Here is a 288,358-nt window from a genome sequence, read left to right as displayed (position 1 = left end):
ATTTAATATCTATTTGAAGGAACCAAAAGTAGATACCATGGCTGACAGGCGAGATAGGATAACAGATGTTGATACCTATAAACAAAACAAGCTCTCCATAATTATGCCTTAAAGTATCCAATTGTGCAAATCTATTTTAAAATGCTAATGTTGCCTGGTTTCCACCCAGTAGCCTAAGGTAGTGGTTCTACAGTTCATTAAGAACATGAGAAAAAACAAACAAACAAAATAGAAGCCATTTAGAAGCTTTCAGTTTCTTGCTGCTGAAATATCTCCACAGAGAGTCTCCTTATAATCAACATAACTATTTGAAATTTGTGAGTGGCTTTGATCAGCAAAGACTTCGTGTGACTTGTCATATATTAAAGATGCTTTCCAAGGCAAGTGTTTGACCCCTGTGCCATGGGCCAGCTCTCACTGGTATTCTGAATATAGTGAAAGGTGATCCAGAACTCCCAAAGCTTAGAGTACCCAAAGGAGATAGGATCACATGCCTGATGTACAGGACAAGCTGTAGACTCTGCGTTGCTGAGTTAGATACAGATAAACTCCACTGACCTGTATTTCTCACACATTAGGTGCACACCTGCCTGCCTCCTTGCAGGGTGTGCTGGCAGGTGCAAACACCACAGCTGCTGAAGTCACCTGCCTCAGGTACAGCAACAAAGAAAGTGACACATGGCTCTTTTATGCTGAAAGGTTAATGAGTTTTGTCACCTTGGATGATGGGGCTACAGACATTCTGCTGTGAAGAACAGCCAGCCCACACATGGCCTCAGAGCCTGCTGCTGTCTACTGTCTGTCCCAGAGTACGTCATAATGTGGTGTCAGCAGAGAGGGCATTTGAGAACATGCTCTGCAGCACTTCTAGGGTATCCTTACTAGCACCATATATATATATATATGTGTGTCTGATGCTCTATGCAGTGACTACCTGTCCTGGAGGTCATAACATCAGATAGTCCAGTGACTCAGGGTCCTTCCATGAAAGTCCCTGGCCACTCCTGCTGGAAGGGTTATAATTTTCAGGCAGACTCAGTTGAGGCTGAATTAATGAAGAATCTGTCTGGTTCTGTGCTCAGGAGGCAGTAAATCTGTATACTGCACATTTTCAGGGTGGTCTGTTGAGGGCTGCAGACAACTTGAGAGGGTCTTATCTATTGTAGGGTCTTACATTGTCTCATTGTCTCAGTTTCTTACTTCTATCACTGGCAAGACACTTAACAAGGTAAATCTTTCATCTGATCTATCCATTGCCTTTGAACATATTGACTTTTACTGCAAGAGAGGCCTTCCCAAAATTTTGTATCTATGAACTAAATTTGGAAGCAAAGGTCATATGTTAACATAGATGCCATAGTGCAAGTGCAGGACATGTGGTATTAGGGAGATGCTGGAAAGTTAAGTTTTAAATCCTGTTCACTACATTATAATTACTTTTGTAATCTGCTTAGAATAGTATCAAGACACAATAAAGATTAATTTTAAGTAGAATAAATAAATAAGCAGTAAGATAACTATTTTGAGGAGTTCATTGTAAAATTGTAATAAAAGGGAATTGAATACCTGTGATGGGGCTTCAGTTTCTGATTAAGAAACGTATCAACAGTCAGTAAGTCTCTGTTGTTCCTCCCAAGACTAGAAAATGAAACCATTTATTTAGTCAGTGGCACGATGACTTCTTCCCTAATGATTTTTAATGAGTCCTTTTTGACATTCTCTGATGGTTTTAGAGCACTAGCTGTGATAACTCTAGGTCTTTTCTCTGTGTATCATAACAACTGATTCAGAGACAATCAGCCTGTATCCTTAGTAAGAGCCGTTTTTCAAACTGAAAGCATTAATAGCCCTTATTTGCACTGAAATTCATCTACCATATTGCTGTGCAGTTATTCAGATGAGGTTTTCTGTGCCTTAAATGAAAAATACTGTGATGCATACAACAACCAAGCGAATCCTATTACATCTTTGTACAGACATCATGTAAAACACAGCAGAACCAAAGATAAGAATTTACAGTCTAACACACGATAGTCATTCAAAAGACTAAACATAATGTAGCTCTAAGAAAAATATCTCTCCCTCTTTCTCTTTTCTTTTTCTCTCTTTTTTTTCTGTTTCTCTCTTATTACCTGGTGAATTTCTTTTTTACACAGAATGTGGCAGAAAAGGATTTTATATTCAATAACATCATCAAGTTGTACTCAGTATTGCCAAACATTTTAAATTTAACCAGCTGTATTGATTCAGTAAATACATATGGACAAAATTAGAAATAAACCCCTCTCTATTCATTGTACTGTTTGAACAAATATAAGAGGTGCCCATGAGATACTGTATTTGAAATTAAAATCTCTATAGAGTTCTCAAAAAATGTGTATTCCTGAATACAAATAAAACCAAACCATTAATCATAACAGAAATGTTCAAAGAATTTTTATACTGGTTGCGTGAACTTTATGAGGAACTGTTATTTTGTAAATAAGAATTTTTAAATGCTCTGAAGTTAACTAGAAAACAAGGGAACAATCAGTCCCAGCAATGAGTGAAGGACACTTTGCCGACCCCATACTGCCATGTCTCTGTCACCTTCAGGCAGCTGCTATTCCTGCTGCAGCAACGTTTAATGTTGCTGACTGCTCTTAGGCAGGTCATGGTGCCCTAGGAAGCAGAACAGATATGCTGTTATGAGGATCAAGAAAGTGACTAGGAGATGAGTTTTTCCCTCTTCTTTTAGAACACTGTTTTAACATGGAGAAAAACAAGGCATTAAACAGATGAGAATAAATTCCTGGTCATATTCATTATGATGTCTTAGGAGATTCAGTGCTAACACAGCCTCCTTCCCTTTGCTTTTTATCTTGGCTGCCTAGCTTGTAAATTTGTTATGCAATGTTCTTGGGTTGATCATTTAACCTCTTATGACAACCACTGAGCAGCTCTTTTACTAAATGTGCAGCTATACCATTCTCAGAAGTTCCAAGGACTTCCAAATCAGGAAGAACTGGAAAAATTCCCTGAATGTATCAGATTCGTCTGAGTCTCCCTCAACAGCATTGTTGGTCCTGTGTCTCCTCTCTGGACCATTTCCCTGTAGAAGCCCCAGACTAAAGGCACTGACATCATGAACCTGACAGTATGTAATCTAATTCCCCTTAAATATTTGCTCAAGCCAGCAGAGGATATGTATATTCCCACCAAGAAGAATGTCACAGTCTCCAATCAAATAATCTCCCAGAAAATGGCAAATGTCCTTTATGAATTAGTGCAAGCACTGCCAATGTCAGCTATTTGGACGCAGCAACCCCCATACACAGCTGAAGTCAAACTCTGTAACCAATATTTATAAATCTGTATTCAAATGTGGGTGTTTCAATATGTATCAGGTTCATTACATCCACAGGCAACATCCTCGTCTTAATAACAAACTACCCTGCACAATGAGCTGTTGACATGTTCATCCGGAAGCTTTTTAGAATGGAGAAAATATATACAGGTGGATCAAATATGCACCATCAGAAACTCACAAAATAAGTATATCAAACATATGTTAAAGTCTGGAATATTGAGACATAAACTCCTTTCAATGGACTAGAAATCAGTGCACAAACCCTCACTCATCCTGTTCCTGTCCTGATGGGTGCTACATGCTGGCTGTGTAACTCATTGTCTGTAGAAAGTGAAATGGTACTACTGGATTATCTGAGCTGTCTTCACCTGAGAATGGAAAGATCAGAGACTGCCCTTCCTCAGGCCCAGTACTCTGGGTTGGATTTTGCCTTCCCATGACAGTAGGTGGTGGATTTAACTCTGGAGCCTACACAGAAGACCTAAACTGGACTTCAGCTTTAGGAAAACTGAAATGATTCATGTGTGGATACTTGCAGTTTGACTCCTTCCTGAAGCCTGTAAAGATGCTTTCATTAAGATGTAGCAAAAACTTCTCCTCAAACTTCTAGAAATGTGGTAGCTGACTTCATTCAATCAGATCTTCTTGTTGATGAAGCTTGAGTGACAAGAATCAGCAGCATTCATAAGACCCTTGAGGAACGATATCCTGGTGCCTCTGGCCAGTACAAAAGATGCAGTGTTAAAAAATCACTACCTTCATCATGCCAGGACATCTAAACACCTCCAATGGGAGAACAGATTTTTTGTTCTGTTAGAGCATGCCCACCCGATGGACAGGCAGAGCTCCCATATTAAAAGAGAAACATTCTGTTCTGATTTAAATCGCTTCACTTAATCATTAGGGAACTGTGAGATTGAATAAATAGATGCCATTTGGAATATAAATGGTGGAGTCACTTTATTTGTTCCCTTGTGACAGAGTACATCTGAAAGGATGATAAGCAAAGATAACATATCTTGAAATTCCATCCTAATAAGCAATAAATTACTCTGCTGCAAGCAGGCTTTCAAAGTACAGTTCACACAATTTCTCAGTTTAGCACACAGCCAGATGCCTTGAAGGCCATGTAAGCCACTTCAGGAGCAACAGTAGATGGCAGGCCATGTAAATGGCCAATAATGAGAGAATCACATGAATCTCTGAACATAAGAGTAAATTAATTTCAGAACAGTAGAAGTTCTGCAGCTAAAAAGCATTTTTTATAGTCTTCCATGGTAATTTCAAAGAGTCTAAAAGAATTTGCTGTATAAATAAAATCTTCCAGTGGGATGAAATAGCTAAACAGGAAAAATCACATGCTCAAAAATAAAAAGGTGGCTTCTAAATATAATATCATACTACTTGCTAAATCTTTAATGATTAGCTTCATTTTCAGTTCTTTCAAATCATTTCCTACTGGGATATATACAGAAAGCCTGGGGCTTCCATTATTTCCATGTCTAGTAGGAAAAAAAATAAAAAAAATTAGGAAGATAAAATAGACACAAAGGATTTGATTGAGACTGCATACATAAGAAGGGCACAGCTGCATTTCCTTAGGTAATTCTGGTATAAATAGCTGAGAGAAATGCTCACAATCCCCCAGAAAAAAGATGTGTCAGTGTTTCAAAAAATTATCTTTCCTCTGCTGGAATTAGCTGCTTCTCAGCTAAGAACCAGTAAGTAACTGATTTTGTGTGCCTTCTTAAGACTTAGTGGAAGTAACCTGGAATCTCCTAAAGCGCCTTCAGGCTGACCACTAACATGAAACCCAAAGAGAGCTGTGATTGTACTCTTCTTGGTAGCTAGCCCAGTAAGGCATGGAGGAGTGAAGACACCATGCTTAAGAACAGAAGCTACTTCTTTTAGTTCAATCTCAGAGCATTTCCTTCTGTTTTATCACTATAGATAAAAAAAAAACTAAACACAAAAAACCCCAACACCATGATGCCCAACCTATATTTGAGCCTGAACAACTTTCCCACATACCTGCTCTGTCTACTGATAAATCCCCAGGCAGAGGAAGTAAATGAACTGCATCTCACATGAACTATTCAGACAGGTTTACCTAGTGCCTTGCTTCTCTTATCACCCATGTAACTGCCATTTAAATGAGGCCTATTCACAAATATCACAGAAATTAGTTTGATCAAATGCAGAAGTAGTGCTGTTCCTGCACCAGAGAGAACCAGAAATAAGAGCTCTAGAATCCTGCATGAGAGATTATGTTGCTTGCCTTCCAGAAATAATTTTTAAAATATTTTAAATAATTTCAGTATCAAGTGATTATTAAATGGCACTGTAAACACCTCAATTAGCACTGCAGATTTTAAATGAGCCTTTCTTCCCCATGATACAGAAACTTAGATGACTCACACCACAGTGTGATATGCTAATATAGCCAAAATTCCTGCTAGTATAAAACCTACTGCAGATTTTCCTGTAAGAATAAATTATTTCTCTTTGAATCTGCTAGATGACAGTGACACACATCATTATGTTACTCAGTAACAATGGGGTGAGGAAATACTATTATCCCATCTATCCACAATAAAATCATACATACCGTGAAAACAAAAGGCCAATATAAGAATGTTGGGTTTATAAATGTTTAACACATTTATCTGTCTTAGATTTGTAAATGAGATTGTAAAAAATTCTGAAAACAATGGTTTTTAAAAGGGTGTATTTAGCCTATTGAAATAGCAAATGAGCCATAACGTTTTTATCTGAGGGGGGAACATCCAAAGAAATGTCAAAGGAGCAGGGAACTGGCTTTACTGTACGCCAACTTAGAAAAATACTGGAGTTGTGACAGTTCAGGCAACAAGGAGGAGCATGGTTAAGAATAGTTTGGTATGGCTAGTTAGGCATGGCTCACATCAAACCCATTTTGGTTGTTGGAAAGGTCTAACCCAGTCCTGACATAGATACTAAAAAATGTGTAAGATGTGAAACAGTCAAGGAAACAGCACCTATGAGTCCTTTCTTCCCATGTCTCAGGAAGAGACACAGTGTTCTGAGAGGCTTTATGCTTTGACAGAATAGAATATAATGGAATAGAACATTTATCACTAAAGACTTCTGTCTGGAGACACTCTAAATGTAACACATGGGAGGATTACTGTTTGTTATCTAAAAATGTCTTCAGATAGATAAGTCTTGAATGTGAGAGCAATATAGAGCTAAGAATGGCTGAAAAATTACTTTATTCTGATGCTCCTGCAGTGAATTAGCTTCTCAGAAAGACTATCCTTAAACAATGAACTTAGAAGGCCACAGGTGGACACCCTCTTATTGATCTATCTGTACCAAAAAACAAGAGCTTACTGCCTTTAATTTTTTACCATCATCAGAAGTTCCTTACCATCACCTTGCTGCCTCAAGCAATAGCCTGTTGAAGTGACAGTTCAGCCACTGTAATTAGTTTCAGGTAAAAATGAAATCAACCTGAGCCTTGTTCTGCCTGAAGGCTGATGTCAGGGTGCACTCCTACAAACCAGAGCCAGTAGAGAGGAGTACTTCTATTAATCATGCAGTAACGAGCACTAAAGACTGTTACCTCTCATCACAAGAGACTTATCCAGAGCACCTCTGCCAAAGGCTAGGAATGGGCACTGTGATCTGCAGTGAGCAGAGAGACCTCCCAGGTTTCATTGTTCACTGCAGACCTCTCACTTTCATTCAGCCTTGTATGGTACAGCCTTAAGAGGGGATTCAGGCTTTTGTGGACAAATTGTAACAGTGTCTGACTACAACACTGCAGGTGGCAAAAGAAAACCATGAAAACCTCTTATTTAATGAGGACAAGATTGATACAGCAGTAACTGAAACTCAACACCTTTCTGCAGGGATTCTGGCAACAACTGTCTTCATTCCATGTTCTAGTTAGATGTCTAACTGGTGCTTTCTTTCATTCCTAACTCTGCTTTAAAACCTTGCTCAGATCTGCCTATGCCACATGTTGATCAATACAGCTTTTTTTAAAACTTCCCAGTGACATCTGCAATTCTAACCCAATAGTCAATGAGCAGAAAACAAGATAAGACAGTTCTGCAATAATTGCAGTTCTGCAATAATTTTGTTGGGAAAAATGGAGACCAAAGAATAATTTATTGTAGGAAGTCATGAGTAGTAAAACAAGTATCAGGAAAATCTGCTTTTATCAAAATATGTACAGAAAAATAATACTTTTCACAAGAAAAAAATGTACTATCTCAGTTGCTTACTCAAACTACCTGAGGTACAGCAGAATGTATTTTAATTAGGCTTTCAGCTGCTCTCAGTCTTAATTTTGAAACTCCAGGTTAATTTTCATTTGTTGTAATGAATTTGTGAACAGAATAGACATTTGTTGAAGGTACTTGACACTTCCATGTTCTTGTTTATTTTTTCCTCTTCCTAAATAGTTATTGAACCTGATGATACATTTTTAAACTGTTTCCTAATTTATGATCCCTTGTAAAGGTTAATTGCTTACTGCTCAAAGTCATTATTATTAAATAGACTTTCCTTTTTTGTTAGAACTCTTTCTGTCTTTATTGAATAACTTCCATTCAAAGAAAACCTCAACTATTTTATATCAGCTAGGATTCCAAACAGTCCAAGAAATTTACAAGGGGTCAGTTGGAACCCCATGAGACAAGATAAATCTGCCAGAAGATCATACAGCAAGCTGTCAGAGCTAAGAAAGAATCTAAGCTTCCTAGGTTTATCAGATCTGGGTTTAGGTTTTTGCCAAGTCTCATTAGCTGTGGCTGTTGGACTTTTCACCCTCTCCTACGCTGCAGGGCATGTCTGCCGCTTAATGCCATCTAGACACATAATGATCTTGTCTTTGAAGAGGTCCAAGACGTCACTGATCCTTTTGATCTCTCTTCCCCTCTTGTGACATAACATTTGGCTTTTGGTCTTCTACAGCAAATCAGAAATTTGTTATAGAGTGCTAGGAAGGAGAACTTGCTGGGCTTTGCAGGCCCCTACAGGCAGTGCACATGAAATTCAGGCATTTCCTAAATTTGGTACCTGCTCCACGTTTTTCCATTATTTCAGGGAATACCATGGTCCCAAGGGAATACCAAGGTGTTCTTCCAATTTAATGTTTCTGTAAGTTTTACTCCCTAGACAAAGCTCCTACTCCAAGATCTTAATTCATGTAGGCATTTTGTTAAGTCCAGCCCCTCACACATACACACACTTCCCCTTAGTACATTCTTAGCATTATATTCTTAATTCCCACTAGTTTCTATGTGATTTGAGTTTGCGTTACAGGAACTGTCTGGAAAAGAATATAAAGTTTTATAAAATTAATATTATTTTTTATGTAATGTACAGCTTTTTACATCATGTTTTGCCCATGAAATGAGCCAGTGCAGCTTGCAAAATGTACAATGAGTTAGTAAGGGTAGAAAATATAAGATTAAGAAGCTATGTTTGAAACTATACGCTCTTCCTTCTCACACATTTTCAATTCTGGATTTCTTCCAAATGATCAGGCATTGCCATCTAATACAGTTATTCTAAGAATTTGATTGATATTGCCTGTTTACCTCACCTTTCTTCTTAGCTATAAATAAGACTACATTATCATCAGTATTGTGAAGGACCTGCTCAGCAACAATCACTGCTATTCCAAATCACGTTCACTTTTTCATCTCTTATTGAAATGCACACAATCAAATGCAGACTTTTCAGACACTATTTTTGAGATGGTCTATAATCCAAACTCCTCTCGAATTAATCCTTCTTGACCTTTTCTTTTTAAATCTCTTCTGTCATTTTTGTAAGAAATAAACTGCATCTGTGCGAGAAGGAGAACTTTCTAACCATCATCCAAAGCAGTGAATTTGTGCAATAGGCAGCCTGTGTTTCCAAATGACTAAATATTTTTCATTCTTCTTTGCTCTTTGTAATTAATTTTTACTACCATCTTATTTCCCTTTGGTTCTATGTTTATCATATTTTCATTATCATATTCTGTATTAAAGTATTTGTACAAAGATTTTCCTTAACTTTTAGCAAGTCAGCACACAGATACAGTTACTGATATAGTCTAGAAAACATACTGCAGTTAAAACTGATAATATTTTAATAATGACCACTACAGATATCATGTTGCTGGTCTTCCCAAAGTTTGTGACTGCACCACTTCATTGCACATTCACACAGATGCACTAAGCGAGAAAGACAAGAGAAGTCTTCATTTTGAAACCATTTATGAGATGCACTTTCCTAAAATTATAAATCACTGCAGACAAAGCAAAGTGGCCATGATGCCTAATAGAAATAAGTGTATTGACCTGAAATTTTGCAACAGATTACCAGTAATATTAACAAGTGTTATTTGCATTAAATGTAGGGTTTGAAAGGGTAGAGTTTCAGTAAATAAAAGGAGCTTAAAAGAGAGAGAAAAAAATTTTAGCAGGGCTAGTAGTGACATGACACATTCCATTATGAGTGTGGTAAGAAAAAGAAGTAGTGAATGTCCCATTCTTGGAAGTGACTCTGGGCTTTGAGAAACCAGGTCTAGTAGGAAGTGTCCCAGCCTGCGGCAGGGGGTGTTGGGACTCAATGATTTAGAAGGTCTCCTTCCCACTCCAACCATTCTGGGATTGCTGCCACTGGGGTCATCAGGGTCATCAGGCTAGACTTATAGTTCAGCAAGTGTATAAGCAATTAAATTAGATTAAGGATTTGGTAGTAAAATGACTGTAAGCCTATTTCAGACGGCCTTCTAGGACAAGTTGTTACATTTCTGTTGGAAACAAGCAGTGGTCCATTCAATCAATTTTAGTTCGAGGTCAGAGCAAGGTTTAGTGTTCATAAGGGTAAAAAATTGATCAAGAAGAAACCCACGGAGACCCAGAGGAGGCCATGGGTCATGCAGTGCATTACAATCTATACTTTTCTAGACTTCCTCCTTTGGGTAGGTGAAGGTCATTGTGCTTTTGGCCACAATTAGGGTCACGGTGTTTGTCTACAGGCAGAGGCTGTAGACGAACACCATGTCTAAAGGTAGAGGCTTTACAGAAGCTGTAGAGCCTAGCCTTAAGAACTCGTGGATAGTCATTCTATTTTTCTCTGGAACGTGAGTGACTGATCTATGCAAGCTTTCCCCGTTATAATAAAATTCCCATAATCTGACTGTGCTGTTCATCTATCCGTTTTCAGCCTGGTTACAGGTGTGCCGGCAGCGCCCGGGGAGCTGCGGCCGGGCCATGCCATGGCACCGGCACCTCGGAGCCTCCTCGGCGGCGCGCACGGCCCAGGCCGGCGGGCGGAGTCTGCTCCCGCCACCGCCTCCCGGCACCGCCCGCCGGGCCTTCCGCCCACGCCGGGCGGGATGCGGGGCGCTCGCAGGCGGCTCTGCTCCGCCCTGATCGTCGCGTACGGCCTCTTCTCCCTCTACGCGGCCTACACCGTGTTCTTGCGGCCGCGCCGCCCGGCCGCCCCTCGCCCGCACCGGGACCGCCGCGGCCCGCGAGGTGAGCGCGGCGGCGGGGCTGCTCCGAGCCGCCCTGCCCGGCCTGCCCGCGGCCGGCGGGGCAGCGGCAGCGGCAGTGGCAGCGGGGTTGGTGCGGGGCCGGCCGAGCCTGGCGGGCGGCGCCTGGCGGCGGCCTCTGAGGGAGAGCGGGGCCGGCGCCTCAGCGCTCCCCGCCGGGGCTGCGCTGGCCGCGGCCGTTCCCGCAGGGGGGCCTTGGTGGCACCGTGCGGCCCGGCGGCGGAGAGAGGGCGGCGGTGGATGTGGTGATGGCGGTGGTGGTGGTGATGGTAGCCATGGTGGTGGTAGCCGTGGTAGTGTTCCCTGCCTAGGGCGGAAGGATGGTTGTCAGGTGCTGCGTGAAATTACAAATTTGAAAAATTCGTCAGTCTTCCTAAAGCTGTGAATTTGATTTTTTTTTTTTTTAATGTAAATCACTCTTTTAGGTTTCACAGATCATGTTGCCTTGGGAAATGAAGAGTGGAATCCATGGGATGCGGATGAGAAAAACGAGCTGGCTGCTTCTCAGCAGAGATATGAAGCTAATCTTAAAATGATAAAATATGCGAGGTCTCACCTAGAACAGACCAATCTTAGAGTACAGATTTGGGGCAAAGCAGCAATTGGTAAGCAGATGTAGTCCATGTCTACTGGTTATTTAACCTTTCTGGTATAACACTTTTCTCTGTTTTCTGATTATTAAAATTTATGTATATGATTCAATAATATGTATATTGGTACATGAGGACTATTAAGGAAATGCTAGCTGTTACTCAAATTCATAGCAATATAAGAAGTTGAACTCCAGTTTCTTTGTATCAGTTCCTTTCCAGGTTTTTTTTCTGCATCTGTCAAGGAGAATGTCTCAGTTGGCAAAAAAACAGTTACTTTTTAAATCCATTCTAGTTTCCCGTATGATGCAAGGAGAGGCCTCGTACTTGCCTAACCAGATTATTTTTGTCAAATTTACACTTCGTGGAATAAAGCATCACACAGTGAGAAATAAAGCATTTTCTGTATTGCAGTGTACTGTAGTACTACTGCCACTGACGAACTTGGAAATTCTTCTGCTGTGGAAGATACTGAGTTTCCCCTCTGTACAAACTGAGAGCCAAGGTCTTCTCAAGCTCTTCAACTACTGCTGAAGACACCACATCAGTCTTCTTACTTTAGGTTTTTTGTAAATGCTGGGCTTACAGTTAAATTTTCATGTAGCATTGTAGAGCACATAGGTATATTATCTGGTATATTACCATCATAAAAATAGGTGCATTTCACAAAAGCTTAAGAGAAGTATGCTTGTCCTTAAAATGCAAGGTAATATTTGCTCATTTTTAGTGGTACAGGTTCTGGGAAGAGTTGCTAACAGAAGAAGTAGTGTATATCTTCATCTGCTGATACTTTGTCAGCCAGAGAATCTTTTTAAAGGTTAATGTGGAAAAAAAAAATGTTTACCAATTCCAAGTCATATTATGCAAGAGGCTCTAACATTTTTTTCCCCAAGTTCTTATGTTGTGATGCTTTTTCGTTTTCCAGAAATAATTTTTTTTGGCGTGTAGAGTAGGCAAGATCTGTACATTTAAATTCTCCAGCATGTTTTCATTTACATAGGTCTCTACCTTTGGCAACATATTTTTGGGGGGCACCTTGAGCCAGCTGATGTGGCTGCACAGTGGAGAGAAGGAAGCCAAAAAGCAGGAAAAACATACTTCAGGTATTGTTCATGATGTTGATTTCAGTTGTGTAAACTTTAACAAATAATTAATTGGAAAGTTAAATTAAATAATGCACTGCTCAGGCATTATTTTGCCTATCTCAGAGTTGTGATTATTTTAATACAGTTGCAAATACTTTAATTTTGTAATGTTTTGATAACTATGGAATATGCACACAGCTTCCCATTGAAAATTGAGAAGAATTGACCATTTCTACACGGAAACACATACTTGATAAATCTAACCAATTCTAGACCAAACATGTCACTGTTAAAAAATAGAAAACTAGGGAGCAATTTAGTCTGCTTTATGATGGCTTGTGTTATTAAAAAATATATGAAAGAACTTAGCAATGCTGAGAGAAAGAACAGCCAAGAAACCTCAGTGGCAGGGTCAGGATACAACCCCAATAACAGTGTTAAGAGCAAGGGCTTGGGGGCTCATAGTTGATGAAGTTGGGCATGCATATGTGAGGCAGGAAGATGTCTCCTGCTTTTTGGTCTCTGCTGTATTCAGGGTAGAGGGACTTGGCTCACTCATTCATAAATAGGAATGTGTCAAAACCATAATTTGTTTATTTTTATAACAAAGGCTATCTGTGAGACCTAGCTTCTGGTTACCTACTTGATTTGCAAACAAGAATTTTGTACGGAAGGGAAGATTTCACTTAAAGCACTATTTGCTTTAACAGTGGTGTTTGATCTGTGATCATGTATGTTTTAAGACTGTTGTCAAATATTTTATATTATTCAGTGAATGATATAGAGCTTTTCTCTGCGTCCCTATTTAATACAGTTTTAATGCTTTCTGTGAAGATACAGTGGAAACTGAAGGATTTTTTATCTATTTGGCCAGTTAGCCAGTCTGCAGAAGTAGGTCTCCTGCAACATTTAGTCCCTTGCACCAGGACTGGCCTGTTAAAAAAGTTTTCTTTTAATAAATAAAGTACACTGTTAAGTGAGTTTAACTTCTGAAACATGTGTTGATTTAAAAGGCTGTTTTTTCCTTGCACAAGATGTGGTTCTAGTTGAAATATTTGAAGGTAGTGTTTGAAGTACCCATGTGACTGTGAATTGAAAGGAGGTTTTAAATGATCAGAAAATTTCTAAAAATTATTTTGAATTGTTTATCAAAGTGTCTAAGAGTAAGCATGGTACAGGCCATAGAGTCTTTTCAGAAGAAATAGATGGATTTATATACTCTTCAACAGAAAAAGCTGTATTCCTTGACTGCAAATAAAAGATGATCCTACAAGTTTAGAGAATCAACTATGAATGATGCTACTCCATCTTGGAAGTCTCCTTGACAGAGTAATAGAGCTTCCAATTCACAAATACAGAGAAAGGATACAGCCCTTTCTTTGAATATTGAACCAGTGCAGTCTTAGTGGCAAAAGATGTTGCTGTTTCCAGAGTCTGCCATGATAAGTTATCTTCCTGTTACTGGCATGCGAATTTCTTCAAGCTCTTGCTTTTCACATTTATAACATGAAAACAATTTGCTCTGCTTAATGAGTCTGCCATTGATTATGATTATTTGACTGATTATGGTTATTTTCTTTCTAGTGTGCCTGTTTCAGATGATTAATAACCTCACATATTTCCTTAGGATATGCATCTTTCAAAGAAAGACTTCCATACTTGCATTTAAATATCTTCTTGTTATGTCTAGATGAGCCAGGGATAATCAAGTCCCTATTTTAATTTCAACTTGGATGCAGGTCCTATAAAATACAAAGCTTAAGTTTAGTACCAACATAGCAAAGGTTGACTTTTGACAGACTAGTAGAAACTTGTTGTGCAAAATATAGAAAATATGCGATATAACTGTTATTTTAACAACTAGGGTTCTGAAATAGCTACTTTTTACTCTATTTGGAAATGTTGTGGAGAAGAATTGTGTGATTTTGGTTTCTCACTGGTTATAAGATTTTCTAGAATTGTTTACTGCCTGGCTGAGGAAAATTATCTCCATTTGATTACTAGATGAGGCTAGAGGGAGCTAGCTGAGGTGACATATTTGGAGAATATGTGCTGCTCTGCAGTTTTCTGTGGTAAGTTTAATGATTGTTAAAAAATAGACCTCTGGTGAATGTTTCTAAAGAATACCAAATTTAAAGACACAAAAATGCCAAAATACCACTTGAACGCAGTTGCATGAATAAGTCCTTTTTGTATATATATATACATGATGGAGAATACACATCTCTGTTATGGATGTTGACGGGTTCATGTTTTCACCAAAGAAATTGCCAAAAAATACATGAAGTATCAGCTTCTGCATGAAATGCAGATTTTTTTATTTAAAAACAGAAGGGGAGAAGAAACTTCATAGCTGCGGATTTTAGTAACATCTTGGCCCATTCATACGAAAAGCAAGAGAGCAGGATTTAACACTTTCTCTGGCTTGAAGCAATTCACACCCTTCTCTTCTGTCTTCTAGGAACATGTTGTATAGCACAGTGCCAAACTTCTTACCTCTTTATTTGGTAAGAGCTTTCCTAAATTTCTATTCCATTAAGTCACACCCTCTCTGTTTTATAAACATTCAGCACTGCATTGCCTCAGTCAACCAGGAGGGGTTTCTATCAAACGATTCCATCTGGGATAGTTTCTGGCAATTCAGTTTTAAGAAAACCCAGTAGTGAAGCTTTTTGAAAATCCAGAAACACTACATCCACTGGTTCCTCTTTATCTGTGTTCTTATTGACATGCTCATAGATCTACATCAGATCAGTGAAACAGGATAGCTCATTTCTAGCAGTGCTTTATCCTTATATGTAATCAGTGATCTTACCTATTGATAAGATGAGTGATCTTACTCTTTATTACAGATTCTTCCAGAGAGGGAATTAATACTGACTGTTCTCCAGAGTCCTATCAAGTTGTTTTGGTAGATGGGAGTCTACAAAATATGATGAACCACTTAGCAAGCATAGTGTCTCTTCATAATGACAGCTGCATGCCTCTGCCAGCAGTTCCGCAATTCTGTGTTCCTTCAAAACTCTCAAGTGAATGCTATCCAGGTTCAGATCCTCCATTTGATATACTGTTTCTGATCTTCAACTTTTTATTTTTTGCTGAAGCAAATAAGTTAGGTGTGGGAATCTCCCTTATTTTTCTGGTGAGCCATATGGGGCTGGGGAGGGAGGTTCTGTGTTGTTTACTTTTTGGATTGAAGCACACAGCATGTCTAGGCGTCTTATACAGTGTTTTTGAACAGTCTACAAGCTTCTTGAAAGTTTCTTGTGATTGAACTGCTCCTTTTCAAGTTCTTTTCTTGGTTTTTCTTTCATTTTTCTGTAATTCCTTTATTGCATATGGAATATCTCTATGCTGGATGTATTTATTACGATCTCTCCTGCTTCAAGTGTTAAATTTAATCATTGCTGTTACAGAATGGCTAACCCCTTCAGAATGGGCACTGTATGACCCATCTAAAACAGCATCTTTTTGTATGACTGTCTATGACAAGTAAGGAAAAATAAGGGCTTTGTAGAAAGCAAGTCACGTATTTAGTCCAAAAAATGTAACCTTTCCATATTGTCTTTGATCTAGCCTTCATATGCATAGTTAGTACTGTTGGGATGATTCCCTTAATTTTGCAGCTTCTGTAATCCCTGTTCTGTTTCCCAATCCCAATTGAGTTCTGACTGGGAGTTAATAGTACAACTCTAGCATGGTGGTTTAATTATTAAAGTATGGGATTTATGAGACTTGCACCATGTTATATTTTTTCCCCCCTCTGTAATTTTATACCATTCAACTTCATGTATTCTTACACACAGGTCATCACTTCCTAACCTGTACATCTTGTTATTGCTGTAAAGCTGTTGAAGTGCTGTGTCATAGAAAAAACCCTTTTTCCTGAAGCCTCTTTTCAAGGTGATCACTGGACCTGTAGATACTTAGTCACTATTTTAGGCATTTCAAAACTCAAGGTATCCTCTCTTAGGAATTCCGGTGTTTCCATTCTCATTGTCTGTTAAACTTTGGATTTAAGTCTTGATGTGACTTAACATTTAATGTATTAGAAGTCTCGATTCCAGGTCATGAGTCTTACAAATCTCTGCTCCAAAATACATCACTCCCACCAAGCCAACAGCATGTTGGCTTAACGTGGATTTAAAATACACTTGTCTAAGGTCAGTCTGCTTGACATAACCTCACTGGAATAGTTTCTACAGCTTTTGTTGTGAGGGTTTTTTTCCTCAGTAAATATATTTGAGCTAAAACTAGCTGTTAGTCTCAGCACTTAATGAGTTAAAACTCATGCTGATTCTAAATTAAGTTTTGCTGGTAGCTGAAAAACTAGTGATGCAGCAGACCTAGAAAACTAGCACTTAACTGGCTCCTAGAAAAAAAAAATACTATTTTCTTCCCTTTTTCCCAAGCTGTGTAACTGCTACCTCTTTGCCCTCAGTCAATAACCTGTTAACACACCAGATAACTGAAGAGCAGGAGCTGGCAAATACTGATTTATTTCATTGCAGTTCGTAAATGGCTTTTGTCAGATAACTAGCAAACTATTAAAGATTTAATGATTTTGCTATGTGACTGAAATTCTTCCATTAAATACATTGTGCAAGATTTGGAAATGCTATTTTATAACTAAAATGTTTACATTTACTACTTTATATCAGAGCCTCAAGTTTGACCTGGGTCATACAACTAACCTAAGTTTACATTCAGATATTTCTTGTGTTATTGATTCTACTCAGTAGAAACTTAATCAAAATACCGAGAAAAGAAATATGCAAGATAAGCTGTCACTCTTAATGATACCAGATTTAGTGTAGTCTTCAGGTTTTGGGAAGGACCTCTCTCTTGTTCTAACACAGCATTCATTGATTATTACTGGACTTAAGAAAATGTTTAACCTTTAGTGAACATCAAGGCGCACCCTTCTTTGAAAGGTGATTTACACACATTTTGAGGTCTGAGTATGGTGTTAAAATACCTTATTGAAGTAAATCACCTTTTTCCTGAATAAAAATGAAAGCAGCTTTACTCCTGTGCTAAGCAGTAGATACTATCAACAGAAGTGGTTATAGTTGCACAGTAATTTTGCAGTATATTGCATTTAGTTTATCAAAGAAAAAATAATGGGAGTACATACTCCGTTATTGTGTAGAAAGACTAGCTAGAAGATTGAAGTCAGTAATTTTTCTTACAAAGTCTTGCTTTATTTAGTGTTGTATTTTGGTTTTCTCAGCTTCCTCACCGGCCCATCTGTAGTTCCCGGCTACTTCTCGGTGGAAGCGGAGCATGTGGTGCTGGTGCTGAACGGGAGGGAGCCGGCGAAGGTCGCCTACGCCACGCAGTGGCTGCACTACGCACAGACACTGATGGAGACCCGCAAAATCCAGCACGTGGCGGTGCTGCTGCTCGGGAGCGAGCAGTGCAACAACGCCTGGATTCAGCCATACCTGAAACGAAACGGGGGATTTGTAAATCTGCTCTTTGTCACATATGACTATGCCTTCGTAAATGAAGAAGATATTTTCCAGTGGCCTTTAGGAGTAGCTACGTAAGTGCCATAGACAGGAGTTGCAATTGATTAGTTAATTGTTGTGCATGAGGTATGGAAAATATGACTGAGTGTTACTGCTGATGCCCAAAACAATTGTAATAAGTAAATTGCAGAACATGATCCTATCAGTCAATTTCTAAATCAGGCATTGGAGTCTTTCAAAGTTGCATTTAGTAATAAAAATGATAACAGGAAAAGAATGCTCGTGTTTAGGAGACTTTAGGAAAATGAACCTGTATCTCCTAAAGTTTTCTGTTTATTCATTCTTCAATAGATTTGCTCTTGAGATTTATCATAACTGCTGATGTAATATGTTCCAATTACATGGAGATTCAAAAGATATTTATGTAACTAAATAACCTTTTATTAGTGGCAGGTACTATTTATTCAGGAAAGGAAGGAGTACTTTTTTTAACCTCCATTATGGCTCAAAAGACTTCTGTTTGGAGTTGTTATACTCCAGTATCACAGCAGTGTAAGCTGGCTTAACTGCTTGTTTAAAAAATCCATTTTTGTTATACTCAAGTGCTCAAACTATTTATGTGTACTAAATAAAGTTTCAGCTAGATATACTACTTCATATAGATATATTACTTCGTATTAGCAGAGTTTATAGTGGTTTAGCTACTTACCAGGGTAATAGAAGCTGAAAGGAATACAGGATTATTTTCATATCTTGTGTTGAATTTGAATTCAATATCCTGTATTGATCCAGTTGGCTCAACAAGCTGGAAAACTGTATAGAGCTTTTTTGTATACAATTTTAATTTGTTCACAGTGTCTCTGAAATACACAAAATTTGGACTCTTGATGGTGTCAAAGAATTGATGGCACTGTAAGTTCCTGAGTGGAAAGATGTTGAGTTTTGAGATACAGAGATTAAGGTGACAGTTAAGAGAAAGCAACAGCACTTAAAACAATAAACTGGGGTGTGGAGCTGGGTGGAAAAAGATAAATTTGGTATCAAAATGGGGTTCCTGGCCTTTGCATAAAATGGCTGTAAAAAAATGGGGTTAAAGGCATTAAAATATGCCAGATTTTCCAAATAAAGAGAGAAAATGAAGACGTAGAATGATGCAAAAATATTTGCATAGGGACAAATGGTTATTAGAAACTAAGTGAATTAACATTCATCATGCAGTAGGAGAATGAGGGAAGGACTGCCCCATCAAATAATGTACAGCAAGCTATTGAGGAGCCAGAATATAAGAATATTGAAATTCACTCAGGTCAAGGTGAGATTTTGCATTGAGAGGTTACCAGTGGTATTTTCAGTAGATAAGCACATCCAGAGATCAAGGTAGGTAAGACTTATGTACCATCATTACCATTAAACTGGCCATTTCAGTCAAAACTTGTGGTTGCATCAAGAACAGCTTCTTTGGAAAAGCACGTTAGTCAAGGACATTCTGTAATATGTACATGTAATATTTCTGATGTTGAAAGAAGATGTAAGTATTCTGGAAACTTTGTAAAAGGACTGACGGGGGCAAAGGGAATAAAGACATAATTTTAGGAGAGGACTTGAATTGGTTTACTTGTGGGTCGGTCTGTATGGATAGGGATTGGCAACAAGTAGGTGGGTTTAGTCTTAAAATATGATGCACTGAAAAATAAATGCTGCAAAATGTTTTCCTTTAATATAGTTGTCTAACTTACACATTGTTTTTACAGCTACAGAAATTTTCCGGTTGTGGAACCCAGCTGGTCAATGCTACATGATCCGAGATCATATCTATGTAATTTCTTAGGAACAGTTTATAAGAATTCTTCTAGAGAAACCCTAATTGAAATTCTGAAACAGGATGGGATTGACAAACTTTGCTGGATTGCAGCCAGAGAACAGTAAGACTTTAATATACTTAATGAAAATATTGAGGTTTTTGTCTGGTTAATTATTGCCAATCTTTTATTGAGTGTTAAAAAATAGTACAAATGAAGGTAATCAGTCCTTTAGGGTAATTGTAAGGTAATTAGTTGGGATATTGCAGAGACTCTTTGTTTAGGTCATCATAACATAACTGCCTTTCTGTTATATTTTACATAAGGCATATTTTTAAATCTAGTATAGAAAAATCTCCTACATATATATATATAAAACGATCGATGACCATCTGTTTTTTTCTTAAAAATATTTGATTATGAGAAGAAACACTTCTCCTGTATTTTGTGGAGTTTAATGTCTTTCTAGAGGAAGGAAGACAGCCATATTTTGTTGTGTTCCACATGATAGTGGGATTTAATCTGTACAGCACAGTTGTTTTTGACTAACAAGAGTAGGGTTCTGATTCTGTTTCTTAACTTTGAAAAGCATCACCTCTAAAATGTTGAATAGCAGGCACAGTGGTGCTCAGTTAGACCTTAGCTGCCCTGATGAAGAGTCTCAGGAGATGGATTGTATCTGTGACACAAACTCTTATCTCCCAGACTGAGACACTGCAAATAGATGAATTCAGGTTAAACAAATTGCTGTGTGTCCTAGCTTTTGAAGAGCAAGCCTCTTCTGAGGCCAAAAAATGTCATTAAAAAGTCCATTGAGTGTCTCCCTTTTTGTCTGTTTCTAAAGTGTGCTGTGAAGTAAATTGATGTATGCATCATCCAAGTCATGCAGAAGATTTGAAGTGGCGTTTCAATTTGTTTCTTACACTTCTAAGTATTAATAATTTCTGAAAAGGGCCACATATTACAATCTATTTTTAACAGTGACATTTTCAATACATTTTTAGAAGACTTTTAAAAGCAGTTAAGACTAAAAGTAAAAGTCAGTTGACTGTGCGTGTAATATAAAATTTTTACACTGATAGCATTTTCAGTTTTATAAATAATAGAAATTAAATTGTATCTCTATTTTTTCATTGTGGTACCTGTGAGAAAAATACTAATTTTCACTCCTTTTACCTTCCTAGGTGGCAGCCTCAAGAAACAAATGAAAGTTTCAAAAACTATCAAGATGCCTTGCTGCAGAGTGATTTGACATTGTGCCCGGTGGGAATAAATACAGAATGTTACAGAATTTATGAGGCTTGTTCATATGGATCTCTGCCTGTTATAGAAGATGTAATGACACCGGGTGATTGCGGAAATTCATCAATGTACCACAGTGCTCCATTGCAATTATTAAAAACCATGGGGGCTCCATTTATCTTTATTAAAGACTGGAAAGAGCTTCCTGCTATTCTAGAGAAAGAAAAAAACCTGAGCTTACAAGAAAAGATTCAAAGGAGAAAAAAGCTCTTAGAATGGTATCAAAACTTCAAAGCATGGATGAGACAAAAATTCATTAATACTTTGGAAAATTCATTTTTGCCCAGTGATAAAGGATAAATTGTCCCTTTTGAAAATCTATAATAGATGACAGCTTAATTTCCATTAACCTGAGGCAGCTTTTACTTAAAAGTAACCTCACAGGACAGATGCATTCTTTTTAAAGTCAATGGAATTGCTCTAAGCTTGGCCAAGAGCTATATTTGGCCCTCCATCCTTAATGATTTTCAGAGAGGTTGTTGACATAATAGGATGGTACAAGGATGACAACAATTTTGTTACTATTTTCAAAATTTCTATGTCGCTGTGCGACTTGATCAAGTTTTTTAAGGATAGTATCTTTGAATTTGGTAAAATCCAACATACAAACATCACCTGTGTTCGAAGAAAAGAGAATGGAGGCTGTATGGTACAGGTAATTTATTAGAGAGACTACAAATAAAAGCATTATGACAAAGTTGCCAGGTTTAGCAAATTCTGGTAAGTGCTTGTTTTGAAAATGTGAACTAATTACTTGGTTGACATTTCATTTCCAGCAAAGTGACCATAATGCTAAAGATTCTGGAATAAAAATGTGTATTTCAAAGTAAAAATAGAGAACTCTTTTCTTGAAAATACTTGATAGCAATATATTTCATCTTGATCTTCAGATATAAAAATTACTTTCTTTAATTTCTTTTTAGTCTTGGGCCATACCTTTCTGCTTTTCTGGTCTTTCGTTAGTTGTAGTTACAGCTGCACATTCAGAACACCGGGCCTTAGACACAAACCTGCTTGCAGCTTATCTGGTTCCTCAAAATCTGCTAAAGCTCGTCAAAAGATGGCAGAAGTGTAATATGGTAAGAAGTGTAATGCATGTTTATGGTACTATGTATTATAAACAGTTTCAATGCTTTTTTGTTAAACCTAACCAAAGCGATCTGTTCTTGTTCTTGAGTGTGAGCAATTCCCTCCAGTATGTTCTACTGCGCAGTAGGACTGCACACACACCACTGCCATACCAAAGGGGTGTGGTGGCCACTTCTGTCTGACCACAGCATGACACATGGGTTCATTCTCCCACAGGAATTAAAGGCCAGTGCAACTGTACAGCTACGTACTGTGATACTACCTAAGTATTACTTACTATGTAAGTACTGTTATACTAGGCAAGACATTTGTGTACTGTCTAGTTCTGGAGTATATATCACACAAGAACACTTTGCTAGGTAATTAAATTGTCTGTCTAACATGAACTTCTGTAACTTACCACCCACATATTTCATCTGAAATGTCCTGCAGTTGCAGTACAATGCAAACATACTCCATTCAGCTGAGACAAAGTACAGCAGTGAGTTGATGAGCACTGCTTGCAGGTGCACCTTGTTAGACCAAATTCACAACAAATGTCCATACTTAGGATCTGAAGCGCATCAGCAGTACATAGCACCCAAGGGTTAGAGGAAGCTTGAGTACAGTAATCATGGAATGCTTTGGGTTGGAAGGGACCTTAAAGATCATGACCCCTCCTGCCATGGCCAAGGACACCTCCCACTGTCCCAGGTTGCTCAGAGCCCCATCCAACCTGGCCTTGGAATAGCTCCAGGGATGAGGCATCCACATCTTTTCTGGACAACCTGTTCCCATGTCTCACCACTGTGAGACAGTGCTGTATTTTTCCTCTAGTAGAGTCTTTATTTCTAAACAAGCTACAAAACTGCAGAACAATTACTTAGAGCAGTGTTTCTCAACTTGTCAGCAGGAGATCCCTTGGCACTCCTGCAAGATTTCAAGAAACTGTAGAAAACAACTCTGAGAAGTCAGCTTTTATAAAAGAGGATGCAGCTGCTAAAAAAATTGTAGTGTGCAGGTTGAAGTCTGAAAAGCAGTTGAGTATGTTACTTGGGTCATCAGCAGAAGAAAGATGCTGCTATTGATGTGCTCATTTCTAAGTAAACGTGAGTTTTTTCAAACTCATGGCAATTGTGTGTTAAGGGAGGCTGAGACATGTACTAAAATTTTAGTGAAATTTCACTTTGCAGCTGCTTGCCTGCTTGGGCGAGTTCAAAGGGAATTATTTTATCTATTGAACCAGTTCTTGACAGTTCACAGTTTTCAGTCCAGCAGGAATCGGCAGCAAGAGTTTTTTCTTGTGTTCTATTTCTAGTGCTAATGGAGCAAAACATCTTGAAGTCAAGGGAGGGATTCCTAACACATTAGGCAGGTGCTAGTGTTTTAATTGTTTTCTCATTTCACTGTCCAACTTGTGGAAGAAATTGTTAACTCTGCTCTATTTAGATCCAGAGCTGAGCAAGACCACAGAAGGGACCTTGGTAAAGAAAGGATGAGACTGAGGGAGGAAAGACAGTGAGGACTGCAAGAAATCCGAGAGGATGTCATACAGTGGTAGAGGAAACTGGTTAAAGCAAGGGAAGTGGTTAAACCACTGGCGAAAAAAAGATGGCATGCCACATCCACGTAGGAGTAGATAGTATCTATTGTCAGTGAGAAGATAATGAATCAATTCAGGTGTTTAATACTGAGAGGAGAAGGATTTGATTGCATGCTCTGATTTTGCACTTAGCTGTCAGGTTCAATACTGGGATCATGAAACATCGTTTTCCCAGCACAGAACAGTGCCTCTTGTAACTGTGCCTGGTGTTTCTTGGAGAGATGCACAGTACTGAGCCTGTCTGGAGTTGGAACGCCAACTGTAGCTCCAGATGTTAGATTGCTAATTATGTGATGTTTTGCATCATGCTTAGATTAGTGTGTGGCGTACATAACTCTACCAGCTTCATTATCAGAAGCATTTCTTGTTGATGAAGACATTACAAATTAGTCTGAATTGCCTTGCTATATAAGAAGAAACAGATCCAGCTTTTCCCATCCTTAGGGTAACTCCCCTACATTATTCTGAGCTCACTGAGTGGCTGTGAACATATGGCATAAACAGTTTAAAAGATCAGCTTCTAGAGAGCAATATGATTGTAAAGAAACATAACCAGTCTTCATAACTGTTTGTAATTCTGTAGATAAGGACGTGGTTTGAAAAGGACCCATCTGCCATTTACTTACTATTCTTGGATATTTAAGTTGTAATAGTGTATTTCAAATGTTAGGTTTACCATCCTTCCAGGGCTGAAACTTACACTAGGAGTGATGAAACAGAGTTTTCTAGATGCCTATCTAACAGCAATTACTAAGTTTGAGATAGGATCATTTTGTGCTGGAAGCACCATTTTCTCTCTTGGCTTACTGCCCTCACCAAAACACTTGCAAAACTACAGAAATAAAATCCTGTTGCTTCTTGGCAAATGCTGCATTTTAGTAATAGCCACTAAGAACCGGGTAAACTCAGGAGCAGCTTCCATTCTACTGAGTCGTAAAGAGTTCCAATAATTCTTCCGACTGTGATCGGAAAAATGAAGGATGATTGAACAAGATTATGCTTATTTTGGCTTGTACATAAAGATGTACTCTCCCCTGATGTTGGGAGAGGCAAAGGTATTTCAAATGCAGTTCCAACTGTGCTGTAAGAAGCTGCTGCTTCCAAGAAAACTGCTAGCATAAGACATGTTGGGACTGCCATTTCCTGATAGCTAAGGATTTTAATGTTTATGTAGTGCTGTGACTCCTACACAAAGGGTTTGATGAATAAGACGAGAAGAGCTGACCTGATGAAAATGTGCCTGATAGGATGATGTGCAGTTTGCATTATATCCTAGGACTCTGTGTTGGTTGGGATTTTTTTGCTTTCTGAGTTGAAGTTAAATAGTTTGTAAAGTTAAAAAGTTAAGTTAAATAGTTTGTATTATAAACCCTTCGGGGATCATTCCAAAGTGATGCTATAAAAACCATGCTCTGCAGCAGAAGTGACAGTGGATCTAAAATCTCATTCAAGCAGTTCATGCAGTTTCAAAGAAATATAAGGAATTCTTACTCCTCACCAGTCCATGAATTGTAACTGATAATCCTCTTGATAGAAAAACAACTGCAAAAGGTCATGAGAGCAGTGAACTATTTGGGTGGGTCAAATTTCAGGATTTCTTCAGTGTCTCCTGAACAATAAAAACAAGTAAATGGTTTTCAATATATCTTACCCATGTAAATTCCTTTAACTGCTAATCTGAGCATGGGGAACTGCTTTGAGTGTTAAAATTTCTCCAGTTTTGAAGGATGTAAAAGCTGAAAAGGTACTAGAGGTGAAAACTGAGGACCAAGAGGAATGCTAAAGAGAAAAAGGTTCATTTAGATTTTGGATTTATTTAATTCAAGGGTTTAAAGATAATGTCCATCTTAGACTGGAACTACATGGCAGTAAAATGGTGAAGCAAGCATTTTCTGTGGCTATGTACCATTAGCCCCCTAGGGTCTGATGATTCAGTTTTGCTACTGTTTGAAGTGTTTCGATTCAAGGTCCCATAAGGAGCCCTTAGTCTTCAGAGGAAATGCTACATGTGTTGAATCAAGAAGCTGTTCAAATAGCTGTAGTTCTGTGCCCAAAAGCCAGTGCCTGGTGTTGAGAAGCTGGCCACCCAGCCAGGGGGTGGTACAGTACCATCTCTTACCTCCTAATTGTGCTGAGTGCCCTGGCAGCACAGGCGTTGTAATCACATTTTCTTCCCTGAACACTCTTGGATCCTGACTGCAACTCCATGAATGCTGCTATAGTAAAATGCAGGTTATTTCTGATCCACAGTTACACAACACAGATGTGTTTTGTAAAGCATGCCATGAAATAACATGACTCATTCTCTTAGCCACTCTTATACCAGCTTAATCACACAGGGATAGCTTGAGGTAAGAATCCTCAAATTGCTTCCTATGTTCAGCAGTCCTGTTTGACACTGCAAAATTTCTGGATTTCACATGACAACATTCACCATTCCTATAGTCCAAATTTTTTTCATCTTCAGGAATATATCATTTGTAGGTTGGGCTGCATTTTAAAATAAACAGATCTGAAGTATTACAAACAGCTTCATTAAATACATGCTTTCAGAAGTTATGAGATGCAAAGCGAATGCATCAAACAGAAGTGAGTCATTCACTAAGATCCAGATGAAGATGCAACCCATTGAAAGACAGCAAGTTGTGCAGGTGGCCACAAATGAAGAAAAATAGATCTCTGAATGACTGAAATTAGCCTGATTCTTTCAGATTAAGTTATTCAAACAGCACCAAACTGTTAAATATATTTTGAGTTTGCTGTATCAAAGGGGTTTTGTTCGAAGCCCAAAGTAAGTGATTATCTTCATGTTTTTTCCTCTGCAATTGAATTCTTTTCTGAAGAATAAAGGTAGTCTGTGGTCATGAGTGGAGATCCACTTTCATATTTTCGTAGCAGATGCTGAAACATCTTCCTCTGTGGCTGCTTATTTAATGCATTTTCATATTTGTGAGACCCCTTGTCAGCAATGTGGCTACCACTGTGCTATATCTATCTTACTGCAGACTTGTCTGGGATGTGAAATAGCCTTGGTTCAGGCTTTCCATCCAGCCTGGACACTGCCACTGCCCAGCTGCCATTTCAAAAACCCAACCACGGGGAGCTTTTGTGTTGAATCTCATTGCTCTTACTTTTGACAGAGGGCTGGGGAAGGATGGGATGGTAATAAGCTCCTGGGGTATTTACCCTCATTCTTACTGAATATGGAAATGGAGAATTAAGGGCAGCTCTGTTTCCCCCGAGGGGAAATGGAGTGTATTGATTAATTCCTGTGGGAATATAATGGTGCTTCACACTTCCTTCAAATGCTAGCATAGCTTGAAGACAGCCCATGAGTTTTCTGGTATGCAGTCCTTAATTGCATATTCCTTTTTGCTGGAAGGTTCAATTTATTAATTTAATAGTGTTTTATCAACCTCTGTCAATTCAACCCCTTGCTGGTGGTTGTGGAGTATCATGACTGTTTTACAGTGAAAACTAAATAGTCTTACTAATGCTAAAGTTGAAGACAATTTTCCATCTGATGAGCACACAAGCAGGGATCTGTACTTTATGCCATGTTGTACCAATTTTGCTTCCTTCCCTTCTCTAATCAGACTGACTTTGTTCTTTTGTGTCTCTTTTCTTTGCTGACCCTCTTTTCACATTGTTATTTTCAGATTAGAGAAAATTGCTTTCTGTCTGGTAGGGATATAATTTCCTTGTACCCACAGAGAATTTCACTGGGTACCCAGTCTTGGAGTAGATGTAATTAGGCTTTTGCTAAATTCCTACTGTAGCAAAACTCATGCTATGTCACAGCATGCTGCCAAAATATCTCTCCATAGGATATTATGTCTTCTGAGTGCTTGTATCTTAAACATTTACTCTGTTGTTCAAAATTTTTGACTGTCTGTATTAAGAGTTCAGTAAAAAGGATTAGCTTTGTAGGAGAAAAAAAGAGGGCTAGCTTCAAACATCTCTTTCTTTTCCATCTTACAGCAAGGAATGCTCCTCGTTCCCTGAATGAAACTTCATATGAAACTATAGATACCTGAACACAGCCTATGGTGTTTAACACCAAAGTCTGAGACATTGGCTCATGACTTCTGGAATCGGACAGTTCCCCACAACATAAATTACCAGGGCCAAATCCACTAGAGGATATTCTTATCCAGGGTAAAGTCTAGGGCGGGGCAGTTCTGCTTAGATTGACTGTCCAAAGGACCTGTGCTTTCAACTTCTGCCAGGCAGCCTGTGGTGCTTGGCCTCCTGGTGAGCTGTGAAACACCACAAAGTGGTCCTTAAAACTGTTGCTTTTTTCGTTTCTCAATTGCACATGCATATTCCTCACATGCAGGTAAACAAGAAGTTCCCCAGTCCTTGTGTTGGACAACTATACACTTTGAAACTTGGGGAGTTTGAGTGTGCTTTGCTCTCACTATCCCAGCAATTTCTACTCTTGGTTAGTATTTTTTGATTGTGAGTTTATATATTGTTTACAAAAGCCTTTAAAATATTTTTTCTTAAACAGCTGACAACTGGATACAATACTTTTCTGTTTAATACTTAAATCAAGCACTTAACCCGCTTCTGGGTCTGTAATCAACAAGACATTTTTGGAGTATAAAGCAATTACCAGTCTCCCCCTATTTTCGTGTTGACTTAAATGGGAGTATTTCAGTTATTAACTGAACCTCCTTTGAACATGAAATTGTTTTATCAAAGAAGCATAGCTTCTCTCTGTTGAATTCACAGCTACCAGTAACACCATGTCCCTCTAGCATCTTGATTGCTCTGCTATTTTGTTAGAGGCAGCTCTTCTCCTTCAGGGTTTTGACTAACTTTGTTTCCTCTGTAAGACTACTCATTATCATGGTTATCCTTCTGCTGCTTTCTGCTACAAATAGGCATTACAGATGATCCTGAAGAGAGATGGTTTTGTTATGATCTGACATCTTGGAATGACCACACATCACTGTAATATACCTAGTCTCAATATGAGAAGTATAAATCTTTCAAAAACTTTGTAACAACTTGTCAGCTGTTTAATGTAGCAAGAGTAACACGACATTCATGTGAAGGGTGTGCTAAATGGCTGACTTAAAACAGTTCAGGAGGCAGAGAAGCACTCACTGAATATTACATGAACTTGCAACTACAGTTGACAAAGAAACATATAAGTTGTTAAGAAATAAATACTACTTTTTGTAGTTGGAGAGCTTTTGTTTCAATGCAGTTATTATGTGAATTTCACCTCTGCAAGATGTGATTTCCAAGAGATTCTGGGGAAAAGCCATACTGGAATCATTCCACAAGTATCTATCTTCATCAAAGGAGCAAACGACTAGTCTTACCACGTCATAATTTGCTGTTCAGTGAAAGCTGAATCCACTGAGGCTGCAGTGAACATAATGGCATTTAGAGAAAGCCAGTGATCCAGAATAGGCATTATTAATTTATCATAACACCCTATGTGCAAGAGCTTTTGACTCAATTCATGAAGAAGTTCTGTACCACAGGTCCAGTAGCAGGTCTGTTACAATTTAAACATCCCTGGTAGGCACAAGAAGGTCAAACTACGCTTGGAACAACAAAGGAAAAGTTAGACATTTCACAACATGAGATCTTTGTGGTTTAATCAGTCCAGATTATCTGTTGGTACATTGAACAGATGGACAGCTTGTCACAGGGGCAGCTCTGTAGATACTACACGCTTGTATGTCCTTCACAGCATGTCTCTGAGGGAGCAGTGTGACCTCAAAGAAGATGCCAGCTGTGCTCCTACAGCCATTCCTTGTTCATCATCCAAACTTCTTGTTCCCGTTGTACTTATGGCTGATAATTCTGGTTCGTGCTTCTCCTGATAAAAGTGGAATCAGAAATGAGGAAAAAGTTCTTAGAGGTTTCTTGTTTAAAATCACATTTAATTTCTTTCATTGAAAGCAGATTAACTGTTCACCCTTTCTTACCCTCCTTTGCTGAGTTTTCACAGAAAGAACTTCTCTGCTGGAGAAATAGAATAAAAACAAGCTGCAGAGAGCAGAGCTGTAACTATTTTTTATTTAAGCAATGAAAAAAGCAATACTGCAATCCTTAATTAAAGCAAGTTGAGACAACTATGTGGTTTAATGATCTGGTAGAACCCTTTTTATTCCAAGAAGAGCTACATTTGTCAAGACAGGAACAATCAGGGAAATATGTCTTGTTTATCTCACAGAACAACTATTATCTCCTGAAAATAGCAGAGTTCTCCATTTTAGGAAGTGCAGTTAGAGTTGGCTTCCCAGTCCCCTCTTTGTGCCCCTGAGTAAATGCATGTGGGAATTTTTACACAGGAGTACTCTTAGAAGATGTGGAGCTGGCATCACCTGCTTGGTAGCATCTATTCTCCATCACCACCCCATCCCGGTATGTTAGTCATGCCAGGTAATAAATCACAGCACTGTAGAGGACTATGGCAAAGGGCATTTGGAAATTCTGGACTGTTATTCTGGGTAGTTACAAGACTGTCTCTCAACCTCTTCTTTGCTCAGCTCTCTTCAGCTCCTTAACACCAGATAACATGTATGAGTTGCTTCTACACAGCAAGGTATCCTCTGTCTCCACACTGGTAACATTCTGTATCTCAGGTCCATGATCATTCCTCAACAGCAACTTGCCATGTGACTGGGAATGGGAAGGGACTTGCAGGAAAGCATTCATGTCCTGCTTTGTGCAGGGGTCTTCCCCTGCAATGTCCTGAGCAGCTGTGACTAGTCAGAGCAGTATTATACTCAGTGAAGATCATACATGGATGGGTAACAACTGAAGCAACACCTTGTGTCCTTAAATGCTGCTTTGTCCTAAAAGAAAATTGAATTTGTCTCTTTTTGATAAGCACAATGCCTTCCTCAAAGCAGCAGGTGGCTGGAACCATTTAGCCAGGTTTGTAATTTTCCTCTGATGATCACATTTACTAATGTTTAGCTCCTGGGAAGCTAATGAGACAAGCCCATGGTATCCAGAGCACTCTGCCAAACACTGGGAGGTATGTTCTCTGCCTTCATGCTTTTAAGGAACACAAACACGTGCCAACACTGCCAGTTGGGTTATTTAGGATAAAGAGAGACTTATTGCTGGAACCACTCTAGTTCATAAAGAGTATCCTTAGAACTATTTTATGAATAGGACAAAAAACAGTTGAAAATACATATCAGGAGGGAATTTCTTTTGGTACTAATCTTGTCCTTTTGGGAATTCCCATAACCACTAGGATATTGGACTACAGGTTTTTCCATATGGGATCAGTAGGAAAGACATCTTTTCAGTGGTTACAAACTGGTATCAACTAGTAATATTGAAGCTGATTTGGGTTTCTTTTTAGATTTTCAAACAGAGCATTTCCATGATGAATATTTAGAATAAAAGGTGCGTAGCCAGGCCAGTTTTCATATGACACCTTTTTACCAGAGGGAAATAGCACTTTATGATAGGGTGTTTTTCAAAGGAAATTTTTAATGTGTCTTTTTCTGGAAAGCCTCTCTCCGTTCATATTTTGGTGTAAACCTTGTTTGTCTAATACATATTTATATAATAAATTAAAGCCTTTTATTTCAGAAGGCTTTCACAGATATTGACTCATCCATACAGTGGAATAAAAAGACCTGACCAGATCAAATGTAGCAGATCTGATGGATCTGCTCAGTAAGGCCTGAGACAAACCATCTCTGAAAACTGAGCAGTTAAATTAAACTAAACAGGATAAGGCTGAGCACTGGCTGCACTGCTGAGCAGGTATGCTTGTGAGATGGACACAATCAGCCATGGGAGAGGAGAGCAGAGCATCTGCCTTGCCAGATGCAAGATGCAGGGTGCCCAGCACAGATAGTGGAGCTGGACACTGTGCGGGTCTTGACTGAGGAGGACTGCTGCCAGTCAAGCAGGAGAGCTCTCCTGGGGTATGTGTTCTGCTAGAAAGAGCAAAGCAAACCATACCATAAGAGGTGAGCAGATAGCAGGAGGGTGCTCAGGGCTTCCCAGGGCTGGCTGAGGCAGGGTTGAGTGTATTTTGAACTGAGAAAGAGAGGCTGTGCTGGTGGCTGTGTGCCATGGCCCTTCTGCACAGCCCATGCCCTTGGAGGAGTGTGGGAAGCAGGGGAATATTGAAACCACTTCAAAGCTTCCTCTGTGCCTCTGTAATCAGAGAAGGATGAAACCCATTCACAGTCAGTCCCTGTGGGATATAAATTGTTGGTGCAGCACAGCCAGTGCTGGGGACACTCCTGACTCTCTACTCCCCTATCCCAGTTTCCATTGCATCCTGGCAAAAAGGTAAAAATCAGCACAAATTTCACCCAAACTCAGGATGTCAAGAACAAGAACTCACCCAGATGCCAAGGAATATAAAGGAAACAAAGAAGTAATTTGCAAGAGGAATTACAGCTTCAAGAACATAAGTTCTAACTCCTTTGTGTTTTTCAGACCTGTAGGATGATTTGGATGGTTAGACAACAATGTCCCACAGCCTGCTGAATAAATACAGAGAAGGCAAAAAGGAAAATTGTCTACGTCTCTGTGTCAAACATCAAATCACAGAACCGCAGGATATGCTGGGTTGGAAGCAACCCACAGGGTCATCAACTCCAACTCTCAACCCTGCACAGAACATCCCCAAGAGTCACACCATGCGCCTGAGAGCATGTGACCATTTCTCTCCAAGTCAGTAACAGCTTGAAAATAAAAATCCATGGTTACATCTGCTCTGTGAAGGCGGAAAGAGCCTTGCGTGTTGATATTTGCCACAGACCAATATATCACTTTGGTAAACATGACCACCGGTACATAAACAGCTGTTGGTAATGTGCAGGGAGAAAAATCAGGATCACTGTGAGGGATTTCAACGTCAGTAACTTAAACAAAAGACTCATAAAGCCAGAATGAAATCCTTGGAATTCTTCAGCATTGTAAATGATGATTTGCTAACTAGAAAAATACTGCATCCAGTATTGTAGTCTTGTCAAAACTTCATCTTGCAAAGGACAAGAGAAAAGTCTGTGCAATAAAAAGCAGTAATTGTTTAGGTTACACTGACTGTTTTGGCCATAAACAGCCTGCTTGATGTGGAGCAGAATCTCAGCCAGCTCTGCAGACCTTGGTGACTGCCTCAGAAAAAAACTGTCTGGGTTTGGGGGGGGTTCTAGCACTATTTGAATCAAGACTGGACCTTTTTCTGAAAAACACATCCTGTTTCAATTTGAGCTATGAGACCTGAGGCAGCCATTCCTGAAATCTCTGCTCTTCATAATGCAGCAGATCAACCTAGGAGATCTATAGAGACTTCTTAGTAACTCAGACTTAATAACTATGACACTTAATGAAGGCAAGTGTCATAATTTAATGGTCATGCCATATGCCCAAGCACTTGACGCTCTCAGTGGAAACACTGTAAGCTAAACTTCAGAAATGCAGTTTACTTGTAATGCTTGAAATTCTTTATGTGCATTCGCCTCTAGTAGAAGGTGCTCACTTTACATTTTGCTGTATATGCTCCATTTTACTTAGAGAAGAGCAATATTTTCTAACACCCAGATGATGTGACATATCATGACAAAAAAAAAAAGTTTTCATGTAAGTAAGATTAATGAAAGGAATTATGCAGGGAGTCAATACCCTATTGAGAAGTAATCCTAGGGACCATGAGCCAGCATATTTACAAAATTAAAGAAGGAGCTGGCAGTGTCAAGCCACTCTAGAACCTATACTCATCTGTCGCTTGCTTTTCATTGTCTTCTTTTGACAGCTTTCATTTTTTTATTCCTGGTCAAGACAGAATGTTAGGTCCCCAGAGATTTAAGCAAACATTTAAAAACTATGTGCTCTGTTAAGAAAAACAAACAACTTTAGTCACACATTCTAGGTTCAGCATTGTAAGGATGAACTGGTTATCATCCTGGTTGGGCACTGAGATGTCTAGATTTTATAGAATATCATTAAAGCAACAACATGTGACCTGTACTGTTACAGATGAATATCAGAAGGAGCTTGAAATGTTAGTAGAGTTTTGAAGAGTTAGTAGAGTAGAGGTGGTTTTGTTCTGCTGGCAAAACAGGTTCCTTTGTCAATCAGTCAACCAGGTCAGGTAGTCAAAACTCCAAATGCTCTTTTATTTGTCTGAAACTTTTGAACCATTGTTTTAGGAGATACTATTGTGCTACTCAGTGCAGTCAGAAATGCTGCCTTGACTCTTGTACAAACACCTATATTTCTCATCAATTATACTTCCTGAGGCATTTTTGTCTTAATCCAGTCACAGGAAAAAATTAAAATAAAATTTTCTATGAAACACTTAGTTTGAGCTGTTTGAAATAAGCAGGACCATGTTGATAATGGTATAAAGAAAGTGAGCTTTAAGCTTTTGTGTTCAGATTCAATTCTTGCTCAGCGGGGTCTCTTAAATTATATTCAGGGGAGGAAATGTCAAGTCATCCTGAAATGGAAGGAAAAAGATTATGTCCTTTCTGGGAGAAACTTTTCAGAAGCATTTCTTGTATCTTAGCAACAGTATATTTAACAGTGCACTGATTTTTTAGAATTTATTTTTCTTTTTTAATCTTGTTTTCTGCTGGTTTACTAACTGGGCTTAATGGATGAGATCAGACTGTGCATAGGCAGCTGGAGGAAAAGGATGCTTGCCTTAGCATCTCCGGCCCAGCCGTGGTGCTCACAGCACGTTACTCTCAGCCACTAAGGAACCACCACAGTACCTAACTGTTGTAATTCTATAAAGGAAAAGCTGGATGAAAAGTCAGTTTATCATTACTATTTTTCATCTGTTTGGGATGATTTAAAAAAAAAAAAAACAACACATTTTATTTATATGATATAAACAGAGAAATTCAATAGATTTCCTCATTTTACAAATATTCCTCATGCTGTGTGCTCTTTAGAGATTAATGCTCTAAACCCACTGTAAATTATGACAGGATATGTGTAATCTACCAGTGACACACTTCAATGCTTAAAAGTCTTTGGCCTCCAGCCTTGGCCATATCAAGGACCACGCATGTTTCTCTTAGATCATCCTGTTCACTCCCTCATGGCTCACTGCTTGAGAGCCCAAACCTGCCCCCACTGAAATGGAAGGCAAAGCTCCAGCCTTAATCAGTGTTTGCAGAAGTTTAAGCCTTTTGGCAATGAGGACTTTTTTGTTTCACAAACAAGGTCAAATTAAGCACAGGGAAGAGTCTTGTAGCTGTTTGTGAGGAAAACTGGGATGTTGGAGAGAGACACAGATTTGGTGAGAGTTTGGGGTTCTGCCAAAGGATCTCCATAATTTACACCTACTGAGTACAGCTGTACTACTAATATAAGCCTGGGATGGCTTGTTGTAGCTGATCAATTGATCAACAGCTCTCTCTCAGCTTCTGTCATCAAGACAGCTAACTCTGCATTTATGTTTTAGATGTTGTTCCACAGCACAACTTTCCACATGGCAGGTGGTTTTCTAGCGAGATGACATTTTGTTCCTAATTAATGTATGCAGTTCCTTGCTCAGGATAGGTAATCAAAATAAGCCCTGCCAAGACGAAAGGAAAAAACAATTCACAGTGTGAACCCTGGGCCAGATTTCCTAACTATTTTGGACAATTAGTTCTGAAGCTGATGTAAAATGTATCCTTCCTTTCTGTTCCTCTTACTAGATTATGATTATATTGCCTTCCTCAAGATTGTGGACAATGTGAGACCACTGGAGAGTGAGCTGCTCTGGCTGACCCAGAGGCAAGGAAGCCTCCCTGTTCTTCCTTTTCTTCCTCAAAGAATTTTCATTCTTGTATCATGAAAATTAATGCTGAGCTGCTGTGTATCGTCAGAGAATTTACAAGTCCATCCATGGAAAGGAGATTTTGAAAGAGCATAACGTTTCCTCATTTAACATTTTAACAAGCTCATGATCCCTCTTGGATGATGGAAACCAGAAGATAGTAGATGCTGGCTAAATCAGCGGAGCTCTGGAAGGCCACTGGAAACAAGTTCTGCATCATTGAGAAGCTAGGAAAGTAAAATTGGTGTAAGACTTTGCTTACCAAACCCTGGCTTCAAACTCTGACTTTGAGATGACCACATCAGCATGGCTGAGTGATGCCTCTTCTTAGCACCATTCCTGTACAGCGAGTGCAGGTTGCTCATCATATGCAATAGCTTAATTTTCTTTCCAGGAGCTCAAGGTCCACAAAGCAAGCTAGAAGTGGCTGTGTGCTATCTGCATATATGTTCTGGTATATTTTGAAACCGAGGTGCTGATTAGACTGCACGCATGTAAACAAAGCCATTATTCCCACTCGAGCGTGCAATGTGACTCTGATACAGCCTCTCTCCAAGCTTGTCAGGAAGGAAACACAAAACACCAGCACAGGACTGGGGTATCCTCCTGCACCATGAATTCAGCCAGCCCCAGCTGTGCCAGATACAGTGTGGGCCAGTAAATCATTTGACCCAAGCTTAGATTTCATTACAGCAAGCAGGATACAGCCAGGCTAATAGGTCCTCGGTCCAGGCAGAAAGCACAGAGTGACAGCTTGGTGCTTTCCTGAGGCCAAAACACTAACTAAAACTGAAGACAGGACTTCTGTGCCTCTGACTACTGTTCCTAAATGAAGCATTTAGGAATTTGTCTCCTGTCACCAGGCCTTAGCAAGGACCATCACTTAAAGAGCATCAGAAGCTCAGGAGATGCTTTGGTAAGGGCCATGTAAATACCACAGACATGAAGTATCTCCATTGCTCCTTATGTTCAAAGATTTGTTGCTTCCTCTGACCTATTTCTCAAATGCTGAGTTTGCTTTAGTCACCTGGTTAGTGCCATCACTTCCCAGTAAAGACAGAAGGCCATGTCCTCCCTGCCGTGCCCTCTGATAAACAAAGCCTGTGCCACTCTGCTCCAATGCTTGTAACTCCTAGCCAGACACTTGGAGGACACTTCCTGCAACTATGGTAGCCCAGCAGAGAGTGACACTGGTTCACAGGAATGTTCAACACCCCTGGGTTGGTTGGCTGCTCTGGTTCTGCAGATTTGTACCTGGTAGAGCTGGCTGAGCTGGCTCTGCACACCAGACTAGCCAGGCCAGCAAAGCAGCACAGACATGGTGCCCTACTCACAGCCCCTGCACTGCTGAGGCAGGAATGGCAGCTGTTGCAGTGATGGATACAGCTCAGTGCAATTAGCAGGAAACCTCATTTACCCCTAGAAAGTGGAACACACTTCCTTTCCTCCCAGGGGAGGATGGTCCTTTGTAACACACAGTGACTGAAGAGGTGGATAGCCACATATGGGCCAGAAAGGGTCAGAAGAGGGACTTGACAGACTTGGTGACTTGGGCTAATCACAAAGCTGGAGAGGTCAAATGGCAGGTGAGTGCCCGTGGAGGTGCAAATACCCTGCAAAAGGAAAAATACACAGAGGGGAGGGCAGCACAGGAGAAAAGAGAAGAGGCTTCTTGGGATGAAGAGAAACTGTTTTTCATTTAATGCTGCATCCACTCCTCAAAGGGTTTTTCTCTTTAATTCCTCACACTACAGAAGGAAGTTAGTAAAACAAGAAAAGATGCCGGAATAAAGCATATACATCACTGTATGCTCAATTTTAAAAATCTACACCAAAATCCTAATGAACTTTTAGCTAAGGCACTGCAATCTCTTCTTCTTACCTAGTACTGTGAGGAAAATTATTTATCCTCAAAGTATGAGTCATCAACAAAAAAGGAGATTATTGCATGTGTTTGCCGTAATTAATGACACCCACACAGAATGAGACTTTTGCCCCCTCTGTGAGCTGAAGCTGTTTCAGCTTTCACAGAATCACAAGGATCCTTTTGAACACAGTGGCGCTAAACTTATCAGTGACTGAGCACAAAGCACTTTCATCCATCTTTGAAGCCATTTATGAGGGTCTTGCAGAAAGAGCATAAAGTTACCTTTCTCTCCTACATGCTCCTTCATTACAGGCTCCCCAAGGATCATGGAGAAGCAAGAAAAATAATGAATATTCATTTCCAAAGTTCAGTTAATACTTATGCATGAAGACTTTCAGCAGGCTTATGCAAAAGCACACTGGAGACTTTGCTGTGTGTCTGTACATAAAACCAAAATTCTCAAGAACTCAGTCATGGCTCTCTCTTTCTCCAAACTGAATTGCAAGGCCTTATTCCTCATCTATTTAATGTTTTTATCATCAGACAACTTTCATCTTGAGAATATTACAGGGTACAGTGGACTGAATATAACACGCAATAAACCTTAAAATCTTTGACATAGGACTATGGGTGAAACTGCCTCTCTTCAATTACTTTCATATCTAGAGAAATTCCTTCTTAAAGCAAATGTGTTGTCTTCTTCCTTAAAGTTAGTAACAGTGCTGAACCACATTTCTTTTTTTTTTTGTTATATATTCTACAGAATAGATATTTTTAAATGTGACTTCTCATTTAATGCCTCACCTGCCTGGCTGAGTTCAGTCCAAGTGTCTCAGAAGTACAACTTTAATTCGTGGCTTTCTTCTCAAAGTCAACTCTAGTTTCTTATTTTTGAAGACTGAAAAAAAAAAAAGGAAGAAATTACAGATTCTGGTATTTTTTACTTTTTTATTACTTTCAGTAATAACGGACTTTGAATTTTCATTATCTAAGCCACTTTTCATGGCACTGCAAAATTTCAAACAAGAGCATTTTGAGCTGGGCTTCCATGGCATGCCTACTACCACCACCAATCTTACCCATGAGGTGGCTGCTCAGGCAGTGGAGCTTCCTCAAGTCCCCAGCTGGAGTCCAGTCACTTGGCATCCAGCCCTTTTGCTCTTCCAGCTCCCAAACAGGCAGGACCCCTATGCCTGGTTGATTTGAGGGAAGAGAGGTCTGTGGATATCTTGTGTCAATGTGACAGGCCCAAGCTACAGACAGGAATCCAGAAGGATGGCAAGATTGACTCTGGCTTGGTGGTGGGGTAATTTCTTGGGGCACAGTGTGACAGGAAGGTTTAAGGGTAGCATGACATTTGCAGAGGTGCAGTAAAGTGGGCATGGAACACTGTCTCTCCACGGGCCAGAATGCTACAGCCAGGAGTGGTGGAAATACCACTCCTGGACTCTGCTCCTCACCGGGGTGGTGTTAGGGGGAAGGAAGGGAGATGGATCAGAGTTACATCCCTGTAAAGCAGAGTTCCTGCCTTCTCTTCCTGGCCACCCCAGGAGCTACACAGCTTTACCTCCAGTGAGGAAGTGTGCTACCAGGAAGAACTGAACCTATGTCCCTCTCCTTATTTTGTTTCACTCACCAGGAATTCATCCTGAAAAACAAGAATTAAAAAGGCTTACTGCTTAGTCTGGTTTAAGATGAAAGGAAAGATGTTTTCTGGCTGGTATATAAGAGGTAAGACTTTGAAAGGATTTGAACAATTATGAAGACCAATATGCAAATTTTAGTATTGTGGCAGGACACAGTGATTGAGAATGAACTGAGTTCTCAGGTAACTGAACTGAAGTTAAAAGGAACAAAAGCACTGATCCAGCAAAGATACTTCACACAGGCACAGCAGCTTCTGTGCTCTGAAAATAAGCTTTGGCTTAGATGTTGTGATACCATTTATTGTCTGGTTTAATATCTTAGTGAATGAGCTACTGACACCATAGCTGAAGAGGGAAAATACGCTTTTCTTAGCAAAAAGAATACAGAATATTGACAAGTAGAGAACTGCTCTCACCAGAGCCTAATCTTCTCTCCTTTGAGAGTCTGCTTTCTGTAAAAGGCATTCACTTCATACTGCCTTGGCAAAATAAACCACAACAAACATCCCCAGTTTGAGTTGTGCAATATAGGAAGTCTGAAATGTTCATTTTCAGAATAGTTATTTCATACTCACATTATTATTTTAGTTGCCATGTTAAAAAAAAGGTTAATGAGATTTCTGGCAGTGAAACACCTAGATAAAACACTTTCTAAACATTAGACATAGACTTACTGTATTCCTTTCTAAATAGGAATATCGAGCTTTTTCTTCCCAGTTCAAGATAAGTTGTAGCCACACATTCAGTGAGTTCCTGGGTTGACTCAAGATAACTTAAGTTAACATAGAAACTGCTGAAAAGAAAAGTGACAGAGAATTTTTTCACTATGTCTGTTTTTCTAAAAGAGCTAATGGAAAACAAGCTGGCTGAGATTGTTTGCCTGAGGTAATCAGTTTTTTGATGTGTGAATTTTTTTCATCATAGTAAACACAGGGTGAGTAGGACTGTGAGCCTAGACTTGCAAATTTTCATGACAGCTTTGCATACTGAAATGATTCACATAGTGAAATAATGCTGGAAGTTAATAAAAGAAACACAGCTTCTCCTGTCATCTTGATACTCTTCAAGATCCAGAATCCTACCTTCAAGGCCTCTTGAAGTCAGTAATATTCTATCAAATGAGTTCAGCAGTTTGGAACACATACATAAAGACCAATTCAAATTCTCCTTCCACGTCGGTATGCTTTGCATGATTATTTATCCAGGGCATTGTTCTAGCAGAAGGTAAGTAAAATACTTGTTTAACACTAAAGATAAATTAATCACTCCTTTGTTTCATTAGCAAAGTAATAAAAATGCAGGAAAAGACAGAGTCTAGCTCTAAATACCAATCTGGACATAGGCCTGCCCCAGAAGAGGACTAAGCCATTGGTTAGGCACCTAACCTTGCTGCATACACACTTGTCTGCTTGATGTTTCCTCCATTCCTGCTTTTGTACATGAGTGGTGGGGGCCTGTGATTAAACATGTCCAGAAAACAAAAGCTGCACACTCAGAGAAAGAAGAGGAAACAGAGGTTTTAATGTCTACCGTTTAAACAATGAGCTCAAACTTATGCACTGCAGGAGTTTATGCTGCATATTGAATATCCACAGTTGGTCAGGTAAGACTTTTTACTGACCACTACAATGTTGGCCTGCTCACACATCAGTTTTATAGCTCTCCAGCCTGATATAATTCATTCTCCATAGGCACAGCACACCCTTTTACCTGACTTTGCACAAACTTGGGAGATGCCTGTCACAAGCCTTGGGCCTCTGTTTTACATCCCCAATACTTCAAGGTCATTATCTGATTCAGCAGCATTCAAGTTCTCTCTTGAATTCTGCCAAAGGAAGCAGCAGTTTAAATCCATCAAACAGAAAATTTGACCTAAGAAGAAAAGGAAAATTTTAACTACATGGACAGATGTCAATATGCTATGTGGCTTATGGGGAAGGTTCAGCTGCAGTTGCTTGATGTTCTTAAGGAGTCATCAAAAGCTGCTGCTCTGCAAAGTGAACCTGATTTAACTTGTTCCCTGTGGCTCCTAGAGCTGAGTAATCCTCTTCAGTATGTCCTGATTTGGTACAAAACCTGTTCATTACATCACCTCCAGATCAACTATGCAAGTAAAATGGATCTGACACACATTTTTTACTTGCAATGATTGTTTTTGCCAACTTTTCCTAATTAGTGCAGATTCTCTCCATGACCTATTTTCAGGAACTGAGCAGTTCAGTCAAGCCTGGATGATAAGAGTCCGTGTTTTTACTTCTACAAAATAACATAAAGCTCATCTGTAACTTCAAGTTTCCTTTTAGCTGCTGCTGTTGCAAAAAAGTTAGAGGTACAAAACAGGACACTTATTTTCAAGGTTAAACCTTGAAAGTCCTCCAAGTCCTCAGCACTGAAGACAGTTTTAATCAGAGAATCTCTTCTCTAGTTCATCTCCACATTGTATCTATAAAGCAGATGTGACTCTCCCACCTCATTCCTTGCCAGTGTTGCTGCAGAGGAAGACTTGCTCTTATTTTCTTTCTTGAGGTCCTGCCTGTTTGTTCTTCAGTGAATCTTATTATCCTGTCTGAGCAGCCACACAAGTTTAATGATTGGGGCAGAGACTACTTCCCTGGCTGGCTGTTGCCTAGGGTCTGGTGTTTCTAGTTATATTCTTGGGCACTAAGAGATGGATAATCCACTGGCTGTGGATTCTCCAGGCTATGGCAGGTGTGTTTCCACTCACACACTGGAGAGCTGAGGAGGGATCCCAGGCTTATTCCCATTGCCCTGTCTTCTAGCCCACACAAGACAGCTCCCACACAGCACACTGGATTTCCTGGGCAGTTACGTCTCCCCCTGCACTTTGAAAGGGAAGTGGACAGCTAGGATTGCATTTGGCACTAGGTGCTGAAGTTCTTGAGTTGTAGGGATTAAAATCTTACATTGGACCAATATGATGAATACAAAAGACAACCTCTGAAGTGCATGTATAATCTTGTATCTATTCTTCACAGTTCCCTTTGTGAAAAGCAAGTGGTCCACTCTTAGTCTTTTTTAAATATAGTGCAGGAATTACAGTTTACAGAAACCCAGGAACATAGTATATATATGGGATCTAGCTTTTCAGGTGTGTACTTAGCTTACTTAACTCCAGCTGAAGGATGTTGTAAACTACTGATATGTGCCAAGATGGTCTGTATATTAGTGCGTTTCCTTACACAAGATAAAGTCCAAGCCACAGGAGATCAAAACAGCCCAAATTTCTTGTCTCTGTGAGCTCAGAAATGTAAGCATATTCTGACAGAGAAAAAAAGAGGTAGTAGGCCCTGACTACATGAAGGATGCTTTATAAATTCTATAAATCCTGAACTATTCAGGAAAAAGAAAACCGGTTCTGCATAATTATCCTGGGAGTGCAATACTGTAGTGTATGCATAGGAAAAACACCAGAAGCACAGAATGCTTGACTGAGGCAAGGCATACTGATGATTCAAAAAAAGAGCTTAATTTTTTAATAAATATCATTTTTTAAAGCAATCAGATTCAGTGTTCTTAATTCTGTGGTCATACAGTATCACAGGGACATAATTAAAAAGTTACTTTTCCAAGCCAAGAGACATGCAGTTGCCAGGCAACATATTATATACTTGAGAACATATAACACTGCATATGATATATGTAGTGCTGTTGTTGTGTCTCCAGATGCTGATACCATTGTATCTAATGCAGATTCTTATAGGCTCAGCCACCACCTAGCTACAACCATCATGCTGAATCTACTCCTCGGTTTGCCAGTACTGCTGGCATCCATCAGCTGCAAGCCCACTTTTAAACCTACAGCTTGAATCACTACTGAAGAATCAGTAATGTGAACAGAAGTTAATTGGAAAGGAGTAGCAATGAACTACATTAAAGTCCTTTCTTTACTTTTAATATCAAATAATCATTCTTATAATATTAAAACATCAATCTAAAAATTATTAATATAGATGTTGGGGTTTACTGTATTTGCGAAAATGAAAATATTTATAAATGCTTATGTCAAAAGACATCATCTCTCAGGAAGCTAGGAAGATTTATGGGATATGAAAATCACACCAAAAATTACACTCAGAATTAGAATTATTGGAAATCTCCCAAAATAATTGTTCTGTGTTTTCAGGTTCCTGGAAAGAAAGAACACATTTCCAATTTGGATCTATTACTTAGACTGGACTAGACTGTCATTCCCCTGGACATAGCTTTATCCTCTGCCACAGCTGAAAACTCGTAAAAGAAGGCATGAGCTCCTTTGTGAAGTGAAGGTTCATAAGTACCAGTAATCCACGTTATGAAAACAAACCTACATGGAGTCAATATATGTTCAGATGAATGGCGTGTCATTTGTGTTGGGCTTGTTGCAGTAGTTTGATGTTGGAGAATCTAAGCACAGGGAACCTTCCTTATCCTAGATCTCAGATGTTGTGGTTTCATAGGCCATGCCACCCTAGTCCAAGTACATTAATTTTCTCAGATTTTATAAAAAATATATTTTTTTTCTTCAAATATTATTATATTGTGAGAAGGGAGAATAGGCTACTACATTCAGGGGAAAAATGTTTTTTTAAAAAATGGTTTGAGTTTTTTCTGTTTGAGGTTTGGAAGCTTTGAGTTGGTGCCTGCAGAATCCTCCTCCTGGAAGTAGCCCGCTGGAGGGAGCTGTGACATCTCAAATACATCAACAGCCTCGGCTGGAAACTGCCCTGGAGGCCCCCAGGAAGGATTTTCTACACATTTTTAATCTTACGCACTTTTGAAAATTATGAATCACCTTAAACAGGTATTATCTTTGGTCAAAATGAATTTCTGAAGCAGTTGCTGTTAACAGCAAGCTTTTGGTTATGTGTATCTGAGAAACAGACTATAGAAATAACTTCATTTGGAGACTAGTGCCTGTGTGCAGCTTGCAATATTTGCACACCCAGTTATTGTGACATTGGGTGGCTGAACAGAAATAAAAAAGGGAACTACAACTAAGAAATGTTCAATCACATGCCAAAACTGAAAGGAAAAAATTGTTCCTGTACTCCTTACTGATTTTCTTCCATGTAGGATGCATTTTCTTGGACACTGGCATAAAAGCTTAAAAGCTTTACTTCGAAGCCACAATTTGAGGTAAGATAATTATATTTTGCCTTTGGGCTACTGTGTGTGTCCTGTTGATGAGAGCCAGGTGTGCAGAGAGGGTTAGCTGCAACCTGAGGATATGACAGAAAGCCAGGTCTAACAAAGGACATGGGTACCTTCAAGCACCCAGCAATTCCATGCCTCTATAGCACGGCCTTGGGCATTGTCTGAGGAATCATTGGCACCCCAAAATTCACCCAGAGAGGGAGACTGCAGCAAGGATCGCCTCCCCTATACAAAGTCACACTAGCATCAAATAATTAGAAGAACAATTTTCAGGTTAATACTTGTCTTTTAAAATCCAGACACAGAAGAAGGACATCCTGATGTCTTTTAATACAGGGGGACAGCAGCCCTAGAAGCAGGTCTGGGTTCAATTCCTTCTGCAGCCTGAAACCATTCCAACTGACACCACACAGCTCACTCTGGAGTGCTCTTGGGCCATGCTAGCAGCTGGGATTGTGAGTGAAGTTAAAGAGGAATTAAGCAAAGCGTAGAAATACCGGGTCTCCTCAGACCCAACTTGCAGCTGTATCCCTCCCTACCTCTACTTCACTGCCTAAGATTTAGTTACATTGGTATTAGCATTTCCATATAGGATCAAGGAATATTTTGAGTAGGAAGGGACCCACAAGGATCATCAAGCCCCAAGTATCATCACCTTTAGCCATCTGACAACCTTTCTGCACGAGTCTGGTTCATCTTTTTCCAACTGTGAAGGCAAAAGTAGCAAAGGGAAAAAAACTTCAGGAAAGCAGCATTATGCTATCAATAATCAAAAGAGAAGATGCTAGAGAGATAGCCTTCCTTTTTTCACTCTTCCCTCTCTCCACATATGCCTTTGTCTCAGTCAAGGGCTCAGCCAGAGGGTAGACCAAGGGGCTTACTCAGAGAAATGACAGCATGCAGTGTAGACCATTAATAGCCAGGCACTTTTTTAGCCAGATTGCAGCTGTTCCCACCCACCTGGCCACATTAATGAATAAGCAGATTAGCTGGATGCGTCTGAGAAAATGAACAAGGCCAACATTTGAAGTGCCATTGCTGGGCTTCAAAATTAAAGCCCTTTTGAGATAAATGAAGGTGATTCGCAACCTTTAAACTACTGGTACAGATGGAAGCAGCCCAGAAAGCTGAGGTTCCTGGATGGAGAATCTGGATGGCCCATGAAGGCCATATAAGGATAGCAAGACTGGCAGTTGTGTTCCCCTATCTAAGTCCTGAGGGTACAATCCAGCAGCCTTATTCATAGAAGCATTCCAGTTTAAGTCAGATAACAGCCTGATGAGGTACATAGGACTGATATTTTTAAAATGCGATGTTCTTAATTACCGGATGCTGCTTCAAGCCATTCCTTCTTTTAAACATAACTCAGCTTCTGGTGTTCTCCACTCAAAACCATTAGTATGAGAAGGTCAGGAGTAATAAAGTAGCAGAAGCATTTCATTTTTAGATGAGAATGGATAGAACAAACACAAACAATGCATATAGAAAATTTAAACTCAAAAGCTGTTTATCAGAGTTGCAATTATCTGCTCATCAAAGACTTTAAATACCACTAATACAGCCCCTTAGGCTCACTTGGAAGAGTTCTTTCAAAATGCACTGGTGTTCCTTTACCAGGCTTGGAAAGAAAAGCCAAACCAAAAACAACCTTCCTGCTTCTCTGAACAATATACTCTTAAATTTAAGAAGTAAGATAAAGACACAGAATAATGCTAGTGCATGTAAGCTGGCAGGTAGAAGGTGTGTAAAGCTTACAAATTAGGCATCCAGCTCATTATGTTCAGAAGTAGAATACTAGAGTCTCAAAGGCTACCAACAGAACAAAAGTAGCCCCACAGAGAACACAAACCCTGCAGTGAGGATGCAATTACTTCTATAATTCTTCTCCTTCCAAATGGCAAGACTGCCTCAGTCTCTTCTCATTAAGTGATAAAGTTATTACTTGGAATTCATTCCTCCTTGTAATTACTAATTGGGAAGTGAATAGCAATACCATATAAAAAAGGATAATATTCTTAACAACAGCAGAAGGCATAAAGTAGCCTCATCACTTCCTATATGTTAGTTATGTCATTAGTCCTGTTAGCACTGCTCAAAATGAGTCTCATTAATTTCTTCAAACAAAATAGCAATTAAATAATGTGGGGAGGTTTGGGTTTGGTGCTTTTCTTTTTGATTTAGAAGAAATACAATGCTCACTCAGGTCCCAGACTCTCTCAGTCCTCCAGGACTGAAATCTTACCTTATTGAACCAGAAGGATCTCTTAACATTTCAAGTCAGTGATTTCACTTGAAGATTTTTTTTTTCTGCAATGTGAACAATTGGATTCAGATGTATTTCATGCTGAGAGAGCTATTGCACGCATTTGAACATGGCAAATTGGCTGTATACACACATGCATGCACACACATATATAGAAAAGCTTACCTAGTGGTTGTCTTCCTGAATTTGCCTTCAGATGACCAGCCAACAGGATTACTTTCCAATGTGACTGCCATTAGTAAATGAACAAATGCAGTCTGCATACCCTTAGCTGTGCATTTTATTTAGCAGCAAAGGACAATAAATATTCCTAATCATTGTTAAGATTCAGCATATCACTTTCAGGTTTTATGAAGACTATATCATCACTGTCTTATATGACCTCTGGTTATGATTATTATTAAGGAAAATGTAGTACAAAATCTGTACTAGATTAGGTGTCCAAAATAAGTGAATTTCAGATGCCCACCCCTCTTGATTGACTTTTGAAGGAGGTTAAATGACTTGGTTAAATTACAGAATCACAGAATGAGTAGAGTTGGAAGAGACCACTGGTGGGCATCTAGTCCCACCTCCCTGTTCAGACAGGGCTCCTAGAACATTACTGAGGATTGTGTCCAGACAGCTTTTGAATATCTCCAGAGAAGGAGACTCCACAACCTCTCTGGGCAATCTGTTCCAGGATGCAGTCACCCTCACAGTAAACTAAGTTCTTCCTCATGTTCAAGTGGAACTCTCTGCGTGTCAGTTTCTGCCCCTTGCCTCTTGTGCTGCTGCTCAGCACCACTAAGAAGAGCCTGTCTCTCTTTTCTTGATACCCTCCCTTCAGATATTTAGAGACATTGATGAGGTCCCCCCTCAGTCATCTCTTCTTGTGGCTGAACAGGCCCAACCCTATCAGCCTGTCCTCGTAAGAGAGATGCCTTAAACCTTTGTAGTCCTCTGGTGGACTTGTTCCTGAAGCTCTATGTCTCTTATACTGAGGAGCCCTCATTTGAATTGGGCATATGACTTGTGTGTGAAGCTCACAAAATGGACATTCTGATCATTATATTCTAAAGAAACTCGGCATAAGGGACAAAAAAAAGTAACCTGAGGGGGTACATAGTAAAGCCTAGGGCTTGAAAATGCTCATGGACCCTGGAACAGCATGAACTTACAGCATGTTGCCAATTCTACATACCCCACTTGTAGGCACTCTTAGTGTGGAACAAGAATGCCTTTTCTTCCCCTTTCTGGAAGAAACTGTGTACACTTGTCTTTACAATCAATATACCATGCCAGTGTGCTGTTCCTGGCAATGAAAGGTGAGTGACAGCTTAGGCTCACAGAGAAACTCAGGTAAGGGAAACATCTCTCCTGAACTACTAAAGTTTGATAAGCTCACAGTCTTTGTTTCATTTTGTGAAGGTCTAGCTGAATCACTTGGAGTCACTTTCAGGTCAGCCAGGGTGAAGTCCTGGCTCTTCTTCAGCCCATGGCAAACCCCATAAGCCCAGATTTCATCTCCATGTTTCAGGAGTTTATAAGCACAGAGCAGTATTAAGCACTGCAGTGGTTGGGGGCAGGGGAGAGAAAAAAAGCCTCACTGGTTTTACATCTTAGATAAGCAACTGTATTTGCTAAAATAATCTCATTCCAAAGCAAATAGATTTGATTCTTTAGAAACGTGCATCTTATCAGTGACAAACATTTGAACAAGCTCTTTGAATGGTGATTCTTACTGATTTTTCAATAACAAATGTTTCATTGTTTCAATTAAAGCTTGGTCTTTCACTTAGAAACTTACTGTCCAATTGTAAAATGACTGATTGACTGCAATTATAAAGCAAGATGAATTATTTGTCATCTTTTCAGACTAAAGAAAATTAGTGTGGGGTTTCATTAGTTAAGGGGGTCAATGTGTTTCGTTGTGTACTCACAGAGAATAGCTCAATGATACTTCAGCAACCAATTATATGGACTATTTTTATAAGCAGCAGGAGAAAGCAAATACTGCACAGCTCATCAGGCTGTGTAAATGAAATGCAATAATGAAGTTTTCAAGCAAGCAGAATCAAACATACCCATGTTACTCCCTTTTTGCACTAGGTGTATGAAGTATTGCAGGAACTGCTCTCTGTATAAACATGTTTCTGTTCTATCATACATAATTCAGGTTTTCCAATTCCCCAGTGGAGTAGATTACCTAACTCCTGAGGTACAGTCCACAAATCCTGCACCAGAACTGTACCACAACAATACTGTACCACACTGCATTATTGATACAACACTGTCTCTTGCAACAACATACATGCTCTCCATTAGCTTTATCCTAATACTTTTTAAACATCTATAGCATCCTCCCTGACAAAACCTGGATATGCTCTACAAGCAGTACGTTAGAGTTCACAGAACATTGGATAAATGTGACTTCTGAAGCATCATTCATGAGTTCACAGGGATTTATATAACAAGACTGTTTCACAGCTCTAGCACTTGCTGCTCTCAAAATTCATGGGAACTCTGTGGGGATCTTTGGGTCTCAAATGACAGGCATTTCTGTAATAATCTTCTGTGTCCTGTAAGGCACCTCAAATGTGGCATTGCAGGGCCCAGGCAGGGTCTGTTCCTGTGCAGGCTTCACAACGGGATTGCAGGCTGTGTAAATCAGTGCGGAATTGAGTCCAGAGACTTGAGCTGCCATGAACATCTTAAAAGAAGATTACACCCATGTAATAACGCACAATCCTTTGCCAATCTCTAAAGACCCGGGGGGGGGGGGGGGGGGCGGGGGGAAGAAGGGGGGGTGGAAAGCAGGAGAACAGGGAGAGGGGGCCAGAATCAGATTTCTCAGCCAGCTCAATCCTGGTTGTCCTGGAGCCCAACCCTAACTCAGGGATCCAGAATCTGCGCAGCTCTGAGCCTGGCACACTCAAGCCTGCTGGGCTCCTGACCCATCCTTCCTCAGTGCTCTTGCCACAGACACACAGCCCTGAGCTGAGTGGCTGAGTACAGTGAGGTCAGCTTCCAGAACCCAAAGGTGATTTCTTCATCTTCTCAAGCAGCAACATACTCTGTCTGCAGCTTCTGTTTTGGCTCTGCAGAGCCAGGTTGATCCTATGGATGCAGGATCTAGTGCAGAGGGAATGGATGGTGTAGGCATGGGCATTCAGCCTATCTCTGAATCCTTCTCCTCACATTCTCTCCAGCACAGGCTCAGTGGTAGGAGAGGGCTGTGTCCTTCAGAAAAATGTTACTACACCTTCAACCACATTAGGACATGGTTTGTATGCCCAAGTCCTAGGTAAGGGAGAAAGAGACTGGCCTGGGTGGAGGTACCAGCCTGCACAACCTCACACAGGGCACAAGGGGACTTGAGCACTGTTCCCCGTCCTGTTTGCAAAAATGAAGTGCTCTGAAAGACCAGACAAGACTTACATCTAATTTCCAGCTAGTGCCTTGTGTTCCCAGGGAACACGGCCCACTGTCTTGCAAATCAGCCAGTCCCCAGCCAAACAGATGGACTTGAACAGCCAGGAGGCAAGATGTTGGCATCAAAGGTTGAGATGAAAATCAAAGTGGTTGGGATTACAGAGATGACTGCTCTTTTGAGGTTGGGCTTCTTATTCAAGGGATGTAATTTGACTATCCAACCTAAATTTTTTCATTGGTTTTAGACAATAACCTCCTGTACTAAGGCAGTGTTAGGTGATCTGGACTGGGATCAGAATGGAAAAAGATTGCACTGGGAGGGCAAGAGGAAGAAATGTAATAAAATTACAGAGAACAAAGCACGAAGATGCAAAAGGGAACAGGAATCCTGTTACCCTAATCCCCTAGCCCAAAGAGCATGGTACCTAATGAAAGATGAACTGCAAAGGACAAATGTTCACTTACTGCTGAAATGCAGAGGTGTGGAAGTGAGCAACTGTAACACCAAGGCAACATGCTTACAAGAATTAAATATAAACACAAGCAAGAATGTCTGCATGAGTACAGTTAATTGTGCCAGAGCTAGCTGTCCAGGACAGGATATCTGGGAACTTCCACCACACAAATTATATAGCCACTGTCTTTGGAAATTAATTGTAAATAAGTGAGCATCTTTGCTTAATCACTCCTGGACATACCTGACATCAATGGAGCCCTCTGTCTCCAGAATGTCCCCTGCCTGTTTTTAACCTCCTCAGAGCTGACTTCCCTGCAGCTCAAAGTCTGAAGCTGTGCCTTGGTTTGACTTTTGGCTTTGATGCATGAACGACAGCCTCATTCTTTGTTATCACAAGGCATCATGTCCATTATTCTGCTCTTTAATTTTTTATTTTTTTCCCCAGAAAGCTCTTCTCTGACAAAAGCAAAGTTTCAGAGCACCTGGGGGAAAAAGAAAAATGAGTTGTACAACCTGAGCCACACCTGAGCCCTTCTGCATTCCCAACCTTACAGTGAGGGACCTTGGAGAAGCGTGGCTACCAGCTCTGTGAACCATTGTACTTGACCCCTGGCAGGCATGCATGCTCTCACTGCACCTGCAGAGCTGGCAGCCAGCTCTCATCCTCTAGAGTCTCCAAGGGCTCAACCAGGTTTCAGCTCTTCAGGCAGAGGAGGCTGTCTCCACCACAGCTGGAAGCACCCCGGACCAAGGGCATGCCAGGGTCACTTACGCCCTTTTGCCCCATGCTCCAAATTTCATCTATTCCTGCCCTTTTGGGTGATCTTCTTCCCCTTTTCCCAGCCCCAGCTTTGCGGGGACGGCTGTGCACCTCTGCTTGCTGGGAATCCATCCTTCTAAGGCTGACATTCAACGTGGCTGCCAGACAGGGCCAGCCCCGATGCGTGCCACGCACAGCAGCTCAAGGGAGCATCATTTTAAGTGGCCTCCTGCCCAGTTTTGCTTGTTTCCCGCAGGAGATGTGGGGAATGCCCCACACAGGGATGCTGGCACTCCTGCCCCCAGAACAAGCCGTATCCGCAGGGGAGCACCGGGCGGACAAGGGCGGTGAAAGCAAAACCTGCAGTACTGAGGGTGCAGCTCTCCCCTTGGGTGCCGCCATGCTCTGTCCCTCTGGGTCCGGGTCCCTACGCACACGGTGCAGCCGTGCCCTGCCTCCGGACACACTGGGGTGCTCCAAAGGCCACTTGTCCCCTCCGGCCTCCCCCTCCCCGGGCGGTTTAGCGCTGACGGCAGCACGGGGCTTTAACTTTCCCTGCCGGATCAAGGGCCTTCTGTAAGCGTACCGCGGCCTCACACCCCTGTCCCCCGAGGGCATCCGGCCACCGTGGGCTCGATGGAGGCGGAGGGGCGGGGATCTCCCTCCTCCCACCCCCGCCCGAACCCGAGCCCCCCAGGCCTGCTGGGCTTCCAGCTGCGGGCCGGCCGGGGCAAGCGGGCGCTGCACCCACGGATCCGGCCCGGGGCGGCGAGCGGCCGGCGGGGCGACGGGGAGGCGGAGCGGGCGGACAAGGCAAGCGAGGGCCGGAGGCGGGCGGGCAAGCAGGAAGGGAGGAGACAGCGGCGAGAGGGCGGGGAGAAGTTTATTCTCGGAGACACCTCTCCAGGGCGCGGCGGGGGAGCCGCCCCGAGCCGGCGAGTGCTCGCCCCGCGAGGTTGGGACATGCGCCGCGGCGCTGCCGCCCGGGGTTAGTCACGGCGGGGCGCCGGCCCCGACTTCCCACCCAGGCGAGCGCGGCGGCAGCAGTAACCACCGTCTCTGGCGTGCGGACCGAACGCGGCCGCCTGCCTCCCGCCCATCGCTCTCTCCCTGCTTCCCTTCCCCTCTCCCGAGTGCGTGAGGAGAGATAACAATGGTGGGGCGCAGCCGCCGGGCCCCCGCCCTCGCCTAGTGGAAGCGAGTGCCCCGCGGCCGCTGCTCCGCCGCCCCGCCCTGCGGCGGCCCCGGGCCGCGGACCGCGTTGCTGCCGGCGGCGGTGCCGGGAGGCGATGGTGCCTGCGCCGGGGTTAGTCTGATCGCCGCTCCCCGCCTCGCCGCCTCCGGTGCCGGCGGCTCTCCCACGGGGCCAGCGCCCGCCGCCTCCCCGGCCGCCGTGCTCGCTCGGGCTTGTGGCCGCCTGACACAACTTGGGAGCTTCTCCAGAAAAACAAGAATAATTAGTGATAATCATTTATAACAAGGCGGAGAAGCGGAAGAAGCGAGTGGATAATGTCAACCCCGAGCAGATTCAAAAAGGACAAAGAGATTATAGCGGAGTATGAAAGTCAAGTGAAAGGTAAGCGCGGGGAGGCAGCGGGAAAGCCGCCGAGGGGGCTGGGCGTCCTGCCGGCCCCTTCCCCGGGCTGCCGGCCGAGCCGCCACCGCCGGCGGGGCGGCCGGTCCCACTTGCCCGAACTTCGGGGCGGGAGGGAGCGGCGAGAGGGCGGCGGAGGCTTCCCCTCACCAGCGCTCCGAGCGGCGCCGGTGGGTCCGAGGGGCCGGGGCCGGACGGCGGCTGCGGTGGCTCTTCCACAGCCCGGCCTCGGCCGAGCACCTTCCCTTCCTCCACCGACTTCGGTAACGCCCGAGGTGGGGGGGACGGAAGGGGAAAGGGAGGACAAAAAAAAAAAAAAAAAAAAAAAAAGCTTGTCAATTACTGAGGCGAGAGACAAAGCTAAGCCATACCCCTTTCTTGAGGCACATGGCTGGTGTCTCCCACCCTCCCCTCAGGGCTGTAGTTCTTAGCTGAGCTGTAGAAGATGGTTTATAAAGAATTACCCTTCACTGCTGAATGAGTCCATTCAGCCATCCCAGGAAGTATTTCAGCCTCGCATCGCCCGGCTGTATCGCATCCAACTATTGTGCCAAGGACAGCGCCGGCGGATCCTGGCTTGAGCCACCGGCGCTTCCAGACCCTCGAGTTTCATCGACTAGCGTTTTCCCTCTGCCAGTGTATTGGGTGGAGCAGAGGTTGGGAAAGTAGCGACATGGCAGTGGGGTGTGGGTCTCTTGGTGCGCATCCCTCTGGGTGCTGTCGGGGACAATATTGCATCATACAATACAATAATACAATTAATGAATTGTAATAAATCCAAGGATGGATGCGAATCTGAAATACGGCATTTAAAAAGCTATGTAACACCTGAACTCTGCTTTTTAAAACGATGCTGGTGTGCTCTTTATATAGGTAGGGTGTTCCCTCCTTGATTCTGCCCACAGACTGCGATGTGCAGAGATGGAGCATATCCTCATGCAGGTCCGTGGGCTTCAGGAACAGCCCTCCTGCTCCACGCAGGCAAGGGCTGGGGACCTTCTCTATGAGGCATCTGGAACAGGGTGGGAGGGACCACTCCTCAGCTGTTGAAAGATGTATTGACTTTGTGTACTTGAACAATATATTTTCCTCTCACTTGATCCAATGACATCAATTTTTCAAGGCAATGCTTGTCGTTTTGTTGGGGTTTTTCCTCTTAAAAGTAAAGAGGTAGTTTTTGAGGATTTTTCTTTCTACTATTTTGTGAAAAATACCTGTCACTATTGAAAGTCTTTTCGTGTCCGAGAAAGGAATCTATGCTTAAAATAAGAGATCTGCCAGATAGGTGGGCAGAGCTGGCAGGTAGGCCACGCTTCATCTGTTTGTCTGACATGGGCAGGGCCAAGACAGTTCTCACACAGCTGGTGTATTCACTGCCATTGAGCCCTTGAAGGGTTGGCGCTTTTGCCTCTCTGTGGACATGGTGCAGATTTGTCTTGGTCACTGAGCATAAAAAAATGTTTGAGATCTTAAGCTCATTGCACAGTGTGCAGACTGTTCTTTGCCTCCTCCTAACTTGATTGTTAAAGGCTCAGCCTTTGTTATCTGCAGCCAGTTGCTATATATGCCAGTCTTTTCTTTTGAATAATAAAGAAAAAATGCCATGCCCTTCAGCTACATATATTGTCATTTCAAAAGACACCAAAGATTAAGATATAAAGTACTCTTGATAACCTGGCTCTCCTTTGGTGTCATGGCCCCCCATCATAATTGCAGTGGGAGGTGGCATTTTTAAATATAGCGTAGTAGGAATTTTAACTTGCTTTGCATCTTAATGGTGGTCTAGGGTGTGTGCAGTCTGGTCCCACCCAACTGTCTTGCTGGAATTATTGATTAGCAGCTGTTTGAGAAAGTATGCTGGGCTAGCAATTGTAGTCAGAGATGCTTTTTCTTTAACCAGCATCACTACAGTTGAATTTCAGGTGGCAAGAACTGTCTGTGCTAAGATATAATTCTGCTTGACACCAACTCAGTACTACTATAAAAAAGCAGTGATACCACTGTGTGATACCTTGAAAATCTTTTTGATATCGAGGATTCAAGGCCTAAGGAATCAGCCCTAATTAGCCAACAAGGTAGTAGTAAGGGAATGTAAATCCAGGAAAGTCAGATCCCTATATACTGCTTGGAATTTCTTAGGTTAGGAGAAAGGGTGTGGCCAAATTGCTTCTGCTGCCTGTGATTTCTGGTGTTCGCAATGGCTAGCTGATTTCTCACTGCTGATGTGTTTAGTTGCTGAAGGATGTGGACAACTGGGCAGCAGACTGGCCATTTGAGGTCCTCTGGACAAGCATGTGCCCAGGAGTATGTGTGTTTGTATGTACAGGAGGTATCTCCCGTACCTTGTTGTGAGATTGCGTTGAGCCCAGCTTCCTGAGCATCAGTGTTGGTGCTTCAGAAACCGCACCACTGATGTGTGCAATTGTAAATCCTGCCCTAAGATGTCTGAATATTAATACTGAAGGAAGAGGGGCCTGCAGTGTATATGGTGCCATATTTGGAAATGAGGATTTGATAGTGCCATTCTTCACATAGCTTTTCTGCTCTTAACTCCTCAAATAGGAAACAGTAACAGATGTTAATTGTCGTTCCTGGTTCCTGAGTGGTGTAAACTGACATCTTCTCCTTGGATTTTTAGCAGTATCGCTAGATATTGGCTATTGCTTTAGTTGAAGTCATGCAGGAACAGCAGAAAGTTTGTAAATGTTACCTGTTTGTCAAGCTGAAATAAACAAGGTACTTCTAACTTGTTGGGCAGAGCATTTTCTTGCACCTTTTTTTGCAACATCTTTGTTCTTCAGTCTATTTTCTGTCAAGAACTGTCACAGTTGAATCAATAAGGTAGGTGTGTTTACTTCCCTGCACTTTGTATAGAAAGCAGAAGTATATTTCTTTAGGATATTTTACTACTGAAGTTAGATCTATCTAGCTAGAAACCTATACCTGCTGTTTTGCGGGATGTAAGAATATTATGGTGGCATGGATACTTTACTTTGTAGACATAACGGCACCTGGAAGGTAACATAACTAATAAAATATTCCTGGTCATCCACAGTATCAGTCATACCTGTGTTTTTTCTGAAGAATGTGGTAATTTATTTGCACTCTGAAGTCATTAGAGGTAGTTTTACCAACCTTGGAGCTCGGGTGGGGGATACAACTAGAGCTAGAAAGTGGAAGGAATACTTTTTAGATGACCAACAGACTGGTGATACAGTTATGAGCCAAGTATTAACTTTCTTCTGTATGACCCTATTAGATTTATAGACAGCATGCCTTAAGGCATAGTTGACTGTAGTAGCCTATCTTACTACTTGTATTCTGAGGACCAGCTGCTCCTTGGTACTCCTGATAGTGTCAAGTAGTGTCTATTGATAATGTTACTGAGCAATTCACAATAGTGAAGAAATAATAGAGCATCCTCTGATGTCTGTGAGTGGGTGTCTTGAGTATGGTAAAGAGTGATCTGGTGAGATCTTGAATGCCTGTCTCCCTTTGGAAATTTATCCTTCTGAAAAATAAATCTCTCATAGTAGCAGGAGGTTTAGGGATATACTGCTCAGGAGCTTTTTGATCATTCCTGTTAAACTGGTGTGTTTGCCTTCATAGGACTTGTAACTGGCCTTGCATGCATAGGAGAAATGTGCTTTGACTAAGTAAACATTGTGTTGACTAATTATCAGGCCTGTCTCTTCAGAGAGATCCTCCGTATGGTGTGATCTGTTGAGAATCATTGGGGTTTAAGTCTCAGCCTTCTTACACAATTGCATCTCCAACTGAAAAGTGCTGAGGGAAGAGCTACTTAGATCCCTCCTTTTTCCACCTTTTCAGTTGGAAACGACCTAGTTGAAACACAAGCCCAAAAGCAGTTTGTGGAGGAAGATACTTCCCCAAGATCAATATTTGCATGGCCTTCTTCAGAACAAAATATTCCTATTTTTCATCAGAAAGAACTTGGTAGCAGTCTGTATTACATTGCCTAAATCATTTTTATGGAAAATTAAAATTCTCAATTGTGAAACTGAATTTCAACTTCACATTAAAACAACAGCAGAAGCCTCTCTAAGAAAAGGCTGAGTTCTGAAGTACAAATTGGGCTGTTGTTTTAGTAAACTGATAGCTATTTTGAATAAAGTCTTTGTAATGAAACGTTTGGTACCTTGGATGATGCCAGAATTCTTGAGGTTTGTTTTAAAAAAGATCTGATGAATAGATGCCAGTTTTCAAAGTTCAAGTTTATCAAGTGTGGTTAGCAGAATTTTCTCTGGTCAAAGAACTTGACCACACACAGGACTCTGTCTGATACAGAAAGGATATGCTATATTCCAGTTGGAGTTATGTTGTGTAATGAAGTTCCTTATCTTTTCTCCCTCCATTTTCTTCCATCTCTGTGATCGTTCCTTTCAGGATACAAACTCCGGTTGTCTAGGTAAATGTTAATGAGTTTGTCGCTGACTATTTAACTGAAAGGGGTATCTGCAGATTCAGTCATAAACTGAACAGCTTTTTGGTTGGTTTTGGATTTGGTTGGTTTTAGGTTTTGTCTTGTTCTGGTGGGGTTTTATTTAATCAACATATTCAGTACTCTTACTCTTCCTCAGCTTTTTTGGAATGAAAACTAAGGAACTTGGTTTATTACTATGCTGTGTATCAAAGTATTTGGGGCATGGGGAAGCCCTGCAAAATGCCTGCTTCCCAAAGGTCATGACTGAGGAATTTAAGAGGTTTTCTTAGTCTTTCTATATAATTAAAGAAAAAAGCCCACCTTTTACCTTTTTGAAACGTAAAAAGGTTTACCTTTTTGAAAACCCCACCTTCATACCTTTTTGAAAATATGACCAAGTGTCAGGAAAGTACACTTTTTTTTCCCTGATTTGACCACACACTAGTTGCAGTGTTTCTGCACCACAGTGAAGCTACATTTATTATTTTACTTGAATTTAAAAGTGAATAAAGTCTAAATTACTATAGCACACATGAAAGGATAGGTAGTGAATGCATTGTCTGAACAGTGTTTCTTTCTGGCAGTATGGCAATCATAATGCATATTTAATGTGTGTATTTTGTAGATACACATTTTCCTTAGTCTTTAACATGAAGTTTTAACTTGCCTCTGACTCTGAAGCAATTCAAAACTTTTTACAATCGCTTCTTTGGGGCTTTTTTTTTCCTTTCCAGGCATATTTTGTATGCAGTTTTGCTCTTGCAGAGCAATGCTTTAAATCATGCTAAGGTCATTTAATTTCCTGCCATTATCTTTTATTGGTCATTTTTTTATGAACTGGAGTTCTAGTTGCTAATAAAATTAAACACAGCTTTGAAGCAGCTGCAGTAAGACTGAATGGGATCCAAATTTCTTTCCATTTTCTGCTTCAGACTTTGCTTGTGTTAGGTTTTGCCTTTTGTGGAAACTGTTCTTGTCAGTCAGAGGTGATGGATGGTACTGCTGGAAAAAATTGGGTCAGTGCTGTTGAGATTGGATAAAAAATGCCTCCTGACCATTACACAGCCTGTTAGAAATCACTGACCATGACTTGACAGTGCAGCTTGTCTGATCTCTGCTTTGGCCAGGGATGGACATGCGGAAGAGCACAAATGGAGCCGGGCAGGTGTCAATGCAAACTCCTGTGGTATTTGTTCTTCCTTTTACCTTTTTTTTCCCAACCCTTCCTACATCTACCTGTGATGCTATCCCACATCTAACCTTTCTGGTCTCCCTAGTGGAAATCGCTGCTACCTTAACTTGTATTAATCCCTATTAGAGTCTAATCTACTCTTACTGCTCAGCTTTCACAGGGCAAAATAGGCTTTGGAGTGTGGGGGTTTGTTTGTGTGTGAGCGATTAGGCTAAATGTGTAGCAGGGCTGCCTGTGCTTGGGGTGCTGCTGCCTCTGCTTCCTGCAGGGTTTAGTCTTAGGGCAGCATTTCCTCAGTGAGTGGCTTCTCCCACGTTGCCATGTACGGACTGAACCCTTCCAGGGATCTGTCCTGTACTCTGCTGTGAGCTATCTGGGCTGATGTGATTGAGCGCTGGCCATCTCTGAGGCGAGGCTGGCTGACCTTGCACTGTGCTGGTCAGTCTGGGAGCTGTGAGTCATGAATGGCCTCATGTTCCTGAAGTTATATCTTTTCTTTCCCCACATTCTGTCTCTTGGGCACGGTGCCACACACCCTGAGGTTCAAGAGGTTGGGGGGGTACGTGTGTAGGTACATACATATGCATGTGGAAGAAGAGCAACAGCTGAAATTTGGAGGCAGTGTTTGAAGTGCAATGACTGTACCAATAACAGGGATGAGGTGGGTGGGATGTGCAGTAGCCCATACTTGGGATGAAGTGCAGAGGGCCACTGTTGAGAGCATGGGTCCACCTTTTGGGTAAGAGAGAGCTGTCTGCACAGGAAGACTCCTTGCTGTGTATCTTTTACATTGTCAAGGCTATGTCTGGCACCAAAGCTAAAACAGTTGGTTATCAGTGCTTTTTCCTTTGTTTCCAAGACTTAAACAACTGCAGGCTGTTCTGGCAGTTTGTGTGGTGGCTTGGTCCTGTGGGAGTGCTCTAAGACAAACAATTCACTTTGATCTGTTGTAATGGAGCCATAATCCTGAGGCACTACTTCCTCCAGAATCTACTGTTTCATGCAGTTTGTGGAAGTCATCTTCTAGTAGACATTGAAGTGCGTCACAAGTGAGTTACAGCCACCTGGTAGGCTAAAGGTGTTCTACATATGCTCTGCCCACTAATCTGTCTCGTCCAGGCAAAGCACTTATATTCTCATGCCATTTTCAGTTAATTTAAGTTTTGTAACTGATCAAGGAAGATCTCTTTAAGAACTCCTTCACTCTCATTTTTTCTCCTCTGTCACTATTTCTCAGACATATACCTGTATGAATTTCAAGATGCAATATTCAGTCTTGTATCATACAACCCACTGGAAACCTGACTTTTACCTGGAGGTGCCTGATAAATCCTGAGATTGAGATGTAATCTCATTATGAAAAATGAAGAGCATTTTGTTGATAACCCCAAGCAAATCTGATGTTCTGTTTCCAAGAACTGGCTTATATGTGGCCATGGCCATGACTTCATGTTATTCTCCTGTCTTCTCTGGAAGGTGTAATTGCTTGGTTTAGCTCACAGTTGGCACAATAAAATAATCCCATCTTTAGATGCATGTTAATGAGGTAGGTGTTGCAGGTAGGAAGGGAAAACCCACTCAATGTGCTAAGAAAATGTTGTGGAGAAAGTGTATGCTTTATTATTTGACTCTTTAATAATCATATCTATGACATAAATTAAAGATGGCCTGTGTTATTTACTCCAAACTCTATCCAGTGCAGGACAATGCTGTTGATCTGTCTTTAATTAAGTCTTTCCTAAGGTATGTGGGTTCTTTGTCTGTGTTTACCTTGATCATAGCATCTGAGGGGTTGCTTTTAATTAAGGTGGTAAGAAGGGAAAAGTACTTTTTCTTGGTCTGTTTTTCTCAAAAAAGATTCAGTAGAACTTGCTTAGGAGTGTGACCATGGATTCATCAATTAGAATATTCTTGTTAACTTCACCTATTACTGACCAATAAAACATGCTTTAGTTTCAGCTGCAACCTCCTGAGACTTTTCTTTATAGATGCAGAAGTGCTGACAAGTAGGCAAGGGAGCTGTATTAGCATATTAACCAAAACATTCTCAAAATATACTAGACCTAAGTGGTTTTTTTATTGTAAAGCAGAAGTTACAAAAAGTATAATTAGAGCACTTATGGTACAGTATTTCTTGTTAGCTATATTGGGAATAAAAAGCAAATGCAGCTGGCTTACCGGATGATGACTTCCAGGAAGTAATGATTGTAACCCTTTACATAATTAGCTGTTGTGGGAAACAAAACTGACTAGAGATTCATTTAAACTATCCAGACTCCTTAACTGACTCAATGCTTACTCATCTGAATTACTCTGCATGTAAAATCTGCTAGCAGTTTGTTGGTGCTGTCTTTTCTGGCGAGTCTTTGAGATGTTGCTTGTTTCTTCCAGTGTGTCACAAATGGAGTGGTGCACACTTTTGGCTTTGCTCTGTGTGTAAAACTAAATAAGGAGACAGGCTGATCCCCTTTCACTTTGCAGTGTACATTCTTTCATATGGGAAAAGAAAGCAGTCTCTACTGTTTTAGCCAGTTCTTGGAAGCAGAGTATCTGTTTCCTGAAAATCAGAGGAATCTTTTAATGTTTATAAAGTACAGACTATACCAGAAGTCTAATAAGATTCAGTGATAGCTCTTGTATGACTCTGTTCTTTCGACAGCCTGTCTTTTTTCAAACCTTGCTGTTCTCTGCTTTTCCCCTCTGAGTCTTTTTTTAAGCAGAGAGAGGATAAACAATCTAAAGCATCAGGTCAGAGGCAAGATAAAATAAATGTTCATTCAGTACCAAGATGAGCAGACATCTCAACTTGAACTTTCTAACTCAACAATTAAATTACTGTTTTACACAATAATGGAGAAATTGAAATTATGACAAGTTACTTAATTGAATTTTTAAAATACAGATCAGGATGATCTGTTATTCTGCTTGTTCTACTAAAACCAAGAAAAACCAACCCAAAAAGACTTTGCCCTTTTGTCATACACTTCAATACTGGTCTCTCTAGTTGCTGTGACTAAGTTGCTAGGCATAAGGTTACTTCTATTTCTTCGAGAGTATTTATGCAGGCATTCAAAAGGCATGCTAAAAAAGAAAAAAGTTCTTAACCCTTATCATAGGATTCTTACTACACCAAGGTTGCCATAAGTGCTTACACAGTACAGCAGCCTCTACCTCTTGCAAATCACTGATTTGCAATGAGTAGGAATGAAAGTGTATAAACTCTTGTTCATAGGTACCTCATGTATTTTGCAAATTGGTGTCTGCATTCTTGGCTTAAATAATACTAGTTCCTTGAGGAACCAGCTTTGTAGCAGAAAGCTAGCTTTTGTATATGTTGTGCATATGGATAACTGGTGTGTTTAAGAACTTGACAGCTATGCTGTGCTTTCTGGCTGGCAGACTGCTTGAGGTTAAGACCAATGTGAAAGGGTTGTTTGAATTATGTATCTTTTTTGGGGGCTGTCTTCATTAGTGCCTTCCTAATTTCCAAGTAACAATGCATAAAATTAGTGAGATTCTTAATGTAATGACAGAAAATAGAATCAAAGTGTTAATCTGCTCAGATACTTCAGCATTAAAATCACAACCATGTGCAGAGTGGGAGAACGTTCCCCTGTGCAGAAGAGATGAGGTAGCAGGTCCCCACCTGAGGAGAGATGCTCCTCTCCTCCCAGGGTGCCGTGGAGGAGTCTGGTGGCAGCAAGTGCCGTTGTGCACACCCGGCATCACTTCTTCCTCAGCAGCCTGTGATGAGCAGTCTATGTGCATCTGCAGCTGAGCTCATCGGATTATTGTGGACTGTATTGTAATCCTTTAATTGCCAGCCACTTCTGATGCCATGATATTGTAGTTGTGGGTCAAATCCTGTGCTTCTTAAGCAGTATTTCCACTTTACCTGTGGGATGGTGCAATAGATTACTCCTTGTGAACTTGATTGTGTAGCCTTAATGAGCAAAAAAAAGCCTCACCACTCTTACAGTAAAGATTTTCTTCCCTATATCTAGTCTAAAGCTAATTTCTTTCAGTTCATGTCCATTAACCCCTTCTCCTATGACTACATGCCTTTGTAAAAATTCCCTGTCCTTCTCTCATGTTCCCTTTAGGTACTGGAAGGCTGCTCTGTGATCTCCCCTGAGCCTTCTCGTCTCCAGGCTGAGCAGCACTAACTCTATCAGCCTGTCCTCATAGGAGAGATGCTCCAGACCTCTGATCATATTCATCATGCTCTGGACTTGCCCCAGCAGGTCCCCATCCTTGGTGGCCCCAGAGCAGCATGCAGGCCTCCAGGTGGAGGAGGCCTCCCGGTCTTAACAGAGCAGAGGGGAAGAATCACTTCCATTGGCCTTGTTCCTTTTGATGCAGCCCAGGATGTGTTTGGAGTTCCGAGCTGCAAATACACATCGCCAGATCATGCTGAGCTTCTTGTCAACCATCGTGCCCAAATCCTTCTCAATCCATTTTCTGTTCAGCCTGTATTTGTCCTCAGGATTATCCTGATCTACCTGCAGGACCTTACACTTGGCCTTGCTGAACTTCATGAGGTTTGCAGGGGCCCACCTTTCAAGCCAATCTAGGTACCTCTAGATGCTATCACTTCTGTCAGCAGGTCAGCCACACCACATAGCTTGGTGTCATTAGCAAACTTGCTGAGAGTGCATTCAATCCCATTGTCCACGTCACCAGTAAAGATGTCAGAAAGCCCTGGTCCCAATATAAACCCCTGAGGAACACCATTCAACACCACTGTCTTCAATTTCGATGTTGAGCCATTGACCACAACTTCTTGAGTGAGACTATCCTGCCAATTCCTTGTTGACCAAGTGGGCCATCTGTCAAATCCATGTGGCTCCAGGTTAGAGACAAAGATCTTGTGTGGGATAGTGTCCAGTGCTCTGTGCAAGTCAAGGTACATGACATGTTGCTCTCCCCTTATCCACTAGTGCTGCAACCTGCATTACAGCAGACCACCAAATTTGTCAGACGCAGTTTGCCCTTATAAAGTTATGTTCGCCAGTCACGGTGTTTTCCTACTGCCTTAGCATGACTTCCAGGAGGATCTATTGTGTGGTCTGGCTAAACACTGAGGAGAGTCTCCCATCTCTGGGAAACCTTACTGGGTATCCATAATGTTGAGCAAGAAAAACCCTCTTTTGCATATTAAAAGGGAAGAAATCAATGAAAATAAGAGTTGAAGTGTAATTCCTCCAATATATATTCCCTGACAAGCAAACTAGTGGGTTGCTGGTGAGAGGGTATGTGTGTTCAGAGGGTCTGTTCAATGAGATTGCAAGCACATGCTTTGATAGTGGCCTGCTTGGCAGCTCAATATAGCTCTGTGTTGTTCCCTGGTGGTTCCAAGATGGTCTCTGTAATTGTTGGGGGGGCAGGTCTGGAGTCTCTGCTCAGGCCTAAGAGGAAGGACTTTCAGACTACAGTAGCAGTTTTCAGTCTTCCATAAGGGCTCAAAGAGACTTAGGGTGTAAAATATCCCATGGGATTAAATTAATATATGAACTCTAGCTCTTGTGTTTGCCTTTCAGATGCCACATTTAGTTCCTCTTTGGTTGCTGCCTCACTTCTGGGGTGTTGGTATGTTTGTGTGACTGCATATACTGTTTATTCTGCAGTATAGTTTGAAATGCAGCATCTCTAATATTTATAGACCAGAAACTGCCTTGCCTCCAGCTGGCAGAGACGAAGTGCCAGCCTCATCCATGATGATGTATTCTGAGTTGCCACCAGAGTAGACCTAAAAATGTTGTTTTTTCTGCTGAGCCATGTGAAAATATGTATGAAATTGCAGCATCAGGAATCTGATCAGTGCATCCTTCCTATGGATCAGAGCATTTGCGTGAGGAGTTCAGTTCCGTATTTTGCTATCTTTATCTTACTCAAAATTGAGTCTTGAGTACAGATCTCCCACTTTGCAAATGATTGCTCTGGGAACTAAGGAACTAAGTATTCTTGGACAAGTCTCTCTGGTTTCTTGTTTGTTGAAGCTCTCAAGCTCTTTCCCAGCCTTAATGAATATTTAATTATTTAACAGGATGATTATGAATCCATTGCCTCGTAGTTAGAGCAGGCACCAGAGAGATAGGGTTCTTTGTGAATTCCAGCAAAAGTGTTCCTGCTCTGCTTTTTTAAAGAAATGGAAAATGAGGAGGACTGTATGATTGAGAAAATTGTGACCATTCTAAATTAAAAAGTTACTTTATTGATCTGGAGGGAGGATTGTTCAGAGGATACCTTATTTATTTATTTATTTATTTATTTATCACAGAATATACGTAAGTATACAGAAAAAAACACAGCTCTTTCCTTTGTAACGATTTTTAATCTTAAAGCACTTCCAGGATTGCCACCAATTTTTGGCAGATTGTGTCTAGTTTTGCAGATAATCAGTGAAAGAAATGTTTGCTCTGAACTGTTTGAAAGGTTCACAGATGAATGGCTGTTTGCTTGAACCTTTGCTTCGGTGACTCTTCCTGCAGCACTCCCTCCATACAGCGTAGTCAGTCCTATGTCCCATGGCAATTCTGGTCCCCAGGTGCCTGAGCTGCAGATTCACAAACAGCTGTTGTTTTTTTTTTGGCAGCCACTAGAAACTTACTCAGCAAATATTCCTGACTTATTTCATGTCTGTGAAGAGTAGGGTTTGTGGTTTTTTGGGTTTTTTTGAGGGCAGAGAAAGTTACTTCAGCTGATGTTTAAGTTCCCTAACTATTTATATGTAATCTGTTATTTTTTAATTGTAATATCTGACTTGGAAAGCACATGCTGTTTACATTATGCGGCTTTGTTTTTGCTTAGCATTGTTTATGTTAGGATATTTGAAAATAAATTTAATTTACTTGCTTTTTTTGCTTCCATCTCTGCATTACTTTTTTTTCTCAGTTTGTAAAATATCAGTAGTATATCATGGGATTAACTATGATAACTGAAAACTCCATTTTACTTGTAGGTCTGTAGCAAGATGCTCTGGAAAAGAGCTTTTTAGTTTGTAACTTGAACCGTGTATAGTGCAGTGAAGATTGAGTCATGTTACAAGGATCATACAGACCATTATTCCTATTCCAGTGTGTTTATAACCTTGGAATTACCCCTTTGAATCTCATCTGAAGAGTTTGGGATTTTGGGAAAACATACCTCTGGTATAGTTCTTGTGCAAATGAACCTGACCTAGTGGGAAAAAAAAAAAGGCTTTCAGCATCTCCTACGTCAGGGCCAAGACTCTCCTCTAACTTAAGCAAGAGGACTTAATTTAAAGTGAGGAGACATCTTAATTCCAGGTGACTGAATGGACTGACAAGAGTCTCCTTACATCTAGTGAAGGTAGCTGTACTTGAATCAAAAATGGGGTATCAAGTTCCTCATTCACAACAGTAAAGGAGTATTGATGAAACTGGTGTTTCTCTCAGGGAGTTTATTTTTCCTGTAATGGGTAAGATTTTTGCCGAGGTCTGGTATTTAGGTGGTTTCCTAAGCAGTGAGGTGGGATTTGCTGAAGCAGTGCCGCATGTGGTTGGGGTGGTGCTGGTGCTGGTAGGTGATGAGGAAACTTCTCAGTTGTGTAAAGACATGTCAGTACTCTTTAATGTGCCTGAGATGCTGCAGGAAAAGCTTGAGACCCACTGCAGTAAAATTTCTGTCAGTTAATGGAATAGACTTTGAATCCATTTAGTGCACTGAATAGTTCCTAACTAATGCAGGGCTGGAGGGATGAATGAAGTGGTACTGCTTTTACAAGCAGAATAGTTGCTATGTGTCTTGTTAGGACACATATCAATGCTTACTTCACACACATCAATTTGTTGACCTCACTAGAGCTCTTAACCTTCCTAGGGCTACTAATCTCCATAATGTCTGAGGGATTTGGCTTAATTTTGGCATGGGAATGTGCCAAACAAATGTATCCAACTATGAGTCATCATTTTTGTAGCAGGACATTCAGAACTAGTCCCACAGTCAATGTGTCTGGCTGATACTTGCCTGAGAACTTGGAATATCTGATCTATGCTTTTGGAAGCCTGACTTTTTAAGTGTAGGGGAGAGACTGTTCTGAAGCAAAGGAAATGTAATGCAGAATATACTGAAGCAAAGCAAGAACTGTCACTTGAATCAGATGCCATTCATAAAATAAAATTAGTGTAGGTTGTAGATGGGGTTATACATACATTACAGAATGTTTCAGTAGTACTCAAGATGCCTTGTTAAAACTGTAGTGGTGATGTTTTCAAGTTACTGTTACTTCTTTTTTTGCAAGTAGCTAAAGTGTGGCACAATAAAATAAAGTCACTTCTAAAATTTATTGGAGGCACTGAATGGTGGAGGTAATGGAGAGTGATGTGAATGTCACTTTCATGTCTGCATTATAAAATGCAAAAGCACAAATGTAGTAACCACAAGGCTCTTCTTGATGTTTTAATCTTTTAAACCTTTGAAATGGTGGTGTGCTTGAAAGGGCTTCTAAATCCATTGGTTAGTCTGTGCTGTCTCATATTGTGTTCAAAACCATAGCAGATAAAGGAAGAGTGATCAGAAAGCTTAATGCAGTAAGAGCGTCACGACCTGTTATGTAAAGCAACATTTGGCAGGGCCTTCCCAGCTGCTGTAAATGAATGTTAACAGCATTTTATCATCTGCTTTCACTGTCTTTATTACATAATCTGAATATTTATGACCCTATTAATATATTTAGCCTTGAAATTGCAATATTGAAGGAATGAAGGTTCTATAGAATATTGGACAACAAGAATGATTTTATTTCTTGCCTCATGAACAAAATTTGTGTTAATATTAAAAAGCTTTGGGTTCATATTTCAGATAAGCTTACTGAATTGCTTTACAGGTATATATTATTTATTCACTAAATTATGTATTTCCTCTAAATATTGCTATAAGAAAAGTATCTTGGTGACAGAATTGCATTGGTGAACATGATTCGTCTGTGTATATATATGAAATACAAAGCACTAACAAGAAAGTGATGACTTTTGTTACTTGTAATGCAAGTCCTTGAATCCATTGTGATGCTACTCTGTAGCTGTGACCAAACATAGCCAACCAAGACCCAGATCCAGGCTATGAGAATCACTTCCGTCAGAGAGCTGCTCCAGGTTGGATTCTGGGGCAAGGTGTGGGCCTAGTTATTACTACGAGGGTTTTGTGTGGATAGGGGTTGTTTTGTTGGTTGGTTGGGGTTTTTTTGTAGCCAAAATCTTGGTTTCTGCTGCACTTCCTCACAAACATACATTCCCTCCCTCTGTTGTGACTAGCTATGCATTTCACATCACAAGACAACAATATATCATGTAATTAGGGTATGTGTGTACCACGTTACATATCTGGACACTGGTTGCAGATGCTATCCCACTACTGAATGCATGCTTGCCTGTGTTGTGATTGTACCTGGAATTACATGTAGGACGGTAATATGCTTGGTCAGAAGATGAGTGAGGAGCTGTAAGTCATTTCCCTTGGGAGCCTCTTGGGTTGTATTATGTCCCCAAACAGAACTGAAAATTACTATTTCAATAGTCATTTGAAAATTTCTAACAAGATGGTGTGTTCAGCAAGTGGCTCTCACTGATGGAGTTTACAAGTGACATTGGTATTGTGGTTCTTTACCATCCTGCAGGCTAAATAGCTTAGCTTCAGGCTCATATTTGCAGGTTGTCTGCAAAAATCCAAAGTGAAAAATGAAATTTTGCATCTGAGTGAAATGAAGTTCTTGGTCACTTTTATCTTAGAGTGCAAAATCTCTAACCTGTCTGAAAGCTGCTGTCCTAAAATTCTTCCTACTGATTGCAGGGCTAGAGTTCAAGAGATGTGGGTGTTTGTGGAGGTAGGTCCCTTTTGTTTCTAAAGGTCTCATGGGTGTCGTGCAAATCCTGTGGTGTGTTGTGACACTGAATCGTAATGGTCTGTACTTCCACCCTCTCCACAGTTCAAACCTCATGGTACAGGAGGCAGCTGCACATGACTCTAAGTGTACACATTCTTAAAAATGTAAAGGTCAGTGGTTACAGGGTGTGGAGTGTTAGAGACAGGAAGCTAGTTTAGATTAACACATATTTTTTAATAGTATTTTATCCCCAAGCAAGGTTGTTACAGTTAAATGCAGAACTCCAAATTGACTGTCTTTGCTTGTAGGGATTAGAGATTTAAATATGCGTTGTTCTTCTGGGCAACAGTATTGAGCAGTCAAGGTTCAAAATAGAACAAGAGAACCTTTAATTAGGACAGGAGTTTCAATTGCATTCTTTTTTGCTTTGTGCAAAAAAAGCTTGCATTAAATCAGATAAATAAAACAATGGAGAGATGAAGGAAGTTTGGAAGAAGAACATCTATTTAGAAAGTTAAGTGCCAAGTTTACAATAAACCAGTAGTTTTTATTTGGGAAACTCTTAAATTTGATTTGCCTTTTCCCAATCCCTGAGCATCCGAGTCAAAATATTTTAAGGAGATATTTTTCAGCTTATTCAGTGATTTGGGGATTTTTTACTGTCTTTGATTTTTCATCCAGGAGATACCTTTATTGTAGTGTAAAATTAATAGCAATGCTTACATAGTTCTAATATGTTGGGTTAGGTGGGTACATGCATTGTAATTGCATTCTTCCCTTACTCAACTTTGTACTTACTTTGTGTGACCTAAATACAATGCAGTATTTCCTTTAAACATAAAGAATTACAATGAATCTTTTCTGGTATGTTCTGGGATATACATTGTTTTGCGTTGTTGCGGTCTTTAAGTCAGTAACCTTCTCTACAGCCTCAGCAAGTTGCCAGTGCAATAAATTATAAAACTGTCACTTTTAAGGAATAATGCCTAATAGCTTCAAGGGTTTCTTAATTTGTTTCTGAAATTACCTCTGGCAAAAAAACCAAAATAGTTTTCTCTTTCCATCAGACACTGGTAAAAGAAAGCCTAGCAGGTTTGAAGCTGGCTTTCTTTTGCACTGGCTTATTTAATGTTTACTGGATTATTATGTGCGATGAGGCAATGGAATAATATGTCTTAAATGAGTTTTTTAAGGAAAAGCTCAAAAAGATGGTGGTGGTGAATTTGGGTATCTGTCTTATGCCTGTCCCCTGCAGTTTAAATGCAAAATCCAGCAATGACAAAAGACTGCCATTTTCTGGGAAACAACTGATTCGACTCCTTGTTTGGGTAGAAGAGCTCTCATACATGGTTTAAGGTAGTCCATTTCCCTAGTTACCTATCTTGTTGGCTATTTTACAGCCGTCTGCTCAGTCCTATCAGGAGAACACTTTCCAGAGAAAAATCCATGTCCCTTTAAAGGACCTAACCAAATTTGCTAAATTCTGAAGAAAGCAGCTATTGACTTTATTGAACTTTGAGAAAGGGAGGACAGAGCCCTTTATGTTAAATAACTGATGTGATCTTCTTTGCTAAAAATATTATTTTGTGGAATGTTCTAGAAAAATATTCCAGTTTTACTGGGTGAGTGGTAAACTCTACTTTAAGTGCAGAACAGTGTTGCTGCTGAAGATGAATAGATCACACGGACACAGGTCGAGGTGTGGTGAGAGAAAGAGCCGAGTTTATTTTTCCTCCCAGGATTTATAGGCTTCTTACCATGGCCAGGGATTGGATGGTCAGGATAACACTTTCTCACTGCACTGGCCATGAGAGATGCTCATCACAAGATGTGTAACAGAAAGAATGTACACATATCTATGTTTACAGTTACTGTCCTGGGAAAGTCCTTAGAAAACCATGTCAGCAAGCTCAGAAGCTGAGTTTTCAGGGCAAGAGAACAGCATCTCAGTTGTGGAGGTGCAAAGAACACTTCATAGTAGCAGTATACTTGAAACTTACTGAAAGCTCCTGCCCTTACCCTCATCTTACATCCCCTTTGGTGCATCCCATATGAGTAATTTATTTGCCAAATAATGCTATTGTACTCCCTCCCCTTGGAACAACCTCAACTGGCATGTGGGATTCTTTACCAGGAAGGAGAGACAGGGACATTGTGTTGCATTTATAGAATGTCCTACTAAATGGCTCTTCCTGTTGCCTGACTTGATCATGACTGGTTCTTGTTTGTCACAAGGATCAGTACAGTAACTTTATGTAAGGGAGGTATTAGTAACCTGACAGTGGAAATTCCAAAAGGTCTTTTTTTTCCCTTGAATTTCAAATAGTGCCTGTTACCTCTTGTTCTTTCAATGGGCATTGCTGAGAAGAGACTGGCTCCATCTTCTCTCTTCCTTCCCCCTGTCCCCCATTAAATATTTTTATTCATTGTTAAGATCCCCTTTGAACCTTTTCTTCTTCAGGGTGAAAATTGCTCTAGTGCTTTAATCATTTTTGCGGTCCTTTGCTGAACTCATTCTAGTACTCCCATTGGACTGGAGAGCCCAGAACTGGACACAGCAGTGTAGATGTTGTCTTACCAATTTTGAGTAGGGACAAAAATCTTTCTCTATCTGCTGGCAATGCCTTCCTAGTGCAACCTGGAAGGCTGCTAGCTTCCTTTGCCACAAGGACACATTGTGGACTCATGTTTAACTTGGTGTTCATCAAGACTTTTTTTGTCATGCTGCTTCCCAGCCTGTACCATGTACTGGTGTGTGCAGGTGCAGACCTTTAAACTTCCCTTTGGTAAATGTTACAAGGCTCACATCTGTCCACGTCTCCAGAGTGAATGTGTACTTATGATGGATGGATTTCTGGAGCTTATTAACAAAATTCCATATAACTTAGATTACATAATTAAATTAACCAGGGAAATAGTAGTATATAGCTATTAAAACAATATACTGCAGTAATACTATGGGTCTTTGTGAATTAACTTTTTTGGTTAAGCAATAATAGTCCTCTAAACTTTTTAAACTAATTTTGCACTGAGTAATTTTAGAATAAATTCTGTATGGTGGATTTAGTACAAGAATGTCCTAGGTTAGTTGCATATGCTGACTGTAGTCTGCAAGAATTTTTTTCTCTGAAAAAACAAAAACCAGAGAAAAACAAAACCAAAAAAAGATGCATCTTCCATCTTAATTAAACCCTTGAAATTTATGCCTACAAACCAAATGAAAATGGAAACTAGATGTCTTGTCAGCAATTGCAAGCTATCAGTCACAGCTATAGATGAAAGCTAGCACGACCTACATCTGTCGTGTTGATACAATGGTGCCAGCATTACAGTTTCATTGTTTAGGTTTAGGGTCAAGCCTGTTGAGACCTCTTTTTATTCAGCTTTGAATGTATCCATTTTCATTAAGTTTTTCAAAGCTGTATGAAAGACTCAGCAGGGCAAGATGTGACGATGCTGAACTTAAGTTAGTCTTGCAGCTATCAAACTGTCTTGTAGTCACAGATGGTCACTGCGATTGTCCACACCAGTCTACCGCCGGAGCTGCTATTGAAACAGCACAAAACTGATGGTACAAAGGGACGCTTTTTTTCCCGCCAATAAATGAAGCTAGTGTTTCTGTGAGCTGGCATGTCGTAGGTTTTTTGTGCAGGAGAAGAATGATTGTTGACAAACCAGTTTCCATGCTGAAAAATGCTACTCTTATTTCTAAACTTAGATATCTTTTCTTGGTTGAGTAACTGCTAATAGCAGAGTGGCATTTTGCAAACCCTTTTCACTGATTACTTGGATGATGGTTGTACTGGGAAGTCTAATAATGACAGTAGTTAATGCGAGCTTCCTAAGGTAGGCAGTTTCTGTTTGGTAACTCTGTTAGAAAAATATCTCTTTGACTGTACACCGTTAAAAACATCAGAGGCCTTAATTACTGCATTTCTGTGTTTAATCCTCAAATGTTAGTGTCCTTACATATGTTGAAGGAGCTTGGACAGTTGTCTCTGAGTTAGGCAACTGTTAACCAAGTACTAAATATCTTGCTTTTCATGCTATCAAAATGGATAGTTTTGGAGCTAGTAAATAAATCTTCCAAGTTTCTCTTATTGGCAGTGTGAATGTGCTTTTTGTTTTGTTTGTCTTTAAACAGAACTGCTTTTCCAATTTTCCTACTACCATTTTCCAAATACCTTTTCTTCCTTTCAGGGTGGGGAGACAAGCTCTGTACAAATGGCCTGCCTGTTTGTTAACTGGAGAAAATTTTTGTGAGATTATAACAGTTATTGCCTGAAAGAACAATAAAAAGCAATAAAGCTGATTCCTATTGCATGGGATCCTTTGTGGCCTCTAATAGATCCTTTTACCAGTGGCAAAGGGACCTCAAAGTTCAAGTGACCACAGTGATGAAATGGATGCTTGTTCCTGGATGGGAAATGTCAAGCTTCTCTGGAGACCAGTTGAATGATTCACCCCATAACAAAGTACAAAGTAATAACAAAGTACAATTTAGAAATCGTACTTTAATTTTTATAGTATGGGGATTTTGGGGTGGGTTTGCCATGCCCCTTATTTCACCAAAGCTGTCCATTGCTTAGCCTCCTGTGCTACAGTGGAGTTTTTTGGCCCTCTAAGGCCCTGAGTAATTCCTGAGTTTCCTTTGCCCTTGGAATTTCATAGCTCTCTGAGTACATGAATGTTTGTTTTCTTTCTTCATCTGGCCTGTCAGTCTGCAGCTACATGAAATGTCTTAGGTATAAGTTACAGAAGAGTACATTTCTACATGTGAGAGGTAGGGAAGCTGGTAATGTACTTAAATTTGCAGTCACAAGAATGAAATACTTCTGTGCCAAAGATGGAACTGAAAAAAATTAATATTTTTCCCATAAAATGAAAATCACTTGCAGAGGGATGTATTTGACTGTCACAGAAAGAAACTTCCAACTTCCTTCTGGCTTGATAATTCTGTTAACAAGGGAATCTAAAGAATGAGACTTTTTGCCAGGAAAGTGATGAATATTGATGATTTTCAGATTTTGCAAGAACTGAAAGGAATTTGACACTGACCTAAAGCTGAGTCACTTGTGTAACTAATGCTTCTTAATGACTCAAGTCAATGTGTCCTTGCTTCTGTGATCGTGCTTTCTGCTGCCTTCCTTGGTCTCAGCTCTGGTATTATTTTCCCATTTCTGCCTTACAGTATGCTATGTGAAAATAAGTCCTCAAACAAACATGATGTAAAAAATTAGAATTTCTCAATAGTGATTTCCTGGAAGCTGTGTCCTGTTTGAAGGGTGGTTTCTAGGCTTATGGTTTCCTTTCTCATAGCTAGTCTGTGTTTGTTATAATGTCAGTGTAACTTATGCTGTGCATTTTCCAGGCAAAAGCTTTCCCCTGCTCTTTCTGATGTATCAGGTGCTTGGTAGAATAAGCAATAAATGTGCTTGAGCCAAGCAGTACAGGTTTCATAAGCTGAAAACCTTGTGCAAAAACAGCTGGCCTCTCCAGCCCATGGACTGTGGAGCTCTGAGGAATGGGAGTAGGGAGTGGTGGGGGTGGCGCTCGGGTGATGTGGTCCCATAGCCTGACCCCTCCAATGCAAGGTGGAACCAGCCGTAGCTGCTTTAGCTGTGCCAGCCAGTCCTGGCATCTCCTACACCTACATGGTACTCAGAAGGACGTTTCTGACTGTGGTTGGTTCTGGGACCGTACCAGCTATGGACAAACAACTGTCAGTGAACTGGTCAGGTTTAATTAATTACTTGTTTGAATAATGCTGAAGAAAAACTGTTTTGGATTTTTCCTAGTCACTGTCAGAACATCCTCCCTTTTCAGCTTCAATTTAACTTCACATCCAGAAAGAAATGAAGATCTTGTCCTGTCAAATGCAGTGGAGTCAAGCAGAGCATCTTAAAGACAGGTCCATGAGTTGCGCCAACACAAGTATTTGCCATGTTTTATTTCAAGAAGTTGTTTTCTGGCTTTGCACACAGAGTCAGATTTCTAAGAATAAAGGTAGAGGGGAAAAATTACGAAGTACAGTGTGCTCTGCTGAAGGAGTAGATCTGGACCAGTTGTATCTTCTTAGTTTGGTTTCCAATGTAGCTGTAAGTTAGATGGAAGAACAAAGCCCTATAAACTGTTAGCAGATCTAAGGGGTGGGGTGGTGTTTTGGGCAGTGGTGTTTTCTTTTTAGCCTTACATTGCCATTAAAGGAAAATCTATCCTATTAGTTATCCCACAGGTGTTAAGGTATTAAATAGATTGTACTGAAGTACAAGTTTTATTGAGGTTTAAGATAACAGCAATATCCCAGAAAAAAAAAAGGAGTGGATTAAGGTTTGGGTGCTTGAGGAAAACTCTTCCTCCTTTGTGAGGAATTACTACTCTGCACTTCAGAAAAAAGCCAATGTTTACAGTGCAAAATTAAACACATTTACATTGTCCCAGTGTCATAGAAATATTATACCAATTATCTACTTAAATGCTCAAAACTACTCGTTTTGTACTTCCTCACTAATGGTTTAAAATGTTACTTTCTTACCCAATGCCATTTCTTTTAGAAGATGCTTGTAAAATCAAATATGCGATCCACACATAGCAGACTCTACTGTAACTATTTTGTGGACTGTAAAATTTCTTCTAGATGTTCATGAAACCCAGAACAGTATAGGATTTTTTTACCTTGCCTAATGATATAGCTGAAAGCACCTGCATGACCTTTAGAGAGGTATCAAGTTTTATGACGGAATTAAAACATCTGGCAAGTGTTCTATTTCCTGGTTATTAACATTACCATTTCCTTCATGACACCAGTTTCCAATAACCTATCCGGCATTATGGTTTCAGAAGAAAGGGAGGGATTCTACCCCAGGTAATTGTAATGACCCGGACCATTTTCATACTGTCTACAAGCCTGAGGGATGTTTTAGTATTCCAGCTTAGCCAGGAGCATACAAGATCCTGGACTTCATCAGCTTGGGGCTGTAGCTATATGAGAGCTTTCAGTGTGAGGAGATTTGGGAGCTCTGCATCCAGAAAACCAGGAAGACAAACGTATAGATTGCAGGTTTATATTTGTTGTTTAGGTGTCTCTTCTGGAAAATACTCGCAGAGTTGCTTACCTCAGATGGGATTGAAATGTGATGCCTACAGGGTACTGCATATCACTGTGTGCCTCAGCCTACAATTTATTTTAACTGCTAGGACCATTTTTCACTGGTCTTTAATGCTTCCCTTACTTTATGTTCTCTTCTCTTGAATTCTGTGTCTCAAAGGTGGCTGCTGCTACCCTTTTGCCTGAAGAATGCTGGCAGTCTCACCTCTGAGCTCTTCCTCCTAAATTCTTAATCCAAGAGTCTGCAGCGTGCGAACAAGTGTACTACCTCTCCATCTCTTCCAAAAGCACTGAATTGATATGTTTGTCTTTCTGTGGTGGATGAACCTTGCCCACTTGGTGTCTCTCTCACCACAGAGGGGTTAAGTGTCTTAGTTTTAAATGCCTTCCTGTGGTTTTGGGGTGTCTGCTATTTGGGGTAACTGCTGTTACCACCAGTTAGACAAATTGCTGCTACTTTTAAAGCTTCTTTCCCTCCATCCCCTAACTTCCCTTCAAAAATATGCAAAATATAAATGCAAATATTTTGTGTACTGCTGTTGTTATCAATGCAAACCTTTCAAGACATTCTCTTGAGGGAAATTAGCAACACCTTATTTATCAGTGTACTTGACAGTAGTCTCACTGGCACGGGGTATGGGGAGGGGGAAACTGCATTTTTTGTAAGTGGTTTATATCAGGAAAACCTGGAATTTTGTTTGACTCCTTAAGCATTTAATTACTGCATAAATTGCTTATTAAGTTAAATGATTAATTACAGCTGGAGCTTTATATAAAACTGAAGAGTTGCAGAGAGTAGAAGACTTACAATAATACCTTTAAAGAAGTACATTGCACCTTGAAAGTGGTACATTGCAGGGAGAGCTGGAATTGGGCCCCACACTTCCTGAAGAGTCAGCCAAAACTCTGCTTTAATTTTGTCAGCCTTGCTGTGTGGTGCTGTCTGTTTAAAAGTAAAGTTTGTTTTTTATTTTTTTTAAAGGTGGAGTTTAACCTTACAGTTGCTCAGTACATTTATAAAAATATTTTTTGAAAGTGTGTGATATAAAAATCTCAAAATAAAAAAGCACAAGGGAACTTTTAACTGCTTGAGCTGCATATGCTTAAAGTTTATGAAAAGAAGTATTCAGGGGCAGGGTGCAGCGTTGTGTCTCGCATCCTTAACGCAGCTGCTTAGCAGCGATAAGGAAGCAATGCTCTATTCATGCTGACCTTGTTTCCAAAGAAGCCTTGTCCTGAGAACTACTGAAAATAAGGAAGAATTTCCTGTGACATGCTGCTCGTGTTGGCTTTTTAGAGGGGAGTAGAATGAAATCTCTGAGCGCGACACATACTGTATCTAACCACACAGGATTTCCTGTGCTGGAATGGAAGCTCAGTGGAAGCCACGTTTTTCTCTTCCTCTTAATTCATTGAGAAAAACAGAGGTCAGCGTCATGAATTGATATGGCTGTAGTCGCTGTTAAAAGCTAAAATCAGCAATTGCTAATGGATACATTGTGATGCCAAGAGGACGGCAAGGCAATTTTTCTTCATTTTGTCGCAATAAGGCCTGTGCATATCCTGATTACGCTAACTCTCATAAAAGAAGAGCTGTGCACTTAAAAATTGTATCTAAGCGAAGGTGCAAAAAATAATGCATATATTGTGTCTTTTGGTAGTAGACTTTTTGCTCTATTCAGAATTAATTAAGCTATTGATGAATTGGGAAAGACACAAAACAACAGTTGTATTTTGCCTCTGAAAATGTAGAAAATATTTATTTTTCTTTAAATTAAACTTCATTTTATACTACTTTAGTTAAATAAAATTCCCACTGTTTTTCCTGTTGCTCATTTGCAGCATTATCTTCTTGGGAGGGTTTCATTGGGTTTGAATTATAAAATTAGAGCTTCCTGCTACAACCACTGGGAAGGCTGGAGTTATATAATGGATTTTGATAGGATAGAGTGCATACATTTTTAATCCTATTTAAAATATGATCAGCCTGTTTGTGGTAGATCTTCACAGAATGAGCCAACAGCCTGTGCTTAATGGGAAGTTATTCAGATGTGCTCACACTGTGTCCTGGTACCATGCAAGCTCACTTTGCTCCAGAACCAAGCTGACCAAGCAGCCTCCTGACTGTGCTGTGTTAATGGTGAACCCAGAGCTTTCCTGGTACTTCTTGGCTTGGGTTCAGTGCTTTCAAGTTGTTCAGATATTTTTATTCTTACTTTAGTCCAAATAGTGGTCTGCTGTCATCATAGAGTATGGGTATGAGCATGTTTTCTGACTTGTGCTGCTTGTTGTGATTCTGTGCACATCTTCTCCCCAGCTACAGCATTCTCAATGAAGACAGATTAATTCCTCTATTGTTTTTACTTTTACTCAGTAGTCTTATTTGTATTGCTTTAATGTCATGCAGATTTGCTTGGGCTCATGCCCATGATTTATATATATATATGTATATTTTTTATTTTTTTTTTGTCTAAGAAGCAAAAGGTTGTTTTATATCTGGAATGGTTAATCATTCTGCTTCTGTCTAGCAATTCTGAGACATATTACCTTGAAGAGCTCTATTGTAAAGGGGAAGAAGTCATCTCATGGCAGACCTGCAGTGCTTCTGCTTGGTAGCGTCTCTGTACTTCTTTATTTTCTTCCACAGTATTCAGAGCCTGGTACTGCAGGGCCTCAATGTCATGAGACCCAACAAGAGGTATGTGTGAAAAGCCTATATGGATGGACTCAACCTGCTTTTAAGCACAGGCCTGTTTGCAGTACTTTTATTACATATACCAGTATAGAACTTCAGCTGTTTCTATGTGATGTCTCTGCAGTTCAGGCTTTATTTGAGTCAGGACTTATATTGGTATGTTACTGGGGGGATACTTGGATCTTGTATTCTCATTTAAGTGACTGAATATTTTAACATCAAATCAAAATCATAAGAGGCAAACTATTAAGGAATTTTTGTGTAAGTTTTACATGAAGACTTCTTTCTGTGCTACTTTAAGTTTATTTTGATTGTTACTTATGTTAAAATCAACTGCAGAGTACTGTTCTGCTCTGCAGACAGATGGGTATTTAAACGGTTTGCAGAAGCAAATAAAACTTATAGATCAGAATGTTTCCTCTCAGCTGGATGATCTTTTAAGTAAGGCAGAATTTAAAGGCACTTCTAAACAAATTGCAGCGTGCTTTTTCCTCTCTCTTTTTCCTCAATCCCCAAATTCGCCCTGAATAATTATTTGAATAAATGTTCTACTTGCTACTGAAGTTGGGTAGTTAAAGAGGGACTTTGATCTCTTTTGCATTCACTGTAACATAGATATATACATATATATATACACATATATACAACTATCTAGAGTTGCATAGAGGTTGCATACAGGAAAGGTAACAGATTCTCAAAATATATTTTACTCGAAGCACAGGGTATCATAGGCTTTTAGAGTGACAGCAACTTAAAAATACTATATATCTTGCAGCATATATGGGAATTGAGGTAGTTTTTCAACCTCACATCAGCATTTTTCACCTTTGGTTTTCATGTCATACTGCATGTTACGCTGAGGGTGAGGATGGTGGCATACGCTGTTCAGCAAGACTGTAGGTGTGTTGGCCCAGCAGGAATAGGTTGGCAACTTAGGGGATAGGTCCTGGAAGTACTTCAGTGATAGGAATAAAGTTTTCTCAACCCTTCCAAGGGTCTTACTACTTTGGATACCATTTCCATGCATCCTGTTTCTTTGGTCTCCAAAGGAATCATATGTCCATTCACCAGGTGAATATCTTCCTCTGAATGATAGTTTTAGTTTTGCACAGCACAACTGAAACTGGAATGCAGTATTATGCCAGGCGCTGCTCCTCAGGCTACTATTTCTTTATTTACTAGTCACCTATAATGATGCAGCTAAACCTCAGTAATTGGTTTTACTTGGTCTGTAGGATAGCACCTAGTGCATTTATGCTGTGTTTTCCGAACCTTTCTGTTTTACTAAGACTTATCCATGCTATGAAGACATGAGTAGCCTATATTTCAAGTTATGGCTTCTTGGCTTCTGTTTTAAAATTATGTGAGCATTTCCAGGTACAACTTGGCATACTCTTATCTGAGTTACAGTTTGGCCTTAGTGTAAAGTTTTGTGACTCTGTCCTAAGACAGTGTGATAATTATGCTCTGTACCTGCCTTTAAGGAAGTAAAAGTAGTTTTAAAGTGATAATTTTCCATTAGCATCAATGAGATAATGGCACAGAGTTGGTAAAACCTAAAGGGAGGTATCTGAAATTACAACAGTTTGTGTAAACCTGTGTATGTTGTACTGGCTTAGAGGGAAATTTTGCTATATATTGCTTACCACATGCACTAAATTTATGCAGAACATCAGTCCTTATTACTCTGGTCACTGGCCTTCCTTTCAGTGAATGAATAAATGAATAAATCATTTGCGAAGAATGTCTTTGCATCTGCAGGTTGTGAATGAAACATCGGATTGCATATTACTATGGTGGCATTCCGCTGTAGCATTTGGCTGCTCAGAGATACTATCCACAATTCCCTTTGATATTTAAGTACCTGCATTCCTTTGTGTGTGGGATCAGATATACATACATATATATATATATGAGATTTGTAGTGTGAGGGTGGCATTTTAAGCATATGGTCATCTTTTACTATGTTTGTAGTAACCCAGAAAACCAGTTAAAAAATAATGTAGTGTACTTGGGTTTCATATGACAAGCCTGCTGTCAACATTTTCTTGACATTATTTGTTTGTGCCTGCTGAGGACTGTGTGCCTGAAGGCTGTGAAGGCGAAGGTGGGACGTGTGCTGACCTTTTTTGCTATCACACAGACTTACTGGGTGAATATGTTTAATACCTGCTGTGAAGATACTGAAGGGCAGGTGTGAACTGAATATTATTCTAGTTCACCTTTCTTTGTGTTTTTCTCCACTTATTTGAAGACAAAAGAAATTTTGGTTGAAGCCCAAGACACCAATCTGGTAGTTACTCGTCTTCTTGCTTGTTAAACAGCTTATCTCTGTTGCCCATCTGGGAAAGGTACATCAGCACAGTTATCTGTACAGGAAGGAAACACTTATCAATGCTATGGAATAGACACAGTGGAAAGAAGACAGTAAATATTTTAAATATAATTTTAGGCCTTTTCAGTTTGAAAATATAAAATCATTGCTTTTACTTTGTAGTAGCAATGGTTATTTCATGTTGCTTGTAAACAGAAAGATTTAACAATAAACATGTCAGTCTATTAACAATTGCATCTGTGCAGGTACTTAAAGATGATTAATGGAAGACAGTACCATCTAGGGATTAGTAAGGACATATTGCCAAAATTAAAACTGGAGAATTTTTTTTTAATAATAGATGAAATGAGAAAAAAAGAATCTCTGTATATCTGCTGTGATGTTTGTGTTATGCCCATGCAGAATAGGAAAAGTTGTATTACTGAACAAGGAATCTTTGACGTAGGAACATGTGATGAGGATTTAATTACTTCTTTGGGCTAATACTTTGTATTGTATTTTCTTCGCATTTTTACTGAGTTGTTATCGCTACTGTCAATGAAAACAATTGTCAATCAGTCTAGAGAGTCAATAGTTTTGATTTGTTTATGTAGAGCAGGATCACCATCTTATATCCGTTTCCATTTTTACCACTGAATGCCCCCATAAATTCTGCAAGGTCCTACACACACATGCACACACTTTGATAAATAACAAATGGCAGGTGCAGCTGGTCACAGATGTTACCAGATTTCGCTGTCTGGTCAGATTGATGATGTTGTGTTGAAGCCATGACGTGAAATGAAATGTTTCCTGCACATCTTTAGGGAGCTGGTGCCTGTGAGGTGCCAAAACCTCTTTGGCAAGCTGGAGTCACGAAGTACAGGTGGACTCACTGGAGAAGAGAAAATTTAAATTACATTCAGGGAGGACAGCATCTTCTGTAAAAGAGATACAAAACTTCCTTCTAGATATGCTCTGTTTTACGAGTTGCTCTTACCAAAGCAATTCTCAAGAGTCCACAGTTTGTGCCTTTCACCTTCTCTTTCAGAATAGGCAGGAGAGTGGGATGCAGACCATGAGTCATCAGAAATTACACTGTGCTTCCTGTTGTCCCAGGGGACTTGCTTCCGCTTGGCTGGCACCAGGATGCTGAGGCTCTCACATCATATGCTGAACGTACGTCTTGTGACACAGGCAGATACATGTGTGAGACACCTGCACTGGGCAGATGGTAATCACAAGCAATTTCCACTTGTGTGCCCAGCTGCACCTCCTGCCACGGCTGCTGTGTATCTGGATACAGTAATGCCTACAAGCTATGGAACTTAGCACTTGATTCTCCAGAATGTTTTCTCTACTGGAAGAGTATCTAGAGCACCACTGCTGTCAGCAAAAGTTTGGAGGTGTCCAGGAAACATGTCAGAAATAGGATGGCCAGCAGGACTAGGGCAGTATTATCCCCCTCTACTTGGCATCGGTGAATCTGCACCTTGAATCCTGTGTTCAGTTCTGGGCCCTTTGCTACAAGAAGGACATTTTGGTGCTGGAGCAAGTCCGGAGAAGGGCACGGAGGTGGTGAAGGGTCTGGAGCACAAGTCTTGTGAGGGAGTCTGAGGGAGCTGGGGTTGTTTAGCCTGGAGAAAACAACACTCAGAGATACTGTTCTCTACAACTTGAAAGGAGGATGTAGCAAAGTCAGGGTCAGTCTCTTATGTCAAGTTACAAGCAATAGGACAAGAAGAAACTGCTTCAAGTTGCACCAGGGGAGGTTTAGATTTGTTATCAGGAAAAAATTCTCCACGTTTCTCCACCAGAAGGGTTTTCAAGCATTGGAGCAGGCTTCCCAGGGAAGTGATGAAATTTCCATCGTTGGAAATGTTCCACCAAAAATGTGTAGATGTGGTACTTGAGGACATGGGTTAGTGGTGAAGATGGCAGTGCTGTATTAATGGTTGGACTTCATGGTCTTGAGGTCTTTTCCAACCTTAATAATGCTATGAAAAAAGAAAAATTGTTACTCAGCTGTTAATTTTCTATCATTTTGCATTATTTTGAGCTACATCAATTTTTAAGAAACTTTGAAGAACAGAAATCACACTCACTTTGAAATTTCATATATTTATGTATTAATTTATATATATAGAGGTCATATATTTACCTATAGCAGGCTTTTAATGTCTTCTAGTCTTGAATTCTGTTTAACTGTCCTTTAGACTCTTGTCTGGTTTCTCATCTTTAAAATTATTAAGGTACCAATTACAGTCTCTGGAAGAAACAGAATCAGGATAAAGAAGGGAGGAGGAGCCCCAAATAAGATAGTGGTAGAAACTTCAATGGATCAGAAAGGTGAAGAGGACCTACTGAACTTTGAATTTTACCTCAACTCGTGATAGGAAAATTATATTGCGTACTATTGTATTTAACTTGTTAAAGATAGGATGTCAAGTGTATTTTTTGATGAGGACTAAAACCATAATGATATTGTTCAAAGTATCTGGATTTGCTTTGTGGATCAGATCATGGGACATAACTCTATGTTCTTTGCACTTGAGAAGGAATTGCTCTTTGGTATATAATTTTATTCATTCTGTGTATTACAAGAGTTCATGAAAGCTCCCCAAGTTTTCTGGTTGTTTTTTTGTTTTGTTTTTTTTTAGTTCACAAGTGCAATAAGTGTTTAATTATAAATGTAGCAGATCTGGGCATGGTTACTGTTGCCTCCAGCTGAAGAGATGCAGTCTCATATTTCCTCATATTTCCTTACCTGATGAAAATGTCCTCGTCGTCAGACAAAAGTCTGTTGGAAAGCCTTTGCCTTCCTTCTAGCAGCATTTAGTTTTCCATGGATTCCTCATAATTGTTAGAGTCTGAGCTAAAGGAAGAACAACTTTTTAGTGATAGAAACTATCACTATTCAGTGGGATTTTTTTTTTACAAGCCCGTTAGCAATAAAGAGGGACCCTACCCATACATTTTTTTTGCTAAAGACTAGGTGTGGGTGGCTTTTTCTCCTGATCTCTTGAGACAATGAATCTGTAAACTCAGGCACAGTGAAGCGAGGCTTCTGTACAGGTTTTGTGACAGACTGACTCAGTTCTCTCAGAACTTCAGAATTTCAACCTAGGCTATGTCACACTTGGTGAACGACTTCCCAACAGGCTTTTGAATACCATTCTGTTTTGTCTGCCTCTGTCAAGGAAGAGTTAAAAGTTTCAATCTTCTCAAATACCTGCTGTTTGTATCTCAATGCAGGGAGCTGTTTTTAAGCCTCAGATACAGCCTGCCAAGTACTTTGGTGGGCTCCTGTCCTACTACAGTGGAAGACAAAAATCTTCATTGAGAAGTCTGGAAGCACCATAATTGCATTTGCGTGATACCATGTTGGATCAAGTAACTCTTGCTTCTCTACCTAGTCTTCTCTCAACCTAAAGACTTGGAAAACTAAATGAATGCAAACAAATATGTACTTTCTGTGATGTCAGAAAACAATGTCCAGAAAATTCAGTTACTTCTCTATATATGAGGGAAAAGTCACAAAAGGTATGATGTGGAAATAATGGTCAAGTACAAATGAGTTTAAGAACCCACAAGAAAAATTCTGATTTTTGTACTGGGTCTTCATTTACAATTTATATGGTGAAGAATTGTAATAGGTTATGTATTTTGATTCAGTTTTCTCATTAAATGAAAAGGCCTCTCAAAAACCCCTCACTTCCCATTATAATGTTTGAGAAAGGAAGTAGATAAAAATGGGGAAACAATCCAAGGCATATTAAAAGGAGCAGCAGAAAGGGTAAAATACATAATAGACTATGGATTAAACCATGGATTAAGCTGTTAAACTATGGCTCCAGTTTAATGTGTTCTTTGTAAGTGTTTAAGGTTAATAGTATGCCACATGTCAGAAAGAGTTTGTTGTATAAAACCATGGTGCAGATTTTATTAAACACCGTATAATTATAGTCTGTCTTATAACAAAGGTGACATACTTAAAAACGTACAGGAGACATGGAACCACTTGGGTGTGAAGGTGATTCCGGATGACCTGGCAACAAATGGCAGGGGAGGGAGATGGGAAATTATGTGTTGTTGAAATCAAAAAAATAATTAAGGTCATGGAAAATATTACTAGGAATGACTGAAGTGGCAACATTCTGGAAGACGTTCTTCCTGGAGCATGCATAGGATGGGGAGGGAATTAGACAATTAATAGCCTTCATTAGAAGTGTCCAGTGTGAGAGGTGATGATCTTTAACCTGGAAAACATCTGCCAACCTGCAAGATTTTCAGCCAATTGAAGAAAACATGTGTGCCTAATGAATATGATATTCTGACTTGCTGTGTTTAATTCCTTACTAAGAAGAGAATATTCAATTCAAGGATGAAATCAAGTATTTAAGGCTGGAAAGCCTTGTACTGTGAAAAATGTTATTTATTCAAAAGCTTAATCTTCTTTTTTGACGAAAGCATGTTTTGTCAGTCTTTATGTACTTTGGTAAGGTCACTTGCTGGATATGTTTCTTAAATTAACTTTTCTTGGTAGTTGTTAGCATTTCACCAAATTACCTGAAAATACTGCTTTATAACAGAGATAGAAAGGAGATGCTTCTGGTCCTCTTTTCTTTTAACCCTTTTTTTTTCCCTTAAACTCCATTAAGTAGTTTTGCTGCTATTTGTAGTATATTGGATACATACTAGAATAGTAAAATTTAGAACATGTATTACTTAAATATGACTACATCCATATTTTTATTTCTGAAGAATTTTCTTCCTAAAGCCTGAAACTCTTATATAAGTCTGCACATACATTTTCAGGAACAGAGATAAAGGTTTTTATGCTGAGTATTGTTAGGCTGATCTGATCATGGTTATGTTTTTGGATAACACTCCTTCCTAAAGGTAATTCACATAGCAGCATGAGTCCATGGCTATTGACCTTGTCATATTAAAAACATTTGAAAGAGCTTTTAATCTGCCCCGGTGCACATCCAATAAACATAGTTAACAATCACTGCCTTTAAAGAACATTTCATATTCTCAGGGACATCTAGATGTCTTCCTGATACAGACAAACTGCGGGTACAGCAGCACTCAGTATTTTTATTTGAAGAATTATTTCTCTTATTTCCAAATAAGTTTAGTATATTATTCAATTGAACAAAAATCTTTGTTTAGAAAATTGTCTACAGTCCAAGGAAGAGATCATCTGAGTTTTTTTTGGCTGTAATTGTGGAGTAAAATTATTGATTGAAAAGTAGGTATATGTGAAGAAGTTGTATATTCACTTTGCTCATAAATGTGCAGTTTATCTTTTCAGTCCCTGTATACAATCATGGTATAATTTAGGTGTGGAGGCAATCTAGTCCAGCCTGTTCCAAGCAGCCCCTTAGATGAGGTTGCTCAAGGCTGTTAGCACTTGAGCTTTGCATACATGCAAGAGTGGAGATTTCACTAACTTTCTCTAGTCAACCTGTTCCCTTGTTTGACTGCCATCACAGAGAAGACCTTTTTCTTGCAGCTAATCAGAATTTTCTGTCATGCAGTTTGTATCTACTGGTTCCACTCTGCACGTCTGGGAATCCTGTGGTTTGTCTGCCTGCTGTATGTATGCTTTCCCATTAGGCAGCTGAGGACAACACTAGTGTCTTCCCATGTGTTTCAGTCCACAATTAAAAGTGAAAAAACATTCAAGTTGCCATTTTGTTTTCCTGTGGGAATTGTAGCATGAAAGTCTTTTGCCTCTAAAGTCCTATGTCAGCTGAATATTCTAAATATATTAAGTTTTTCCTCCCCTTTTTAAGTAAGTGTAGGCTAGTTGGAGTCAATTAGATAATAGTGGAAAGTATAAAGCACTTGAATTACAACTCTCAGAGAATTACAGTTCCATTTTGAATCCAGATATTTTCAGCTCAAAGTGTGAGGATGTTTTTCAGGCTCTCTTCCAAAAGCATGTCAGAATATCATGTATGTAAAGCGGTCACTTACAGGAAAAATTTGAGCTTTGCCATTCAATATAAAATTTGGTTTTCACTTAAGTTTGCCAGAAAGCTTTTAAGCAGATGTTTAATGCATCTTAATATAGCGGAATGCGTTTCTGCTACTGCCAAAGGAATTGTACCCTAGTGTTTTTTGGAAATTATTGTCTTAACCATGGTTTCCCAAGCCTTTTAAAAGTTCATCATTAGTGTATTCTAAGTTGTGTCAGGTTTTGATGTTCCAAGTAATTTTGATTTGGTTTCAGTTGTTGACTTTTTAATAATCAGCTAATTATTTTTACTATTACACCAGAAAGTATACATGAGTGTAGTTTTCCTGTGCTTTTCAAGTATTAAACTTGAACTTTTTTTGAAATATCCAGAAGATAAAGCAAAACATAAAGGCATGAGAAACTGTTCTATTGAACTGCAGTGTTTGGTTCTGTCAAATCAATTCAAGCAGGTTTAACTACTCAAAACTTACCATGCATAAGTACATACGCTGCAATACTTTTACAGAAGGACCTTGCTACCTTGGTATTACAGAGCAAACATTAAACAAGATGGTTTTATCTTCAAAGGTTTATAAAGAAGCTTTTTGTTTGTTGGTTGTAGGATTTTGTGATTTGAAAGATAGAGACTGCTGGTATTTTCAACTGAGTAAGAAGGAAAAAGAAGTGCAATTTATTGTAGCCTCTTCAAACAGTGAAACTCAAGTTGTTTGTATTCATGAAATAAAATGAGGTTCTTTTAGGGCCCAGTGTTTGAGGCTGATGAACATGACTCCATGGCTATAATTTACTTTGCATCATACCCAGATGTGTTTTACCTGGTTTGAGCCCTTTAAAAGGACAAGACACCTTCGTATTCTCAAGCTCATTCCCTGGAGAGCAAGTTCTGAAAAAATCTTTTCATCTTGAAAGGTTTCAAAGTGGCTCATTGTGGCAGGAGGAGGCAAACACTGTCCAGTGCTTGGATTCTCTGCAAAGAATGAAAAGAAATTAGAAGAATTTTCAACTCATTTTTTTATGGGGAACAACATTGATAAAAGTTAATACAGCTAAGGTTAGAAGGACTGTGTGAAAGCAGTGAAAATTTCTTTTCAAGCATTTCTCATGACACATAATGAAAGTGCTCATAGCAACTATCACCAGGGAGACAAGTGAAATCCTGAAAAACCCTAAGGTCAGATGTGAGCACCAGGAGACATTCCATCTTGATTAACTGGACTTTGAACCAAACAATCCTTTTTTCCCCATTTCGGTGTTGTTTTTTTTTTTTTAATAGTTGAAGAACACCGTGGCTTAGAGTAAATTCTTCAGTGCTGAAAAAAGTTAGACAGAATTACATAAGGCAGCCATGGGGCTGGCATTATAATGATGGCAAACCTTCGAGTAAGCTGTCAGGATACCAAATGGCTGTAAAAATTAGCTGTAATGGATATAGTTAATGCATATTAGGCATAAGTCCCCAGTCTAACAGCTTGCAGCTTCTTTACTTCTGGAATGTATAATGGCCACCTCCTGAAGGAGCTGATGTTTTGTTTTGTTTTTAAATAAATAAAAACCAAACCCACAAAAATTTAATGGCAAATTTAAAGCAACATTGGCAAGTTTCTGTTTTGGGCACTATGAGTTGTTAAAAGGAAAGCCTGGAGATACGCCAAAGAATGTGTTGTTTGTGTTTGTTTTATTCTTAGCTTACAAATTGGGAGGAGGTATTTCACAATACTTTCATGAATATTACGTAAAAATTATATTATGAATTCAAAGTGTGTAATTGGTAAGTCCTGGGACAATTTTTCCATGGTCCATGCTGGATCTAAATGCCTTTTTGGTTTATAAGCACTTAAACAGTGGGTACAATATTCTCAGTGGTAGTTGGGTATTTTACATATGCTTTTATTTTCTTTTTGTGCTTTCTTGAGAGAGAGAGAGTGCCTTTACATCTACTTATTCATATCTCTTAGTTGCCTTCTTTTGTTCAAGTTTATATTGTTTTGTCCAGGGCTTAATTTTATTTCATTGCAGTAAGTCTTAATGTATATTGCTGGCTTCAGATTTATGTGTAAGTTCTGCCAAATTTTTTACTTTAGTTCTGGGAAATGTGTAACAGTGAATGTGATGCCCTGGCTCACTCTCCAGCCAGTCACCGTCCTCCATTCATCTGACATATATTCTGTTTTGTGGCCTTTTTAATGCTGCTTTTTAAACTGAGAGCATTAAATAGGCCAACTGGCATAAAAAGTGGGGATAGCTGTTTTCTGCTATTGATTAACTTACGCATGACCACACTTTTTAATTTGTGTGGATAAACAAAAATGAAGCAGCCGGTCCAGCAGCTCATTTCTTACATAACCTTGCCAAATGAGTCTCTTTGGGCTGCAGCCTGGATCGGTTGGTCTGGCATGTATTGATGAAACTTAGCAGTAGTGGAAAGACGTGGCAGCTGTTAGTGTTGTCACTGGCTTCCCGGGTCTGTGGCCTGATGAGCTCTGTGTAAAACAAATGGGTAGAAAAGTCATTGGGGTTTATTCTGTGGTGGGGGTATCCTTCACATTCAGAAATAAATCAAATCTCACTGTAGTGACTGCTGTGTTGAAGTTTCTGCTAAGAGAATCTTCAAGATTGCTTATGCTGATGTTAACAAGAGGTTGCAGACCATGCTGTTGGAATGCTTAATGCTGATGCATTTCTGCTTCTGCAGCCTTCCTGATGCCTCCATAAATGCCCTGAGAAGCTGACAGGATTTTGCAGTTTCTGGGGAGCAGTTACCAAGCGGCTCTGCTGGCTGCAGCCCTGCTGACCCCATGGCAGACACTGAACACGAGGCTCCAGTGGGGACATGGTGTTTTGTATGGGGTCATCTGTCCAGATGAGGCCAGCCCAAGGCAGGAGCAGCAATGAGGTTGGCAAGAGGATGGCAGAGGGAGTGAAGGTCTGTGTAGGAACAGGTGACAACTAGTGCTGTGTTCCTAGAGGGCTGGGATACATCTGCTTTCCTTGGGATGGCGGTTGTGAGAAGAAAACATAATAGGAAAGCAGAATGCCTTCTAACAGAATGGACCGGATCAAATGTCTGAGTCTTGTATCACTTCCCCTGTGTCAGGATAAGGTGAAATGCTAGAGACATTTTTATGCCCATGGTTGCAGGGTTAATATCGAAGGATTTACGTAATTTTCCACTAGGTTTCATGCTTATACATCTAAATTAAGCAATTTTGGTATACCAAAAAAATCAGTGTCATTCAGAGCTGTTAACATCTGTAAGGGATGTCTTAGTTTTAAATTAGCAAACTATACCGAATATTTTAAATTTTGCCTTAAAACACATAATTAGGTGCCTTTCAAATGCTGCTGGCACCATCATAATTGTGTTGTGTTATATGCGTAGCTGCCTTTATGTTGATCATGATTCCAGCTTAGAACAAGGCTGAAACTTCTCGCTGAAGTTAATGATGCTCTTAAGTCTACACCTCCTTAATTCAGGCCGAATAAACAATTGGAAAATTTTCAAGGAAAGAATTTATTTTGTTCCAGAAATCTAGATATTTTTTAATGCTGATTTTTCATGCTATGTGAAAGAACAAACTAATTTGACTTTAATTTTTAATTTATGTAAAACTGAAAAAAAAAAAAAATCTGAATTTTCTATACCTTCTATGTTATTTGCAGAACTTTAGGGTTTGGCTGAAAGGAATAGATTGTTTGGTTTGCACTAGGCATTCATAGAAACCTGGAAACACAAGAGTAGGAAATGGCTTTTCATGAGACTTCTATAAATGCCTCTAATATGCCTTTTATCATGATACTCCTGCCCAGTCTAAGCAAATAAATAGCATGACGTTTGCTGAGAAATACATCTTGTACCATTTAATATTTTAGTTTTATAACAAAGTACTCATGAAAAGAATGCAGAGTTGCATAAGAATATGCTGGTTGCTCTCAATAATGGGAGGAAATGCTTGTGACTTAATAGACATATTTTATTTTACCAGTAGTGATGGTGGAAGTATGTTCTGTGAGATGACAGTCTTCTCATCCAACAGAGGAAAATAAATCATTCATTTCACTAACTTCCTTGTAGGTCATCAGTTTACTTGGCAGGGTTATAAGATTCAGGGAATCTCAAGATGAAAAGAACTGGGTTAGATGGTTAACTCTGCCTTTTAAGTATTTGATTATTTTCCGCCTTGAGTGTTAATGGGAAGAACATGGTAATTCTGCAATTAAAAAATACTGGGCTCTCAGTGTCACCTTATCAATTCATTTATAAACATAACAAATTACTTTACTGAATTAATTGCATAGATTATTTATGTGTTCCCAGTTCTGGTGGCAACAGGGATAGTTTTGACTTCAGAACATTGCTTTTGGATTGTCTGGATTTACAAGCTGTAGCTCAAGCATTCTTCTTCACATTGTTTTACACTGAAGTCTTGATAGTTCACCTCCACACTTATTTATGGCAGACTTCATTCTGGTTGTATGCTCATTTTTCTGGCTTCAAATGGTGCTATTATGCTTCAGTGACTGCTACAAAATGCACATCCGGGAAAATCTTGATTGCTGGGTGGGCAGCAGCCTGCCTGTGCCTTCCTGGCATCTGCACTTTTGCTCTGTCTGAGCAGGAGATCTTGAATCCTCTCCATTTCTGGAAGGAAGCTTGAAACTCTCCCACTCTTAGGAGGGACCCAGAGTTTCAGTTCTCCAATGATAGGTTGTGGTTTCCTCACCAAGCCTAATTTATTCCCTAGACAGTGTAATTTTGTCCTTTTTGGAGCAAAACCACTCTGGATTTAGAACAAAACCTGTACTATGTAAACTTTGGCTTTGAAAACAGTAAAATGGTTTAAATGCAGTGCATGTTTACTAAAGGTTTAGCCAGCACTGGATGATCTCAGATCCCTCTTTGGAGCTTCCCTCTGCTAGGTTTCCTGGAGAGCTGACACTTAGGAACCTTTGGCAGCTCCTCCACTCTTTGCAGCAATGCCCTGTTTATCCTGTCAGGTAAGCCTTTGGTCTGCTTGTGTAAGGCAACATTGCAACTAATTGGAGATAGAGAAAACTACTTCCTTGAGGCTAACAGCTTGGCCCATTGTTTTTCCATATTTGCTCTTCCCACAGCCCCACTGAATTTCGGCTTTGAGGCGTACAATAACCGCTCTGTTAGATGATGCTGAGTTAGGAAGTCTCAATAGCTGATCTAGGTGCAATGCTTTACCTACTTTTTTGCATAGCAGTGTCGCCCTGAAAACTCAGCTTCTGAGCTTGCTGACATGGTTTTCTAAAGACTTTCCCAGGACAGTAACTGTAAACATAGATATGTGTACATTCTTTCTGTTACACGTCTTGTGATGGACATCTCTCATGGCCAGTGCAGTGAGAAAGTGTTATCCTGACCATCCAATCCCTGGCTGTGGTCAGAAACCTATAAATCCTGGGGGGAAAAATAAACTCTGCTCTTTCCTTCACCACACCTCGATCTGTGTCCGTGTGATCTGTTCATCTTCAGCGGCAACATAGCAGCCTTCTTATTATTCATAGCTTTATTGTGTATCATTTGTGTTTCACAGCTTTTAATATCTATTTTTTGAATTATGGCTGATATATTGATGTTTGTTACTCCAGGGACAGAATACGATCCTATTATGGCATTTCTGTTGACTCTGCTGGACTCAAACAACACAATGTGTTTTTCTGTATAACTAGTTTGCAAAATTTGTAATACTTCTGTCTTTGTAGATAACAAGAGTGATCTCTGCATCTACTGGAAATTTTCGAGACCTATGTCTACTGATAAACTGCTTCCATCATCTCCAATAAAATGGGCATTAATAACCATTGAAAGGAGCCACTCATAACAAAAGCTTAAACACTTGCAGCTAGAACAGAACATGACAGAATCACAGTGAAATGTATGATATGCTAGTGTTAAGTAGGGAAGAATTTAATGAGGCACTTGACCACGTCAGGTTAAACTGTTGGTGACTCCAAAATGACAAATGACTCATTAGTGAGCTACAATTTAATAAAGTTTAAAAAGGTGAAGGAGGAGAAAGTGGGTTGGCAAGCTGACCACACAAGGGGAAAAGAGGCTATAGAGATCATACCTTGCAAGAGTTAGTAGAGCACTCACTGAAGTAAAACCTCAGTTTCATCCTGCCATTGGCTGGCTGTTGTGGTTAAATCTGTTGTATCAGGTCTCTACAGATCTGCATTTCTTTCACAGCTCAGCTGCATGGTTTGAGCAATGTAAAGTAGGGATGATACTTTGTGATTCTGCTGATGGTAAACTTCGGGAGAATACTGTGTGTTACTCTGTATTTGCACATCATTTAGCACAGTGGGGTTTCTTCTTAGGGTTTTTGGGGAGCTTTTATGCTTTAAGGAATAAAATATTTTTATCTACTTCAATTATTAAATCATACACATCTTCAAAAAAATGAAATGACAGCTAAGTTTTCTTTCGTCATGAAAATAAAACTAATTAGCTTTTGTATTTAAATATAAACTTGATACTGAAGAACATTAGCCTTGAATGGAAATATCCCACCAAATCTTTTGCACTCAAAACCTGCTTTGAAAGAGAATGGGTTTTTAGTTCTCTAATACGGAAAGAGTTAGGCTCTTATATGATATTCATGAATCTCATTGAAAATATACTGTCAAGATGCTGTCAGAACTGGTGCATTCCCAGAGTATTCACATGGAAGATATTATTTGCAGGGGGCACTGATCAGGTGAGCTATAGTTTTTTCCAATTGATGGAACTAGGCAGAACCTTCTAATTACAGAGTGCTGTAGAAATCTTCCAGGGGATTAGAGTGAAATCAAGCTTCTCTTGTAAGTATCAACCATCACTAGAGAAAGCCTTTTGCTGGTTTGCATCAAGAAACCCCAGTTCTTCCTTTCTGTAATAATAGGATATTAAGTTGCTGTGTTGTAAAATACAGCAGAAGTTATGTATCTCCTTTATGAGATCACTGTGATATATTCTCTTCTACCTACTTCTTCAGAGTCAAACTGGGAGCATAGTGCAGGTTGGATTAGCTGCTCTTATGAAAGCAACCAGCTCATCTCCATCATGTTACAGAAATAAAGACAGTCCTCGTGCATAATTGTCATTTATAGAATATCCTGAATTGGAAGGGACCCAAGATTCCAAAGAGGGCAACCTAAAATTTAAACCATATATTGTAAGTGCATTGTCCAAATGCTTCTTGACCTTGACAGGCTTGGGGCCACGCCCGTTTCCTTCAAGAGCTTTTTACAGTGCGTGACCACCCTCAGAGTGCAGAACTTGTTTCTAATACCCAACTTGTACATCCTCTAATGTCCTGATGGAAGGGAAAGGAACCACACCTCAGGAAAGAAGGTGAAGAGGAACACATTTCCATGAAAACTGCTCATAACTGCAGGACACTCAGGAAAAAACAGTCACTAGGAGGCAGCTACACAAATGACTGTTGGTAACTGGCTGTTCATGCCCAAACTCCCTCCTGGAGCTACAGCCTTGAACAGGAAGGAGTTAGGATTTAATGGCAGAAGCATGTACTTGTGCTCAGAGTCATGTGTGGCCTTTAACTCCAGTGTTCACATGGAATGACCATGAAGGTGGCATGTTCTGCAGACACATGGCTGATCAAGTTTCCTGTAAGGTGGAGACCTCCAGTTCCATCCTTCCCCCTACTACAGGCTTTATGGCCTACCACAACATTAGAATTGGGAACTACTGTGCTATTACCTAACACAATACTTGGAACTTCTGTGACAGGCTTCATGATTCTCCAGTTATAGCTGAACCCTTTGAAATATGGTGTTTCTTGTAGAAAATCAGATCCTAGCTGGTAAAAATCATTGAGAGATGTAGAAGCTATTTGAGTCTCTTTCTTTCACTTTTAGTGTCTGATTGTATTCAGCACTTGTCCCTGAGGTGCCTGTGGCTGTGCTGCTTCCTCATATGGGAGGTAATAACTTGGATTTGTTTACAGTGAATGTTCAGGTGTTAAGTGTATTTCTGTCTTTAGCAAGTTCCAAAGAGCATACTGTTGATTGATAGTAACTGATGTGTTCACATCTATGATTCTCAATCTCCTTTCTTGTTACTTTTTGCCCAGGAAAAAGAAAGGTAATGGCGATTGTAATGTTTATGGCCAGAGGCAAGACCTAATTCTGGTTGTTACTAGCCTTTATGAAGTTGAACTTGTTTCTCTACCAGGTGTGAAGGTGAAGAACCATAAGTGAGGACCTCCTTCAGCAAAGGTAGCACTAGAACTTGCTTTGGTTTCATTGATGCAAAATTGGATCTTAAGTGAATAGTAGTCTCTTCATTCTTACATGTTTGTCTTGGCTTTAGTTTTCATTATTTTCTGAACTTAATTTTTTAAATAATAATTCATACAGCTGTTTAAAGAAAAACAAAAAGCAAAACATCAAAACATAATGAGAACTGTAGCCATCTTTGAAATGTTGAAAGACTCGTGCACTGGATTTGTACTGGATTGTCAGTGGTGCCTTTTGGAAGACCTGTTCTGTCTCTGAGTTGGTTCTCTTGCAACTTAAATGTGTTTCTGCATACATGAAAACTGAGATGCTTAGGTGATCTCTTGTGACATTAACTAAATCCCAACACATGAAAAAATTTTCCTAAAGGTAAACTTTCAATGAAAGAAAACATTACCATTTTAATTATTCTGGGTTTAAGTAGTCTATTTTTTTAATACAAGAACATCATCATAGTGATGCCTGGGACACTTGGAAGCCTGGCTCTTTGCTCACATTGCATCACACTGACACACAGCTCTGTTCAAACTCAAATATTTCTCTTTGCAGTCTGGAGCCCCCTCTTCTTGCACTGTATTTGGGGAGCATGGCCTTCTCCTTTTTGGGAGGGTTGGGCTTTCCTGAGTCATTCACCAACTGAAGAGTGAATGCATGTTTCACTGGAAGTGTCCATAGCCCCACTGTGCCAGCATAACTGCGTTATTCATGTTGGAAATACATGTCTTATGTATCTCTTCACGGGGTCGTGGCTGCGTAAGAAATTTTTATATGGTGTGTGAAAGCTTTTCTTGTGGTAGCTGGCAGTGGGATTTGATGACACCACTGCTATAAGCATCAAAACTAAATTATGGTTTAGAAAGTGGGCATCACTTTCACACTGAAGTTCATGCTAGCTTTTCGGACTTCCTCAATATAGTGGAATTCTACAAACTCAATTATGCTGACATAGTAAAAAGCTCTCTTAAAATCTGGAGTCCTTAAGTATGCAAAGCTACCCATCGGTGTTCCACTTCACCTCTCTTCAACCCAGTTCCCATTTTCCTCCTGAAAGCTTCAGATGATTTCTCTCAGCATAAGAGGAACTTTTCTACATGTTTGTATTCCTTTATCCTTCAGATTTTTTCCTGTTGTCCATAGTAAAGAGGTGTACCACGAGGTCCTGCTGTGTCCGTCTGTTCGGCTGCCTGCCCTCCTCTTTTGAGCACCTTTTCAGCTGGAGGGCAGATCTCAGCCACACAGGTCAGGGGGTCAGCAGTCTGAGGGACAGGATGCCCCTGAGAGCCTTTGCAATATGCATAGCTGTCTGTAGAAAGGAGGGTTTATTCCTTTTTCAGCTGAGGGGTGTACTAATTAGCTCATCTTTCATTAGCTATCAGGAGACAGAAGCAAACAGGTTACATCACTTCTGCTTTTATTTTTCCCTTTCCTCTGCCCTTGTCTATGCTTTTTGCCATTTGTTTCCCCTCTCTGAACAATGCCACTCTCCTGGGAGATCCTGTTGTTTCTCATCCTGTTATTTTGACCAATACTCTGTCTTTGCTCCACAGCTGCTTATCTTTTGAACTTTGCTTGCCTAAAAATTATTGAAGATGCTGCAGGGAAGCCAGCTGGGAGTCAGAAAAGTCATTGAAGTTGTGAGGTCTGTCAGGAAACAGGAAACCCAGGTTGTACTGGGGGGGATTCTCTGCTGCAAGGCTGCAACCAGTGTCAAGTCTGATTCTGACATGCTTTATTCAAGTAGCTAATCCTAGTTTGTATGCGCAGGCTCTCAGAAGCCAGCAGAAGCTATCTGTGTTTGTAAAGATTACTGGTCTAAGTCCTTATTTGGAGAGAAAGATGAATTGTTTCTTGCCTTTGAAACTGCTGCCAGCAGAAGACTGCACACACTTAGAAAAAAGTTGTACTTTGGGGAGCTAATCGCTTGAATGTTCAACACATGGCTAAGTGGTTAACTTTAAGCAGATTATGTTTTGCTGAATTGTTTTCCCTGTTCGTTTTTTTTTGGTTTTTTGTTTGTTTTTTTTTTATGTCAGATATATCACAGTGTAATTTATGAAGACATGCCTTCTAGTAGAACTACAAACACTTATAGGGACACTTGCTTCAGACAACATATGGCAAATCCTATGAATTATGCACAGCCAACATACGGAGAATGGGAGACAGCCTAAGGAAATGATTAGACCTGTTACCGTGGCAGTGACTGTACATTATTTTCACTTGACTGAGAAAAATTGAGTTTTATTCTAGGTTGGGGCCGAGATTGTTACTGCCAGGTGCAATATATTAACATGCACATGAATATTGAATGGTTTCTAGGAAATGTAGTAGCTTAGTTCTCTTCTGTGCTAAACCATGTTTTCTGATGTAGTTGCTACAGTCTTGTTGCAAGAGTAGCAGCATAAAAATAGATCTCAATTTTTGTAAGTGTATTATTGTAAAATGTAAGTTACACACCAGTGGCAAATATCCCACACCAGATGGGTGGCTTTCATCGGTTTTGCATTCACCAGCTACTGCTTTTCTTGTCCTGAAGAGTAGATTTTATGTTTTTACACTCAGATTAATTGTATTGTTCCACCAACAGAATTTGTTTATCCTCCAATGGAAATGCTATTATTAAAATGCTGATAATGCAGAGTTTGGACTCTTCTGGGGTGAAAGGCCCAAAGGTTATTAATTTAAATCCTGGCTCTGCTTCTGAGGGTGATACCTTGAGGAGCTGGAACAGAGGCTAGATGGAGTTAAGAGGAATAAAGGGTATTTATTGAGGCCTTCAAAGGCCACACCCTGGAAGTACCAGTGCTACAATCTGGGCTCTGCCTGGATGGCTCCAAGATGGAAGCAAAAGGAGAACCTAGTCATGAGATCTCACATTTTTATATGTTTCGGTCCATTTGCATACAAGAGTCCCACTTGTCTGCCCTCCTTTTCATTTTGTTTATACTTTGAACCTGAAGTTTGAAAAAACTGTCCTTGAGTTCCCAACTGGAATAGGATTGTTGTGTCTTCATCACCCTGTGAAAAGATCCTAGTAACCCTGAATAAAAGCCACACACCAAAGAACAGAAAAACTGAATATTTAAGGCATCGAGGGTTGTCAGATGTCTTCTGACATCTTCAGATTTACTTCCTGAAAAAAACACTTAAAACTGGCTTGTAGCACTACAGCCTAGCCCACAGCACTTCACTGAAACTCTGAAAGAGCCCATAGGCACCCAGGACATTTGGCCCAGCTGTAGAGGTCAGTACTGGGTGACCTTGCTGCTCCCAAAATTCCTATTACAGTTAAAAAGAAATCTGAAGGTGTCACTTTAAGTTTAGATAGTTCCAGTTTGCATAACAGAAGTGAGCACCTTCCAAAGCTTCATCTGTGTGATTCTATTATTTCAAAACCAGGGAAACAGAATTCATAGAAAAAAATGACCTTCTTTTGCACCTCAGGGTTTCCAGTCAGACCTGCTGTACATTGGGAAGCTGACAGAAGTTTAAGCACCAGACTGCTGCTCTCAAACCTATCAGGAAAGCACTTGTGCCATCCATTATCACCTCTTTTCTGATAGCATTAGCCATTTCATTCTTCTCAGATGACTGATACTTAAGTAAGTTTTCTTCAGGCTCTGAATCAGATAAGTTTTCCATCCCACTTTCTTCTAGCTGGCCTCCTAGGAAGTGCTGTGTGACGATAACAAGCTAAATCAGTCCTTACTCTGTGTTAACAGTCTTTTACTTCTTTTGCTTTCAGCACTATACAGTAGGTATATGAACATATGTTGTCTGAAGGTAATAAAGCATCTATTTTTCTACACTGTAAATCCATAAAACTCATGTGATTCCATATAAAATGTTGATAATGCTTTCTGGCTTTACTTTTCCTGAAGATATGTGTCAGAGCACAATATAATAGCTTTCACTGTGGAGAATCCACTAATGCTTCACAACATGTGTATGCAAAAGAATTACAGAAAAGCTTTTACCTCTTCTGTGGAGGAAAAAGAATGAAGAAATGCCTCAGTCAAATGATGAGGAACATTATTAGTTTCAGAAGAGGAAATTTATAGGTAAATCTTCATGTCCTTGTGTCTAGGCCATATGGTGAAAGTTATTTATCTGATTGATTCTCTTCCTGAAAATTCAGGTCAACTTCCTTCACGAGAAGTTGAAGTGAACATGACTCTTCTCTGTTTGAAACTATCAAGATTTAGAGCAGTGCTGCCTTTCTCTGTCTAGGTTTATGTTAAGGAATTTGTGCCCATAATGATGTGTAAGAGTAATATATTTGGATTTCACATCCAGCTCTAGATGAACAGATGTTAATTCAACATTAAAAGATGTTGAATTTATTCAGCGTGATGCCTCTAAAAATTGTGATCCTAGTTTTACTACAAATCTGTGTGTTTTCAGAATTTTATTACAAATCTGGAGTCTGGGATCCTGGATGGTTTTGCTTTCTTGTTCATCCTATCAACATGTGTAGAAATTAATATCCACACTACAGGAAGATCAGGCAATTCTGCCTTTTAGTCTATTGAACAAAATCCATGTTCAGTCAAAATTCAGCATATATTTGAAACATATAAAATCAGAATAGAATATCTTGATAATGTCTTTTAAAAAGCTGTGACTGAATCAGTCTTCTCCTGTGTTATGTTAAGTGAAATCAAGGTTTTCTAAGAGACGATTTATTTCAGTGTCTTTTCAGCCACCTTCACTTTTGTCTGTTGCTCTGATGCTCCTGCTCAGCTTTGACTAGCTTTAGTTCTGTATTTCTTGACATAGATCAGAGTTTCTAAAATGGAATTGTGCTTTTATGGTAATATTTCATATTAAATGCCTTGATTGTTGTAAAAAATATGTACAAGTTTTAGGATATAAAGATGCAATGGACTTGGAAGTGAACAGAAAGCATATTTGTACAATGGTACAATGGCCTAGGAGCTAACCCTGCAGCTCTGCTGCCTGCTACAGCACAAGTCACCATACAGGCTTGTAATCACAGAAATGGCCTTTTATTTTTGAAGGAAATACGTTTTTTCTCAATAGGAAGCAATGAGAGTAGCACCCTAGATTTTAGAGGCATTTCTTATTGAGAATCTCAGACGGCTTTATTTCTGTGAGTCTGAGGATTTGAACTTCAACTTAGGGATTTTCCACAATGCTTTCTCCACTCTAAAAAATGTGATCACGTTGTCAAGTTTCTTCAGACAAGCTGAAAAGTTTCAGGAGGACAATTTAATAATAAATCTTACTTGTAAATCAGAATTGTCTTTAACTGCTGGTTTTCATCACACTCATATATGCACAAACTCTTTTCCAGATCAGACAACATTTTTCAGATAGGAAGCAGAAAATGCTAAGGGAACTTCTTACTATTGAAAAGCATCATTTAAATTTCTAGTTAGAACTTTAGACTTGCAGCCAGATAATTCAGAATAGCTACAACTTCACTTTGAAGCCTTCAAAGATGAGTAAAGTTACAAACAAGCAAATCATACTGTAAATGTAGATGGGTTGAAATAATGCCTCACAATTTACTTTAGATATTTTTATATTCCTGTTGTCTAGTTGTGTCCTTCCTGCCTTCCTACCTTTTTGCCTGCCTCCCTGCATATTTTTTGTTTTCAGGCTGTTTGCCATGTGTAATGGAACCTCTTGCACTCTTCTGAACAGTAGCACTTCTTTGCTTCTGTAACCCCAGCTGCTGGAAGTAGATGTAGAGAGCTGTAGGGCTCTCCTTCTTGTGAACTTGGACAATAAATTGCCAGTGACTGACGCAGATGTTTGGTTTGCACACTCAAGGCAGCATTGCACACAGTTTCCTCTTTATTGCACAGATGTCTGCATATTTGAATTGTAGAAATGGGCTTCTTGACACCCAGAGCAAAATATTTTCCTTAAGGAGCAGGAGGAAGTTATTAGTATTCAGATTCACAGGAGAGTTTTTAAAGGAGATGTTTCAAAAGTACTACTAGTATGCAGGTAAAAATGTCTCCTGTTTTCTCTCTAATCAAATTGTTCACTCCTCCTGGATTTCTTTTGCCATCAAAGCCAGGCGTTGTGCCTGTCAGCACGCTATAGGGTCAAGCCTATAGCTTGCAGGAGGAGCCGGTTTGTGTGTAAGAACCACTGTCATGGCTTGTTTTGTTGCTACTCAGTCATTTCTTAGCTGCTGTGCCCTTGATTCCTCTAGGAGGACCTCAGACAAGTCCTCCTCCCCTGCCTGCCTTAGTTCCCCAGGCACTGCACCAGCATACCAGTAGCAGCCTCACTTCATACAGTACTTTGTTAAAGACAGTGTAAAAGTTCACTGTGGTATTAATTGTATGTTGTTTTAATAAGAGTGGCCTCTGTGAGTCACAGCAGGCAAGCACCTGTAGCTTGGAGGCTCTTGTTAACCACGGGAGGCTAGAATAGAGTCCTGATGGTGGGGAACATCATCAAGAAGGGGGATTGATTGTGAACTCTGACAGTAAGATGTACCATAATCTCTGTAGCCTTTAGGTCCCTTCTGCCTCACTGCCTTAAGGTCAGCAGAAGAAAAGAAGATACTCTGATCATCTCAACACCTTTTCTTCCCTGCTGCTGTATGTACAGAGTGACAAAACTAAATTTTCTTCTACAGTATATGATGGTAGCAAGAGAAGAGACATCCTGCCCTCTTTTTCACTTCCTGGCAGCAGACAGGCTGGATATGTCTAAGCCTTCTCCCCAGTTCTCACCATGCTCAGTAGCCTGAGAAAAGCCAAGGACGAAAAAATGAGAAGGAGGATAAGAGACTGAAAAGTGTGCGTCCAAAATAGATAATTGTGTCTTTGTAGCACAAAAAGGAGAGGACATGAGGGATAGGAAGAATAATACTGAGATAGGATCAGCAGTGTAACGTCGCCTGGCACTTGTCTGTTTGGAATATGATAAATCTGAGCTGGGGGTCCATCACATGATGACTAGCAGCCAGTGTGAGGTTATGACAGTCACCTGGAAACAACAGCAGTGAATCCATGAGGAAAACACTTAGCTCAGAAGATTAGAGGGTGAAATACTTTTCAGTTTCTTGGCTTTTGATCCCTGTGCATTTCACTCCTAGTTAGTTTTCTCTTTTCATTTACGGCATTGATTCCCCTGGAATTTTTCATCTTTTGTTGGGGAGTATATTTTTAACATGTCAATAAAACCCTCCAAAATCCATAAAGTTCAAGTCACAGGGTGACTCCCTCTGATGGCTTGGAGCTTGACTGAGTTGAAGTTGGTCTTTCTTTAAGTTTGAAAATGATAGAGGAAATCAAGCCAGGCCAGCTGAGCTCTGCGGAGAGGCAATTCTGGGAAGATTCTCACCCCATTAGAGTTTCTTATTCTGCCATAGTTATGGGCCTGTCATTACTGTGGTTTTCTAGCTATCATCTTACACCTGGAAAGCATTATCACAGGATTCAGTTCCTTGTAGAATCCCTTCAAATGCATTTGTTTATGTAAGTAAGTTATCTGTTGCATTTGATGTGATATAATAATTATAATTCCTTTCTCCTGAGACAGCTCCTTGTTTTGTTCATATGAATGTTTTTTTTTGCCACAGCATTTCCTTTCTGATTTATTTGTTTTATGGTTTTAAGTCCCTTTGAACAAAGGGATATTTAGTTTTGTTTCTTATTTAATTGCCATAATTACACTCTTTCCTGACTAGTATGTTTGTAGGCATTCATAACTTCTTTTGTATTAGCATTCCAACATCTGCACTTGGTATTCCAACATCAGCTAAGTACCTCTGATCCATAGTAAGTGCTGGCTATCATCTTCCATGGAGCTCTTAAGCAGTTGCCTTAGAATGTGAAATATATTGCATTATATCCCTAACAGAGGAAAAAAACTAGTTGGAAAGACCAGTAGCAATAAGGGAGTGTTGCTGTAGTCAAAAAAGGTATCCCACTGGTATAGGAGAGGTTGTCTCAAGTCAGTCTGATTTGGTGCATGGCAAGGAGGCGTGTTTCTACTTCTTCAGAAAACAGCAGTGTGTGTCCCTGTCTAGCGTATCTCTTGTAGCCAGCTGGTGACCTGGCCAAGCTCCTGTTTGACAAACCCATCCCTTTCAAGCATTGATGTGTGGGCTAGTATTGTATCCAGCCTTTCACTGAAGGGAGAAGCCCCAAGCAATGCCATGGATCAATGTCCTACCTCCCTGGTAGCTGTTTCAGAGAGCCAGCTCAAGTCATGGGAGTCTTTCTCCCTCTCCAATAAAAATAACCAGACCCACAGGATAAGGTATTTCCTTTTCCTCACAGTGAATAACATCCTGACACCTCCATGCCTCAGGCTTAATGCACACATGAAGAAGCAATTACATGACAGACGGTTTTCCCTCAGCTTTCTCCATTATTAAATTACTTCATGTTCCCATGTTCTCTCAGCACTGGCTGTGCTGTCCCTTGTCACAGGTGTCCCAGGACACTCATGACTGGCAACGTGCACAAAGATGATGGACGAGTTATTCACTCTGGGAGTTGTAGCTGCTCCGAATTCCCTGCAGGAGGATTTCTTCCATGGTTGGCAGCATGAGGAATATTAGGTTCCTGAACTAGGTACTCCTGTGTCTTAGTTACTTAATATGGGCACTTGCCTTCCAGAGGTACAGAATCCTGTGGATTGCTGCTCTGTACCACTACAAATCCAATAGTGAGGTGAATGTGTTAAATGATGGTCTGATCCGCAAAACCAAAAGGAAATTCTTCCACAGGAAATATGGTGAAATGTGTGGTTGTTCCTGCTGCAGGCTTTAGGCAAGAGACTACTTTATCAAGGAGGAAGCTGTGTCAGCCTTCTTGTTAATGCTTTACACATGCATTTTCATTCAAGTGCTTGACAATATCCACTGTACTTTATGGATGACAGTAATAGAAATTGCCCCCGTGCTGTAGGATTTGGACTGGAAGACAGCAAGCCCTTGGCATTGATGCCATTATTCTTGCCAAGGCATCAGAGTGTCACTTCTAGGGAAATGTATCCTTGCAAGTATTTCACTGGGGTATCTAATGCACAGCTGAGAGATAAGAGAGTGCCTGTGCCTGGCATTGTGAAAAACGGCAGAGCACATAATCAGATGACAGTGTATCATGCAAGGAAAACAGGACTTCTCTTTCTCGTTTTTTCCTTTCATGTGTGACCACATCTCTGACTGATTTAGGTGAATTTTTGTTCATATGCCACTGCGCTTGAGTGCAGTTGTTCTTTCTGCCCCTCTCTGCCTCCTGCTATGGGAGGTACTGGTTCTTGTGTTCCAGTGTGAAAAGTGGATTATGTGGAAACTAATAGTTTAGAGTCACCAAACCTTTTTGGAAAGGGGATAGTTTCTGTGGTTTACCTCTGTCAATAATGGAGGGAGTAGCAGCTCTCCCAGGAAGCAGACTGGAGTGTGTGGCACTTGGCTGCTGCTCTGAATCAGTGGCTGAAGGAGAAGCAGTGTGGAAGATGAACTCTCCTAGATTGATAATGTAGCCCTATTGTAAGGGAACCTTCATGGATGGAAAACAATCCTTACCTGCAATTCCCTCACTTGATTTTTTTTTTTTGATTTTTTTTTTCCTGTTTGGATTCAGGCCTTGGTCTGACACATAATACAGCCTCATGTATCTTATCTCTGGAGCGTCTAGAAGGAAAGAGGAGGGGGTGAGCAGCCAGGGAGAGGAGGGAAGGAGGGCCTATATATTTCCTTAACATCTCACAGTTAATCAGCTAAGAGCGATCAGCCAAAGCTTCAGTCCATCTGCACTTTAGGTCCCATGACTTATTTTGGTTTGCAGTAGCCTTCTTAGCCCCATCATATGTTGCTTTCCTACTCTCACAGTGGCAGCGGTGTAGTTGCAGTGAGAGCTGATATGAGGGATAATCTTTTTTACCTTGTTAATTTTCTGCAAGATCAACACCCTAAGCACACATAACACATGTTAGCACAGATGCTCTGCTCTAGATCCAGCTTAGGTCAGCTTAAGTTGCACCTCTGCAATGTGCAAAGGGCAGTCAGATGGAAACTGTTTAACAGCAAGTGGAGAGATAGGCAGTAAGATTTCTGTTCTCTCATAACACAAACTTTGCTATAATATTAATAACAATTCTAATTTTGATAGTGCCTGCAGTAAATAGGATGTCTGTTGGGTTTTTGTTCTGCTGGATTTCCTTTTTCCGCTCAAAGAACTGCATAGGTCTTGCTTCAAGAACATAAAGGTACACTCATCTTCCCCCTTCATTACTTTATCTGAATGTCAGAGCTTGGGTTTGCCTCCCTGCTGTTGTCTGAGGTCAGCTGGATTTCAGGCAGTGAGAAGTGGCCCATGATGGAGAAACCATTGCCAAGTACAGTCCTGTCGAACTGGAAGGTTCTGCTGTTATTCACAGCAACCACTCTTAGACAGCTTCATATTGAGGTCATAGTTCTTCATTTAAATGAAATAAAGAAATAAAATTTCTAAAAAAAGTACTTTAAGTCCTCTGTAACAATCAAACTCCTTACTGGAATGTCTCTTACTAAAAAACACCAAGCAACCCACTTCTTTGCTCTTCTTTTAACTTTCTTAAGGAAAGTTCTTCTTCTAAGGAAGTTAAAAAAATTCATGGTACAAAACCATTTTGGGTGAATAAGTTATGGGGCCTTATTGAACTCTGTCACAGGAGAGGAAGATAATACATCTTCTCAGATCACATGAGAATCTAGTGAAAACTGAGAATAAAATCAGTAGTTCCCAGGTGTTATGTTTGTGCTGTCTTCACCCTCACCCAGGCAGCTCCTGTCTTTCCTGTATTAGTTCTGGTATGGGATACTTAATGCCACACAAAACCCACATTGTTCCTCTGTGTGCATCATTTGTCAAACTGAGGTTTGAGATTTAGATGGACATGTTTGATAGAAAGGTCACCATTCTGTGCCTCACAAGAATAAGCACGACTGTGCATCCATTCATTTGATCAATACTGCTGCTGTTGTGAGCTGTAAATGGCTTTCTAGACCAGACCTTAATAATGGATGTCTCGTACTGAGGATAGTGCAGTATTCTGTGTTTTTATGCAGAAAAGGTACAATTTTCTGAGCTATTTGGCCTTTACTGTGTTTCTTCTGAAGTAGCACACCTGTATTGAGATGCTTGTCTACAGTCTTTAATAAAGAATGTCATTAATGTCACAAAATCTTGTTCTGTGTTTGTACAAAAGAATTTTTCAGTCTTTCAGTTCAAAATCTCATTCATCAAAGCAGATTCTTCTGTCCTCTGATGCTCATCCAAATGTTTGCCATGTAAGCTGCCTGCAGTGGAGCAAATGATTCTGATCCTCCAAATTTATTTTTTAAAAACCCCAAAAACATATGGGGAATACAGAGGGAGCATATGCCTGCAAAGTAAAACATCTTGGTAAACAGAGTGGCATCCTCAAACCAGTGTGTTGTACATGGCTGTCTGGTGCCTGTGTAAAAAGATAATGGAAGTACTTTGTTTTACCCCAAAACAATTAAGGTTCTTGATATCCCTCCCTGCCTGCATTCAGAGAACATCAGAGGAGGTTCTTGAGCAACAGCAGCATTTATCAGGGTGTCTGTATAGGGCAGTGGGAATACAGTGAAGGCATCTGAAAACCCATTTTCAAAAGGAGACCTGAAACTGAAACTGTTACCAGGTTAATTTTGGATTAATTTGCTTGGCGGCACCATCCTGAAGTCATCCATATGTAGAGGAATCCAGAGGAAAGATGCTGGTGGTGGTGAATCCATGCCAGATCAGAGGCAGATGTATTTGGCATTATAGGAGCAGTGACTGGCCAGACAGTGTGTTCTCTTGCATAGCTAATGAGTGCTGGTTTCTAATAAGGTCGAGTGTCTGAGACGTGTCACCACGCCAGGCTGATGGACTGTGCATTGTGTGGCAGCACAAGGAGCAAGGATGGCACTTTTTCTTATTATATCTTAGTGAACAAATGCATAGGTCTGAAGGTGCAAATTGGAAGATGTCTGGTGCTCAGGAAAATACTGACAGTCTTGTCAAGTATTTTCCTGCCAGATGCAGTCTCTGCAAGTCTTCTTATTCTCCTGGATCCACTATTGTTACGTCACTGAAAGCTCTTATTTCTTGCCTTAAATTTCCTTTGGCAGCAGTCATTTAGATTTTTTTTTGCTTGGAGATTTAAATGATAAAATTTCTGTCTAAATCAAGCCAAATAATGATATATTTAAAAAAAAAATCAGAATTTCTTTAGCACAGGAAATGGCAAGGTTTGAAACTTTTGTTTACATCTTAATTACAAGCTTTTTATTAATTACAAGACTGAAACTTTGCAGAGGAGGAAAGTTTTTAATTAAAATCATTAAGTGTTTTAGAATTGGAATATGTTTGTTCTCCTTTGTTAAGTCAGAATGCTTAAGGGCTTTCCTGATTTGTTTTGATTTTTAAAATTTTAAATCACCTCTGCCTGCACTGCTTCCATCATCACGGGTAAAGATATGCTCTGAAAGTATCTTCCATTTTCCTGCACAGTGCAAGGGTGGATCTGCGCCACTGGCAATGGTACTTCCTGCAGGAGTGAGTGCAGGAAGAGCTCAGGAGAGGCAGGCTCTCCAGCTTGGCCTTCCCAGCAAAACACCCGAGGGACAGAGGCCAGTCAAGCTGAGTGACACCCTTGTTACAGGATGGCAACGAAGAGATGCTTTGAGAGGATGTTTTTTGAAAGTTCTAAGTGTCCTACACTGGAATTGAACTCCGGTGCATTTGTATCAAAATGCCATTTTCATATCTAGCCTTAGTGATTATTCAAGAAACAACTAATTATTCAGCATAGTTAAAATGTTGCAGATGTGCTTCTAGTGCAAAGGACATGAGATAGGTCTTCAGTTACCATCTAATCATGTTGCTTCCCTCGGAAACTACACTAATTCTGGGTGGCTTTTCCACCCACTCTGAGGAGCTCAAGCAGCTTGTTTGGCTTGAGTATGAACTGCTTGTAGATCTGCTGGAGAACTTTTTCCTAGCAAGCTGGCTTACAATCAGCTTTTTCTATTCAGGCTATTGGCTTTTCTGATCTGAATCTGTCCTTAGAGAATGCCATATAGCTGTGTGGCTAGGGGACTTTCTCTATGGAAAGTAGGAAAAGCTTGCTTGACTCCTTGGGAGAAGGAGGCTGGGGTCAGCAGCCTGGCTGGGTACCATGTGCAGTGATCTTCCAGACCAAGAGAGGCTTTTGCCTACTCCTGTCTCTGAAACAATTTTGTAAATAGAGCTCTAAGAGAGAAAAATAAGTCTAATTGTAGCTCCTTGGTAGATTTCTGTATTTGCAAGCAATTTCCATGTGATTGACACTATTTTCGGCAGGATTGTTTGTTTTCCAAGCAAATTCATTTTGTTTGGAAGTTGGAAGAGGGGCTTCCTGCAGAGTTTAGCTGGATTCATCTGGGTGTTACAGTTCTATTGAGTCATCTGACAAACCTTTCTTAATGCCTGAAGTTCTTTATTTTGTCAAATTTTGACCTCATTGGTTAAAGCCAATGCTAATTTGCAGTGAAACAGGGTTTTACAGACAGGGGAAGAATCATAACCTGGAGCAGTGCATCAGAAAGGCTTAACTTGCAGAATGCTTAAATACTGAGCACTTACTGTCTTTGCTTTCCATTCAAGGTAGAGTTCTTTTTTTTTTCCTTCTATCAGCATTTTGTTCCTTCAAAGTAGACAAAAATAAATGTTGCTCAAACCCCTTTCACAGCTGCTATCTTATTCTTGTTCTTCATAACCTGAAAGTTTGTGTAAACAGGTAAAAATACATATCCAGGCTTTTAGATGACACCACTTGTTTTGTGCAGGTAGTTGTGAAATTATTGTTGTTGTATAGAGAAGCCACAGACAAGGTCTTTTAGATAATACCCAGCTTGGAAATGAGTAATCTACAGTTTTAGACTGAGTCAACTGGGACGACTTGAACTTCATTGCAGAGGTAGTCTTCTTTTCTTCTTGATTTTTGCATGACAGGATTATGACAGATTATCACTGAAGTGACAAAGCAGTAGATTAGCACTAAGATGAAAATGTCTATCCAGGCAGAGAGGACAGGACTGATGCTTCAGTAAGCACTGTCTCTGTCCTTTGACAGACGAGGTGCAGAAAGGAAGTTGCAGTGCAAATGCACATTTTGCAGAAACTGGCAAAAATAAATGCTTTTCAACTGGTTTATCTGTATTTTTGTGCCCTTTAAGGTTTGTTGATAGGTTTTAAATGGAACAGGAATAGAATAATTTGAGGCAAAGGACTGCAGGTAACTTGAGGCAAAGGATTGCAGGTAACTTGAAACTGAAGGTCAGCTGGGTTTAAGTTATCCACTATCTGTTGATAAGCTTAAGTAACTCCAATGGCTTGCCACCGTAGTTTTCTTTTCCAGGAACTGACCTGGTTTCTCCTTATCTCTCTACCTGTCTTTGTTCTATAAATATTTCTGATGAGAACTTAGTAACTTTTTTCATGCAGAAGTAGCAATTTACTTGCCTAGAACACGTTGACATCTCTCTCTGCTCCCCCTGCCCTTTCCAGGAGTTGCTCTCCAGCCTTTTGGTCACGGCAGCCGCTTTCAGGCAAAGGGGACAGATTCTTGTCAGTAGTTTGGCCGTTGCAATCCTGGATTCATATGGTCTGAGCAGGTGTGCTCTGCCACACTTCATGACTTTTTGGTCTTTACTTAATCATTCTGTTTCAACTCTCTTCTCAGTACTCCTGACTGACTCTAACTCATCATTGTTTAAAAAAAAAAAAAAAAAGTGGCCCTAAGGTAAACATTTGGAAATTTAGCACAGTTGTAAAACCAGTATCAGGAGTATTCAGAGTATTTCTGATTAAGGAAACTTTACCCAGGATAAAGCCTTTTTTGGCAAATTGTCAGAAGCCTGTGAGACTCATATTGCTTGCTGGCATGTCTGCTTTGTCCTTCCAGATACCCTTGGTTTTTTCCCCAGTTGGTATCTCTTTACTGCATTTATTATTTCCAAAGAAGTTTCCCTAGTATTTTCCTTATGATTGTATGATGATCTTCTTACAGGATGGAGATTTCTCCATTGTAGATGTCACATCTTTAATTTCTTCACTAAGTTGTGCACAGCCTTCTGTGAATTTACCAAACGATTCTGGTTTTCCCAGAATAAAGATTTTTGCAGGTTACCACTCTGCCATACAGGGGTTGTGGCTGCTGATGTGCTTCTCAGAGCTGGAATTTTGTGCTTACAAAACATCAAGATTCAATTTCAGTTTAGCCAGGGAACAGGCGTCGGAGCTACAGCTACTGCCCTGCCCATTGCAATTCTTCTTTACTCACTCCAATGCAGCTTTTGCTACCAGAATGTCTATTTCCAAATGGAGACAGGCTAAAAAGATAGGTTATAATGGGGGGATTATAGCCTTTTTGCAACAGGAATTCTGAACTAAGCACATGAAGCATTCATCCCTTGGCCATTCAGTTAAGGTGCCCTAAGTGGCATCTGTTTCCTACAGCTGTTTTTGGTGTCTTTTCTCCCATAAAGCAATCATCAAATTGCTGGAAACCCTAATCATCCATTTATCTGTTGGGGAGAAACATTTGCAGAATACACAAAACAGTGAATTAATGCAGATACTGGGTTCTACAAATCATCAACTTTAAATTTTGTTTGTTCTGATATTTCATCTCATTAAAAAAAACGAGGGTGATATTTTCCTTTTTTTTAACTTCTAACAGATTGAAGACTGTTTCCAGGGGACCTGTAAATATGCAAATTCTTTTAGCCCAAAGTTCGTTTACTAGCAGATACTATTCTTCATTTTACTGTTGAATGAGTAAGCAAGTTACCTACAGTCTCCCAGGATTTTTTTTTTTCTATTCCCATTAGCAGGAACCTTGAATGGTAGGGGCTTTCCTCTTCTGCTACTGTAATGACTGAAGATAAATTTAATTAAATGTGGTCCACAATCCAATTTATACTTCGCTGTAGCAGGAGGAATCTGCCCTGTGACACTGAAGGATTTGTTTTTTCCCAGCTGCTGTTAGTGGAATTTGAGGCTCCGAGGAATTGAGTTCAAAACCATCCTTTGAGGTATACATTTTATTTTCTCACTTAGGCATTATACCTTGTACCAAATGAGAGCAGTACATAGACAAATGTATTTGAAGCATGGCAGAATTTATCTCATCTTGTTAGGTGACATATAAAAATACCTGTGTGTTACTGCTGCTTGTATAATAGTTATAATCAACCAACATGGTGATTATCTATTTTACATTTATTAGTACTCCCACAGAATAAGTAATTCCATCATTATAGGGGTTATTCTTTTGTTTAATTAGTAAAAATACAAGTTTTCTGTTCAAAGTTTGGCACACAGAACTTTTATTTTCCGTTCCCAAAACATGATGTCCTGTTTCTTAAATCCTCTAATGAGTCAAATTCAGTTTTATTTGCTATATGAAAATAAGACAAGACACTGAAATTTACTTTTGGATAACATCAGAAGATACTATCAGAAGACCAAGTAATCCCTTTCTGGGGCTTTGGTTTTGCAGACTTAGGCCAAGTCTCTACTAAAAAATTACACAGATGAAGGTCCATCTGGTCTGACAGACATAGTCCTCAGCCAGACTTGGACTTATACAGTTAAATCTGTCCAAGAAGTATGAAGCATGGTGATAGAATTTCATTCAAAGATTGGCTGAATGATAGATGCCATCCTTCACTCAGCACTAAGTGGATGAGTGAGGAGCTCTGATCCCCCACTGCTGCCTCACCAATGCAGGGCCATCCCTGATCTGTGCTGCTGGTGAGCAGGGTGCTCATGGGCAGGGGCAAGTGCTCTGCCCAGGAGTGTCCCAGCATCCAAAGCACACTCTGCAGCTCTGGCATGTTGCCCAAGACAGTTTCTTTGTCCCACCTGGTTATTGTTACTGGGGTACACAGGGCCTTAAGTACCTATAAGGATGTACTCAGGTGAGTAATTAGCCCGGGATATGTACATAAAGTTTTAAAACTGGTGTTGGAGGCATCTCAGTGGCATAGCTGTTTGTCTCACTGAAGAAGAGGAGCATCATGGATCTGTTGCACAAAAAAGGTTCATATTTATTTTAGAAGAAAAACACAATGGTGCTCAATGTATTAAGTTGTGGGCTTGGAGTTAAACGAGTCAAAGCTAAATGAGCAATAGCTGAAAGTATTTTACTGTATGTTAGACAGGTTGGACTGAAAAGTGATGTGGGTAAAATGCTGGCACACAGCACAGATTACTGTTTCCCTTTTGTGTTTAACTGCACTGTTACTTCACCTTGGGACTTAAAGAGCTGTCACTGAAAGTCATGGCTGGGTCAAATGCTTGCTTTTATTTATGACGTGCAGCAGGGTGTGTATCATCCTAAAAATGTTTTATTGACCTCCTGAAGATGTGCCATGCATGGAGAGTCATATTCATAGGATGTAGTTTTCTCTAGTTATTAATTTCCGAGTCTTATCACAGTCATAGTTACCAATGTGCAGGAGATGCCTATCTGATTGATGTGCAGATTTCACATCAACAAAGATAAGCTTTCTTGCTTATCCTGCTGCTCAGGAGTTTCTGGCCTGCACTTCTACTAGCATAACTCTTATCTTAAGAGCTATGTCACCTGCCAAAGGTTCAGAATAATTAAATTCTTTTTTCAAGAAAAGGCACATCTCTCAACATCTCCTTTCTAGAAGAAGCCTTCAGGTGTTTTCACTTGTCATCTCTCCACCCGAGATCTTAAGAAGGGAGGAAGGGTTTTATTGTGACAAGTAAGTAGAGCTTAACAAAATGGAATGGTACTGGTCTGGATGCAATCTGTACTCACATCTGTATGGTCAGGAGCTTTATGCTTCTCTGGAGGTAAAGGACATGTGCCTGTACTAAGACTGGAGTCATTTAGGGTAGTATGGGTGGACCAGTGATGATGCAGTGTCTGTTGCTGTCTGGATACTGCTGCACTATTCAGAGGCAGCTCCATCCTCAGCCTTGCAGCAGCTGAGGCAGAAATTCAACCTGATTTCACCCAGTGAAATGAAACCTTTAGAAGTCAGGAAGCTAATTAAGAGTATTAGGTTTTCATTACTGTTCAGAAAACTGGGTTTTCTTTCCTACTGTATTGTAGCCTTTCAACCAAGGCAGACACTCTGGTTCAGGAGCCAGCATGGTGACCACACCCAGGCCACTCGGACCATTACCCACAGACACCAATGTGATGGATGGCGAAATGGTGTTTATTGTTGGAGAATTTGACATTTTATAACCTAGGGTCACTGTGTTACTCCCATCTGCTTTCATCACAGCTAGGTGTTATTGGCTAATTGCAGGAGTCATTACCATACTAACGGAGAGGGGGGTTTACTATCTTTCCGTGACATTCCGATATCTTCCTAGCACCAAAACCTTACTTCTACACTGTATCTCCTGGTTTGTGTGGGTTTTTTGGCTCATAGAGTGCTAATGCCAACCAGACATTGTGCAAAGAATGTTTCTGAGGAGACCTGCAAGTCATTTTCTGTTCTGTTGGCAGATACATCATTGGTGAGAGGATAAGAAAGATTCGGGCATACTGATTTCTTTTTAATTTTCTCATGTGCCTAGAATTTAAGACTGTAAGGAAATGCTCATGGTATCTTTAACAAGCATTAAAAAAAAAGATGATTGAATCCCTTAAGAAGCTTCAGAGTAAGTCTTCCCATAGATCTTGACAGTTTAGATTTTTAGACACCTGCTTTATGATCACGTGTCTGCTCGGGAGACAGTTGCACAGACTCTTTTTTTCCCCTCTCTCTTTCTCCCTCCATCTTTTTCACTCTCTCTGTCTTTCTTTGCAGAGTTGATTTGCTCATATAGAGGTGGGGCAGTTGGATTTTGGGAGAGTATCTGCTCCCACAGCAGGAGATATGGGCTGGTCACTCTGGTGAAAGACCTTAAATCAGTCTGTTGATGCAGAGGAGGCATTTTGCCCTTTGCTCTCTACTCTTCTGGTTGGCAGTGTTTTGAGATGAGCTGAGCTTTTACTGTTGAGCAAAATAAAGTTCCTTCTCAGAGGGACAAAATATTTTGTCCCCAGTTCCAGCTCCTGTGACTACAAGGACAGAGTATGCCAGGCTCAAGTTTTGGTAGGACATAGTGCCAGCACTTAGTTATGCGTGCAAAGGAGCAGTTACCACAAAAGCAGTGGCACTCAAAATGTGGTGCAGGCAGACTGCCTGTTTAAATTCATGGTCGCTTGACAGCAGCACTGTAGCAAAAGTGTCCTGCCAAGTCACGAGCTGGCATATTGCCCTCTATTTAGACTCGGACTGTAGGCAGCCAACTGACCAGCAGCTGTGGCTGTGAATAGCAGGAGGGTGTTAGTCCAAGAACAACAAGAAGGAAAGTTTCTTCTTCTTCATCTAGAGATTTTCTTAGCTCTTCCAGACATGTCTTCTCATTTCAAAAGGATCCGGAAGGTGGAAGGTGCCCTAATGCAGCTGCCCTTTTTGAATCCTGTCCACTGGAATCCCCGTTACAGGATTCTGCATAGGCCCATGTTATTTATTGCCCAGTCTGTGACAGGAGTAGACATGAGTGTGTTTGCTTGAATGTATAGAACGAAATTTGCAGCTTTAAGGAGAGGATTCATTGTTTCTCTGCTCCCTTTGTTTGACCAGGACAACTGAAGTGACCCATGAACAATTGTCTGCATCCTGCAAATGGCTTCTATAGCAGCTTTCCTGCTAATGGCTGCACAAGGATTGTTTTTTATCTTTAAGGATGCCAAAGTGCTTGAATGAATGTGGTTCACAGTTTTTAAAGAGGTTGACAGATGTCAACAGGGGCTTCAGATTGCTGACTCTTTGTACACCCTTCAGATAGCAGGTGTGATTCTCACTCCCCATCTATTTCTATGTTACAGCCTGAAAGACCTGATCTGTCACAGGCAACCTCAGCCACATCCCCCAAAATCCCCCAACAAAAAATCTGAAATTAATTCTCTGGAAAATAGCACATAGTCAAACATTAAGTTTAATGCTGGGGTGTGCATGGCAGAGGTCGCACTTTAAGTGGTGACATGTATAAAGCTGTATGCTCAATATAGTAAGTGAAATTGGTGAGGGTCAGGGTAGAACAAAGTCCACAAAAGCCCTGCCTATGGAAGCTCAAGGACATCGCTGTCTCTGCAGCCACACTTCTTACATGCTGAACACAGGGAAGTGATTTCCCCTAGTCTGTCATAGAAGGTTAATGTTGTGGTACAGGCTCGTGATCTATTTAAAGGCATTTCTGCAGCAGCCTTGGAGATTTTTACCCCAGCATCTCTCATTAGCTGTCAGTCTGGTGGAATTTCCTGGCTTTTGAAGTGGATTTTCCTGCTTGTGGTCAAAGAAAATGGCAACAAGGACCTGAGAGTGAGTGTGAGCCAGACTCCCTGCTGACCACAGAGCTTCCCTTGCCATTTGTCATAGAAATACTTAAATAGCTTTCTAGCCAAGTCTCTGAGAAATAAAACTTTCCAGCACTAGCATCTTTAGGCTGTGTATCTCAGAGGCAATATTGGCAACTGGTTGAGCACCACCATGGATCTGATACCTTTCAGTGTCTTTATTTTCTTGTCTGTTGAGAGGACCAATAATGTCCCTAGGAAGCATGGGAGCACTGATGGGACATGGCATTAAGGAGTACTAGATGTGCACAGGGACACCTCCAGGCCCTTCTCAGTGATTCCTGCTGCGGTTTCTCTGCTGGCAGCATCCTCAGTGGGCTGGAGATAAGTGCTTTCCTCAAACAAAACCTCAGCTGCAGATGTTGGCCAGCTGCATGCAGCTGGACCAAAGCTCTGCTCGATCTTGACAAAGAAGCCCAAATCAAGTTCTTAAAAAGGCAGTGGCTGGAATGAAACGGAAATGATTAGTCCCCTCATGCAGCACCCCAGCTTCAACCAGCAGGGGTAGACATGAGCAATTCTTCCTGCTAAATAGCTAGGGCACAATGAGAGGCATATAAGACTCAAGTGTCTTCAAGGAGGAGCTACAAGATGATTAATGCTGCAATAGCTGCTTAATTACAAACGCATGTTGGTCGCCAGATTGTATCTAGGCTGAATTTAAGGTCTGAATCTGTTCCTGTGAAATATGATCTGGATATCATTGGCATGACAGTGAGGGATACTTGTGTTGATAGCTCACCGGGGTAAAAAAAATGACTAAGTGTAGTGGTTTATAAATGCAAAGTCTAAGATACCACGTATTGGTTTTAGTGCATTTGACAAGACATTTTTGAGTGTTTTGAAAGTAATCTTTTTTTTTTTTTTTTTTGTGAAGGAGACATTTGGAGAAAAATGGGAGGTGATGTGGATTTGTCTGGTTACTCAAGAGATAAAACCTGCAAGCATAACTCTTGTGAGAGCCTCTGTACTCCTAAGAGTTCTGTTGAGTTACTTGTTTTTGTGATCTTTTGAAGGAGGAGGCCCTGAGGCTGTTGGTACAATTATTCAGTAATACCACTGCATTAATATGTCTGCATAGTTTGTATATTGTAATCATGACTTAAATATAGCTCCTTGCCAGGCAGGGTGAGGCAGCAGGTGGGAGGGTTGCGGTGCAGCTGAGGGGGGTACTGGGGAGACACGTCCTGCTCTGTGGCATTTTCCACAGCTTTCAGCAAACACCAGAACCTATGTCAGGGCTGCTGTGCAAGCACAAAAGTTAGGTCCACTTAAATGGGAGCTGAGAGTGGCAGGCTGCAACAGCTCTTGGAGTGGCTCAGGCAGGAAGCATCTTGAAGCAGGTGTCTTGATAACACCATGAAGCATTCTTTAGAGTTGCTTTGCTCGAGAGCTGGTAAGAGTTTGTGGTGGTCTGAAAGGTCTCCAAGGTCTGAAAAGCTAGGGCATAGCCTAGTGCAGCATGGCTGGAGTACTGCAGGGCAGGCACGGGGGTGGGCATTGTAGTGGGAAGTTCTGTAGCAGGGCAGCAATGTTGGTCTGTCCATGGGTTAATTTGGTTGATACCATGTGTTTGCAAGTTGTGCGCTACTGAAGTCAGGAGGGTGTTTCCTGTGACTTTCTTGGGATGTTTGATGGAGCCTGGTGCTTCGGTGTGTGAAAGTAAAGGTGAAGAACTTGGTTCCATGCTGGTGTGCAGCCAGCATTATGATTGTGCCACTTTATAGTGCATCTCCACAGGGTCCTTCAGGGGGGAGTGGCCTGTCACTGGTTACATAGGCGTTCTTCAGAATAGTACAGTGTATTACTGCAGTGCTATAAAAGTCACTATTTGTAATACTGTACTGTGTGCAAAGATGTAACTTTGATGAGTTACTTCTGATTATGATTTGGGTGATGTCAGTAGCTTGGCTTCATCTGCTGACTTAACTTTCAAAGCAACTATAATCTTGTCTCTTTTTACTTTTCATGGTGCACAGATTTAACCACTTGTCAAGGAAATAAAAATTTGTTGAAAGGTTAGAGTCATATTTTCGAAACTGTCATAAACAAAATCTAATTTTATACTTAATGCAGTAATTCTAGTGGAGGGTGTCTGTGAGAGCATAACTAAAATAATTTTTAACATTAAAATCTTTAGAAAGAAAACTTTATTCAGTTTATTGATTTAATTGCAGTTAAATTAACTGCTTCCTCACTTTGATCGTGTGTGTAAATCTTGGACAAAGCATAGGGTGGATTTAACTTTTTTTTTTCCAGTTGATGTGATCTCAGTCTGTTCAAGCTGCAGTATAAATGGATGGGATTCCTTTTGAGCCAGCCCCTGGCCAGAAAACCAATGAGCATGACTCAAAGCTGCCAAGAGAAAGAAGGAGAAGGTGTTAACTCATCCAGCGTTTAAAAGGGTCTTTGCCTGGCACAAAATAGCCTGGCAATTTGACATCAGCCACTCAGCACAAGAGAATAGGATAATGTCGTTGTCCGTTACAACTGGTACCAATTTGACTCCGAATTTAAATGTGCCAGCAAAACAAGAGTAAAGACAGACACCCTTCTCTTACTTGCTGCACCTGTCTCTGTGTACCTATGGAGTTTGGACAATACCGAATGTTTCTTTGAATACAGTGAAGCAATTTCCCATACCACTCTTTCTAGCCCTAGGGAAATCACACATGTGAACTGGTTAAAAAAATAGCATTGCCTTGGTGCATTTTTCTGTAGCAATAGGTAATGGGTAGTCTATTATAATTAATAGTACCTGGACAGTTGTGATTTTGTCATACACAACCACTCAGGCTGCCTGTCTGTTTTGCCAGTACTTGTTGTGGGGGTTTATTGTTGTTTGGTTTTTTTTTTAAAAGCCACTGCTTTTCAACATTTTCTGATCTGATTTCTTATTCATTGCCATCTCCTCAGCCTGCCAGTATGGCATTACACATGTTATTAGTAAAAGAGGAATTAAAAAATGGAGGAGTAGAATGACATGAAAGATTGGAAGGGGAACTGCTATTGAAGACACTTCTGGACTGACTGGTCAGCTAGTATGAGTGGGATGTACAACTCCCCTTTTTCTCCTCCAGCAGGAGGCCACAGGCTAAGCCTTTTGGAGTCAACGTGTTCTTTCTCTTTGCTGAGATTCAAATAACCAGAAATTACAAATCTTCCTTCATAAAGCCACAGCCCCTTGGGCCCCTAATTTTACCAACCTTACTCAGAGTTTGTACATCTCCATCCGCTTTCACAGATTATGCTTCAATTTTGTTTCCTAAAATACAACTTTGAAGGAAGCCACTGTTGTCCACTGGAAACCCAGACAGCATCAGAAAGCTACGGCAGTTTCTCATATTTTATCTGTTGTCCCCTATTCATTGTTTCTTGTATTTCTATTCATATATTCCTGTTTCTAAAATCTTTCTCATTCCTGTTGCTATGGTAAAAGCCTGCCTAGAAAAGAAGAATTATAGCAGCAAGATACACTGACCTACAAAATAATCAGAACATAGTTGCTCTGTACAAATAACTGCTTTCCAAGTAACTGCTAAAAAATCTTGAGTAGGAAAGGGAGATGGCCAAAGTATAGGGAGCATGTACATGGATCTGGATTTGGTGGAAACTCCAGCTTATGGACAAAATTGCTGCTTCTGACCAGTGAATCTGTACAACTGTTTTCCCATACACAGGAATTTTCCATGAATGCAATATTAACAGTAGTAGACACCCAAAAAAAGTGGTCTTGAGTGTCTGTTTCTGTTGTTAACCTTCCGGCTCCGATGTGATTTTCTCCTCTGTGTATATGAATGTCATTGATACAGTGTTGTATTACAGTGGCTCATCCTTGCTGGAGGCACGGTTTCTTTTCCAACAAACTGATTTGAAATGAAGTGAAAACCAAACCGTGAATTTCTTGGTTCACCTCCCAGACTATAAAAATGGATGGTCTCATTAATGATTAACACAGCAGCTGGTAGCTCAAAGGAGATCTGGAAGAAAATACTGCAGTGTCTCCCTCCTCCAGCAAACATGTTGATTTAACAGTTTTCTGTGTTTGTACTACCTTACTTCCACAGCAAAGTGGATCTCTGCCTTCATGCCTGCTCTAAGATCAGTAAGGATGCATTAGATCCTAGTTGCATCAGATCATTTTTTGTGATGTTATTACTACTTAGTGGTTTGCAGTTCCATGTAATGTCAGCATGACTTTTAGAATGCTCTTCTATTTCAAACTATGCTGTGGGCTTTGAGGATTTCCAGGATCTTTTTGCCCACAGCATGGTTACATCATTAATAATCAAGTAAAATTTCACAACAATTTTGCATTTACATGGACATCACTTCTGGGTGTTTTGCTATTGATAAATCATTGCTACAGCATTAAACTCTGTAAAAAACATACACTTTTATATATAATATACACATATATTATTGTCAGAAAGCGTTTACTCCTCATTTTGGTCCACAGTGTTCTCAGAATGTGTTTAACTGGTTAGCATTCAGGAGATAAAAATGCTAAAAAACTACCAAAAAAATTAAAAAAAAAAATTTAAAAAAAACCCCAAAAATCTCTAAAATAAAAACCCTATTACGTAGTAATTTTGCATATGGCAAAAATTGGTAGGAAATCTGGAGGCTTTTCCCTATTGCTTTAAAAGAGAACTGTGAGCATACATTCTCTATTAAACTGAGATTCTTCTAAACTGATTGGTTTTTTAACACTAAAAAATAGACTATAGTCTCTGGAACCTTGTGCAAATTTTGAATAGTTGTCTCTAAATATAGGTACATGTTTTCCTCTATTTTTGCTGTAAACATTGTTGAATGCATGTATAGTACACCAGTTCCCTCCCTTGCAGAGACAGGGCAGATATGGAAGCTCACCTGTGCATAGTTACAATGGATAATGCCTCCAGGGTTTATCACAAGGCTGTTTCTGTGGTGTACCCGATGACAGAACACCTGACAGTCAGCAGGCTGATCCTGGCCCAAAGGGTGCTTTTTTATCCAGCTATTCTTCAGGGCAGCACCACCTTCTGCAAGATCAAAAAGAGCTTCTCTCACAACTGAATGTTGTACTAGTGCCAGAGGCCAGGAGGAGGATGGGAGAGGAAAGTGGAGGCTCACCTGAGCCCCTGCCACAGCTGTTTGTGAGACAGACAGCAGGTGGGAGGATGCTGGGCATTAAGTGTGTGGTGGCAGAAGTGGGAGAAGTGAGAGCTGCCACTGCTGTGACTGCCACAGGACGTGAAATCCAGCTCCAGCTGCTGTAGCTGTGAGGCTGAAGTACACCGGAGTGTTTGTAATTTTGGTTGGTAACAATTAATTTGCTTTTGCTGACCTGAGTGGATATGTGTTTCTCTCATTAGAGATCCGAGCTCAACTCGTTGAGCAACAGAAATGCCTGGAGCAGCAGACTGAAATGAGAGTGCAGCTTCTTCAGGATCTGCAGGATTTCTTCCGCAAGAAGTCGGAAATAGAGATGGAGTATTCCCGAAACCTGGAAAAACTGGCAGAGAGGTTCATGGCAAAAACAAGAAGTACAAAGGATCATCAGCAGTACAAGTAAGAGAAACCTGCTTGCCCATCGCCCCTATGTTGTACCTGTTGCTGGTTCAGAGGCCTATTTAAAATTTCCACCCCTGCTTAGCAGCATAACAGTTCTCATTGTAGTTGAAGATAGATGAGTGCCTAAATACTGGTGTTGATGTGGCTCTATGCAGTTACTCATATCAGCTTCCGACAAGTAGTTTCAGTTTCTTAAAAGCTAAGTTGTGCAAATATTATCCCTAACCTACCATATGGATTTTAAAACATCCAAAATACAGCTAGTATCTAGAAGAGATGCAGAGCCCCAAAAGCTTGAAAATCTGTGCACTCATTTCTAGTGGAGTTGATCGGATTTTGAAGTATATGCATGAAGGTCAGTCAACAACAACAAAAAGGACAATTTTGGCCAAAAAAGACATCAAGAAATAATACTGTTTTGACTTGTTGTTGCATGTGAACTTTGCTGTGTCTTCAGCCCTCTGATTCCTGGGGATAAAGATGATGTGAACGTTATGTGTTGTTTGCAATTTAATGTATCCCTTTAATGGCATGGCATCTTTTGTGCAAAACAAGTGGTCAGGTAGTATCTGGCATGACATGTACGTATGTTTTCTGAAATCCTTCATGTACATCACTTGCTGACATAGTCTTATGTGGTTATTTTCCTAACTTGAGCTGATTAATGAATACATGTGTCTGGCCCTGTTATGCTTAGGGATTTAGAACAGTATTTTGTGTTTGTAAAACTAAAAGATAATTTTCCCAGTGCTGTGCTAGAGATACACAGATAGAACTTTTGTTTCAGGACAAAAGTCTGCTCCAAATTCATCTGCAAAGGAAAGGTTAATCAAATACTGCTTGCACAGTTCAAAGAGCATTAATATATATTTCTTAAAATTCATTTTAGTGACTCAGTCTCTGAAATAACCAACTTGTGCATATATCACCATTTCAGAGAGCCCTGGCTTTTATTCCGCTTGTGGCAAAATATTTTTTCCTTATGTGTACAAGCATCTTCCCTTGTTCTTGAACACGTTAAATCCAGACTGGCAGCTGTGCATGAGGGTTATGACTTGAGTTCTGCCTTTGGCTTTCTTCTTGCAGTTCTTTGCTTTGAGAAGAGGTTACAGCAAAAGTGGCTTTAGTTGTTGGTCCCCTGAGCTGTTCCCACCATTGCTCCCAATAAAATCAGGAAGGTCTGTGGAATTGACTTTGGAGCAGTGAGGACCAAGTAATACCAGCATGGCCCTTCAGGAGTGCTCACTGTCTGACGTGGCTGATAAAACCCCTTGCTGTGAAGTAACACTGCTAAGATGTCTATCTGAAACAAATGGAGGAAGTTTTCTTAACTCCTGATTCATAGCAAAGCAAAGCTCTGATGATTAAGAAAATACTTCTGTCTGTTAATCATTCCTTTTTGCTTTGATTCTGAGGGTGAGAGCCGAAAGTAGGCAATTAGATGGGAATTAAAGGTCATATTTCTAACAATGAGAATAGCTAATTATTAGAAGAGTTTGCCAAGAGGTGGAGGAGTTTCTCCCTCAATTCATCACCACTTCTGCTTATTTTATCCTAATATGTTTTATGCTTTTAACTAAAGGAGAATTCCTGTAAAAGAGGAAAAAAAAAAAAGAGTAGTAAGTTTCTGGAGCAGTTAGTTGAAAGGCAAACTTTATACTAAAATGTCAATAAAATCATAAGACAAATTTTATAAATAAGTTTATGATGTCTGTGAAATAGTTGCTGAACTATATGTATTTTTATTTTGCCTTGTGTAAAAGAAGTGAGAAGTCATCTTTGATTTCACTTTTTGCTACATTAAAGCTGGGAGTGGACCTCATTACATTGCAAACAGTCTGTCATGGGAATTCAGAATTGGATCACTGGAAAAAGTCCAGTGCTGCTCTTTGTCTTGTAATTGACACATCTAGGACTTCCAGTAGTAGTGTTTTATGAAAGCTGTGAATTTATGAGCATTGCTTACAGAATGTGGATGCTTGAGACATTTCCTTCTACTTCATCACTTACACAAATCCAATGCAGTGAAATAGCTACATCTGCAGTTTTGCTCATGAAGGATTTGGATTGTGCTTCCAGTGCTTGTTTATTTCTAACATCAAAAATTAATTACTGTTACTCTTCCAGGAGTGACCTTTATTGATTTTGAACATTTGCATGTACTCCTTCTCTAAGCTTTGTGGCAAGACATTTTTATACTTTCAGGTGGCTTGCAAAGTATCCATGCTTCATGACACTTGAATGTGTCTTAAAAGTCTCTGCCTAACCTGAGTTATTCTAAGAATGGATAGACTGTTCAGAAGCAGCTATTTTTATGTAACAAGTTATGACTGTAAATGTCAGTGAGATGTTTCAGTTAATAACATAACCTTTTCATTTCTTTACATTATACGTGTGTGTATCTCCATCCTCAGGAAAGACCAGAACCTCTTGTCACCAGTGAATTGCTGGTACTTACTCCTGAACCAAGTCAGAAGAGAAAGCAAAGACCACGCAACACTGAGTGATATCTACCTGAACAATGTGATCATGCGATTCATGCAGATAAGTGAAGACTCCACTAGAATGTTCAAGAAGGTAATGCCTCTCCTGCAGTCCCCCATCCAGGCTTATAAGATGCATGAGGGAGGCAAAAGTGTCCTAATAGATAGCATGTGAGGAGAAGATTCAGCACACACAGCATAAAATCCATTTTAGCATCCATATAAATTCTTCATGACTGTTCCCTTGAAGCAAATACTTAGTGCTGAAATGTCTGGGATCCTGCTGTATATGCTGGTGATCTTAAGAGCTAAATCACAAGTATCCAAAAAGCAGGGGAAAAAGCCTGTCCTCTAAAAAGCACCTTGTATGTCTAGCCATGCAGAAACAGTTTTTGCTTAGGACTCCCAAAATAGTAATGCTGTATTAATGAATTATTTGTAAAAAAAGAATTTCATTGTGAATGAAACAGATTGAAGACAGAGCAAGAGTTTGTTTTGTAGTCCCTTGACATAAAGCTGGTAGCATATGCTGCTGTTCTCCTAAAAGTGTTTCCTTTTCTTTCTAATGTTAAATATGAACATACACTTTTGAAAACACAAGTATTGCTATTAGATCCTTTAAGTGTTGTCTCTGTACACGTTTGTCCTTGTCCATGACTGCTGATGTATTTTCATAACACATGCAATGTGTAAATCCCTCATGTACTAGGCAAGCACTCTAGGCAACCTTAGCTCAAGATCTACACAATGTGTTTGCAGTCATTGTTGTTAAAATGTTCCAAAAGAAAAATAGATTGTAAATGCATATTTGCTAGTCACAGTGAGATGCTGGTAGACAACTGGCACACAGAAGAGTTCAAGAGGAGTAAAGGTTAAAAGATGTAAATTGTGTGATGAAATGATAGCAACAGTATGCAAGTTAATCTTTTCAAAGTAGGTTATGTGGTTTCACATATACCTGACCATAACTCTAGATAGCACTGGGGTGGGGAGAGGAATAATTTAGGGAGTACATATGTTGTACTTAGAGGAAATAAAAGTAAAAATGTAAATCAAACTTCCAGGTATGCATTAAAATCTGTAGCAGGGGCAGAGTTGAAGTTTATAGTTTCTCAGTCAGTAATGGATTGTTCATATAACATGTCTGATATGTACAACTGTAATTTGCTAACCACTCAATGTATTAATATGGAAGATAGTTATAGAAGTTGATCCAATAATGAGAAAAGGATTTGAACAGGCTGCAGTACTGCCTATGAGCAGATATCTGAGTTGCAAACCAGTAGATTTTTTTTTTTTAATTGAATCTGGAGTAGTTTTCCAGTTGTTAATGTCTTATCTTTGAAATATTTTGTACATTATTAGACAAGCCTGTTTGCTTTCAGCGTAGTTCAGTTCTTTGGTACTAGAAACTTTGCTTTCCCTTCCCTTCTGTCCAAGTGGACTGTACAATGGTATATTGTTAAAGTTTTCCATGGAGAAGTGTGTCCTTTTCTATTCAGTCATAATTTATGAATGCTGCAGCTTCTCTCTCAAAAGGAGGAAAATACATGGGTATTTTCAGTATGTTAACAGGAGGCATATTGTCCCATCTCCCTGATAAACTTGTCTCTGTCCTCCATGTTGTACCCATGCAGGTGCAACATTTCAAATTTTCTCTTTCTAGCATAGCTTCTTAAAGAAGAGCAAGCAGCTGCTCTTTCTGTTTTATTCCTTACTTGGATTTTCTAAAGGGAGAAGAGTGGGGAGATTGAAATGGTCCTGCAATGCATAACCTGAAGCTCATACTAGTAGAGCCCAGATCCTCAGCAGCCCTTTCCTACCTCTCATCAGGGTTTGCCAGCTGACACTCAGCATGAGAGTGTCATGTCAAACAGCTGTTAGCTGAGGTGGAGCCTGGGCAGAGGGAGCTAGGCAAAGGCTGTGTGCAGGGATCTAAGGCAGTCCCCTTATGTATAAGTGAGGTTCATGGGCACATGGACTGAATGTGGCAGTGCCTGTTCGCCAGTATCAATTCTTAGCACACATTTTTAAGACATTTTGTCAGGCTCAGTACTTGTTGCAGAAGTATTTCTACCAAGCCCCAGTATGCACAGTTCTTGCTATGGTGCTTGCTGCAGAATACTGGTGATTTATTTGCTGTTAGTTCCCAGGTGCAGAACTGATGATGCTCTTCCAGCCCAAACCCTTCCACGATCCTGTAATAATTTGTGTCAGATGTGAATGAGCAGTCTATCTTAAGGTACTCAAAGAACTGCATAATGGATGTTTACCAGGCAACAAAAAGATCAGATGCAAAACACATCCTGTGCTGCAGTTCTCTTTGCAAGAAAGAGGTCACAGGGACAAAGAGAAGGTGTGCTTAAAGTGAGAAAAGTGACAGCCAACAGTGTCCTCCATGAAAATTGTAATCTCCCTGAAGAAAGTGGCATTGATTTTGTTGGAGATTTTTAAACATCAAATAGCATGTTTACGCAATTTCTGTCAATTTCTGTGATTCTGCAGATCACTTTCAGAAAAAAATGTACTTAGAATAAAATAATGTCAGAGAAAAATATAATCAGTCTCAATAGGTGTCATATCCCTATGAAAGCATATGGAATTTGTTCACTGTTCACAGATTTTGAATTAAAGTGGAGACAAACCATCTCCTGCAGATACTTCCACTCTGGAATCTGATCATACTGTTCTGTGGAATATGTACTGTCTCTCTAAGTAATAAATATAAATAACAAGAAAAGCAGTAATATGAAGATTTTAAAAATAGACTAACAAGTGTGTGCTGTCAAGAGCAGGAAATACCTGTATTCTGTTTGCTCTCACAGTATTGTATACAAGAACATGTAATGTCTACAATTCTATAATTTACAAATACCAGTTAGTCAAATTTCTCTGTATTCAATTATTAGATCTTTCAGTTATATATCTTACAGCTTATTAATCTAACGGTGTTACACCTCACTACTTTTACCTTGTTTTAGTTCCCCATCAGTCTTGAAGCAGCAAGGTACTTTACTCCATTTCCAAGTCTGGAGAGTAAGTACATACACGAAGTCTGTGATCAGAACAGATCTTCACTGAAACCCCAGTCTTCCTGCTGCAGAAGGGGAAAGTGTCTGAGCCATTGCCCCATTGCCCACAAGCAAGATAAGGCGAGACAACAGAAAACTCAATCACTCTGAACTTCTTGACTCTTTCTACTCCCTCTTTTTTTCTCTCCCTTTCTCCTTCCAGGAGAATGGGACTTGCCATTCTGCTTCTTAATGGTAGAAGTTACTGACTTTTTCCATCTTGCTGGTAGGCATATTGGTTCTCAAATAAAACTTTTCCATTAAGTGAGTCCAACATTTTCTAGAGGAGTGTGGCTTGAATTTGTATCTTAAGACTGACTCCAGCTTGCATTGTAGTAAAGAAAAGATCAAATAATTTCCCCATTTCCCAGCCATGCTTACCACGAGTATTGTTTTGTTGGCCCTCCTATGTGAGATATAGCACAAGCCAAAATTTGCAGCAACCCCTTTTTCTGCGTGTTCTATAAAAGGTATGTGCAATAGCCAGTGATGATCTGGTAAAATATAGTGGTGAGGGTGTCTGTGTTCCTTGTTTTTGTACCTTGTCCTTGTCCCCACTTTCTGTTCTTCATCATTCTGGTTTTTCCTTTTGTGTGCATTTATATACCTGTCTGGACATTTGGATTGTTTTAGGGAAATGATCCCTGTTGGCTCTACCTTACATGGTCTGATGGGACAGGGTATGTTGTATTCAGATACCTGATTTTACATGGCTTTGCTGTCTACTCTGGCCTCCTTAACATGTCAATATCAATTAATTTTGTTCTTCCAGGAGCTATTTGTCATTCTTTTTTTTCAAGGGGTCAGGAACTGGCATCTGTTCAAATGTACTAAATGCAGGACAAAGATTGATCTAACACAGAGATTTTGTAGCATTTATTGGAAGACATTATGTCAGGCCTCATACTTTCAGATAAGCACCTAATCTCTTCTCTTTAGTTGCTGGCATATAAAAGCAGTAGGATTGCTGTTGATGGCTGGCCTGCATGATGCACATAAAATTACAAAAATAAAGTAGCAGAGTTCAAACCTTGCATGCTTGCACGTTTCTTCAGGCAGATGGGGTAGTTGATCTCATGAGGACAATTAAAGAATAAAGTAATAAGGATAAATGTCAAGCAGAAGGGAAAAATATTATGCAGAATATTTCATGCAGTGATTCTGGTTACCCCAGCAGTAATAATCAACTATATAAACACATACCCACAAAATCCTTAAGCAGATTTGTATATTTATATTTTATAAACATGTATTTTCCTTGGACAGAAATCTACATAAGCCAAGATGAACATATCTTCTAATGTTTACAGTAAAAGATGCTGGACAAACCAAGTATAATAAATATTTTAGTTCCTTAATCTGGCTATTAACAAAGAACATGACTACCTACTGAATCTGTTTGGTCTTATACAGATTGTGGCACATAGATTTTTTGCATCATTTTCTTAAACATTTAAATGTTTAAAAGGATAGCAAAGCTGTTTGTTGCTATAGACTGGCAACATCTGGGACAAAATTTTGCTGAGTTGGCCATGTTAGTGTCACAGAGCTCATGAAACCTCCATAAAAGAAGGGTTTGCACTTCACTTTCCACAGGGACCAGCAGCAGACTCATTTAAAAGCAATAGGCACAGAGTATTTTCCTTAAAGTATGTGACTGAGTTGTTGTGTATGCTAAGTACAGCCACTAAAGAGTTCCAGGAAGAGCTGGACTGACCCTTAAATTTCAGCTGAAATAAACAAGAGTAAAGCTGGAGTGCCAAAGGATGCTTTAACAGAAGTAGATGGAAAATTTTTAACAGACTTCAATGAAAATGTATTAATGTGATAAAAAATTTTAAGTTGCTCAGACTTTAATCCAGAAATGCAAATTTTGATAACATCAGTAGGACCACTGGTGTGTTGAGAGGAGAGTTTAGGTACACTTAGGTACATTTGCTTGTCTGTAGCATGGGTATGATCTATGCTGCTATCAGGTGAAAAATATATATCTCTGTCTGTTAATGCCTTGAGCCAGATTAGTAACATATATAATATTTTTAGCAGGAATTTGCATGTGCTCTAACATTTTTATTATATTCTTCTTTCTTTTGGTTAATAGGTACTAGTGCGTTTCTCAGGGACACGGTGAATAAATAAGCACCTTCAGTGATTGTTTGTCAGGTTCTAATAGCCTGATTAGAGTTATCAACTCAGCTCCAGGAAAATGTGTGCTGCATCTTATATTCTATTGTTTGGGTACCCTGAGGACATGCTCTAGAGGAGCACACCATTCACACACGCTGAACCCTACTGCAGGGAATGGGTAGCATAAACAAGAAATAGGAAAGCAATTAACCACTGAAAATAAATTCACTTCTTAACTGGTGCCCTAACATGCCATATATTACACACTAAAAACCATAATGCTTGCCACTCAAGTCAGTATTTCTTAATCTTAAATGGTAATGAAAAATGCGATGGTTCTTGAAAAATAAATCCCTCTTATACTGCTAAGTTTAACCAAATTTCTTGATTTTTTTGGACAATTCCTACAAAATCTTTCATCAGAATTTAAATCAATTGAAATGTTAACCATCACTGCAGGGATCCTCTGTGAGACAGAGTCCACAGATGAAGTGGTGGAAGGATGATTTCTTTGTGATTGTGTGGCATTGCTTGGCTGTCATTTCCCAATTTCCACTCATTTTGCTGATCACCTCCTTCCTTCTTTTGCTTTCTATTCTAAAGCTTATTGTCCTTTCACAAAAGCATCTTTCTCTATTGTGATTGCTTACATTCACTTTCAAATTTACCATTGATCACTGTGTTGCCCTGGAAAGGATCACGTATACATGCTAGCCAGTAAATCCTGAGGGCTGGACTGCTTGTGTAAGTGCTGGACAGAGCTTGAAAGGAGCAAAGGGAAGAAATGGGTCCTGCTAGAGTAGTGATCATTCACCAAATCCTCAGCTCATCTGGTGTGTATTTGCATTAAGGTGGGACTGCATAAAGAAGAGAAAAGAGGGCTGCATTCTTCAATGAACTGCTGTGCACTTTGCTTACAGTAAAATCTCAAGGGGTAAAGAGAAATTTGATTTGAGGTTTTCTGTCTCACCTTCTCAAACAAACTTGCGCTACCAGGCTAAGGCATCCTGCCTTAGAATTGCTGTTGGTGCATTTAAGACATGACTTCTCATCAGCCTCAAGATGGCTGTGAGCAACAGTTAAAAGGGATAAATTGCTTGAAGCTGGAGTTCTTCTAGAGTTTCCTCCCACTGGGTATGCTCTCATCTTAATGTCAAACATCTTGTTTGTATGTTTTGCCCTTCTTTCAGCTAAAATAATTTTAAAAACCACTCATATTCAGCACTATAGAAGCAGCTGTCCGAGAATAAACAGGTGGCCTCTGCTTGGAGCTTTGAGGATGTGTGTAAGCTGTGTTAGAGCAGCACTGCTGACTTTTAAAGGCAGGGTGCCAATGTAAAGCAATGAAAAGCAACTCTGATTTTTTGCTAAAGATTTTATGGCACTTCCCTGCAGCAGCTTTACAAATCTGCAGTTCTTCCCAATTCTTCATAAGCACTCTTTGTACTGTTACATGTAAGAAATTTTGTCCTTCTTATTAGATGAAAATAATCTGATATTTGGAAAGACATAGAAGTAGTAAACCTTATGTTCTAGATACTTCAGAACTAATGCATACCTCATAAAAATACCAATCTTTGAAAAGTATAAGCAATAAGGAAAGTTCCATAGTAATCTTGTGTACCACAGCTTCAGAGCAGCTGTCTTACTCTGCCTTAGCTACTACAGCTAATGCCCTTGGGAATATGAGAATTTCACTGAAGTTTTTTTTTTAAATTGTATTCCTATCTTGTCAGTGTAAAACCATCTTGCATATAAGGATTGAATACTGATAAGTGATACAACAGGTGCTTTAAAATACTTCCTGGAGTTGGGGTAGGATAGTAGGAGCAGGAGAAAAAAACACACAAAATTTTCTGTTTGAGCTACTGTATGTATCTGTTTCATCCTCCTGGAAGACCCAGTGGGTGGGATGTGTGGTGTGGTTTCTCCTCACACATGGATGCAGTGCTGCAAATTCTCATTCTGAGACCATTTTTCCTTCAGGTGTTTTAGTGATGACCAAGTATGCATTAGCAGCTTTGGAAATGAGTTGTCCCTGGGGATTTTACTTAGGCTTCCATACAAATACAAAGTATTTCTCATAGCTAAGGCCATTATCTATCATGCGGTTGGAATTTTTAGAAGCCAGACTAATTATCAATTTATTCACAGAAAAAAAATCTCACATTTCCAGCATGGATGTTAGAATGCTGAACATCACAGAAGTGTTGCCAGGCTGTTTGCCAAGTCCTGTAGCTCTATTCTGTAGCTGTTTTCCAAAGGCTGTGATACAAATGCCTTCAACTCTTGCACAGTTGCCACCATTTTCATCAGATTGAACTGCTGTGGAAAACTAACAAAGGAGTATATTTCAATGAGACTCCAATTAAATACTCTTGTTTTGACATATTTGCTTGGATAATAACTACTGCTAAGCATTTCTCTTTTTTTGGTCAGAATGAAAGTAAAGTCACAGTCCAGAAAAACTAAACAAAGCTGGTTCAGAAGCCCACTCTATGGAATATTATGCAGTTGGGTATCTGTTTCAGAGAGGAGCCACAATTATTTCTTGCATAAATATTTAGATAGTTGCATGTGCTGAGAAACAAAGACTCTCCTAGATGTAAAATTGGGCAGTACGTCCCTCTAGAATATCACAGTCTGCATGGCTTAGTTTTTGTATATATCATAGCAATTATAAAACAGTACACAGTTTGTTCTATTAAAAACATTAATCTTGAACTTTACCCTTTCTGTTGGCATCTAATTTCCTGATGCTTTATGGGAAAAATATCTTCAGTTACTTCTGGGTTTCTTTTTATAAGTCTTCTGTCCAGATGTTATCTGTCTGCCTCTGCATCCCTGAATTGCTCTTTTTAGTGCACTGTAATTCAGAATGGGTTTTGTGAGCAACATTGCATTCACTGTCCAGGATGAACAATGAGTATAAATATCAAGAAAGAAATGTATTGGGTGCAGTTTTTACATGCCCTTTTCTAATGAATTTTTTTAATTACAGAGTAAAGAGATTTCATTTCAGCTTCATGAAGACTTAATGAAAGTACTTAACGAGCTTTACACAGTAAGTACAGTTACTTATTTAGCTTATCTTATACAAATTCCATATCAGACTACTTCGGTAAGCTTTAAGTAGTCTCTCATCAACTAAGTTACCCCCAGTGGAGTTATTTATTTTTGTCTTTTACACAAGGCTAAACTATAATTTTGAAAATACTACTTGCTTATTTAAAATACATATGCTAATGCTTTCAGGATTACTCTTTACTTTCAGCCCTTACTTTCCCCCCAGATTCTGGTAAGCCAATTTATTATAAGCTTTGTTGTTTATTAATGAGACATTTGTACTCAGAGTGTACCAGAGCAAACTTCTTCCTTTTCTGCGTTGTTTTTGTCCATGCTGCCATCTGCTTAGTTTGACTTGTGGACTGCCCCCAGTAAAAAATCATAGGTGTTTGCCAATCCAGTGTTGTGCTGTCTAAATGTTACTTATGTGCCCTTTCCCATCCCTGACTAGGATAAGTAAATAATGAAAAGAAAAACAGAGGATTTTGTAGACTTTCCATACCATTCAGAGAGATCAAGAAAAAAACCACTGTGAACATTCTGGCATGCTTCTGCTAATCTGTAGGACAATCTGAGAGAACTTAGGTCTGAAACTATTTTCTTGTTTGAAACCCATTTACACAACTTGTTACTGCAAAACAGTGTCTCGTTTACCTGATAACTATTTCCCCAGCTATTTTCTGAGGGGGTGTGTTGTGAAAAGAAAAGAAGCAATAATTACCCTTTTTTAAAAACACAGCTGTAGAATTAAGAAGAGTTGGTGATATGCATCTCTTATATAAAAGCCTGTTGATTCCTGCCCATTGAGGAAGTTTCACATTTAAATGCTCTTTTTTTGTCTGGAAGAACTGAAACATATATGCTCCAGTACTCTGCATAACAGTCTCTAGACAGCTCTGTTCCCCATCGTCAAGATTTGGAGGACCATAAAAAAACCTTACAATACTGATATCAAGAAACATTTGTGAAGTTTAGGAACCTGTCAGTGATCATGTCTCCACAGGCAGAGCTCAAACATTACTTTTGTGCATCTTGATGGTTTTTCTTTTGACCTAGGGAAAATTGTGCAGCCATCAGTGGATGGGCTGAAGAACATCTGAACTCAGGAACAACTTAGGTGGCAAAAAGGTGATCCAAAGAAAATTAGGCTTGTCTTCCTGCCCTGAGTTCTTTTGAATTGTTATGGACACAGATTCCCAAAGCCTTCCTTAAACTACCACCCCCCTTTTTCTTTTCATTCGGGATTGAATCATGACACTACGATTTTGTAGGGTGTGATACTGCAAAGCCTTCTTGGCTGAATCCTGTAGTCAGTGAAGTGTTCTGGGATCAGCTTCTGCAAAGTAGTGATAGCCACAGACAATTCACGCAGCTGCAGGGGCTCAGTGACTGCAGGAGCCGTGGCACAAGTGGGACTTGAGTGCTGAATAAGCCCTGAAGATACAGTCTTGTTTCAATTAAACAGTTGCATAACTCCAGTGTCTGGCAAGGCTTGGGATTACTGCCTGTGCTCCCAGGACAGGGAAACAGTGAAGCATGTGCTGAAATACGTTTCTGAAGTACCAGTGAAAATCTGCAGGAGTGGACTTGGATATTTTCACTCTTTTTCTTTACACTAGTGCTGTGTCTTCACACTGATAACAATTAGATTTAATCATATATTAACTTCCATACTATGGCTTCCAACGCATGCTAATTCCTTTCTCGGAATTCAAGATTTATTTTTTAAATGGGAATATATATATTTTTTATGTTATAATAATTCTGAATTTGTTCACAATTTGAGTCAGGCTGCCTGCTGCAAGATAGTTTCTTGGGATGGAATTTACTTCACATGATTTTCAGACATCTGCAGTGTATATACAAATATCTTAGCATGCTATCAGGGTTCCAGTTAAAGTCCCTGGAAATCTAATATGTGCAGATGAGACCACTTTAATCAGATGCAAGAATCTGCTTCAGATTAAGTGATCTGTACTGTTAACTTTATTGTCCAGCTTTTCATTGATTGCAAAGGGCAGCTGTACATGTCCACATTTAGCTAAATAAAGCCCACACATAATAAAGTGACAATATGGTGCAGAGTAGCATCTGTTTCACTGCTTGGATGTTTAGAATGGTCATCATCATATCTGTGTATTATGTCTGTTCTTGTACATAAAGAGAGAACAGTATCTAGACAGCTGGGGACCTCATGCACAGGTTTTTAATTCTTTATGATATTTCATGTGTAGAGAATAGGATCATACTTATCAGAACAAGTATTGACAGTTTTAATCTCTGGCAGCAATATTTCAGTCACGAAAAGGAGATGTCATCTTCTTGTTTGCCCCATGATTTTTAGAGGGTGGAAAGTTAAATAAAAACAAAAAACAAAACTACACATCATGTACAGGATTGTTGAAAAAATAAGAACAGAAGCAGGTGACCCAAAGCTTCAAAAGAGATTATTTTGCTGGAATAATCAGAATTTTGTAAGGGAAATGTTAGTTTCTAATTTTCCATCTCCTCTGTGTAAAAGTTTTTTTAAATGTTACATTACATAGATTTTCTACATGTTTTATGAAAAATAAGAAGGAATTTTAAAACTCTGTATTTTCAATTTTCAGTATTTTATGCATGGATTTTAAAATTAAGACTGAAAACATCATTCTAAAAATATTTGAATAGCTAAGCTTCATTTTGTATCTTTGCAAGTTCAGTAAATTATGACTGGCAAGTACTTATAACTATGCCTGGTTTCTCCATGGTTGTGCCAGACAATATTTTCAGGTCTGCAGCATCCCAGAAGCTGCACTCCTCTCTTAATCTTTAGATAAGAATATAAGCTATAGAAACTACAGTGAGGGGGGATAGGGAAAGGGAAGCTCAGTTACTTGTGTGGGGTCACAGATAGGAGTTCTTCCTGGACAGGAAGAAAAGTTGGTCAGATGGAAAGCTGTAAGATGTTTGGTTGTATTTTTTTGTGAACTGATTGATTTAGAAATCCTAGACATTGACTTAAAGAGACAAGATTATTGACTTTGCAATAAATCATCTTCGCAACACAGAAAACTTCCCAGTCGAGCTCTTCTTCTATTTCTCTAATCTAAAATACCTTGCCTTGTCAGATAAAGTACTGCATATATATATATATATGCATATAGCATTAGTATCTGAGTGATGGGGAGTGACAGGAAACAGAAGGTAGGCGGACTTTTGGCTTGTACTGGAGAGATGTCTTCGCTGGACTTATTTAGGGGTCAGGACATATTCAAAAGTGTCCTCTAAAGACATCAAGAAGGTCACAAGTTTGCTAAAAATACAGATCTGTTCCAGTAACAAGGCTGAGGGCAAGTGGTGGAGAAAAGTGATGTGCATCATAAAAGTTTATCTTCATGTCTCCCACTTGACTTTCCAAATTAATCCTACTGGCATCACACATTTCGCAAGCAATGCAAATGTAAAGCTCTCAGAAAAATAAAAAAGTAGGGACAGTCCGAAGCAGCTTGGATGTTAAAAAAGACAAGACTGCTATGCCACTTGCATTTTCCATTGATTTATTTTACTCTTTAAAAATCTTGGCTGTTTAATTTCTCAAGGTAGTTGCTGCCAGATTTTCTTTTTTTCTTTACTGAAATAACACAGAGTCTGAATTCTCTTTAAAAAGTTAAGTGCAGTTTACTGAGGCACATCAGAGATCTGAGAAGGTGGAATTGGTAATCCTGTACTGATTGTAATGTATAAGTAACAATACCTAAAACTGCATCAGAGTTTGGCTTGGAAGTGAGTGAACAGGATGCTGACAACAGCTTATACTGAGCCCATTTAACTGCTAGAGGCCACTGGTGTGGTAGAATTGGCATAAGATTTTACTTATTTCTTGTGCAGAGCACTAACTAACCCAATTCAATTAAATCCTTGCAAACTGCACCTTCTAAGAACTCACAGCTTTGCAGAGACAATTCTAAAACAGTTCAGACAGGATAAATGCACTGGGGATGAGCTACTGTTCCAGGAAATTCCTATTTCCTGACAAACACTATGAAAAAGCTCTTAATTATGCAGTTTTATTATAAAAACAAAGTACGTGTTAACACAGTAATTTCAATATATTTTAACTCTGTAGCTTTCAGTCTTGCCTTGGTTTGAGTTTCCTAGAAAAGAAGTAGAGAAGGAAAGCCAGTCCGCTGCTATGGGAACATTCTCCGTTTATAGCCTATAGTAGTACAGCACTAATTACTGTCTTGTTGATGGATTTGCCTAGATAACAACTGTGGCGTTAAATAAAATAATTATCTAAGGATGTACTCGAGTGTGCCCTTCCTTGTGATAAATATTATCTTCTGCCTTAAGCCTATTTGCTGAGCTCTTAGGAATGATGCTGAAACTTTGGCACACAAATTGAGATGTTTATACTACTGAGTGAACAGTCTGTCACCTACAAATGTGAGAGTACATAGTTAGGGTAGCATAATCTTTTTCATCTGCTTGTAGTCTGACACAGTCATCTTACATAAATATATCTTTTATATCACTGTATCAGCAGAATAAACCTGCTAAATTAATAGGAAATAAACTCAACATTTAATTTTAGAAAGGTACTGGTGTGCATTTAACAATGCTGGTTCACTATGGTGGAGAAATGCAGCAATATCATGGTAACAGTTCAGTACCTGCAAAATTACAACCTTGCTCTCTTTTTTCAGTGCATACTTGATGGCTGATCAATAAGCACTTTGGACTCTAACTAAAGTCAGTTCTGTGATGGATACTCTCACAGATGGTCTGTCAGTTCAGCAGTTTGGTGGACATTTGAGAAGCATTACTACTTGTTTCATTATATGATTCATAGTTTGAATTACAGATCTGTGAATCTCTTGCTTGTTCACAGATCAGAGGCCTACAAATCTCAGAATTTTTCATACAGTAAGTGTATTCAGGAAAGCCTAAGAGTGTTAGAGTGTTTAACAATATCTAACAGTCTTAAAAGCTCCAAGGCAAAAAGATGAGATAGTTTTAAGGGAAAGAATCATATATGCAACTTAGCCTGCAAGTTGTAAACTAATTTGTTGAGGAAGTATGCACTGAAATACTTGGAAGCCAACTCCCTAGCTTATTCCCATTTATTTTTCCATACGTGTCTCTCTAATGCTTTCTCAAATTAAGTTCAGCTGCTGCAATATCAGCTCTTAAAAAAGCATTGAAATGAAAAATCATGAAAAAGGCTGAAAAATCATGAGTTTTCCCTAAAGGCTTGCAAAATAATGATGTCACTAGTGCATGAGATAAGCAGTGTTATCAAGGTAACAAACTGGACAGGAGTCACGTGCATAGGCTGATCACTGCTCTTCATAAAGTATACATTGATTCCTAAGCCAGTGAGGCTTGGGTAGGACTGGTGTCCAGCCCTGTGAATACAGAGAAAGGGCTTCTTTTTAAATGTTAATTATTTGAAACCCTTTGTACCAAGAACTAGTGCAGAGTTTGTTGTGAGAACATGGATTTCAAGTAGACATCTTGGTTCTGCATGAGGGCTATGAGTTCCATGTAGTTCTCCCACAAAATTTGCCTGTCAATCATTGTAGAGGGAGACACTCTGGATTTGGTAGCATGTGCTGTATGCAAGCGGTGAGAAATACTCCTTTGTGATGTGGAGCTAGTGGAGTCTGTGGAGACATTGGTGAGAACAGTGATACATCTATTCTCCTTCAAGGAATGCTTCTTTGAACAAGGAGGCAAGCTGAAGTGTCAGCCACTGCAGAAGGACATTTATGCCTAGTCTGCTAGTCTGTTAAAAAACTTCAATGCTTACTGCTTTTGGCAAGCAGAACAAATCCTTGTTTCATCACTTGGGTGCTTTGAGATGCTGCTAGAAAACTCTGAGATGTATTTGTTACAGAAACACAGAATATGCTGAGTTGGACTGGACCCACAAGGATCATTGAGTCCAGCTCCTGGCCTTGCATAGGACCATCCCTAAGAGTGACATCATGTTCCCAAGAGTGTTGTCCAAACACTTCTTGAACGCGGGCAGGGCTTGGTGCTGTGACCACTTCCCTGGGAAGTCTGTTGCAGTGCCCAGCCACCCTCAGGGTGAAGAACCTTTTTCTAATATCCAGCTTAAACTTCCCTGACAACTTCGGGCCATTCCCTCAGGACCTGTCACTGGTCACCACAGAGAAGAAATCAGTGTTTGCCCCAAACGAGGGAGTTGCAGACTGCATTGAGCTCTCCCCTCAGTCTCTTGTTCTCCAGGCTGAACAGACCAAGTGACCACAGTGGCTCCTCATACAGCCTTAAGGCCCTTCACCATCTTTGTTGCCCTCCTATGGGCACTCTCCAATAGTTTTATATCTCTCTTCTATTGTGGCTCCCAAAACTGCACACAATACTCAAGGTGAGGCCGTCCCCTCCATTGCCTGGCTGGTGATGCTGTGCCTGATGCCTCCCAGGACATGGGTGGCCCACCTGACTGCCAGGGCACTGCTGACTCATATTCAACTTTCCCTTGACCAGGGCCCTCATATTCCTTTCCATGGCACTGGCCTCCAGCCTCTCATTCCCTAGTCTGTCCATCCAGGGTTGTCCCATCACAGGTGCAGAGTACCTGTACCTTTCCTGTGATGGATTTCATGAGGTCAGTGATTGCCCAGTTCTCTTAATTTGTCAAGGTCTCTCTGCAGGGCCTCTCTGCTTTGGAGATAGTCAGCAGCTCCTCCCAGTTTTGTATCACCTGTAAACTTGCTTAGTATCCCTTCTAGTCCTTCATCCAAGTCATTAATGAAGATGTTGAAGAGCACAGGACCTAAGATCGCCCTGCAGAACCCCACTAATGGCAGGTCACCAGTCTGATGCCACCCCCTTCACTATAACTGTGCCCAATGAATGGGCCAGTTTCTCACCTATCACATGATGTGTTTATCCAGCTGTGTGCTGGACACTTTATCAAGAAGGATACTCTGAGAGACAGTACTGAAAGATCTACTGCAATCCAAGATTACATCAACTGGCATCCCTTGGTCAGCTAGGTGGGTTACCTTGCCATAAAAGGAAAACAAGTTTGATCAAGAGGACGTCCCTCTCATGAAGCTTTGCTGGCTGTGACCAGTGGCTGTGGTGTCTTTCAGGTGTTACTCAATACTTCCCTGAATAATCTTCATAGCTTTACCAAGCACTGAAGTGAGATTGACAGACTTGTAGTTTCCAGGGTCCTCCTTTTTGCCCATCTTGAAAACTGGGGCAGCATTTGCCAGCTTCCAGTCAGTCCGGACTTCACTAATTCCCAAGACCACTCAAAAACTGAGAGAGAGGTTTTGTGATGTCACCAGCCAGCTCTTGGAGAATTCTTGGGTTAATTCCATCAGGGCCCATAGTTCCCTCCGCAGGCAGGGTACAAAATAAAACAACTTTTCTAGGTGGTAAGACACATGACTTGTCCCACCAACTAAAATGTCTCTAGAGATGATACAGAACAAAAGATAAAAAATAAAAGCAAACACCTCTAGCCTTATGTAAAGAAACACTTAAAAGATTTGAATAGAAAGGCCAAGAGAAAAGGGCACAGCCTTGCTTTTAATTTCCTTTCCGTGTCATTTTTAATAAGAGCCATATCACTTGCTGCGCTTCTCTGTTTTATTATATAAACCATTTCTTTAAAAAGTCTATTTCCTCTCTTTGCAGAAATTCTTTTGTTTCCATGTGGCTGTATGAGTTAAGCTCCCTGGGTACTGTTTATCAACAGCTTTAATAGTGCCTTTGGAGTAGTGCAGGATACAGGAGACTGAAAATGCTGCTTGGTTAAACTGGGAACCTTGCAGACCTCAGCCCTGTGGGCTTGCCTTCTCTTCCTAAACCAACTTTGTCCATCTCTGGCAGTTTTTTTTGCCTCATGTGTGCAGATGTGAACTGGTGGGGCAGCTTTTTAGTATTTATCTCCAACTGTTTACCTTACTGCAGGAAGCTGGTGAAGAGTTGCCTGTTTCATTTTTAATATCAGTGGCATCAGTCTTGAGTAATGGCATACACAGTTATGGTGTATAGCATACATTTTTATGCAAAATTGCATCTCTCTGAAAGTGTCTGTCTTTCTGCTGCACGGGACCTGAAATAAGCATCAGTTCAGCCACCCACTGGCATGGCATGCAGTTGGTTTTTGTCCGTCTGTGCTAAGATGTGCTGTAGTGAATTTGCGATATCTAGCTGTAGTGTTCCCTGTTTTGCCACTCCATGGATACTCCTTAGACTGTATCGAACCTAACCACTCAGTTACAAAAAGTACGCCCTTCCCAAGGGAATATTTCAAGGCAGCATCACAAAATTGTCAGTCTCCTCCATGGGTCACATAAGCAGCTGGTTTGATTCCTCCCTGACTGTGTGGCCTTTGAGATGTGAATGGTCTGCATGGCCTCCACCCAAAGATAATACCTGCTGGTGGGAGCTCTGGCACCCTTTAGAAGAAGAGAGGAGGCTTCTGGCTGCCTGAGGATGCCTTCCTGCTTTGTTCAGTGTTCTAAACTTAACAACAAAAAGAAACAAACAACAAAAGACTTGGGAAGGCAGAAAGATGCTTCCTTTGTTGGAAGTGGGCAGAGACAGCCCTACCCAGCAGAGGTGGGGAGTTTGTGATGATTGCTGTCCATTACACAGCATTCAGGCTGAGGTTTTTCTTGCTTGAAGAAGAAAGGGCATATGGGCTAAACCAGTCCCTTTCCTCTTGGTGGCCTGTGCAAGCAATGTATTTGCATACTGTCAACCCAAGCTCTCTCACCTGCAGACCCAGCATGTATGTTGAGGAGAGATGCCTTTGGGTCTGTGGGGAAAACATTTCACAGGTTCACAAGTTCATGTATCAGGCAGCTCCTTCTTCAGTTCTCATCTGGTTTTATGTTGGGATCAGTCTGCTGGCTGTGCAGTGGGCAGACACTTCTTTCCAGGCCATGGACAGCCATCCAGCAATCTGAGGATTTGCTCCCAGGCAAAAGCTTCCCATTCCCTCTCCTTCCTTCCCATTTCCTCGGTGCTGAAGGGATCCTTCTGCTTTCAAACAATCAGTGTCCACAGCCAAGCTGTTATTTAGCCCAAAAGATAGTTACATATCAGATAGATCTGGTGCTGACACAGATTTAGTTTTGTTGTTTGATATTTTAGATTTTTACTTGAAAACAAGAATACTAAAATTTAATAAGAATGGCTTTTGCTCTTTCCTATCAGAGAAATGAAAGAAAAAATCCCTATTTGGAATACTATTAAATGAATCAGAAAAGAAAAATTCAGCCAAAAGTCCTCAATCTTCACTGGCAAAGGAACTTACCTAAGATTCATGTTTATAAGTCAACATTTTGCTCAAAGATCCTGTGATTTTTCTGTAGACACCTTTATATTTTTATTTTCTCCAATTGTTCTCCTTTGACTCTTGCCTTTTGCAGGTCATGAAAACATACCACATGTATCATGCAGAGAGCATCAGTGCAGAAAGCAAACTGAAGGAGGCAGAGAAGCAAGAAGAAAAACAGATTGGGAGGTCAGGAGACCCTGTTTTTCATATTCGACTAGAAGAAAGGCACCAGAGACGGAGCTCTGTGAAAAAGATTGAAAAAATGAAGGAAAAAGTAAATAGTCCTTTTATTTAGCTTCATTTGAAATAAATTCAGTGCATTTCTGACATTCTTTGGCATGATACTAGACTAGAGAAATCCAGCTGGGAAATAAAATTAAGCAAGGTACACATAATTAACTAGCAGTGTGTTATAGATAACTTGACACAATTTCAGTTCATATAGGGGAATACTTCATTCCCAATATAATTATTGTTATAAAGTTTGTCACATTTGAAACAAAATACTAAGTTTTCACTTTGTATTGTATTTGTTGTATGTGTAACAGGCTGGAAATTAAGATTCTTTCTTGATACTAGGAATGTGTGCTTGAATTGTTACCATTTCTGCTGCATACCAAAAATGAAGTAATTAAAATACATTAATATGCAATGTCTTTCCTAGCGTCAAGCAAAATATTCTGAAAACAAGCTGAAATCCATTAAGGCCCGTAATGAATACCTGCTCACCCTTGAAGCAACTAATGCTTCTGTTTTCAAGTATTACATTCACGACCTTTCAGATTTAATCGATGTAAGTATTGGCATATTTGAATTTATGTTTATTCTGTTCTGAATTATACTTTTTTCCTTTTTAAAGGGAATATATTTGACATATGGATTGCCTACAGTACGCTTGCTGTTTACAGTATTGTATGATACAGTCAGAAGTTTTTCCCTTGTTTCCACAAAATAAAGTGCCAGTAAGATGCTCAACCCATTCCTTTAAAGTTCTAGCATTGTGTTTGCTCCTCATGTGTCAGTAGAAAATACAGCAGTTCCATTATGCACAATCTGTGGGATTTAAATATTTTTACAAGATAAACTTCTTTAGTGGTCATCTAATGGTATTTAATTCAAAAGAAGCAATTTCTTCTATGTTTTCAAAATTCTTCAGCTTCATTCGTTTAGTCATTGAATCATACATACATTGGCTTCTTACTCCTACTTCATGGAGTCTGAAGAGCAGACTTAGAATCAATCCTGTACTCTGTACTGTCAGCACACTTGTTACTTATTCTTAGTAAGGTGTTTGCATGAGAACATCCTAGAAGAACGAGGTTATACACTAATGTTGGCTTGTGCCAGTATTTTTAGTCTCCTGTATTACTGACATTTTTACATGATGCAGAGGGAGCATCCTGCACCCTTATCACATCCCACCCTCTTTGTAAGCTGACTTTATACGTGATAGGGAAAATACAGAGACAGCAAACACAAGCCCCAGAACATTCATTCACTTGCAATGTTGGGTTAAATAGCTTAGTGGGTCCACCTCTTTGGCCCATTTGAAATTCTAAATATTTGAATGTGCTTGCTACTGCAACAGTAACATATGTTGCATGCAATAGTAAACAACATTAATATAGAGTTCTGGTTTTTAATATGCAATAAGTTATTACAGAAATTGTCAAGAAGTGTCACTTTTCTACTGACTGAAGAAGCAAAGAAAGAGAAAGGGAAAAATACCTTCTTGAGATCGGTGGACTAAAATAGCTGCATATACCATGTTTTATTATATGTCATCTAAATACTGATAGAAAACAAAGTTTTCTTTGTCATTTCTAGTTTTTCTAGAATTTATAAAATCTTGCTTGATTTTGTTATAATTTTTCCCTTTCAAATGGTTTTGCTTCATTTCTTTCTTGCTTTCCTACAAAAGATGACAGTGAATCTTTTTTATCTTTTCAATATATTTTTCTGTCTCTATTTCAATATCTCTTTTATTCCTTTCCTAGTTGCTACTGCATGTTTACTCCTGATTTCTTCTGGTTTATTCTGTTGCCTGTCCTTGTCTAATCTGTATCCATCCACTTGCACAACTTGCTCCACTCTTCTAGGCTGCCTGGGCAATGAAAATATTTACCAGGACCAGATTTACCAGGTGGATGATTAGGGCAGAAAACAAAGGACAAGCTGTGTACCTTCTGGGGTACCCCCCAAGTGAGAAGCTGACCTTACCTAATGGATGATTTTCCTGCTACTGCTTGAAGGATGGCAGATTTTTGGTCACTAGTTAGGGCATGTTTCCTACATGTGAACTTCATTAATTCTTCTTCTGGGTTCTGGAAGGAAGGAAAAATCCCTTTTTGTTTCCATTCCCTTCACCCCTTCAGAAGCTGGATAGATGCTCATTTTGTCACCTCTCCTGCCTTCCCTTTCAGAGTTCACATTTCTCAGAGAACGTCTCCAGTATGTGTTTCTACTTGGTCAGAACCTTATCAATCTGGAAAATCCATGTGATTCTTACACACTTCAGTGATGTCCACAGAGGTTTCTGTAGCAGTGAAAACTGAGGGGAGGAACCACAGGCCTGGAGGTTTACAAAGAATTGTGAGGGGAAGAGAAATGAAGCTTTCTGTCCATACACACACAGAGCTAACACTCATTGGAGTTAGTGTATGTAAAGGTATTTAAACAACCATGTAGACTAGAGTTTCCTAACTGCTAGTTTTTAATAAAAATATACATTCCACAATATTTAGTAACACAGAAAAATAGTATCTACTCTGCCTGTCTTTTTGAAAGCCATGGACAAATGTACACAATAATATTCTTTTGGCAAAATGGCTTGAGAAATTACTCTTCCCTGAGGAATTTAAACGGAAAGTCTAGCTGCCCTTTGCATCACTCTTTTGTAAGAGTAGGCTGTAAACATGTGCAACCAGAATTTGCTTCGGAGCTAATTTAATCCAATTGTGAGCTTGTTTAAATGAAGTGTCTTTCAGACATTTGTATTTAATCAGAATATGCTGTGAAAGCATTGGTATTTAGACAGTGTTTGCCACTTGACAAAGGAAACTCTTTTTGTAAATGCAAGAGTCTTGGCAAGGTTTTGGAGTTGTATCATTGGAATGTACAACATGTTTCCCACTGGCCATATGTTGCAACAGTCCATACTACTTCATTCTGTAAATCTGGTAATGTCACGGTACAGTTTGCAGTTTTCAGAGCAGTGATGGCAATTTCATTCTTTGTCCTCTCTATTTTGTCACAATTTGCTTGCCTGACTTCCTGTGCTTCCCTGAACTCTCTCTCATTGCCTGTACAGGAGGGGATTGCCTCTCCTCTGTGTCTGAATTCCAGTTAACATGGAAGAATGTAGATCTTCCCAAGCTGTTGGTGTTGCCCATAAATGAAATGGAATGTTTTCCTATGTTAGTGAAAAATATATCTAATGAAAATGGGATAAATGCATGCAATAATGTAGTAAAGTGCTCCATAATTTTTTTTTCTAAGAAGGTTGAGGAGGATAGTAGAACTACTAATTTTTACAAAAAAAAAAATTAAAAAACTAACTACTTTCCATTTGGATTCCACTGCATTTTCCACATTTGAGACTTATATGGAAAATCCTAAATTGCTGTTCCCCATCTGAATTCAGTCTGAACTGTTCAACTCTGTCATTTCATTAACAGAGCTCAGGGCTTCTGACTTAAAATTATGATGTGTTGCTCATTTTAAGCTCTTGTGATAAAAGCAATATAAAAATATTGCTAGGGTCTTAGCTGGATGATTTAATGCATTTAGTGAGCTGATGGATAAGACCAACGTTTGCAAAGAAGCAGAGAGATAAACAGGATTTGATATGCACAGTGTATTTCTGTCCTCTGCGTATTGTACTAGAGGAATTTGAATTTTCTGTTAAATAGTTCTTCTCTGCTGACTAGAGTGGGATCTAGTTCAAGTGCAGGACAGAATTAGTTTTGTTTTTTTTAATTTGTACCTGTAAAAAACAATAAGGATTGGCTGAATTAAATAAGCTTTACCTAGTATGCCGAAATTTTTTAAGATTTTGAATTTCAGAGGAGCAACAGACTATACACTGCTGCCAGTCTGACTGTTGGTGCCAGCATCTGTCCATATGGCACATACTTTTACTCATTTACATTCATTAAATTTGTCTGAGTATAAGTGGAGAGTAAGGACTTTTTTTCAGACTTACTGTGCAATTTTATGATCTGAAGATAAATACTAGGAAATAGTGATCAAAACAACTTTACTGTAGTTCTGCTGCTGAAATAAATAAAATATTAATGTGGTGGTCTTTCTTAAAGTGGAGTTTCTGAATCTCTAATTGCTGTATGCATGTTTTGGATCATTAAGAAGTTAAGGAACATTTAGCTATTGTGAACTTAATTTATTCTGCAAAGGTTCTTTATTAATCATTCATAAAACCAAGTTTAAAACTAGGGTAAAGTGTGTGCAGCTCACAATCTATTACGTAAGTCCTCATAAATATGGTATGTATCCTTAGATCCCTTTGATTTGAATGTGGATGTCTGTGTACCAGAATACTTAGAAAGTGACTTATTCAGAGATTAGGGATTTTTTAATGAATTTCTCTCTCTGTTGACATTAGAATTTTATTACTATTCCTGAAACAAAATTAAATGAAATAAGAGCAGCTTGGTTTGGTTGAAGCTCTGTGCTAAGCACTGCAGTTTGTTTTGTTCAAGCCTAAATATACTCTGGGGTACAATAAAGGCAGTAAATGCCCTTGAGACTGCTTCAGATTTAATTTCAAATAAGAATAAAATGCAAATTAAAAAATTAGTTTTTCACACTTATCCCAAATGCATTCCTCATCTCCCTTCACTTTGCCCTACCAAAAATCTTTATGAATCCGGAAATGCAAAACTCATAGTCTCTGACTTCCTTCTGTTATTTTTCATCTTCATGTCTTACTGCACCAAGTGCAGTAAAAATCTCATCAAGTAAAATCTCATCTCTCTAGCCCACAGATGGACAGCAGATCCGTGGGTAGATAACCACCCTGGCTGTACCCTCAGCGTGCTGACTAGTGAACCTCTAAGACTCCTATTTATTTTGGCTAACACTGTGGTCACTCACTTGAACTGTGGAAGTCTTTCCACAAATCTACAGATTTTTCCTGAAAATCATGTAAATACATGTGCATGTGTGTGTGTATAGACAACTCTCTTTTCTAAACCATCCTTCCAGCAGATGAAATCAGTACATTTCTTTCTGGGTAACCAAGATACTGTGACATGGCTGTTTCCTTATTTATTTTCCTATGTCTCCAAATTTTGGGGGAAGTGGGCTATGGTGTGCCAGAATTAAGAGTTGTGATGTCTGAGTGTTTAATTTCACTTTTAAAAAATAACTTCCCTCATACAAATTGTATTTTTACATAAGTAATTGGAGCAAAATGCCAAATTCAGATGTTTTTAATTCCATTCAAAGAGATACTTGTGATAAGGCATTAGTTCAGCATCTGCATTTAATTTTTGTTTTCTCTGCTGGCATTGGCATTGCAAGAAAATGCCTTAGCCTGGCAGGATACTCTGCACCACTTGAAAAATGTCTTGTCTGAGGGGCCGTATTTGTTGCCTTGTTCAGCTGTCCTCACTTGCCAAAGATGATCGTGGTGATACTGACTGTGTAGATTAAGGGTTAAACAATGAAGTTGTGTCACAGCATAAAGGTTGCAATCTTATATTCTTGAAAAAAAGCTGCATCAGAAGCCCACATGGCTCTAAGTGTAAATCAATAAGCTTTCTAGTAATACTCGGATTAATTCACTAGAGCCAAAATTCAGGCTGTAGTTTTATAACACATGGGTAGTTGGCAATGCTAAACCTGGCATTGCCCTCTATTTCTAATTCCTCTTCAGTTTAATCTTCCATGAGGTCTCTCTGAAACTAATGCACATGAAATAAAACAGCTGTCCCAATTCACTTTCTTATCAGCACTTTTAGTCTGTCTTTTTCATCCAAGATAGTGAATTAAATATGAGATCTGATTTGACATAGAACAAGAGAAAAACACCAAGAGAGTTCCTTTTAGAAACAGTATTTTTCAGGCTGGTGTTCTTTGAAATATGGATGCACCTCAGTATAAAAGTTGAGTGTCTGTTTTAGTAAGTGTAACACAAATTTCCATTTTATAAATGCAAAAGAGAGAGGTTAACATATGTGTGTTTGATTGAACATGACATCTTTTTCTTTTTCTTTGAATGGTTCAGCATCATTTTTGGAGAGCCACTGTCCTATTTGCAGTCACTACCTGGAGTACTTGCCAGGAATGAAAACTTACTCTTTCTGGAAGCTTTGTTCTGGATAAAACGGTTCTCTGTTAGATTTCAGAAAGCAACTTCTTCGCTAGTCATTACCTTACCTAAGTCAAGGTGTGGAGTGTTTCATTCCCTTCTACACACAGGTTTTGGTATGGTAAATAGGTTGAAAGCTCTTTCCTTTAGTGTATACAGCTCTGTGTCGGTCTCCCTCTCTGTCTCTTTCTTTCCATGTAAGAGGAAAGGGAGGGGAATGTGGTCCCATGAATCCTGTGGGGTTTGTACTAGTTGTGAGGGAAGTACTTATAGAAACAGTGCATATATGCCTGTAGGGTACAGTGGACTGAATTCAAACCCAGCTCCATGGTTACACTGCAAGTCCTGCAGGGATGGATGACTTCAGGCTGTGGGAGGGCACCGAGGAGGAGTGGCTGGGGGCTGAGGGATGCCCTAAAGCAGAGCGCTCTGACTGCTCTGGCCAGGCCTTGGCCTCTGGTTGGGGAAGATCTCACCTGTGTGAGTAAAGAGCACTGCTTTGTATGCAGCTGTTAGCAAACTGATGTGCCACTGTTGAGGTGAGATCTCCCCTTACCTGGAGGCTCACTGAGCAGAAACTGAGGGTATTTACTCTACAATGTAGGGAGACAATCAGTTGATATGCTACTGCTGTGACATTTTTAAAATACATTCAGCTGTTCTCTAAAATATTAACGAAACATGAATAATGCAAACTGAGGATGTTTAAAATTCAAGAACAAACACATCTTTATGTTTTACCAATTAGGTTTCAATTACATTCCATTTTGTATTAAAAAAAAGACACAAATTATGACTTTCTGCATTTAGTAACATGATGTGCATTGCTGGCTCTGTATGAGCTTGGGAAATAAAGTGTTTACATTAAATATATTTTTGTCATCAGGGAAAGGTGTTAAACCCTGTTGTATCAAAAAGCATTTTAGATGGATTGCTTATGCTCAATGTATTTGTGGAGGTTTTTGTTTGGGCACAAGCATGGCAAGCAGGAATTGCTTCAAGTTCACTTTGCTGCTGTGACTAACTTAGATGACAGTTTAAATAGGTGATTCAGGGCTTACAGGTGCTATTGATACCGAAAAGCCCACTTGTGTGTGGAGTCCTAGGCTTTATTCATATAAATACAGTGCCTGCACTTCTGTATCTGATAAGCAAACTGTCACACATGTGCACTTGATCTCTTTTCTAAAACTATCCATTAATCTTTGCAACAGATTGAAGTTATTAAATACTTACTGTCTTGACCCCAGTAGTGTATTTTAATTAGAAGATATTTTGTTAAATACTTCAAAGATAGAAAAACTTCAGGGCAGAAAATTTTAGTGACAGTTTCAGGATTGTGATATTGGAATGGCATTCCTCCTTATGAATTTGTTTTCTTTTTCTTTTATTGTTTTTTTAGTGTTGTGATCTTGGATACCATGCTAGTCTCAACAGAGCCCTAAGAACATATCTTTCTGCAGAGTATAACCTTGAAACTTCCAGGCATGAGGGATTAGACATCATTGAAAATGCAGTTGACAGCCTGGAGCCACGCAGTGACAAGCAGAGATTCATGGAAATGTACCCCACTGCTTTTTGTCCACCAATGAAATTTGAGTTCCAATCTCATATGGGTGATGAGGTCTGTACACTGACAAGTATCCCCACAGTGACTGTTTCTGTATACCAGGATAGAGAATTTATCCTTTACCAAACCCTTTTACAAAGAGTTTGGTAAAAGCTACGCAAAAGTCAGTGGATCAGCAATAACATTTTGCAAAACTTGCAGCACTGTCTGTTGCTTCAAAGTTCTCATATAAAAATTGTTTAGTGTTACTATATTCTGTATCACTCATAATGACATTACTATAAATTTTCTGGCCAGCCCATGCTCAGCCCAACACCAGTGTAAGCAGTGACTTTATGTCTTTGCCACCTGCATCACTCAGAGTTTGTGACTGCTATTTGAGAGCTGTTACAGAGCCACTCCAAATTGTTCATGCTGCAATACAGCCTTTTCCTCTTCTTCTTCCCCCATTTTATCATCTGGAGATTTCAAGCATACTGGGTACCCCAGCTGTGCCCTGTTCTGCTACACCAAAGGCCAGTAGCAAAGCAGAATTCAAAATTACCTATATACATCTTTTTTTCTGAAGGTAACTCCAGGGTTTGCATGTCTGTGTGATACAAAAGCAACAAAAAGCAAAGAGCAGACATACAGAAAGGCTGCGCTCTTTGTTCATAAGCTGTAGTACATACTTCTACACCTTATAACACATAAATACTTCAAATTTAGATAGGCACATTTTATTGTCTGCTTTAACTTTTAATAGCTTTGGTAGGAATTCATCTAGTTTTAAGAAGAACAACAAAAGACTGTTGACTGCTTTTTTTAATTACTTGCATCTTACTGCTTTTTTTTTTTGATTCTTTGTTAGGTTTGCCAGGTCACTGCCCAGCAACCTGTGCAAGCAGAGCTTATGCTTAGGTATCAACAACTACAGTCACGATTGGCTACACTCAAAATTGAAAATGAGGAGGTAAGATCTGTGTCTACAAGGGCTGAGCATTGAACATAATTTTCAGGAAGGTGTGGTATTTTCTACCTTGCCAAAAGCATGTAAATGACCCTGAAGTGGCTCCAATCTGTAAAAGTGGTTTTCATTTTAAAAATCAAATACTGGCACATATGCTAGGATAGATCCTCACCTGCTTTACAGAGGTTTAGAAACTTTGTCTTTTACCTGTCCATACATTCACATTACCGAGTTCCACATTTTGCAGATGCTTCAGTGTAAACTTCTTAGAGCACATATTTTTAAATTCTTGTGACAGAAGGCTACTGAGAACAATTATTGTCTTCTGTGAGTGCCCTCTGTCCTGTCCTCAACTTGCTACTTCTGTAGTACAAAGGAATTGGAACTGTCTTTTGTGGTAACTGAGTCAAGATCTCTTATCCCCTCAGCTACAGTTATTTATAAACATGACTAATGAATGCCTGAGATGGGAACAGCTCACCTAGCAAAATAAAATGCACTTTTTTGTAAAATGTGGAAAAAACTATGCTCTTCTCTTTTCCCTGCTCTGGCAGTGGAAATAAAATGCACTTTTATCACAGTTAAGGCAATGTTGAAGTCCTTCAGTTTAAATGAGAATCTGTTCCTAAAGGAAAATATAGAAATAATTTGATTTCTTCATGTATTTTTTACTGATAAGTTTTCAGGATGCCAGTTTTTCTCATTCTAGTGTGTATGTTGAATGTCTAGAACAAAGTATTCATGTCCATGAAACATGTACAGTAGTCTTAAAAAAACCAAAACCGCTTGCATTCAGAAAGTTTCTCAAGGTAACAAAGATGTAAGAAGAAAGATTATTTATTTCATTGAAATGAAGTGCAAGGGCATAGGGGGAGAAATTATGTTGGACAAGCATGGAAGGGATATTTGCCTATATTGGAGTTGTGTGTAGAAATGTCCATGATTTGGTTGACCCACTAGAGAAGCAAAACTGGGAAGTTAATTACATCCTTGTGAATTTTACCAGTTACTTTATTGCACTGTGGAAACTGCATCCCTTGTCCACAGCAGCCATACCTGGGTTTCCACTATGAGCTCTAGTGCTTCATAGTTTATAGGAAGGGCTGGGAGTTTGGTGTAAATTGTTCTTTCTCAGGCCCTCTCTGTTAACGATGTATTCCACTTCTGCAGTCTAAACATCACTGTGCCACTCATCATAGCACTGCCACAGCAAGCGGTCACAGATACTTTTTCTTGGAAGATCTTGTTGATCTGGCCAGATCCAGATCCCTGGATGTACAGATTCAATGTAATACACTGACCACATTTAGGAGAGCTGACCCTCCAGAGTAGTGTATCGTCTTTATTGCCTCCCAGATTAGGGAACTTAATCAAATCGTCACATTTCAATTCCAATGGCAAACAAATGCTTGAGTGCATTACAAAGCCAACACAAGAGTACATCTGTGTTTGTGGGTTAAACCATGGTAAAGCAGAGAACTAGACATGATACCTGTTACATAGATGTCTGTTACAGCACACCTAAATTTTTACATTTGCACACCAGTTTGTTTGGGGAAGTGTGCCGGAGAGTTACTGTGAGTAATGAGCTTCCGTTCTACGCTGTTCCTATATATATTTATCTGGCATTTGGCAAACTCTGCTTTTTAATACCAGGTTAAGAAAACAACAGAGGCTACCCTGCAGACAATACAAGATATGGTCACCATTGAAGATTATGATGTGTCAGAGTGTTTCCAGCACAGTCGCTCAACAGAGTCTGTGAAGTCAACAGTCTCTGAGACATACTTGAGTAAGCCTAGCATTGCAAAAAGAAGAGCTAACCAGCAGGAAACAGAGCAATTCTATTTCATGGTATGTTGGTTGCTTCCTCATTCATGTGATGCAGACCAAGCACCTGAAGTAAACTTTATCCAGAAATTCCTGGAATTTATGTGTCATGCATAGTAATAGATTCATCTGCATCTCTACAGAAATTCAGAGAATATCTGGAAGGTAGCAACCTCATCACAAAACTTCAAGCAAAACATGATTTGCTGCAGAGGACACTTGGAGAAGGTAAATACCACACAATAAACTGAAGTGTTTCCAAACTATACAGTGAACCTACTGAAATGCCAAAGATATGCAGGGAAAAAAAAATTACAAAACTTAAAGCTTAATTGTCCAGTAAACATAGATTTGATTTTTACCAGTCACAGTTTTGGTGCAGTGGTAAGAGTACACACAATAAATTGATTTTATTTCTTCAGCACATACTTCCACTGCACAGACGTTTTGACAAATGACTCTATTTGGCAACAGAACTATTGAATGAAAAATCTCATGTCTGAAAGGAGAGCAACACAGTCAGTGCAGGTTGATTTATAAGAGCTGTGACAAATGTACTGTTTCTACAGCCTAACAATTTCTGTTGACTTGAGGTTTTTTTAAGACTTGGGGGAGAGTGATCTTTTTAAAGCATACAAAATTATACAGGATGCATCTTGTACAATGGACTCGCTAGTGCAGCATTTCTAGCACATGAACACTAATGTCCTTGCAGCCTAAGGACTCTATGGAGCATTTATCAAAGGTAAAAGGTGAAATCCTGACCTCACTATTGTCAGCAGTGAGTTTCTTACAGACTTAATTTAGTGTTGTTTTTTTTACAAAGTATTTGCATATTGTAAACTTCAGTGAAGGAAACATTAATTAATAGCTCTGTGTCTGTTGATTATCATTATTTCCCATAAAGTTAGTCCATTATTAATAACAATAGCAGAGAATTATCTGTTTTCCTGAACACTCTCCACGGTTTTTAAAAAGTACATCTTGAAATCTAAACCAAGTCAGCAGAAGTAAAGATCAAATGAAGTAAAGCTGAATTATGGCAGTAATGAATCACACACTATGCACAGCTCCAGCCTATCTCTTACCAGCCCTCCCAACAGATACTTCCTCATGCACCGAAGGGAAAAGGGGAATTGCAGTACAAACCTTGAGGACTAGACACACAGAGTGGAACAGACTTGAGAGGAAGTGAGATTATACCACAAAGAATAAAAATCCTCTCCTGGAGGTTAAAGACTGTGATTTAAAGTTTAGACTCAAGAAAGGAAACCTGTTTGCTAAAAGAATGACTCTAAAAGACCTGACAACTTTCTTTTTACTGCCAAGTATCTGTTGCTAATCACATCTCTTCTTGCTTTTAATACGAAAGCTCAGATCCCCAAATCCCAGGGAGATGCCTGAACAACTGTTAGCAGTTCAGTGGCTATAACCCACAAACAAAGCCCCTGTCCAGGGAGTGACTGAGGTTGGGGATAGGACATAAGCAGTGTTTTCATTCAAAACTGACCTGTAGAATATACTAGCTGTTTCTAGACAGCTACCTATGTTATCTTGTTTTTCATGGAAGTTTTCATTTAAAAGATTTTTGTTTTGAATGTGTGTGGTGAGCATTTATTCACACAAAACAGTGTGCAGCTGACTTTAGTCAAAAAAGAGGACGTTTTTTCTTCTGCAAGCTCATTGAAAATGTATTTGGAAAAATACAGTGAAAGAGGGAGATAAAAGGCAACAGAATCTGCTGCATAAACCATGTTGGAAAAGAGTAAGGAAAGAATTGTTCGAAAGGAAACCTAAAGAAAAACTCGGCAGGGTGACCAAAGTGATAGATTGCCATTAGGCTCTGGGCCTTTCTGCCATGCTGAGGCATGCTTGGACTATTCTGTTTGAAGAGTTCCCTGCTACACACCGTCTGTAACCCCCACAGTTAATCTGTGTTGCTCACAGTGGTTTTGCACATATTTGTTGACCCAGCACCGTAGCATGGCACGTACAAATAATACCTCAAACATACACATTTACATACAAAGCTGATATTTGGAGTGAAAGCTGTCGTTCTTACTGGTTAAAAAGTTCTAGTACTCGCTTCAGCTGAGGCTTGTCCTTCCTTAAAATGCCCGTGCCTGGGATGGAGGACCTAGATTCTGAAAGTTTCTTGACTGGGGAGGATTGAAAGGATCGAATTACAGTGGAATTATGAATGTTATTGCTGTAGCTAATATAGAAATGAATTTGTAGGATGTGAGCTGCTCCTCTGCTCCCCTCAAATGGCCTTTTCTGGAAATTTTCATGTCAGCAAGACTGTAGACAAATAACACAGTGTGCTGTGTTAAATAAAGCTAGGGAGAATGCGGGGAGAAGGAGAGGATTATCTCAACTGCAAGTTTTCCTTTGGCACCCTTTCTTGCTTTTATTCAAAACTCTGCAGTGTAAGGGTGTAGGCTGAATAGATCCAGGTTCCCATCTGGTGTCCACAATGTTGACAGCATTTGGCTTCTATTCTGGTTCATCACCTGCCTACTACAGTCTTGCTGTTTATGAACACAGCAGATACATATTTATGATCTGCACAGGGAAGGTAGATGAAGTGCTCTATGCTGAATCTGCAGGTACAGAATTGGAAAGTAGATAAGAAATGCTCAAATGAACTTGATACTAAACATAGGAAGCACACTGATGCTCATATTAGTCCTGATCCAAAGGTTCATCTATTGAAAGAAGAAATTAACAAAGTAAAGGGAAATGCAAGAAAGTAAACAAGGAGTTGTAGAAGAAATTTCCCCTAAGGCAAAAAGATACCTTTTGCCCTAAACTGTTAAATACCAAAGATGTGTTTAAAATCTCCCAGGCACAATGTTTGTAACATGTTCTGTTTTACTAACATTTATTACTGAGATTTTTAGTCTCAGTGAATTTCCCTTATTAACCTGAGTAGGTAGAAGTCCCTGGCTTACTCTTTTTCTGTCATAGGGTTATTTTTCATACTCTCCTTTGATCTCTCTTTTTCACCTATCTAAAATAGATGCCAACAAGATTCACATGTCTTACTGTCAGAGATTGTTCCCAGAGCTTTTTCTTTGTGCTGCTTTCAGGGAATCCACACTTCTAGTACTGTAAAATATGTTTTCAGACTAAGGTCTTCAGTACTGTGCAGTACTTTGCATTCATCTGAACACTGGCACATAATACTGTGTTTTTCATATCACTGTTATTCATTCTTCCTGGAGTCTGAAAAGCTGGTTTGGTTTTGAATTGAGAGGTGTACTTAGACGTAGCCCAAGTAAAACTCAGAATGATTTTCAGAGGTTGTATCCATGGTTCTGTTCACTGGCATAGGTGTTTAATTCTTCCCTAATACCTTACTTGAACCTGTTAATAGTGAATTTTGTTTGCACTGTGTGTCACTTAACCCCTTTAAAGGGCTTCATAGTTTTGTCAGGATTTGATACAAAAGTATTCCAGTCATCCGCACAGTGCTCTGCCTCCTTAGCTGCTGTGATCTCTCAAGATATTAATAAATACCTTATAGATTGCATAAATGGTCCTAATGGGAAGGCTTGAGTAAATGGCTGTTACATTTTTTGCCATGATGTAAAAAGAACATTATTAGTCCACTGGGTTTCCCTTTCCTTTGCTAGTTTTTGATCAGTCAGAATATTTTGCCACTCTGTCCATGGCTGTTTAGTTTCTTTAGTCACCTCCTGTGGAGAAAGTTACCAGTGGTTTTTGAAAGCTTCAGTAAATTAATTGAACTGATTCATTGCTGTCCAATATTTTTCTGACATGTTCAAAGATTTTTAATAAATTAATAGGGCACAATCTCCCTTTGGCAATGCTGGGCTCATTGGAACTTGCCATACCATGATCTTTGTCCTGTTTTATTATTTCACATTTCATTATGATGAGTCTGTCATGCCTGATTTGCTGGTCTGTAGATCTGCAAAGGAGCCCTTCTGGAATATGATATTTGCTTCTTTACAATTCCCTGCAGTTCTCTGTGTTGTTTTGCAGTGATAGTGTCATACTTTTTTCCTGCAATACACAGAGAAGACAGAGTAGGGAGTCTTTTAATAACTACTCATGTCTAGAGCCCTGCATTTTCAGCACTGAACAGGTTTAGGCACAAGGCGCAGGGGGAGATGTAATCTAATCTTGGCACAGCTCTATTTCCATACTGATTTAGCCACTGAAACATATGAGCACCAACAATAGACATTGTTTGGAATTTTACTTGAAATTATTTACGGTATCAAGTGACTCTGTATCTTTGGGCTTCTTAAACGTTGTTCCATAACATGGGTTGTGTTTGTATTTTAAGTGGAATTGTGGAGATAATAGGTAACTACAGTGCCCTGTTTGTTGTATGTTTGTCGTTGTTTGTCTTTTGCAGGTAGTGTGAAAGTTAGGGCTAAAAATAATTTGTTAAGTATAATTTAGATACAAAAATTTCAGTCTAAAACTTACAAATCGTTTCCTGTTTATTGAACTTTCTAGGTCACAGGGCTGAATACATGACAACAAGGTAAGATATTTTTATCTGACTTGGTTTAGAGTTAAAAAATAGGTAAAATCTTGGAAGTTGCAAATTTTAGAACAACTTTGTAAGGCTTGTTGCTGTTGTTATATAAATTATGTACAGACCGTGTGTGTAACATTCAGTATTTCTGTTTCAGCATGCTTGATGAGTAAAGGATCAGACCATTCATCTTTCTCATTTTTGTGAGCTGCTTTGGACAGTGTCAAGGGTGGGCCAAGCTGAGAGATCCTTAAAAATATTTGTGAATCACATATCAAATCTGGAAGTTGCGGGTGGCACTTTAGTGCTCGAAAAATAAATACTTTCCAGTTGCCAGAGATACCTTGCCTCTCATAGTTTGTAATTCTATGGTCAGACTACACAGTTTAAAAGAAGCTGGTAGGAAGATCAGTTTGGAAAATGGGCTGTGTCTTTGATGACCTAGCTCCAGACACAAATACCTGCCTCCCCCAGCATTTATGTGTTCCATACTTAAATGGCTTCATATATCCACAGAAGAGAAGGGATTCAGTGATTGATCTCCCAGCTTTGTGCTGCACGTACTTTTTCAGTTCTGTAATGCCACACCTTTGAAGCTGCCTCCAGATATAAACCTGGATAAGCTCTGCAGCCCCCAGAGACTAGGAGGGGGCAATAGCAACTGCTTGGATTTGCAGCTGCCACTTGTATGTATCACTGCTACAGGCAGTGTGCCCTGCTAAAACAGGAACATCCAGCCCATCTTGCTTGATCTCACTCTTCCCTTCCCTTTCCATGCAATACATCCTTGCCCAATGCCTTCAAGAACCATCTTGCAAGGTCCCAATGTTCCCAGGACATTTCTACAGACTTTATACCAGGTTTTCTCCCACCACTCCATGTTCTTTTCTAGCTCTGTAAAGTTGGACTTACTCAACTACTTTCCTTACATGACATCAGTGGAAAAGTGGTTACAAATCAGAGCATTCTTCCCAATTGCTGACATTAATTCTGACAACTGTACCTTTAACTCTGCCTCCAGGTGCTACCATTCTGGGAATGCATGGAAATCAACAAGTTTATGTCTAATGAGAAAACTCTCCTTTCTTGACTCCAATGCAGGCGACTCATCAGGCTCACATCATCCTAAGTTCCCTGCTGTGTAAACAACTGAAAGGAGATGGTGGATTCAAGCAATGATTTTACTGTAGTAAAGTGGGGGAGCAGTGAAGCCATATCTTATATCTTACCTCATATCTTCTTACAGCTGGTCACTTAGAGAAAGATACTCTAAGGAGTATCTTACCCATCTGTTCCTCAGCAACAGCTCCTGGGCTTTGGCTGGGCCCTGCCTGTTGCCTCAAGGTTCAGTTCTGTTTCCAGACTCTGAGACATGCAAAAAGAAATGTTCTTTAAGCTCAAAGTTAAATTGTAGAAAAGAAGAGGATATATTTAAAGATGATTTTAAAATAGCAGATAGTACTCAAGCAAACTAAAGTCCCACTGCTGAATGCTCTATGCCTTATTGTTTCTCACTGATCCCCAAAAAACATTTGATTTTTTTGCTAAGTCCAAAAAAAACCTATAGAAACTGCTGGTGCATGGGAACTAAGGAAGCTGTTGGCATGTAGCTATTGGCATGACATTCACAAAGCAATTTGTGACCAAGAGAACATTATTTATTTCCTGTAATCTCTTTCAGTTGTAGTCACCAAATGTGTAACACACTAGGTAAAATTTTGCAGACCAAAGTTTTGTGTTTCTTATCCTTTACTTCTTTATGTGTCATGCTGGTTTTATTTATTTGTTCAAGTTGATATACTTCTAATTTCATTAGCTAATTATCAAGTTGTTTCTTTTTGTGTGTGAAGTTATTGATGGTTGGATGTGCAAGGCTAAAGCTGTTTAACCTTCCTGGCTCTAGAAAATGCAGACAGTTTGGTTTTGAAGCATCTTAGGAGTGTGCTGAGCAGCTTTAATTTGCATTTGAAGTTTCTCCAGCATGAAGCAGCTTTTCTGCTTGATAAGAGGTGCTTTGAGTGGTCTGTGTTCTGCCCTGGCTGGCAGGATGAATACCAGTGGTTGCTGCACATTTTATGCATGAAGACAACAAAAAAAGGCGCCATTCCAATTGTGCAGTGTTTGGAATAAATGTATATGGTAAAACTGCAAAACAGGGATTCGTAAAGAATGACATTATTTATCCATAAGTAGTTTTCAATGGGGGAGTTCTCCATTCTTTAATGTGTTACACTTAAATTTGATGGAAAGTCTTTATTTGATAAGTACTGTGTTTATTGCTCCCTTTACAATGTTCTGTTGTTTTGCCATGAGCTTGCAGACATTTCATTTTATTGCATAACTTAATTCTACCTTGCTCAGTAATCATATTCCCTTCCCTTAGGCCTCCAAATCTTCCCCCTAAGCCCCAGAAACACAGGAAGCCCAGACCCCGATCACAGTATAGTGCTAAGTTGTTTAATGGTGATTTGGAGTCGTTCATCAAGGTACTGGCACCAGCCGCCCCAGTGGCTGATCTCAACACTTCTTACTATAATGGTCAGCGCCTCACAACAGCTGAGGTAGATCATTATGTTTAAGTCTGTGCTGGGGCTCTTCTTTCCCAGTTGATCAATATAATACTTCCTGAAGTCAAAGGGAAAGAGGGGGATTTGTTTCTCACATTAGCCTCCCTACAGTTTTGTTAATCAAGTACGAATAGTATTGTCAGCCTGCTTTTAATAGGAAACTTAAGTTCATGTAGAAAATAGGATGTAGTGGTGCATCCCACAACTTACCACAATTTCCTGCTTGCTATTTTCATAACACCCAGTGTTGAAAGTCTGTGGAGAAGCAGTATTTCCCTGGGGTTTGATATCCAGATTTTGATTTCCTATGACTTTAGGAATTTATTATATTGTGTGAAATTGTGATCACTGCTATTCTGGATCTTGTATCTTTGCTGTATTTACTATCTTCTTCTTTCTCATACTTTTATTTCTAATAATGCTTCTAGCCGAGGCCGAAGGAACTCTCACACGAGACATCAGGTATAGTTCTGGTGACAAGAGCTCAGCCTCGCTCTCGGGTTGCATTCCTGCCTGGCTCAAAATAAGTTATTTCAAAGACCTAGAGGGAGAAGTTTGCATTAAGAAATGAGTGTACAAATATAGCAGGCAAAACTAAACCAGAGCAGAACTCTGGAGGGATTGTAGTCTTAAATGATGGATATTTTCTTACTCACTTTCAAAGATCCGCCCATCACAGTTTGTGCCTCTGGATGCTAGCGGACACACCTACAGGAAGGAAATCCTTAAAAAATTGTAGAAATGCATTTATAAATGCAGTGAATAAAATTTTTGACTGCAAGCTCTGTGAATTTGGTTTGAATGTTACGGGGATTTTTTTTTCTTGTTCAGTATAGCTATTGGCAAACATTTTGCAGAACAAGTTCTGTGTTCAGTACAGTGCTGATTTAGCTGTCTTTGAATTAAACTTTCAGTCATCCTCAGTACAACTAAAGGGAAAACTATTATTTTTATTTTTATTATTATTGTTACACATGAGGTGCCATGAAATGCAAAGACTTTGAGAAATCGTCACATGATGATCATGATCATGATCACATCATGAGCAGTTTCTTGCTTACGTTTCTTTCTTGAAACTAAGCAAGGAAACAGAAATTCTCACAATGAGGGCCCCTGGACTTGGGAAGGACAAAGCAAATCAGGAGAAATGGTACCCCATGATTTTTCCTCACAGAGACAAGGGTTATTACACATGGCAGTGTGGCTGACTGGGCTTACTTGCAAGTGAGGAGTCCTACATAATTGATCTTTCAAAAGGAAAGAGATCAAAAAAGCTGGTAGCCTTATGACAGATTTGCCAGTATGGGAGCTACGTTAGAACAGCATCTCTGCCCAAAGACCATGTCATTCCTGGTAGGGATGAGGCATTTTGACAAGCACAGCTAGTGGAATGCAGTATCAAGCCAAACTGCTTTTTGTTAGAGTTTTGCATCATAAGAAATTGCAGCTAGTCACAAACATACATTCACTGACTACACATATTGGATTAAATTCACAGTAGCAGTAGGGTCACTGCTGTTGACACTCACCAACACAGATTGTTACTTCAAATTATTTTCCTTTGATTAGAGCCAAAAGGCCAAGCTGTTAGTTTAGATTATTTCAGGGTATTACTTAAGTACAAAGTTTTGTCTGGTTCTGAACAGATTCTCAAAACCAAGTGTGAAAGGGAATTGAGTTTTGGGGTTTTTTTGTAATTTCTTACTGCAAACACTGTCTTTTCCTAGGCTTTACACTCTTTGCATGAACCAGTGTACTAACAGGAGATATAGGTGCATGTTGTGCATTTTTTCTAATTGCTTTTCTGGAGAGCCATGCTGCTCAGCATTGGTGAAGATGATGGTGTTCCTGGGTTTAACAACTGAAGTGTTCCAAGGGGTTTTTTATTTAGCTGTTACTCAACCATGACACAAGTCAAAGAGGAAATGCTAATCCAGCCATTACTGGTTCTTGGCTAGCCAGTCTTTTCTAGGTTTTAAATTAAAAGACAAACAAGCCACAATTTAAATAGCATAGTTAGTGATAACAGTCTTTTGTAAGCCCCACTAAAACAGCACAGAGTACATGTAAGATTAGGGGGTTAGGTTACCTCAGGAAGTGCAGTGTTTCATTGCTTAACTGTGTGTTATTTTTCAAACTTTTCAGTTGTATTTTTCTACTTGAGCTTAATTCATAAACTTCCCATTAGTATAGTTTAGCATGAAAACGAAGTAGTAATTTGTAAGAGGAAATGTGTAAACTGAGTTACAAGGGGCTTTTGAATTAATGATTTTATACTAAACTTCCAAATAAATTAGTCAATTCTCTGAGCTCTTACATATTGGAAATTCATTTGGAAAGAAAAATTGGAACAGCTTCCAAGACAAGAAATTCTAAAATTATTTACGAAGCAGTAGTTTCTGCAGCATAAGCACCAACTTTACCAAATAATTTTTAATTACATCATTTATGTCTTTAATCTATATTTGATAACTTGTGGTCACTAGTGTGCTTGGGTTAAAATACCCATTTTTTAAAGTTCCAAAACAAAAGGTTTCCAGTGGTTCTTTTGGAAAATAAGCAGTTTAAAGGAAAAAGACAAGTAACTTGCTAAAAATTAGTGTATAGTCATCTTCTCCCCCTCCCATCACAAATGCTTTTTATCCCTTTTTAAAACACTTCCATGTAACACAAAACATAGCTACAAACCTAGTGCTGTATCATTGCTGAGCTGAAGAGCTGTGATTCCTGAGCTCTGCCAGTGGCAGGTGGAGAGATACAGGCTGTGACCTCCCTTTCCCAGTAACCTTGTGCATAGAGACGAAGCAGCTGAACCACATGCTCGGCTCAAAGTAGCTGCAGTTCACCACTTGGGGATTACCAGCCCTTTAGAGCAGCCAGAAACAACATGCCAGGCCATCATCTGCCCCGTGGCAGGGCACACAAAGCAGCAGAGCCCACAGCAGTGCTCTCAGGAGGGACACATTGTGGTACCCCATGCAATGTCGTTTGGTGGCTCTGCTCCAAGAATGTTTCTGATAGTCCAGAAAATCCAGAAAAGCCTTGTAAGTTGTTTGTAATAAACTTCTTTTTACAAAAATAAAAACCCCTACAAAACGACAACAAAAAAAATTCACATTGAGGAATTGGGTCCTGTGTAATTAGGTCCGTGTAGGATTTTCTTCACCAGGAAAAGAAAGGTCAGTTAAATGGATGCAGAGGAATCATCTTCATCATGAATTATTATTCTTAATAATAATATTTTTAAAAGGCAAATTCACTGCTTTAACTCATTTTGCTTCAAAAATCTAAAATGCATGCATGAGCTTAGATGTCACATACAGTGTTAGCCAGATATGGTGACAGAGGTAGAGAACTGAATTCCCCAATTAAATGATTTTGAGAACCATAATCCTTTTCTTCACCTGTTCCTTTTCCTCTCTCCCTAAACGGGAAGAGAACTCTGTTAGAAGTGGGGGTTTTTTTTTGGGTGATTTTTTTGCCAGCACTGTATGTTCATCTAGATTGACCAAGAAAGTGCATTTTCACATTGAGGCCCTAGCAGGGAGGTTTCCTCTTTCTGATCTGCAGCTCACTCATTTTGCTCTTTTTTTGGCAGGATTCAGGGCAAGTCATTCCTCTTATTGTGGAAAGCTGTATCAGATTTATAAATTTATATGGTAAGCTCTGAAAAAAACTGTCATTTCACTACTGGCCTCACTTTTTTGTATATCTTTTACATTACTCATTTAGCACTACAGCTTTGTTTTTAAAGTACAGATTTAAAGTATCTTAAAAAATAAATTAATTTTTAACTACTGTGTCCCATCTTTTCTGCAGGTCTTCAGCATCAGGGAATTTTTAGAGTGTCTGGTTCCCAGGTGGAAGTCAATGATATTAAAAATTCATTTGAGAGAGGTAATTGGATTTTCATTTATTTGAGCACCTTAATATCTGACATCTAAAAATCTTTTAAATTCTAATTATTTTCTTGGCTGTTTAGACAGATTGTCTGTACTGTGTTTATGTTTTCCCCCATTATGTGCTAGGAGCTTGACGATTTTTCTCATTTAGTTTAGACAGGATATATGACTCTTCAATCAACTGTAAGCATAAGTTTTTTGTTAATGGTAAACTCCAAATAATAGTTTTTGTATATTTTATTTTAAAGATCATCAGAAAAGAAAGGTTTAATTTGATTCAAGAGTCTACTTAAGGAAATTAGAAAGTCCTGTTGCTTGATGTTCTGGAATACAAGTGCTCGACTTTCTGATCCCTCTGCCAAAGTTGCATGACAGTCCAGGAAAATGGGGGGTAAAAAAAATCGTCATTCCGTTTTTCATTCCCAAAGGAAACTTCAGCCCCAGAGGAGGAATTACATGAAAAATGCCAGGAAGTAAAACCAGCTTTTTCGATATCAGTGGCTTGCAACACCCAGCCTAGGATTGCTCTGCTAGGGAAACCAGGATCCAGCCGTCCTTCGACTGTATTAAAGCAGTACTTGTTACAATTTTTTTTAAACCTTGCATTCTTTTTTTCTTGAGTCTTAAAAGCTGGGTTATTTTAATTTCTAGGGAAAATTAAAATCTCTGCAGATCATCTGCTAATGACAAATACCTTGGAGCAAGAAGTCTTGTGACTAAAAGCATGAAAAAATACTTGCAGTATTTTACTCCCCAGTATTCGTTATATATATCTTGTTAAACCTGATCTTTTTTTTGACAAGACACGTGAAGCAGCTGTTTTCACTTGCTAAGTGAAGCCACATCCCTCTATTCTACAACTTTAAATCTGTTTATTCTTAACTCCTCCTCCTAGGTAGTGTTATCCTTGAAGATTCGTATATTTTAAAGTGTTTCAAAATAAAGATGAAGCCTTTAAAATGACATAAATAAAATATTGCAGTCATGGCTGAAGTTTCAGTTGGGTTTTCAACAAAATAGTTGCACATACTCCTGATGTTTTAACTTTTGAGAATGAAGACACATTTTCAGTTCAATGAATGATCTCTGTTTTAGTAGGGCTCCAAATAAAAGTCTGCAAAACCCTGTTCAATTGAGAGCATTTGGCTTTTTTATTTTGCTAACTGTAAATCACAGCATGTCCATAAATACCTAGCTGGAAGTTCAGGACCTAAGAGATCACTAGGTTATGTAATTTTAAGGAAGCTTTATTTAGGCTGCCCTTTTTTAGTTTAATCATAGCCTGGGATTTCTAAATCAGTGTTTATTATCTTACTTGAATGCTTGCATTGCCACCTCCCACACACTAAAAATAAAAACCCACCCAGAATGTCACTCACTTATAAAAATGTTCCATGCAAGAATGCTTCTGCATGTGTGCTTCATTCACTTTATTTACTTTTTAAGGTGAAAATCCTTTGGCAGATGACCAAAGTAACCATGACATTAACTCAGTTGCTGGAGTACTGAAGCTCTATTTCCGAGGGCTGGAAAATCCTGTCTTTCCTAAGGAAAGATTTAATGATCTTATTTCTTGTATCAGTAAGTAGAAATTTCTGTTTTTTTCTCAATAGAATTTTACTTTCAGATACACAGTATTAGCCTGAAAAAAAAGAGCTTACTTCACAGATTTTCCTGAGATTGTTTGCCCTGTGTAGCAGTTTGGCTCAGTTGTTAGTCATACTCACAGCTGTGGTTGTTCCCTTTTTCCACTGGGATTAATGTACAATTCATTGTTTAATAGGGCAGGAAGAATACCTTTTGGTATACAAGGGATGGTTAAATTTAAATGCATTATTTTCCTCTGTGCAGTGAGGCAGACAGAAGTACATGAAGTCATGAACATGCAAACAGATTGTGTTCCTTTCCAAGGGTTTCATGCCCCACAGCTTGGGGTCAGCACTGGTGAATAAGTAACAAACTGCTTAACGTTGTGTGATTCTGGACCTTTATTGTGCTCAGCTGAAAACCACTGTTCCAACCCAGAAAGCTCTTGGGTGCAGGGATGGAGGGGGACAGCTGAGTGTTGTCTGCTGGAGAGCCTGGTCTGCCTTCCTACACACAAGTTGTAATGCCTTGGAGGAGCGTCACCCGATCTGGGTGCTGCTGGTGCTCACAGCCAGCACACAGTGGGGCTGTAGTAATTTGGAAAGTTGCCTGTGGATGAGTGAATTGCTCTGACATGCACAAAACCTCTTCCAGTTCACTGACCCCTGCAGGTGTTGAGGGGTGAGGCCAAGCCAACCATCAGTAGACTTGCTGTTCCCTGTGGGCACAATGGTCAGAGGAGCTAGCTTTGAGGAAGAATTCCCTTTCTACCTTTCCTTTATAACTTGCCTCCTTCAACCAAATGGAGAAAGAGGCAGTTTCACAAGCAATGAGAGCCAGTCCTTTGGGATATTAATTAGATCAGGCTCTCTAAACAGTTATTTTGGCAGAGGTCTCAGCCCAGCAGGCAGGACCAGTTGATGGGTGCACAATGTCCCAGGCTGGCAATTAGATGTAGATTTTGGTTCCCTATCTGGGGGACACAGTGTGTGTGGTTTGCTTCCCACATAGGGAGGATTGCAGTAATTTCTCCTGGAGGTTACAAATATGTGGAACACTGTGACCACATCTGCGTGCAGTGTTTTGTGTTTAATTTTTTTTACAGAAAATGTTTGTAACATTTTTTATTTATTTAACATAAACTGTAACACAGTTTAGCAGTCTGATCCCTGATGCTGAGGGGAACGCTGTCATTTTTAAGAAGCATAATCCTGGTTCTGCTTCAGTTCAGCTTTAAATGACTGGGGTGCTACAGCCCAGAAAATCTCTGCAAGTCATAGAAATTGAAATCTAGAAAAGGATCATTTTGACTGAGTGATTTTCTGCATGACAGAGATGATAGAACTTTACCTAATAATCCTGTACCAGTTTCCATAACTTCTGGATGAATTAAAGCATATCTGCTGGAAAAAAATATTGATTTAGTGGCTTTGGTTGATAGAAAATCTTCCACATTCTTGGATAAGCTGTTCAAATGAAAAACCACTTTCATCATTAAACATTTGTACCAGATCTCTTTCTTAAAGTTTCTGCTGTCAGATTCTGCCCATTTGATCTCTTTATGTCTTCCTTATTTTGACTAAGCAGTAAGAAAAATCTAAACAGTGGTTCTTACATGTGAAGACATTACTGTAGTCTGCTGTGTTGAAGAGCTTTAAATACAATTGTAAACTAAATTGTAAAATGCCATGAAGGAGCGTTCAGTTTACAGAGATTATACAAGTGAATGCTCAGGAGATGCAAAGATACTTGCTCAAAAAAGCCTTTTAAATGTGTTCCAAGAAGAGGAACCTGGATGATTTCAAAGTTCTCATTCACTGTTGAGGGTGCTAAAGAGGGAATGTTTGGAAAGGAGGGGGTAGAAGTTCAGGGGACTGAGCAGATAGATGTATGTGGCAACTGCACAGGCCAGAGAGATTCAACAACTTTTCAGAGCATCACTGCCTGAGAGGGTTCCAGTTCAGGTATCCTGAAAAAAGTATTTATTTTGTTGTTAAGAACTTCAAGAAAAATATCTGTGAATACTAGATCCCTAGTGCTAGATCTTGTATTCCATAGAGAATGTTCCTAGTAGGCAATGAATTATTTTCTTGTGAAAGGGTTGGCAACCTTTTATTTAAATAATAGTGTCATCCAGAAGAATTGAAATCAGTAACAGCAATAGCCTAGAACAAAGTCACTGCTTTTCACAACATTTTAAAATGTTTATTGAGAAAGAGATGTTCCCATCTGATCTGGTTTAGACTGAGTATTCTCTGAGGGTGTCATAAATCTGGATTGTCATCTTTATGACAGTTTGTCAAAATAAGGTGTAATGACTGAGTAGTTCTGCAAGATTTGACTTCTGCTATTGCTGTTGTACAAGAAAGCAGAGGATTTTAGTCTGATAGTATGTTGTAACAGTCCGAGATCTGTTTTCTTACAGGTTTTGAGAGAAGCATGGGGGGACTGATTTTGTTGCTGGGTTTGGTTTTCATGAGATTATCATTTGGGGAATGCTGAAATGGCATATCAATGCCATTCAGCACAGGGAGGAGAGTTAAGTGTGGAGCAAGATGGGACAAAGGGGGTTTTCTCTTTGAGCACACCAGGGTCAATTTACTTTGTGTTGTCACAGTGAGGGGAGTTTGAATGAAGTATGAGGAAAGAAACAGCTCTTGTGCCTTGCACCCAGAGCCAACCCCAGAACTATATGCTGAGAACAAGGGGCCATGTGGCTGCATCTTCTGGTTATCTGAAAAGCCTGAGGTGGAGTATTTTTACAGCTGTGTACTATTCTGTGTGTTTTGTTGAATGATGCACCACTTCCAAGGAATAAGAACGCTTTGTTGGGAAAAAAAACAAAGCAAACATTTTGAAATACACTATGTAGCACCTACATGGTACATACTGTCACAAACTGCGAGTCTAAAGCAACATTTCCATTGCTGTATTTTAATGTTAACACTGTATATCTTGTAGAAAATAAAATCTTCCAGGCAAGATTTTTCCTTCATTTCAGACTTTGTATCAGTCATAGTTGCATTAGGTTTTTTTCTGTGCTTATATGGCCTCACGTATTATGTATCTTGGTCTTTCTGCTAATGGGAGCAGGGCCAGACTCCCTTTTTATGTGAGAACTTAGGTTACTGTAACTTCTTTAGATCACAATTACACAGATACAAAGAGTCCAGAAAACTTTAACATGTTTAATTAAGCTGTTTAAATACTCTTAATTTATATTGCATTCATGATCTGAAAAACAGTGAGGAAGGGAATAAACATTCTTTTCAAATTGTTTTTCAAAATAGATGACAATGTGTTTTTTTAATCGTTGGCAGAAATTGTTACAGAAGGGGAGAGGGAGAAAGCAAATTTTTAAAGTTAATGTTCACATAAAACTGTAACAGGGCAAGATGTCACACATTTTATATGGAAATGTAATGCTGCCAGTGAAAAACCCCTTGAAACTGAAGTACTTAGTTATGGATGTCGGGCATATTTGAGGCTACAGCTGCAAAATGAACCTTTCCTCAGTACAGCCACTGAGAAATTCCTTTACATTTATGCATATATTTCCAAATGAAATAGAGCATTGTGAGTTAATGCTTTCCATTTTGTAAATACAGTGGAAACAATGTGAAATTACTGTGATTTTTGGGGCAATTTGTATTAATTACACTCATGAGAACAGTGTTACTCTGTTTGGGCTTATGATCTAATTTAGATAAAATTTGGGCCAAGTTATATGCACTGGCCCAGAGCAAGCATGAAAGGTAGAACTGAGCATAAAGAATCCATCTGATTATAGGCCATAATTGTTTATTCTCATTGTAAAGAGTGGCTACTCTTGGTCCCAGCAGCATTCTGTAATCCAGAGGACAATCCACGGTTGGGGTGGGAAGGTGGGAAGAAGGAGAGTCGCAGTGTACTTCTTTCTGCCCCTTTGTAGAAACAGATTGGGCCAAAGACAAGAAAAGTGTTGGTAGCAGGGGCTACATGGAGGCAAAAGGTGCAGAAGCTGAGCTCAGTAGGGCTGGCTGTAATTCACTTCACTTCTGGGGGACTGCAGTTTCTCTCCTTGTGTGAGCTCTTACACAGATGGCTTACTGAAGCCCACATTTACATAGATAGCTGTGCCATGTAGCAGCAGACACACCTCAGCTATTCAGACTGCTTAACATCCACACAGAGCATTACAGTTCTTCATTGTTTTATCTCCCTTGCTTTTAATTTCATGGACAAAAATGGCAAGATGAATGAAGACTTAGATCTTTTTTCCTTCTGATTTTTGTCATTTTAGTCCCTTGCTACCAGCAGTGCCTCTTTACCTAAAGAAATAAATGTTATGAAAGAAAATTATTTTACTGCTTTTCCAGACTATTGCCCATTACTTAAAAAGTAAAAAACTATTCTGAATCGTCAACTCTTCATGAAAAGGTTTCAACAAAATAGGAAGTATTTTCTTCCCTGAGTGACAGTGGAGACTGCTGGGTTTGTCCTCCTGTAATGCCTCCTTAAATAGATCTGAAAGAGCTATAAGAGGCATTGCTGAGTTAATATATACGGATCTTTGAGCTGGATTGGACTCATCTACCAAAATGAAAAGAGGCACAAATTGTTAACTTCAGCACTACTACATATTCATGTAGATAACTTGTCAGCTGCAAATTGACCATAAAAATTACATCTGCAAGTGTAACTCAGTCCCATTTGACATTCACAGGGTGTGTAAAATATGCATTAGGCATTCACTCTGTTAGTAGTCGGCACCACACCAAGTGGAAATAGCAAGTAACCCCCACAAAGAGATACTAGATTGGATTTTATCCTTCAAAGCCGTGATCCTAAAGTAGAAAGACATCTTACATTGCCATTGTTTGCTTCCTCCTTTGTGCTGCTGTTGCTTGTGAAATATGCTTACCTTCCACAGCGCCAGGTGTTAGTTGTAACACAATTCATTAGTTGCTGACACCAGGTTTCTCCTTCCATATGTTTTGATCAATAGTATCTTCCCTTTGCCAAATGTTTGCAGTCCTGTTGTTCATACTGAGATTGGCCCATGGAGGCTGGCTGTTAAGAGAAGCTGGTCAAACATTTGCAATCCAGAACTGATATTTCTGAGCTCTGCCTGCTCCCTGGCTGTACCTTCTCAGTTAGAAAACCGTGTCTCACCTCCAGTGCAGGAGAGGCCATGTGCATGACCAAGTACAGTGCTTCCTTCCCTTCTGCAGATTAAAAAAACAGAGTAGTAAGCAGCTGTCCAGTTGGCCCAAAATTCTTTAGAAACCACCAGCAATTACTGTCTTGCAAAAGACTTGTATTCTGCATCACTGCATCTATATATTTGAGTATATTGTCTATTATGTGCTCCACTACCTCAGAGTTATTGTTTAATTAAACGTTAATTTACATTTCCCTGATGTTATTTGGGATGAATATACTCCTATTTTCATTTCTTATTTAGTTTTTGTTTATGTTTGGGGGCTTTTGTTAGTAGTTGTGTTTTCTCCCTTCTCAGGTTTCCTTGACTTTTCTGTGGTAGATTGTTCACTTCTGATCTGTTTCACTTTAGTTACCTTTGCAAAAACCTCATCATGAGTTACCAGGTGGTTAAAACTGTTATTTATGCTGGAAAAGTAGAGTCTCATTGTTTCTGTATGTCTCTACAGTAAGTGAAGGTGCCTCTCCAGAAGAGGTTCCAATGTTCTTGGAGAATGAAGATCACACTTTTCAAGGCTTGAGTGCCTACGATTTATGTCTATCTCATGCAATTGAGAACCAGTCCTTACCATGTGGCTGACAGGGAGGCAGCTAGCTGATAAATATATGCAATGACATTAATCTCATCTGGATTCATTCATCCAGATCAAGGACAAGGAGGGTTTGCAGAGTAAGTCCATGTGAGATCAGTAAATAAAATCTTTTCCAAGAGCAATGCAGGATTGCACCTCAACAGATTTTCTTGTGGAGCTTGTGATCTGCCTTTTTGGGGGATTTTATGAACAAGTTGAACAGACATCTCTCAGAGGGGATTAAAGTGAAGTTAGAGGCTAAGATTGTAGACTTAAATGAACTACAAGTTCTCTGTTTTTCATTTTTTGTAGTAACTGGTGGAGACTTCTTAGAACCAAAACACCTCAGAAACTTAAATGCCTAGATAATGTTATGGATACACAGAAAATCAAATTCCTTATATTATTAGGATACTTTGTTCCACTCTTGTCTGATGAAAATACATTAATAGTTGTGGGCTCAGGTGTCTGGCTCTTCCACAAAGTGCTATAGTCATGAAACTCCAGAAGCTGGCTCCTTCCCCTCTTGTTTCACCCTAGGAAATCTCCTGTGCTCTGCTTTGACAGAAACTCAGTGTCCCCACAACAAACAGCTTCTCATGAAGCAAACTCTCCTGCTTGTGGGTTTGACCCCATGGCAGAGATGGGTCTGGAAGGCAGATGTGTCAGACCAGAGCTCCAAAAGTTTTGCTTTGATCTGAGAACTGGGAACTAGAAAATAATAACCATTTCACTGTGTGATATTTGCTTGACATTAGTCTTGATTTGTAGTTGATATTCCTGTGTCCTTCATAGAGATCTCTCTTCCCTGTCTCTCTGAACAGTCAGAAAAAATACATTCATTCTCAGTGTGTTTGGCCTTGCCAGAGGCTTGTCCTCTTGCTTGTCTTTGGGAATATGAGTCTCATCATATCATTAGAGTAATGAACCAGTTTTCAAATCCCCTGATTTCTGTTTCAGCTTGGCAGTTAAATTGCCTTACCAGGACAAATCATGTAATATCAAGCATTTCTGTTTTCTTAGCTGAGAAATGGGTAATACCTCACCAGGCAGTCAGGTAAAAAAATCAGACTAATGAAAAGAGTGTCTCCAACAAAAGTGCTGTGAGAGGGGAGATGTGTTCTTTTTCTCCAGTGCTTTCTCCAGCATTGATCTCGCCAGTATTTCTGTGCAGCAGCGAGCTTCTAGTTCGGATGGCCCTTCTGCCCTGAGGCTCTCTTTTGCAAAGCCAGTGGAGGCAAAGCATTGCCTTAGCTTTCCTATGCATGGGAAGCAGCAGAGCTGCAAATTCTTTCTCCCTGCATGTAAAAAGATTGCTCTGTATTCATTCCATCTTTCCTAAGTACCCAAACACTAGTGTACTGCATACACTCAAGCAACGATGAAACTCAGCTCCACATTTAAAAGCAGCATGCAAATACATTACATCGTTACCTAGCTCCTTTAAAGCAAATCAGTGCTGGAAAATAAAAGCCTCTTGAAATTATGTGGAAAGCACATAAATTTGCCACTTGACAGTAGTTTGGATTTTCAATAAAGGGACTTTCATGGAAACTGGGTCTGGGTTACCAGGAAAGTACTGGAAGCACATCTCATTCAAGCACGTATGGCTTGTAACAGCTTCAGCATGGAGTTCAGGTCACTTCTAGTACCTAGTACTGATCATGCTCCTGGTAGGACAGCTGGGATAGTTCAACACATGACTACACAGCCAGAATCTCTGTACCTACTCTGCCATCTCTGCGCTGCCTACTGGGACTGGTTACTAACTCATGCATCCTGTCAAACTTGTCTAGGAATTGCTTGGAAGAATTGTAGTTGGCAGGGACCACAAGCACACTGGAGAGTGTGATAGCTACTGAGTAGTACTTGCCTGCCTGGATGTCCTATCCTGGTTTAGCTCGCTAGTTTAGACAGAGCTATTGCAGCCATACGGGCACCACACTGCTGGAAGGAGCTGCTGAACCCAAGCTGGGGTCCCAGCCCGGTGCATTTCTCAGGTCTGATTTGAATTCAGCAATGACTGAACCTGGCCCAGGGCCAGTCTCCAGAGTTGTCTGGAGGAGGCAGGACTGTTGCACAAGACATTAGCCACAGGCTGTAGTGCAGAAAGCAAGTCCTGATGTTGCATCAAAAGTCCCCTCCAGCTTCCCACATGCAGCACAGTGCTGCTGAAGCAGGAGCATTGAAGGATGCACTGGAATGAGAAAGGAGAGTTGTGGTTGCTCTGTGGATCCTCTCTGTGTAGGCAGTGCCCGGACTTAGCATGTCTCTGCCATGGACACCAGTTCTTAACCAGTAACCAGAAATACTTCTTAACTCATGCAGTCCGTGTTTACAAGAAACATAAAAATAATTTTCAGGTCCCATGCTCCACTTGAGACGTCTTGAACTGATTTCCAGCTAGTGTTTGGGTTCAGAATGACTCATTAGATTATAAATTATACAGCTTGTCAGCAGTCCTTTTTTCTACCAGCCCTGCAGCAGCTCACCAGGGACACTGTCCAACCTTCAGGGTCTCTGCTGGTGAATAGGTTTTTACTTCTTGCCAGAGTTTTGCTATTCTGCTCCTGCAGTAGATACCATAATACAAATGGACTTCCTTCATGGCAGCAGTGCTAGGCTGTTGTCCTTCTGCAGAAACTCTGGTGGAATCCAGTTTGACCCCATTCCAGAATCCTTTGTTCCCAGCACACTAGTGGTGCTGACCCAGTGGAATCTCCTGTGAATGCTGATGTGGGAGCAGATCTCACACCCTTTTACTGCACTGGCATTTCCTAATGAACTATAACCCTGCTAGGTTGCAAACAAAGGTCTTGCTGCCAGCATGCTCTTCTAATGCTTAGTTTTTAATACCAAAATAACAATTGCTAGATACCAGTTTTCTTCTAAGAAATGTAAGTCAACACAGATTTTGCATCTACAAATAAATACTGAAATAGCCATACCAAAGAGCACATAAGTAATACACACCAGTAATTCTGTTTACACTTAACCACATTTTTACTTAAGTAATTATTCTAATTGTGGACTCCTAAATACCACATTTTGTGGTACAATTGGCTTTTCAGCTATTGGAATTAGCTCCTGTTTCTGATTTTCGAATTTTTTAATATCCACTTCAGTGCCACTGGACAGGATTTCTCATCTTAGTCTGCTAAGATTTCCCCTAGATGTTGTTAATTGCAGCATACTTTCTTGGCTCATAGCAAGCTCAAGCATCACTGAAATTTGAGGTTGTTTCCAAGTGTTATTTATTGTGGACTTGGAAAACACACTGAATTAAAAACCAGGATACTGTTTATTCTGAAAAAAAGCTCATTTTATCCCAGCATTGCCCCACATGCAGCCACATAGCCTTTCTGACCAACATAGAAGGTAGTGCATCCTACAAGACATATTACTAATGAAGCTTTTATCAGATGATTTTTCCCACTTCAGAAGAATTTCCATGGATTGCTATAAAATCATTTGAGAAGAATGCAGTCTTTGTGTTTCTTGGCTCCATACCAAAAAAAAATAAGGCCTTTCTCCTATTTTGCCACTAAGAGACTTAGAGGTGGATATTTGATTAAGAAAACTTGCTAGAGTCACCAAATCGGTGATTGGATTATATATCTGATATGAACATTTAAATAAAGAGAATGCATCTGTATTTAAAAGGAATGGGCAGCATCGTTCTTTGGTTCCTTCAGGTTATTTATGTACTGGTTTTGTGGTTTTGTGAGCTGTCAAGCTCAGCAAGTGGCCAGTGTTTGACTTAGACAGATTTTATCTTTAAAAACTGTTACTTCTAAGCTGTGTGGTTTTAATGAGAGGGGGAAGAACTTCTAGATCTCATTTTTCTAATAGGCCAAAATTAGACAATACTGACTTAGAGGCATGTGATGATAAAGAGTCAAAGTAAATTGAGCAAATTGATTGAATGCTCTTTTGGACAATCATATACAAGGGAACATAAAATACTTTTTTCTGTTTGCAGGAATAGACAATCTCTATGAGAGGGCTCTTCACATCCGCAAACTCCTCCTTACTTTGCCCAGGTCGGTCCTTATAGTGATGAGATACCTCTTCGCCTTCCTCAATCAGTAAGTATTTACCCCAGGTGCTGCATCTTTATCTGCCTTCCTTTGCTACTGTGAAAGTTCTTTGGGTTTACTCATACCCTATGTAGATTTCACATTTAAGCTCCATTTAACACAAAAGATGATCTTCTACTTGGCAGTGAAAATAGAATGAAAATGCTGGAGTCCATTGAAATTAAAATTCCATTTGTCCAAAACTGAAGACAGATTAAGGTGTTGTCTGAAATGGGGAGTGCAGTCTACAGCATTAAAGCTGGCAACAAAATAGGCCAATAAGAAAAATAACAAATACAAACTGTAGCTACATTGAAACTAGTTTTTGCAATTTAAAAATGCATTTCTTTTCCTTATCAAGCTGATTTCTCCTGATAGGAAAAAAAACCCAGTATATTCAAGCAACACAGGCCCTACAAGCTACCTGTTTGATGCTAGGCACTGCCAGGGTGAGACTTTGTCTCGCTGCTTCTGTTTTCTGATAACAGGAGTATGAGTATAGAGAACACACATCCCCTGTGTATCCTTTGATGTAGAGCAGCTTGGTTCTCACATTGCAAAACACAGCCTGGAAGGAAGATTGTGTGAGGGGGAAAATGGTGTTCATGTCTTCATCATCCCAAAAAAAACCAACTTCTTTCTGTAAGAGAAAATAAAATGCAGGTTGGGCAATGAACTCTGTTTCTCCTTCCAGTCCTTCATGGCCCTCTCTGGTTTTGCTGACCCCAGTGGTTTCACAGAAAATTTTGGTTGTGTGCACTTTGCCCTGATTCTAACTTTTCTCTTTCTACTTTCAAGTTGTCTGTTTCCTGTTATATCTGTTTTCATATCACCTTTTTCCTCTTTTTTCCTACATTTGCCCTTTGCTGATTCATTCTGTCTTTGTGACCTTCCCCATTTAATCCAGCCTGTCTGTTCCTATAGAAACAGGGTATATTGCAGCCAGGTTATTTGTTCATGCCTGTAGTCACAGCTGTTCCTGTTTCCTTTCTTCTAGCAATTTCTGAACCACTTTCAAGCAGTATATAAGAGAGGGGCAGAGATCTAAAGTTTTATGAAAGCAGCCATTCATTTGAAACCGAATCCATCCCCCAAAAATGACACCATGTAAATGTCTTAAAAGCTTACATCACAGCTTCTCCTCTGCAGAGGACATACAGATCAACCAGAGCTATATGGGTTGTACTTGTTATGTGGTCATGTTAGCTACATCTGTGCTCTCCACAGGAATGCAGTTTGGAAAGCAGATTGAATACCTTACTGCCTCCAAATTGGTCCTGGTGCATCCACAGGAAAAATATTCCCATTATTTGACTTTCTGCAAATCCCATTCTGCTTTTTGCATACGCAGTTATTCCTGTTTGGCCACATGAAGTCATCAGGTCTCATGGCAGACCTAATCTGGTGTAGCCTCCTGCTCAAAGCTCCAAAGTCAGATCAAGTTGCTCAAGGCTTTGGCCAGTCAAGAACCTCAAATGGCAGCAACTCCACAGACTCTCCAAGCAGTCAGTCCCAGTACTTGGTCACTCTTAAAAAATAAAGTAAAATAAAAGTAAAGAATTTTTTTCCTACTTTCATTGGAATATCCCTTGCTGTGTCTATTGCCTCTCATCTCTTTGCACCTGTGTCTGTCTTGCTCTTGTTTATAATCTTATATATAGTAGATTGAAGCTAAATTCTCCAGTAACCTCATCTAAAGGCTGAACAAACCCAGTTCTCTCTGCTTTAGATTAAAATTCATAATGCTTTAGCTCGCCATCTATCTCCGTAGTTGTTCTTTTCTGGGCTTGTACCAGTTTGATAGTCTCTCAAAACTAGCCACAGAACCTCATGTGCAACTTCACAAGCATCAGCTGAAAAAGGAATAATAAATTCCTGTAACCTGCTGGCTTTTCTCTTCCTAATATAACCACAAATGCTGTGGAACAACTTCCATCCCATGGGCAGGACTTTGTATTCATCCTTGTTGAATTCCCATTTCTCTGTTCCTCCATCTTATCAAGGTCCTTCTAAATGGTAGCCCTGTGTCTGACCTTTGGCACATTTCCTACCCCCTTCCCAGCATGGCATAATCTGTAAGTTGGCTGAATGTGCGCTCCATCTGGAGATGCCAAACAGTACCAGCCTTGCTATTGAGCCCTGAGGAGCACTGCACATTTACTGCCATCAGCAGAACTTCACTCTATCACATGATAGTTACAATCTTTCTTTTACAGTTTCACATGTATAAAGTCTGAACCACCTGATAAATCAGAAGAACAAGATGTCTCCAATTAACGCACGGGACAAGATAGTAAAATCATGGCATAAGAAAGGGGCAGACATGATTCATTTTAATAGCTAGTTATGAGGGTAGTCATTTTGAAGGTTTGCCTCATGCATACATATTGTTTATACATGGGAAGCTCTCTAAAATTCCCTTTCTAGAGGGAGCATGGTGTTGTATTTGAGCACAACCAGACATCAGAATTCCTAGGCTGCTTCAGAGTGAGTGCGGAACAACATAGTATAGGGCATCCAGCACTTCCGGTTCTGCTTGACTGGCCCCGCACAGAGCCATTCAAAAGCCAGCTTTTCCACTAAAAATGCTAATGCTTTTAAACAAGGGAATAGATTTCAACTTCTCATTCAAAATTGAAAACTAGTAACATTGCATTTTCTGAAAGAAAGGAGAGCTTGCAAAAGTTGATTAATAAGAACAATGAAAGCCTTTTGTTTGGACACTTCCATGATGAAACTATTGTGGAAGTTTGTGGGCAGAAGGTGCTTAGGAATTGTAGGCTGTATGATAAAAACAGAAACCAAAAGTCACAAGAGCCCTTGCAAGATCCAGGAACTTAGTTGCCTTCAGGAAACAATTCAGTGTGCCTAAGTTGTGTAGCCAGCTATTGAAAGAGATGCACTGAGGTCCAATGAGAAATATATACCCACTATGCATCCAGTTCACTTGGAGCACTGATGAGATAGAAGCAGCAGCAGTTGATGCTAGCCCATTAAGTCAGCGTACATTCAACGTGGTAGCATGGAACATGTACATATGCATAAATATATATGTGGTAGAAACTCACTTTATAGTGTATATAACCCATTATAACGAAAACGAAAAAACGAAATCTCGTTTTTTTTGTTCCGTTACTTTATGTGATTGTCAATGACAACAGGAAATCTCTAAGTTGTGATTAAAAAAAGTTTTCTACAGTTTTTAGAATAAGGTTAGTCACAGTGGAAAAGTCAATTTTTACTGATTTTTCTGTTATAACAGCCTTTCACAGTACAGTGATGAAAACATGATGGATCCATACAACTTGGCCATTTGTTTTGGGCCAACCCTGATGCCTGTTCCAGACATACAAGACCAGGTGTCTTGTCAGGCACATGTGAATGAGATAATCAAAACCATCATCATCCATCATGAGGCTATTTTTCCAGATGTCAAGGAACTTGATGGACCAGTGTATGAAAAATGCATGGCTGGAGATGACTATTGGTAAGTCAGAATCCTGTCTCCTAAACAAAATCATTAGGCTGGTTATCTGGATAACTCCCGTGGTACAGAATTCCTTTTGCACACAATATAAGTATGAAAATAAATGAGAAGAGCATTTAGGTCCACACAATAAAGTGTTAGGTATAAAAAAGTGAAGCAAAGGCAATTATGATGAGGTTTCCTACAACATTTTGTGGAGGGAGCTGCTTTGTGTTCAGCCAGACAGAAGTAGAATTCCGGGTGTACAGAGCATGCAGGCAGGTAGGAAATTGTTTCTTTGGCTGTGAACTACCTTATCAAATTTCAGCCTGTGATACCTGCTCCTTTTCTTTGTTGTGCTCTAACTGGGCAGGTAGCTGAACACCACACAGCCACTCACTCACTTTCCCCACAATGGGATAGGGGAGACAGTTGGGAAAAAAAAAGTAAAATTCATGTGTTGAAATGCAGACAGTTTAATAGGACACAAAAGAAAGGCCAAATAACAATAATTAAGATATGCAAAACAAGGGATGCACAGTGCAGTTGCTCACCATCATTGACAGGTGCCCAGTCAGTGCCCAAGCAGCAGCCCCTGACCAGCTTTGTCCCCGGTTTTTATACTGAGCATAACACCACATGATCTGGAATATCCATTTGGGGTCAGATGGCCTGGCTGTGTCTCCTTCCAGCTTCTTGTGTCCCCCAGTCTACTTGCAAGTGGGGTGAGGTGTTCAGTGTAAACACTGCTCAGAAGCACCTTAAACATCAGTGTGTTATCAACATTATTCTCATCCTAAATACAAAACACAGCACTGTACCAGCTACTTGGATGAAAATTTACTCTATCCCAGCCAAAACCAGGACACACCCTTGACAACAAATGCACAGTCATTTTAAGGAATCAAATGTTCTGAGAGCTTCTTAATGTCTGAATTTTGTTTCAAGGAAACATATAGGCTTCTTTATTAATTATGTATTCATAGCATGCTAGGATAATTATGTTGCACATAACTTTGTAACATTTTAAGAATAATTTTAAATAATCTCATGGAAGTGATGTATTTTTGATGTATGTGGTTCCTCTCTCTGCTCAACCTTCTTCTTGCCTGCAGTGACAGCCCATACAGTGAACATGGTACATTAGAGGAAGTGGACCAGGATGCCAGCACAGAGCCCCACACCAGTGAAGATGGTGAGTCTGTTACTTTACTGTGCCTTTGATGGGGGTAAGTTCTACAGGTGTTCCAGGCAGGAGATCTTCTTCCTTTCTTAATTATGTCTTATTTGAAAGAAGGAAATTTCAGTCCTGGTGTTCTGTAGCAAATCTTTAATCTCTATTTGTGTGCTTTTGCACTTTTGATTCATCTGTGTTTGACCAGCTGTTTCCTTGTTCTCTCCTGATTTGCCCAGTCACAGGAAGGGCAAGAGAGAAACTATTTCAGTCAGCACATAATATTTTCTGAAATAATATTACATATTTAGTGACTCTTTCATCTACAAAAACTAAACTTTTCAAAAGTGTGCCCTTAAATATTGCAGCTAGAGGATATTTGCCAATTAGGCTCTATTTTTAAATGAATTTAAAAGCTGCTCTCTCCAAAGTATTTATAACAACTGAAAATCATGTGTGTACCCCTCACAGTGAAACTTTTGAACACTAGTAACTTTCTCTAAATATCAATCACATATACTTCTGGGTATGAGACATATCCATTAAAAACTTGAAGCAACGCTGTTATATTAATTCTTTTTATCCATGTCATAAATGTGTATTCGACACATTTATGTCTTGGGTAAAATTCACTACGTGACAGTTTGACCATCCCTCAGATGTCCCTCACAGTAACTTTTGCCAAGTTTCAAGCGAAGTTAACAGATAGAAAAGGATTCTCAAAATTGTTATATAACTACTATTTTTGTGAGAATTAGTAGCCCATTAGAGGCGAAGGATTCAGAATAACTCCCAATGTAGAGAAGAGTAGCAGGCATTCCAGACAAAGCAACCAGTGCACTTAGCAGCAGTAGAAACAAAAGCTTCCCCTTGTCCCTTTCAGAGGATGTGTGGAGGAAGGAAGAGGAAAAGACAGAGCAGAGGAAAGGGGAGGAAAAGAGCTACAGCAGAAAAGGATTTTTTTTTTTTTTTTTTTTTTATAATGTCATAGGGGATACTGTTTAGGAGCTGGGACAATTGCTGTAGGGAAGGGAAACCGGAAGGTCTATGTATAGGAAACCTGGCTACACTGCTTCCATTGCACACAGAGCAAAGTAAACAATAGTTCCACTCTAGCTGTACCCGTCTGCTTTGTCACGTACGCAAGCTGTCAGTGACAGATTGTCTGTCTCTTCCCCTTTGCCAAGGTGAAGAGGGGCAGGCAGAGTCTGTCAGTGCAGCTGTTTGGAGAGGAGGGACATTTGGGTGGGCAGACATTACAGAAGGGGGGAAAACAGAGTAGGAGAAAAATTTTGGTCTTCTGCCTGGGTGTATAGCCATGCCTGTGCAGCAGGGAGTACAACAGCTCTACGAGAGAGGCTGTGCATGGGCTCCTCTTGACCAGCTCTGTACAACTAAACCCACCATCTTTCAACAACACATCTCTTCTAAGCAGTGTGAACAAACTCATAATTGCACCTTATTTTTCCAAGACAGTATAGCTATACTTTAGAAGAACTCCTTCTTCCATTGGAGGTATGAAGCAAGAGTGGAAGCTGAGGAAGTCTGCCTGTCTCTCATTTAGAACACAAGTGAATTGTAGATGACACGCCAGTTCAATATATTGGGGCCAACTTCAGGGTTCCATTACCAAACTGAGAGACAAAGGCATGAGTGGACATGGAGAAGAGGTGCAGCTTTTCAGCAGTCATCAAAAGCACTTACTTCAAAGCCATGCCTAGGAAAGATGAAAACATCAGCAGGATCCAGAGGAGCAGGACTGTGGCATTGCATGATGCGTCATTTGTGCCTCGATCATCATGGGCTTTATCCCACCACTTCGCTGTTACACCAGTTTTACATTCCTGTCTAGTATTACTTGTGTTATGACTGTGTCACTTGGGAAGACAAACCTTGAAGAGAATACTTGTCAACAGGACAAAGTTCTGTTAAAGGATTTAACCGCTCAAGATTTGTTTTTGTTCATCAGATCACCCAGTAGTTTAATTCTAGTTGCTTTGTCACACCTTTTAATTAATTCAGTGCCAAAAGGAAGCAGACATTTGTGTTTACAGAGAAATAATTGTTAGCACAAAAATATTTGTAAGCCAGGTAAAAACTGCTGCAAAATTGAAGATTATTAAGCCTGGATTGCATACAAAACCTTTTGGTCTTCAATTTCCAACCTGCAAGGTCTAAACCATTTTTTTCCATTAATATGGCTTTCTGTTGTAATAGCACATTTTTCTAATGTAGGTTACAGACTAAATTAAATGCACTCACTCTCTCTTTGCGCACACATTCATGTGTTTGTTCTCTGGTCAATTCCTTTTAAAAAACATTATTTACACCAGATACAAGGTGAAAATTTTTCAGTTTGCTTATTGAACTCTATGAGAGTCACTGATTGACACATGGTGGATTTTAAAAACCTTCTATTAAAGGATCTGGAGTATTTTGGGGGTTTGATGTGATTGATTCATTGGTTGTAAGCTGGATACATCACTGCCAGCTGCATGTGGAGAGAGAGAAAGGGAGGTACCGCTTTGCTTCTGTATTGATTGGACACGTGGTACTTACATGGTTCCCTCTGTTAGGACATAGAAGAAGCAGATATTGTAAATGCTAAGGGTTTTTTCTCATGTTGGAAATCTGATTAGTTCTATGCTAAAATGTTGTATGCATACATAAGACCGAGCAGCCTACCCCACAGGAATTACAGGGTCATTGAAATATAATCCAGAGGTTATGATCAAAACCAGAAGGATTTATTTTACTTGCTGTTGCTATAAAGTTAAACTGCAAGTGACTCTCTCTGTGCCTACCAGAAAAACGCCATCTGTAGGAACTGTGTCAGTAGTGCTAGAAATGTTCATTACAATTCAGAAAACAACAAAACTTTAAAAACTGAACATTAAATTATGTCCGCAGAAGTAAAATGAAGTAGACTGGGAGGAAGAAAGACTAGCACATCTAAATAATTGTTTTGGGTTTTTTCCCCTTAGTTTACTGGTATTCATGTATTTCAGTTTATCACTGGAAAGGGAAGCAGGAAAGAAAAGGAATTGCATTTTACTTTGGTGTTTTCAGGCTTTTTTAGATATGCAGAAAGTATACTGATGAAGAAAACATAAGTTTTTCCTTTCTCCTAAATCTGGAAATGAAATTTAATTTGTGAAGTTCAGAACATTTATACTCAAGATGAGAGACAAAAAAAAAAATCGGTAATTTTGTTGCAGACAAACCTTTACCTGAAAATGTCTCTGCAGTAAAGATTCAAAGGACATTGTTCATGTTTTACTGAAACAGCTGTTAGCATATTTCCTTTACCTTCAAATCAATGGAGATTTTTTATTCTTGTTGTAGTCATATAGTAAAGAGTGACGAGATCTGCCTGCAAAGGAAGTAAACATTTCCTGAGGAAGTTAGGCAGATGGAGTTTTCCTAGGAAAACATACATAAAATTAATACCATACTCTTCATAGATATCTCGTAAACTTAGGATAAAACTTCAGATGGTATTTCTGCTGAAAACAAAATTTACAGGTCCATGTTAAACTGTAAGTTGTTGTTGTGTTCCCAACACATAATCATTTTCTTGCTCTTCAGTAGTGCATGCTGTGATCGACACTTTGCCAAAATCTGTTTTGTCAACACCTTGCAACACTTCTTTGCTTTTGCTCTTCCCAGTCAGACAACTGCTGTCCTGAGGACAGGACTTTGAAATTGCAAAACCACTCTATTCTTCGATGGGATGCAGAAGAAGATACAGAAATAGGGAGATAGCATCTTCCTGGGGAGCTCAAGGACATAATTTATTCCAAACAGACAGGGTACACCTGGGAAAACTGAGGAAGTACAGAGCAGAGGGACAGCAACTCTCCTAGAAAAAGTGCAGGGGATGGTGTCCCCTCCTTTCCTTAATTCCTTGTGCCCTGAGGCATAGAGGGCAGCCCAGGGCCGGTTCAGTGCCATCACCTCTGTAGGGAGGTTAGGTCTACATCTGGCACTCTAATCCCAAAACTAAAACTAACACTTACATTTCTTTTGCCCTATCTGCTCTCCCAAGCAGCAGAAGTTTTTCCCACAGTTCTTCAGTTTGTCCTAATTTTTCACTTCCATAGCATTGCCTGATTCACTAGAGATGATAGCCGGTGAGGTCCTGTATGTCGTCAAATACTTCTTGCTATTTTAGGTGAATGCCCGCAGGTGTGGACAGAGCAGTGCAATTACACTTCCCTCCAAACTGTCAATTTTACTGTTAGATATTCAGTATCACACAGAATTTGAGTTACAGATCCCAAATTTAGCTTTCATTGCCTTAGTTTTCTGGAAATACTCATCTGTCATTCAGTAACCTTGATATTAAATGGCATAACTTTCCAAAATGCATTTATGTCTAGGAGTAATTGTCATTGTACTTTGGTTTTCACTATTAAAGCTTGACCTGTAACAAGGCGAATTATTATTTAAGTGCAGTCTTAGTACTGTTTGCTGTAGGAAAATTATCTCTGTGTATAGGGAAATGAAAACACCCCTTTCAGAGTAGGAAAACCTGTCTGAATTCATTTTTTGTCCTCTTCATGGAATCTGTGTGAAATCTACCTGAGGAGGTGGAATTTGTTACCCAGGCAATCTGATGTACATGTTTCAAAAGTCACATCCATTATGGGTACATTAACCATTCATACAGCTGGTTCCAGTGGGACAACATCATTCAGACCTCTGAGAAAGTACATGAATTTTGCAGGTGGTAGAAGGACACAATAAACAGGATTACCATTGCACACCGCACTTAGATGAGCATAATTCCACTGAGCAAGACAGAGCTGTTTCTAGTTTAGTCCACTAATTTGTAAATAACAATACCTGTATACTCAGTTGTGGGATACTGTATGGTCTGTTGAAATTAGCAGAGAAACAGGAAATTCCATAGCTAAACAGTGTAGCTGTTTGTCCATCAATCCAGTACTCATGCGCATTACCAGTTAACTGTGGAGAATGTCTAAGGAAAATATGTGAAGGAAATTTGAGATTTATGACTTATTGTACAACTCTTTTGTTTGTTTGACTGTTTTGGTTTTTTACATTTTGAAGTATTTGCCTGTTAGTGAGTGACTGGCTCTCCAAAGCCTGAGAGGTTTTATTTCTGAATTCTTGACCAACTTTACCATAACCCATAAATTAGCTGTAATCTGAGAACAGTGTGTTCATACAAGTGTCTGTTCATTTTCAATCCTACCTGATTCCAGTTATTTCCTTCTTAAAACAAATTCCATGAGCAAGGTACATGATAGAAGAGGAACTGTATTCTTTTGTCAGTGTTACATTATTGCCATTTCATATTACCTTTTCATATATAAACAGGCATGTTTGGTTTTACCTCTTTTCATTTTCTGTGCCTTACAGTTGCTTTGTGGCATCTGCATTTTCTGTTAGACTGTAGGAATGACAACAGGGTAGCATATTACCATAACCACCATTAGAGGTTTCCCAGTTTTCCAGAATGTTTCTTTCTATGTCAACTTCATATTTCCTTTGCTTAATTACATAAAACCAAGAACCCGTTCAGCCCTGCCCACCAGGAAATGCTGGTGAGCGAGACATTCGTAGGGGCCGTGATGTTTGTTACAAATTCTCATCCATCAGGCTGAACAAAGACATTGGACTTGTATCGGGGTACTCTTATGTTTTATTGTACAGTCACCATAACAGAATCACAGAATCACTAGGTTGAGAGAGACCTTCAAGATCATCGAGTCCAACTGATATTGGCTAACACACCCTTAGATTTCTTACAACAGACTTCCACAAGAGTGGAGGTGAACAAGCCCTTAGTTTTGTACAGTACACTTCAGCAAGTTCACAACTCCCACAACTCAACCAAAGATGCTGACTCACAAGCTCTTCCCTCCCACATCAAACTTCAAAGCAGAGTATAGGGTGGAATATGATAGTTGTGCTTTGCCCAGGCAAGGCAAGAAAACAAGAAATAACACCAGTGATTAGATCCTGCATTGTTGCTGCTGTGTCAGTGGTCCAGAGCAGGGGCTGCTAGACAAAGAAAGCAAAAGGGAGAAAGAGAGAAAAAAGACAAAGAACAAAAAAGATAATATGGTCCTCTATAGACATCCAGTAGGGATGAATTTTCAGGAATGAATACTGTTATTGCTAGGTTCTTATTTCTATTTATATAATAAAGTAATTTCTGCCACCATACATTACTTTTATGTTTGTAACAGTGAATTCCGCATATCACTGTATTCCATCTCTGTAAAGTTTCTGAGTTAGTAACTTCTAAACACTGCAGTTTGTCACTGACAGGAACGCTTAATGTGACTGCAGAAGCAGCAAACCAAAAGACAGTCTTCTGCAGGCTGGGCAAGTTATTAAAAAATGAGCTGCAAACTATAACCTCAATAAAGGTGCTGTCATTATGTTTTCACACTGTAGAACAAAGTTAATTTTAAAAAGACATTCCTGTGCAAAATGTTGTCATAAAGGGACAGTGGCATTCATTACCAGCCTGGTTCTTTGGGGAATTACAACCTCAGCAGTTTTAATTTTCACCAGACAGAAAGTTGCTATGCTAGTCATTAGCCCAGATGTTAATTTCCATCTAAATATTACTCTAATTATGTAAAGAAATTAGTCATTTCAGGGACTCTTGAGTTACTGGAATCATCAGAGTATGTGATTTTTAGACCTGTATTTTGCAGTTTTTTCTTTATGTTTTCAGACTTTGATGACAAAATTTAATCTGTTAGAGCTCAGGTGCCTTTGGTTTTATGCAGACAAAATGAGAGCTTGTAAAAATCACAGCTGTTTGTTGGATGCCTGGGCACAGCTCTGGCCATACCTGCAGGGCCCCTTTGCTGACATCGGTAGGTCTCCAGCCTGGCGCAGGTTACAGGATGAGCCCGTTGCCAGACTAAGGCTGAATTTATGAACATTCTAACAGAGGATTAGCCAGGACTGCTGGAGCCAGTGTTTGGCTTCAGAAAACATCAGCCTCCCCTGCAGAAACCAGGGCAGCTCAGGATTTTGGAGCAGGCAGAGCTGCTTTAAGCAACTTGAGGCCACACAGGGACTGTCCCTGTGGTGTGAAGCCGTCTTGTCTCGCTCCAAAAGGGCTTTAAGGAAGTGGATTAAAGCACGAGGCTCTGGTGCTGTGTAAAAGGTTTCAGTAGGTCTGTATGCTTGTCACGTAAAAGACAGAGATTCCATGGCCCAGTTAGGCAGGGTATCCCTACTCGTGCACAGACTAACCTTGTCTTCCTTCCTTTGCCACTGCAGATGGTAAAAGCACTCCTATTTACTTTTCCCTTATCATGCGGGTTCCTTGGGCTTTTGATTATTCATCTGAGTCTGTTCTTTTTATTTTCAGAAGTCTTTGTTTCCTGGCCTCCATCCCACTCTCCAGCCATGCAGGAGCCCTTCCAGCAGGAGGCAGAGGCCTCTCTCATAAAGGCAGTTGTAACATTTGAGTACGCTGTTGTTTTCTGCAGCTGCTGAAGCAGCCCAGATGTTTTACACCTGGGACACCGATTATGCTTCTTTGTAAGGGGCACATTGTAACCACTGCCTGTTGTCTGCCTGCCTTCAGCTGATCTCTGTCAGAATGAGCGCTGAGAAAAAGCAAAAAAATGGGGTTTATGAAGCCAAAATGAGCGATATGGAATCTGATACTTGTTGTTCTTCCCACCCAGAGTGCGAGCCCATAGAAGCTATTGCCAAGTTTGACTATGTTGGAAGATCTGCACGAGAACTCTCTTTCAAGAAAGGAGCTTCCCTTCTGCTGTATCACCGAGCATCTGAAGACTGGTGGGAAGGAAGGCACAACGGAATTGATGGCCTTGTCCCTCACCAGTACATAGTGGTGCAGGATATGTAAGCAGTATCTGGTGTGACTGGGTTCTTGGGGGCTGTAAAGTCTAAAGTGCTTAGCAATATTTTCCAGATGGGTCAGTGGTTTGAAGGGTCAGATAGATTAAACATTTGCCTTCTATGAAGGATACCTGTCTTTACTGCCCTGAATTGAAAGCTCTGTCAAAAACTACTGCTAGGCTAAGCTGCTTCTATGGCTACGTTCCCAGTACGTTAAGAGAAAGATACTGCTGCACCTATTTTAATTTGATTATCCTTTTGTAGCAGTTGCTGACTTTTAACTTCAGAATAGCAAGAGCTGGGGAAATGCAGCCCTGAACTCTTGTTTCGCAGTATTAGGCATGTGCTTTGCCAAGGATAACAAAGTTCTTTATGGAAAGGTTACATCCACTCAAAGTGTAAAGAGCTCAGTAAACAGAAGGATTATAAACAATTTTGGGAGATGTGCAAGGGCTGCAGTGCATTTATAACATGCCTGCTTTTCTTAAGGGGATTAAAATTTGAGAGTGCCAAGGTGTTCTGTCACGCTTCACTCACTCACTTCTCATGTTGCCACCTGTGTTCTGTTCAGGGATGATACCTTCTCAGATACACTGAGCCAAAAAGCAGACAGTGAGGCCAGCAGCGGACCCATAACTGAGGACAAGTCATCATCAAAGGATATGAACTCCCCCACTGACCGTCACTCAGATGTGTATTTAGGAAGGTAAGCTTCAGCATAACATGTTCTCAGTTCCTGCTCACAGCTCAGTGTTTACACAGTAATTACTCTTCCACGTGCTTATGCTGGGTCACTACAACTTGTTCTACCACCACTTATCCACTGGTGCAGGCAAAGAAAGAGATCAGAACCTCCACCTCCCCTACGACGCCCAGGCAGGAGCAGTGATGGCCACTGCCCAGTACACCCACCTCACCCTCTCTCCAACTCGGCCATGGAGCTGGGCTCCCCCAACCTGGCAACTCACTGCAGTCCCAGAGCCCTCCTTCAGAATCGCAACCTCAACGCCGACAGCCCTGAGCGGCGGCGCAGGCCTGGCCACGGCAGCCTCACCAACATCAGCAGACACGATTCGCTGAAGAAGATTGATAGCCCTCCCATTAGAAGGTCTACATCTTCTGGTCAGTACACAGGTTTCAATGACCATAAACCACTGGACCCAGAGTCAATAGCTCAGGTTTGTGTCTTTTTTATTTATGGGACTGTCTGATTTTCTGAGCAGCAAATCTCATTGAATAGCACGGCACAGAGCACGTGCACTGGTGGGAAGGTGTGTGCGGGGAATATCCTGTTTGGCTTTCCAAACAGGGTTTGTGTGAAAGAAGATGCATTGAGCAATCATGAATAGAAGAAACACAAAAGAGAGTAAATATTGCAGAAGCAATAGAAAGAAATTATTTCCCATTACACTGTAATGAAATTGCCTCTGCCATACAGAACACTAGGACAGTATTACAACAGCTACGTAGATCGCTGTGCTCTGTTGAAGGCTGGCCTATTCTGACTTGCATGTAATTAGTGTTCAGTTATGTCTCAGTATTGTGGTAAGCAGAAAAGTGCTCTGACTGGCTAGTAGTGACCATTGCCATTCAAAGCAGGTTTACGGTCCACAGTCTTGTGTATTTTATGGTTTTCATACAGTTCATGTTATGTTTTGATTTGATGCATGTAGTAGAACCTGATGTGCAAGACGTTGCAGCTGCATAAATTGTGGGCCATCTTACACCTGTGTGAACAGTCACCAGTATCATTCCTGGCAGTGAAGAGGTGAAAAGAATGGAGTAGGAAGCACCCTGATCATCAAATTGGTCTGTTGTACTGAGCTGGTAACAGCTCTTGAGCAAATAGATACTTCTGTCTTCAGAACTCACATTTTGTCTAGGTAGGATAACGTGATTACTAGGAGCACCCTGAGGGTGCTCTATGATTGCAAACACATCTTACAATAACACCAGCACTCATGTTTTAAAATTTAATGCACTGATACTGCTTGCTTTCAAACTCTACTTCCAGTAAGGAATAGAAGTGACTGGCATACTTAGGTCAGAACCTATGTACTAGGGTTAGAAAGTGCAAGTGTTTCACTGTTTTATTTTATTCTAAGTTATTCATTTACTTTCCTGGAACAGTGCTGTTTGGCTTAAGATACCTCTTATTTTATGCATAGACTTGTGATCATTTGGCAGTGGGAGAACCCAAACTTTGATTAAACTACATGAAAGTCCATGTGAGCAGGCAGGGAACACAAGACATTTTAAGCTTAGCTGTATCTCAGTATCACTCAAAAGCAGTAAACTAGTATCTTGGTGCATTCTTTTAGCCTTCAGGCCTGAAATAGTTTTTCTTAGGTATGCATACTGACCAGTATCTTACAGGATTTTTCTGTTTAAAGTTTAACTCGGTGAAATAAGAGGAGAGAAGAGCTGATAGCCACACAAACTTTATTTCCTTAGAAAATTAGGTTTTGTAATCCATGTGAGGGAATACAGACCTTGAACACTTGAGGCTTTAGATGAGCAGAGCAGTTAGATGAGCAAATGGAAGAGAGTGAGTAAACAAGACTAAAATCTTTGCAGTTGCCAGTACCCAAGAGATGACAGAAATCTTCACCACTAAAATACTGCTTAAGCAAACATCAATTGTGCTGACAATCACTTCATAAATGGCTTGCAGATTTTGGTGTAACACCTTTTTTTTTAATCTGTCATATGAACAAGGTTAAACGCTTGTAATGTCCACCCAAAGCTGACATGTTGTCAATCGTAATGTCTTTCAAATAAATCTGGTGGAAACTGATTTTAGTACCATCATAACTGTTAGAGGATGGTTGGTGAATTAATTAATGCACTTCCTCCCCCCTCCCCTTGCTCCTCTGGCATTTGGTAGCAACGTGAATGACATGCTGCTCTCTCTTGTGCTCTGACCCAGGACATCGAGGAGACGATGAACACAGCACTGAACGAGCTCCGTGAGCTGGAGCGGCAGAGCTCAGCCAAACACGCCCCTGATGTTGTGCTGGACACCTTGGAGCAAATGAAAAACACCCCCACCCCTGCCACCTCCACAGAGTCGCTCAGCCCTCTCCACAGCGTTGTTTTAAGGAGCTCTGAGCCTCAGATCCGCCGTAGCACTAGTTCTTCCAGTGACACCATGAGTACTTTCAAGCCCATGGTGGCCCCTAGAATGGGAGTGCAGCTGAAACCTCCTGCTCTTAGGCCAAAACCTATTGTTCTTCCAAAAACAAATCCTAGCATAGGGCCTTCTCCTCCTTCCCAGGGTCCAGCTGACAAATCTTGCACAATGTAGGCAGCTCAGCCACCCACAGTGCCCAGCTGGGGTGTGCTAGGGAAAGGGATGGATTAACAATAGAAGTCAGGGCTCCGTAACATCATTTGTTCATGTTTGTAACTGGAGAGGCTTTGTTTTTCAGTGTTTTTGAATGTATTGTCTGAAAGTAGCTACATTAACATGGGCATTTGTATTTTGTATGGTTTCGATTAAATGAAAAACTGGACAATTGTGCATAGTTTTAAAAAACAAACATAGACTTACTTGAAAACTTGATGCTGCACCATTTGTAATAAAACCAACACAGATCACAAACAGCTTGCCACATTGTACCATACTCCACAGTCTTACTGTAGCTATATAATAACAGATCCTGCACAAAACTAAGGGGCGGGAGGGGGTTCAGGGGACATGGAGCCTCTCATTTCTGGGTCACCAAACCAAATCTCAAGCAGGTTAGTAAGAACTGAAATTTAGCATGTGAGGATTAAGTGTCTGTGTGGAATGTCTAAGTCATCTCAGGCCACATTTCTTATTTAAGACACAAAAAAATATCACCAAACCCTCACAACTCATAATTGGCACCAAGTTTTAGCTTTCTTGTTGGCAGTCTCACTAGAGGCAAGTGCTGGATGGAGCTGGAGATCACATTGCTCTCACTGATACAAAGCAGCATTCCAGGACACAGCTAAAGCACATCTCCAGGATAGTACCTAGAAACTCTTTTTGCTGCCCTCTGTAATAGTGTACCTTTTCCCATGAAGCTAGACCTTCATTCCGTGGTAGCACATTTTTTACAAAAGCTAAATTTGTTTGAAGTTCACAGAAGCCAGGCTCTGAGGAGTGTGTGAACCTGTTGGTCCTTTAGGGAGCATGAGGGGCTATTAAAGGGATCAACTAGTCAGTAATTCAGAAAAGTATCCCATTGACTTTATTGCTCAGTGTCCAACTAAGGAGGCGATTTGGGTTGCAACAGTGCAAGTTTCGAGCTGACCCAGCCGTGCTGACTGCCTTGCACGGCGCAAACGCTCAGTTGTGCTGACGGCAGCAAGACAGGGACTCTGCAGAGGGACTACCCCCTGCCACTGGTGCAGGGGTCATTCACAGGACAGGCAGCTTAGTTTCACTGCCTAGATTTAAGCTGACTAAAGTTTTCCGTAACCCCTTTCCCCTCCACTTCCCCTTTTTTTAATGGCAGAAATCAGTACCTTTCTTATGTCTGTGAGAGTGGCGACTGTCAACTTTGCTTAGTGTTCTGTTTTAAACTTCGTTAGGCATGAGCTAAACCTTCAGCTTGTTGCACGCTGCAACAGTAAGCCATAATATTATTTCTGTGAACATGTTTTCAAACATCTAATCCATAAAAGCAGTTTCATTGAATAAAAAGGGGGGAAAAAAATCACTTGTGGGCCACCTACAAAAGTATGACTGGCTGTAATTAAAGTCTGTCTTTCCACGTACTCTGTAAAATCTCACTTTTGGAAAGCTTGAAATTTTGTAACTCAGTATACATGAGCAACTGAGTTTGGGAGGAGAAGAGTAGTGACAAAATTTGATAGACATAATTGCTGAGATGACAGGAGTAATTTCCTGTTGTTATTTGGGAGCAATTTATTCCTGCTCTGGTTTACAGCTTCTAGACAGGTGATGCAATATGAAGCACCAGGTTTCACAGGTGAGAAGTACCCCGTGAGCTGTCTCAGAGCCCCAAACTACTGCTGGTATTTGAAAACACTTTTCAATCCAGTCACAGACTTCACACCTAGGTTAGAGGCAAAGTCATAATCCACCACAGTGGGCTGTGCAGCATGGGTCAGCAAACCTCCATCCTTGTCAACTGTTCCGCCTGGTCCTAACACCAGGGCCAGAGCCTAAGCTAGATCAGCCCCAGCTGCAGACCAGTGCTGGACTGTAGGGTCTGCTCACTTGTTTGGGACCAGAGATACTTTCAAGTAGTTCCCCAATTTACTAGACTCAGTGGAACAAAACTGGAATTTCAGCTTTCATTTGCATACAGTTTTTGTCTAGCATTTTTAAATTAACCCACCTGGCACAATTGAGATGGATACCTGTATCTTTAAATTGCATAGGGAATTTTGTATGTTTAAATAACTGTACTGGACTCCATAATGCTTATATTAGAAATTGTTTAGCAAAAGAAAATATTAGAAACAGTGCATTTAGTGAATGCATCCACTTTGTGCATTCACACAGTTAATGTGTAGTTTGATGGTTATTATAGATACTTTAAAGCATAGTAAGTGGATATGTAACAGGAAAGACTGCTACATCTACAGGCGTACTAAAGGGTAACTCCTGCACACCTAATCCAATCAGTATTGTCCTTTACTGTCAAGTTTGATGAATTGCAGTACTGGTAGCTTCCTGCTTGTTGACTGTTACCTACTTGTGTCAATGTACATCTGTAGTATGTACATGTGAAAGTGCCTTTAAATTTTAGAGGAGCTTTAGCTTTGCTCTTGTACTGTTGCATTTCCATTGCATCCTTTCCTGTTTGTGTATGGCTGCATTCCCATTGCATTCCTTCCACTCTTGAAGATCAAATAAAAACATGGAAAATCCACAGTTCTGGAAGAGAAATGTACTGTTAATCTGTTGTGACAATGCACTTTTATGTATAGTACTGTACATTTTTGGCATGTACCATTACAAGCTTCAGTATACATTCAAGTTTGTTCCTCATAGTGTATCTTTATAATAAAGAAGATAGTTCTGTCTGTTTGTGTAGTTTTCCTGGGGAAACCACTGTATTTTCCAACATGGATTGATGATCTACTTCCACACCCCACACTGCATCAAGAGCTATCACCCTCTTGGTCTGAAAGAGCGCTTGTTCCTGGAAAGTTCCTGCTTAACTTAAAAGCTCCTCTGTACCCCTCAGAAAGAGCCACCAACTTCACATAGTTCTGCATGAGCACCCATCAAGAGTAGTCAGTCGTGCTCACACTGGCTGAGGAAACCCCCCACCACTCACTTGGCCAAACACCCTGCTACCACATCTCCTGCTCCCCACAGGAAAACCAGGGTGAAGAAAACACTCCAGGTTACATATTTTAAAAATAGAGTGAAAATAATTTTAAAATGGACATTTCTTAAAATGGGGATATTTCTTGGAACAAAAGAAGAGATGCTGTCAGGCTGGGAGAGGGTGGGGGGAGTGCCACAGTTAAGGGTTATCTTCAGTGACCTCATGTCTGATAAGTGGTGGCAATAGACACTCTCCCAGCTGGCTTCAGGAACCAGGGGGTCTCTGATTGTCAGGCTGATAGCTGCAGAGATGTTCTGCCATATGTGGATCAGATGCTATCAAGGACAGTTCCTGGGCTCGGACTACAGCTGCCCAAATAGGCTCGCCATGCTGCCCAGCTTAGATGCTTAGGGGCAGAAGAGCTATTTGGAAATGCATTCCCAATCCTTGCTAAAAACATCCCAAACCAGTCATCCCTGGTTGTTGCCGAGGACCACCATGTGCCTGAAGAAGACAAATACTCCATTCCTGGAAGCGTTCCAGGCCAGGCTGGATGGAGCTTTAAGTAATCTGGTCTTAAACTGGAAGGTGTGGCAGCCTATGGCGGGGCCTGGAACTGGATGATCTTTGAGGCACCTTCCAACCCAGCCCACGCTATGATTGTGTGTCAGGCAGTGTGGGGGAAGGGGCAGAGCGGCCACCCCGGCTCAGAGCAGGGCCGTCACTCCTCGCTGAGAAAGCTGCCGTGATGCGACTGCTCATCGATCAGACCCCGCGGCAGCCTCTGCACCGCAGCGTCCAGCGACCTACTTCAGGCATTTCTTCTTGTCCCCTACTGCACAAAAGCTGACTAAGACACACAGGAGGGGACAGCAAAGGTCATTCCTCATTCAAGGTCCTACGCAGCCCAGAGGATGCATAACCCAATTTCCACAGTCAGATCATTCACTGGTGAGGGGAGAGGCTTATGTGGTGGCTTTTAATCTGTTTTAAAATAAGTAAGAAAACACAAGAAGGGGAGTCTCCTCCTGTTTCATAATATGAAGTTTCAGTGTTGCACGGTGCTGACTTCCTAACTTCCTTCCAGTTTTTGTAGTGGAAAGAAGCCCAGCTCTCACTGAGACAGACAAAGCTTTTGGCAGGTGGCAGAGGAACTTGCTGACTCTACTGATGCTCGAAAAGCAAAATGGTGATGAGATGTTTTGCTGGGAAAAGTGTATTGGTGGAACAGAAAAAGAGTAGCAGTGGCAGCAGGGTGTTTAGCTGTCAGGCCACTGCTGCAAATTATGGTTTCAAGCCACATGCAGGTCCAGGATGTGGCACTGCCCCAGCCTGCACGGACACCTCCTCGGACAGCATAACCATGGAGGATCCACCCAGGTTTTAAGTTCTCCTTGGCAGAGACACACAGTTTGTTTCTTACTCTTCCATGGCTCATGTGGACTTACCCTGACCAGAAGAATCCACAGTTGCTCTGTTCAGCCACTGCTACCCCATGGAACAAACCTTGGCATTAGTCTGGGTGGAACTGATACATGGGGAGCAGCTGAAACGGGAAAAGTATTACCTAGAGATGGTATAAGATGAAGGTACCGTTCTCATACACAGGAATATTGCTTTTTCCATGAACTTGCCTCTTGAGGGAAAAAAACCTCCCACTACAATATGTGAAAGCCTAAACAGATCAACAATTTAGCATCCTAAAACCCTGTTAGCTGAACCAGCTCAATTATTGCTTAAAAAACAAGCAGACCAACCAGCCACTCATTCAGACATGCCACTGTTAACTGCAGCTACTCCCTGTCTCTGCATCTTCCACAGGGGCATTTGCAGGTCACACAGCACCAGTCTCTGCCAGCACTCTGGCTCCAGCAGATGCAGCCAGAGCAAGTTTTTCCTGCCAGGGAGCCCTTATGGCTCAGAGGTGTCACTCACTCCCCACCGCAGTGCTGCAGCTCACCTGGACTGCAGCAGCCTTGGCCTCAACCATGTCCTGCCACCCCTTTCCTGGCAGTCAGCCCCACTGGATACCCACCTCTCCCTGGCCCCAGCAGGGCTGTAGCCCTAGCACTGTGTTTTGGCTCCTCTCATCCAGCCATCCCACTGATCAGCAAGGCTAATACCACTGAAAAGGAAAACAGGAAATTTTACCTTCTTGCACAGTGCATACAAGTGAGAGCTGGCAGGCCCAGGGGCTAGAAGGAGACATGCACAATTTGAGGCTGACTGAGAGATTAAATAGAGTTAAATGACATGATCTGCTCAGCAGGCTTTCTCTTACCTTTCTCAATATATATATGCGCAAATTAAAAATGAGGAATATACCTCTTACCGTAGCTGCAGTCAGCTGAGCCTCTGCCCCATGGCTGCACAAGTAGTGTGCCCCATGTCTGTCTCTTCTCCTGAGTAACAAGTGATAAACCAAGAGGAAATGGCCTCAGGTTGAATCACAGGAGGTTTAGATTGGATGTTAGGAAAAATTTCTTCACTGAAAAGGTTGGCAAGCACAGGAAAAGGCTGCCCAGGGAAGTGGCTGAGTCACCATCCCTGGAGGTACTTAAAAGCTGTGTAAATGTGGCACTTGGAGACATGGGTTTGGGACATGGCAGTGCTGGATTGATAATTGGACTCAATCATCTGAAAGGTCTTTTCCAACCTAAACAGTTCTATGATTCTATGATCCCCAGCTGTGTCACTGCCATCTACCAGCAGGGTCAGGCCACACTGGTCACACATGAGAGCAGCTTAGTGATTCAGGGCTGGAGGTTGAGGATTTCACTTTTTTAATTAACAAACTGCATTGATTTATTTTTTTCAAATAGCATACTAATGGAATATGAAGTACAAAGAAAAAAAATCAGCTGTAAAATATAAACAAGTTGTGCTGTACAAAGGAGGTCAAACATTTGCGGGATCAAAATCAATAATAGCTGCACTGCGTGTAGCACCGTGGATAAACCAAAACCAAACCCTGCCTGTTCTCATCTCTGTGAAGCTCATTGATTCCTCCCTTAATATCTAACATGTGCCTTTTCAGTAGTGTACAGTGACATCTATAAACCCTGACCAAACAACATAAAATAGTGATTTACATTTATTTGAATGAGTTACACTCCGGGAGGGACAAATCACTGAGACCAGCACTCCTCTGGAGGTGAATGAGACACTCATTTAAATGGTCAGGCTTCTGGCAGTGAGTTTTTGATTGAAAGAAATGGCATTATCATGGATGTTGATATCAGAGTCATGAATAGAGAATTTACATGTGTTAAAGGAAAATGCCTAAAATCCTTGATTACTTCAACCCAGAACTGCTGAGTACCGTAAAACAACTCACTGCAACACATATTTTAAGTGGGTTTTTACCTGCCTACAGTATTTTCTGAGACAGACATTACAGTAGCACCCCAGCACCCCCAGCAAACATCATCAAGGCAAATACAACAGGGTTATCCATATATATTCACTCACAGGTTTAGGCTGAATTTCACCTGGGCAGTTTTCTCAGCTATTTAATTTTTTTTCCCTGAAAGCTCCTACAAAAATATGTCAAAAATTCATTTCAGACCTAGTGTGAAGACCATTTTTGAATGTGTCATACACATCACAAGGCTTATTTTGCGATTTAGTCAAAGTTATTCTGAACATAATCAGTTTACATACAATGTTACAATCAGAGATAGAGATGTGGCTAATCTGGGGCTGCTAAATCACATAGTAATTCTGAACTCTCCTCTGTACCCCTCCCAAAATTACAAATTAAAAACAAATAAATATATATGTGTGCATGTATCATTTCTTGAAAGCATGGGACCAGGTAGTTTGCAAAATTCCTGATGCATGTTTTATTTCTGGTTAAGAAAACATGGTCACGTGGTCTGTTTTGGAGGGGGAAAGCCCTCCATCCCTGACTGGAGGGACCCCCATTTTCACACTCCCTTCTTCTTCACCCACCAGCCTTCTCCTGCACTCCAGGCAGCACAGCAGGTTCTGCCCAGCCTTCTCCAACCACACCCTGGGCAATGCTGTCACTACACCTCAGGCCTTCAAAATTCAAAAAGTTTTAAATTTTTTTTTGTCAAACCATGGAAGTTCAGAACTAATATAATTTCTTACGTACTGTAGGCTTAAATGCCATTTGTAATCAGGTACATCCATGAGTTGTGCACGTGAAAATGTGTATGTTCAGTGAAGCAGAAGCTGATTTACAAGCTTTTATGTAAAAACTTGAGTTTCTTCTGTACCTATATTGTCATATTGTGTCTCTGGTTTGGCCTCTGTAGAAATAACTTGATATTCTGTTAACATGCCATCAGTTTTGTGTGTTTTTCAATTCACTTCTTTAACTTTCTTCCTGCTTTATAAGCATACCAGCAGGCTCCAGCATTTTGAAGCAATTTCTGTGTGCACTACAGTTCCATTTCCAGCACCAGGTACAATTATTATTACCTCAAAGCAAACTCAATTTTTTTAGAGATCTATTAGTAACAGTAGTCATAGAATAATTCAGTTATGCTTAATGTGCTTTTCATGATTAGTTAATAAAATGGATGGGAAGGCAGTTCCTGAAGATAATTTTACTTTCCCCAGTGTTTCCTTTTCTTGGTGAAAATAAACAAGAGTTTTGCTCAGGCCTTACAAACTGAGCAGCATCTGCCTCAGATATCAGCTGTGGAAGGGGTCCTGTTTGAGGGTGCCTGTGCAGGGTGGCAGCACCACCCTGCTCCCTGCACTGGGACCTCCAGGGCTCATCACTGTGACACCCTGGGCATCACAACGTCTGGGGGACACTTTCCCCTCTGCTAACCTGACTGAGCATGAGAGCATTCACATCCATACAACTCCTCTAATACTCCCTGGATCCCATGTGTCATGGTCAAAGGAAAGCAGCGCTCAAATGCAGCGGGAGACAGTCCACACCTTGGTTCCCTGGGGGAAGACTGGAGGTAAATGTGTCACCTGTGCCATCCCTACAGGCTGCTGAGTGTCACACATCATCCCGAGGCTCTTTGCCCTCTTTGCTAAAGCCAACACAAACACCTCCAGCGCCTGCAGTGGCTCAGTTTCCCCTCTGCATCCACTTTTCAAAGCACTGGCAGCAACCATGTCTCATCTGACCAAAGGAAGGATTCCAGTATTAAATAAAACACATCAAGCAGGGGGAAAAAACCCCATTTGTATGTGGCAGAAATGCTTGTAGAATTAGGGGCTGCAGTTCTGCGAAAGGAAATACAAATCACTTTGAGGTTATGTTTATGTGTAGGAATATTTTCCAGTCTTGCCTGCAGTAGTGTGAGTGAGGGATAATCAGGTTTGTCCATAACTTCTGTTGAGATAGTGCTGAAGTGGGACCGGTTCTTCTCTCCAGTGCTTTTGTAATTCACTCCTGTCTCTGGGAAATGCTGCCCAGCGCTTCTGGTGTCCCTCTCCACTGGGGGCAGTTTGACAGGGGAAGGACCTGAAGATGATTCTGTGTTTGGCAAAAATCTGGGCCAAAAGATTCAGGCAAAGAGGGAATGAGCTGGGTCCAGGTTACTCTCACTTGCCCAAGTTCCGGGAGATATTTTGCTGCAGGGTATCCTCGCTGCCAGGACAGGGTGTGCAGGGAAAGGAAGCAGCAGAGCCTGGGGGAAGTTGCAGCTGTTTCAACACTTAGAGGACCGGGGAGGAAAAAAAATGGTCACTGTAATTCAGGTGAAAAGTGACGCTTGAATTCCTGTCAAACTCCCTATCCCCCACAGGTGATGCTGTGTGCTGTGTCCTGCTGTTGGAGGCAGGAGTGGCAGCCCTGGGCACGCTGAGGCTGTGCAAGGAGCCTGGATTATGCAGGGGGTGAGACAGTGGGCACAGGCAGGCAATGAAAGGCACCACCAGATTTTGTGCCAGATCTGTCTGCAGGATTCTGTCTCCAGAATGATTGCTTGTAAAACTGTCCTGTTTAACCCAAAGCAGAGAGTCCTTTGGAAACTTCATTTCCCTTCATGTACTGTTGCATGCACTATTCAGAGTATGAAATATAAAACAATTTATTTTAAGCTCTAGCTTGTACCTCAGGGTAACTGAATATTAAAAATTCATGGTTCAGTTCATAACAGTTTCTCATAATCTGTGTGGGTTTTCCATGGGGTTTACCTTTTAAGGGGAGCTGAATGCACATTTCATGGTGGGAGCACTGGCATTTGGCCTCGAGCAAAATCCCAGTCCCCAGCAAGTTAACCTATACAGGAGCATAAGATTTATTCTATTGCCTTGTACTACAAAATGTAATGTCTGAATTTTTTAAAAGAAAAATCCTCCAAAAAGCCTAAACCAAACTATCCAACAGCCTTTGAGTAGCTTCTGTTTAAATCTGATTATTTTACAAGTGACATGCTCTCTTCCAGATTCAAACACCAAACCAGAGAGTCCTGCCACCTTTTAAGAAACTCAGGAGTTAAATTCAACTGCATCTCTCATTCCATATATAGGATATTAACTCTACATTGCATCATTGTGAAGTATTGTATACCTAAGTTATAAATTACAAAAGCTTGGGCTGTAAAGATATTATACAGCAAATAAGTTTACGCAATCAAAAAGTCAACCACAAACTGAGAAAAAACATTATTTCTTGCACAGCTGAACACCTCATTAATACAAGACATAAAACCAAAGCAAAGCAGCACAGAGAGAAAACAAAGCTGGCTTTAATAGGATTTCCCCTTTCGCAGCAAATTCTGCAAGCTTAAATATATTTTCAATAATAAAAATGGACAAAAGAACCTCTGTAACTTGCTCCTAAAGAAATATTCTCTTGAAATGCTTTGCTGCATTTTTCATGTTTATAGGATAAATGCATTTCATTGTAAAATCTTATAGAAAACAGCTCTGCTTTAACATAAGAAAAATGCTTTTTTGTTTGTTTGTTTTGCTCTTTCAGGAATGAAACATTGCTGTGAAGTATGTCTTCAAGAAACATCCTGAGCTTCACAAAGTGGCATTTCCTGATGGCACGATGACTTACTGGAAAATTACAGGTCATTTCTGGCAATCAGCTTTGGGATGTCTCAGCAGAGACATCCCAAAGCAGAGAAAGCCCCCAGGGCACACAGAAAAAACCCAAAGTACAAGTCAGGGCGCTGGGGACCAAATATTGCTATTAAAATAGTAATACTTAAGAATGCAAAGGAAAAGCTGTCAGACTAAGAACTTCTATTTGAGAGAGACAGATGAAAAATTTAGCAGCCTTGTGTTTTATTTAAGGAGTTCAGCTCAGCAATCTGAGGACACTGAAACCCTCCTGCTCTTCCCCCCGCCAGCACTGCGTGCTGCCTATGGCTTAGCAGGACCCCAAGGAGGAGGTCAGGTATATTTATAAGTCATATAATTTGAGGTTTTCCTTACACTCTTCTAAGTGGCAAGTCTTTGCCCATACTCACGAGCTCTTACCTACCTAAAGATCCTTCCTATGTGTTTCCTTCTGTTGTGAGCACCACAGGAAGGGATGGAACTTGCCACCTTTTAAACTACATCTGTTACTCATTTATGACTTGCAAATGTCCTGCAGCCACTGACTTTTCAGAAACATTATCTTTTTGAGAATTCTTCCTTTAAAATGTATTTGATAACATCAAGTTACCAAGTCCCTTGGTGAGATCTTAGAGTGTTTTATAGGGAAATAACCCCCATATTTATTTTTTTTAGAAGCCACTTGATTAAACTGCTACAACATTTATTGTGCAACCAACTACTTCTGGATCTCTGCAAGGACAAAATTAATATCTCTTGGTTTCTGTTTTCAGTCTCCATTACATGCACATATGAACACACACATGCAAACAGGCTTCACACCCCTACTCCAAATCTGGAGGACAGGTGTTTCCCACTCCCAAGGCTTTTGCAAATTTCCCTGATATCTTTCCTAAGCCAACAGACCCACCAAAGAGGGATAATATTCCTCAAGTGTTTTATGAATAAACACGTATTTTCATATTTAGGAAGATTAAAAGGGACAATATCCCATGCTGAAATCATCTTTGATGCAGTGCATGTGTTTTGCACCACCAAAATCCATTCATGAGTATCCTTGTTTCCTTCGTGTGGATACCAACTTCTCCTTCCTCCTGGACTTTGCATTTTAACAAGCAGTGTTCTGCAGTCCATTCATGGCAGAGTATCGAGAGCCTGTCATCTCCTGCTTGACTTTGCTCACAGAAGGAAAAACGGTGGGCCATGCTGGACAAATTTATTTTGGTAGTTCCTTGTAGCATGCTGCAGCATCTCATTAACACTCCTTGCCATGTTAAGAAGCAGTTGATGTACATATCAGAGGAGTTTCACTGCTGTTTAAAATTGTCTCTACTAACTTACTAACTGCAATAGTTTGTTGAACATCTTGGAAAAATCTCTAGGACAAATATTCCCTTGTCAGAACTTCCTATTAAAATATTTGCAGCAACATTCCTTCTAGCAAGAGAATGAATTTCGGAACCAATGCTGTCCCTGTAAATAGACACTTTCCCCAAAGACAAGGGCTTTAGCAGTATCTAGAAGAGTTAGTTTAACATCACTGAAGTTTCCTCAGAGCTCATATAACCCAAATTTACTCATTAGTGGCTTTGCATGTCCTCTAATCTTCTGAGCAGCCTCTGTTGTAAGAAGTTAGTCGTGTGACTTCCAACAGTGTCCTTCATCTCATCGAGCTTCAAAGTGTTTCAGCAGCTCAATTAAATTACAATTAAATCCACCTCTTTCAAAATACAGTGACAGAAACTGTGTCTTTTACTCGGAAGGAAGAGGGGTGGGAGCACTTGACAAGTCTGGGCACAAATCTTCTAATCTGTACCAGTGTAATGCAAGAGTAATTCATGATTTCAAAAGCCAGTTTTCTTTTATCATCAGAAAGACTGATAAGGTAGAAAAAAAAAATCGCCTCGGTATTAAATTTCTTGAGGTCACTCGCCAAAAATCATGTACAATATTATACCTGCAGAACAATAGCACAGTTTACAAATCTTTATGCACTGACGTCACCGGATCTGGGACACAGCTGCACTGACATCACAGTTTATGCCTGACTAGATATCCAAATAAAGATCCTATGAAGCCTTTCATACTTCATTTATTTATAATTGCTCCATGACCACAGACTTGCATTAACCCAAACAAAAGTAAACTGAGCAGATCCCGGCAGAGAGCAGGGACTATCTGAAGAGGCTTTGAAAGGCTTCCAGGGCTGATGCAACATCAGAAGAATAAGATGGGCACTGCACAAGCCCCCCACGTTGTGATTATTTTTTAATATCAGTGGGACAACCCAAGGACACGATGGATTTAAGTCCAGCACTTGAAAGATTCAAGCAAGCAAAAGCTTGGAATATTTTGTATGATAAGCAAACAAATGGCTGTACAATGAGATGATACAACAGAGCACGCTTGCCAGATCTTTAATGAGATGGAACAACATTTTTCCAATATTTTATTCAGCCCCTTGTAAAACTAATGGCTCTGAGAAGCCTAAGAAGTCCATCAAGGAGGGCTGCACCAGGTTTGAGCACAGGTCCATGTAGCTCTGTACCTAATCACCAAGAGGGACTCTTGGATACATCCAGGGTATTTTGGAAAACCAGAACCAGCAAGCAGTGGTAGTTCAGTAACCTGTACTTTGGAGTTTAGCTCACCCAGATGCTTCACTTTCTTTTTCTTTTTTTTTTTCCCTTAAATTAGTACATGGAAACCACACGGCTCAGCGAATTTCTGAAAACTGTTGTTTGGGTTTAGGAGTTTAACCTCATTTACTGGAGTAACTATAAAGATCCAAACAAGGGGAAAAGTAAAAGGAAAAAAAACCAAACCAACCCCTTGCTTCTGTAGATATCAATTGGGGTGCTGTAAGAGCTGGACTTTGCTTAGAGGAACTAGAACAAGTACTCTAGGACATGTATCCAGGGGTGCTCCTCATGTCAGTAGAATGCTGAAGCACACAGTAATCAGAGCTTTTTAAAGAAAAAAGGACTTAAAACATATCTGTGATTACTTTCCTAAATCCAAAGTGACACAGCCTCTAGCATAGCCTAGATTCCTACTCAGCACTGTACAGGTCCAAATCCCAAGACACTTCTGAGCCAATATTGTTCCTATGCTCCCTGAGTTCTGCTGGCACACCCAAAACTTACCTGCAAAAATGCACAGGACAAAATTAAATTGGAGACACTTATGAAATATTGGTGCTGTTAGGCTGTACACCCCAAATTCAGATTTTCCTTTTCCTGGACTTCCTGGTGCCTGCAAATCAGTGTTTATGAAAGCAATGTGTAAGCCCTGATGTGAAACATCACTACTGCCATTTATCAGGCTTCATTCTGAAGTGTATGGTTTAGCACAGGAACTTGAAAGTGGTGAAGGGTTTAGGGATTTTTAAAAGTAGCTGATCAACAGAACATTATGTTCTTTTAAAATCACCCTGAGTCAAGTTGAATGCATTTTTATCCCTACAAACCAAATTGCTGGATGTGCTCTGCAGTCCAGGAGGTTGCTTTCTTGCACAACTGCAGAAACATAGCCAATAAGTATGCTCTTGGTTCCTACAGGGTAAAACGGGCGTTACACCCCATCTCCTAAAGAACCATTGAAAGCAATATTATTTACAGTGCACTGGCCCTTTTATCACCTGAAAGAAAAAGGCCCTGACAAGGAGGAATTCATGCCTAGCTCATGAGTAAGGGAAAAAGACAGTGTATTGCTTTCAAAGCCCAAGGAGTAAGAGCAAGCAAAGGCAATTTAAATAAAACCGAAAAAAAGATGCATTTCCAAGGCAGAATATGCTTTTTTTTTTCTATGTTAAATGGGACTATTTGAAGCAGATCAGCTTAAAATTACTTTTTTCAAATGGGCACCTAATGCCCCACAGAGTTGTGTCATTGGCAGATTCAGAGGCGAAAAGCACACAGAAAGTGTTTGGGAACAGCCCCTGTGCCAGAAGCATGTTTTATTAACACACCTTGTATAGTAATAGTGCACATCATTTGGTTTGGCTTAGCAATTTATGACTTATCAGAGTGCTCTTAACTTCATAAATGTGAAAGAAAAATTTAGCATCAGGACATGGAAAACCAGGTAATGAGACTGGAAGGGCAGGTTCACTGACTGCAGCAGGCACAAGTGTTTCTGTACATATGAGGTGAATGGTTCAGAGCCTCCCAGAATGGCATCCATCAACCTCCTGAAGGAACGTGACGAAAAATTCTGCTCCATCACCATGACAACTCGTGCCACACCATTGCTATAGTAACTGGCTGAACATTATTCGTTTTTAACCATACACTCAATGGTCAGTGTGCAAATGAGGAGCCACCAGGGCACTTAGATCTGCCCTGCTGCTGCTCCCACCCCAACCTGTTTTATTGGATTGTAATCCAACCTCCTTCCATGTTCCCCCAGCCCCACACCATCAGCCAAGTTCCCCACCACCACCAGTTCTCCAAACCCAAGTCTGTCTCATCATCGGAGCTCTAATTGCATGTATTTTACTGTTGGATTTGTGGGTTTTCCCCCCTCAAGTCATTTATCAGGCTAAGATTAAATGCAAGTAGAAAATTTCATCTTCCCAATGATTCATTGCAAATCTGTTCTATTAATCCAGTGCACCACAGGGTGGCTTTGCATGCTGTGTTTGCATCCTACGCATGCAGTCACAATATCAGTTCAAAGGCACTGTCCTGTCCCCTGAAGAGCCAGGATTTCAACATTGTCATGGTGCAGGAATGCATTTACTGCACCACCAAACCCCATGTGATCATCATTTTAATGCTCCAGCTCAGGCTGCAGCGCTGCCCCCCGGCAGTGTAGTCGTCCAGGGAAGTAAAACAGCAGCAGGGAAACTCACACTAATGACTCCCAGATCACATCAAAGCCCAAGAGGCTGTGGCTAGATAAAGTCTTACATCCAGCTACCTTCCAACACCAAAGAAGGAAAAATAAATACAATTATTCCTGGGATTTGATCCAGTCTGGGGGCAGAGGGTGAAGCACAAGCTTAGCTGTAATCACAAAAAGTTGTGTCAGCAACAGGTAGGGTGGAGTTTGTCACTCTCTGAGGACACCATCCCCACCTGACCCCTGAGCACAGCAAGCCCACAGCCCCAGGTGCTACAGGTGTATCAATCATGCTGAAAGTGCCATGAAATTGGCTTGCTCTCCTCTTGGAAGACAGATGGGAGAAGAGAAGGTCCTGCCAGCTTCTCCTTTGACCCTTGTGTTCCTTCCACTTTCCCTCCTCCTCTGCGTCCTGCAGGTTCTCTTTGGGGCTGGTGCAGGCTGTAGCACTGGCAAAGCTCCTCCACCTCCACGCCAAGGGCAGCAGTGGGATGGCACAGGCACCTGCCTGCAGCCCTCGTGCCCAAACACAAACCCAGCAGCATCTTGTGGGGCTTGTGAAAGGTGTCTCTGCCCATGGAAGGGGGTTGGAAATGGATGATCTTTAATGTCCCTCCCAGCCCAAAATCCCAAACCATTCTGTGATGCTACAACAACCCAAAGCAGCACAAGGACATTGGGGCCTGAGCCCCTGCACTGCCCTGTCCCTGCCCCTCAGCCTCCCCTGCCCCGTGCTCTGGCTGTACTTGGCTGGTACAGCACAACATTTATCAGACAAATATGGTGATAACATACCCATCCATATGATGATACCACACTCCATACACACACACATGTACACACACTGTTATGCTATATATATTTATACTTATATACTGCAGTAGCTCTTCCCACAGAAGACTACCAAAATCCTATTACTTTGTATTAGGCTTAAACCCTAGCCTGATGCTCCCTATGAGGCCTTTAACAGGTTATACTGCACAGCCTTGGTTAACAATATTTATTTTTTTTTCATTTTCTCACTGTTCAAGAAGAAAAAACAAAAGGAAAGAAAAAAACCCACTCCATCTTTTCTAAGCTGAAATAAAAGTTTAAGTGAATGGGCAGTATTCAAGAGGAAAAAAAACATAAAAGCTCTTTTACAGATTTCTCTGGCAATCAATAAAAAAGTTTCTTGCAGAGAAGATGAAACAACATCATTTTAGTATTCATATATACATTAAGGTATGAAACTAGATACCTGCTATTGCTGTTTACAGCTTAAACAGAACTACAAATCACTCTATGGGGAAAAAAGCCAGCAAGACTCAAACAAATCTGACCAGAACAGTAAAATCTATCCCATGTTTATAAATGTGTAGGAGGAGAGTATAAATTATTTTATTCTGGAAAGAGATTCCTAATTACTTTTTTCTTTTTGTAATAATACCACCCTCTAGTGGCACCTTTTCTGCTTTACTGAAACAAAAATGTGGTTTACCATATCAGTCATATGCATTGAGATATGGTACAAAAATTGCAAATTGTAATCTGTTGACCTGGACTGAATTTCAAGCCCACACTCTGCCGTCTCTGAATCTCTGCAGCTTTGGAAAAATCTGTATCTGACTCATTTCAAACACAAATTATAAAAATAAAATATGAAAAGCATAAAATAATAAAGTCCTTTTAATGCACATTTGCAGAATAACATTCCAGATAGATTAATTCCTCAGTGTTTAGTGAGTAAATTACACTCCGAAGTATGAGCCTTATAGTTTCAACATACGATCTTAGCCCCCTGAAGATATTTTCTTTGACAGCTTTAAAGGTAGATTTAGCAAGAGCTTGTGATTGCTCCATCAATTTGATTTCCTTAACACACTAAAAATTCATCAACAAGGCGGTGATGGGATTTGTTAACCATTCTCTGACAATTTCAGATAGAAACAACTAGAACAAGCCATTCCTAACTTAGAAGCCATTATTTTAACAAATCAGTCCCAAGCAGAGGTGAACCTGAGGCACCCCCAGCATATTTAGATATTGAGAGCCTGACATTTTCTGGGATAAAGATTTGGGGTATCATATCAGGTATAGCAAGAATAATTAGACAGTGCCACAGGCACAGGGTTGGAGCAAGATTTATACCCACTTATTTTTATACTTGATAGAGAGTGAGTAACACACAGCTTCGGAAATTTGCCTCCTGCTTTTCTTGCTGCAAGGTACAGTCAGCAGGTCAGCCAGCTTGAGGTAATTCCTATGCTGGGAAAATTCAGCATACAAAATTTTGAAGTCCTCCAAGCAAAGCCAGCCTGAGCACACACTGTAACTTCTTTGTGAAGATAGCTGATTGGCTACATCCAATTCTATTGAATTTACAGGAAAAATTGTAGGTAAATTGCATAGGAGGGTGAGGTGGAGACCTGATTCATTGCACTAGTTCCCTGCTTCTGTAACAATAAATGAGGATCAGGTTTTTCCCAAAAAGTTATTATCCAATGACACTTGAAAATAACTTGCTCTTGCTCTTTGCAGACAGGGATGCATGACAAGAAAGGAAAGGAATCTCTAATTTGGCTTACACATCATGCTTTCAGCAGAGCTCCAGGCACTTTACTCAGAGACAAGCTCTACACCTAGAATGGGACTTAATCTGTCAATTTTCAGAATAGTTTGGGCAGATTTGCATCATGGGATTAAAAGCAGGAAGCTAAACCTGTTAGTACTCTCAATCTCTCACCCCAGCCCCCTGACAAGTGCTGGCATATCTCAGGCTGAGGACAGGAGCCAGCTGTACTGCTGGAGGTAAAAGCAGCCTCAGCTCTCCCACTACAAGTCTAATGCAGAGCCCTCACATGAAAGGCATGGTATTATAACCCAAGTTTTCACCCTTCAAGTGTTGTCTTCCTAGAGTTCTACCTCTAGGTGTTACGGAGGTCTCAGGCAGCAGTAGGCAGTCCTTGGTGAAGCATCACCCCCAGTCCCTGAAGAACCAGACCCAGCAACTGCTGGGAGAACCTGTAGCTTCAGGCTGCAGCAGCCACCACTGATCTGCTGGAAGCAGGGTGGCCCTTTGGCTGCTGTTCACTGTTCACAGTGATGACTGTGAACCAGTTCTGGGCTGCACCCACCCAGAAAGCAGATGAGCTTTCCCCCATTTACCAAGAGAATTATCCAGGACCAGGGAGAGGAAGCTTATTCCTCACCAGAGAAAGCAGAGGAAATACCTGAAGGCTCTGCTGAGTATCTACCTAACCATAGGAGAGGGAGAGATTGACTTGGATTCCCTTGGTCAAAGACAACATTGATATGACGTTTTACTAAATAAATGTTTAAGAGACCATCAGGCTATTCCATACTGTGGGAGGCAATTCCCTCTGCCTGGGTTCCCTGAGAGAACCAACTCCAAGACAAAATCAAAGACTGGGAATTCACTTTAATAGGGACACCCCCAGCCTAACCTCAGCATCTCCCAGTGGCCCTCATTTTGCCACAAATCACATCATCCTTCCCACAGGAACATTGCAATTCTTGGTTCAAGGTTGTGCATCCCAGTACAGGACCATGGTGACGCTGGCTCCTTATGGCTCTGATCTGAGGAATTCAACTTGCACACACTAAAAAGCCTCTCAATACCTTTACAGCAAATGATGCATACATCCTAGCCAAAAACTTAGTGCCACTAAGTATTTTATCTTGCCTGCAGTGAGCTGCACAAACGAAGCACAGCATTTCACTCCTCTGAAGCCTCAGATGTTAGCTTGTAGTATTGTAGCAGCATATCCCAGCTAATAACAGGATACCACAAACCTCGTCTTAATCATCTGCCCAAAACCAGCTGCTTTGCCAAGACTGCTGGTACCTAAAGATGGAACACCACCCTCCTAGAATGGGTACAGTTATTTTAAAGTAGTCATATAAAAGTAGCAGCTGCAACTACAGGTGGGGTCTAGCTTTTTCAGCACATAAAATTTATATAGATTCCTGTCAAATGAGGCCAGCAACGCAGAGGCCAACAAAAATCTTCTGCTCATGGTCCATCTGCAATGCAGCCCTTCTGTGCCTTTCTCCCGCCTGTCTTTCCCAGAGCTGTCATCTGCCCAAGCCCACCTTGTCTCTCCTTCTACATTTTGCTCCTCTTGCCACTGCCCTGTGCAGTCCCTTGCAGGTCCCAGCTGCAAGATGGAGAACTCTGTTACCCTACCACAAACCCAGTGGCTGCGACACCAGGTTGAAAGTTAAGACAGAACTGTACTCAAACAGGCAAACTCCCCCAGAAAAGCTCCAGAGGAATGACCAAAATAAATTAGAGTGTTGAGTGCGTGCATGCACCACAGAGAGAAAGAAGCAGTTCCTGGAGAAAATGATTGAGTACTTACAGCAATTTCATGGCAAAAAACTGTTACCTCTATCCTCCAAAGGAGACTTCATGTTTAAATCAGTCCTTTGCTAACATGAAATCACAGTCCAGTTCCATCTTGCATTTGACTTGTATATTGTTTTTGCCAAGTGTGCAAAGCATTATACTATCACTGTACTTTGTCAGCATCCTCCTTTCCAGAGCCTCTTTGCTTTTCCCAATAAACGGGTCCCACCTTTGCAGAATTGCAGCCCAAAGGCCATCCCTGCTGGGCCACTCACTAGCTGTTCCTGTGGGCACAACACTGACCTACTGCTCTTGAGGCTCAGGCAGAGCCCAAGCAAACAACAGTGCTTGGTCACCTCTGCATCCACCTGGACACGCCTGGCTCACATCTCCCAGAGTCTGAAAACAGGACTTCTGGAGCAAACAGGGCAGAAACACCAAACTTTTCAGCCAGCTAAGTCAGCTTAGTGCCAGCACTTCTGGAAGCAACCACAGAGCTCACCAGAACCAGCCACACTATGTGACGTCCTGCCTTCTACAAGATGAGGGGCCAAAAAACAGGACTTGAGCAATGAAGTATAGCACACCGCTGATTTTTTCAAACAAAGCTTGGTTATGAGAAGACTGGGACCCAGTGCAAAGGCAGCAGCAGGCTGACCTGAAGCACATACACAAAGAAGCCTCAGATAAATGATGTCAAAGAACTACCACTAGAATGATCACAAATGTCTCAAAAGGCTCGTATATGAAGAAGAGTGGACCAGAGCAGTGATTAACTGTATGAGTGCTATAAAATTACTTTCTGCTATAGTGCAAATATTTTTTTTTAAAAGTGGAAAAACACTAGGTGTTAGCATTCAGATACCAGGAGCTTCCATTACTTTTAGATCATTGAAGCCTGAATATTATGTGCATTATGCCTACGTGGCAGTCCTTCACAGCACTATACAAAATATATTAGTTTCCATTCCCTGCACTGTCTTTATGCAAATGGAGAAGAAATAAAATAATATCTTATTCAAAAAAAACCAACAAAAACAAACCTGAATACCACATGCAAAAGGAAACAGCTTACAAGACATAAATATAAAATATCTAAGACTTCTTAGAATACATTTGCTGTCAAAATCACACTGCAGGCAAACGATACTAAATTAAATATTCCCCCAGTATCCTCATGAACTCAAGCAAGTGATGAGGTACATGAAATTTGCTGCAAGATAAGCTTCAACACTGCTATTCTAAGCAATCTGAATGGCACTGGGAATATCAAATCTCAGTACCTGATCTAAAAATGTTTAAGTAAGTCTGGAAGCAATGGCTTTCAGTATGCTATCATAAATATCTTTACCTCTTGCATTTATAGCAGTCATTTATACATTACTTTCAAAGTACATTAGCACATTTAATCTTAATTAGTACAGAGGAAAAGCTGGCAGATGGGGTACCACTCAGTTCAGCAGAAGTCTATTTGTTTTCCAGTTCTTATAATAAAGACACTGATCAATCTTTCTAGTACTGGAGTTAGTAACGAATATATTTTTTTCCAGTTACTGAGTTTCTGGCCACCTTCATTTACTTCACAGATACGTTCCCCCGCTTTAATTATGCAGGTTTTCATTTCTGGCCTAGCCAGTTTTACATCACAGATACAGAATCACAGAATGGTTGGGGCTGACAGGGATCTTAAAGACCATCTACATTCAAGCCCCTGCCATGGCTGGAAACACATTCCACTAGACCAGGATGCTCCAATCCCCATCCAACCTGGCCAGGGATGGGGCAACCACAGCTTCTCCAGACAGTCTGTTCCAATCTCTCATCATGCTCGTAGCAAAGAACTTCTTCCACATATCAAATCTTGCAGTTTGAACCCAACACAGTCTCCCCATTACCTCATTTGCAATTTAAAACATAAACTCTGTAAAGCATCAAATAAGAAACTATGCCATGAGTGTTCACGGATCTGACAAATCTGTAAACATTCATTCCACATGCTCACACTCCCCACACTTTGTTTTTGGTCACAGCATACCTCAACTCTGTAACACTCTTTCATACTGATTGTATGTCACCTCTCTCCAGCTTCATCTGTCTTCATCCAAGCCACTTCCTATGGCCCAAGTTTTCTTCTCCCCATGTTCTATTAATTTAATGCTGAGATCTTACAAGGAGAGCCACAGGGACAGGACTCATAGACAGTCCCACAAATTTCGCCAGCACTCAATTCTTTCTACCATTTCCCTGAAAATCTCTCCCATTCCCTCCCTTCACACACCACAAGAGTAATGGTTATGGCTCCCTTTGGTTCTTCATCAATTGAAATATTCAGAAATTATTACCTGAGTTACAAAGCTCTTGTGATTGCTTCCCCAAGATCCTCTGAAGAAAAACCTTGAGCAAATCACCTCCTCCTGCACAGAAACATCACCCAGCATTCCTTCCCTTCTGAGACATTGTTTGCCAAGAACAATGACCCTTGTGTGATGTGAACTACCAAGTCTGCTGAACAGTCACCTCCTTTTCCTCTCCCCATAAAAACCACTGGGAACAGCCTCTAGCCATTTCAGCAGCTGGTAAAAGCTACTGGTCTGCTTCAAAGGGCAGCAGTTTTCCCTTCCACCTCTTCCAGCTCCTCCCCTGCAACTCAAAAATGAACATGTCTGTACCACACACAGTTTCCTCCTCCAGTTTTCTCTCCCCTTTCCCACAGATACTATGACAGGGAAGTACTCTACAGACAGACAAATTTTGTACAACACTTTATTTACGCTGCTGAAGATTGGGAATGAGTTCTGGCGACAGTTCCTTTTGTGTTACTCAGGCTGAGGAAGTCAAAACTACACGTTATTACAAGGTCACTGTCCCACAGAAGGAAGCACACAAACTCTCTGTAGTACTATCACTTTGTCCTGTTAAAATGCAATTCAAACTGCAAAGAGCAACACTCTTAAAAAACCAGGTGCCCTCCAGCTGCTGGTATATTTGCAACCCCTGTTATTTTCTAGTGGCAAAGAGCAGACAGCTTTTTCAAGTGGTGCTGCAGTCAGACCAAGACTTCAGGTAAAAGGCAGTAGCACAGATATTCAAAACAGGCTACACACAGTTAGAGCAAAGCATGTCAAGTTCCATTTGGCACAGAGTGGAAAGTCAGAGCTTGTACTTCAAGAACAGAACACAATTATATGATTGTAAAAAGTCAGCATTTGCAGAGAGGCAATACAAGTTACCACAACCTTCTGTGGGAGAGGAAGGGAATCGTTACAGACACATTCGCTAAAGTATCTTTTATAGTTCGATCTTAACAGAAACCAACATTTTTACTTAAACTCCCTTTTAAAAACAACTTGATGATGTTATTATACATTACAGTGTCAACTAATGACCTTACTTTACTACACTTATATACACATCAGTTGTCCTGAACCCCCGTGAAAGTGCGTGCACAACTGCATAGCTAACAGTCAGAAGAATCCTGCAATGTAAGGCTAGAGGCACAGCCAAATGGACCCCTTTATTGTATTTGGAAACCCTGATTTCCAAATTAAAGCACTTTCAGGGTAACTAGAAAACATACTTTTTCCAACCCTGCAGCCTTGGAGTGGTGAAAGAATGAGGTAAACATACTGCATAGGCTATATATTTAAATCCAAATCCCCAAAGTGTTTTGGCTTAATTATGAAATTATTGAAAACTGAACAGAGAGAAAAAATAGTAATAAAAACCTGAAAACAAATCTAGGCTGACACTAACAGCATATTAGACAAGAAATCATTTAGAAAGGGCATTTTCTACTGGTTTTTTTTATTTGTTTTTTAAGTTAACCAAACAAAAGCTAACAAATCAAATACAGCCTTGGTGCTTTTTCCATGGAGCTGCTTCTTCTAGAACTGCTCAAATTCAATTTGTCTGCTTCAGTTAGTCCGAGCCAAGACTGGGCCCACACGGTCACAGCACTCCAGAGAATATCAGCCCTCCAGGCCATGCTGCAGCTTTTCTTGCCCAGCCCAAGTCCTGGAGCAATGACCAAACTTTAAAATACAGGGCCTTTAGAACAGATAACCAGCACTTAACAGAGTGCCAGAGACCTCAACTGTCATTTTAAACCACTTGGAAACTAAATTATAATTAACAATAGTGACTTTTCTGATTATCATATTTTTATTTAAAATGTGTCTTTTGCAGGTTCACTTTTTTTAATATTCCCTTGCGTCAGTGTTTAGTTCCCAGAAATCATTCCTGTCAGGCAATGCAGTTTTCTGAAAAGATAGTATCTTCCATCCTCACCACATTTTCAATAAACTCTGTAGAAGACAGTCAATGATCAGACTATGATAAAGTGCATATATTCCTTTCTGATACAGGCAACAAAACTGTGGACTAAAAAAATAAATCATACTAGAAATTGAAAACCACACCAAAAAAAACCCACAGTGGCCCTTTACCACCCCACAATTAAGTTCCTCACTGAGTACTGCCCAAAAATACTTTTCTTCAAGTGTCTGTTAGCTTAAAAAAAAAAAAAAAAAGGAACTTACAACGTTTAAAAAAATGGTTCCTTTTCAATTAGACTCTGAGAATCACTAATTTATGTAACTTTGAAAGCTACAGCTCCCTCAAGGCTGCCATAGCGCCTTGACAACTTTTAAGTAGTTTGTACTTCACCCTTTGGACCCAGGTTTCAAGCTTGCAAAAGCTTTGGAGTTCTTAAGGGAATGTGAAATTTCATTGAGAAAAGAAATAAAATGATAGTCCCTTTCTGACTTCTTGGACTCAAAAATAACTACAATGGTAAAGTGAGGTTCAGGGCGAGTCAGAAAGTAGGTGCTTTGGACTTTGTCATCATAGAAGTGAACAACCTTCTCCAAACTGTTGAGGTCAGAGGTTCTGTCAGTCATAATCATGATCACATTGGGCCAGTGCATAACAGGCCTGTCACTGGGCAGAGACACCACTGCAGGGTACTGATCCACTCCTTTGGGGGCTTCCCTGTATGAATGGGGATGATGATAACCATGTCCCTGAAAACTTTCTGATCCACGATTGTCAAAAATTAAGGAAACATTGACAGCATCATACTTCCGGATGAAGCTGGAAATTTTCCCAAAGTAATCAGGATTTGTTTTAGCAGTCAAAGTTTTCATTTCAGATGCTGTTGTCTGTCGACTGAGGGCCTCATGAAAGTAAAAACTAAACTTGGCAAGGAGAATGTTTTTGAGCTTCATCAGCCAGAGGAAGAGGTGTGGAGGCTGCACAGCCTTCTGAGACTGCCCTCCAAACAGGTGCTTCTTGGTCTCCCGCTGTTTCTCAAAAATTTGGCCCCAAGTCTGTAGCTTTGTGTGAGCACTGTGCAAGTTGACCAGGGATGGAAGGAATTTCCACTCTGAGATCTGAGCCTGAGCCTTTAAGAGGTGTGCAAGCACATCTACCTCCAGCTGGAAACTGCTTTCAAGAGGACTGAGGATTGGATGATGAAACCTAGAAAACATAACATTAGTCAAGACATGAGAACTGCTGTACGCAATGGTGAAATAATCAGATAGTATTTGCCAGTTAACAGACAAAAGATCAAATATCAAAGCAGAGCAAAGTGTAAACAAAAAATAATATTCTTAAAGAACAACTCTTTTTACATAATTAGGGTAAATATTTTCATGAACAAACAACGCTTCACATTTGACAAAAAAACCACCAGTCAGACATTTCTCTATCAAAGTAAGGGAGTTATTTTTCATCAGTTCAAGAACAATCACGGTTTATCTTAATCCATTAACTACTTTAACACCATTTCTTTTTAAATTCAGGTGATCTTGCTCCAATTTAAAATCTCTGGCAGTAATATATGTCTTGATGGTTCTAGAATAGCAGTAAGACATTAAGTTAAAGGAATTATGTTATAAATTTATTGTTCACATAGGGGAGCTAGGAGGAAGCCAAGATGAGCTTGGTTTTGCTTACTGGAACCACAATTAACTCCTTCTCACTTCCTCTTCCTGATGTTGAGAAAAAATACCTCTCTTCCCATGATACTCAAATTATTTGCAAATTTATAACGTCATCAATGACATACTTAATTGAAACAGTGAAAAAGTGTAATGTAAAATATGTAACTTTAGAAAGAGGTCGCCTTTTCAGTAAATGTGTTCCCTCATTGGCATTTAGGATTCAGAGAGGTCTCTAATAAAGAACAATGAACAGTTCAAATACAAGATTTGATGAGGTTTCCGTTTAAGTAAAGACACATTTATCTTCTCACTTCAGAAAAATACCTTGGGTCTTATTATTGGTTTAAAACAAGAAAGTTTATACAGAATTTTTCCAACTTTTAAAACTAAAGCAGTGTCATTATTCCTGTTAGTTTCTAGATCACAACAAATACCATCTGTTTTGTCCAAGACCAAACACTTCATTTTGTTGTAGACCAGAAGAGAGAATGAAAATGTCAGGCTTTTCATTCCCTCTCCACTACTCTTCCTTTGGCCTGTGAGAAATGTCTCTTTTATGACTGATCTGTAAGCAACTCTTTTTTTTTTTTGAAGCCACAATTTGTATCTTGCAAGGATTTGTTATTAAGATGCAAGTCCAAATTTATTTGAAGAAAATTAAGAATTAAGAATATCATAAACCAGCTGATGCACCACATGGGGCAAACCAGCCTGGCTGGGTGACCAGGCATCTCCTGCACACAGCATATGTCAGCAACCCTAAGGTCGACCTGTTGTAGCAGAGATCCAGTGTTCACTGATCACTTTGGTGGGCTGAGAAGTCCACAGCATATTTACATTGCCTTGAACAAACAAGAGTACAAACAAGAGTCAACAAAAAGTAATTTCTAACAGTCAAAATGAAATCTCTCCAATGGTTTTGGTATTCACCAGAAAAAGTTCTGTTGCTGTGTATTTTAAGAGGGTACTAAAAGCATTATGCAACATTATTTGTTGCAGTCCCATCAAATGACACACAGCACAGTGGTTTAAACACATTTGCAGTCAGATCAAGAAAGTTTTCTTCCATAATCGTAAAAAACCTTATTAATGCAGCACTGCCAAAATCTCCTGGATTAACATTCTGATGTACAGCTTCCACTTCGACTTTGCTTCACAGCTTTCCTAATGTCTCACTGTGCAGCAGGCTTTGCTAAACTGTTTTAATCAAAAAATACACACCTCAGCTACAGCTGAGAAGCTTGATATGGCTGCCGAGCAAACTGACGAGTTATGTACTAAGTATAACTGCTGTAATTGAGTTTTATATTACAGAAACATCCAAATGAGCTCAGTGTCATGTACAACAGACAAGTTTTTACAGTATTTCATAAGCCAGAGTGTTAAAAACTTAAAAGCATATGGGAAATTTGATTTTTTCCTCCTAATCATTCCTGAAAGCAGAGGGATGGTAGTTTTGTTTTGCAGACTGTGAAGAAGCCACATTTTCCTTTTATTTGCTTCCAGAGATCACAAATTCATGCACATATTACACAATGCTTACTAGATAAAAAAACATTAAACATTTAAAAATCATTACATCAAAATAGGTGTTATAGTTATCCATTTTATACTAAGCTTTTAAAGGATCCTGCTTCTGAGGCTGCTTTAAGTATTTAAGATCTCACTCAAACCACGAATTAAAAATTTCAGGAGAAATTACTTCACCAGATGTATTGTAGAGAAAAATGGAAAAGAAAATGTTGAGTACTGGCCATGCACAAGTCAGCAGTAAGTAGCAATAAAATAGTAACAAAATAGCCTTAAACTGTTCAAGAATTAATGATATTTCAGATACAAACAATATGTCGTGTTAACTGTCAATTCTGCTATTCCTTTACCAGCAACCAGGTATTTCCTCTATGTTATCTGACCAGATGTTTTCACACATAAAGGAAAGAAACCAAGGCCAGAACCTCTCTAGAAAATGCACATCCTGTCCAGCCTTAGCACAGCTGGCTGAAATGATGGCACACATCCTCAGCTACCAGTGAGGAACATATTGACAGAGGGAAGAGGCTGGGTAAGGATGACTTTATTTAATCTTTCACCTGTAAAGCAGAAATGCCTTGCAGCCAGTACATATCAACATAACACACCCCAGAAACTGATCTGAGATATAAAGAAAGGAAGGACTAAAGAAATAGATCATTATACCTACTTTTTTCACAAATATTCTGTACATCACTCAGGAGGAGCACACTGCAGCTACTGAATTAGCTCTGACAGCATCTTAGATTGTCTCTGTCATAAAGACTGCTTGTTAACCCAAAGCAAGATCATCAGTATTTTTTTCCACGGAGATATTACTTTTTTTTTTTTTTAAGATGCTATAATGTAGTTATATAACATATATTATATAAACATATTATATAACATATAATGCCATAGAAATACAAATGTGTACCTGTGAAATTTATTTAAGTAGCATAGTAAAACCTTTTGTATGCAGGTATAGTCTCCAATCACTTCATCAAAGTAAGAATTTCAGTTCTCAGATTTTTACAGTGCTGTTGATTCAGCACATGCTCAGAACAGATGGCAGTTGTTAGTACAAGAGAAATCAAGTTTTCAAAAAAAAAACAAACCACAAACAAAAAATGCCAACAACAAAAACACCCAAAACATTAAACTTACTTCCATTTATTCCTTAAAGTTCTTAAAAGTTCCTTAAAATTCTTTAAGGTTTACCAAGGAAAATATATCTCAGTTTCAGGTTTTTATTGGACTAACAGCCCATTTTAAGTGATCACAAGCCAAGAACTACAAAACATCACTACTAAGATTATACAGACTAGTTTTGATTTTCAAATTGCAGAATTACATAGCAATTTGCCAAAGGTATCCCTAAAAAAAATTAGTGAATCAGCTGCAGTGCTTCAATTTGGAATATCAAAAAGCAGCACTGAATTATTTTCATTTTTCCTAGGTGAACACTATAAAAATCATAACTGAAAAAAGCAAACACTATATGAATACTCTCCCCAAAAGTCTTCTTAGACACTATTTCACTAACAAGGATTTAAAGAAATTCAACCACATTTGACAGTCAACTCCCTACAATGGCTACCTTTTTGGTTTAAAATGAAGAGGCAGAATTCAAGTGTGTTGACAAGCATTCAAAAATTCTCTTTTAAACTGCCATCACTTTCAAGGCACAGAAGCTGGATGTGAAATACCCAACCTACCCTCATATAGAAACATCCCAGGATTTTTGTAACAGTAACTATTAAATCTTAACTTCAAGAAACCATATTGGCAAGGACCAAGGTCTCAGAGGTGCTCCTTCTACAGGCTCCAAGACCTCTGGAGAAAAGTGGTAACAAATCACCATAAAGCCCTGCCAGCTAGGCCAGATAGTTGTGGTGTACCTTTTAGATCTAAGCAGACATATATATTCTAGCCTAAAAAATAAGATCATCACACATGTATTTGCTTTATTTACATCACCTTTACTGAAGTCCACTTGAAATTATGGCTTGTTTCCTCTCCCCTGCCAAAGAAAAAGTTCAAGAAGCCTTGCATCTTATAAAAGGAAAATCACTCTTCCTCTCTCCTGAAAATGAACATGCTGAGCATTAAGGCATAGGGAGGAAGGCTCCTAGTACACCACGAGCAGACTCTCTTTGTTATTTTTCTTCTTTTGAAGAAACTTCATGCATCTCATGCTGCTGGCCAACACAGACTTCACACATGAATTCGTGAAGGGACTGTGCTGTTCAGCAGTCAAAGGACAGCAAAGTCTTTAGGTTTGCTTTGAATTCCAGCATCAGGTATTACAGATCACATGTCTGAGTATGTACTGCCAGCAAAGAAGCACTGACCTTGAACTGTATTTCTTTAAGATGGATTCCAAAATGTTTACCAGTTCCTCAGAGTTAATGAACTTTTGGGTGCTGAGCGTGTACATTTTTTCATAGAAGTCAGCAATTTCCATCCGAGCCTGAACAAAAAAACAGAGCTGTTCAGACAGGTGAGAAAGCAGCTCTTCCAAGTGAGGAGCTGTTCCTCCTAGTGCATTGTGACCCGTCGCCACCACCTTCTTCAGCTCATTATGCAGAGATGTGTAGATGGTTCGGATGGAGTCCTTTCGGCTGAAGAATGACTGACCACCTGTTCAGATAAATATGGAGGTATTACCAAAATCCAGGGATAGCAAAGATAGACAGCAACACTGTCTAAAATTCTTGTAATTATATATCTAGTTATTTCTAAGTATTGTTTAATTACAGTACTAGTTTTAACAAAGAAACAGAATTCAGTGTTTTATTCTGCAAGTTACTGAATTACTGCATATGCTCTGAAGAGCTTTATGTAATTACATGCAAGCTACACTTGTCCCAATGGCTGCTGCAAAACAGTAACTCCTTCAGGGCTGCCTCAGCCATGCATTCTTAAAGGTCAGCTTTAAGAAACCCAGGGTTCAGTTAAATTTGCTACTATGACACATGACCTGGAAATACTGTTATCTATGGAAGTCAGAAGAATTAAGTCATCATGACCTGACTGATCAAATTTTAATAGCCTCCACTCCTATTAATAACTCTAGACATTGTCCAGAGAATTCCCTTAACAACCCTTCCTCAACCATGAAGCACTCAAATTCAGTAAGCAACCTTTAAATGGGAACCATGTGACATCTGTGTGTACAAATCAAATGTTTCTAGTCCCTGTACAACAATCTCAGTATAAGCCAGAATTCAAAGGGGAAAAAAATCACACTTTATCCCAGTGAGACCACAGTGCAGGTTAATCCATAACTAAAACTTGGAGGGTGAGAGGGTGAACAAGAAGTCATCTGTGCTTCTTTCTACCTGCTCAACGCTATGAGGAACTTAAAAAAGAAAAGAAGACAGGAGTAAAGAGTCAAAGTGAAAAATATTTAACTTTGACATTATGAAAAAACTGTATAAATGTACTAGCTCTATTTCATAGTTTCTATTTACAGAAAACCTAACGTGCCATTCTGGCAGTCAACAGTTGCAGCAGAGGAAAGACCACAGGACTGAGTCTGAATCTTTTAAAGATTCCAAATTTAGGTGCAACTTTGCTTATAAATTTTGTAATGCTGGATAGCTCTTTCCACATTCCTCTTATACATATAATGTTCAAAAATGACCATTGACATTTGAGGTAGAGAACTGGCTATTATAGTGAAACAGCTCCCACTGTAACACATAAGCTGTGCCCCAGACATAGGCAGGAGGAAGAATCATCTACTGCAGTTGTTCATGAATAATAAACAAAACTTTGCCCCTTCTGTTGTCACCTTTATCCTTTCTACAAGCACCAAATTCACTCTTTAAAGTCAGCCTTACAGACAGAGTTTTGGCTGTAAAGGTCTTTTTACAAATAGTTCCAAGTCACCACTTAAATAACAAAGAAAGGCAAATTTTCTCCATGGTTTAATGTGCTATACATCAGACTCATATCCTTTGATCCATACCCATCTGCAGTTCAAAAAGAAAATAAGCAGCTTTGCTTATTTTGCTAAGCAGGGTAGTATCATGAAAGCTTGTCCTGTGCCACACTGAGATTTTTCTGTTTGTCTACTGACAAAACATGAAGCAGCTGAGATCGTCCATGTCCAAAGTTCCCAGAGATCCTGCAGTACTTGCATAGGTAACAACTCCTAGGATGCTATATCCATCCCCGAGTAATTACACATATACACCTCTAAGACAAGGTGAAAAAGCTTTAACACTTTGGTCACCCCAGTAAGCTCATCTTTGCCTGTATCTCAGCCAAAGCATCTCCACAAAGAAAACCTCAGCTCTTGGGAAGGGCGGGTAGGTACCCTACCGGCCAGTGAAGAGATGCATGGACTGGCACAACAGCCAATGTGCCACCTGCAAGGGACCTGTCCTCCTCTCCTTCCCTCATCAGGGGCAGCACAAGCGGCACAGCCGGTTTCTCAGCGGGCGCACGGACACTCGCTAAGCCAGCGCTTGTCTTCCAGACACGCACGGACCCGCCGGGGCAGGGCCCCGGGGCCCCCGGGTGCGCGGCGCTGAGCGAACACCGGCTGCCAGGCGAGCTCCCAGCCCCGCACCCGCGGAGCCCAGCGCGGGGCAGGCCCCCGGGCTGAGGCGGGCACGGGCTGGGGGAGCCGGTCCCTCCCTCCCCGGAGCGGTACCTAGCTTCTGTCCCAGGAAGGTCATGCTGTGATAGGCCTTCTCGGCCGCCGCCAGGTGCGCCAGCCCGGCCAGCAGCGCCAGCCAGCTGGACCCCGCGCTCTTGTTGGCCTCCCGCTCCTTCTCCACATTGTCCTTGGCCTTGTCGTAGGAGAAGATGCCCAGGTGGGAGAAGAAGGTCTCCAGCACGGCCTGCTCCACCGGCACCGGCGCTCCCAGCGGGATCGACTCCCCCATCCCGCCCGGCGCCTCCGCAGCGGCCGCGACTTCCGGGTCCGGCGCCCGCCCGCCCGCGCGAGGGAGCACGTGACCGGCGAGGCGGGGAGCGGCCGGCTCGAGGTCACGTGACGGGCCCGGGCTCGCGCTGCCGGCGGGCGGGGCAGCGGAAGCGCCGGGGAGCAGCGGGCCCGGGGCCGCGCGCGTTCCTGGGAGCGGGGCCCTGCCGGCCGCTCGCCGCCGGCCTGCGATTCATGCTGTCAGCGTAAAGCCAGACCCACTTTCCTGCTAAATTGAGCTCTCAGTGTAAAAAGTTCTAAACAGCAAGGTCTGAGGCCCTTATTCCCACCTCTTTGACTCCCACAGGACCCTCCAGCTACTTTGGGTTTAGTTCCTCCCTCCCTTACGACTGGGGAGACTGGATTGCCCACATTAACCCCATTTTCTTCAGTTCCCGTTCCAGACAGAAGAGCTGCCTGAACTGATTCTCCGTGCAGGCGATGACTGAGCCAAGGGCCCAGGCCGTGTAAGGGGAGCTTGCTGTGGCCACACCGACTGGTCCCAGTTCCACAGAACAACTACCTGCCCTTGCACGGACAGACAGCACCTCTCCAGACTGACGGGCAGCTCTCCAGCTAACCCAGATAGGATACATTCCGTTTCCTCTCTGCACAGTATTTCCCTGCACTCTAACAGCACCTGCAGCTGTTTTTAAGCTGACATCTGGACACAACACAGCATCAGCTCTCTTCACTGGTGTGACCCATGTACTAATTTATGTAGCTGACTGCCTTCTTCAGGAAACATCACTGAAAATGGGCACCAGATGCAAGCACCACCTTTCAGTTTGAAGCAGCCTTTTAAATAAACCTCAACTACACAGTGTCTGCAAGCTTCTTACTGTAAACAAAGTGGCCTAAGGATTTGGGCTTGGATATAAAAATTGTCATTATTTTCATTCCTTGACCTAATAAAAGTATACATCTGCCAAGCCCTTCATCGCTTTTCTAGGCACAGGCAGCTCTGTACACATCCTTGAGCTTATTCAGAGTGGTGTGTAACATTCGTGAAAAGGTTCCGATTAGAACTAAAATTTTGACTTCAAATGCTTAACATTTGAAGCAGCTTAACTGAAGTTATGAGGACATAACTTTATTCTTACAACTGATAAGTCTGAGTTCTGCATGCACCAGAAGCTGCCTTCTTTCTGAACTCAACTGTTCACTTAATATGCACAAGGGACAAAACGGGTGTAGGATTTTACAGCTGCTCGACAACAGACTTCTCTGACCTGGGAAGTTGGTTATTAAAATTTCATTTATTGATGTGGTATTTCGGTAATTTAAGTCAGCACCTGAAACACTCACCTGTTCAAGACCATCACAGCTGTGAACAGTAGGCTGCCAATGGTTTACAGAAAATAAAAGAGTAGGAAGGAGGACTCCTAGAAAACCAGAACAGTCTCCAAAACACAACTGGAAGTGAAAGGTTCCAATAAGACCTTTATTGCAACACGGAGTTGACAACATGTTTTTGTATTTAATAGAAAGTATTTGGTCTCTTGGTGGTGAAACGTGGTTTGTGCTGGCGACGCAGAACTCTGTGCGGCAGCGGGAACTTGATTTTAGAATCCTGCAAGAAAAATATTTCTATGTTAATTGAGGGGATGAATCAGATGAACACCACAAAATTGTTTGGAATAAATAGCCAAGCTGTACTGAGTGACTAACTTATGCTTAAAAAATAGTCCATCCACAAATTAGAATATACTTTACAGGACTTAATGAATTACTTAATTTTGCATTCTTTCTTTTTCAAAATAATGCCAGTCAGAGGCATGTTTTCTGCACCATAACATGTATTTGTTTATTGTGACTTTCTTCCAAATATCTGCAGCAGTAGAAATTTTCATCATATAATATCATATACCATAATCATGAACACATGCACCCAAGTTTGGTTCCTGCCCTTTTTTTGGCTGCAAAGCAAACCTGTACCACTCAGGAGAGATCCCCTCATCCAGCAGCCACTGCAGGGTTGGCTCACTTACATGGAACTGCTTGACTGCTGGTCTGCGGCACTTGCTGGCAGCAATTTCCTCAACCTTCATGATCTGGATAGAGTGAGCACGGGCACGATGACGGGCTCCCATATCACGGTCTAGAACAACAGAATTCATTAAAAATAAATTTTATGACATTTTCAGTTCAAGACTCTTACAGCTTTTTGTTCAAGAAATGTTCATAGTGCCATCTACAACTTTCAAAATTACTGATCAGCTGTAATTAAAATCACTGTTTCTATTATGTAAAGTGATGGCACAAATCACAAAACCAACAGCAGCAGCAAATTCTTCCTGCAAGTTCTAAGTATGCTCCTCAACAGGAAGAGCCATCTTAGTCTTCTTGTCCAATTTCAAGAAAGTACAGATGGACACAAGTAATATAGCTAGGACTATTCACTCTCTTGCAAGAGAAAAAAAATCCTGTGATTTAGAATCAACACTGAAATATGATCACTGGAAAGACACATGAACTTCAAAACACCTTCCCTTCCAAAAGAAAGGTGCAAGTAAAAGTAGGACCCGAGGATAACTTTACTTTTTATTGAAACTGATCAGCAATAGAACCACAAACTGATGTTCATCCCACACAATCAGGCTTTCTGAACAGAAGAAAGCATCTGTACTTAGGCTACCTGAAAATGCCTCTATTCAGCAGTGCCAATCACTGGCTTCAAATCACATCCACAGCTAGTTACACGGGTATGCCTGTTGAAATACTACTGTGTTTCCCATGAAGATACAACACACCTATTAAAAACTTACCTGTCACAACTATTCTTGAACATAAAAGTACCAGTCATTGTATCATGAAAAATAAGATTCCTGGGTCTCTTAAGCAATCCTTTGGTATGTTCATTAACAGGGATTATTGTACATTAATGTAGAACCTTCAATTTCACTTTCAACAGCACTTCAGCTTTTGAAAGGCGACAAGATACCTTTAATATTTGCACACATGACAAGAATATCATCATTAAGAACAATATTCTTTGGGTTTTTATGTGCAATCTGTAGTGCTTATAGCACTTTGGAGACAAGTTTCAACAGCTCAAGTACTTCACAAAACAGACTGAAATCAGAACAACCATTAATTCTCCCTGAAATGAGGTGATGAGATCTTGGAGTAACAATATGGGTATTCTTCCTGTGATTTTTTTTTTTTCTTTACTTGCTCAATAAAGGACAGATGCCAGTATATTCTGTATGATCTCTGAAATATTCTCTTTATAAGACTTGGAAAGATATATTCAATTATCTTAAAACAGCACAGTGCAGGAAATGCATACAGCACCTGAAAAGTCATTAAATTTGCAGTTTGTATATCAAAACTCATTACTAGAATTGTAGAAAGACACATCAAAAAGAAGTGGAACTATTTTCCAGTCAGAGAAACTGTATAAAGAGAGGTAACAAGTCAGATACCACATGCATAACCAAGAAACATCTACAGAATTATCTGGCAACCCCCTCCTTTAATTTTCCAGTCTTCCAGTTATTTTACCATGGATTAAGCCAGCATGCTTTATGCCTAGTTTGAGAATTAATATTCTGCTTGTATACTGATCCTACTGTTTTACACCTCAAAAGGTTGCATATACTTACAGCACTGAGTGACAGCACCCGCAGTGGTCAAATCTCTGTACTCCCTGTACATGTTGTGGGTTCCACTACGAGAATCATAGCGCAACCAAATACCAAAATTTTTTACCCGCAGAGGGGACTTCTCATACACCTGGAATTACACAAGAGCATGGAAGTGGTTAGAGATGATGTACTACCACCATTTTACAATTTTAAGAATAAGTATTTCACAGCTCTAACAAAACTGATGTTTTAAGTCTTACCATCAAAAAACAAGTCTTCGTTCTCTTTCCCCTTACCAACATAGCTAGATTTATGTCTTGGTAATTTAGAGGACAAAGCTTTAACAATTCAAAGGAAAATACAAGATTTCAGCTCAAGTGAGAGTTTTTGAAGTACCAAGGTAGAAGAGTGTAAGCACACAAACATCCACTTTCCCAGGGTTATGAATATCCAAATGCGTCTTAAAAGGCATATTGCACTATGCACCAAGTCTAAGAATGAGAGCCACACATAGCTCATAATTTTGAATAGGTAAGTAAATTTCTATTTACTTTACAGGACATATACCACTACTTCCAAAAACTAAACTTGTCACTCCTTTTCATAGCAATTGAAAGCTGAATTGATTTCAACCTCACACCAGATAACTGCGATTGCTGCAAAATCCTTCCACATACACCTGCTGGAATTCCATAAGAAATTCCCACGTTTTTAGGTTTTTAATCCTTCACCTGGCCACAGTACACAATCTCTCCAGAAGACTTCTTCATCTTCTTCAGCTGAGAAACGAAGTACCAGAATCGGGACTTGGCGACAACATGGTTCGGAGCGAAGATGCGCATACGGTACAGAGGCGGGGTCGTGCATTTCGGCGTGGGCAGGCAGCGCCCCACCACCTTGTACTCCCGCAGCTGCAGGGACATCAAAAGCAGACAAGCCGCAGTGAGTGAGCCGCGGAGCCACCACCGCGCCCACCCCGCGCCGAATCCGCGGCTCCTCAAAGGAGCAACGCGACGAGAGGAGCTCAATCCAGAGGCGGAGAGAGCCCCTTGCGCCAGGCGGGTCCATCTCCCCGTGGATCTCCCCGCGGTGCCACCCGCCGATCTGGGCCCGCACCTGGCGGGAGCGGCGCCGCCGCCATGTTGGCCCCTCGCCGCCTCACGGGCCGGGAGGCGCCGTTCGGACACGCACGGGCCACTTTCGAGCGCTACAACCCGCCACCGACGCCCTCCCGACGGCCACTTCGGCCGCACTCCCGGCCCCAGCTGCGCCCGCCGGGCCCCGGCCCGTACTCACGGTGCCCGACGCCTTCATGGCGCTCCTCCGCCGCGGCCCGCAGGAAAGGAAAGGGACGGCCGCGTGCGCCGCCGCCTGACGTCAGTCACCCAGCCCCGCCCCCGGCGGCCCGCGCGGCGATTGGCTGAGAGCGGAGCGCGATTGGAGCACGTAGCTGTCAGTCCCCGCGCGCGGCCCTGGCTTCCGGGCTGGCGGCACCGCGTGGTCCGGCCCGAACGGCGCCGTTCTGCCCCGTGCCCTACAGGCAGCCGGGCTCCGGCCCTCTATTCCCATCACCTGGGCCATGGGCCTGCGTGGTCCCGATACAAAGAGACCTATCTGTGCGTGACTCCGTCTCTCGCCCGCCCTGCTGGCGTCGGGGCGAAGGACGTGGCAGGGAGGCTCCAGGCGGGGGCACCGCAATCCCCCCGGGGCGGTAGCCGGGAGCGGAGAGCTATCGAGGGAACCTCTCTCGCTCATCGTCCTTTGTGAGAGCGAGGTCACTGGCTACCGCCCCTGGGGTTCGCTCCCACGCACTCAGTTCCATGGGAAGCCTCTCTTTTGCGGCTGGTCCCGCCGGCTGCTCGTTCCCCCGTGCACCGTGAGCGGACAGCGGCTCTCCAGGCAGGACAAGCAAGTCTTGAGCTCTGAGCGCCTCACGCCTTTTGAGAGCTGTGCTGCCGCAGTCACGGGATAAAAATGGGTTTTGCCTTGAAAGATACTGTAACAGCAGCGCGGCTGGGACGGGTTTGTAATGGAGTTGCTGGGGTTTACGTCGGTTTTAAGTCTGGCCCGGCGGCCACGCGGGCGTGTGGTGACGCCAACCCCCGCACACGGCGCTGCGTTGCAGAGCCCTGTGCGCAGGAGCCCAGTGCCACATGTGCGGACACAGCTGGATCACTCCTCACGGACGAGTCCACGCCAGCCCAAGCCCTGCCCTGTGCGCGTTCCCAAGCAGGTCGTTCCGGCCGCTACTGCGGAGCTCGCACCGGCGGCCCAGCCCCGCCCAGCCGCCACTGACACAGCACCATTTCCAGACACTGGAGGCAGGTCGGGGGTGGGCCGGTACTGCTCTAGTTTATTCCGCCGGTGCGATCGGTTTTACAGCGGTGCTGGCGGTACTGAGCGAGGGCAGGACTACGGCTCCCAGGCCGCCCCGCGGCCGGGGCACATTCCGGCGTGCCCCGCGGCCGGCCGGCTTGGTGGAGAGGGGCGGTCCTGCTTCTCTCCTCCTCCTCCCGCCGCCAGCCGAGGCGGCGCGGCCCGGCCCGCTCCGCTCCCTGTGCTCGTGGCGGCTGCGGAGCCGTGGGGGTGGGCGGGAGCCGGCGGCGATGGAGCACTGACCGGGAAGGTACCGGTGGGGGGGCGCGGGCAGGACGCGACACGCGGAGTGGGTGACTCAGCCTGGGGGGGAAGGGGCAGTGTGGGCTGAGCTGGCGGCGCCTGCGGGCTCCCGCGAGTCCCCCGGCCGGTTCCCTCAGCCCGGGGCCGCCTCCCCAGCAGCCGAGAGGCTCCGGGGAAGGGGGGGAGGCTCCGCCGCGTCCGCCTGGCCCCGCTGCTGGGGAACAGCGGGGGCTGCAGCCGGCCGGGCCCTGCCGGTCCCGCCCTGCGGGTGCCACGAAAAATATCTGTGTTCTTCTCTGCTGATACACGCTGTAATCTGCGGTGCGGTTCTGCTCGCGGGAGCTGCCGCCTCGGTGCCTGTCCATCCGCTATGGTTCCGGTGGGGGAAGGAAGAAATCGTAGGACGGCAGCATGAGGGGAGGGAGGGACCTCCCCGCACCTCCATATTCCGCTGGTGGCGGCGTGGTGGGAGCGGTGGTTCCCCGCCGTGGGGGCTGGGGCTGGGTCACTCCCAGCGGCCCGGGACGGCGCTGGGGAGGTTTAAGGGCGAGCCGACGGCTGTGCCGCGAAGGTGGGCGCGGGGGCTGTGAGTTCCCGAGCGGAGCCGTGCGGGCTCTTCCCAGCAACAGGAGACCGGGCTCTGACCGAGTCTGGGGCGGGGGCAAGGAGGCCTTGCTCCTTACTGGGAATTCCTGCCAGTAAAATTGTGCCTGAAACTAAGACCTAATGTCACTTCTAGAAAGAAAAACTTTTCTAGTCCAGTTGAAAAGTTGTCGAAGTAGCAGTAGTTACACAGCTGTTGGCTTTAACCGCGTGTTAGGTTAGTGTAAAGGGTCTAGAGGCCAAAGAAGCTGTAAATATGCCCAAGGTTTGCAGCAAGCAAAACCACAAAACAGACTGTAAAAAATGAATTTTAATGTCTTTGTTTTATTAGAGAGAAAACTTGAGGAAATTCAAATGAGGCACACCACTGGCTCCCCCTGTGTTGTCATATCTTAAAATGCCTGCTGAACATGAAGCTTTTTATAATTGCTGATTGTTCCCGTGCTTAGCATCTGTAGTTAAAATGCTTTGAATACTTTCATTATTGGGGTATTTCTGGATCGAAGTTGCACACTTTGACCACTTTTGTATTGTTAATTGATCAGTCTTCTTCACTTAAAGTGGGTTGACCTTTTTTTTCCCTCCTTCTTTCCACTATGAAAACAATCATTACTGTTAAATGCATTTTTAAGTATTTAGTAGGGGAAAGGGAGTAAATTATTTTGATGAGACATACTTGTATGACTTCACTGGTAAGGAACTGCATCCTTCTAAGTACTGTATGATGAGTTTGCCACCTGACATGGTGTACTGCTTAACAAAAAATAATCTCTAAGTAAATAAGGCAATACTTTCTGCACGGCTGCATATTAACTATTAATGCTATCAATTGTTTTTATAAATAAGCCTTGCTTTAATGACATACTTGATGCTACAGCTAAGTGCATTTTGCAGTGGGTTTTGTGAATTATTAGTACTATTAAAAACCACTGCTTAGTTTTGCTTTTGAAGTGTAACTGGCTGGTTAAATAGATTTGTGGTAGAAAAATTACCTGCTTACGTTAAACCATGAGATACGAAAAGCTATTTTATTTTCCTTAAGAGGTTCATTCAAATATTTGATGTCACTGATTGTCTTTTAGAGTTGTCTAGTCAAGATGAAACTGAGAAAAGGCTATATGGTAGAAGCTGAAATTTTAAATACACTCATGAGGCATTTAGAAAATTAGTAGAACTGATTTGCATTGCTGTTAGCAATAACAAGTGAAAAGAATACGTTTGAGTTGTGTTATTTTTATTAGCAAAATTTGTCACCCAGGTATAAATCACCTGCCCAGAAAATAGTAATGTACTGATATCAGCAGGTAAATATGCAAAAAAATGCCTCTGTATATTAAATAGTTGAGTAACTCCGGACCAGACCCTAATCAAAAGATGCAATTAATTTTTTTTTTTTTTTCATTTTCCCTGGAGCATTTTACCTTTTTTTAATCTGGCTCTTCTGGATGTTGATTATGGGGAAAGCAGATTGGGGGCTGGGAATGCAGAGGGAGAAGACTCAGCACAGCAAGTGTAATCCCTGAAGATTCTACCCCTGAGGGGGATCACTGTGACTAAGGGAGTCTGTGAGGCTTCTTTTGCCAGGAGTCATCACTTTGTTCCAGACTTTCTGGTTTCCATCCTGCCAAAACCTGCAAATTTTTTTTTGTATGAACTCAGTTTTACTTACTAAATTGCTTTTCATTGTGCACTTTGGCATAGTGTATTCTGTCTTGACTTTTCTACAAGAGTCTGTTACCATGTTAAATGTTGAGCTCTCCTTTTCAGTTGTGCTTGCTGTTGCTTGTCACTGCGCCACTTTTCTCCCCGTGGAGGAGGGTGAACAGTAGAGCGTGCAGGAGACACAATACTAAGAAATTAGAAGTTCTACCTATGGTTATGTAGGCAGCTTCAAACCACAGCTCCTTTGTAATTTCGTCTCTTCCTCTTGTCTCTTCCTTTCCCCTACCTCCTACATACTTATGTAACAAGACCTGATTTTGGGCCTAATTAACAATGTTACCATGGGGGGGGAGGGGGGAAAGGGGCAGAGATCTGAAGGATAGATGGATTTTTGTCCCCTCTTGTTATTTAACAGCATCCTAGTATTTGACAGGGAAGATTTATTTTTTTTAAATTCTCTGTGTTTTACTAGAGCATTGCAGAACAGCCTATAGAGGCAAGCCATCTTTAGAACATTTGTCTGGCTTACTTGTTAATTTTACACTGAATTTTCTAAATAAAAATCATGGCTAGTAAATCGGCACCCATCAGTAGGAACAGAAAACTTTTGTTAACAGTGTGGTGTATTTTGTGGTTAACTTCTAAGACATGTGTATATGTATGCTATAGAAGGACCCCCAATGACTTTGCCCCTACAATGGGAAATACTTAATAAGTTGGTGTATGAAGCATCTTATCTATATTAGAGTTGAGTAGAGATTCTTCTTTTTTTCTTTTTTTTTTTTTTTTTTTTTTTTTTGTAGTTAGGTTTGTGGTGGGGAAAAAAAAGCCGTCTTCCATTTAAGGAGTAGATTTATGCCTATGTCATATCTTGGTGAAACTTCTGCATGCTTGAAATTTGAATTTAAGCCTTTCAGCTGAATACTATACATAATGCCATCTTTCTGCTAACTAATTTCTCTCTTCAGGAGAACTGAAGTATATGGAGGCTTTAAAGTTTCCTTATTCAGTATGAAATACAGTACGGTGAAAAGTTGATTAAAGGACTTAGAATTCTGGTATCTGTATTGGAAGTGTGTGCATTCATGGAGTACGTTATTTGAGGTTTGAGGGCCAACTTTTGTCATTGTTGCTGTCCTGGTTTTAATTTTTCTTATTCTGCTGAGCAAATAAAATTTCTCTATTTGCAGATGATCGTATTTTCCTCTCTAGAAGAAGTGGGCAAAGCAGTTAGGAACAGGAAACAACGAATATAGCAGTAGAGATGGATGAACAAGCCCTTTTAGGGCTCAACCCAAATGCTGATGCAGACTTCAGACAAAGAGTATGTAATTAATTTCCTTTTCTCTCTAATAGCTAGAGGTAGTATTGCAGTGCAAATATCCCACATTTTCTTGGGCTGGGAGAGTTTGTTGAGTTTGTTTTTTGAGCCAATGCATAAAGTTGTGGTGGCAAGTACAAAACAAAGTCATGTTGCAAACATGTAAGCTGAGGGGGGGTGTTATCAATTCTGTTACACTTCAGTTCAATTGCACTTAAAATGCATAGAATTTATTTTTCTGGACTCTGTTTCTGTTTTTTCAGTTCTTTGTACTTGTTGCTCAACTCTGTACATAGATTCTCATAGAATGAAATTCAGCCACTGAAAATAATTTGCTTGAAATTAGCATGTTGATTCTTGGATGGTTTTTAACTATAATTTTAATGGATTACCTAGGTTTAGTGTCTTTTTAATGAAATGTGTGGGTTTAATTGTACTGAAGCTTATGTTATTGTAAAACAGGTTAAGAAAGTAATCATATGTGGGTAACATTTATTTCATAAGAGATGCTTTTATGAAAATACATTATTCATATAACTATTTATTGAGTAATTATCTCTGCTGATTACCATGTTAATTTAACTGTCTACAAGATAACTTCTAGTAAAGTCTTTCAGGAATGAGGATGTTAATACCGTGGTTTTGTGTTCGTAGAACAAATCCTGGAATGTTTAAAACAATTACAAATGTGGTTTGATTTGATTTTCTAAGTAGCCTGTTAAATATGTTGGTTCTGCGTATTTGTCCTTTTTAAAAGGATGGATATAGCTAATCTTTAGTGATCTGTCAATACAATATCACTAAAATTGGAAGGGTTTAGATTTGACCGTTTAACTATGCAGTCTGCCCAGTTTTGAAATATTTCATAGCAGAAGGGGCCCTACCTTTTCCACTATTGTGTAAGATGTAACATAAGGAAAGTATCAAACCATTTCTAGTAAAACAATACTTTAAGTAAAGTATCACGAAGTATCACTAGTACGAACTACAGAAAGTGAATTATTATTTTAGAACTTCATTCTGAATAATTACTTTGGGAGATGACTTTGGTAAATGAAAACCTTTGTGAAATAAAGCAAAAAGCAGCCTCTAAAAATATCCAACAGCGAAACCTGCCCCTTGAAATACATGCATTCATAGAATTGAAATAATATTGTTAATCTAATCTGTGCTTCAAAACTTGCTTTACTATTCTGTATTACAGGTCACACTGAGCCTTAAAGCAATTAAATCAAATTAACTGTTGTCAAAAGCTGTTTAGAAGTCCTGATAAGTAACGTGATTATTTAAAATTTGGTAGAGATTTCATTGATTTCTGTAGAAGATTCAGAAACTGACAATTTTCCAGATGATCAGTGTTTGGTTGTTTTTTGAGCTTGAGGTGTTGAATGTGAGCAAAGTGGTGCAACAAAAATAGTAAGTTGTTTCAGTGAAAAATCTAAATTACCACTTCTTTAGAATTTGTGGAAGGAATTTTAACTTGGATGTGAATTTCCACTTATATGGAAAGGCCCTGAGCAAGCTGCTCTAGTCAACTGTCTAGTCTAGTCTGTGGAGATTCCATCTAACCTCAACGCATCTGGTTCTTTGACTTCTGTATTCAAGTAACAAAAATCTTTGTATTGAATATGAAGTGGAAATGGGTACTTATGATATTAGCATTTGGAAGAAACCTGCTCAGTGTTAAGGTGATTAGGGAGCCACTGGAATGTATCCAAATACAGTTTTTTTGAAGAAGAGCTGTTTAAATACAAGGGCAAGTGTGAATTTTATGTATTGCTACATGTTTTGTTCTTTTTAAAGTGAGATTTACCTTGATTTTTGCAGGCACTAGCCTACTTTGAGCAGCTCAAGATATCTCAGGATGCTTGGCAAGTCTGTGCAGAAGCATTAGCTCAGAGTATATACAGGTAATGTAACTAATAATTTCTTATTTTCATTAATAATATGTGTGGGTCTGCTTTGCAGCATAATAGACAAACTAGATTGTTGAAAGTTAATATGGTCTTCATACTATTTTTAAAACCATAGTTGATCTGTGGCCTCTGTGTAATGGTTTTCACGAAAGAGCAATATATAAATTAAACTCTATTAATTTAGTAGCATAAAGACTGCTGATTTTTGAAATTCAGGGGACAAGAAGTGGCTGACAGTTGCCCACTGAGACTATAGACTTCAGTGATCTCATAAGTAGTTCCTTGTCCCTGTTCTATGGAGTAGGCCATCCCATTTTTCAAGATGCAGAGTATGTAATCACCACTATTTTTGCACATAGTTGTGTATTTACATCAAAAATACTAGATTGTCACTGTTTTATGGAATAATTCAATTTGGAAGGAAATGGAGGGGTGCATATCTCCTGAATAACAGCAGTAGTTTATAGTGAATGCTTTTTTGTATGTGTTTTATCAAAACTACTGACTCCGTCAGAATGTGCAGCAATTAAAACCATGTAAGATTAGAAATTAGAATCTTTAAAAAATACATTATGCTTGTTGCAAGTTTTAGATTGTAAGATAAAAAGTGGTGTGGGTAACAGAGCACATGGAATGTCTGTGCTTAATCTATACTTCAGTTTGTCTTTACCTTTGATTTTTAAGATGCAGAGTACAACTTGCACTTAGCGTAGTAGTGGGCCTCAAACATACTATTGAAGCCTGATAGATTTTTGTAAGGACAGGATACAGTAGGTATTGTAGTTTTATTTGTTCAATACTGAAATCAAACCATAACAAATAGGTGACTATAGAAAAAAAGGCTAGTATCAAACATAAATATTAGCAGTTGCTCATTTCTACCAGATTAACTGCTTTACTATTTGTCATTTTTGCTTTAAAGTAACTGTAGCCGCAGGTTTGTTTTTTTCTAGTGCCAAAGGGGCAATCTGATTGTAATATTTGAGGAATTTTTTTCTTCACAGAAATGTGTACCATATTGTTTTCAGTAACAAAATTTTCTTTTCTAGTGATGATCACATCAAGTTCTTCTGCTTTCAAGTTCTGGAACATCAAGTTAAGTTCAAGTGAGTAATTTTTGTTGGCACCATCCCTATACATCCATTTAATTCCCTTTTTATTCTGCTTGCAAATAAAATCGTATCTGTTGCCTGGTTCTGTTTGATGAGGTGTCTGTAGTCTAGTGCAGAGAGCTGTCTTGTATTTCTTTACCTTTTCCTTAGAGAAGTTTTGAGCAGCGTGCTCTGCTCTCAGCTAGTCTAACATCTGTGTATGGCCCAGTGCAGACCCAGTTAGCAAGGACTGCTTGAAACTTAACTATTCCTGTCCGCAGATTCAGGCTTTACTCTGTACTCTCACCAGTTGTTGCAGCCGTACTCTGTAGAGAGTCCTGGACTTTAGACAGAGCCCCATTCATTCAATAACCATAGCAGAGATGTTGAGAAAGAAGTCTTTTCACTGAGTGGTGGTTTCATAAAACCACAATTCTAGGGAAAAGTACTTGTTAATACTATGAATGTCATTGCACAGAACTATATTTTTTCCTCACTTTGGGCTCCCTTGCTCTGGAATTGAGCATCATGGAATCTTTGAATATCATCATGACTGCTTGTAATACACTGAACAGGTCAGGAGTTAAGATAGGAATAAGATGTACTTTGTGACTGATTTCTACAGTTTGGTATGAGTGCAAATGTTAGAGACTAATTACCTAATTTTACCTGTCCTCTTTTCTCTGCTTCTTTCATCCCTGTCACCGTTTCCTTCAGTATGTTTTCTTTCTTGTTTCCTACTGCTTATTTTCTTTAAACATTTTCAGTGGGGTGGGTTTTTTATGTCTTTAGTGAGCAGTTGGCTGTGACAGGAACACTGGAGTCCTATTCAGTCATTCCTATTAAGGACTCTGTAAGCCTATAGCTAACTCTCTTTGCAATAGAGCATTCTCAGTTTCACTAGTCCTGGCAGAGGTATGGCTTGTATTTGAGGTGAGCTGGATATAATGTCACAATTTGCCAGGACTATATGTAATGACATAAAGCAGAATTACTTCCTTGGATTTTTTTGACATAAGTGTGATAGTAAATGTAGTGTAGGTTAGATCAGTGAAGGACTTCTTGTACTCAATAGCGATTGTCTTCTATGTGTAGTAAACAAGTTCAAGCATATACAGATGTCTCTTTCTTCTTCCTTTGGCCTATGGTCAAATGTGTATTTTTATCAGGGTGATAAGTCCTGTCCCTAATAGAGCACCTGTCCTGCAAAATTTCAAGCTTCTACTCCAATGTAGAAGGCAGTAATGCCTCAAGATGTGATCTATTACTACGGGTAAAATGTTTTTTAATATTTTTGCCTTTTTTAAAGTTAAAATTTTAGCATGCAAATAGTTTTGTAAATTGCTGTCGTAGAAACTTTTCATTTATGTTATTGTGGAGGTTTATATACCATATAAAAGAGTTTTTTCTTTGCTGAGTGTTGGTGCTTGTCATGAAGCACAGTTGTATTTTGACCTCAATGTTTTTTGTTTCAGATATTCTGAACTTACTGAAGTCCAGCAGCAGCTAATTAGGGAAACACTCATAACATGGCTGCAAGCACAGGTATGTATGTCCTTCACAGCAGTGTTACATGTTAAGCTTTTAGGCTAACACAAGACATTGAGTGTGGACTAAATGTTTCATCTGTTGTTTGTGTTTAAAGATGGCTTCCTGCAGATATTTGGTACCTGATTGTTAAAGGTTTGAGAATTTTTTTAAAATCAAGTGTTGTAAAGAAGTCCATGCCTGAACTTATTACTAAATATGTAATTCTTGTATCAGATAATGAATGTGGTTTAATCAATTGTAAATCAATGTGTAAGATAAGGTGTATTAAAATTTCCCCTTTAGAGAGGTATAATACAGACTCCTGATGTTTCTGGGTGTCTAGAGGAGGAGTAGGCCTGCTAATTCTTTTTCTAAGATCCTACTGAGTGAACTCCTATCTACTTAGAATCTGCTGGCAGATGTTTATCAGTCCTCTGGCAGATGTTTATCACTCCTCTGTTAGTACCATGGCAGAGTATGGACTATTCTTGCTTGTGGAATTAGTTACTGTAGCCAAACTTGTAGTATCAGCCCCACCCAGGAGTTTGCAGTCAGCAGAACCATCCACTGGTTTGTCCATACCTGCCATTATATAGCTGTCATTCCACTTCTGCGCTGAAGATTAACATAGTTGCTGTGTAGAAAGTTTAACAGTAGGAAATAGAATATAACAGAGTTTAAAATACAGTTTTTACTGTTAAAAAACCAGATCATTATGAAGTGGATTAAATTGCTTTTCTCCTTGTGGCAAACTGTTCCATTTAGGAGTTTATAAAAGGGAAAGGAGAAAAGGGGAGATTGGTAGTGACAGTTTTTTTTATTTTTTCCCTTAGATTTAGGAACTTCCCTTACTATTCTTAGCACTAACATCTAACACAGGCACAAGCTAGCTACAGGAGGACTGTAACTTTCATCTAACTGGCAAATGGCCCTTTAGTCTTTGAGTAGTACACTTGATGTCTTGGTACTGAATGAAAGGCTTAGGACTGTATCACCCATAGAGAACATCTTCCCCATTGCATGACAGTTTAGCCAATTTTTCTTTAAATTCCTTGGAAATGTAAGGGTTTCTTTTTTGGTCTCAGACAGGAAGAGAGGTAGTACATTAACTACTGCAGAGAGATCAACAAACCCATAAGATTCTTCTATAATTTATTAAGAATATACAGATGAAATGTCTTGTTTCTGCCAGATGCTGAATCCCCAGCCTGAGAAGACTTTTATTCGCAACAAAGCAGCACAAGTCTTTGCATTGCTTTTTGTTACTGAATATCTCACAAAATGGCCCAAGTTTTTTTTTGACATTCTGTCAGTAGTTGACCTTAATCCACGAGGTGTGGATATGTACCTCAGAATCCTGATGGCTGTTGATGCTGAGCTGGTGGACCGGGATGTTGTTCATACATCAGAGGCAAGTTATTATTTTGCATTAAAAAAATGTTTTTGTTTTAAAACTTTAAGACGTTCTCTTCCTTTAATTAGAGCAGAAGGTTTTTAGATATGCTTTTTTCCTGTGGCAGCTCTGCCTTAGACACTTCAGGTGTTTAGCTTTAGATGTACATTTGATTTAAATTCAAAATATTTTGTTTACTTTGTTGTTTAATACTTTTTATGATTTCATACTTTTCAGCTAATATTTATTTTTCCTTGAAAGCTTTCAAACAAAATTTAATCAACTGAGTTTGCCAGTGTAATGCTAGACTTACTCGTTTTAAGTTGTTAATTTTTTTGTAGTGCGTGTTTTAAGGGGTCCTAACATCGCAAGTCCATTTAATGATTTAGAGAACTGTTCTTCTTTTTCTGCCTTTTTTTTTTTTCAGTGTTTGGGCATTGTGGATAATAAAAGAGAAAGCTTAGGATATTTTAGTTTTATTTATTGGAAGGAAAAAAAACATGTTCATGGGGTTTCTGATTTATGTATCTTGCTATGACACATGATGTCTGCAAGTGGATACAAAAATGCTACTAATTTGACAAGATGCTAATCTGTGACAAGACTGATTTTATCCTTTTTTTGTATTGATAGGAGGCTCGTAGGAACACCTTACTAAAAGATACTATGAGGGAACAGTGCATTCCAAGTCTGGTGGAATCATGGTACCAAATCTTACAGAATTATCAATATAATAACTCAGAGTTGACATGCCAGTGCCTTGAAGTAGTTGGAGCTTATGTATCCTGGATAGATTTGAGCCTGATAGCCAATGAAAGGTAAGGTTTTGATGGAAAGGGTTTGCAAATATCACCTTGGTAGTGTGCTGACTCTATAGAGTGAAATATATATATATAAGTCTTTTAAAGATGGTTTGTAATTCTATGTTTGGAGTTTTGGGAATTTTTAGAGAGTGTTTTTGCAAGCCAAGCTGATATAAAGGCCACACTAAACATTACTCAATTTGCTGTGTTTTCTTTAAAATGTATAAAATTGTTAAGTTCTGACAGTACAATAGAAAAAGAAGAATTGTAAAAAGAAATAATTCTAAATATGCACACAAATAATATAAAGCTTCTGTACAGTGTTACTTTGTGCATCTAAAGCTAAACTTTTTTTCTCTGAAGGTTTATAAATATGCTGCTAGGTCACATGTCTGTGGAAGTTCTCCGGGAAGAAGCCTGTGATTGTTTGTTTGAAATTGTAAATAAGGGAATGGACCCAATTGATAAAACAAAACTGGTTGAGTCTTTATGTCAAGTATTGCAGTCTGCTGGCCTCTTCAGTATTGATCAGGTTTGTGCATTGATTTTTAACAACAGGAATGAGTCATAGGTTTCTGACAGTTCTTAAATAAGCAGATGCACAGAAAATTATAAAGCAGTCCATAGATTAGAGGGAAGTACTTTTGCTTCTGCATCAAAGCTGAACACTTCTTTCAGTTTTCTTATACTTAAATTTAAGAGCTTATTATTAATGTTTATTATTAGTTTGGACACGCAGGGGTTCATTCTAGAAGCAAGGTACTATGTTACTCCTCTGTTCATCTCCTAGAGTATGCTGTGCTTACTGTTAATACTGGTTCTGTGTTTCCTTGTCTTGAATCTTCCCTTCTGAATGATTCTGTAATAGGTACTGTAGCCAAGATCACTGATTTAATGTCTCATCCTGAAAAAATCTACACATAATTAGGTACGGCAAAGAGCTTTCTTAAGGACACATGTACTCTTTTGCCTGTGTGCACTATCAAACATGAGGCTTGAAATGCTTATCTATAAGCTGGAAAAGTATACCTACTAACTAAACACACATTGCCTGGCAGATGCCATGTTCAAGGAACAGCTGTTCACTACTTGCTGTGGAGAAAGAGCAACTAGTCCTTACGAAGATGTAGTTCTTAGATTGCAAGGCTTTTACCTCTTACTTTTGAAACTTTTGTCAAATTTGTGGTCCTACTTATAAAAATCTTACCTCAGACTTTCTTAGGTGGACTTGTTATTTTTACATTTTTGTACAGTTTATGGCAGAGTTGGTGGCTGCTTCAGGGGTATTCTTGATTCTGATCAATGTTTTCCTGCAAAGCAAGCCAGAAGTATTTAATATTAACTCACTCTTATAGGCAGTACTGAAAGGTAATACTTGTCATCAGTATTTCTGAAGTGAGCCACAGCTATTAATTCTTTGAAGTTTTTTCATAAAAACATTTTCCTCTTATACAGCCTAAAATTTATGGTAGGCGTGTGCTGCTGCTTTTATTTTTAACCTGCTTATTGTTGTAAAGAGAGAAGCAAACAAATCTGAAGAGATGAAGCAAGCTACTGTTATGTAATGCAGGACAGCCACGTCTGGCATTGCTTTAGCTTTTTTGTCTATTCCCGGGGGGAAAAGAACCAGTTGTAGGCAGTTGGTAGTTTCCATCAAGGAGAAAAGTGTTGGTTTAATTGTACATACTAGACATGGCTAGTACAGTCTCTAGTCTCATGTTATTTAAGTGTAAGCTTTTTAATTGGATGTCTTTTCTTGCAGGAGGATGATGTGGACTTTCTGGCCAGATTTTCTAAGCTGGTCAATGGGATGGGGCAAGCATTAATAGCTAGTTGGACTAAACTGATAAAAAATGGTGATATGAAGAGTGCTCAAGACACTCTACAAGCTATTGAAGCAAAAGTGGCCCTGATGTTGCAACTTCTAATTCATGAAGATGATGATATCTCTTCCAACATCATTGGCTTCTGTTACGACTACCTTCACATTCTGAAACAAGTAAATATGTCTGGCTTCTATTTAACACCAATTCTGACATTATTTAATTTGATTTTTGTGTGAATGTCTCATACTTTGTGCAAACTGACTTGGAAAATAGGTTTTTTGACTAATTAGCATTCTGTTTCTTTAATGCCTGTGGTCATGCTATTTCTGTAATGTTTAGAGATCTGAAGGAGTTGAGTTAAATCTTGTGATAAGGGGAAAGGCAGATCGTATGGCTGTTAAAAAAGCAAGTCTTTCTCTTAGTAATGAAGGAGTTAGAATACAAAAAAAATAACACTTGAATTTTATTTTCCAGCTTTCTGCACTTTCAGACCAACAAAAAGCTAATGTAGAGGTAGGTATTTTTTTACTATAGTTTTTTTACTTCAAGGACACGTTAGATCAGAATATTTTGTTTTGCTGAAACAAATCATATTTCATTTATGTGCCTCAATGTGTATATGACAATAGTTAAAAGTGAAGACTTAAAAGTATGGACAGTGTGTTCCATATTTTACTAAGTAACTACAGTTGTTTCTTTAAATAGCAAACCTATGTTGAGTTGTGTATGAAGATGAAAGAGCTGGTTTTCCCAAACAATCCTTAAGCATATGTTGGCAAGCTCTTCTGCAGGCTATACTGTTCAAAGAATATTCTTAAATCAACACAGAAGAGTTTTTTCCTTGAAGTCTTTATTTTTATTAAAACCTGTCCTAATTTCAAAGGATTGGAAGAAGTCTAGGAAGGATTGTCATAAATATAACTATTAATAATATAGATTAAATTTAAGAAAGAAGCAACAATTGAGAAATAACAGTTGTAATTATGAGCAGTTACATGTTAAACATTATATCAAATATACATTAAGCTCAAGTAGGTAATCTTAAGTTTATATATAAAACATAAAGTTTATGTCCAGTTTTGGAAGTAGTAAACTTACTTGGGTTTTTCAGCCCAGTCTGCACCAATGTAGATATACTGATTTGGATGTTGAACTGGTTAGATTGGTGCAGCATTATTTCAACAGGTATGATTCCTTTTCCTTTACAAAGAAAGCTGAACTCTGTACCTGTTCTAACATGAAAAGTTGAAATTGGATAACTCTGCTGTAGAGTATCTTGATCTCCTTTTGTCTAATGTGTGTTTAAATTGGATTAGGTAACACAAAAAGAGAACTTTGATAATAATACAGAATCTTTTTATTTTTGTGGCTGTCTTTTGTTGTTACAGCTAGATCAAATGATGTTACTACTGTGGTACACTTAAGACACTGAAAGTTGGAATATGTTACTGTCCTGAAATATGTTGATTTAAGTTGCTTTCAAACTGGAGATTTTTATGTTGCAACTATTTCCTTATTTTACTGAGCACTTTTTGAGGATTTGTGTTAAATTGAGAAACAATCATAGCAAGTTTTTTTCTTTAATCCAACTCATAATAATAAATTATTGGGAAATAGTCTTACTGTTCTTTGTCTGAAGCTTTAAATTTTGTGCTTAGCAACATTCCTTTGAAGTTCTGCATTTTAAAGTTTACACCTGTTGATTATTTGAACAGGAAAAAAAGGGGGGCTTATTTCTTGTGCCTCTGAAGTTCCAAAGTTTTTTTCTTAGGAGGATCACATTTTTAATTCTGAGGATGACAGGTCTTTCTAAGCATTTTTGGCTACAAGTGTACTGCATTCATGTTTTGAAATTATTTTAATTCTTAAATATCACTTCTTAGAGAGAAGCAGACACTTCTCACAGGTCACGGTGACGCTGTCTGTCTGGAATAGCATCGGTGTATTGTTTGGATATAATCCATCTGTTTTGATTTGGACTATTAACTTCTTCTAAACCTCTGAAAATAATAGTTCAAAAGAGATTAAAATATTTGTAAACACATAACATTAGCTTCAATGTTTTCTTGGCTGTAGTATTTTTAACAGTTATTTCTTATAAACTTGTCTGCTTCTGTGCTTACTATTCTGTTTTTGTCCTAGGCAATCATGTTGGCTGTTATGAAGAAGTTGACATATGATGAAGAATATAATTTTGAAAATGAGGTATTGTGTTGTAGGAATAAACAGACACATGCAAAATTATATGTAGTAAAACTTGCTCACACATAAAGTCTGTATTTTTCATAGACTTAAGATTAAATAGTAGGAAGCAAGGATGTGTAGGCTGAGTTTTTTTCCTATGGAAAGCTTCTAGGCATGTCTGCATAGGTCAAAACAACATAGTAAAGGTATATCCAAGCCAGCTGAGTTAACAGTATTTGTGGCTGTATTTGTGCAGAACAAATTCCTAGGCAAATACAGCTGTGCTGATAACTAAACATAGCTGTTGAGGTGGCTTATTCAGTGCAAATCTGCATGTTTCTGCACCCCACTTCTGTCTTGCAAAAGTACTTGAGAAATATTGTGTAATGAAACTCTCAAAAGACATGCTGCTTGAGCTATTGGAAATGGTCAAACTACTGCAAAAATGAGCTAATGATTTCATTTTCCTTCCATGTTTAAATCTCTGTCAGCCAACAGTAATGATTATGTGAGACGTACTTTGTCCCAGGCTGTTCAGAGAGCTGTAATCTTAAAAGGGTTAACTTAAACTGTATCCAGTCCATCATAAATGTTGTCAATCCAATTTTAAAACGAAGCTAGAAGCTAAGAAAGAATGTCTTTGAGGAGTGAGTCAATTTTTAAGAATTGGGTCAATAAGGTTTTGCGAAGAGCATTTTCTTTCTTGTACTTTTGGCTGGTTTTCATTTTGGAAATCCTTTTTAGTATGTTTCTGGACTGAATGCAGTGTATCTCAACATATTATATCCAGCCATAAAAAGAGCCTGCTTTTTGTTGCAAGAGCACTGGATCAGCATTATTGAATTCTCTTGAGTTTGCTATACTGGTTTTGTATGTACATAATGGTTGTGGATTAATTTAAACATGAAAATAAGGACTTTACTGATGTGATTTATTTTTTTTTTGGTAGGGTGAAGATGAGGCAATGTTTGTGGAATACAGAAAACAGCTGAAACTGTTGCTGGACAGACTTGCTCAGGTTTCACCAGAATTACTGTTGGCATCTGTCCGCAGAGTTTTTAACACTACACTTCAGTAAGTTGGGGTTTATAACTTGTTTTGTATGATGCCTTTTTGGAGTTTGGTTTTTATTTTCCTTTTGTAAACCATCAGTCTCTAGTGAAATGTGTGATGCAGCAAGGTGAAGTCAGTTGACAGAATGAGCTTGTTACAACTTAATGAAAAATATGACTGTATAATCTGATACTCAGCTCCTTAGAAAGAAAAAGCTTACTTTTTATAACCTTAAATAGCAGCTTGTCTTTCCTAGAGATGTTTCTTGATTTTTGTCACTTACCTACGCAGCACCAGCTATTTGGACAGATGCTCACTTTGCCACATCTCATAAGAGCTTCCTTAAGGTGAAAATATTATGTGTTACTTTTATCAGAAAAACAAGGTTAGATGGAGGGAAAAAAAATCTAAGTGAAATATTTCTGAAAAGAAAAAAGTAGATTTAATCCTGGAAACTGCACACAAGTAAAGAAACATTATTATTTCCCTGGCTAGGAGGAGAGTTATGTGTATACAAATAAAAATCCAGTATTGTTTGTAGTTACCTTGTACCTTAACTGAGCCTCTTATATGAAGCTGAATGGCTTGTCCTTGTGTCATAGTAGGTGGGTTTCTATCTAAATAAGTACAATAGAAATCTGTAGCTGTCAAGCTGAAACAGACAAAAGAAAGTTGGTGGTGATCTGATGAGGAGGTGGTATTTTAGAGGATAAAGTCTCTCAGAAGCATCCTAAATAACTGCCTGGGCCTTCCAGTGTTTTCCTTAGTTTAACACTGTTCTTTTTAAGCTGTGCATCTAGAAGAAGGCTTAAACAAAAATACTAACATGATATAATTGTGATTATTTCATAAGGTACTAAAGACTAACATGATCTTCATATTCTTTCTCTAGGAACTGGCAGACGACACGATTCATGGAAGTAGAAGTGGCAATAAGGCTGCTGTATATGTTAGCTGAGGCTCTTCCTGTATCTCATGGTGCTCACTTCTCTGGTGATGTTACTAAAGCTACAGCTTTACAAGACATGATGAGAACGGTAAGCATGTCTTGAGAGCTGTTTAAAAGTGCCACTAAAGACTGGAATGTTTCATTTCAAATGGCTCATCTTAATTGCATGTCACTTATGTTGCAGTTAGGTTTTATAAACATCTAAAATACTAACTTGCTAATGTTTTTGTTTGTAGCTGGTGACTTCTGGTGTTAGTGCCTATCAACACACATCAGTGACCCTGGAATTTTTTGAAACCGTGGTTAGATATGAAAAATTCTTTGCTGTTGAACCTCAGCACATTCCAACTGTACTAGTAAGTTTCATGTCATTTACATTTTTAACTAGCTGAGACTAGGTAAGTTCTTTAGACTTAGAAAATGTTTCTGTTCTCTAAAGGTCCCTAAGGAAACTGGGTTTCTGAACTTGTTGGATGATTAGATTTGTCCCCTGCCTTGTTTAGGCTTTCTAAGACTGAGATGCTTTATTGCTTGCAGATGGCATTTTTAGATCACCGTGGTCTTCGTCATACAAGTCCCAAAGTACGGAGTCGAACAGCTTACCTCTTTTCCAGATTTGTCAAGTCTCTTAAGTGAGTAAATAAATGCATCCAAGTGGCACTGAATCTACTACACACAACACTTCAGTATGTCCCCATTGTCATTGCAACAGGCTGGGCTTCAGATGGACTGCAATGAAGTAAAATACCAAAACAGTGCTCTAGCAGGATTGGTCTACAGTGTAATACTAATGTAGCAATGGAAATAATTTGTCACAGAACAAAGAAGTGGAACTCATACACTTAGTTTATTTTGTCAGATGTTAAACCTGATCCACAATACAAAGCCTTTTCTACTTTTTCTCAGTAAACAGAGCTGAGTGGGAGTGGATCTGGAGACTTTCAAGAGTAACTCTTCCTTGTCTCTAAATTTTGAATAATTTCATATTTTATACTGATGAAATTTACTCAGTATATGAGTCCTTTGAACAGTCCTATCCTGTTGGTCTTATTTCACAGGCACGTATTTCATTTAGAGGCAGAAGAAGCTCAGAGATGGCTCAGATTCCAGCATGCTTTTATTTTTCTACTGTTCAAAATACTTCACTTAAATGATGCATACTTTTAAAAAATGAGGGAAAGAAAGAAATAGTTATTTCCCACTATGCCATGTATTTATTTGGCCTACCACTAGCATCATACCCATAAGACAGATTTTTCTGCAACAGTGCTTTGATATTTAAAGGGGATTCCTATATGAAGAGGGTAGTTTAGCATCTGCCTTCACAGCTTACATAAAGTATCTTAAAACCTGTAAAAATGAATGTGCTTCTAAATAGTGTTATGTACTTGTGTTTTACTTCAGTAAGCAAATGAATCCCTATATTGAAGATGTTCTGAACAGAATACAAGACCTGATGGAACTTTCTCCTCCTGTGAGTATTTGCAGTAAGTTTTTGTAATGTCACAGTGAGGCTTGCACTTACCAGTGTGCCTGAGTACTTGCTGAATTGTAAGCTTAGCATGCAGACATTTAAGCACAAATAATTATCCTGCTTTTTTGGTATGAGAGGACTTGCACACCTTACTTTTTGTACCTAATTGTAATAATCTTGCTTATTTGGGTTTCTGAGAGTATAGGGCAGAGATGGGTGTGTGTATATAGAAGGCTATAAAGTTTGAGAAGACAGCCGTGATAGAAGACACTTACAGAATTATGCCTGTTATCTTCAATTTTAGGAAAATGGCTACCAGGCACTGTTAAGCAGTGATGATCAACTTTTCATTTATGAAACAGCTGGAGTGTTAATAGTTAACAGCGAATACTCTGCAGAAAGGAAACAGGTTCTGATGAGGAATTTGTTGACTCCGCTGATGGAGAAGTTCAAAGTATTGTTAGAAAAACTGATGATGGCACAAGACGAGGACAGACAGATGGCACTGGCTGACTGCCTCAATCATGCTGTTGGGTTTGCTAGGTAGGTACAGCACAGTAACACTGTTTATAAACCATATTTCTGGTTGGAGTAAAAAGGAAATACAAGGGATTTACTGGGAGGATGGACTGAGTTTTCTACTTTGACCTAGAAAATGATCAGTGGTTGTAGAATTTTTTTGTGATAGCTGAGAAAATAAGTTAAATCCCCTTAGAAGAGTCTGCTTTGTATATACAGAGAATATTGAGCAAGTTCATAATGAATCAGCATCTATTTCTTGGCTCAAAGAATGGTATGCAGCTAATCTAATAATGTGTTGTAAATTGTTAGAATTTAATTCTCAGAAACTGCCAAAATGATGCTACTTCATATGAAAATATTCTGTTCATTACTTCCACTGTCTGGCTCCCATTTCATGAAATGGAGTATCGTAGTTTAGTGCCTGGGTTGGAAAGCATTTGCTACTGCTTCTTCATTGTACTGGAATGTGAGCTTATGTAAAACTTGATGTGTGCTTTTACAGCCGAACCAGCAAGGCTTTCAGCAATAAGCAAACTGTAAAACAATGTGGATGCTCAGAGGTTTATCTGGACTGCTTACAAACATTTCTGCCAGCTCTCAGTTGTCCATTACAAAAGGAAGTTCTGAGAAGTGGTGTCCGCACTTTCCTTCACCGCATGATTATTTGCCTAGAGGAAGAAGTTCTTCCGTTCATTCCTTCTGCCTCTGAACATATGCTTAAAGATTGTGAAGCAAAAGATCTTCAAGAGTTCATTCCTCTTATAAACCAAATAACAGCTAAGTTTAAGGTATGATATTGGATAAGCTTTTCAGGGTCAAAGTGCTGCTGAGAGATCATCTTTTCTAGTTCCAGAAAACCAGTTATTGTGTTAGAACCCTCCCTAAAAATTAATAAATAAGTGTATTTTGAAGGCTGCTATGGGGAAACTTCTTTGATCACAGTCATACATTGCTGGACTCACAGTGATTAAATGACTGATTTTTTTTCTTTGATTAGTCTTTGATTTTGATTGTGTTTAAGTTTTTGGATTCGGTATTTTAAAATACTACTTGCAGCACAAATTTTTTTTTATTGACACAATTAACTTCGTGCCCTCCACTGAAGTTTTAAGTTAATGGTACAAATTAGCTTACAGATACACAAGGTTTGCAATGAGATCTTGTCTTTTATAACGAGATTTCCAGAAGACAGAGATACAGAAATATAGATTTATATCGGAGATAACAGTACATAATTAGAAATAGTCCATGAAAGATGAGGGACATAAAAGAAAAAAGTCACAGGAGCAAGATGAGACAAATACCATGTTCAGGTGTAACGTTTAAGTTTGTATGATACAGTACTATTCTTATTATAACATGGTAAAATAAAGATCCTAGCTTCTATAGTCTCACCTTGAATACTTAAAAGGCATAGTAAAGAGAAGATAAAAGATAAAATCTCGCTTAAGCATTAAGAAGCTACCATACAAGTTCCCTCTTTGTGCAATTCTGACATGACTGAATAGCACACGCCTTCAGTTTTTCAATTCATAATTTAGTGCCCTTACATATATTTCTCACTAAAAGTGTTGTAAGTGACAAATTTATTCTGTAATGTCAGTAGGAAAACCTTTTCTTTAGGAATCCTTAAAGAAAAGTTCTATAAAAGCTGTCCTGTTGCCAGTTTAAACGTCTTAGAGATGGTATTTCAGGATATTTGAAATTGTCTGTCTGAACAGAAGACAGAAGGATAAAAAAGCCTGAAAAGCCTTTTCCTACACAAGATGAGGCTAGATAGAACTAGTTATTTTTGTGCAAAAGGCTTAAATTGGGTGGTGTGTAAGTCAAGGTGTAGTAATGTTCATGGTGACCCTGATGCAAATTAATATAATTACTTAATAAGTAATTATATGAAATTACCAACATTAAAAGTGAATCCAAGTGGAGAATTCTAAGGAGCCTTCAGGTTTTAACTTTTAAATGTTCAATTTCTCTTTTTGAGCTGAAACCCTCTTCTGATCTTCAGACACAGGTTTCACCTTTTCTGCAACAGATGTTTATGCCACTACTTCATGCTATTTTTGAGGTGTTGCTCCTTCCAGCAGAAGAAAATGACCAGTCTGCTGCTTTAGAAAAACAGATGTTACGGAGGAGTTACTTTGCTTTTCTGCAAACAGTAACTGGTAGTGGAATGAGTGAAGTCATAGCTAATCAAGGTAAGGAATTCAGTTTCTCAAAGGATAGTACTGTGGTTATTCTCACCTCTGTTTTATCTGAGAAAATTATTAGCCTAGTTCCTGGCAAGTACCATTAACTTAATAATCCATTAATTACAGTAGAATGGATTAATGGAAATACTATGTTCACCTTGCCTAATTCAAATTACCTGTTGTACAGGAATTTGGGGTTGTGAAATCCAGCTACAATAGGCATATTCTTCCTATTGATCTTTTCAGCTTAATGTGATCACTGAGCCTGTTAGGATAAAAACAGTGTATCCATCTTCATGTATCATTGTATTTGTCTGGTGAATTGAAGATCATACAGTGTATACCAATGTGTAGCAGTGTTCAGACTGCTGGGCAAGACCACTCAGAGACTATTCATTGTGTCTTTTTGGAAGGACACATCAGTAAATTCTATAAACTTCTATTACTGTTGCCTGATCTTGTTATCTATGGTAGAAGGTATCATGTGACTTAATATATATATGTAGTTACCAGGTTTTCCTCACCTTTACTGGCCACAAGCAAATTAGTTCGTTTTCACAGTGGGAATTTGAAGTCGGACATCTCACTGCTTGATACTTTAAGTGATTCTTTCTATTTGAAGTCCATCAAAATGGCTAGGGACTTGAGAAAGTTTAAAATTACTCATCTGGTAAGTGAAGCTCAGAATTCCTTTCCCCTGTCCTAAAATGGTGTAGTACTGCTGGGAAAGGAAAAAGTAGCATTAAGTAGTGAGAGCTTTCTTGAAAGAAGCACTTGGTAGTTGCGATAGGCCAAGAAATTTTTCAAGGAATCAAACAAGCATAGATGCAGCACAGAAATTTTAATTGTGTGAAAAATATCCTGTCATATCCTGCAAGATAAGCTAACTACTTCAATGCTGCTGAGTTTTAATTAACTCTTCCAAGTTTAGGTGAAGAGGACAAAATTTATATTTGTAAACAGATCAAAGTACTTCCCTGACCTTTGTGTGTGTTAAAGGCCAGAAGAGCAATTTAAATCTCCAAACTTAAAAAAAAAAAATTATAACCTAAATAAGAGTTGTCTTGCATCGTAGGGGAAACTTCCCAAAAATATTTGAGATTTGTGCAAAAAAGAGCTATTTTGAAGTTGAAGCATGATTTCCAGGTCAGTATTTGTATAAAATAGTGTATGATACCAAAACATTTTAGGCTGCAATTTGAAGTGACAAGTTTATTTTAATGTGTTTAAGGTGCAGAGAATGTGGAACGTGTGTTGTTCACTGTCATTCAAGGAGCAGTGGATTACCCAGATCCTATTGCACAGAAGACTTGTTTTATTATTCTTTCTAAGTTGGTGGAGCTCTGGGGTAAGAATGTCTTTCCAGAATTCCTATCCATCTGCTACTACCCATGAAGCAATAATAGAACTTAAATTATTTTTCTTTTTAGGAGGTAAAGATGGACCAGTAGGTTTTGCAGACTTTGTCTACAAGCACATTGTTCCTGCATGTTTCTTAGCACCTTTGAAGCAAACGTTTGACTTAGCAGATGCCCAGACAGTACTGGTGTGTATTATAGATGGGTTTTTTTGCATTTATCCCTGTGGGGCAGATTCGAGCTACCAAAACTACAATAGCCATGGGGTATTAAAGATTGTTATCTCAGAAATAGATAGGTTTTGCAGGATTTTTTTACATTTAGGTATCTGTATGATTAATTATTGAATATTGTGATAGTGTATCCTGTAGTTTACCTAGGCTTAAAATCAATTGGAGATCTAAGTATTTAACATTGACCTGCGTTATTTATTAACTAATGTTCAGTGGAAGTGAACACACAGACTTGGCTGTTCTCTAGTTCATTTTGGATTCAGCTGTGCAGGAGTTTTTCCTGATTAGAGTGGAACAAAATCTGGAAGGTCAAGACTTGGCATTGTGTGAAGGGAAAATGAAGGGATAATGGCATGAACTAGCCCTTGTTTTGGGCCTCATTAGGTTCTTTAGCTTCGAATAGTGAACCAACAGACCAATCCAACAGCCTAATGCTCTGTATTACATTTCAGGCTTTATCAGAATGTGCAGTGACGTTGAAAACAATTCATCTCAAAAGGGTAAGCTTCATCATACTTCACAGGGAATAACTGTCACAGGTTTCTTTCTAGTGGTTTTATCAATTTCTAAAAGTTAGATACTTACTAGGATGAATTATAGGTGAATATTGCACTGTTGTATAAAGTAACAGGATGATCATAATGCTGTGCATAAATACAGGATCCAGTAGTTCTACCTCATGATAAAGTAATGCAAAATACTGACTCTTCATTAAGGAGAAAAATCGTCTTGCTTTTTTGCTGTCCTAGTTCCAGGGTAACTTATGTGAATTAGTAAAGTTGATTCACTTTCCCTTGGTAGATCTTTTGGGTTATGTTTGTATTCTGACATCTTATGCTGTAATCCCACCTGTGCTGAAAGTCATCTGATAAATATAGATAAAGAAAACAAAAACTGAAGTGTTGATCAAAATGTTTGTTTCGCTCAAAGGTTTGGACATTCCATTTTTTTACTGCTTAGTTGACTGCATATTACATAGTCAGTGTTACAAGAGGAGAAATACTGTGTTCATCTTCACTTGGCTACTGAATTTTGCAATGGGAGTAGTATGGTAAAGCAGTAGGCAGATGCTGATACCCAATTATTTTATTTCTTCCGAATGTCAGATAATGAAATTGGAGCTGCCTCCATAATTAACTGTCTCTCAGAGTTGACATGTAACAAACTGATTCTATTGTAATTCTTATTTCAGTGCAATTTTTACTGCATGTTTCTTTTGTGTAATAAAAGATACCAAATTGCAGTAGAACCTTTAATGCCAAGATTGGGAAGTCTTTTTATTTGCTAACAGCTGAGAATAACTTAAACATTTGAAAAGCATTCCTTTTCTGTAAAAAGGTGATGTAGACTACCATACAGTACAGGGCTATGATTTTCAGCTGGAAAAAAAAAAAAAAGACATGAAAAAAATGTGTACTGCTTTTCTTTAGGGTCCTGAGTGCATTCAGTATCTTCAGCAAGAGTATTTGCCTTCTTTGCAAGTAGCTCCTGAGATAATCCAGGTAGGAGTTCCTAAAAGAATATTTGGAAAACTTTAACAATGATAAATGTTAAATGGGGAGAAATGGGTATTTACAAAGTTAACCTCCTTTCATCCCACAGTAAAATTTATTCAGTTATTGCATATAGGAATAGGATTAATATATCATAAGGAGTAAAGATACTGCAAGGGTTCCTTGGGAAAAAAAAAAAAAAGTACAGTGAACGTAACTGTCTAAACAATCTTTCTACTTTAATTCAAATTTTAACTTGAAGATATCCTTGTAGATAGTCCTGTTTGTCTCCTCAGCTAAAAGTGAGTCAGATATCTTGTATCTGAAAAAAACCCCAACCAAACAAAGAGTTTTTCTCTCTAGAATGCATTTGGACTATCACAGCCTTACAAGTTTTTATCCATAACATGTTTTTTTCAGTTGTACATTAGGGAAAATACAAATGAATATCAATGGCTTTACATATAAATGTATCTCAGGTTGTTTTGTTGCTTCTTTCTTTTGTTCTTCTTTAGTTACTTCTTAGTTATTTCTTTGTTCTCTCTTACAGGAATTCTGTCAAGCACTTCAGCAGCCTGATGCTAAAGTTTTTAAAAATTACTTAAAGGTATAAAGATTTTTTCTTTCAGCAGCTTTTAGTTCCATTTGAACTTTATCATAAATTCAGTCATAGTAGTAACTTGAAGTAAAATTAAAATACTACATTTTTTAGTAGTTTTTAGCTATTGGGAATCTCCAAGTAGTAAAGCAATTAATTGGAAAGACAGACCAAACAACAACAAACGTGCACCTATAAAACTGCCACTCATTCTTAGCACCTTGCCATCTCAGTAGTTTGATATTCTTGTGGCTTTTGTTTAATAGCTGAAAAAGCTAAAATGGGATGCTGTAATTGTAGAGAGTGTCAAAGTGCATAATTTTTGAGGGTGTGAGTGTAACCAAATAGCCCAGGTCACACAATTAAACTTAATGTGTCAGCCAGTATTTGAAACACAAAAATGAGCTCTGTCAAACGAAATCTCTTACACCTCAAGCATTCCATGTCTTACATTTCCTTTGTTTTCATTTTTTAAAAATCATTTTTCACAGGTTTTTTTCCAGCGAGCCAAGCCCTGAGGAAAATACTGGAATCTCATGTACCTGTTTCCATAATGCAGAACTCTGGTTGTTAATTTATAAAAATGCTAACTCTTGTGCCATTCAAACTGGTTTTGTTTTTAAGAAATGTTGCTTTGTGCTCACATCAGTATGTACTTTAACCTTCTGCAAAAAAGAAATGCAAATTCCCCACCTCTGTCTCAGACATGAAGGTATGTGACAACATGAAAAAATGATCTGTATACACAAACTTTTATTATGTATAGGATGATTTAAGCTTACACTGTAACACATACAGAAATTACACTTATTTTTTAAATTAAATGAATTAAATGTAAAAATACCTTCTGACCATAGCAATGGTTATTAAAATGTGTACATTTTTGATACGGAGTAAAATGTTTTAATAAGACATAAAATTCATTTGTTCATATATGGTGACATAAAAATAAAACAATCAAAGTCCTTCTTGTAGATAGTCATTTTATTGAAGTTGTCTTAATGATAAAATATATATATACCTCCTATAAAACAGATTGGTGTAATAAACGATTTCACTTAAAAGTAGCATCTGGTTCTATCTTTTTTTTTATAAAAACAATAAAATTTCATCCAGTGAAATGTCTTACGTCTCTCTGAATCATTTTAGCTGAATCTTTAGAAACTACAGCATTCTTGAATCTTCTGTCTGTTACATCCAAGTAGAACCTGGCAATTTTTCTGGTGCTTAGGTAATAAATTGTATTGCCCCTTTGCATGTGGAAGATGCTGGCAGAAAGAAAGAATTGCATTCACTGCAATATTTCAGTAGCATCAGTGGTCTATACAGTGATTTTTAGTAGAATGATGCTACTTTTATTTTTTTAGTTCTGTAACATTACAGACATTTATAACTGTTTCATGGGGGCAGGGGAAAGTTTGAGTCTTGCCATGCATGGGATTTATAATATTTTCCTCATGAACTAATGTCCATAGTAAAAAGCTGACTTACCTCTAGCATAATCAGATGAGTATTTTGCCTAGACTCTGTAGTGCTGTGCTCTTCAATCACTTTAATTGAAAAATAAATGGGAAAGTGGGTCAGAAGAATCATCCAGGATTAGCATGTGATTATTTGAGCATAGTGCCATTTTCATTTTTCACTGAGGGAAGAGAGTACCTTTACTACTTTCAATAGGACAGTATCACTTCCGTAAGATTTTTTTCCTGATTTATATGTGTTTAATCAAAAGTTTCTTGTTATTTGATTTGTTATATCACAGAATGAGTGCTTGTGGTGCTTTTCGTATTTCCTAGTTTCATGGTACTGTTTTCCCTCTCTTTGCTGCCATACCAGTGCTCCATTTCATTTTCTCCCATAGCACTAGAAGCCTTCCCTCTCTGACTTGGAGCTTTCCAGCTGTTGCCACTCTCCTGCACCTCCCCAGTATGAAGGTTGCACCCCTAACACTGCAGCTGTGGCTGTCAGTCCTCTGTGTCTGTCTTGGCCTTCTTCCCCGACAATTACAGAAGCTTTACCACACCAAGGGCAGAGCTTTCACTAGGCAGATTATGAGGTGAACAATAAAGCTTCCATCTTTAGCAAAGCTTTTTGGGTTTGAGTCACTATTAGTTTTCATATATGAATTAGGGTTTTGCCTTCTCAAGTAAGGGCAGTAGTGCTAAGAGGATGATTTAGCTGTTACCAAATTAGACCCTCATAAGGAAAGTTTTTTAATTGGCCTCTGCTAAAAGAGACTCTTTTCTTTCCCCAACCCCACCATCCTTTACTCTTCCTACAGGTCCCTTTGTGCCAAATCTGGAGCTCATCTGTACCCATAATCTGCTACCCAGGAAGCTGAAGCAGCAGAAACACTTCCCTCTCACACTGTGTTGCCCACTCTGGTGGTGGCAGGTGAGAATGGATATAAAGCAGAGCGTGCCAAGTGTAGGAGCGAGCTGTGTGTGGCACCCATTATGTGGGTGTGCCTCTATTATAAACTTGTACCCTGCCCTCCCATCCATCACTGAAGGAGTTTCCTGTAGGATGAGTAGCCTGGATCTTCAGAGAATGTTAGTTGGCTCAGTATGAAGAATTAAAAACGGATTCTTTACTTTTGTATGCTTTGCTTCTGTTCAATCACCATACTGCCCTGTCGGGGCTTATGCAACATGAGCTGTAAAACATCACCTGTGGGGTAGTTTCTGTATCTTGAACTTAACATGTAATTACTGATTCTGGCTACAAGCAGGTTTTGTGGTTTTTTGGGGTTTTTTTTGTAATTTCCTTCAGTAGTACAGACAGCAGGTCTGTAGCTGCTATATCACAGTTGGGTTTGTGGTGGGTGTCCAGTGCCTAGTAACATTCTTTGTAAAGAGTCAAGGTTTAGGAAGGCAATTGCTGGGTTTTTACATCTTTACTTTGAAGAAGTGGATTCCTGCTGTGTGTGGTTTTTTTTAACATCTGGACTGAGAAGTTCACTACCTACCCGCAAAGAGAAATCTAGTGATGCACCTTCTAATCAAGAGCGTGAACTAGATTCTTCAGGCAGTGTTTAGATACTTAGAACATAATAGGAAAACTACTCAAGCACATGGTGTGACTGCCAGGGATGGTCTTGTGCAGAGCCAGAAGTTGCAACTCAATGATTCTCAGTAGGCCACTTCCAACTCAGCATATTCTATACCTCTGATATTTCGTGTGAGATAGAAGGGGAAGAAGATAAGAGATAAATGAGAGCACTCCACTCAGAGACTGGGTTGACACTCACAATTTTCCAGACAAATGTTAATGATTTCATTTAAAGGCTGCACCAAACACAACCACCTGCAGCTTTCCTGTATGACTCAACATTGTTGTGGGCAAAATGCCCCTATAGCTAGACTGAAGATGTTTAAAATCATCACAATGGTAACTCCTCTTGTGTATAAGGCAAATTTCCTCTTGTAAAGAGTGTTTAAATGGGAAACACAAATGCAAGTCATAATTAAAGATGAGGCACCTTTTCTAGAGAGCTGGTACCTTTTATTTACAAGCTGGTGTAATGGCTAAAGACTGATAAGCTTTCAGGCCTTCTAACACTTTTCCTGGTGCAAAGTACAATGAGTTTCATGCAAGCTGATATGGGTGAACAAGTTTGGGGAAAAGCACTTACCCAATGCAGGGAAGACATTTTAGCAACTAATTGCTGTCCAGAGAGGCAATCTGCCTTTTTCCCCTCTTCTTGTCATCATTGGCAGTTGTTTGATTCCAAAACAAGATGATTTATGGTGGAAACCTAGTATTGCAAAATAATTTTCAGCTTTTTCAAAATCTTCACTGCTCTTAAAAAATAAAGTCAATGCTATGTGGAAAGCTCCCTATCCTGCCCCAGAGACATTTTTTTTGGCTAGAATTTTCTCACTATGGGGTGTAATAAATGCTACAGCAGGTGCCAGAAGAGGGTAGGTGTGGAGGGAGCAAGCCCATTTCAGCAGCAGTTGGCCATTGGGCCTGTTAGGCTGTAGTGTCACTCTAGAGCCATATGGTCGTTGGACATTTCAGTGAGGTAAGCCAGCAAGAAAACAAAAGAAAGGAGAGTGAAAGAAAATAGCAAGCAGGTTTTAACCAATTAAGTACTGAGAAGGATGAGCACAAGTGAAACAACCGGACTTGGTGGAAGTAGTGACAAGTGACAAAAGTTGGATGGGGCAGCCAGAAATAGGAAGGGCAGTATCTCCCTGTGAAGTGCAGTAAATCCCTGTGAATGGTGGTAGCTAAAGGTGGCATATAAGAAAAATTGGAAATTTGGAAAAATTGGTGCTAGAAAATATATTTTCTGCTGCGGTCAAGATTCGTGCAGTCCCTGGTAATAGCAGAAGCAGGAAGTCAGAGGCACAGTGATGATTTGGTGAGAAATGTTTTCTTACTCTAGTAGGTCTTTGTGTTCTCCAGTTGATCTGGTTGCTCACGTTCATTGTGACAGATGCATGGGCAGTATTATTTGTAATTTGTCTTGGGCTGTTGTACACAGTGTTTCTGACTTTCCATGAGGTGGGTGCGTGTGGGGGATGTGAATTACACATGTTATACAGACATACAGTATGATAATCACAGAATCGTTTAGATTGGAAAAGACCTTTAAGAACATAAAGTCCAACCACTAACCCAGCACTGCCAAGCCCACCACTCAACCATGACCCTGAGTGCCACATCCAACAGATACTTCCAGGGATGGAGACTCAACTACTGCCCTGGGCAGCCTGTTCCACTGCTTGACCACCCTTTTGGCAAAAATTTTTTTCCTAGTATCAAATCTATATCTCCCCTGGAGCAACTTGAGGCCATTTCCTTTTGTCCTGGTGATTGTGAAGATTGTTTGGTAAATAGGTTTTGCATTTGTTGCTTGAGTATGAAGGCTTTTACCTCTCTGTCACTCTGTTCTTCCTGCATATGATGGTTATTCAATATCCCAGGCATTTGAGAAAAGCAGGAGATACTAATCTGTAGAGCAAGAGCTTTTTATCTAAGAACGTTCGTTTTTTTTTTTTTCACTGTTAATACAAGCAACTATTCCACTGCATTATAGATGGCTTTCTATCTACACCATGAGCAGAAGAGTATAATTAATATGAAGTCTGCTTGGGAACATTATCTGTACATGTTGTAAACAACTTTGGAATGCACTCTGGTGGCAAGCTGGAAAGAGTTGCCTTACGTCATGGAACTGCATCTCTTCCCTCCACAAAACTACAGAAGAAAATGGCTTAAGTAACATGGTAAAAGGCAGCTCCAGCAGAACTGAAGTTGGCTGCTGAACAGCTTTGCTTATTCTACTTCAGCTGTGATGCCTCTGAAGTACTTAAATCAAATATAGAAAGCAAACAGATTACAAGAGTAAATAGCCCAAAAGCTTTGATTCTGTTCAGAGAATTTGTTTGTGATACAGGAAAAATAACTATTAACTTGCTTAGCAATTTCAAGTGTACTGTTCTCACCCACTTAATGGTAAAGTTCCTTTTGGTAAGGTTGGTAAAATACAACTTCTCACTCAAAATTTTTAAAAGTTAAATAATTCAATTGGATGGTCATTCTTTCTTGGCAAATATCTAGTGTTATTTCCACTCTCCCCTGTTTGGAGAAAACCTCATTTTTGCCAGGTTACCCAGAGGGTCCCAAGAAAATGATTAGACGAACATATTATATTTTGCCTGTTTCAGTACCTTCAGCTCTGAATGACTATGTTCAGCTCGACTTTTGTTTGTTTCCCTAGCATTTTTTCTTTTTGGAGTTCTGGCATTCACAGCTACAAGTGTGAAGACTGCAACATGCCAGCTTTAGCTGCAGTTCCCATAGCCATATTGTTAGGAAGTAGAGTTCCAATAGTATTCAGTTACAGACTGCTGAATTTGTGAGCATGAATGAGAATCCAAATACAAGAGAGGCGAGGAATACCAAAAGTTTTACTTATATATTAAAAAGAAATGGAAGCAAGCAAATTAAAAAATAATCTAGAATGAAACTGCAATGGCACTTTCCTTTTTTATGTCTATTTTCTCTTATTCTTAATTTGGGCATAATGTTTTCCTCTGATTCATTCTGTGAAACATTTAAAGGTTAAAGATCTTCCGTGCATTAAGGATCACTAATTATGTTGCAGACATACCCAAAAAAATGAATCATTTGGATCATGCAAACCCTGTGAATCTTTTTCATTGCTTCATGAACAGGGGAAAGCACATGGATGGTAACTGCAGTGAGAGCAGTCAGTGGCCAGACCCAGGGGCTGGGTGACACTGCAACTGAGATGCTCGACGTCTTAAGTAAACAAATTCCTGTGGAACCTGGTCTGAAGTCAGCACTTACACTGCTTTGAGCAGGTGACTGGACCAGAGATCTCATCCATCCTGAATGAGACCATGATTTAAGACATCCAGCATAACAGATTATATATTTATTTATTTATTTATTTATTTATTTATATTTATATATTTATATATATATGATGCTATAAAGCAGCATCATACTTAACCAACAGTTTTGTTTTATTTAAAAGTGGAAGCGAAGAAGAGTTCCCAGGTGTTTTCCTGATTTTGTGGGGGCCCTCACTAAAATCCGTATTAACAATCTGATGAACATTTCTGAAGACGACAAAGCTGGCTCATGGGTATCCGCCTGCCAAAAAAAAAAAAAAAAGGCTTGCAAAGCTGGGTACAGAAGAAAGGTTAACAAAAATAAACCATGTAACTTCTGAGGACCACTGCAGTGTTTTGAAAGATAAAAGTACAGAATGCAAATGTAGCAGGGAACTATTCCCTCTAGAATATAGCATTATAAAGCAAAGTTCAGATGCCAACAAACGGGGAACATGAATCAGGCATTTATATTAAGACCACAAATGCATCAAAGTCAATTTATCAGTTTCACTACAGAGAACTTCAGAAAAACCTTAGTGCCCTGTAACAAGTGAAGCAAAGTCTGAACTTGTGATAAAACCCATGAAAGCTAAGACAATAACAATAAACAAGGCCTGTGAGCAAGAGGCTGCTGTCAGTTCCTCAAGAGAATAGGCTTCCAAGATTTGGAAAGATGGCAACTCCAAACAGGAAATGCAGAGCATCAAAAGATGGATCGTCTTGGAAGGGAAAAAATAAAAACCAAAAACGTTTCATTATTTTCCCACTATAATTATCATCAGGTTTCATTATGCATAAATTATAAAGATATCAGTATTTTTCGTTATGCAGATCATTTACTGGAACAGCAACATTGCCGGACAGACAAAAAACACATACCAAGTGAAAAATCAGCCGGGAACTTTGGTTTAAATCAGTAACAACGGAGCGGGAGCAGGGATGTAAAAACTGCTACGATTTCGTGAGGTTTTTAACAAGGTGAAACTGAGAAAAATGACACGGGGCAGGAAAACATTTCTCTCCGGAAAACATCTCCCTTGAGGCCGCCGTGGGGAGGCGAGGGTCCCACAGCTCTGGCTCAGTGCTCGGGGTGCGGGCAGTCACACATCTCTCTGGGCAGCCGAGGAAGCGAAACCTCCGCCGGACAGATTACGCAGCAAAAAAATCAGCACGGGACCCTCCCCGGAACCGCTCCGAGGCCGCGGAATATTATCGCGCCAGCGAAAATACCCGGGGTGACCACTTTTACCCAACACCCGACTGCCACTTTCCCACGTTTCCCAGATATTTCCCTGTCTCACCGCCCACCGCCTGGGGGGCGGGCACCGCCGCCTGGGCCGCAAAGCGCGGGGTCCCAGCACAGGCCCTGCCGGGCGGGGAGGGCGCGGTGGCTGCGCCGCCCGGGCGGTGCCTGGCCCGCTCCGCCTCCCCGCGCCGCGGCAGGAAGCCGGAAGCGGCCGGGGCGCTGGGCAGGCCGGCGGGAGGCGGCTGGTGCGTGGGGCTGCCGGGCCGGGCAGGGCAGGGCGGGCTTGGGGGTGGCCGCGGAGGGCCGAGCCGAGGTGGGCTGCGCCGGCGGCGGGCCCTCGCCGCCACAGCGCTGGTGCCGAGGCGAGGCGGCTGCCGCCGGGAGCGGTGGTTTCGGTTTCCCGGGGCGGCGGCGGGGCCTTCCCGGGAGCTGCCCGGGTCGCGGGGTAGCGGCGGGCCCGGCCGTGCAGTCTGGAAGGGACGAGGCGCGGCCGGCCCGTGGCCTCTGCGGCGTGCCCGGGGCCCGGCCCTTGCCCCGACCTCGGTGACTTCTATCCACCTGAATGTGCGTGGGGAAGCGGCGTCGCCTTCGCGGCTGTAGGAGTTGTTAAAGTTTTACCTCGGGAATCTCGTCCTGCTGTGAGCGTGAGCCCCGGCGCTGTGCTTGCCCCCCGAGAGAGGGACGTAGCCCTCGGTTGGTTTCCAGGAGCTGCAGTCCCAGACAGCCGAGTCCTCCACCTGCATTACGGGCTGGACATGCCTAGAGTAGGGCTGATGAGCAGCGCTGGAGCCAGCCTTGCCATTTGTTTTGTGTGCCTTTGGAAGAATGTTAGGGTTCAAGCAGCACTTTGTGTGGCCAAGGGCAGGGTATTTTCATTATTCAGATGCCAGCTGTTGGACTGGAAACTTTAGGAAAGAGGTTATTGCTGAATAAAGCAGGGGTAGGAAGCAGGAACTTTAGGGGAAGCAGCTTGTTTTCTAAGCCTTGAGGGTATATGGGGAGGTATAAAACGTTAATAGTTACCAGACTGTAAATAACATTTATTTGGAACCTCAGTACTGCTGTTGGCTTTGGTCGCCTATAGGATCTTGCCTGTAAAAGAAAGAGCCATCACTTTAACTTCATCGTCTGTCCCTACTTGCCCGGTGAAGTTGTATATTGCAGCTGTCAACAGGGGAGCCATACCTGCTTTGTTTGAATATCCCGTGTGCCTGACGTAGCAGGAAATTCCTTCCTATTAATTAGAAGCAGTCAGTACTCCTACTTCAAAGCATTGGGAGTTTAAAAAAAAATTGCAGTCTTTTTTTATTACAATCCCCTCTGCTGATAAATTAAGACTGCTAGCATGACCAGAAGCAGAAAAATCTTCAATAAAAACCACCTAAAAAGTAGCCTCCAAGCCCCTGAAATCCTAGTGAGTCATGGGGGACAATAAATCAAACTGCTAGCTGGAGAAATTTCTTTAGATGTATGTGAGGAGCTTTTGACTCATCTAATACCAGACTTAATGACCGTAAGTGAGATGTGAAGAAATAGAAAGTTCAGCATTAAGTCTAGTGACAGGATCATACAGTTAGAGATGTTTCGTGGTTTTTTTTTTTTTTAATTTTAATAGGAAACCCTTAATAACTTGGTGTAGGAATATAATGGAAGAAATGAAAAGAAAACTTGAGATGCTGAGTATTTAGCAAAGATCAGTTATGACTTTGTCAGAGGACGCAAAGTATTAAAGGAGGCCTAATATGTTATTCGATGTAATTTTTATAATTTGAAGGTTAAAGCTGAACGAGACTATACCTTAAAAGTGCAGGCTGCCAAAAAGAGTGTACTCTTAACAAAAAAAGGGTAATAGTGCAATACTGACTTTACCACTTAATATGTACCCTGGTTTTAATATTGCTATATTTACATCTGTATTTAGTTTTAAAAGTGAAATAACCCCAGACCCTGAGAATCCATTAAATCTCTGGTCTGGGGTTTTTCTTAATATCCACTGAATTATACTGAAGATCATCTGTTGCAGTCATGTCCTTTTGTTTTTTCATCCATTGACCCTTGTGCATATTTAATGAAAAAGTAAGAAGGTAAAGGAGAAAGAGCTGATCCTGTACATAAGCTATCTCATCTTTATTATTTGGGAAATGTAACAATTCAATCTCTTAATGGGCTGCTAATTTTTGTTTTTATTTGAATAGACTTCGATTAAGAATTTCTGTGCATTTTCTGTCTGATTAGAAAGGATTTGTTATGTTTCTGTGTCTTGTATGAGTCTAATGAATGTTGTTTTGAAGTAAATCACAAAATACATGCTCACTGGTAATATGCCAGCTGGGCTATTACAAGCAGGGGTTTAATTATGGGAGGAATATTTCAACTTGAAGATTTTACAGATGGTTTACAGAACAGGCTGTGCATTATTTCTTTGCATCCTCTCTTCCATACCTTGTGTCGTAGATAGCTCATTGGCATCTACAGTAATTGCCCGATGGGAGAAGTTATCTTATTCTGCTATTTATTGCAAATTGTCTTGGCAGAGTTAACCACAAATTACAAGCACTGGGGATGTGGTGTTAGGGGTTTTTTTTTGTTGTCTAGATTTGACACAAAACCTTTCTGTCCCTTCCAGAGGCATTAAGAACTTTATCTAGATTTTGCAGATGGCATTGCTGCATGACTCTCAATTAACTGTAGAGTAATGTCAGGTCTTTGCATTGTGTCTTTGCATTCTGTATGCCACATGTCATTGCTTGGATGTTTTGGGACAGCTTTGCAGGAAGCTTCACATCCCACGTGAGCGAGCAGCTAAGCGGAAGTGTGCAGCCTGCAGTGACAGCAGGTAGAGAAGTGTGCTCAGAGTGGTGAGGAGGTGTGAGTGTCTGCAGTGAGCAGGCTCAGGAGCAGTGCAGGGCAGGGTGGGAGAGTCGTGGCTGCCCTGTGGCTTTCTCTGCTCTCCTGTGGTGCGCACTGTGAGGCTCCTGTGTCGCCTGTGCACCAGGGAGCTCTCAGAAAGTGCGTCACCTTCTGGCAACAGATACAGGAAATTCTGTCGTGCCTCTTCTTCAGCACTTACAGGAAAGGCTTTTTTCTTTGAGAATCAGTCAGCAGTTTCCTGTCAAGTGTCATGTGCAAGTAAGATGTAGCGTCCCCTGCCAAGCTGAGCAAAGACCTCTACTGTAGGGGCTTCCCTGGTCCAGTTGCCATTTTGCTCTTGAGATTCTTTAGGTTTGGGAAGCTCCATCTTTGATTTTAGAGCCTTTTGCTAGGTTTAATGGCAAAATCAATGTGTTAATTAAACCAAAAAGTTCAGGGCATTCACCTGCATCTCCCACTGCTTTGGCAAACAGGAAAATCTGAAAGTTGAAATGTTTTACTTTATGTTAATCATTTTAATTTAATAAAATTTTTTTTCCTTTTTCTTTTGAATCTGTGAAGACCCAAATATTTGACAGTTCATATTTCAGGAAGGATGGAGGAGCCAGGCTATCTCTGTTGATGTGACATACCCACAGTGAAATTTTAGAAATGAGAGAAATGTCCCTTAATTTCTTTCAGTAGTAATTGCTGTTTCCAGCAAGTGGATGAAAATGCTTGCGTTGATTGTGACTTTTTTGAGCTCATGTAAAAGTTTTTTGTATGTTGTTAGTCCAGCTCCTTTACGGTTCTACTAAAATGCAACTTCCAGAGCCAAAATGATGTAAAATATCTGTATACATATCTGCCATCATCTCTAATGTTTGTTCTTTGGCATATGTACAGAGAATTCAATTGCAGGTCTTGCTTACCTTTAGAAGACCTTGTGCGTGTGTTTTTAACTCTTTCCTGTATATTTTGTTACTTGATCATTTCAACACCATGTACAACAGTAAAGAGATTATAAGATTTTCACCTTTCCAGTTGATTTTTTAAACAAAGTTTGGGGAATACAGACCTTAAAGGCAGAGAGCTATTGTGTCAATGGTATGAGTTTTGATTATTTGGCTTATTTTTGTTTCCATGTTTCACCTCTTACTCCTCTACTTGGTTATTCTTAATTCTCCGTGTCGTTGGAGTTACAGTTGGGCTTTGGACATTTATATTTCCTTCTAATTGAAATAAGTCCCTTTCATGTATTTTACTGAATTATAATTCATTGTATTGAACCTTCTGTTTTTAAGGTGAGAAAGAAAACTGATCAAAGAGCAAAGATGCAGAGCACTTCAAATTACCTCTGGCTGTTGTCTGACATTCTAGGACAGGGAGCTACTGCAAATGTTTTCCGGGGGCGACAGAAGGTTTGTAAGGAGTTTTCATATGCAAGTACCTTAATGAAGTCAACAAAAAAAGTTCAAGATTTAGGCCTAAAGCAAATGTATCTGTGTAATTATTTATGCTTAGTTTTTCATTTTTAATATTTGTCGGTTGAATTAGAGATCTGTAGTTAGATTTCTAAGGATTTGTTCTTAATGTTGTATTATTTTTCCTTGTAAAATATTAACTATTAGTAATTCTTCATTTTTTTTTTTTTCAGTTTTATGGAAAAAAATAATTCAAGAACCTAATTCATTCATTCATAATTGAACCTAATTCAAGAATTTGAATAGAAACAAATGACTTACCAATTTCTATTACATGATCTTATTATTTACATCTTTGTTAAACTGTCTTTTCATTGATTTTTAACTGTTCTTTTAAAACCTGTTTGGATGATTTTTATGATTTTTGTACACGAAATATTCTTATTGCAGTGGATAAAGCTGTTGTTAGGTATTGTCTGTAAGTCAGTGCTTTTTAAATGTCTTCTTGGTGACATGCTCTGAGTAATCAGTGCAAAATAGTATTTTTTTTACCATGTAAATGATACACTGATGTGTATGTTGCAACCTGAGTGGGGGGCTAAGATCATTCTATTCCTGTGAATTTCACAGTATGTCTCACAAAGCAAAGTTAAGTGTAGTTGTGAAAGTTCCCTTACAGTAATGATAGTCTGTGTGAAATCAGTATAAAATGATTTATAAGATACAGTGTTTCTGTGTTCCACATTTAAGTGTGAAACAGCATTAAGCAATAATTTAGCAGTTATTGTGCTTTTCTGGGTGAGTGAACTTCAACATAGAATGATTCCCCTGTAAACCATGGTTGCACCTGTCAGCAGCCTCACTAGTGTGAGCCTGTGACCTGCAGCTTATTGTCAATGGGAGAAAGCTTTTTCCTGGGCACCAGTAGCGCATGTGAGTGTGCTGCAAAGCACACCTTGTCTAGGCACAGGAAGGCTGTGTCCTTAGAAATAATCTGTTGCACAAACTGCTAATGTAAGCTCATTCCTGAAGTGGGCACAGGAAGATGCTTTGCCCTGAGAGGGACAGGAGTTGCACTTCCAGCTGGTGCTGTTGTTATCTGAGCATATTGCGGCTTAGTCTCACTGGAGAACAGAAGTTTGATTAAGCTCATGATTGTGCTCCTGACATTTATTATGTGGGTTTGAACTGCTTCAGGATTTTACATGAGTGGCACGTAGTGCTCGAAACTGCCTTTGAAAAAACAAAATACTAGTTTATTAGTATAAACAGAAAAGTTAAGAAAGAGAGAGCAACATTCAGCTACTGGAAATTGTCTTTTAACTTAAGCAGGCCAAGTATGTGCATGCCTTTCATTGATTAGTGCAAGTAACCCTTGCTGAAAAAATATTTTTCAGCTAAGTTTATGAGTAGTTCTTAAATGTGTAGCCTAATACTTAGGTTTTGTGACCTAATGAGTTTCCATTCTGCTAGTCTATTTGCTTCTTGTCTATATTAAACTAATGCAATTTAATTTTTTAGCAGAATCTTTATTTCCACCTTAGCACAAAGTAGTATTTTAAAATATTTCTAGTCTGCTTATACTCACATGCACAATAGAAAAGATAATGTCTATGTGTACATTTACAATCTTTTGGTTCTGTTTAATGAATAGTTTGTTTGTTTTCAACAGAAAACTGGGGATTTATATGCTGTCAAAGTATTTAACAGTATAAGTTTCCTTCGTCCAGTGGATGTTCAGATGCGAGAGTTTGAAGTATTGAAGAAACTAAATCATAAGAACATTGTCAAATTGTTTGCCATTGAGGAAGAGGTAATGAATTGTTGTGATCTGAGATGCATGGAAGTAACTGCAGTAACTAGTATTTTTTTTTATCCATAACTATTGAGTTTATAGTTATATTTTTAAAGAATGATAATATATATGATGACCACCACCATGTTTTGGTTTTCTTCCTTCATTGTTGTTGCTGTGGAAAGAATATGCTTGCTTTCAGTCAGTGAAACAACTTCAGTGTGTAAGCTCAGGTTATGATTCTTCATCTCGAGAATTCACTGTCCTAAATTGAATTGGGATGAACTGAATTAGGATTTTTAAGGTATCTACAGGTACTAATATTTAATAGGTGAATAATGGAACTGTTTAAAGTGGAAAATGTTTCGGTAATCCTGACCATTTCATGCTTTTCCTTTGCAACCAACTAAAATGATGACATAGGATACTATTATACAGTTGTATAATAGTATAAATTGGAGCAGCTGAACTGAAACTGGGGCTGATCAGTTGAAATGACCCAGATGATGAGATGAGTAAAGAAGGACAATTGGTATTCTCAACATTTAGGGTGTGCTTTCTCCTTAGTGTATACTTGTCCACCTGTCAATGCTGCTGTCAACCTGCCAGTGCCTAGAACTTGAGGCTTGCTTAGTTACTTTCCCCTCTCCAAGTTGGACTACCTTAAACAACATAAAAATCCACCTGCACTTCTTTTGAAGATCACTGTAACGGAATTAGATATAGATATAGATTTTACTTTTCTTTTTTGAAAGTCAGACCTTGTGGTTATAGGTAATTTCTGACATTGGTGTCACGATAGTCAGATTCTTAATCTCTTTTTGATTTTTTTTTTTGTTTTCTTTTCAGACAACTACTAGACACAAAGTACTAGTTATGGAATTTTGTCCGTGTGGGAGTTTGTACACAGTTTTAGAGGAGCCGTCTAATGCCTTTGGTTTGCCAGAGTCTGAGTTCTTAATTGTTTTGAGAGATGTGGGTATGTAGACTTTGGTCTTATTTTTTGACTAAAACTCATACTTGTTTTGTTGATCTTGAAACTGCAAGAGACAAATTTAAACGACTGTCAACTAATTTAACAAATGAATATGGTCATATGGAATCATCTATTTATGTCTATGTTGATATAGGTAGTTGTATTAAGAAGCCATTTCTGTGTAAAGTATCAATGTAATTTTTTTTTCTTGATTTCAAGATTATTTTTCACATATTGAACAGACTTCAGTGATAGTTTTAGGAGAGTTAATTAGAAAAATAAAATGGTTTACCTCTGTTTACCTGCTATAAAATTTTTCTTCTAATGTACCTGCTATAAAAATTACTTTATGGAAAAGATGTTACTGAGATCAAGAAATGCTGTAATTTAGTTGTTTGGAAAGAAAAAAAAAGCAATACATGGTCATGGTCTTTCTGTTAAATGACTGTCCCTTCTCATTCCCATTTCCCAATGAGAACATACCCATTTCTTCCTAGCTTCAGTTACAATTCAGTGTTTGTGCAGTCTGTGTCACAATGTATACATGAATTCTGTATTTATTGTTTCCATTGAAGTGGCTGGGATGAATCATCTCCGTGAGAATGGAATAGTGCACCGTGACATCAAGCCAGGCAATATAATGCGTGTTATAGGTGAAGATGGGCAGTCTGTTTACAAACTTACAGATTTTGGTGCAGCAAGAGAACTTGAAGATGATGAACAATTTGTTTCCCTCTATGGCACAGAAGAGTATTTAGTAAGCGTATATGATTTAATTTTCTGTTGAAGAAATGTTTGAAGCCTGAGGCTCTTCATGATTCTGGTTGAATAGGTGAAGGTCAGGTTGTTGGGAATTAGTATTTAAACCTTTGTATTACAGTTGTTTTTACAACTTTCTACTGGACTTTTTCATGCCATCTTCTGTTGATGTAAATATGTCAGCCTTGAAATAATTTTCAGGTCCAGCTTCAACTGTTGCCTTGTGTGAAAGGAGGAACAACTATATTTTAGTTATGAATATATTTGCCTTTATCTCTGTAGATGTGTTTTAGTTTGTGTTTGAACTACTTGGATGACATTAGCTGTAGTTAAGAATCATGTGAAACCTTGGCTTAACCAAAGAGAGGCAGGTAGAGAAGTATCAAGACAAGCACCTTAGTATGATTTTCTTCCTGCCGTGTTTTCCTGTATGTGCATCATAACTGATACTCTCCTCTGCTATGGATCTTTTTTCCATTAAGTATCTGTTGTTAAAAAATCATCTGGAGGAATACTGAATTTCTTCTCTTTTTTAGTGGTCTTTTATACTAGCAGTCACTCTTCAGCTGAATTTTAAAAAATTTTTTGCAAACTTTTTAATAAAAGCTGCAGTCATCCTTAGGAATATAGTGATGTTTGTCAGAATAGCTTAGGCAGCTACTATGATACAAGCAATCTTTTCTTTTTTAAAGAACTGAAAGTTTAGACTGACACATTACCTTGCTGTGAAAGGATAGATTGGGGGTTTTTTTCTTTACAAAGCTACATGAAGCAATTCTAACTTTTTTTTTCTTTTCTCTTTAGCATCCTGATATGTATGAGCGAGCAGTTTTAAGAAAAGAGCATCAGAAAAAGTATGGAGCAACAGTTGATCTGTGGAGCATAGGGGTGACCTTTTACCATGCTGCAACAGGGAGTTTGCCTTTCCGACCTTTTGAAGGACCTCGTAGAAACAAGGAAGTGATGTAGGTAATTTAGAAGGAGAATTTTATATCTTGGTAAATTAAATCAGCCCTTGAAATGCTTTTTACCAAGGAATCCTACACACATATAGTAAACTTTAAAACAGTGGATATATTTAAGGAAAAATACTCTTTTGTTGTGGTATAGTCCCAGTAGGTAGCTGAACATCACACAGCTCTTCACTCACTCCTCTCTAGTGGGATGGGGAAGAGAATTGTAAGGGTGCAAAAACTCGTAGGTTGAGTTAAAGACAGTTTAATAATTAAAAAAAAAAAGCCCCACAACAAACAGCATCCCTTGCCTCTTAAACCCAAAGGGAAACAAAACCAAGAAAAACAAATAATGCAGAAAAATCCCCAGCTGCTCACGAGCAGCCAACTGATGCACTGTCAGTCCCTGACCAAATGCCACCCTGGTAAATTCTTCCCCACCTCCTCCTTAGCTTCTGTTGCTGAGCAATATGATATGGATTATCCATTGGGTCAGCTGTCCTCCTGTATCCCCTTCCAACTCCTTGCCTGCCCCCAGCCTACTTGCTGCTGGGGCAGTAGTAAAGTAGAAGAGGCCATGATGCTCTGCTGCTCTGCAATGGCTAAACAGGCCTGTGTTTTGAGCACAAATCTAAAACATGGTACCATACACTACTGTCAAGCAACTTAACTCAATCGCAGCCAAAATCAGTAGAAACATTCTGCTTCAACAAGGATTTTGCTGTGTGGCACCTTAAAATCGGAATTAAGCATGTAAATTGAGAAAGACCTGAATTGAGCTCCCTCAAAATACTAATGTTTTTCCATGCATCTTTCTTTCAGCATGGCATTAGGCTGGTCTGTTGCAGTGCCATTCATAGAACTTGGATACTCAGGCAAAATTATGGTACTCTGAAATGGGATTTCAGTGCTGCGAATTTTTATTTTCCTTTAAATGATGCTCTTACCCAGCAGTCTTGAAATGGGTGCAGTATCAATGAGACACATTTGAGTAGTATAGTTGTGGGCTGCAGCTGAAGATAACAGGGGTGGCTCCTGAATGGAAAACAAAAGATATGTCTATGATACAACGATTGTATTCGATTCCTATTTCATCTTAGTCTGGTTCTATTTTGTTTTTCTGTGTGTTGCATTATAAGAATGAAGCAAGGTGGTACTTGGGACCTCTAACACATCGATATCATCTCTGTTCTGTTTACTCTGTGTAAAACTGACTTCAGTTTTCTTAGTTGAAGAAATTGTCCATCTTGTGATTTTTTCTTATAAGAATTCATGTTGTAGCTGCTTGAGAGATGTTCTGTGTGCATCTTGATCTTCAGAAAGAGAAAGCACAACTGAAATATTCTTTTACAAAAAGTCCGTTATTCTTCATTTTTCTCATGAAAAAATTGAGAAATACTTGCCTGTGCAATACAAGGTTAAACAATGTCAAATTGTGTCCAGATTTCTGGATGTTCCTTTTCTATGCCCAAGCCACTTCATGGTGGCTAAATGTTTTCTGTTCCTGTGGAACATGCTAGAAGTTAGCATTTTAATGTGTAAATTGAACTAAATTGACTTGATTAATTAACTCTTGTGAAAACCATTGGTTTCCTTCAGTATGCTGGAAATAACTCCTGAACTTTTTCCCAAGACTAAGGTAGACAAAGTTGCCTCTCCAGCATAGCTTTTTGTTCTTTACTGTTTCAGCACTGCTCTGTCAGCTTGTAAGTGAAGCTTCCTAATTATTGCACCATCTACAAATTTAGAACCTGTCATTTTAATTTGCATTTTGCCTGCCCCTTTGAGGATTACTTACTAGACCTGTGTATGTATAAGAGGTAGTAATTGAAGTTTCCATTATTTTTGTAATATATTGCAGGTATAAAATACTCACTGGAAAGCCTTCTGGTGCTATTTCTGGAATACAGAAAGCAGAAAACGGACCTATTGAGTGGAGTTGGGAGATGCCTATTTCTTGTAGCCTTTCAAAGTAAGCTCAAGCTTAAAAATGCTCAAAAAATGTTTCAATGCCACTTGATTGTGTTTTTCCAGTTATTTTCTGGGATTATGTCCTTGGACCAGAGATCTGATGCAGTTTTTATTTTGAACTCTTCAGTACTTCATTACAGTCTGATATTTGGTTATCAAGTGGTTTTTTCTTCCCATCTGTCCAAATAGTTTTATGATTGCTAATTTACAAATGAGCACATCTGATCATTTTAATAGAAATACTATTACTGCATTTTTTCCACCCTCAAGAATGAAAAATCAGTAAGTTTGATGTCCCTCATTTCTTGCAAGAATGTGACTTCAGACATGACAAAGATTAGGCAGTAGGAAGGAAATGATAAGCAAAGACAATTCAGAGGCTTACTTTTTGCTAGGAAAAAGGTTGCATCAGCACATTTTAACACATACTTGTATCCTTTCAATTTTATCATCATATTTTTGCTTCATACATCCATAATATTCAGTAGGAAGAGCAATGGAAGATCTAATTTTGGTATGACTTTGAAAACACCTCCCATAACCCATTTACCCATTTTGCTTCCTGAGACTTTTTCCATACTTTAAAGTTACTAATCTTTCATGGTAAGGGAGGAAATAAATTGTTCTATGAAGAGACTGTAGAAGCAAACTTTCCTGAAAGCCAATTATCTACATCCTGAAGGGGTGTAGAGCTGAAGTCTGGTTTATATGAATTCATCAGTTTAGAATGTGAAGAACTTGCAATTTGTATGTGTTTTTCATTATACTGGTTGTTTGTTCCTCTGCTTATTCTGTACTATTGAACTGCTTGAAATGATAAAGGAAGCAGGTTTTTTCTAATTAAACATCTGTTCACAGTAATGCTTTTAAGTAGCATTCAAACAGTTTTTAGTGTTATAAGTTTAGTACTAAAGTGAATTTGAGCACAGCATCCACTGACATCTAACGGGGTCAGCAGTGTGCTTGCTTTAGAATGTTACCAGTTCTGCTGCTGGATTCAGGCTTGATGTGTACGTGTTAAAATTTTGGAGTTGTTTATGGTAAGGCACAAGTGGGATCCTTAAAGTTCCTTACCATTCAGCTGCTCAAGGTAGAAATGCAAGAAATTTAAGCTGACCTTTCTCACAGAATAGTAACAACTGTAAGGCAATGGGTAGCATGATTTTTTTTTTCAGTATTCAAGCTGCATGTGCAGAGTACTTATTTAGCCCCATCTCAATCAGGATGAATTCTTAGTGTTGACAATTTAAGTAATGAATCTTTGCTAACCCAGCTGATTTTGATTGAAAGCAACCTAGTTGTGCTCATACAAGCATCACCACCAGCAAATCCTAAATGGCAGTATCTTCCTTCAAAGTGATGCACTGTGTTGTTTGGGGTGAGCTGGATAAAATGCTACTAGGGTGGTAGAAAGTGGCCTCACCTTGACAATGTAGACTTAGTAAATTTTATGTGATTTTTGCAGTGTGAGTGAAATTTCTCAAATACCAAAAAAAAATTGATAGTTAAGCCTAAAAATGAAAGATTTAAAGTATGTATATTCATGAAAAACAATGGACATTACCATTGAACATTTTATTGCTCAGTGTAGGAAAAAAGGCACTGACATATTCTTTAAAGGATAATAGATGTGTACAGATGAGATAAATCAAATGAATTACTGCAATTGGTTGCAATGTAAAACGTTCCAAGTAGAACCAAGTTGTCTCATCTCTTCCTGGTGTCCTCTAGGGGTCTGCAAGTACTGCTCACACCTGTCCTTGCGAATATTCTTGAAGCAGACCAGGAAAAATGCTGGGGATTTGACCAGTTTTTTGCAGAGACGAGTGACATACTACACCGAATAATAATCCACATCTTTTCATTGCAGCAGATGACCTTGCACAAAGTTTATATTCACAACTATAATACGTAAGTGTTCTCTCTATTTTCATTACTTTGCTCTTGTTCAGGCTGACAGCAATGTGACCTCAGATCACCAGTTACAAATTCAGTAGCCTGTGACCTCATGTCACCAGTGTTACAAATTCGGCAGCCTTTCCTTGGCAGTTTATCTGCAGAAGTGAAAGGGCACAATTCTCCTACACAGTCATAGTGCATGTACAAACATGTTGACCAAAAATAAAAATAAAGTCACTGAAGGTCAAATCAATTGATCTTAAACTTAGTCTATTTTGGTGACAAAACACAGACTTAATCCTTGATGTGTGACAATATGTCTGTTTCACAGCAGAGGCCAACTCATTGCACATTTGTATATGTTCCTTATTTAGAAAGTGGTTTTCTAGAGACTGTATTCATCTCTTGCTCATCTTGTCCTCAAGCATACAAAATGCACACATTGTCTCTGATGTAAAACTCTCACAGGGATTCTGAAGTGGTAATTGGTACAGTTTAGGATCCTGATTTATATGGAGTTCACTTTATGACCATGAAGTGCTGATGTTAAAAGCTGTAAGATGTACAAACACAAATGCCTTTTCTCTGCTGTGTTACTGATAATACAAAGCACGTGTTAATTTCTAATACATGGATACATACTTTACCCATCCACATTTATTTCATCAAATGTGTAAATACAGTTCTGTCCACTTCAAATTCCTTTTCTATTCCATCACTATTATTCCATCGTATTTGAGAGAGCCCAAATATTGTCTTTGCAGAGAAATCTTCCTTCTATTTTTTATTATGATTTACATGTATGATTATTTATAAACTAGCTGTAGTATTAAGAAGCAAGAGTGTACTAGTGCCACACAGGAGGCACATCGGTCCATCTTGTTAACGTACTGAAGGTTTTTCTTCTTTGTGAGAGGTTTTGCTAGTTTGGTTTGGTGTTTTGGTTGCTGTTGTGATAGTAGGTTTTTGTGGTGGGGTTTTTTGTGGGTGAGAGGGATGGTGGTATTTTAAGTTCTTATCCTTGTATCTATCGATTACTGTAAATAAAATTCCAAAGTGTCTTTGCTCTTCCTTATCACTGCTGTTTTAGGAAATAATTTGGCTATCTGTTAGCTTACATGCTGAATTTAATTTTTGGACAGGTAAGACACCAGACTTTTCTTTTGGAGAGACCATCCATCTCCTTTGAAGAAGGGGGTATGCCTTGGAAAACTTAAGGGTGCTTCATTCCCCTCATCTGATGTTGCCTGTTTTACTGACCTTCAGACCAGAGCAGTTTTGTTTAGACAGACGTGCTTTGGCAGATACTCAGAGGTAGAAAGGAAGTTTCGTATTTTACAGGAAATAGCATATATTTTTGTAACACAGCAACCTGGAGTTTTAGGCAGCATGCTGCTTTTTTTGTTTACTTAAAACTCAAGTGCTTTATACGTAAACCCAGTTCTTAGTTAATCATAAATAAAATCAGTTTTTATTTAAATAATACAAAATCTGAAGTGTTGAACTATTGTAGTGAGTCTAACTGCTACTGGTTATATTGTTTGTATTACAGAGCTGCTATATTTCATGAGTTGGTCTACAAACAGACAAAAATACCGTCTCAGAATCAAGAACTGATATATGAAGGTCGGCGCTTAATACTAGAGCCTGGCAGATTGGCACAGCACTTCCCCAGAACAACTGAGGAGAATCCTATCTTTGTAGTAAGCAGGGAGGCTGTGAACATTGTTGGATTAATCTATGAGGAAGGTATATGAAAGTAATTTCCCTTTTCCACAGCTATCTTTTGTAAATAGTTACAGATTACTTAATGTAACTGTTTTATGTCTGTTATGTCTTAGAAATAGTGTTGGAAATTTTCTTTTGTTGATACCTGAAGTTCTAAGTATGCAGTCCAGTGTTTCTCAAAATTGCTGAGTGTCTGGAACATTTTTACAGAGACAGTAGGTGCTTGTAATGTTCCAAGTCCTTTGAACCTGAACATTTGCGTGCTAAGATGGTCCTTATGGAGTTACGAACTTTTTTGAAGCATGACACTTTAAACAAGTAGAAAGAAACATTATATAAAGTAACTCAAAGCTGGTTCTTTTGTTCCATTATTCGCTAAGTGGAAAGTCAAGTTTTACTTACACTTTTTTATTTGTCAGAAATGTGGTTAGCCTTTCGGTTAACAGAGGAGGTCTTTACAGTATACATTTGCTCAGAAGATAATACGGTAACAGGGGAAGAGAAAAAATAAATTAAGGTTTTGAATTTCCATTTATCATTGAGAATGCTTTTAGGGGGGCCTATGCCAGAGCCCTTTTTTTATAAATTATGAGCTTGAAGGCATGGCTGCAGCTGAGAGGTCAGTGTTGCTTTTGTCAGTATGTCCTAAATGCTGACTGCTCTGGCCAGCTGGCACTCATACAGAGGTGTTGAAGAGTCTGGGTAGGTGAGCTGTTTGTGGAAGGATCAACAGGGCCTTTATATTGTGTCACAGAGCTTTCTGAAGGAGCCAGTGAGTGTGAGAACAAAGGAGATTCAGGTGATAGGAGCTACCTGAGGTTTAGAAAAGGCTTTTTGGTGAAGTGCTACCCTTAAGAGCCTCAATGAAAATAAGTAGCCATGTGATAAAAAGGGAGTGGTCTCCTATGTGGGCAAACATGAGGCTGAAGAACAGAGAGAAACAGTTGGCTCTTTCAATGGACAGAGATTGCAAGTGGAGACCTGCGTGAATTCTGTGTTGTGCACAGCATGTTCAAAAGTGAGTCTGGAAAAGAAAGGACGATTTACTGAAGATACCAAGTTATTTAAAACAGCTAAGCCAAAGGCTGGTTTAAAAAGTGTGCATGAGTACCACATGATATTAAAAGGGATAAAAGCAGTGTATAGGGTGGGGAGGGAAAACAATCTGAATTTTTGAAGTCTCTTCTTGAAAGTAATAAAATACAGATACTTGTTTTGTGTTTCAGTTTTACTTCCTAAAGTACATCAACGTTATGATTTGGATGGGGATGCCAGTATGGCTAAAGTGAGTAATTACCATTTTAGATTATATAACTGTCTTTGACAATGATACTGCAATGAAAGCTACTTAATTTTCAAATTAATAATGTTAATAATTAAGTATTTTAGTATGCTAATGAAGATTTTGATTGATAGAAATATATTTATTAACGAAGGATCTAAAAGTATATTAAAGCTGTACTTTGTATACAAAATGTGGTTTGGGTTTTCTTTTTTTTTTCTTAAACCAAACCCAAAGACCAGTCTTCTAAATTCAAAGTGCTTTGTTACTGTATAATTCAGTGCTGGGGGGTGGAAAGGAGTCTGACACTGTGTAGTCCTGAAGGTAGCTAGAAGCTTTGTAACTTCTAATGGTGCAAAATTTAACATTAGAAAAATAACTCTTGCTCAATAGAGAGGAGTCTCTAGGTTTCTGCAGAAGGGTGGAATTTCCGTTGCCTTTTAAAAACTTCCAGAATCTGTGGGAGACACGTAAATTCTTTTGGTTGTTTTTCTAAAACTACTGAATGTATGCACAGCCATGCTTGACATTGTGATGACCACTTATATATGTGAAATACTGATTGCTGAGGAGCCATTTATTCAGACATGATAGTCCTGAAAATGTATGGCCCTTTAAATACCAGAAATCTTGAAAATTAGTAAACAGAAAAGCATTAGTTGATACTAATTACTTAAAGTATTGTAAATTGTAATATCTGAAACTTTGTTCTGAATTCTAAATAATACAGCAATCTTGTAAGTGGAACTGGGTAAATGAAGAGTCTCTAGCATTAGAATTAAAAAAAGGGTCAGTTTTTGTAAGTTCCTTTTAATGTATGTGCTTGATTCCTAAAATGTTGAAGAAATGTTCTTGTGACTGACAGAAATAGCAAGTTGTGTCATTTTTGTTTGTGAGATTTGTTTTCATCCCTAACAGGTGCTTCAGCATATCTGGAAAACCAAGTTTAGCTCTGCCTTCACAATGGGTTGTTGCCTCGCTAAATCTTAGACCAAGTTATGCATTTTAAACTACCATCTTTATGTTGCTTTCTTTTACTAATCTGTGTTGCTTTGTTGTGATTTATTGTCTTGAAGCAATTGTTAAGAGAATGCCAGATCAGTACTTAAGCTGAGTTTTTTCCTCCAGGCAGTGACAGGTATTGTATGCTATGCCTGTAGAGTTGCCAGTTCTTTGCTACTTTACCAGGAGCTGATGCGAAAAGGAATTCGATGGCTAATGTAAGCAATTGATTGCATTTCACTATGTTGTTTTTTATTGTTTTGTTTTTTTTTAATTGAGATATGCCTTGATTATCAATACATAATTCTGTAATCTCTTGATATCTTGGGAGGTATATCCTTGAGTAAGGATAGGCTGAATTTCTCCTTTTCCAGTCATTGAGGAAACAAAAAGATTTTTTTTTTTTTAATAATTAAGGTTAAGGTGTTTAATAATTAAAGTTAAGGTGTTTGCAAAATTTACTTTTTACTGTGTATAATTTAAGTCTAACCTCTGGTAACATGCAGATGCAATTTAACAGCTATTTTTATATGAGGATTATGTTAATGTATCTCTAACTGAAAACAGTTTCTCCTGGCAATTATTGCTGCAGGTATATTACTGTATTACTGATTGCTGGTAGGATGGCAGTTGAATACTTTAGTTATAGATTAATGCTTCGCTTTTTTAGTGAAATAATCAAGGATGATTACAATGAAATGGTGCATAAAAAGGCAGAGATTGTCATCAGGCTGGATTTCTGCAGCAGAAACATTGAGAAAGCTGAGAAAATGTGAGTATAAGCACTATACTGTACACATTGATTCTTTGTTACCATTTTTAGTGACAACAGTATTTTAAATTATGATTATTTGCAGTGTTTTTGCATATAAAAAATAACTTTGAGTCAGCATGGATTTTCTGATGGCACTGACTTAAGCAGATTTAGTCATATATGTTACTCAATTGTTAATTTTGTTGCTTAACCTAATAAGAACAAGTAATTACTAATTAGTGGTAACTGTGTGTGTTCTTTTTCTCCTTTCTTCTCTGACTCATCTTACTTGCTCTTATTGACTCTAGAAGCTATAGTAAAGCTTGGACAAAGAATCAAGTAGCTTTGCTTTTATTGGTGCGTTTTCCACTGTGTTTGGTTGCATATGACTTCAAATACTGCCCCCTGCACAGTTTTAAGACTGTAGTATTTTCTGTGTAGAAGGAATTTTAGTGTTGAGATATAACATAGAGCAGCTGCAAAAAAAAACCCAACCAAGCCCAGCCCCCCTCACTCCCTTCCCAGAAAGGTGTTAGTCTTATGCAGCGTGATAGGAACTTTAAATAGCACCTCTTCTTCACATTCTCCTATGGGTGGTAGTTTTTCTGTTCAAGCTACTGCCAGTCTTCCCCAAATGCTGTCTTAGTCATGGGATTCTCTGAACTTCTCACCAGGCTGCTCTGAGAATGCAGATACCCACAAAATTTTTAACATACACATGCAGAACCACTGGGTTTGCAGAGTAGACTTAAGAATTAGACTTAAACCTGTTGGAGCTGCTATGCCTGTGCAAACTGAACACCTTATATGCAGTAATTGTGGATACCCAAGGGTTTGACAGATTTGCTATGTGTGCCCCAAACCTACCTTAAAACCCATGTGTGGCTGTTTGTATTGGCTTCAAAAAAACCGCATACCCACAACAGTGAAATAGTGAAGTTAGTAGCTTGCAAGATAACGCTATACCTGTGCAACCTAGGTACAAATCATCAGGGCAGGAACCCAAACTCCTCTTCCAACCCATTTGCACTAGTTGGTGGGACTAGATCGTGTTCAGACTGTGTTTGGTTCAGATAGTTTCTTCCTGCATTCTGCCAGAAGAAAGTCACTCAGGAGAAACCACTGTCAGTTCTGGTTTATGGCTCTGGTGTGCTCAAGAGTATCTCAGCAGCACTTTGAAAAAGAAAAACAACATTAATTTGCTAACTGGAGTAGTTCTCATGTGAACAGAAATTTTCTATGTGTTTGCACATTGTTTTTTGGCCTCTTACAAAGGGGCAGGATTTTCAGTTCATTTGGCTTTGCTAACTCCATAAAAATCTTCTAAAGGACATGTCCTTTTGTTTGTCCTTCCTTTTCAAGGCTGTGCTTCAAAGCATGAAAATGCAGTCTTTATTTGAAAAAGTAAATAAAGCATTGAACTTGAGTGAAGCATGTATTTTTTGAAAACAGTTGAACTGTTTGTGATGGCATTTTTAAAACTAAAATGTACATGAGACTCAACAGGAAAAATATTGTCCTGAATAATTTATTTGGCACTTGAGCTATGGTCATATGAAAAGTATCAGTATGAACAGATGGTTCTGCTATCCCTGCCTTTAAACATTTAACCCAGTAAGTTTTCTCAGAAAAGCACTTTGGTGCACTGAAGTATTAGTTTGTTATTGACTACTTTAAGTACCTTTAGTTTGATAAGATTTAAAAGAATTACTTGATGAGAGGAAATAGTCTTCCACTGCCAGTCAAGTACAAGTAATAAGACTAGAATAAGGAATTCAGGAATAAAAGTTTAAAACTTTATTTTAACAGTTCCAATGTAGGAAAAAAACAAGGAATTTTTTTTTAAATCTAAAATGTTTCCATCATTAATGACCACTTAAATTTGTCATCTTCATGGTTGTTGCTTGACAGAGACTGTCTTTCATATACAAGAAGAGGCAATTACTGATTTGGATTCAAGAAATACTTTGAGTGTATTCACTGCTTGTTTTTTTTTTTTAACTGCTTTCTTTTGCTGGTCAGATATGAGAATTTGATGCAGATCAACTTGGAAGCATCAGAAGTGGATGAAATTTCAGAGATACACACAAAACTCTTGCGTGTAAGTGCCTGACAAAGTTATCCTGTCATTCTGAAAATGGTGTTTCTACAGAAAAAGCCAAATACACAATAACACAGGTTTCTGTGAATGGCAGCTCTGAATTTTAAATGTAGTTTCTAGATTGCTAGTCGTTAAAATGTCCGTACTGTTGTATCTTTCTGAAAACAGAGCAGATCCTTTTATATTAGCTCAATGTAGTGAAAATAGATTCCTGAAAATACATTCAAATTTTCTAAAATACTCAAGAATTATAACCCTGATACACATTTTGCTTTGCTATTTTTAATTTTTTCCTTTCCTTAAGGAATTATTTACTACTTTCTTGGCTTTCTAAAATGTTACATTCACAAATACACTTCAGAGTGATCTGCTTTGAAATATGCATCATGTTTCCAGACATGTAAGGAAAATTTGAAAATTACTTAATACACTGGGAGCAGATACAAAGTTCTCCATTCTGAAAGCAAAAGATAATTAGTGCATTTTTACCTTGAAGGTTGTGTGAACTGCAGAGAAAGGAAGGTATGAGTTATGTAGATAGTTATTATATGAATTCTTAATAAACTTAAAGAGTAAGAGTCAAAGTAAATAAGGAATTTATGAAAGGTTGAAAGTTATTGTTGAAAGAAAATAAATTTTAACTAACAAAAATGCCAATATCAAATATGGTTCTCTGTTTAATAATACTTTGTCTTATCTGCTTCTAGCAAGGCCTAGGCAGATAATTGGACATACTACTTTAATGGAGATCAATGAAACAAATCAGCTTGTTGTATTAATGTGCTCAAGTAATAATCAAGTACTTTTTCACTTTACCTAGTGATAAGATTGTACCTTCTTGCTCTTATGTAGCTCTCCAGTTCTCAGGGCACCATAGAAACTAGTCTGCAAGATATCAAAACAAAACTTTCTCCTGGTGGTTTACTGGCTGACACCTGGGCAAATCAGGAAGGCATGCATCCAAAAGACAGAAAGTGAGTAACTGTACTTACTGTTCTAGTATGTATTGAATTCTGCATTGAATTGTAGTTCATAAAGCTTATTAATAGGTACTTGAGTTTATGTATAAAACATCTCATTTTCTTCCTTTTGTCACTCTAGTCCAGAAAGGCTGCAGGCACTGCTGTCTTCCATCACAGACATCTACTATCAGTTCAAAAAAGACAAAGCAGAACGAAGTAAGTAATTTATTTGATTCGCTTTTAATATAAAATGTAATGCAAGGGACAGGTCAGTCTTAGTTTGACTAGGGAATTAGTGATAGATATGGAGAGTTAGCCACAGTGCATATGTCTGTAGGTCCTTAGTGTGATACCATGCTAAAGCTCATGAGAATGAAACACCACTATTAATAGCATAAATTTGAATAGCAAGACTGGAGAGGAGGAAAAAAGTATATGACCACTTTGACCTGTATAAAAAGGGAAACTGTGTAAGAAGTGGGTAAACTTTACAGTAGAGTTTTGCATAAATGTAACTAACAGAGTTAGATTGGTAATGTTTGTCATCTGCTCTGATCCTAGGGCTTCCTTATAATGAAGAACAAATACACAAGTTTGACAAGTAAGTTTTGAAGTTACCTTTGGGGACTACCATGATTGCTTTCAGGTCCTCCAGGTGCTCTTGCCAATAACCCATTCTATTAATTTTATTTTAAGTCATAACTTCTTTAGGATTGTTTTGTAAAAAAATTCTTTTAAATATCTTAAATACATAGGGGTCCTAGCATATGATAATGAGGTGCTTTCTGGCTGTAGTTTTTTCACTAATAGGCCTTCTAAATGCAAAAATACCTGTTTGTTATCTGGGCATAACTGTTTTGTAGGAAGTTCACTTCTTCCTTGTGTTTTATCAGGGTGGAAAAAGCCCTGAGTAAGATTGAAATGGCTTTTTAACTAAGGTGGAGATAATTTTCTACAGATGACTAAAATATGGACTAGCTGAATGAAATTCTAGAATGATATAATCTTACAGGAAATATAGCACACAAAATTAATTTTAATGCCAATTCTCCATGCTTGTTTAAAATTGTCACTCATGCAAGGTGTCCACATTAAGCATCTATATGTAACCTGGGTCTCTGCACTCCCATAGTCTCCACTGATTCTATACTGCTGTACTTGTCTCGGAATTTATTCAATTCCTCATATGCAGATAGCTAACACCGTTTAAGTTGCCCTAAAGTATCTGAGACGTGCTCTGAGACTGGGAGGTAGGACACAAGTCAGATGGGAAGCCCACACCTTTCTGGACAGGTGGTCAGAAGCAGGGCAGGATATCTTTGCTGGAGAAGAGAAGGTTGCATGGAGTCCTCCTGGCAGCCATCCAGTACCTGAAGAGGGTCCTGCAAGGAAGCCAGAGAGCGGTTCTTCATCAGGAACTGGATAGGACAAGGAGTCATGGCTTCAGACTGAAAGAGGGGAAATTTAGGTGCATACATGGAAGAAGTTCTCTGTGAAGGCAGGGAGACACTGGAACAGGTTGCCCAGAGAAGTTGCAGCTGCTCCATCCCTGTCAGTGGTCTGCAACAGGGGAGTTCAAACTAGATTTTTTTTTATGGTCCCTTCCAACCCAAACCACTATAAGATTCTATCTCAAATGATGCTAGATGCTTATGTTTAAGTAAAGAAATTATTCTCTGAGTGGCTGGTCAGTTGCATGGTTCCCTAGACTTTGCTAAATGCTGCATGAATTTAGACACCACTTACATAATTTTCTAAAAAGTATTGCTTTTGCTATCATGTGTGTGACTTCACTGACAATTACAGATAAAAACTGTCATGCAGATGGCACAGCCTTGACACTTGATTTTTCCATAGTGAAAGCTAAACTGGATAATTGCCAAGCAGAGGAGAGTTTCTACTACTAAAACCATATCCTTGCATTAGTATATGATAAACTTCAAATAAGTATGCTTCATTTTCATGCTTTGAATACTGGTATATATTCTACCACAAGTATCTCCCTGGGACTGTACAGGTTTGAGATCCTAAGTCCATCTTTTTTATACTTGGTTCACCCCACAGGGAAATGGCAGTGGCTTTTGTTACATACTGTATGCTATTGTCAGCAGAGGCTGGCCTTTGTAATATTTACCTCTGGGCAGATAAGGGAGCAGCACTCAATTTGAATTTTATTTTTCTAGTTGAATGATAAGTATTCCTGATGACAGTCAGCTACACTCTAGCTACAATTTAATTAACCAGTATGTATTATGCAAGACTTAATGAAATACCAGAAGTAGGTGTTGGTCTGCAGTGTTCCAGTATCCCTTACACTTACTGGCGTGATGCATAGCATGGCAAGGCAATTACACTGGAACTACTGTCTGCCACACTAACAAGAACTGGGGTTTGTTTTCCTTTCTTTTCCTTTTCTTCTTGTTTCTTTTTCCTCTTGTCATAAAATTAGGCTGACACAAAATTGCTGTTCTTTTTCTAGCGTTTATGTTACTCAGTGCAAAGGATTATCCATATGTGCTGGAAGTTCCAAGTATCTGCAGTAGGCAAATAGGAAATAATTAGGTCTTTTGTCCTTTCCATTTAGAATCCTTAAATGTACCACCTGACTCAAAGAAAACATTTGACCTTTATTCATATAGAAATATGAATACAAATACAAACTAAGTGCTTCAAACATTTTTTTTCTTCCTACTAGGGAATATTTTTGAGATGTAAATTATCAGTTCCTGTAGAATGTTGAGTTCTTACACATTACAACAGCATGAATAAAGGTGGCTGCACAGATTTTAAGTCCACAAACCTTTCTGTTTGAGTTAGAAAAGTTAGAGAAATTGGGTTTTGAAAGCAGTATGACACTGTTTTTGGTTGTTTCTATGTTGCAGGCAGAAGCTGTATTTGCATGCTACAAAAGCCATGGCTCTTTTCAAAGATGAGTGTGTCAGCAAGTATGAGACATTTTTGGACAAAGCTGAGGACTGGACAAGGCAAGCTATTGATTTCTTTAATATTTGGTAATGTTCATTGCACTACTTTTATATAAGCAGCAGGTCTTAAAAGAAAACTCTTTTTTTTTTTTTTTTTTAGGAAAATGCTTCACACAAGGAAGCAATTACTGGCTCTCACCAACCAGTGTTTCGGTATTGAAGAAGAGGTGTCCAAATACCAGGATTATATAAATGAGGTAGAATGCTTCAAAATTATGTGAAGCATTTGCATAGTTAAAAGTCTTTGGCATATTTTCATGTCAATAGTGTTGCTTATAGTGAGTCTTACATTAATGCAGTTGTATTAAAACACTTGCCTTTCTGGGTGCAGTATGTAGTCTACAGTAGCTTCATTTCTATGTCAGTGTGGACTACAGAATGGTGTTATTTTTTTGAATAATTCAATAATGTGAATTTTGTATTGATTTTGGAGTTGGGTGGTGTTTTGGTTTGGGGTGTTTTGTTTTTTTTTTATTTGGGTGGGGTTTTTTTGGTGGGGCTTGTGGGTTTGGATGTTTTGGGTTTGTGGATTTGGGGATTTTTTGGTAATGTTAAGTGTTTCCCCCTCAAAAAAATCAGTACAAATGGATGTGGGTTCATTGAGAAATGCTCTGTGAAACTGTTACCATAATATTTTTCAGAGGACTTAAAGGATTATCTTAATTCTCTTATGAAGTATAAAAATGCTACTTCAATAGTCAAGATTGTGGGATACACCCTTAAGGATGTTAAATTAATGATTTGGACGGTGACTCTGAAGGGTGCAAACTTCTCAGAATTACCTCAAGATTGAGAGAATAAGAGCATTTTCATGCAGTAAAATTATTATTTTTTAGAAAGGAAGGATAAATGAACCAAAAGCCCTTGCTAATTCAGTTTAGGAATGGTGGACAGCAGCATTTTACTTGTTTTTTTGTATTTTGTAGTACCACCAATCCACTGATTAGGATCCTGTTGCCCTAGGACATCTACAGACATAACAAATAGATAATTCTTCCTTTCCAGAGTTTATTACAAAAGTGTTAGATAAGAAGATAGAACAAACCAGCGATTTAGGTCATGTCAATACAAAACTTGCTGTGATGATCTCATCTTGGAGCATATCAGCCCCCTTAGTACTGTATAAATTTATGACGTATCACAGCAATGGAGAATTTAAAAAGGGATTTTAAGGTGGGCATCAAAATAGACATGACAACTTCTATTGTAACTTAAATTTCCTTTTTATCTGTTACAGTTACAAGATGCCCTGCCACAGAAAATGTTTGCAGCTTCCAGTGGGATGAAACATACAATGAATACAGTCTATCCAAGCTCGAACACATTAGTAGAAATGACTCTTGGGTAAGAATTTTGTAATGGGATTGATGTAATATTGCATTCTTGCTATACAGGGAAATTGAAAAAAATTAATTGACTTGGTGATTGTTGTATTAAGATCAAGCTTTTTACACTGCTATAGTGGTGGCACAGATTTGGAAGTGAGTGGGGGACAGCACTAATGTTGTAAATAAACAATATACCTGTCCCTTATTTTGTATGTAATGGCAACTTGCTGAAAACTGTGGTGGTGAGTGATCAGAGCAGGTAACTATCCCAGTAAAAACTGTAATCTTTCTTTTGCTTCTGGTTACTAAAGGATGAAGAAACTAAAGGAGGAAATGGAAGGTGTTGTTAAAGAGCTGGCTGAAAACAATCACATTTTGGAAAGGCAAGCATTTTTTTCCCTTTTGGGGTTTAAACTAACAGCATTTTTAATTTGGTACATTTATAGATTCAGAATTTAAACTAAGGGAGCAATTCTGTAATGTCTTTAACTGTAAATATATTTTGAGCTGTTCAAATGAGGTATAACAAAAAATATTTATTCAAAACCTTGGAACATTGCTGTAAAATTATTCTGACACAGCCATTTTTGTGGCATTTTTGTTTAATGTTACTTTGGTTTAGCTAATAAAAATTCCTGTTGCACAGCCAGATCAATTCTGAATTTAAACATAGTACTGTTGCAGCAATGCATTGGTGTCTTTTAATTCCTCCCTTTTAGATGTTATTTTTGACAACTGTGGAATTACACCAATCTGAATAAATGATTTTGCAGTTTTCAGATTGCTTAAGTAAAGTGAAGACTCAAACATGTTTCTTACAATCCTGAGAGGGTATTGTTGTTATCACATACAGAGTGATCTTGATTTTTTTCCTATGAAGAAGACAAAATATATAAAAATAAATCTCCTGAAAGTTCCAGGGTAAAATGCTGGTAGAGTGGAGTTTAGCTTCAAGCTGAATTGGTTTTATTTTGTTCTCCACTTCCAGTCCCATACTTGCAGCAAATCTTCCTCTCTTCCATCTTCTTTGCCAGTATGGAAGTTAAGTACAAATGCCTCTGTTGGCATGTGACAAGGGAAAGAAAACCCCATAAAGAAATTAAAGATTGATTCTATAATCTAGTCAACCACCTAAAAATATACTGGTTTTTTTGTTTAGATTTGGTGCTTTGACTATGGATGGTGGCCTGCGGAACATGGACTGTATCTAGCTTCCAAAGGACCTGAAGAGGACTTGTAAATTTTTTCAAAGGGAAATGTTGGGACAGTTAAAATCAGATAATAAATCTGTATCCAGGATTTTTTTTTCTCTTCAACAAGTGTAATATTAAAGAAAATGTAAATATGTAAAATATGTAAATACAAAAGAAACATATATCTTTTCTTGGTCACTTTTAGGATAGAATAACTTCTGGCAGGGAATTGAGCCCCTTGGAGGATTTCTGAGGAGTCCTAAAGGGAAAAGTATTGTTGATGAAATTGACATTTGTCTACTTTGAATATTGCTCTTTTTTTTCAGAATGCAATTTAGTCTTCATTGCAAGAGGACTTGCAGTACTCCAAAACACCCTTGTATAAAGGGTGTTTTGGATTTCCTTCAACAACCACTATTATGTAGGAGTCTAGCTGAATGACTTTGATCATCACAGAACATGATGAATATTTTAAATGAGTGTGAATAGAGACTAAGAGTGCAGATAGGACAGAACAGAAATGCATTTCTCTTTCCTTCACATCTAAACTGTTAGTTCACTTCTACTTGAGAAAGCAAATTCACAATATTTTTTTAAGTTCTCTAAATATTTGGTGCCATGTTGTCTGTAATCATTTGACTGCTTAGTATATGGAAGTTTTGCACTCCAGCTTGTCAGAATTAATGTAAAAATTCATTTTTTGGAGTACAGCATTTTCAGACTTCCCTGAAATCTTGTTGCTCACCACAACAGTGGGTACTTAAAACAGCTGCTTCTTAATCTTATTTGCAGATATAATTTTTTTTAAAGATTTAAAAATTTGATATGAGAAGAATTAGTGGGCGGTCAGGAGACAGGATAGTATCACACCTCAGTAGTAACTGAATAGTGGAAAATAAGCTACCAGTCTAGATCTTGAAAAGGGGCCACTCCCACTGCTGCATTACTACTGAGATACCAAACTTTGATGGACAATTTAGTAAGACTGTATATTTATTTTCCAGCATCAATAGTTACTACTTTCAGTACATGATTGGGATGCAGATATGCAGAGTAAAACATTCTGCTTCAAAATACATAGGAGAAAGAGAACAGGAAAACAAAAATTCTGAAAACAGCCCTTTGTTTGGAAAATACAGATGTACATACTTGTTTCAGATAAGCATGCAAATATTACAAAACTTGTTCCTTCCTTGTGGAAACATGGTCATGGATGTTCAGTAGTGTCCAATAGCACTTCTCATTGCTGCATTACACTTGTAAGAGCTGGATCAACTATATTTAGAATTTTCCATTATTACTGGTGGAACATTTAGATGTAAACTAAACAACATCGACCAGTGATAGCATTTTGTGATGCTTATTCCCTGCTTATCTGTCCAGGTCAGAGCACAAAACATTTTCATTTCCTTTTTAGAAAATATTTGGAGAGAAACTTAAAAAATTTATAAATGAGTATTTAATTTTAAAAGAAAAGGAAATTTGCTTGCCTTGATGTCCAACATCTGCATTCCAGTGTTCTTAGTGAGAATCAAAAAAGGGAATTCAGACATTTTTACACTTATGTGAGCAGCTTCTGTCTTTGTCACCCAGAAAATCTAGCTATGCAAAAGGAGTGCAACAGTTTGTCAGGCATCTTTCCTTGGCATTCTTTAACAGTTTTAAATACTGGAATTATGTGTAACTGGAATGTTTTAATGCCTGCTTGTACATTTGGTCATTAACATTCAGTCTCACTGAGTATCAGTAAAACACATGACTGAATGTTAAAAGAATTGGGCTCTCTAGATGTGCATAAACTGTATTTTGTTTCCAACATTATAACACTTCGTTGTTTCAAAGTTCTTCATCTTGAGAGAAATCAAATGCTAGGTGGAATATATAATTTTCAACTTCCTTATACTGAAGCAGTCTGAAAAAAAAAGTTAATTGTAGTAAAAGTATAGTCTGTATGTTGAAATATGTGCAGCATTCTTTTACATGATTGAATTTTTTTTTTATATTTTATGTTCATTTTAAGCATTGCTGGCATTCTTGTTGAATACATCAGTAGTCTTAACCATGTTAAAATTTCTTTTTCTAAAGCAATTTTAACAAAGCAGTAGCTAAGGAACTTGAAGTAATCAGTTCACAATCTTCTGATTACGTTATTATGAAGCAAATAATTTTTCAAGTCAAAGCATAGTGTACAGTGCCATCAACTTTTTGCTCAAACTAAGTGTCCTGATGCTATGAATCTTGCTATTGATTTGCCAAAATAAGTAATAGAAAGTAATATATGGTTCTTCTTCCTGAAGCTGGTTTACTGGTTTGGGGGGTTTAGCTGAATATATTAATTATCTGTTACTTGAACCAATCTGTCTTCGTATGAATTGTGAAAATGCATGAGTGAACAGCTTAATGGCATAAATACATCATCAACCACTTATTGTACAGTGTGTACTTCTGCCTTTTCATAATTTAATTTTCTGTTAATTTCAGGATTGCCTTATGAGGTTTATTTCCTTGTAAGCACAGCAGAGAGCCTGAAACATGAACTTGCAAATCGCAGCTCGGTTTGCATTATCCAGCTGTTGAGAAAATGTGCCCTGCACAACAGAATAACTAGCAGAGGCAATATGGTAGAGCCACTAATTCTTCTAATTGTTTTTTAACTACTTGGTTGACATGTGTTCTGAACTACATTAGTTATTTTAATGCTGGTAAAATTCCTAGTCTCTGCTCAGTCTGAAATTGTTCACTGGTAGAGCTCAATCAGTTCTAATGCTGTCAATCACTGTAGAAGTGTTAATTGTAGAACAGTTTTGGATAGTCCTGAGCAGAACTGGGAAAAAGAAGATCAGCATTCACTCTGTCTTTAGTGAAAGGGTTGCAGATTATTAATACAAACTGTAGTTGAAACAGAAAAAAACCAAACAGCCTACAATTTAGGAGAAGAAACCTTTCTAATAGTAGAGAGGCAAATGCCAAAACACATTGTCCTGGGAGCAGCATACCTTTTGAAGAGGGTTTATAGAACAGGTTAACTGGTGGGAGTTCTTGTGACCGGTTCTGCCCTTGGCAGGGCTTCACAACCTTCTATTTTTCTGTGCCCAAAACAATTTTATTTTTTCACCAGTCACCAGAAAAATGTGGTAGGGGTAGTATCCCTGAGTGGAATTTGCTGTTTTGTCACTGTTACCAGTTCAGGCAGCAGTATTTGTAGGTGCACATCTTTTG

At 39.7% G+C, this 288,358-nt stretch overlaps 6 protein-coding genes, 1 long non-coding RNA gene and 1 other non-coding gene across 16 annotated transcripts; 4 read left to right on the top strand and 4 right to left on the bottom strand.

Moving 5' to 3' along the window:
• Positions 1 to 10,711: 10,711 nt before the first annotated feature.
• LOC131593143 (ribitol-5-phosphate xylosyltransferase 1-like) lies at positions 10,712 to 22,023 on the top strand. Of its 5 annotated transcripts, XM_058865403.1 has the most exons (6): positions 10,712 to 10,875; positions 11,318 to 11,497; positions 12,483 to 12,585; positions 17,801 to 18,115; positions 19,793 to 19,963; positions 21,025 to 22,015. In XM_058865403.1, the coding sequence occupies exons 1-6, from the start codon at positions 10,734 to 10,736 to the stop codon at positions 21,440 to 21,442; spliced, it is 1,329 nt and encodes a 442-aa protein (XP_058721386.1). In that variant the 5' UTR covers positions 10,712 to 10,733; the 3' UTR covers positions 21,443 to 22,015. The 5 variants fall into 5 exon arrangements, with proteins under 5 accessions (XP_058721386.1, XP_058721390.1, XP_058721387.1 ...); XM_058865407.1 differs by lacking the exons at positions 10,712 to 10,875; positions 11,318 to 11,497; positions 12,483 to 12,585 and adding an exon at positions 14,616 to 14,639 and having other exon boundaries at positions 21,025 to 22,023; XM_058865404.1 differs by lacking the exons at positions 10,712 to 10,875; positions 11,318 to 11,497; positions 12,483 to 12,585 and adding an exon at positions 15,052 to 15,074 and having other exon boundaries at positions 21,025 to 22,023.
• Positions 22,024 to 52,589: 30,566 nt separating this feature from the next.
• On the top strand, positions 52,590 to 192,300 carry LOC131573339 (SLIT-ROBO Rho GTPase-activating protein 1). 2 transcript variants are annotated; one of them, XM_058827210.1, is made up of 22 exons: positions 52,590 to 52,732; positions 120,401 to 120,596; positions 123,014 to 123,176; positions 131,282 to 131,344; positions 140,754 to 140,936; positions 141,327 to 141,455; positions 148,396 to 148,617; positions 149,414 to 149,515; positions 151,169 to 151,366; positions 151,486 to 151,570; positions 155,837 to 155,864; positions 158,854 to 158,887; positions 162,024 to 162,084; positions 162,245 to 162,322; positions 163,774 to 163,908; positions 173,671 to 173,776; positions 177,030 to 177,254; positions 178,349 to 178,428; positions 186,096 to 186,276; positions 186,845 to 186,979; positions 187,106 to 187,451; positions 189,203 to 192,300. In XM_058827210.1, the coding sequence occupies exons 1-22, from the start codon at positions 52,666 to 52,668 to the stop codon at positions 189,578 to 189,580; spliced, it is 3,195 nt and encodes a 1,064-aa protein (XP_058683193.1). In that variant the 5' UTR covers positions 52,590 to 52,665; the 3' UTR covers positions 189,581 to 192,300. The 2 variants fall into 2 exon arrangements, with proteins under 2 accessions (XP_058683193.1, XP_058683192.1); XM_058827209.1 differs by lacking the exon at positions 158,854 to 158,887 and adding an exon at positions 158,242 to 158,344.
• Positions 192,301 to 211,502: 19,202 nt separating this feature from the next.
• On the bottom strand, positions 211,503 to 221,160 carry LOC131592957 (KICSTOR subunit 2). Of its 2 annotated transcripts, XM_058864947.1 has the most exons (4): positions 220,876 to 221,160; positions 218,779 to 218,852; positions 218,564 to 218,700; positions 211,503 to 214,233 (listed from the first exon to the last, which is right to left on the bottom strand). In XM_058864947.1, the coding sequence occupies exons 1-4, from the start codon at positions 221,108 to 221,110 to the stop codon at positions 213,417 to 213,419; spliced, it is 1,263 nt and encodes a 420-aa protein (XP_058720930.1). In that variant the 5' UTR covers positions 221,111 to 221,160; the 3' UTR covers positions 211,503 to 213,416. The 2 variants fall into 2 exon arrangements, with proteins under 2 accessions (XP_058720930.1, XP_058720929.1); XM_058864946.1 differs by having other exon boundaries at positions 218,564 to 218,852.
• A 1,411-nt stretch (positions 221,161 to 222,571) lies between these two features.
• Positions 222,572 to 226,172, bottom strand: LOC131592958 (large ribosomal subunit protein eL20). Its single transcript, XM_058864948.1, has 5 exons — positions 226,035 to 226,172; positions 225,470 to 225,649; positions 224,757 to 224,886; positions 223,140 to 223,249; positions 222,572 to 222,721 (listed from the first exon to the last, which is right to left on the bottom strand). Exons 1-5 carry the CDS (start codon positions 226,050 to 226,052, stop codon positions 222,629 to 222,631), a joined length of 531 nt encoding a protein of 176 aa, XP_058720931.1. The 5' UTR covers positions 226,053 to 226,172; the 3' UTR covers positions 222,572 to 222,628.
• On the bottom strand, positions 224,031 to 224,162 carry LOC131573930 (small nucleolar RNA SNORA68). Its single transcript, XR_009276306.1, has one exon. It is a non-coding gene; the product is annotated as a small nucleolar RNA SNORA68 (small nucleolar RNA).
• A 1,054-nt stretch (positions 226,173 to 227,226) lies between the features above and the next one.
• LOC131592827 (exportin-T) lies at positions 227,227 to 252,648 on the top strand. Of its 2 annotated transcripts, XM_058864629.1 has the most exons (25): positions 227,227 to 227,364; positions 230,813 to 230,946; positions 232,771 to 232,853; positions 233,909 to 233,965; positions 235,426 to 235,495; positions 236,673 to 236,891; positions 237,507 to 237,691; positions 238,040 to 238,208; positions 239,439 to 239,675; positions 239,977 to 240,015; positions 241,645 to 241,707; positions 242,636 to 242,760; positions 243,632 to 243,776; positions 243,925 to 244,044; positions 244,226 to 244,320; positions 245,093 to 245,162; positions 245,467 to 245,705; positions 246,187 to 246,472; positions 247,693 to 247,882; positions 249,108 to 249,224; positions 249,307 to 249,422; positions 249,920 to 249,967; positions 250,898 to 250,969; positions 251,511 to 251,567; positions 252,050 to 252,648. In XM_058864629.1, exons 2-25 carry the CDS (start codon positions 230,887 to 230,889, stop codon positions 252,074 to 252,076), a joined length of 2,889 nt encoding a protein of 962 aa, XP_058720612.1. In that variant the 5' UTR covers positions 227,227 to 227,364; positions 230,813 to 230,886; the 3' UTR covers positions 252,077 to 252,648. The 2 variants fall into 2 exon arrangements, with proteins under 2 accessions (XP_058720612.1, XP_058720613.1); XM_058864630.1 differs by lacking the exons at positions 227,227 to 227,364; positions 230,813 to 230,946 and having other exon boundaries at positions 232,772 to 232,853; positions 236,650 to 236,891.
• A 124-nt stretch (positions 252,649 to 252,772) lies between these two features.
• On the bottom strand, positions 252,773 to 259,265 carry LOC131592829 (uncharacterized). Its single transcript, XR_009280716.1, has 3 exons — positions 258,812 to 259,265; positions 255,193 to 255,315; positions 252,773 to 253,108 (listed from the first exon to the last, which is right to left on the bottom strand). It is a non-coding gene; the product is annotated as an uncharacterized LOC131592829 (long non-coding RNA).
• Positions 259,266 to 259,371: 106 nt separating this feature from the next.
• On the top strand, positions 259,372 to 287,563 carry LOC131592828 (serine/threonine-protein kinase TBK1). 2 transcript variants are annotated; one of them, XM_058864632.1, is made up of 21 exons: positions 259,372 to 259,423; positions 263,333 to 263,449; positions 265,125 to 265,265; positions 266,097 to 266,226; positions 266,799 to 266,980; positions 267,787 to 267,947; positions 269,797 to 269,907; positions 271,638 to 271,817; positions 273,358 to 273,554; positions 274,760 to 274,818; positions 275,944 to 276,035; positions 276,488 to 276,589; positions 278,594 to 278,672; positions 279,525 to 279,646; positions 279,774 to 279,850; positions 280,196 to 280,235; positions 282,517 to 282,618; positions 282,719 to 282,815; positions 283,856 to 283,962; positions 284,258 to 284,329; positions 285,106 to 287,563. In XM_058864632.1, exons 2-21 carry the CDS (start codon positions 263,363 to 263,365, stop codon positions 285,155 to 285,157), a joined length of 2,190 nt encoding a protein of 729 aa, XP_058720615.1. In that variant the 5' UTR covers positions 259,372 to 259,423; positions 263,333 to 263,362; the 3' UTR covers positions 285,158 to 287,563. The 2 variants fall into 2 exon arrangements, with proteins under 2 accessions (XP_058720615.1, XP_058720614.1); XM_058864631.1 differs by having other exon boundaries at positions 259,381 to 259,427.
• The last annotated feature ends 795 nt before the right edge of the window (positions 287,564 to 288,358 follow it).

Source organism: Poecile atricapillus, chromosome Z, assembly GCF_030490865.1.
Source record: "Poecile atricapillus isolate bPoeAtr1 chromosome Z, bPoeAtr1.hap1, whole genome shotgun sequence".
In the NCBI taxonomy this organism is placed as follows: Eukaryota; Metazoa; Chordata; class Aves; order Passeriformes; family Paridae; genus Poecile; species Poecile atricapillus.
This window is presented reverse-complemented; position numbering and strand designations above follow the sequence as displayed.

Excerpts from the sequence above, each read along its gene's own strand:
- LOC131593143 (XM_058865403.1), top strand. The coding sequence starts at position 10,734 with ATGCGGGGCGCTCGCAGGCGGCTCTGCTCCGCCCTGATCGTCGCGTAC. Across the intron at positions 18,116-19,792 it reads TGGCCTTTAGGAGTAGCTAC|CTACAGAAATTTTCCGGTTG; the intron begins GTAAGTGCCATA and ends TTGTTTTTACAG. Across the intron at positions 19,964-21,024 it reads TGGATTGCAGCCAGAGAACA|GTGGCAGCCTCAAGAAACAA; the intron begins GTAAGACTTTAA and ends TTACCTTCCTAG.
- LOC131573339 (XM_058827209.1), top strand. The coding sequence starts at position 52,666 with ATGTCAACCCCGAGCAGATTCAAAAAGGACAAAGAGATTATAGCGGAG. Across the intron at positions 120,597-123,013 it reads AAGGATCATCAGCAGTACAA|GAAAGACCAGAACCTCTTGT; the intron begins GTAAGAGAAACC and ends CTCCATCCTCAG. Across the intron at positions 158,345-162,023 it reads ATTTGGAGTCGTTCATCAAG|GATTCAGGGCAAGTCATTCC; the intron begins GTACTGGCACCA and ends TTTTTTTGGCAG.
- LOC131592958 (XM_058864948.1), bottom strand. Across the intron at positions 224,887-225,469 it reads AGATTGTGTACTGTGGCCAG|GTGTATGAGAAGTCCCCTCT; the intron begins GTGAAGGATTAA and ends GTGTAATTCCAG. Across the intron at positions 222,722-223,139 it reads CAGCAGTCAAGCAGTTCCAT|GATTCTAAAATCAAGTTCCC; the intron begins GTAAGTGAGCCA and ends TTTTTCTTGCAG.
- LOC131592827 (XM_058864629.1), top strand. The coding sequence starts at position 230,887 with ATGGATGAACAAGCCCTTTTAGGGCTCAACCCAAATGCTGATGCAGAC. Across the intron at positions 242,761-243,631 it reads GTTTTTAACACTACACTTCA|GAACTGGCAGACGACACGAT; the intron begins GTAAGTTGGGGT and ends TTCTTTCTCTAG. Across the intron at positions 243,777-243,924 it reads TACAAGACATGATGAGAACG|CTGGTGACTTCTGGTGTTAG; the intron begins GTAAGCATGTCT and ends TTTTGTTTGTAG.
- LOC131592828 (XM_058864632.1), top strand. The coding sequence starts at position 263,363 with ATGCAGAGCACTTCAAATTACCTCTGGCTGTTGTCTGACATTCTAGGA. Across the intron at positions 263,450-265,124 it reads TTTTCCGGGGGCGACAGAAG|AAAACTGGGGATTTATATGC; the intron begins GTTTGTAAGGAG and ends TGTTTTCAACAG. Across the intron at positions 265,266-266,096 it reads TGTTTGCCATTGAGGAAGAG|ACAACTACTAGACACAAAGT; the intron begins GTAATGAATTGT and ends TTTTCTTTTCAG.
- LOC131592957 (XM_058864946.1), bottom strand. The coding sequence starts at position 221,110 with ATGGGGGAGTCGATCCCGCTGGGAGCGCCGGTGCCGGTGGAGCAGGCC. Across the intron at positions 218,853-220,875 it reads CTTCCTGGGACAGAAGCTAG|GTGGTCAGTCATTCTTCAGC; the intron begins GTACCGCTCCGG and ends TTATCTGAACAG. Across the intron at positions 214,234-218,563 it reads TTAAAGAAATACAGTTCAAG|GTTTCATCATCCAATCCTCA; the intron begins GTCAGTGCTTCT and ends TATGTTTTCTAG.